The 270263-nt window shown below is 42.4% G+C and overlaps 2 protein-coding genes across 2 annotated transcripts; one reads left to right on the forward strand and one right to left on the reverse strand.

Moving 5' to 3' along the window:
- Nucleotides 1–1703: 1703 nt before the first annotated feature.
- LRP8 (LDL receptor related protein 8) lies at nucleotides 1704–172372 on the reverse strand. The gene is made up of 18 exons (XM_041483481.1): nucleotides 172301–172372; nucleotides 171316–171435; nucleotides 68451–68573; nucleotides 40810–40938; nucleotides 25900–26262; nucleotides 19433–19555; nucleotides 16029–16148; nucleotides 15774–15899; nucleotides 14920–15091; nucleotides 12356–12583; nucleotides 11716–11834; nucleotides 10122–10261; nucleotides 8802–8943; nucleotides 8201–8353; nucleotides 7230–7460; nucleotides 5343–5411; nucleotides 4929–5101; nucleotides 1704–4041 (listed from the first exon to the last, which is right to left on the reverse strand). Exons 1-18 carry the CDS (start codon nucleotides 172368–172370, stop codon nucleotides 4003–4005), a joined length of 2640 nt encoding a protein of 879 aa, XP_041339415.1. The 5' UTR covers nucleotides 172371–172372; the 3' UTR covers nucleotides 1704–4002.
- A 61853-nt stretch (nucleotides 172373–234225) lies between these two features.
- On the forward strand, nucleotides 234226–240084 carry DMRTB1 (DMRT like family B with proline rich C-terminal 1). The gene is made up of 4 exons (XM_041483460.1): nucleotides 234226–234721; nucleotides 236171–236403; nucleotides 236964–237108; nucleotides 240014–240084. The coding sequence occupies exons 1-4, from the start codon at nucleotides 234226–234228 to the stop codon at nucleotides 240082–240084; spliced, it is 945 nt and encodes a 314-aa protein (XP_041339394.1).
- Nucleotides 240085–270263: the final 30179 nt, after the last annotated feature.

Consider the following 270263-nt stretch of genomic DNA (forward strand, 5'->3'; position numbering starts at 1 on the left):
GAGAAGAGCCAGTTTGGTCTCTGTAGAAAGTGAGCCTCCCCATTTTTCTCTTCTGGGGTTGGTGGGTTTACCCTGCCTGGATGCCATTTGCCCACCAAAGCCCTTCTGTCACTCCCATTCTCAGGAGGGGACAGGAGAGGAAACGTGTGCATTTAGGAGACAAGTGGAACTGGCACCACTCTGTAAATGCCTGCACTGGAGCAGTGAAAGAGCTCACAACAGCCTGTGGCTGTCGGCCCCTGCTTCAAGGCAAAGATGTAAATTAGGAAGGCAGACTTAAAAGTGTTTCCCAAAGTTAAAGGGCTGCTTTGATGGAGAACAGTGTAAGGAAATGAGCACACATATTCCTGCAGAAGGCAGAAAGGTGACTGAGTTACATGTGTTACATAAACCCTGAGGGACAGAGATGAGTCCCTGTAGTCCACAGAGCATCTTAATGGGAGTGGGCAGAACAGCGTTGGTGTGGATTAGCTCAGACTGTACAGTTACTATGTGTAAGATGTGAAACAAAAATGTAACTTTATTGCTAATACAGCAGAAATAATTTAAAAAAGGAGTTGTTTTGGGAGGTATACCTTAATGCTCAGGTAGGTTTGGGACTGTCTTATGAGGCTCTTTCAATTTTCTTTTGTGCTGTCCTTGCTGTTTAGACCTGCAGATAATTTTGTTGTTTCAGTTTTTCTATTTGTTCCCATATTACTTTGCTAAAATACTTAACTGAAAGGGAAGAATGTTTTGAAGTAAGAAAACCCTATTTTCAGTTAGATAGAAAACTAAACCACTGATATTTACCAGTACATCAGTCCATATTAGTTTGGTAATAACTCTTTGTGCTTGAAAAGTTTTACCTGCTTGGCTGCTTCCTTTGGGACTAAGAATTGACGGAAAGAGAATTTCAATAAATGCACTCCTTCCAAGGGCTTTGAACAACGTGCAATGGGAAAAGGTTGTGTAGTGTTGTATTGTATTGTATTATCCAGGATTTCATTTTTTGAAGAGATGGGGTAGAGAGAGCAAGCTAACAGTGTGTTTAGTTCTGAGTCACTTATGTGGCCAGCCAAAACTGTTGGCATACTTCCAGTACATGAATCTTTTTCCACCTTTATGGGAGGCACTGTTTGTATGTTTAAAAGAAAAGAAGTTGAGCCTGCCTCTTGAGATTCCAAGAACAGCAGTATTTCTGTCTTTTTTCCAAGATGGCATAAGTGTGGCTCTAAGGAGTTTTGCAGCTTGTGTAGGTGTTTCACCAAAAGCTCCAAGAAGAAACTGAGTCACTTGCAGTTAGTTGTTGAATAGTCCAGCATGTAATAGTTCAGGTGAAAAACTGCACCAGTTGTGTTGTGGGCACTGTTCAGTTCTGGGACATTTTCTCACACTCGGTAAGGACTGGTGTACGTGTACCATGGGAGGTTTTACTCAGTTACATCACTGAGTCAGGGAAATGAAGCTGGTGCTGTTTGCCATGTGATTTGCAGATGACCAAAACCAATGTGGCAGAAGGAGACACTTCAGAACAAAGTGCTCTGTTGTGGAATATGAACTGTCCCCAGTGCTGCTGCTGTGACACTGCAGCTGGACAGCTGCATTACACAGCACTGCTCCCAAATCCCACTCTGCATTTGGGCAGTTAAGAGTTAGGGAAAACTCAAACCAAAATATGACACAGTCCCATTTCAGACACTATGAAGTAATTAGTTCAGTAATCCCAGATAAAAAAATTTAATCTTTCTATAGAAACAGTGCACTGTTTTACAAACGTGTTCATTTGGTTTCCAGTACAGCAAGTGTTACACAGAGCCCCCCGCCCCTCCCTGGGCCTTTTGTCTGGAAGGTAAGAACTGAAACACAAAAGGCACCAAGCAAGAACTTACTCTAACAGAACTTCAGTATGACAAGACAGAGCAGAAATTATTACAATGTTAAATATCACCCTACCAATCTGAACCATTATTTAAAATAATTAACTTCTTAAAAAACAAATTTGGTGTTTGACTTCTCAGTAGTTATAAATCTGTAAAGGTTGAAATCAGCACTGCACATTGAGTTAATTTACAATGGTTTGAATAAACCTGCAGCCTTTTATACGTGGTTTGTACAGGTTTGTTTGTGTGTTCTTAAAAAAGTATCAAAACTGTAGAACTTTCTTATATATTTACATTCGTCTGTTAGTTACAGTGTTATCACATAAAGCCTTTCTCAGCTTTTTTCTTCATGCACACAGTGCATGAATTTATAGAAAGAGAGCTTCATACCTTAAAACAATAATGGGATATCTCACTCATGTTGTCACTGCCTTAAAATCTAAAATTTGGAATAGAAGGATGCTTGATTACTTCTGTATTGTCTATGCAGGCCATGAGGCATTTGAGAGTATGTATTATGTATGTAATGCATACCAGGGCTTTAAACACTTTCTTTCTTATCTTAGTCAAGAATCAGCTTCCAGCTCACATTACTCTGTAAATTTATTCTAAAAGAAAGGAGAAAAAAAAAAGGAAAAAAAACCCTAAACCTATTCAGCCTGAGTTTCTTCTACTCACTCAAATACAAAAGCTTGGACTGACATAAAAACATGAGGAAGATTTCTCTAGGATTTGGTACAGTTCAGGGAGGTACTAGTCCATTATGCAGTGGGAGGTAAGTGTATTCACTTCCCACAGAACTCCGAGGAAATCCTATAGAATAAGATGAGAAAAACCAAGTGTTTTTCTTGCCAGGTGCAGGATGACCCAGCCAAAGACCCTGGAAAGGCTGGTTTTTTTAACCTGCCCTGGCCTCCTTGCCCAATGCTCTGGGAGACCTGCCAAGGGGCAGCTTGTTCCATGGGCAGGACTTGGGATGAGTTCTGTGTGTGCCACAGCAGCTCCTAAAATTGGGGGGTTTTTTTATCAATATGAGCAGAGGACAAGGGCAAGGAGGGAAGGAAGTGACTTTTGTTATTGTGCTGTTTTCCTGATGAATCAGGGAGAGTGCTCACTTGGGAGTGTGGAAATATATGGCTGAATCTTTGTTTCTGTTAATTCTGAGCCGATTTAAGAGATTCAAGATCCTCAGTGTGGAAAAGCATTTAAATTTACATTTAGAAACAAATGAACAAAAACCAAATCAGATTTGTACCAAACTGTAAAAATGCAACAAAACAGGACAAAAACCCTGGGTGCTGTAGGAGTTTCTCCTGACTGAAATGCTGTAGACAGTAGCTCTCCAGTTTAATGCACTGCATGGATTCTTCATGGATAGACTGGAAAATGTAAAAGCAGCCCTTAAGGGCCAGGATGGAAATCAGGAGCTGTTTGTTATGGAGTGCTTCACTGGTCAGCTATCTTACACTACAGCTCTTTCTTACATTGTGTCTTTAGATTTCAAAGCAAACTTCTCAAACATCCTGTAAAAATTCAATTATTCCTAATTTTCATAAATGTAGGCTAGTAGTTTTAAAATATATGTATATATATTTATATATATGTATATATTTATATGCCTATATATCTATCTCATCCAGATAGATATATACACAGATAATCTATGCACAGCAAGCCAAACATACAAAAAATAAATACTCTCACCCCTCTACTGTATTTACAGAACAGATCTTATAATCCAGATTTTGTTAATAAATATTTCTAAACTGTCTGTACAGAATTTATTTTACTTATGTTGATGGATAGCCACAAAGCATATTCAACATATTTACAAAATATCTATAAATATAGTCTTAAAATAAAGCAATAGCTACTGAACCTTCAGCCTGGCTGGTTATGTACATTGAGTTAGTAGCTCAGCTGTTGCTTATTCACTATCACAAATGGGTAGTGCAACAAGTTAAAATGTGTATAAAAGATTATACATACAAAACTCTCACATCCTTTGGATGTTTGCAGTTCATTATAACTTTGTGGTTACCCTTCTGCAACATAAATAATGACCAAAAAGAAGAAGCAGGTTCTGTGATCCAAAGCAGATTTGTTCAGTGTTCAGATGATTGGAGCAGCATCTTCATCCTCACGGCAACCCATCATCTTCTAAGCTTAATGCTACACGCTGGGGAGAGAAAAACACACTTTTGTGAACTGTGATACTGGTGCTAACTTGTGTTTCTTGTTAGAACTCTCATGTCTGTCCCTACTGTATTGGTCACAAGTCTGTTCTAGATAGTGATTTTTTTTTCCTCCCCAAATGAGGTCACTTGCTCAAGTGTTACTAAAGAGGTGCTGGCAAGTTTTCTGCCCGTGTATATTGGCTAAAATTCCTTGTAAGGGATGGCACTTTCTCCAGTGTGATCTTGTGTGGGACCTTTAGATCATAGAGGACATTATCCACCCACTTGCCTGCCTACAGGAGCTGTACTGCCTTCACTCATTACTCTGGATCTTCCTGCTCTGTCCTGAAAATACAGTGCACTTAGACCTGCCAGTGCTCCTCTCCCCAGGGATGCTGCTGTGAGGGAGGATCCTTTTCCTTAACTTCTTACAGAACCTCATTCACTTCTCCTTGTGAGGCATGTGACTTTTCTTTATACTGTTACTATAGAAAAAATATTCCCCCTGGTTTGTAGAGAAACTCAATTTATCTTTAGGATAGTTTGGGCATTTGGTAGCAGCCTAAGCACAGATAAAACAGAATCCAGCAGGGAATGAGTAATCACCTGTCCCATCCTGAGGTAGCTCTTGAGGGAGCTTTACATTTGTCAGATTGGTACCTTGGTTAGGACAATTATTCTTCATTTGGACTGAGTATCTGATCCAGAGCACTTCATTCTAAGACAACTGCATGGGCTGCCAGAAGTTTAGGCCTCTGCCTAATCAATGCTACTAAAGCAGTTCTGGTTTTTGTCATTATGTGGCAAATAAGGAACACTAATCCACATTCTGTATTGGAACTCTCAACAGAATTCATCTTCATCAGCAGCCATCTCCTCAGGTACTTACTGCAGGGTACACGTGTCCAATTTGGGCAGTTCGCCCAATGTGGATTTCATCTTCATCTTCCTCTTCTGTTGTCTTCCTATAAACTGGATTATCAAAATTCATGCTTTTAGTATTCTTCCGCTTCCAGTTTCTCCAGATGAGGTATCCCCCCATGCACAGCAAGCCAATGACCACTGAGGAGAGGAGAGGGGAGAGAAAGAGCTGTTAGGCAGGCATGGATCTGCTGGGATGTTCCCATGTCGGCAGCCATCCTCACAACATTTTCTCAAGGCTGGGCTACTGTTCCCCAGTTCAGCAGTTACTCTTTCCCACCCCACCCCTGAAAACTGGAAAAGTGTATTTAGTGTGGTAAATACAATATTTTGGTATTGCATTTTGGTGAACTCCTTCAAAGGTTAAATCCAATCTGCTTACCCACAGGAATGACAATCCCAATCACAGCTGCTGTCACAGTTGAACCGAAGCCTTCATCATCATTTGCATCTGTAATTACAGAAATGTTCTGATCATTTAACTCGTTTGCTGCTTTAAAATAAAGTTTTCTGTTAGTACCTAAGCTGTTCTGCCCATCAGAAAGCTTTTGCAATTAAAGAATTTACAGAAAGTTTCATAATAAAATTATTCTGGTGACACTGAGCAGCGCACAGGGATCTGGGCTGAGCTCCTTCTCCTGAGGAACGAGGTCCCTGCAGCGCGGCTGCCTCACCGGGGGACAGGGACAGCCCAGAGCCTGAGGCCAGTGAAGGGACACGCTCCAGGCTCCAGGGCTGTCGGAGCAGCTCTGAGCAGAAATGGGTGACTGTGCTCAGGCCTCCAATTTTCACGCACAAAAAAGGAGGCCAGTTTTAAAAACCTGACATTTAATGGAAATGCCATGCAGGCATCAGGGGATGGTGAATAGCATTCCTAAAAATCCACAACAGAACACTTTCTAGTACTGACACAATGAATGACTTATTGAGCTGTCAGAAAAAGAGTGTAGTTCAAAGCCATCTACACAGCTTCTCTGTTTAATTTTTTCCTTTTTTGTTATTTATAGCTAAGGTGTTAGTGAACACATCTATCCCTCATTGCTGCAGCCTGCCCCAGCATGCAAGAGTGGTCCCAAAACTCAATACTGTACTTAGAAAAAAGCAATTACAGGAAAATATAATTTAAAAAAATTCAATCTAACCTTTCAAGTTCTGTACTTTAAAATGTTTGCTCTCAGGTCTCATATCAGTAGAGAAAATCTACTTTTGCTAAAATATCAGGAGTTGCAAGAGTAGGAACTAACTGTACTTTTTCTTTTGATACACCAATTCATGCAACTTTTAAATACTTTCCTCTGGCAGGTTGTTCCATTGCATAGTTATTTACTTAATAAAAAGCCACACTATTTCCAAAGTGGACAATAAAAGCACTTTGCTTCCATGGTTTGTTAAAAAGGCAGTTGTAGCATTTGAAAGAAACTTGCACAAAGAGAACTGAATGCATTTTAGCCATTGGACTGTGCTTTCCCCATGCAGCACAATTCCACAGACAGGGGTGGTGTATTGCTGCTTTCCAGATGTAGTGGAAACAGTGAAACATTTGGGGGAAAACATAATTTCACTGTTTTTAAATATGCATGTCTGTTTGAGGTCTTGCAGAGCAAAATCTTCTCTCTGGACTAGAATTTTTTTTTAATAGCAGTTCAGCCTTTCTGCTTTGTCTTGGCAGCAGGACCTGGAGGGATTGCCTGTTAGTTCTGAGATTGAGGCTGGTGTTCCATTGAGGAGAGCCTGTTAATGCTCTCCACTGGGATGCTCTTCTGATAAATAATGCAAAACTTCAAACCTGTGTCATGATGAGGCCACATTAACATGCCAAGCACGGCCACACAAACCAGAGGCAGCTTGTCTTGGGCTGTAGTGATTCCACATGTCCAGCAGCACTAAAGATGCACAGGGGGAATTTTTCACCCAGAACTCGTGAGGGATCACATTAATAAACAATTAAAATAGGTGAAACACCTGCAGAATCAGCCATTCTACTGTCTGCAGCACTGAAGCTGGGATGAGCCAGTACTGGGCACAAGGCAGGGGCTGATGTGAACTCTCAGGGTTGTTCATGTGCCTTGAACAAAAGCTGATACAAGTTCCTTGACATGCCAAGTGACTGGAATTACAGCAGCCATCATAACCTAGGTGCCTGCAGAGAGAGGAGCTGATGTCTCCTGCCTGCACCTGACCCCTCTGGAATTCAGACATTAGGTCAGGTCTCCCACCAGTGCATGAGGAGTTGTGATATAGGAGAAGGAAAGGAATCTCATTCTCTTACAGTGCTGTGATAAATTGCTGTTTCCAGTGGTCATCTCAGAGTCTATCAGGATGGATGTGGTGGAAAGTAAATTAAGACTTGGGGTGGTGATTGTAGCTTCTGGTACAGCTTTGGGGACGACTTCAGTGGTGTCATTGGCACTGCCAGGTACAGCAGCGATGGTCGTGGTGCCGTCAGCACGGGACGCTGTGCTTGTGGAAACCACTACAGGAGTTGCAGTGGTTGGAAGATCTGAAAACCAAGAGCAACAATGAAATTTGGTTAAAGCAAGTACACCAAACAAATCACAATTGGTGATATAAATCTAGAAAGGATTTTATGTTTAATGAAGAGAAGCAGAAACTAAATTCCAATTCTATTTCCCAGGTAGTCAAACTATTGACAGTGCTCTGCCTAAAGCTACAGAAATTATTTCCTGAAGTCAAGCTTGATTAATTGATACTAATAAAAAAAGCAGTCTGTATTGAAGGTAGCTAAGAAGTTCACAAACTTGGGCGTTTTTGAGAACCTCCTAAGATTCTCAATTTGTACCAGGAACTTGTTGCATGTTAGGAAAAACTACAGTGAAGCCACTTGTCTCTTCAGGATATTATCAGCAACAACTGTGTCCTCTTCAGACCTGGTATCTATCTATAAATAGATATATAGATACCTAAATAGATATAAATACATATTGTGCATATATATATATATATATATATAAAACATAAGCAATATATCAATATATGAGTAATCAATTTTTATGGTGCTGTTCCCTAGTCCTTTTTTCTCCCTTCCTGCTGTATCTTTTTCTGGGTAAGTTTTCCAAAATAAGCAAGCTTTCAACAAAGGACACCACAGTGCTGCTGTGCTCAGAGGGCAGCAAGGAGTGGAATACAGAAGCTGGTGTTTGTGTTTTCACCATCAGGAAATATATCTAATGTAAGTATGATTTTGTTGGGATAGTGAAATGGAGATGTGATTGTGTTTACCTTTGTAGCATTTTTTCATGTCAGGACCCAGCCACATATTGTCAGGACAGGCACAAGTGTACTTGGGGGAATGGGGCGAGATCTGAGGTGCAGGAAGACACAAGTAGTCACAGCCTCCATTTGGCTGGGGGCTGAGCTCACAGAAATCTGGAGCTGTTCAAGGATGGAAGAAAAGACAAGTTATTTTTCTAATAATTTATTTCCTGCCCTTGGCAAAGAAATATCAGATCCCCTGAAAAGACCTTCTCCCGCTCCCTACCTCAATTTATCAGGCTGCTTAAGCATCTTTACAGTTTGTACGGTAGAGTGGAGCCTTACAAAGTACTATAAAAACTTCCCAATGCATAATGAATGGGAAGCATCACAGTGACAAGAGTAACTCACTGTTATCAAAGATGCTAATTAAACAGCTATTAGCAAATTGCAGATTCTTCAATAAATGCTGCTTCTGAATTAATTATGCAGGAAGTTCAAACATTAGGCATTGATTTCCCATTATTACCTGTGCATTCTCTCTCATCAAGAACCATCAGGGAGCATTTCATTTGCCAGCTCAAACAAACCTGATTCAGGTCCATGACATCCTGAGGACACCTCTTACCTTTGGGCTGCTTTAATTCATGGAACACCACGATGTCATGAGGGTTATTGAGATTCTCTGCCAGAATGGAGATGTCCAAGCCATTGAGCCTGTTTGCACTGAAGATCGCCTCGTTCTCCAGGTCAGTCCAGAACACTCTGTCCTGCAGGGAATGCACAGATTCCTGACCTGGCCTGCTCAAATCCTACTCGAGTTGGATTAAACTCCAGCAGACACAAAGTCAGTGCACCATGTTCCTACCTTGGGGCACCATCCTGTTCACGCTACTTCTGTCTGCAGCTTTTTTCTATTTTGGACAATGTTCAAAAGCCCAGCACTCCTACAAGTTTACAACGTGCTGTATAATTTTGAGTAGCCCTGAGACTGAGGTGAGGGAGCAGAAATTTGTTAAGGTACAGACAAGTGTCATCCATGTTGTTTCTGAACTGCTTTTTCTTTGTAAGTTGAGGTAGAGCATGAGCAAGGGGCCACACTGTCTACTAAAAACATTTGTTACTTTGCTGATTTTTTCCTCCTTTCCCAAGATAAGACCTGCATTAAACAGGTATCTGTGAAGAGGCCAGTGCCAAGAGCACACCTGGAAGCTGAGCATCCACTACTCTTTTATATGACTATCTTTTGCATGGCATACTATGCCTGAACATACAGAACTACTGGTGGAAGAGGTACCCAGAAATCACATTATTACCAAACAGTTTAATTGCTTGGTCATCTGTGTGTGCTTCTGCCTCCTAAACCCATGTGTATTTCTGTAAGGAAAGCCACACTGCTGGACAACAGGGGCAGATCAGCAAAAGCAAAAGGGTTGTCTGTTATTCTACCCAGCCATTCCTACCAGAAAGAATGGAGAGAGGTGAAATAACCCAAGAGATCCTTCCAAAGGCTGCTGATGGGGATAGCACTGAAGAGCAACAATGACCTGGAGAAACCTATGCCCAAAGTTAGATGCCCAGATATCACACACTTCACATAGGAGGAATAAGGGATTTAAGAATGAGGGTTTTCCTGAGCCAGAAGCCAAGTGGACCTTTCTCTGCTATAACTTACCTACAGTGAGTGCCAAAGTTGAAGCCTTTGTTCCCCATATCATTTAATGCACTGGTGCTGCATTTGGTAAAAAGCATGAGATAACACTTTGCTCTTGATTAAGGCTTTAAAAACCAATTTCCCTGCTGAACCCACACGAGGTTAATCGGTTTCTATAGTAGCAGCTGCCCTCACTGAGCTCTGTGCTGTGCAAAAGGCAGAACTTTTAATCAAGAAGAGCTCTGAGACCTCTTGCAGGCTCCAGTCTGTTCTGCATCCGTTTTCCACTCTTACCTCAAACACTGCCAAGCCAAAAGGATGGCTCAGATCATCCACAGAGGAGATCAGAACTTTTCTGTTGCTGCCATTGAAATCAATGCAGGACAGTGAATGCAATTTGGAGTCTACCCAGTAGAGACGCTGATTCAGCAAATCTGGAAAGTAAAACACAATGAAGCAAAATTACACACAGTTCTTGCAACTCTTTTGCTCTTGCCCAGCATGTTTTTCCTGCTGGCAGCATGACTAATCTCTTTATTATTGGGACTCTTTTTTTTTTATTAACACTAGTTCTGATTTTGAATCAGTGCCCAGATATGCTGGAATAAGACCCTATAAATAAGATTAAAAAGGAGGAACATTCTGCTGTGTGTGTGTGGGGAATGCCTGACTGACAGCCTTGTACAATGAGGTTATTTTGTTACCAGGAGCAGCAGGGAAGCAGCAGTTTGGGCTTCCCAGATTCTCTCCATCAGTGCCTCAGTGAGAAGCTTCATCCCTCCCAAGGTTGTTCAGGCCTTGGCCTCTTGCTGGAGAAATCAATTGAGATTCCAAGGAAACACCTCTCTGAAGGAGCTGTGAGATTCTGTGAGAGTCACACATTTCCATGAAGATGAGTCCTGGGGCAGGAAACCCTTCTTATGCTGCAGGCTGGAGGAGTCTGCTGGTGGGCACAGTCCTACCACAACCAGCCAGGTTTGGGGAGGGTGCAGGTAAGAGTGGGAGAAAAGGATCCAATGTTATTTGGAATGCTAAGAACTGCATTTCTCTTTCTGGAGCAAATTCACTCATTTTGGATGGGATTCAATGAACAGAATGCAAGTGGATGAGAGCCAACAAAACCAGTTATATAATTAAACAAGTTAATTAATTAATTTCATAATTACTAAATGATAACATTATTTGTTCACAGCAGTAGCACTTCAGCAGTATGAAATGGCAGCAGCATTTCCTCCTCCATCCTTGCCACAGCCAGCGTTTTCAAAGCCAAGCAAAGAACCTCACATCTGCATGGTGTTGAACACACACAGCTCCAGCTCCAGAGCAGGATGTTCCCTGCTGCTCCCTGAAACCTCCTTCCCACTCTGCTGCTTGGTGTGGCAGTGAGAGCCACCACAGCCCTCTGATGGGCTCCATTCACTCTGAGCAGCTGAGCAGGCAGGGAATGGTGACAGGGAATGGGCTCTGCAGGCCCTGTCCCTCTCCCTGAAACACTGTGCATCATTCATCAGTCCAGTGCAGGATCCTGACACTGCTCCTGAGACAGGCCCAGGTATAGAGACATTTAACACCAAGGATTCAAATGCTTTTCAGACTTCTAAAGGGCTGTCACAGCTCTGAATCCTTCCCCAAAATTTCCTTTTGCCTTAAGGCACAATGACAAGCAACTCAAGGCTCCTGCAGTATGAAGTTCTGACTACAGCAAGACTTCCTGTCTGTGCTACTGAGATAAGGGAACTCATGTTTGTGAACAGTAGTGACTGACTGACCAGTTTAGGATTTTGTGTGCAGGTGCCTTTGAGCATTAACAATTTTGTTTTCCCACTTAACAATAAAACCAGATTTCCCTCAGCCCCAGTGGGTGCTGCAGCTCTGACGTGGCACTTACCAAGGGTGATGCCGTTTGGCCACTCGATGTTGTCGGTGACCAGCACCCGCCGCCCCACGCCGTTCAGACCGGCCTTCTCGATCTTGGCTTTGTCTCCCCAGTCAGACCAGTACATGAACCTGAGAGAGGCAGAGGTAAGACAGCAATAACCTGGACTCCAAGTTAAGAAACCTGCACTACTGATTGCAGTAGGAGGTGCCCAAAGGTTCTCTCCTTGCTGTAGCAATTAATTCCTCTGGTGGAACCATACGCAGTTCTCCCACTGGGTAATCTGCCACTTGTGCCAGAAACTTGTGCCAGAATGCAGCATCTCACCCCAGTAACTAGCCCCTGAAAACTCTCCTGCTGTGCCTGTTAGGTACCTGGCATTCACTCATCCAAATAGCCCAAACACCTGTCAGACAGACTTCATTTCCCAGCACAGTGCCGGGACCAGCTCAGGCGCATTGAACACATGAACTGGCCCTGAAATGACTTTAACAGCAGGGACCTTGCCAAGGGCTAGTTAAAGCATCTCCACAGTCCCACTGCAGGGTGTATCTTAAAGAGCATCTCAAGTCCTGGTGAGATGAGAACTACCCCCAGGTTTGTGACTGGAATGTCTCTTTGGCAAAGGGGTGTTTGGGGTGTGCACACCTACCTCTGTGTGGGATCCACAGCGATGGCTCTGGGCTCACTGAGGTCACTGTTGAAAAGTGTCCTCCTCCTGCTTCCATCTGCAGTGGCCACTGAGATGGTCTTGTTTCCAGAGTCTGTCCAGTAGATGTTCTTATGGACCCAGTCGATGGCCAGTCCCTCGGGGGAGTTGAGCTGGCTGTCGATGAGGATCACCTGCTCGGCCGTGTCGCTGGCTTTGTCGATGTAGGCGCTGCAGGGACAGGTCACAGGGCTCCCACACGGCTCCCAGAGCTGGGCCCCAGGGGCAGCGTGGCTGACACAGGAACCCTTGTGGTGCTCCTGCAATCTTCTGCTTTCCCCTACAGCCTCTCATGTCCCCATTCCCATATGGCAGCATTTCCACGGTAGGGAGCTGTGCATTTCATCATTCTACCTGCTTCCTACTGTAACTGCACAATTCAGGAAACATTTGACTTCTGGCATGTTAACTTCAACAGCACTGATTTGTGGGATTTATGGACATTAAAAATATAATCTCCAGAGCTCTGCTGAACAGAGTTGAACTGAGCATGCAATAAATGTGCTTAAATGTTCCGCAGAATTAGGAGCTGTGTAGCTCATTATGACTCATCAAAGGAATTCATGAAGCTGCATTAATTTGGCAAGTGATTTCACTAGATACAAACAAAATGTTCACTAAATATTAGTGGCAGCCTCAAAATCTTTCAAAATGATAATGAAAGGCAGCAGACTCCACATGGATGTTTCATAAATAACTGGAATGTTGCTCCTACAACCACACAGGCTGATTCTGATCTCAGTATCAATTCTGCTGAGTGCACTGCAATTAGTTATTCTGAGTTTGCATCAGTGTTTGCAGAAGCTTAGTCTGGCTCTAAGAATAACTCAGTACATCTTAGAACAGTTACAAAGCAGCAGGAAGTTTCTGCCCCTCATCCCAAATATTTGCTATCGTAAGATGCTTCCTCTTCACTGCCCATCCTGCCTTTGCTCATGGAATGAGAAGGTGAATTGTATGGGACTTGAGTTCTCCAATATCACATTAGAGCCTTGGAACGGGAACATCTAAACCCAGGAACTCCTGACAGTTTTACAGTCTGCACTCAGGGCTGGAATGGCCAGGCAGAGTCAGCCTGGATGACCAGCACACTGCTGTATCTTCCCTACAAGAATGGTTTTGGTTTGTTCCTGAGCCAGCATCACAGGAATGGTACCTCAGGGCTCTATGGGCATCTGACAGAGCTCCCAGTATTCCAGTATTCCAGTGTGACAAGCACCCCGTGCTCTCAGTGCACAGCTCCAGGCCAGGTAACCCCTTGCCAGTGGAACAGTTGTGTTCCCTGCTTCCCACCTATGCCTGCACAGGAGCGAAAGCAAAGAGGCCCCTGCAGCTTCCACAACGGAAGAGCTCAAGTACAGGTGACTTTTCAATTCTCTCAGTAACCAAATATTGTAAAAGATCTAACACTCCAAAGGAGACATCACCTCAACAGCACAGGATCTGGAAAAGCAAGTGAGATGACCATTATGGAAGACAGGATCTCTTGCCAGTGATTACCTCCTGTACCACAGTTTTTACCTTGCAATAGCCTCTCAGCCACAGACTTGTTCCCAGGGACTCCAGCATATTTGCTGTAGGAGAGCTGCAGGAGCAGTGTCTTGGACAATCCTCTGTGTATGAACTCAGCCCTTACCCAGACCCAGTGAGTGCTGACAGCTCTTTTCTGAACCATCCTCCCACTTTCAGAGCCCCACAGCCCCCTCAGGGTACCTGCCCAGCTACTGGTGGTCAATACCCAGCACAGCTGGGGCAGATATCCCTGCAGGGCATGGGAGCTACCAGAGCCTGGCCTGGCTCCCATGTGCTGACACCAGTCAGCCTGTGCTTGATCATTAGCTGAAATCCAGAGCAAACCACTGCAGAAGCTGCAATAGCTGTGCAAATCAGAATATACACAAGGGATTTTCAGCACATAAATTAAATGCTTTTTTTGCTAAGCACACTCACAAGCCCTGGCACATAATAACTGTGATGGATGCCACAAAAACAGCTGAAGGAGGAGTGAGAATGAGAGTTATAGAATGTATACTGTGGTCAGATGCCGTGAATTTAAATCCAGTCTACCAGAGACTACAGTGGGCAGCAGCTTGTGTCTGTGTGGCTGCCTCCTTGCTCCTACCATTTGCCTGCTTTGTGCTTCCAGATGCCAGGTCCTTTGTGGCCTCCCATAAACACTCACAGCGCAGCAGCAGCCTGAGCCCTGCTTTGCAGTATCCATGGCTCAGGAAACAAGAGCCTACATTTAACTGCTTGAGTGCAGCAGGATCTGGCATTGATGAAAAGTCACCCTGTATTATTAAAGAGATAACTGCACAAGCCTCTGATGTCTTTACCAATTCCCAAAAAAAGATTACCAAGTCTGGACCACAACAGGTTATCCTGTCAGGGCAGAAAAGCCCTCAGGTGCCCTGTACCCTGCACTGTTCTCTGGACTGCTTTGGGGGATACAGATGGAATGCAGCTTTGGCAAGGGACCAACACACACATCCTCTCTTGTCCCTTACCTGTAGATTTTTCGGTAGAACAAGTCACACCAATATATTCTGTTTGTTGACACCTCCACATCCAGCGCCACCACGTTCTTCAGCATGGGAATGATACGGGAATAGTCCCTTTTCACCAGGTCTATTTTACGGACCTCGTGGCGATTGGTGAAGATCAGGTACGGGCTCTTGCCTACCACAGAAAATCAGCACATTTGTCACTTCAGCAGCTGTCCCAAGGGCTGGATTCAGCTTTCATTTGTCAAACAACAATGGAATTAGCAGTCATTGATGGCTGTGTTTGTACTGAAGCTTTACACCACACTGGAAGCAAGTGGAAACTTGCTCCAGAGGCAGGGCTATCAAACGCAGGCACCCCTGTGGTCCCTGGACACACACTGGCACTTGGACAGCCTCTGGGGAATGGCCTCATCTTCATTTCAGCACAAAATCCTGGGCCAGATTTTGGTGACTTACAGCTGGGAGGGTGGAGGGCTGGCTCAGCTACCCTGTTTTAATCGGGATGTTTTCTTTCTTTCAATACTACTACCACAAAATGTTTTTGCTGCACTGTTTTCAATAACACCTGTCAAGAGACTTTCTTTTCTAGTTTCAGCTTCAAACAGCCAAGTAGTGACTGCAATCTTGCTCTGTACACTGTTAAAATATTCTGATCTGCATGATCAGTAGTTCTTGCCTAGAGACGCATCTGCTGTTGCTGCAGCAGCTCTGTGCTGCTCACAGTGAAATTTCTTTGCTTGATTTGCCTGTTTCCTTTTGTTTCCGTTCCCCTGCCTCAGCCCTGCGAGCGTGTTTTCTTATCGGAGTTGTGCTGTTGAGCAAGCAGAGTTTTCGTGCCTGTGGCGTTGTCTTACCTACAGCTTTGCAGTTCTTGGACAGGGTGTCCATCTCGTATCCTTCGTAGCACTCACATTTGTAGTCTCCCTTGTAATTAATGCAGATCTGGCTACAAGCGTCTGGATTCTCACATTCATCTATGTCTGAAAGGAGTGTTTGAAACCCATCAATAACTTGAAATCAAACCATCTGTGATGGAGCAATGCTCGAGTGAATATAATCACGTCTCTCTATGGTGAAACACAAGGGACTGCTGTTTGCATGTCAATTACCTCCACACGTTTTTTTATCCAGAAGCTTGTATCCAGGCGGGCATTCGCACTCGTAACCGATCTTCAAATCTTTGCATATGTGTGAGCAGCCACCGTTGTTCATCGAGCATTCATTAACACCTGCAGGGGATACACAGATCACCTATGACAAATCGGGGCTTTTAGTTGTGAGATCGAATAAGACTAAGAGATTTCCTCAGAAATTTTCCCATTTCTGTCAGTTTTGGTACTGGCCCTATAGAGCACGAGTGCCTTCAGAGACAGGAAGCCTCCACTGTATCACTATCTTACTCTTTATTATTCCAAACCAATGCTGGGGGATCATTTGGACTCAAAGCTAGTGGCTGAATGAATGGGGAGCCCTGGGGATACAGCGAATGTGAGTCTCTGCATCTCATCCCTTCAGAGAGCTGCTGCTTTGAGCTGTTCTGCCACATGTGAGAAACTTCCAGGGGACCTAAGGGCTCTCACCAGCATACTCCTCCTTCCCCATGCGCTGGTGCATGTTGACTTTTCTGAACAGTCTCTCTGAGCTTTAATAATTCATGCTGGGGGACTATCATCTCCCAGGGGCCAGCTATTTTGAAATACTCTACTATTTTCCCATCTAGCTCCAAGGAATGATCTATGTGAAAAATTCCAGAAAACACCGAAGTGCAGTCTGTCAGAGATACTCCATTAGCACTGAGATACAGTCCTCCCACAAACACGTCCCCCACAACAGTCTTTGCTGGCACCCCCAGCAGTCCCAGTGTGCAATTTACAAAGCAACAGCCCCCATCCTCTCCTGGGGCCTTTTCTAATCCACCTCTCCGATCCTGCTCTCAAGTGCTGAAATGAAAAACAGAATAAATGGATTCTTGAAAGTAGAACTGAATGAGAGGTTGGGAAAAGCTGGTTTCCTGTCAGAGAAAGCATTTCTTTTTGTTGTAATTGACCTACAAAAGGTGAAGAGAAAGTTCTCTCCTTAAGAAAGACTGCTGAACAGGAGTTGTGGGATTTCAGGGATAGTGGACTCACCAGAACAAGGAAAACAGATTTGCTCCAGTCTATAATGCAATTTAAAGGCAAATTTTTCATTTAACTTTTACTTCTTTCTTCCTTGCACACTGCAGGAAAGCAGCACAGCAGAGCCATTAAACCATTGCTCTTGGAAGAAAATGGAAACAACCACAACCCAATTAAGTCAGTAAGACAGGGAAAATACCATGCCAGAAGGAATCCATCTCAGCTCTGGGATGCTTTCACCTTCCTAGCAGGGACATACAGAGATATCAACACATAATTAATGGAGCAAGTTCACCAGCCTCCGAAAAGGTGTCCACAGTCCCATTGTGTGTTGTCACTGTTCAGTGACATTTATGGACAGAAATCTCCTACTCCTACACTTGCACAGGTCTGCAGCAAATTGGGTCAACATGCACAACTGCTCTCTGCAAAATACTACAAAGACTCTTTTGATTAACAAGGCAACTCTCACTCAGATGATTCCCCTGGTTTCTGAGGTGCTCTGTGGAATGGATTTAGGGGCTGTAAATCAAGTGCTGGTTCACTTGCTGCACTTGCCAAGAGGAGCTGAGGAGGAGCCAGGCAGGAGCACCCTGGGCAGCTGCTGCTCTTCACCCAAACCTCAGCAGTATATTCCCTGCCTGACTAAAATAGCCAAGCGTTGTCCTGCCTTCTGCAGTGCTTTTCTGGGGGACTCTCAGAGGGCACTGCAGAGTTTAGCATGGCCAGACAGACACACTGAGCTGGGGAGTGTGTCCTGCACCTCTGCCTCCTGTGGGGATAACCTGTGTGTGCACATTGCAGTCACAGCGCTGTGCCCTTTGAGAAACACCTTCCCCTGGGGGCTCTTCTCTGCTTCCCAACTCAGACAACACCTCATTGCCAGCCCAGGGCTGCACCAATCATGGCACCATGATGCTGGATTGAGCACCAGCCCAGCTGTGCCACTGCCCAGTCTCCTATGACAAACAGGGCTGCCAGCTCTGTTGGGAGACCTCCACAGACAGACACTGCAACACCCACTCAGAGAAACAGGGAGATGTGGATTAGTGGAAGAAAGCAAGGGCACACTGGAAGCATGAGGTAGGAGCATCTTCACTAGGCATGCACACACTCTTCCTTGTCTAAAACAGGGAGAAACTGACAGTTCTTCCTGAACAGGAATTATTTAAGGGCAGCCACTGAGCTCCATGATGTCATGGAAGGAGACGCCTGTTGGAGACATCTCTGCACTGGGGAGAACAACAAATGTGTTTGAGTAATGCTGCAGATTGGGGCTGGTGCCCACAATGACTGGTGGGAAAGGCAAGAGAGGGCTGTCCTATGGAGAAGGGCATAGGTCTGTGGCCTGGGCTCTGTTCCCCTGGCTCCAACATCCCCAACTCCCCTGGCATTCCCACAGCCCAGGGCTGGCAGGACGTTGCAGAGAGCAGCCTGCTCTCATTGCTGAGGGAAGCAGCAACAACATGTACAATCCAGAAATGGCTGAAGTCCTCTCTGAGGGATTACTACCACTCTACATGTTTTCACCTTCAAAGCATGTTCCCAGTGCTATATTTTTATGGTGTTATCATCGTCTTAGAATTCAAAGATAATTTAGGCAATGAGGCTAAATAAACCAGTCTGTTGTGGAGGACACTAGTAATTGGGGAGAGGGGGAATTCCTCATTCCTAGTCCCATGCTCAGTTCATACATCCCTCCAAGAATAAAAACTGAGTGGAGAAGGGCACAGTTCAAACTTACAGATGATCAGACTAAGCTACTAATTATATTCATATGAAGGGTGATGAGAGAATAAAGGCAAGGAAAGAGGAGCAGAGTGAGAAATAGCATTAGCAGCTACATGTGGTTACACTCAAAGCTGTGAGCACCAGATGGAGAAAGGGGAAGCAGTTACAACAGGAGCAACACGTAGAAGGCAAGTACTGTACCACATTCTTTCAGAGGCTCGTCAGACCAGTCCCTGCAGTCTCTATGTGAATCGCACACTTTGCCTCCGTCAATGCACTCTCCACTCTTACACTGAAACTTGCTGGGACTTTCACATGCTGACTCTGTCATGTTGGGCAAGAGAGGAAAGCAACTAAGTTAGATGAGGCTTGTGACAACAAACAGGCTGACCTAAAGCTCAGGAGGGCGTCATTAGCAGAAATGGGATGGAATTGAGCAAATGAACATTGAGCCTGAGCATCATGCAAAGAACTTTTCAAGCCATGCAGTCTGCCTGGTCACAACAATCATCTCTCCCAAGCAATCCCACTGCCAGAATGGCTTAAAACTGTACAGAAAGCAGCTTGGCATGGCCCAGAGGAGCAGCACAGGCCTCTTCCCTTTCCAGAGGCCACACAGCCCAGGCAGATTTACCCCATGGAGTACGAGGAGCATCTGTACCCACCTTGGACACAGCCGGCCTCGTCGCTGTCGTCAGGACAGTCGTGCACCTTGTCACACTGCTTTGCTCCATGGATACAGGTCCCATCGCCGCACTGAAATTCATCTGGCTGGCAGGTCACCAGAGCTTTAAGACAACATATTCAAACATCAGCCACACAGAACTCAGTCATTGGTGTGGTACCCAGCATGTTCAGCCATGTTCCTCTGACACTGCTGGGGTTGCATCCTCTGTCAGCAAATGTCAGAGTATCGGCTGTTTCCACCAAAGCAACAGAGGCAGCAGCTGCCTCTGCCACTGTTCTCCTGTGCCCCTCTGCTGTCCCAGGTCACCCTCTAAACCCTTGGGAAAACAGCATCAAAGCCCATATGAGGACACCCAGTCAAAACGAACCCAGTGCCGGCAGTGAAGCTTCTCAGGTGACACAGAACAAAGCAAGCAGGCAGCAAAACTCCCAGCAGTGTGGCAGCTCTGGAGCTGCAGTCTGTGTGAGGCCAGGCTGCTTTCCAGCTGGGAGTGTACAGTGACACTGTGTAGGCAAAGGTAACTGCTCCTCAGCTCTCCTTCCTTCAGAAAAAATTACATTTCAGATACATTTCAAAACATGTTTGGGCTAAAGCCCAGGAAAGAGACCTGTAGTGACTCTGCCAAAGCAATGTGGTCACAGCAGGGATAAAGGCAGCAACGAGACACAATCATCAGATTACCAAATGCCCATGAGCCAACAGCCCACTGGAAGGCAGAAGAGCTCCACTGCACTGTGATGTTTCTTGGGGTTTCCAGCTCTAAACATCTCCACAATATTAGCCCAGTTTTCATGCCTGAAATTCATTTGTCCAGGTCAGACTATAACACTCAGATCTTGACAAACAGCAAAGTTGGGGAAAAATATAAACCAGACTCCTCCACAGACCATGCTAAAAGCAGTCATATATCCCTTCCCAAATTACAATGAATGAGAGACCTCCCTAGCTGGGACCAGCCCTGTGCTGACACAGGGTTCAGGCAGCCTGGCAAAACAGGCTCCTCATTCCTGGACATGTTTTGCAGCTTCTTTCTGAGAGGCCCATCAGATGTGTTCTTAAAATCCTATTAAGGCAGCACACCCTGGAGAGTTCCTGATTGCAGCCTTTCCATCACATGACTGTGTCCTGGTATGGGCTGACAGAAAATCACTGCTTCTGAGCAGTGAGGGGAGGCCAGCACTGGTGTTACTACATGGGAGGTGAGAGCTGTCTGCAGACTGCTCTGGACAATTTGACAAACTGGTTCTAATATAAAAATGAGTAATTTCAGATAACCCAGGAAGAGCTGCAGACATGAAGTGAGCCAGCATCAACACCATAAAGTGTCAGTTGCACAAAGACTCCACATTATTGGTGATTGCATCCCACAGGATGCAGGATCCAGGTTCATGGCTGCTTCACTGGACTAGTTCTAGTGCATCTTCAGCCAGCAAAAGGCATCACAGACAGGAAAAGCCTCAACTACAGGGCTGGAGGGAGAAGGGAGAAATCCTGTCATTAGAAATACACAGTATTCACAAGAGGAAAGTTTGGAAATAGCACTGCTCCTTGGAGAGGAAAGCCATATGCACTATATTCATAAAAGCTGCAAAGTGAGAAAAAAAATCCCAAGTAATAAGCACAGTTATAGGAGCAGCTGTGCTGCCACGTTTCAGCTAATAAACCCAGGCACAGGAATGGGAGGCCTCAGTGGGACATCTGGGACAGCAGCTCCGAACTAAGCACATGGGATCTGCTGCTCTGCCAAATGCAGAAAAATGAAGGAGGGAAAGAAACTAAGCTGTGGTCTGGGAGAGTCACAGAGCACAGGTCTGGAAGTGGCACCAAGAGCTCCGGTAGGAAGGCAGAGTCACTTCTACTCAAACTATTCCTGGCATGTTCAGCCTCCTGCCTGGGGAAGCCCTGACCATGGAGAAAGCACCCTGCTCAACAGGAAACCTGACTTCTGCCAAGCTAAACCTTGGCCACTGCAAGGCTTTTCAGTTGTCTCACTGAAAATTCCTTTGCCACAATTATTTATTGTCTTCACCCCTAGCTTGAAAACCAGTTTTCTGTAGCAACTTCTGCTTTTCTGTAGCAACTTCTACACTGAAAATTCCTTTGCCACAATTATTTATTGTCTTCACCCCTAACTTGAAAACCAGTTTGCTTCACCTTTTCTGTAGCAACTTCTGTGTGTGGAGGTAGGATAGGATGATCCTCCATTTCTGACTGTAAATATTAACCCCTCACAAAAGTGTAACATGTAATTAAAGGAATGGGGTTTTGTCTTTTCTGGAGCAGATACAGGTCTCCAGTTTATCAAGTAAATCTGTGTGACAACAGCTACAGATTTAGAAGATGGCTGCTATAAAACCCATAATTGTCTTCAATTGTAATCTTCAAAGCTCTTCTCAAAAGCAGTTCTAGTAAATGCTAAAACCAAAAATGTTTCTAATCCTAAAACTAATTAAAATTAGGAGAATTTTGTAGGAATTGCAAAGACAATGCTGCACAAGCACCAAAAGACTGAGAGAAAAATGACAGCACAATTCTTAGCTCAGTTGCTACAGAGACTGCAAAACACAGATGTGGGGCTGTACTCCATTGCACAAAGCTTTGCTTCAAGAAGAGACAGAAGTTTGGAGACCAGGCTGGGTTTCCTGGCTCAGTTCTCACTCCACCAGAGCTGTAGAAGTTCAGACCTTTGAGGAGCAGCCCCTGAGTCTCTTAACAGACATCTAGGAAAGGCAGATACAGTAACAGCTCTTACTGATTACAAAGGCACTAAAATGCATGTATGGCATTTCTAATTTTTGCTGCATTTCTCAGGAGAATTCCATATTATCCTGAAGTTGAGGCATTAACCCATCTCAGCCCCACTGGCAGAGCTGACAGCAGGTTCCCATTAAGGCCATTCCCAAGGAAAAGCAATAACTCAAGAAGAGGGAAAAGCTGTGCTGTTTATTTGCACAAGATATTCAGAAAATTGCTGTGCCTAATTTGGAAGGTTTAAATCAGTGAAATCTCAGTAGTTTTACAGCCATCTCCTCAGCAAATCAAATACAAAACTAATTACCAAAGCCCTGCTAAATTAACAGGCCTCCTCAAAGAGACACACTTCTCATTCACAAATCCTGGGCACAAAGCTGCATCGCTCAAATTCAGCAGGTCTATTCCAGACTCCAAACCTGAGCCTCAGTTTCTTCTGGTTTCTGTCTTCTTTTCCTTCCTCCCCAAAAAAGAAAATCCCAACATTTGCAAAATGCATCAATCCCATTTCATAGATGGAGAGACAGAGGCAGGAAAGTGTGAGGTCAGGTCTCAAGGGGTCTGTTTTCTTGCTGTCAGTTGTAAGCATTATTTATTCTCCCTCCTGGATGCCTTAATGCAAGTTGCAAAGGACATTTTAAAATATAACCATTCCAGATTTGGAGACTAATAAATCTAACCTAATGTTCATTTTATAAATATACATATATACATATTTGAATATATATGCTATGGAAAAAACCCCAGCCACCCAATGTTCTCACACAGCCTTCCTGAAATGACTCACTCCTTCCCATTTATTGCTGTCTCGTTGCCAAAACCCGTTCACCAATTGTCACCCTTCATTTCTATTCTACTCATTTACCAATCCAAAATGTTTATAACAAATGATGGTTGATGGCCTCATGACTTTTTTTTTAAAGCATTAGTTCCCATCTCTCTGTTTATGCTGCACAAACCCATATGATCCCCATTTGCAAGACAAGATGTAGTGGTGGGATCTGCAGTTGTTAATCAAGTCCAGCCAAGGGGCCCATGTGCCATCCTTGTTGCTAAGGGGACAGAGCTGTGTCACACACCTGTAACTCTCTGCATGTCCCATGGCTCTGATCTCAAACAGAGAATTTCTGCAGAGGAAAATAATCAGAAAGGTCCCTAAACTCTACAGTCCAACAGATGAGCAGTGATGCTGAGTTTCCAGAGCTCCCAAATGTCCCTTACTGCAGGCAGGTGCACCCCAGCAACAGCTGCATTTAGGATGGGGAAGCAACATTAATTTTGGCTCTGACCCAGCCAACACATCAGCTACACGAGCACTCAGTGCTGCAACTTGGCTGAGCATGAGCACTTGGCTGCTGCCTCAGAGAATCCCATCCGTGCAGTGTGGACAGCTGTGGGCTCACACACTGCTGTGGCACTGGGATGCAACCAGAACCAGGCATTGTGTGCAGAGGAGCACCGAGGTAGCTAAAACAATGGGGCTTTGAATCCACTGTTTCCCAATGCACAGGACTGAAGGCAGCACAATCAGCTCACATCCTTGTTTCTCCCAGGTAGACAAACTGCACATTCTATTGGATTGAGACTTTCTGGAAAGAGACCCTCGTTGTGCTACATCTCCACTAGTCAGAATTCTCTCAAGTCTCTTCTGCCACATTTCCCCCTTTCTCCACTGGTTGTCAGCACCGTGCTGTGCTGCAGCGGTGTCCAGCTGTTCCTGGGAGCTGCCTCTGGAAGTGCTGCTGGCTGAGGCTGCTCTGCAGCTCAGGGAGGCTGGTGGAGCTGTGCTCCTTCGGGCCTCACAGCTGGGCAGTTTGAGCTCAGCTGGACATGGCTGGTGCCTGTCACACCAAGGAGAGAGGCTGGGGAACAGTGGGCCCTCTGCCTCAGGAAGGTACATGGGCACAGTCCCACTCCTCTCACCCAGCAGAATGTCAAAATAAATGGGGCCTGTAAAAGACTTAAAACATTTCAAGTTGAACAGGGATTGAAATTTAAGAGGCATTTCATCAGAAAGAACCATCAGTGAGCTGCTCCCCTCTTTCTGCATTTGGCAATAGAAGGGAGCTCACCTTTCCCTTTCCTGAGCTGTCCAAATTCAGCCATCCTCTCAGGCTGCCGTCACTGCAGGGAATGCATCCCGTGGGGCAGAGATCAGTTCTGCTGGAGTCCCCTGTACCAGACACCAGTTCTTCACCTTTGTTTGTAACATGGCCCTGGCCACTGCCTCCTGATTTGCAGGGGACACAGGTACAGGACTGCCCACGGGAGGTCTCAGAATGAAAACAGGCACCAAACCACCCAGGCTGCCCCAGCCAGCAGTGCCCATCTCCAGCAGCTGTGCTTCTGCATGGCCTTCCTGAAACAGAGCCAGGAACCAACTTTGTCTCCTGACTCCACGGTCCTTGTGGTCCTTCAGACCCTGGCAGAACTGCCTGGGTGCCTGCTGCCCAAGAGCTCTGTCAGCAACTTCAGCACCTTCTTGGAGATGAAGGAAAAGACAGCCTACCTAATCCACCCCTCCTTGGGAGGAGGGCTGACAGCCTTGTACCCAGCAGCCTGAGCTGCTCTCTTCCTAACAGAACATTTTTGGCTTCTATTCAGCTCTTGCCTCTCTTAAAAGAGTCCTTGGCAATTTTAAAAGCACAGCAGCTCCAGGGTAACCTGTGGCTCATCCCTCTGCTCTCCTGCAGTGCAAGTGCTGTCTAGGATTCACTACATCCTTCTCTTGTTAAAGAGAGAATGAATTTACACCTGCTTCTCTGCCTGGAAGGAAGTCTGATGCCCAGCTCCTTGAAGGGCTCTCCCACACTGCTGCTCACCAGCCTGGCCTTGGTGTTGTCACAGGTATGAAAAGATGGTGCTGGCAAAAGTGATACATTTTCTTAGATACCTTGCAAAAATCCCTGGGTTTGCAGCTGGTTGCTGCCTTCTTCCCCAGAGGTGGCCCAATGTCAGAGCTGCTAAATATAAACAGCTATGTAAATATTTAATTTCAATCTTGTCATTATGAATATTCTAGCAAAACATTTTGCTCTTGTTTTCTTCTCTCTCCCTCCTCAGCTAAGTGACCAGCTTGAACAGTTTAGTGGCTAAAAATGGATGAAACATTCAAAATACCACACATACCAACACCAGCTTGTTAAATGCATGAAGCCAGCTGAAAAGAAATCCATTATTTATTAGCTCTGTGCCTTTATCAAGCCAAACTCAAAATGCATTTCAAACTGGATTATTCAGAGGTACTTCTCTTGACTGCCTTGTTCAGTATACTCCAACTTCAGAGGCAGAAAATGAATTATTTTTTTCTGCTGATCATATATTCCCTTTAGCATAGCAGCTTCTAACCTCCAGGCTGTGACCCCACCATGCAGCCTGAGGGCTTTGAACATTTTTTCCACTTTTCACTCCTTGTCTTTCTAGTGAAACAGAACTCTTCTGAGGCACGGTACCATCCAACAGCTCTTACACCTCCTCTATGGATTCTGAAGGAAAAAGCACAGAAGGAGTGTGGAACACCCCTGACCCTGCTGGGCTGGGCACCCAGCCATGTCATGTGGGACACAAGCGCTCCTTGTCTGGCCCAGCTGCTGCTCAGACATCAAAGCCTTTCCTTCAGACACAGCCCCCAGCAGCCTCCTGGCCCTTCCAGCCCAGCCCAGAGCCCTCAGCCCTGCCCCTGCAGACACTCACGGCAGTCCTGCTCATCAGACTTGTCCTTGCAGTCCTCGTCCCCGTCACACTTCCAGTTGAGGTGGATGCACTCGCCGTTCCCGCACTGGAACTCGTGGGCCGCGCACGTGTTGAGCGCCTTGGCGTCGTAGCCGCACTTCTCCATGGACTCGTCCGACTGATCCTCGCAGTCGGGCTGGTTGTCGCACACCCACAGCTCCGGGATGCACACGCTGTTGTTGCACTGGAACTCGCTGGGGTTGCAGGTCAGAGGGGAGCACTTCCTTTCATCGCTGCCATCCCCGCAGTCGTTGTCGCCGTCACACACGAAGATGATGGAGATGCACGACTTGTTACTGCACTGGAACTCGTTGGGAGAACAGGCTTGGGAATAAAACAAACAGGTAAGCTGGGAGGTCTCCAACCCAGCCCTCACCAGTGGCCCAGCTTTAGCACGTTAGGGATGTCCGAGGGCAAAGGCATTACCAGAGCTGTCCTACCCCAAAACATTTCTCCCAGTGGTGACCACACGGCAAGGAGCTGGTGAGGCCACAGCGCTCCTCAGCTGTGCCTCAGGATGCATCCTCTAGGGCAGCCCTGGAGAAGGAGGGGCAGCAGGGCTGTGGGAACTGCGGGACAGCGCTGTCCTGGCGCTGAGGAGCAGCAGGGGAGCCCCGGGCGGGAGCAGCAGCAGCAGCACGGAATGGGAATGGGAATGGGAAGGTTGGAAGGAGAGGCTGGGGCTGTGCTGGCAGCGCCGGGGCTCTGCTTGGCTCCACGCTGACATTACCAGCTTCCTGACTTTCATAAGCACAGAATCAGGTTTCAGGATTTCACAGTATGCCTGGTTTTGGACATATTAAGTGGGATGTGTAGGGTAAATATTTAGTGAGTCGAGCATCAATTTAGCTGCAATCTGCCAGTAAGGCCCTTTACAACACGCTGAATGCCTTCCCTGGAAATCACAACTCAACATTAACATACAAATGAGGCGCTTGTCAGATCGAAGCTGAGTGGAGCACTCTCCTCTACAAGCCTAATGGACAGCTGAACCAGAGATGCCTGCTCAAATTAAACTTTCAGGTACTCCAGCAAAGTGCAGTTCGAAGTCACTTTATTCCATCAAGGCACAGGGGAATCAAAACCATGGAAGAAATTCTCTGTAAGTACTTTGAGGTAGTTATGTACAAAAGAATTCTTCTGTAATTTCAGCCCTCTACAGGGAAGTTATGGCTTTGATAAATTACAAGTACAATAAATATAAATGCATATAAATTACAATAAGCTTTTTTTTTTTTTTCATTGTACTTGGGAATTTTTTTTGTCTTCAGAAGCAGAACTACTTACTGCCATATCTGCAGAGCCCCTACACTAGACCACACAGTTTAGATGGTACCAATCACTGCAATGGCAATTGCACCTGGAGAGCAGCAGAATAATCTCTCTAAAAAACCTGTCATATCCCAAATTTCAGCCAGTGACAGGAACCCAGTGGGATTCTACTGCAATATTATGTCTGATTTATGCCTGGGAATAAAGCTGTATTTATCCAGCATTTAAGAACCTGTTCACTTGCACAGATGCCTAATTACATTCTGTCTGGCAAACTCACTGGGCTCTGCCTGATAACCTAAGCAGCCTCTCATTTTACATCAGAACACGAATACACACACACACATTTATGTTTATATATATACACCTCTCCCCTCCTGCCCTGTGCTCTGTCCCATTTAGCCCCAGGTTCTCCAGATGTTAGAGCACAGCAATCCACCTAACTAGAAGAGAAGGAGGATTGTCTTCCTTGCTGCAATGCTGCCATGCACTGGCCAAGACCCAGGCTCTCTCCAGCAGGGAGAAATGTTAAAGAGAATCTCAGCTGCCCCACTTGACACCAATCATGGAATGCAACAGAGCAAGGCACCAAAGGAGCTGCTCGGCTCCTTCTGCACTTGGTAGAGGATTTTAGATACTGAGATGCCTTCAACAGGCACCTGTACCTTGGAACAGCCACAATTTCTCCTCTCCAAACAGGAGGAACTAATACTAGGAGGTGAACCTTTCTCATAAGGACTTGAAATACAAGCACAGTCTGGTGGAAAAGCATTTAAAAATCTTCCTCTTTTTCATGGCAAACTTGAGACCATTAAAGTGCTCTAAATATTACCTAAATTCTGCTCTATATCTCCATTTAGCAGATATCTCTATCCTTACCCCATGACTAGAAATCATCTATTGGCCCTACTGATGGGTACCCAGCTATATAACTTAACACTGTCTTCAGAGGAGCCATTACACGGAACTGCATCTGGAATATTCCTCCATAAAGTGGAAATTCAAGGTAACAGTTAGAATCTTACCAATCTATTTTGAAATGGTTGTGGGAAAACAGGAATATTTCAATGGCTATGAATAGTTTCTATAACAAATAAAGTCTGAGAAGAAGAAATTGCTTTTCTGGCATTATTTTGATGAATCTCAGAAACAGATCAGAGAGCAAAATCTTGCATAGTTCTTTGATCCTTAATGTTTGGGCAAGATTGTAATGATTTGCACATTCCAAATGTGCATAAATTTCCTTTCCACCAACTGTAATGAACCCCTCTTTTTCCCCTTGTTGTTTTCCTGGTCCCACCTCCACCCCTCCTCCTGTTTGTACAGGTTTCCCTTCAGAAATCTGCTGCATTGGCAAATTAGCGACTGAGAAACATAGAGTGGGATACAGACAATGGAAGTTTGCATAAAGGCTCCCCCTTTGCACCTACAAATCCCAGTACACATATAAAATTACTGATAATCACAGCCAGAAAGTAGAAGCAGTTCAGCTTTTGTAACCTCTCATGAGGACTTTCTCAGTGAAGACTAAGAATTGCTAGCTAGAAAATTGCATGGTCATGATTATTTTATTTCTTTTTAAAAATTAAGTTCAGTGTGATGCCAGCACCAGAGACTACAAGCTCTCTCTCCACGAACAAGCACAGCAGGCTGGCTGTTGGTAACTCCCCTCTGGGGATCCAGCAGTTCCTTCTGGGTCACACCTGCCCCCAGCAGAGCTCCATCCACCCCTCCCGTGCCCTGCTGCTGCCATGGCAGGGCAGACAGTGTCCCAAGAGCCCTGACCCTTCCCTCATCCTCCCTGGCAGCAGGGTGGGGAGCAGAGCTGTGCCCGTCCTGCGGCACTGCCTGGCACCAAGAGCCCGATAAATAAACACAATTATCTCACCCAGCACCTGGAGAGATGGGCACGGGGCAGGAAAGCCCCAGGGACAGTTTACTTCACATCCCCTTCCATAAATCTGTCAGGGTACCTCGCAGTCCCATCACTACAGGATTTCATTGCCCCCAGAGCATTTCAGCAGAAAATGTGCCAACAGTAATTAAATGATCGCTGGGGTATTTTTTGACTCGAGCAATTTGTTTGCATCCTCCAAATTTGCTGCCTATCCTATTGTAGGCTGATTCACTTAAGACCAAGGAATCAAATAATAATTTGCTTTCTTTAGCACAGAAGAAATTAATAAACGTTGTACTCTAAGGTGCAAAACCTACTTCAAACATGAGTGATCCCAATAGAAATTTTGGAAATGTTTGTAAAGATGTGTTTAACCAACAGTCTTCAAAGCATAACTATAACAGCAGTTTACTGTAGAGCACTGTAATGTTAAAAGGTTCTTCACAGTTTCAGGAAGTAAAATATCACACATAAATGATTATGTAGAGGTGATTTTGCCTATAGACAGAACACACCAGAGGTATTCTGCATTAATTTTTGCCCTGTGCTTTGTGCCAGTCTGTAGAGCACAACTGTCACAGTTTTTGCCTCACAGCCTGCAGCTGCACTCTTGTCACTTCTCTTGAGGAGAGTAGAGCAGAAGCAGCCTTGGGATAGAGGAAGTTAAAAATAATAAAATAACAGAAGATCTGAGAGATTGCAGTTGTGGAGCTAGTGTTTCGGTCTGGCTGGTTCTCTTTTGCCCAGAGCCAGGATTTAACCAGAGGCTTTAGTGAAGTCTGGTGCAGCAGGGACACTCTTAGCTCAGGCATGGCACCAAAAAATTCAGAAAATTCTGCCACATGTTTTTTTAAGTGCTTTTAGGAAAAAGCAGAATGCTCTCAAGATGTAGAATTCTCTAAAAATACAGAGTGCTCATTAAAAAATTGTCATTTCAAAAAAATATATATTTGTACATAACATTTCTACAATGGACAACTCTACCAAGCATGGATCCTTAAATCTAGATAAAATTGAAAAAATGAAATAAGTGGTGTGTCCATCATTGCCAGGAGCTGGGAATTATGTACAAAGGACTATAACTGCTGTCATTGCTAATCTCTAATTAAAGATTTTATAGCTTTTCAGTAAGACTCAGGTATTTAATTCATTTCTCCTCCAAAAGAGCCATTTCCACTTGAAATTACATGAATGGCTTAAATAATGATAATTATTTGGTAAAATTTGTGGTGAAGTGGATAGCAGCAATTATCCACTGATGCTGAAGACAAGAAGATAAGATGAATTATTACACTGTATTTTTCTGACACTATCCCCAAAGCAACTTTAAAAATGTGTCTGAAAATTTATGTTTGTTTAAATCTGATAATGGATCTTCTAAAGCAGGCAAAGGATGATTTGTGCATACCAATATTTCCATCAGGGAGGGAGAGATCTGCTGCTTATTCATGGCTGCTTCAACACTGGCAGGGAAGGCTGCTGGCCTTGAGAAACTCTCCAAAGCTCTGAGATTTAGGATTTGAGTTCTGCAGGGCTGAGGGGTGGAATTCCTGAGCTCCATCTGCCCAGGTGTTCTGCCCCAAGTGCAAGCCCAGCTCCCCCAGCCCCCAGGAACCAATCTCTGAGCTGGGCCAGGGATAAGGAGGTCACAGAGTGCAGACAGGGTAGATTATGTTGGAACTCCCAGTTACCAGCACTGTCAGCATGTTAGTTTTGCTTAACTAGTATTTATTTTCAGGTTTAATTATGTCTAAATTATTTATTTTGCCTGCAGTCAATTGCTTACCAAATACCTGAATATTTCATACAGATCTTCTGTCAAATGCCAGTCTTTAAAGCACAGATTCATGCCTGGAAGGACAAGTTTCCCATGGAAAGCTGCCCTCCAGGAAGGACAGCAAAGGAGATGGAGGTAAATGAAGATGACCTTGAAGCTCATTGCTCTGAAAAAATGACAGGCCTCCCATGGAGGGAATAATGCAGCGGAATTGCAGCCTCACTCCCACCAGTGGTTGTTGCCATGGTGATTGATACCGAAAAGCCCATCTAGATGGAGGCTGCAGCAGGAATAGTAATTCCTGATATTGTTCAAGTCACTAATGGAGCTAAGGAGCCGTCTCACGCACTCCTGCAAATTAATATTTGCGTGTGCTGGCTGCCTTTGTCACACGCTGCCCTCAAACACAAATCAGTCATTTTCCCATTCTCTGCAGCAGTATTTGCATAGTATTAGTTAATTATAACCCAGCAACCAGATGCCAAAGCCCCTGCTGACAAATAATAGTTGGTTCAAAAATGTATTTGGTGATTTAGAATGTATTTCCTGAGATTCATATATTCATTCCAAGTGGTTTAATTATCTGGAAATAGAATTAATTATGACCCCCAATTTACGGAGAGAAGCAGCTTATGTACCAAGGTATGCACACTCTGCACACTGTCTTTAATTTTACGTATGTGCAATAAGATTGCAACTCCTACCTGCGGTCTCCTCAATTTTCCTTCAAACCAGGAAAGGGTTAGGAAGTTTATCAGATGTTCTTCTGGCTAAATGACTGAAAATGACCTCAAAATAAGAACAAGTGAATCCAGTGCAGAGGGTTTAAGGGTAAAATAAAGCAGCTTGAAAGACAAAAATGGATGGTCAGAATACCAAAGGTTAATACTGTTCTGCTTTTGTGACCATCCAAGACACCCCACGGGGGTCTCATGAGGATAAAGACATTATTATTACTCTTTTATATTCTGACTGGAATATAATCAGCTGAATCAGATTGGAGATGTTCAGTACTAGCCAAAATTTAACTGGAAAGCAAATGTGCTGTGAAGTGTCTAGTGAATTTCTTTCCTGACTTTGAAAATTGGAGCCGGTACAGGACAAGCTCACTCCTATTCCCTTAGACATGACTTGCTTATTAAAATGGCAATTTTACAAATTATACCAATTTGGCAAATCCCTCAGAAACATCTGATAACAGCCATTAAACTAACATCTGCTCTAATATTATCACACAAAATTCTGTATTTCTGAGGAATATATGAATGTTCAGCAAGCAGAACAGGCATTCCTGAGCAGGGCTTCATCCTGGGACAGCGCACACAAATCCCACATTACTGCACACACACAGACCTCTTGGATTCAGCAGGACTCCCTGTGGTTATGAATTTTCTGCACAGGATTTCTGTGCACGGCCTTTTCTACACACCCCCGATTTAATTTTGCCATTGTGGAGTTTAAATCACAGACACTTTGCCAGGAAAAGCCAATCCATGGGTGTCACCTTCCACCCACTGGGCAGATTCCTACTCCCTGCTCATCTGCTGACACAGACAGGACCTGCCTCTTTTCCCCACTGTTTTCTTTATGCCCAGCTCAGGAGAGACTTCATCAGAATCCTAAAAGCTACACTCAATCACACTGGCAAATGACAGCACAATTGGGTTTATTCTTAGGAAATGGGGGAAAGGCAAGGAACCCCAGCCCATGGCTCCACAGCCATGTCTCTGGCCTGCCACTTTCTCCTTACCCTTCCTAAGCACAGGGATAGTTCCAGTTTAACCAGTGGGAAAGCTGAGCCATTGTCCCAGAGTCAGTCAAGTCATTTATAAGCTGCTGCCATAACTAAGCAGGGAATCCTGGAGGTTGCTGATTCACAGGTTTGAACTCACCTGAGCAGTGAGGGACAAAGCAGAGCTCACATTGCAAGCAGTGAGGTCAGTGCCCCATAACATTTTCACTTCCACTAATTTACTTTGCTTGATGGGAACTGTCTGTAAGAGGAGATATTGCTTAGTGCAGTTTGCTTCACTGCTGAACATCACTGCATTTGGAACATGCACTATTAACTCTTGTGGAGCACACACAAAACAAGGCAAGGCTGAGAGCTTTGCTTCTCAACTCCTCAGTTTACCCAACCATGTCTCACATTTGTCTAGGAACAGTGATCCAAAGTGAGCTTGAAAGTAGGTTCAATAACAATTAAAAGATGCTTTTGAAATAAAATGGTTTGCAAGACAACTGATCTGAAGGGAGAAGTAAAAAACAGAAGCACTGAGGATGCAAGAAGGCAATTGGCAGAATTTGGTATAGCCCCATTCAAGGTTATGAATGTAAGCACATCCTATAACGACCAAGTCCATAAACACAAGACCCCTGTGGTGATTTTGGGAGGGGGAGAGACTGACAGATTGCTCAGGAAACAACCAGCCCCTGACTGTTTTCAGTTATGTGATAATTAGGGGGCACAGCTATTATGTGGTGTAGGCAATGTACCTATGTACCTACAGTTCCAGCAAAGAATGACAATCATTTCTCAAAAAACAGGATTAGATTTTCTACTCAAATGGAAAATTTAATCACTGAGTGACACTCACTGCAATTAAACCTGTAAGGGTCGTGTGCTGACTGTGCTCACATTAACAGCAATAAGGTTTCCATGCACTAGGATTTGCCTTGCAGTTTCTATGATTTGGGAATAGAAAGCAGTACTTTCCTGGATTTGGGCTGAGATGAAGACTCACATGCTCAACATGTGCAATTATTTTAAAGTTATTGGAACAAAGAAGGGTAATGAAGTGGTGTTTATTGTGAACTAAACCTTTCTCATTACATTTTATCTAATGAACAAATTTCTTTGCCATGTAAAAGCAAAGTTAATCCAACCCTTATATCATCCTCTATGAAAAGAATATTTCAGCCACTAAGATGACTTCCAGATTAGTTTTATCTGTTAATATGACTCATAAACCAACTTTTTTTTTCCCCTCTTGCATCAAACATGACATGGTCCCCTTCTGCGTAGGACTGTGCTTAGTTCAGGCTACTGATTTTGATTTAGCCTTCAGATCATATGCTCAGGAAGCAGAACTGTTAATTAGTGTAACACATATGTACTGGTGGCCACTGCAGGATGCAACTCCTACCCACATATCTGCCATCCTAGCATCATCACTGGCAAGATTTCCCTGAATAAAACTAAACAGAGATTCTTGCTTTTTGGATGAATAGGCTGAAAATTATAGCTGCATTCTTATGAGGAAAGCACTTCAGGGACATGAAATACAATTGTATTTGGCAATAAGAGATGTAATTCCTTGACTGTTTCAACTCCAGGAGCTCTAACTGTTGAAAGACAGACTATCCAAAAGATAAACATAATTACAGGCCAATTCTTGCTCCTCTGCCAGTATCATGTGAGATTGGAAAGAAGAATCAGAGCCAATGTCTCCAGCTAAAGTGCAGAAAGCACCAGGACAAAGCTTGTGTGGGTGTGCACAGGTATCCTGCAGCCCAGCACTATTATGCTTTAGTTTTAATTACCCACAAATCTTTGTATAAAAGCAGCTGTTTCACAGCCCTCTTCCAGAGCCCTGTGAACAATGATCCTTTGGGATGTGAAGGATGTGTCTGTGTGGGGGTGTGAGTGTGCTCGTGCTGTTCTCTGCATCCCCCTTTTCCCCTCTCACTCCCTCAGAGCAACGCTGAAGTACCACTGCTGCATTGTCTTGTTTTCAGATTGTGTTTTCATCTGCTCTGCTTTAGAGAATGAATTATTCATGGAACACTGATAGGGACAATTTCTCTGTGAGGAGGATCAGCACAGGGCCACCCCCAAAGCCCCGCTCGGTGCTGGAAGCTCCATTTGCACATGTGCCACACACCTTCCTTTACAAAGCTCAGCTCAAGAGCCAGCAGCAGGGAAGGCAAAGCCATTGTGCCCTCATCCTCTGCAGGTAAAGCTCTGGCACAGCTTGGGCCACGGCTTTAGGGTTTAATTCTGGACTTACACCGTGACTGTCTTACCTCTAACCTAAGTTCACACACTGCTGAATTATGTTTAATTACAATGAGCATCCAATATATTAAAAATGCAGCTACCTTCACTTTTCCTGTCAGCATGCAATTAAAAGTAACTCCCAATCTCTTTTCCTTCTTGCCATTTTGTTCTGAAGGAACTCAGGACAAATATGATTACGGGCTGAGATTTTTCCTAAATAACAATGGGGATTTTTCTGCAAATTACTACTGCTTTTGAAGGAGCTCTAATACTTTAAGCAGTGATAAAGTGGCAGCTGTACATGTTTAATTTCTGAGAGCCACGGCATAATGCACAAGCATTAATCCCTCCAGCTGTCCAGTAATTAAACATCATGTAAAGCCCAGAGGATATCATTGCTGTGCTACCTTATCTTATTTATGAAGGACTTGCATTTGTTAAATCTAGCAATTCTTTTTTTCCTTCTTGGAAATAATTGTAAATTCTTCCACCATGGCAAGTGCACTGAAGCTACAACTACCCTCTATAAAATGCCAGGAATTTCAGACCAGTCATGTTTCTTTTCATCACACACTAAAATAATGAATAATGATAGTGGAGAAATATTTCTTTTACAGGCATGACTGTGATGCTATGGGCTTTAACCCTTTTAAAATTGGTGGGTTTCTCAGGGAGAATGCATGGCAAAATCTGATCCTTTGGGTTTGATGTCCCTCTGAGGTGACTGAGGGACAGCACATAATGAATGTTAATTCATTAACAGGCAGTGAACAGAACTAACTTTGACAAAAGCACACATTAATCCAACTACAATGAAAGATAAAATCAGTGCTACATTATCACCAAGTTAGAAGGTCTCAGTAGGATCAGTGGGGATCTGGAATGGACTGGATCAGTGTCAAATCCCAGTAGGGAGCACTGGAAGTGTGACTCATAGAAAATACAGGTACCTTTGGCTCATGCAAAATACAGGTACCTTCTACTGCACAAAAAAGAAAAGAGTGCTGGGACAACATGATGCTCTTTATAGTTACAGGACAATGATAAAAGATGATAAAACACTTCAACTGTCAATAGAAAGGTCACTTCATGTGAGTGTAGGTGCAGGAGCAGAGTGGGGGAAGGTGACTTTAAATCAGCTTTGCAGTTTCCCTTCTTCAGCTGGTTCATCACCAGGTGGATCTGCTGGAGGGATGAACAGCTTTAGTCTGCTTTAAATTCTGCCTCCAGCCAGTAGTTCTCAGCTGACCTCAGGGCTGTTAACCAGGGCACTGGCAAGAGCTGACTCAAAGTTTTCTGCACTTGGACCTTCCAAGAAAAGCACCCCTCACTTGGAGGGGCTGCTGCTTTTTTGGAGAGTAACACATGAGCCTGGAGCTGTGCCAGGAGAAGTGGGAAGTTCACTCCTTCTTGAGGATCCTGCAAATGATCTATTTACAGGGCAAAGCCTGTGAGCTGCCATGGCAAGGACACACGGTTCCAGCTCAGCACACCTGTGCTTTACTGTGGTTTCCCTTATGAATTTAAAAAGCCTTTATCCAATTTGTTCACTTTTAATCTGGCATATCATGATATCATAAGGCTGAAAATCTAGAACTAATTCTGAGAAACATGGTCAGCAATGAAAAGCCTGAAGACCAGGGTCCAAAAGAAGATGCTCTGGGTGACAAAGTTGTCACTGGCATGAGGCTCCTGCAGGAATTCCTGGCTCTCACCTCAGCCAACTGCACAAGGTTAGTGTGAGTATGTCCACTGCCTGCAAATTCCCCATGATCACTGTCTCTGTGCTATAGTTCAGGAGGATACACCATGGATAAATAGCTTATTCTGCTATCAATACGACAATGAATTCATCATTTCACTGCATCCGACTGTTGGGAAAGGGGAAACTGGTGCACTTCCAACTCCTCATTGCAAGACACAATTTCCATATTGAGTGCAAGCAGTGGTTCAGGTGAGAACCAGTGACACAGCCAGAAGAGATGGGACCAGAGCCTTGTTCTCTGTGAGCATCCCAGAGTCCTCTCAGGAGGGACATGTGTGCACTGAAGGGCTTCTGTGCCATTTCAGCTGGTACAGGATGGCAGCTCCTCTCTTCCAAAGGCACTCTCAAGTGCTCTCTGCACTCCTGAGCAGCTGACAAAACAGTGCTTACTGTCCCTCTCAGCAGAGATTTAACAAGCTCTGCAGTAGTTAGCCAAGTCCAGACAGACCCCAAGTTGTGTTGCTTTAATTACAGCCTCTCCTATTTAATTTCTTTTTTAGTCTCAGTAAACACATTCCTAAGCTTCTCCAATCCATTGTGACAAAGGTTGGGTGCACTGGGAGCAGAAAACCTTCACCAGGGAAATAAGGAGGCTTGCCAGCACCTCCAAGCAAGCAAATTCAAGGCTACTAACCCTGACCTATGACTACAACACACCTGGTATTGTGAAGACTCAAATTACTTCTGCTCCAAAAACTGAAAAATAAGGTTTTTATTTTTACATAGTCTTATTTTAAAAAGGCAGAAGTTTGCATTTTCAAAAATTGTTTGTGCACTGGAAGTCAGTAGTGTTCTTAAAGCCTGTCTGTTGGAAGTCAATTATTTAGGCAGACAGGCACTTAACTACTTATGTGCAAGGATTAATACCTGCAATTAGCCCCTGGTGCAACTACAGCCTGTGCAGACACAAATCTGGATCCCTGATCACTGGTGCTTTATCCACTGCAGGTGAAAGAATTTGCAGTTTCCATTGCTTCCTTCACAAGTTCTTCCACAGGGTGAAAATCACACCGTTATCTCCTCATTCAGCTTCTCTACTTTTGCCCTCAAGTCTCTGAACAGCTGCTTTGTCCCCCTAATGTCTGCACTGGATACATTTCACATGGATTCAAAAGGCAATGATATCATTCCGAGAGGAAAAATCCAGCGAGAATTACAAGGTTCAGAGCAGTAGCTGGAAAGGAAACAGCTGGACAACTACATAATAGTCCTGCACTGTTCCTACAGTTTAGATGATTGTACACCATAATCTTTACTGTCCTCTCCTGCAGGAGATCCTCCCTTAACTTGGCTGTGAACATTCTGACACAGGGACAGGTTCTTGCACAGCCTCAGCACAGCCAAGCTTTGCTCCAGGATACCAGCACAATCCTGTTACTGGTACAAACTACCAATGCAGAAATGCAGGTATAAATAAGGCTCATAAACTCCATATTAAATCCTCTTGAAGAATTATAAATCTAAGAGCCAGTTATTCCTATCCAAATGCAAGAGTATACACAGTTAAAATATTTTTGAAGTGTCACATGAGGTTGCAGTAGTAGCTTTATTAACATGGATTTAGAAAGAGCTTAGGGGTTTTTCTTCTGAATGCCCTCACTCACACCATCTTCAAGTCATCATCCACTTGTTTATTGCACATGCAGGCTCTCACCACAGAAATTATTCTGAGCACAAATAAATCCCCTTCCAAACATTTATCCAGCAAGATGTGTTATTTATAGACAAGCTGGTCAGCCCTGTGAGAAGTGCAGCCTCTGTGACAGGGTGCTGTGCTCCAAGGGGCTGCTGGTGACAGGCAGTGCTGAAGCTTCTTGTAAAATGAGAATAAAAACCTGAGTGCAGAGATTAAATTAACAAAACAAAGAGAAGAAGGGGTCTGAAGTGGTCAGGATACTGTGTGCTGCTGAGATAAGAGGAAACAGAGAAAGGAGGATTCTAACCAGAGAAGAAATGGGAATGTTAACAGAGTATCGGTGAATAAGCTTAGTGAGGTTTATCAGATTTGGATAAGGGAGAGGATAGCTATCAATCCTCCACAAGCTCCCTGTTGAAACAGCTCACACAATTGTTCTCATCCATGAGGAAAAGACCTTCATTTGACAGGCAACCTCCCTGAAAGTGCTCCCACCACAGCCATTCAGCAGTGCCTCCTGTTTCCCTCTCAAAGCGAGTTTTGACCTTTGAAAGATGCTGAGCTGAGATCCTAGGACTGAAAGCTTTTGATGTTTGCACCCACCCAGGATGCTCCAAGTTTACCTCTCAATGCCTTTTCCCCAGGTCCTCATGCCAGAGAACCCCACCCCACAGCCAGACTCAGCAGAGATTTCCAGTGTGTGGGGACAGTGCTCAGTCATTAGAAATTGGTTGAAAGCTGCTAATTAATTTCTCACCAGTTACCCAGCAAGCACCAAAATGTGGTAATTTGTCCTTGGATTAAATTTTTTTAAGGTTTTTAGTGCATGTAGTGCACATGCACTAAAACTGGAAGCTAAGTAAGAGTAGAGATGCTGAAACATCCAGAGCAGAAACACTCAGCTATTTCCAAATCCATTAATAGCATCATTATGCTGAAATGATGTGGCATTCAGAACATATCTACATTCATTTTGGGGGCTACCTAAGGCTTTGAAAAAAAAGTTCAAAGCAATTTCAAGTAGATTTTTATTATAACTAAAAGACTCTATGAGACCATTCCCATTGGTGTGAGCAGCAGCATTAAATCAGGTGAGGCAGCCACCAGTACAGAAATTGTTCTAATTTCACAAACTCATATCAGGAAAATAGCAGTTACAATTATCCTCTGAATTTGTCTCTAATTCAAGCCTCCCGTTTAAAGAAAAAAAATGTACATGCTAAAGAGAAAACACTTAAGTTTCACACAGAAAACCAATAAAAGGAAAAAGAAAAAAAGGACTAAGAAAAAATGCTTTTCCAAAGAGAGCTAAATAGTGGAACAAGTCGCTCACAAAGTAAAGGCTTTGATAATATCTTGTTTGATAAAGCTGACTGCAAAGAAATAAATTTGTCCACAGCACTCCACTCAGAGCCACAAAATGTTCATGTAAAACATATTTCCTTGTACAGCTTCAAAGAAAAGATATAATGTGGATTATGAACGGGGCAGGAATTAGAGCCCAAAATCCAGTTTTCAAATGAAAAAACTTCAATTTGTGCTGGAATGTAATCATTCAACCCTTCCACCAGTAACCTGGAAGTAAAAGTAACATTGCTGATACCACAGGCAACACTAGAAATATTGAGGGATGGGTGAATACACAGAACTTAGTGAGCTTCTTAAAAGCCTGGGATCATTTGCACATGAAGAATTTAATAAGAACAGTATCAGAAATTAGAAAGGTGATTTTACTTCTGCACAGACTGGCAAGACTGATACTCCCTAAATTTTGGTGGTCTGTGTAAAAACGAAGTTGGAAAACCAACTGGAAAACCAAAGGGAGCCACAAGAATGAGTCAAGCATTCATTCAAAAGAGAATATTTGACATCGAGAAGCATAAAGAACTAATATATTTGGTCTACCAAAAAGGCAGTCTGAGAAATAGTTTGACCACACAGTGCAGGAGTTTCCACAGACTGAAAACACTGATAAAGCACAGAAAGGCCTCATAAAAGGCAGTGCAGGAGTTTCCACAGACTGAAAACACTGATAAAGGGCTCTTTCATTCAGCACAGAAGGCCTAATAAAAGTCAATGGCCATTTAGGGACTGAATTTAAAACAGTTATGGCTACAGGGTACATCAGCCTCTCTCTGTCCAGTGAAACCAACAAGCCATCAATGTCCAGGCCCATCTATTCTACCCCAGCAGAAGCCAGCCTGAGTCTGTCCCCACTCTGTACAGGACACAGCAGGACTTGCTGAGCTACCACAGAGGAAGGTCTGAACCTTAAATCCTTTCCATATCACCTGGGTGTTAACCCTAATAATAATACTTAATTCTTCATAGAGTTCATGCATTCTCTAGCCAGCCCCAACTGGAGATTCCTTCTTTCCTCTCTGGTTCTAGAAGTCAGCACTTAGCACTGCAAAGCAGAGTAAGTTTGTTGGCAGGAAAAGTCATCCCTTTCCATGCCTTTTGTAACAGTCACTCCAGGACTTTTATAGTCCTAAATGGAGATGTTGCATCTGTATTTACTCACCAGGAGTGCAACCAGCCTCATCAATTCCACTTTCACAGTCCTTCTGCCCATCACATCTCCAGGACAATGGGATGCACTTGTTGCTTAAGTCTCCACAGCTTATTTTTTCAGATGGACACACTTGTTTGGCTGGAAGAAAAACAACCAAAGAAATAAACAGACGTTAAACATATATTTCCAAACATTTCTAACATTGTTTATGCTGTTACAGTTACTTTGACTTTGAATGGCTTGATCCTGAGATATATTGGAATGAAATCCCAAGCCAACCTGCTGCCTCCTCAATCAGGCTGCCCTGGGATGAGGCCCTTCCTGTCTCTCTCAGCCAAAATGAACTGAGGAAGTTGTTCCAATAGACCAACAGGGATTCCAGCTGAGAACTTGGGGTTGGCTGTGACAGGGAGGGGTGCTCAGTGCAAACTGGGCTCTGCCCCCCTGCCCAACACACTGAGCTGGAGCTGCTCAGGCACTGCCCTGCACACAGCACAGCAGCTCTGCACAAACCACCTCCAGCTAAACCAGGAAAAAGCAATTCCCTCATTTTAGTACAACGGTGTATGTCTAGGTTTGGCAAGGCAATTTCTAAACATAATGACCTGGGCAGATTGTGGTCAGCAAAGCTGAGGAAAAAGCAGCCAGGGCAAGCAGGAACTTGCAGATATTTAACAAATTGAGCTGTAAATGCGTAAATTGGAGGAAACTGTGATGTCAGACATGGAGATGTAGGAGGACCTGCAGAAGCAAAAACCCCAGTACAGGCAAGAAGACAACTATGAAAAAGAATTTGCCAGATTTATCTGGAACCAAGTAAGCTGTGAAGCTCATTCTCTCATAACTAGTTTGCATTGCTAAAATTCCTTTTTCCTTCATACTGGTGTAAAGAGCAACAGATCTACATTTATTGTGACAAGGCTGCTGAAATGCAAAATGTTCCACAATTTAAACAATTGTTTAGCATTCTGGAATCATCATCCAGTTTGGCAGGATTTGCTTATTAAAGAGACTAATTTCTCTCTTCAAAAAATTACGTGTATTCAAGTATTTCTTCCACTGCTACTAATGATGATAATGCTGTGTATGGCTGCAGGTCTACTGAGCAGGTGGGAACCTGGATTCTAAATGAAAACCTTCACATTACCCTGCCCTGGTAAAGGTATTTACGAAGTCAATCAGCTTCCCAAGTGCTGAGAGAGGATGAAAATTATATCTCCCCTTCCACCTACACAAGGAGACTGTGAAAGGGCATCCTACAGCCCCAAAGCATCCATCAGCCACTTGGAGAGCAGTGCCATTTAATCCCTGCATTTCTCCGTCTTAGCGCCTTCAAGTGTTAGAAGAAGCAGTTTGGAGAAGCTGCGGGCAACCAATACATCAAGAAAAATTAGGTGCTGCCACAGACAGACAGTTAATAACAGATGTAATGAAGTTTTATAACCCTGAGGCATGACAGCATTTCTGTTGAAATTTGCTCGCTGCATACCTAAATAACATTTATCAATGTTGCATGATTACAGAGGGGAGGAAAAAAAGGATCCTTACTTAGGCTTTGGGATTATTTTTCCAGCAAATTAGTAATCAAAAACATTGGAAAGGCTCCCCAGCAAGACCCCATCATGATCAGTGTGTCTGCCAACTCAGGCCAAGTCCTGTGTCCCCTCTAAGCTGCAGGTTTTGTAATACCCAACTACATTAAGGTTTGGATTGGACTGGCATACTGGGAAAACTGGGATATCAAAATGTCATGGAGACATTTGTTAATCAGGTTATTGGTCCACATTCCTCAATAATTGTTCTAATTCTTCTTCTGGAAATGGTGAGGGAAAGGAGAATTTGTTTGATGCCAAGTAGGACCAGGTCTTCCCTCCTCACTGTAAATCTCCACTGAGAACCAAGTGAGTCAAGACAGGTAAGAACATGTTCCACACACCTGATTTTGAAGAAGGTAAAATTTAATCATAAAATGGTGTCATCACACAGTGGGATCATTAACCAGCAAAAAGGTTATTTACTGGTCACAGTTTAAAGTATGGGAATTACTTTTGCTTGGCTGCTGTGGGCAGATGTTTAATAGTTTTGGGAAGCTCTAAGGTTTAGAAAGGTATGAACAGAAGGCTCCTATTTATGGAAAGCAACCACTGTGTTAGTCATCTCCCTGACAGAATAATTACAGACATTTAAAATATGTAAATCAAAGCTTGAACTTTCAGGGATGCAGCAATAGAAGCTGCTCTTGGTCACAGATCATCAAATCTCTGTGTTCCAGTGGTTTCTGCACCCAAGCAATTGTTGCGTGGAAGCCAACGACTTGTAAGCACTGGCAGGTAACAGAGAGGGGATCTTACACAAAACTCAAAGCAAACCTTTGGTGAAAACACACCTGCATTTCCAGCAAGTTGGGTGTTTTCCTCCCCTCTCCCCTGAGGCTGCAGATGCAAGTGGAGTCCATGTTGTTTTCCACACTATTAAAGAGGCTTTCGGCAACTGCAGACTTAACATTTCTGTTTCTGTGCACGGCTTACACAAACCCAGGCCTCTTGGGCTGACGTGACCAAAATGTGTTACCTCCTCCTTCCCTCTTTGTGCAGGCAGAAAGGAAAGGGTTAGTGCTGTGTGTGATGGTGAGTGCTCTTACCCTGGATGCATTCTGGACCAACGCGAGTTATAGCAAGATCTGCCTTTTCAGAAAAGCACCATTAAACAACTTGGTTGAAATGTCAGACACATCAAGACCAATTTATCACAATGAACTGCAAATGCCAAGGATGGACAACAATGGTTTATTTATAACGAGACAAGAGCAAAGAAGACAAGAAGGTTCCATTTACTCACTACCGCCAATGGCACATTCTTCTTTCTCTTTATAGGAGGCTACAAAGTCTTTCAGAGAACCATAGAGCCTAACTGGCGCCCCACTGTTTGCTTCCTCTTGTGCCACTGCTGTGCTTTTCAGGCTCCGGACATCATGTATATTCAAGAAAGCCCAAGAAAACAAAATTGATTTACTTTCAGAAGACCATTTGTCAGGTTCTCACCAAACAGGTACTCTAAGAGCATACACAAAATGCAATTAAGCAGCTTCTACTGGTGGGAAACCCACAAGACTTTTCATCAGCAGACTGAAAAGAACGCCCTTTGTGGAAATACATCATCTTACAGGTCTGAACAGCTTCTCTATCTCTGCTGAAATAACTAACTCCTCATCCTCTCCAGACTGCCCCTTGTGGTTTTCCCAGGTTCTTCAGAAGCTCTAACCCAAAACATTTTTTTCTACAACAGAGAAAACTCAATACTAAAATGGTTTAATTATTTTCTGCCATGCCAATGAACTGTTCCCACAAATATTTCCACTACTTTTATTATGGAATTTTAAATTCCTACCTCCCTCTTTCCTCCAGCAATGGTTTAGTTGTCAGCTTTTCTTTTTTTTTTAAAGGAATGTTTTTTAACAGGGACCTTCCCTCCTCAAACACTGCCCTTAAATCTTCTTTTGTCACAACTGGCAGAACTGCCTCAGAGATGTACCAAGAACAAAATAAGTGTTCACACCTGCCCAAGTACAGGACTAGAATCCAGTTTGTTTCCAGAGAAAACAAGCCTAACTGGTAAATGAGCAACTGTTCTGCAGAGAGGAGGGGAGCTGACAGGCAGAGATTGCTTAGGGAAATTCAGAACTCAGAGTTCTCAATCACTGAAGATTTGTGATTCAGAAAAAAATCTCAGTCACAAGTTTGCATATATTGTTCTTTATATATATGTGTGTGTACGAATTTTTATATCCTCATCTACACTTACTACTGACTTAAAACTCAAAGTTTCCCATTGAAGTATTTAAGGTGCATAAGAAACACAGTTTAAAATCCACCTTCTGACATAAAATATTGTCACAGCTGAAGCTGTATCTGACTGGCACTTTCCTTCTCTCGCCCCTTCTCCCAGCTGCAGGTGGCTGTGAGGAACACTGGCCTCTGCCCCACCGACCCCAGCTCACGCTGCAGCTCAGGACAGGTCGCTGTTGTTTACTTTACTTTACTTTTGATGTGTCTCAACTCTTCAAGACACATCAGATTCTGGGTGTGATTTTCTAAGGTGTGTTATATCATATTTGATATACTTGATCTCCCTGATGCCTTCCTTGTGACATGTTATGATCAGAAGTGTTTGTGTGAGGACTGCAACATCCATGCTGGGTGATTCCCATGTCTTGGGAGTTTCTTTGGCCCTGGTGCACAGAGCACTGTGAGCACACAGGGACTCCCTCAACCCTCAGCTTTCACTGGGTGCTTGAGTTTGGATCTGGGCATCAGCAATACAGAGACAGAACACGCCATGGGGAATGCTAATCAAAGAATTGTTCCCACTAAGGTCAGGAGCTGCACTGAACCTTCTGTCACGTAAAGCAACACAGTACAAGCATCAGCCTGCTAGGATAGCAACACTTACATGAACTTGTGACTTGTACAAAAGCCAATCCATCAGCAGTACTTGGGTTGCTCACCATATCTGTATTACACTTACACTTGAGATCTCTGAGAAAATACAGGCAACTCTACAATTTCAGTTGAAAGCAGCCCAGGTCAAAACAAACGTCATGATTAGTGGCTTAAGTGAATTAAGATTACAGCAGTGAGACTTGGAATGAGACCAACCCACCACCAATGACGCCTCTGTTGACAGAAGCAGCCGCCCCATCCATCTGCTCCCACAGGAAACTCCATTCTGGTCAAACTGGGGCACGCTGACAGCACCAGTTCCCAGGGCTGGAACTGATGCCACCTGACTCTGCATGTGTGAGTGGGTAAGTACAGGCTGATGTGTCATAGTCTTTGTGGCAGCATGCAAAGGCACAGAATCAGTGAAAAATCTATTTGTCTTGCACAAAATGACAATTAACTTATGGGCGCTGCCTTTCAACTTTCACCATAAATTAAGCAGCTCAAAAGACAGATTAAGGAAGGTGACTAAGGAACTACACTGTAAATTGTCAGGAACAGCATTAACAATTGATACACCTGATAAATAGATTCAGTAGTGTCATTTGTTTGATGATGACTTATGTTCAGAAGTTCCCAGGGGAACAGCAGAGGATTTGCACACATTTCCCTCCATTGCACTGCACAGTACAGCCCTTATTAACCCTGTTCTTGTCTGCTTGTAAGAAGGGCTCCTCTACAACACCTTGTATTAGCAGTCCCTGATGAGTCTCCAACTCCTCTACCTTGAAACTGGAAGGAGAAAATAAGCTTGACATACAAAGGGTTCAGCTTGTCTAAAAGAGACAGGCAACAGCTACCTCACTTTTGTGCAGATTAGCACATTGGTGATTACCATCTCTGACATCAGAGTGAAATAATCAGGAATTCAAAATCCCAGGATTAATTCTAATTACCAAAATAGAGACTCACTGTCAGAATAACAGTGAGGTAACTTTTATAGGAAAAGTGTGTTCCAAAAGCCCAGACACTACAAACAACCTCAAGGAAGAAAATGATTCTCTGGTATCGTGCCAATAGTTTTAACAGGAATTATAAACTGTATTTCAGCACAGTGCAAGGAGGTAAGAGATCTCTATAGCAGGCTGCAAAGACAAATGGCACCAGGTTTTAGCTAAGCTCCATGTCCCACTACATAAGCCAGGAAGAATCCCAGGTTCAGAGCTATCCTGGCACCCTTGGAATCCCAAATACTGTCCCAGCCCAGGACACAAGCTGAACAGAAAGGACTGCATCCCCTGGGCTTCCAGTGCACCGCCTTATCTTTGATTCCTGATTGCTATGTCTTACTCATCCACTTCAAAAATCAAAACTAACATCAAACTTGGCTACAAAAAGCATTTCCTTCCCTCAGTCTGACTGGCACGACTTCAGCTGATTTTGTGTTCCTGTAAACACAGCAAATGCTCTTCTGCTGCAGTCACCTGAGCACATCTCACCTAATTCCTCTCAGAGCTTCTCCAGATACTGTTCTGATAGCTCTTCTGTTCTCTACCTGATGTGCCCAACAGGCCCTGCTGCTGAGAAATCAAGTCCTTAAATTCAAGTCAGTTTGCTTGTCTGGGGTAAATCCAAGTCTAGGTCAATGGCCCATGGTAAACAGGTGGTCAGACTGGTTGATTACATGATCCTCCTTGGTCTCAAACTGCAGGAAAATTGTGATACTTTCAGTAGGAATCAGAAAGTTTTTTAATTGCCTTTAAACTATTCCTCATGGTCATACTTCTACTTCTGAAATTTCAGAATTTACAAAGATCAGATGTTTAACAGCAGTGAGGATATAGGCTGCTGATCCTCATTAAACTCCATTTTTTAACCATCTAGTGCTTGTAAAACAACAGTGTTTTTTTACTGGTGTCTGTAGAATACACTGTGACATTCTCCCACTGTCAAGTCTGGCTGTGCACAGAGCATCCAGTTTCTAAGAGACCATGGCAGGTTATTAGGCATGAGAGAGGTGCACATGATACAGTGAGGGCTTTCTGCTCCTGAACAAACTACATTTCCTTACCTGCCACCACACATATGAGAATTCATTGCAAAAGTTCATTCCCTAAAGCAGCTTTTATGCCCAAGCACCTTGAGACAAAAGCTGCCTTTCCAGGGGAAACAGAACAGTTCCAGATATTGTCAGCAATCCCTCAAGGCCAGTCCCTGGCCTTGCTCCCCACCCAGCCCTCTCTGCACGATCAGCAGTGCCCTGCTGGCTCTCGTGTTCAATGCCTCGAGGCATTGCTTTGGTCAGGGATGCACAAATCCTTCAATAAAATTGAATGAGACACAGGATAACCCTGGGATTCCAACTCCATTCCTTGCTACCATTTTCCACAGGTTCTGTACAACATCAACATAGGCAAGAGCCATGGACCTTACCACACCTGTGGGGTGCCCTGCTGCAGAGCTGAGCTGGACTGCACAGGGCAAGGCAGAAATGTGAGCAACAGAATGAGGCTGGTGCAGTCCAGCTCCAGCTGAGGAAAGCATTATTGCAATTATTGCACAGTAATATGGGAGAGCCCAGGAGCCACGTGCCACCTCTGAATGCCAGTTTCTCATCTTTCCTGACACCATAGCCATATGGTCACGAGAAACATTTACTCAGATTAATCCAGAGAAGAAATGAATACAGCCCTGTAGTGACAGCCCTGCTTAATGACAGTGAAGCACAGCCCTCATTGTTTAGAGGAACAAAAAGGGGATTTTGATAAACTCAAGTCAGATGCCATCTGCCAACTTTCCCCCTATTTCTACCAACGTTGGCCCTTTTCATGTCTTCTTGATGGAAGAGGAAAATCCATAATTTACCCTGGACTTACCCTGGAGAGCTGTTTAAAACCCTAACATGGTCCCTCCTTGTGAAACCACCAGACCCTCTTGCCTTTCTCTCTGTTCCTCCTCTAAACCAGAGCAGAACTTGCCTTCCAGAGCAGTTGTGTCTCTAAGACATTATTCTGGCTACTGAAAACCTGAGTTTCTACATCAGATTTCTTCAGATAACTTTGTACTATTTAAAATTTTATTTTCTCTTCACTGGTGGTTTTCTCTCATCTCAAGGATCAGTTGGCCATGCCCTGAGCTTGGCACAGAGGCAAGGACATACTAATAAAAACCACAGGGAAAATCCCAGACATCGAAGTAAGAAACCAGAACAGCTGAAGAAGAACCTGTTCCTGGCAGAAGTAAAGGAGCAATGTGCACTGCTGATCTCAAACAGTTTCATAATAAACTGACAGTTGACTTTGGTAGTTAGCAAACACCCAGACCTGCCAGCAAAATCCAGGACTCAAAATTGTCTTTAGAGATAGTTTTCTAATAGAAAAGCTATTAAATATTCCCTTTTGTGAGAGGCATTTTTCATGATCAATCAAAAGTAAAGCTTAAAAAAAAATTCAACAATGACATGACTTTAAGAAGGTCAGAAAAAATACTCTGCTTTTTTTCTACCCCGAACATAACATCATTTTTAAACTCTATTGTTTCTAGAGCTAGTTTGAAAGAGTGATGTACAACATTGTCCTGTCAAGCCTCCCATCCCACCACTGTCTACATCAGTAATTACCCTGTCAATCTATGTACACATTGCCAGTTGCAATGCAGTTCAGCCTTCCTTTTCCTTCTGTATTAACAGTACTGGGGGAGGTCAGAGGAGAGAAGAGAAAAAGAAAAAAAAAAAGGAAAAAGAAAAGAAAAAATAAAAGTATGTTGCCTTTCCCATAGCCCAGAAATAAAATGAATAAATAAAATGAAAATAAAATCTTTGACATGGTTGAGAGCTGAGCTCCGTTTCTCAATACAGATCCTCCACCTGTACTTTTTTCCAGGGCTGCCTACTGTGAAAAACTAAGTCTGGCTACAAACAACCTTGAAAAATCTACGATGATCCACCGTGCTCCCCCTTGATTAGTGATGCGTGATGCTTTTAAGGCAGCTCTGATTCAGGAGGAGAATACAACAGCCGAGGGTAACAGCTGACCCAGCACAGAGTGGGAGCAGGGAGCTGGGAATGAGCCGAGCTCACACACAGCCATGCTCTGGGAAGAAAGGGGAGTGTCAGGGAAGGAATGAGAGTCAGGAGGTGACGGCGGCACAAGCTGGGATGAATGGAAGTCAGCTAATTAACCCCAGAAATGCAACTCCTGAAAGGAAAACTTGTTCCCTGCCCGAGACCAGGGATTCCAGAGACGTGTGGGCAAACAGATTTGTGAACATGAAACTTTCTCACGCAGCCACTGTGGTGACAAATGGATGTGCTGAGCTGCTGAACAGAGCCCTCGGGAGCGATATGCCAGAGGTGGGGAACAGTCTCAGCTTTCCTCCCAAATGGGACTCATTACAAGTCTTTGTCACTTATTCAGGTGTCAGCCTAATTCCCACTACCTAATTCCCAGGAGCTGGGCATCCCGCGGGCACACACCAGAGCCCACCCCGATACAAAGCCCATCCCTCCTGGTCTGGGTTGAGAGACCACGGAAAGAGATGATCTCCACAGAAACACAGGTAACAACCACAACCTCCTGATCTGTACTGATCCAATAATGCTTCCTGCTTTATTCCTAGCCTTTGGGTCTAAATACATTGCAGCTTTAACAACATCAACTTTCTTCACTAAAGATTCAGTGATAAAATACTCCAGATTGCAGCACACAATAAATCAATCATCCCTCCCTGTATGGGTTTGTAACTCAGCACTTTGAAAGCATCTTGGAACAATTTCTGCACATATACTTTTAGATAAGGGATAAATTTACTTTTTATTGAATCAAATGTTATTGACTGGCTTTGGTTTATAGATAAAAGTGACAGAGTTTTCTAGGTTCTCTTCAAATTGTTGGCACCGTGACCCTGAACTGTTAAAAAAATTAGTTTCTAAAAATAATTTATTCTCTCCACTGACAGTATCTCACTCCATTCTCTCTACTTAGGCAGTATCTTAGTCCAAGCCTACCAGACATTATCACTTTGGTCACTTGTCAAATTCTTACACAAGCAGCTAAGCACAGCACCAGGACAGATTTATCTATTTTTCTTCCTATATATTAATTTCTAAAATGCCCCAAAATATGCATCCCAGAGTGCTCCATTTCTATTACAGCAAATCCAGAAACAAATTCCAGATGGCAGCTTATTTCATACATATTCTGGCATATTTAGGCACTTGACTTCTCCATTTCTTTGGACCAAATTAATGCTCAACTCAAAATTAGGTTTTAAAGCACAGTTTAAAAAAAATTCACCTGCCTATATCACTCAATTAGCAAAAATCAATTACCAGATGCCAGTCTGAATTTGAAGACAGAAAAATGACTGTATTTTTTAAGTGCTGCAAATAATGACAAAAATCCCTTAAGCTGGAGAAATGTCCCTGCAAAGGTGACTCTGTTTCATAGGCCCAGTGCACAGACTGGATTTGAGAGTACTGAGCAGGTGGAAGCAAACATCCAGAATGATCCTGGATGAACCCAGTGGACAGCTACCCTGGTAAGAGGGGTTTTGTAGGAACAAAAGAGAGCAAAAATCCTGTAATGATCCTCACAGTGTCCATACATTGTGCTCACTTAGCAACCAAGAAATATGTGGGGCCAATTTACACCTCCAGTTCTTTTCAACAAGGCAGCAAGACAGAACTTGGCCTGTAAATTGAGATGTAAAATATTACATATATATATAACTAGTATATAACAGATATGTAAACTGTATTATATAAATTTTAATGGCAGTAAAATTTATATAATCAGGAAATTTATAAAAATTTATATATCAGGAACTGGCAGTTTCTGTCTCTTGCCTTATCACTTAGGCAGTAACTAGGAAATTGTCAGATATTCCAGTACCATCCTGGAGATAAGCATAGTTTGCTATCTGATGAACTCCTAATGAATATACTGTTAATTGCATAACCTTCCTTCAGCACAGGAACTTTTCTGTTCATCAAGGGCATGGATGAAACAGCTTCTTTGCTTTGGAGCATCCTTGTAATTAATAATATATTCTTCACACTTCTAAATATAACCCATAATGAGATGCTTTAAAGGATCCAAGCTGCACCTTTCACCAAGTGCTTTTGATCAGAAGGGAAGGAGCCGGAGCTCGTTCAGACAACAGAGGCTGCTGGAACAGCGACTGTCGCTTCCCAATCCTGAAAGGCTGCAAACGACTTCAAACGGGCTCAGCAGCAAAACATGCCAAAACAGCTTCCTCCACCTAACCACACTGCCTCGTTATCTCTGGGCATATTCTGTGCACATCACAGATGAAAAGAAGTAGATCTATTACATATAGATAGTACATATAATACAGTCTGCATAGATGGATATTGGTAACTTCTACTCGTTAACATTCTACTCATTAACTCCATGAAAACTCTGCCATCAATCACCAATCAGGTGATGAGCTACTACAATGTCCAAAATCTCCCCAATTATGTTTGCCATCCCTGTGAGCTGGCACCTCTCAGAGATTTCTCCTGGTTTCTATGTGTGGAGAAAAACACATCCCCAAGGATGACAGAACAGAAAAAAGGTTTCTTGGTACCTATGACTTTCTCTGGAGACATTTTCCAGAACTACTTTATGCTGAGGGTGGCAGAGCACTGGAACAGCTGCCCAGGGAGGTTGTGTTTCCCTCTCTGGAAACATTCCCAACCCACCTGGACATGTTCCTGTGTCACATGCTCCAGGTGACCCTGGCTCAGCAGGGGCATTGGACTGGATGATCTCCAGCCCTGACAAATCTGTGATTCTGTGACCTTCAAATAACGACCCATGGTCGGGGAGAAGAAAGGAGAGTGGTTCTCCCCAACCTGTGGAGCTCCCTTAATTGAACAACACAATTTTTGCCCTGAAAATTCCTTCCCAGTGACTTGGATTGAGTATTACATGATTTCAAGGTGGAGTTTCTTCCAGTGTCAGAGCTTGCTGTGCCTTCCAGCAGCTGGGCCAAATGCCTTCACCTATAAACTGTGAGCATCACTGGTGTCTGTGTGCAGCAGCTGAGAGAACTTCCCAAGTTTAAAAGCCTCAGGACTGTGAAATGCTTGCACAGCAAAGGCTGACTTCCTACAGTGACACCTCATTTAAACAACAGCATATCTTTAAGACAGGTACCAATTTTGATTTAAAGACTTCAGTCAGTAAGGATTTCCATACAAGTGAGCCACTTTATTTGCCACTACTGTTAAGAGCTGTATCTTATCTGTGTTTCTCTTATCTAGTATCCTGGATCAGACTGATTATTGCTAAGCTAAAGAAACAACTGTGTGATGAAACCAAAGAGACAGGTGTAAATTGATAAAGGCAAATCTCAACCCTCTCTTCAATAAATCAAATACCAAATACCCTTCTAATAAGGTTTATTTTTCAACTCTAATCATGTGAGCCTTGTAAGGTTGTTCACAGCCCCTTGTCTAATAACCTTTCCACTTTATAGCAGCTGCCCATGTCTTTTACCACCTCTCAACCACCTGCTCTTCAACTTGCTTAGTACAACCTCTAATTATGCTGCAAACTATATTTTTCTAACCTTTATGTTTAAGTCAAATCACATATCACAAAATACACACAGTAGCTTATTAAAATTCACAGTATCTTATTAACAAGGTCATGATTCAATCAAGAACTACTGAGAAGTGACACAACTCTTGTTTTCCCTAACATGTTGACACGGATTTTTTTTTTTTTTTTTTTTTTTTACATCTTGATGTATTATGTTCCATTATCAGGCTCTCTGTGGTTTTGTCCAAAACTAACAACAGCCAGTTCAGCACACACAACTTTGGAGCTGAATTGTTATTGTAGCAGTCAGAAACTCCAGGTTTGGGCTGCAGACATCCTACAGCAGGTTCTGTACTGCGCTCTGTCTAACCTTTTAAACCAGCCTAAAAATACAGCTTTTACTAACTTACTGAAACTTCCACCAATGTTCCAATATCTGCAAAAAACAGTAATGCAAGTTCTTATAAAAAAAAAAAAAGTAGAAATATAGATCAGAAAACTGATTGGCTGTGTCCCTCAATGAGAGTTTGTCAGTGCTTCTGCTTTAAATCCAAACCTTTAATAGCTGCTGTTGAGTAGCAGGAATGTCACTACATGTCCAAATGCAACTTCTTCCTCTTCCTTCTGAACAGAAATTAGAAATACTTTCAGTATTTACTCAGTTTCTGCCACTGCAGCCTATGCTTCCACTCTCATTGATCAGTATCACACTATATGGATTTGTTTTTCTTACAGCTAAAGAATTCCTTACAATCCTTCCTATACCTGGCCACAAAATTCTCCTGCTTGCTTCTGGCTTTCCTTCCTCAATGAATTTATTACCCAACTCCCTCTGTACCTGGACTGTAGTAATTTCAACTCTCAATATTATGGATTCTTACACTAATTTCCTGCAGAAACAAAGTTTCTATATACAATTAATGCTTCCCCCCAATAATCTGCTTCTTTGTCCTCATAACCAAATGTGGTGGCCAAACTGAATAAAATAACAAAAATATATGATATCCTGAGGGGAATTTTTATATCCTCAGTGAAAATACATGGCAGGGCAGAATGCTGTGACAGAAGAAAAGGCTGTATCAAAAGCCCAGCCTGTACTGGATGACAATCCATGCACAAAGAAACTGGGGAAACTTTTAATTGGAATTCTTACTCTCTTATGCACTTAAGAGTCAATCAAGCCCAGGACATAAACGAACAAGACTCAGGGATGGAAGAGAAATCAAATTCACAAGCTCTGGTGCTCCTGAAGTATTTGCTAACTCAGTAATTGAACTTTGCAGGAATCCCACCCACAGAGCAAGCAGGAGAAAAGCTCACAGAAATACAATGTAATGTGGTTCTTAAGGGCTGGTGCATGATTTTTTTAATGCTTTCAGCAGGAAGACTTTCTTTGCAAGCTACCATAACCAAAAGAAGCAGTATAGATCTCTGAGACCAAGTTCTGTTACCTGTATAGTAGGTAAGATTGCACTTGGTCTAGGTAAAGTAATTTTTATGACATTCAGGTTGAAACTACACCTAATTTCCTATGCAGGTCAGCTATAATTTCCTACACAGCCACCTAAGACTTAAGGGACTGATGTCAGAACTTCAAATAACTGCACTCAGAGTGCCCAACCTTTCCAAAACCTCCTGAGACAATGGGGCAGAGCTGTCTCTATGTAGGTCTTTCCCAGCTGGCAACTGCAGGAGTGAAGGCACTCGGAGCTCAAGGGGAAAGGGTCTGGCAGATTGAAGAGCTTTGCCCCAAGACCCAAAGCACCAGCCCAGCCCTGCTCCACCCAAAGCCAGGAGCAGCCAGAAGCCACCAGCCCTGCCTGCCAACATCAGGGACATGGCACGATGGCAAGCACAGGCGCTTCCACTGAAGGCACCAAGGGCAGCTGTGAGGCAGCTCCTCTGCTCTCTGGGCATCTCTGCCATCCTCCCCAAAGAAAACAGATGCCAGGCTGCTAATCTGCTTTAGGAGAGGGGAAGAACAGCCTGGCAGAGATTTTGATCCGTGTCACAATTACAGTTCAGTCCCGGAGCAACACACATTTCTCATGATCCCCAGCTGGAATTAATACAAAGGCTGAGCTGAACCAATATAACCTTCAGAATTTGAAGGAAATATTCTCTTGCTTCACCCCTAAAAAACAACTAGTATGAAAAATGTCTGGATACCTAAAGAGTGCTTCATTATATTAAGTTAAAAAATCAAAACCAACAAAAACCACAGTCCAAAACAAGAGTAGCCATGTGAAATCATCAAAATAAAATACTCCTTTCATCCTGTTTGAAAAAAACCTGATATCCTGATTGACTATACCTGGAGAAATGTGCTGGTAACAATGTTCAAATGTATTACTTGATTACATTTTCAAACAGGTAACACTGTGGAGCCACACAAAATATTAAATCCAGCCTACAAGTCACCCCAGCATCCAGACTGCAGCATGTACCCAGCCTCAATGACCCAGGTTATAGAGAAAAGCAAACAGATTCTGTGAGCCTGTTACAGAAGAGCACATGCGGTGTTCTTGTTGATTTTCAGCCAACAGAACAACATGACTTGGTCAGTCCAGTCTCTCTGCAGTGTAGGTCCAGTTCTAAATTTGGTTTTAGCTGACAACCACTGCACTCTACACAATGTGCTGGAGTTCCAGGTGCAGTAATCGTGCTTTTGAAGACAGATCTCTGCATCCACTGTTGTGTGCACTGCCATGTGTCATCCTTGGCTGCATTAACCATGCACTGAACCATCACTCTCGAGGCTACTGTTCCTCCTTCCCCTCTCAAACCTCTCCACTCTCTCCATCCAGCCAGTTTTGATCTCTCAAGGTCTCTGGAGTTTGGAAAGTGCTTAAGTAATTACAGTGCAGAGGAAGTAAGTCAGCACATGTGTTGAGCTATGGAAATTTTTCATTTGGCTCAGGAGGAGAGAAAATGTGTCTTGAAAGCCAGAAACATCAGCCCTTGTTCTCAAAATATTTGATGAGCAGATAGGGACACATTCACTCCTTCTGGAACATAAGTTGAACGACAGCTTCCAGTGGCAGCTGCTTTACACTCTAGAAAAAAACACTGCTTTTTCAAACCAAAACCATAGGAGATGAATGAAAAAAATCCAAGTGAAGGAGAAGAATATGCAAAATTGTTGTTAGGCTATGTAAAGTAAAGAAGTGACCCCACAGTTCTGAAGTTCCTCCCTGATTTTGCATAATCACTGAATACACTTTTTGCAGGAACTTGAATCCCAGACATGTTTTTATTTTAATTCTTTTACACAATTTTAGAGATTTCTTCTTCATTATTATGTATAACAGGGATTACATTTTTATTTAGTTTAAATTGGCCTTTTCTAAACATCACTCTATAGCTTCAAGCTACTTCCTTTAGAAACGTTTTCACAGTGGTCGTCTCCCTGGTATTTAGAACTCACCATGACTAACTCCTCACGGCTTCTTAAATATATGCAAAAAGAAAAGGACTTTCATTTATGTTACTAAATGCAGTCACATCACAGACTGTCTCCTCAAATCAACCTTTAAAAACAATAACAAATATTTCATACCATATGCTGAGAATATCATAGGCTCTAATCTCATAAAGAAAACAAAAACACATAGAAATTCCTTGCTCAGTACTCTGTGGAAAGAAACTGTAAAGCAGAACTCAGAGGGGTGGATAGGAGTTGCTATGTACAAGCACAATGCAAAGGCCACTGTTAAATAAACAGAAATCTTGTGCATTAGGACTCAAACTGTGCTCAGAAGTCAGGCCACCACCAATCTGAGGCCACCAGCAGTTTAGATCTATTAATTCTTTTGGTTTGCATTCCAAGTACCATTTCAAAGGACAATTCTGCATTTCAAGGAAAACAAGGTATAATGTTTACACCCGCACAGTGTAACAATGAAAGGAAGGAAAAAGAATAACAATGAAAATTCTCAATTTTCTCCATAACCCTGACACACACTTCTGCCTAAAACCTTCTCTTTAAACCTTCTCAATCAAGATTTCCAGCTCACAAAACATAAAAAGGAATAGCTCAAGACACACTAAGAAATGGAGCACAACTGGTACAACTGGTACTCAGACAAGGTCATTCTGCAATGTTGGACTGAGTTTTCCACAACCCAAAAATCCATGCTCCCAGTCCAACAGCAGCTGGAAGTAACAACAGTGACCTTTAAATTTCAGGACAATAAAATCCAGCTACAGCAGGCAGTAGAACAGCAAAGGGAAAATCTGAGAGCACATATGGGAGAGATGATCTGTGCCTAAAGGCTACACAGATTCACAACTCCCACTTCTTTTTTAAACATTCCCATGGATGGTTTTGAGGAATTTGCTTAAGCTCAGTTTTTGTCAGAGCCTGTGCACCTCAGTGCCTTCACTGAGCTACTGATGCATGTACAGATGTTAGCAAAGCACAGGCATGGCCAGATGCCCCCTTTCCAACCATCACTACAGGAGAGTCTGCAAAAGGAACTGCTTCCCAGAATCCATTAATTTAGAGCACTCACCTTAGAAGCTGCTGCCTACACTGAAGCATCCCAAAGGGTGCATTTAAACACTGACAATCTCTTTCAGAAGTCTCAGTCTGGATTCTATAGATATTTCCTGGTGTGCTTGTGAACATCCAGGCTTTACTCCTTACCTACACTTCTTGGAAAACAGTGACTTAAGAAAGTATCTTACTAAAGAGTTGTGGATGAAAAATTTCAGTAAGGGATTGTAGAAGAGCAACAGTCAACTTAAAATGTCCCATGTGCTCAACCTTTACCCTGGCAAGAAATTAGACCAACAAGAGTCACAGTTAAAAGCTTTTAACCCAATGGAAAAATCCAATCACAATTCATAGCCTTAGTACTAGCTGGTGTCTATCAGAGAGGAATATAATCAGGAATATACTCCAATCACCAGTTCTGATGACACAGCAGCAGCCTTGACAAAATTACATCCCTTCTTTTGCAGATGGTGATGCTTTTAACCACTTCAGTCACCCATGGCCCCACCACAAGGCAGCAGCAGAGCCAAAACAAAGCCAGGGCTCTTGACTGCCAGATCTGCAGCTCCAGGACTTTGTGGCAAGATGTCCTGCAAGTCCCCTGAGAACCACACACCAATATTTCATTTCCTACCGCTGCCTCAGCACAGGGGACAGCACAGAACCAGGTGTGCTCCACCAGGCACCAGACTCCTGCTCCTCCCAGTCCTTCCCCTCACCCTCCTACCTGAACTGCTGCTCACCCTGCCCTTTGCACAGGGCATCCTCCCATATTTCCTGGGCATGCTCTTCTTCTTCAAACCCACCTTCAGAGGCTGCTTTTGCCCAATGTACAGTAACTACAATTAATACAATTATCTTTGTATATGAAGGTAACACTCAAGCCACACCTGGTGTCAGATGAGGGACCCTCTGACCTTACTTTAATCTGTTCCACTCCTCCTGCTATTCCTCAGTCTCCTTGCTTCTCTCAAGTCTGTTCTGATACCAAATCCCTCTGCCAGCCCCCTGTAACCTCAGCACAGCCATAAGCTCTGTGCCAGAAGGCAGCTGCACAGCCTGGGCAGAACCCCACTGGCTTCAGCAATGCCCTGCTGCAAACTCAATTGCTTAATTACACTGCAAACACAATTACTTAATTACAAAGGAAACTGGGACTGCTATTACAGGACCCCTTTTCTGAAGCACCTCTTGGTGCTGAAATTACAAATTGTAATTTAAGTTGGTGGTTTAAGTACTTGGTTATCGGACAGAAGAACAATTTAGAATGGGCTTGTAGTAGTTATGTGCAAAAAGAACTTTAAAATGTGATTTTAAGGGTGACAATGTTTCTTTAATCCCTTAAGAGCTGTTTAGTTCGCTGTCTGGCTTGAATATAATGAATCAGGAACCATTTTTCCAGGTTTCACATCAGGTAATTATGGAAACAGAATAGAACTTTAATTATGAGAAAAAACATAGATAGTTCTATTGTGATCTTCCACAGCACTGCTGTTTCTTAGAAGTAAACATATTGTGCAAGCAGGAAAGAAACCATTGATTAAAATAATCAAAAGCCCTACTAGAAGCGTGGACGTGCTTTCTTTGTAAAAACCAAAACATTGTATCTGACTAGAGATAAAATAGTTGGGGTATTTGAATTACCTCTTCCAAAGCCCACTTTAATTTTTCCTCACAGATTCATTTAATTAAATCTACGATTACAGGGTGGGTTTTTTCATTTTACACACACTATATAAAAGCTTGGTGTACTCTGGGAAATCTAAGAGATTAGAAAATCTTACCCATAGCTTTTTAATCTTGATTTTTTCCCAGTCATTTTCAGCTGAAGCAACTTGCTTAAGATGCTGTTTCTAAGAATGCCAGCAATCAGATATTTAAAAAAATTAAACAGTGGAAGTTACACTTGTAGGTAACTGATAAGCAGAAAAACTTTTCAGTTCCTCCCCTGAAAAGCTGAAACATCATTAAAACAAGGTGTCAGGATCATAGGGAAGAGTCCAGAACTGGAATTACCAACCATACCGGGCTGTTACTGGAATAGGCACCACCTTTTCCCCAGGTTGGTCAGCACAGTGCCCTGCTGCCCAGGACAGGCACATGAGCACCAGCAAACCCTTCAGGGGACATCAGGCAGCTCCACTGCTGCAGATGCTCACGCACAAGTGAGAGCAGGGCTCCTGTGGCTCCTTGCCTTTCACTCGGTGGCTAACCAAGGAGCAAGGCTGTCCCCTGGCCCTGAAGAGGGAACGCTCCCAGGTCACCTGCTCGGGGCTCAGCCGGGGCTGCGAGCCCAGCACGGCCCCCAGGGCCCTCTGGAGCTGCTCGGCTCCTTCCTCCCAGGCTCACTTTCTCTCTCTTGTTCACTGAGATTATTCCAACTCTAATCAAAACAGGGAGGAAAAAGCCCCACAGAACGCTAGGGGGACAAAACTGTACAAAGGATAAAGGAGTTGAGCAGCATTGAGACGAGACCTATTTGTAAAAGAGATTACGGATGCAAAAGTGCTCCTTGTCACGAGGGAAAATAAAGGCACAAAAGGTCCCTCGATGAGCAAACATAATGAAAACCTGCCAAGATGAGTGATAAAATCATAGAAAGAAAAATTATCCAGGTCTCCAGGACACTGCCAGAATTCACTGTAAAACACTTTTTCCTGTTTTGTGAAATCTGTACTTTTAAGATTCAAATTAAAAGCTTGCCTGAGGATGGTGCAGCATTGGTATTTCAGCTCACATCTACCAGGACAGTATCTCTCCTCTCTGTTCTGTCAAAGGACTGAATAAAACAAACAGCATTCAGGATTTCCCAAAACTTCATAGCACAAAGTAAAATGTGAGTGCAGTGTCCCAGCCCACCTCCAGCAGCTGCAGGAGACCATCCCCCACCATTCCTGGCAGCACCTGCACGGCCACAGTGAGGACATTCTGCACCAACGTCCAGGCTCACACCAAGGGGAGATGCTGTTTTTTCCATGCTAAAGTGACAACTCTTCCAAGGTTTTAAAGGTATTGACAAGTGAAATTCTGCTCAAAGGAACCAAGAGGACATGAAGAACTCAGGGAAAGAAAAAAAAAGGATTCAATAGACAAGCATAGATTTAATAAATTCTAGTATGTTCTCACCCTTTTATGTGTGAAAGAAAGTCTGAAAAGGCTCTGGTGCTATTAAATAATTGTGTTTCTTATCTCAGAGTGAACATTTCATCTTTTATATACATACAAAGAAACCCCCACCTGTTTTCTTTTTTAGAGGATGGAACAGGCAGCTTAGATGGCAATTTTAATTGAATGCGTTCGGACTGTTGCACAAGAACACTGATGTGTAGACCCGTGGCTGGGAAGAAAAGACTTTCCCTAACCACCTATACCTTGACTTCATTACAAATATCCCTGCTGGTTCTCACAACTTAGCTCCAAGGTTGATACTTGCAACATGTCTAGAGGCAGGAATTGTGAAGCAACAACGCAAATTCCAGTGGAATTCAGTATGTTAATTGCTGTTTCTCAGTCACACTCCACATGGGGCTGATATACCTGGTGAAATACTAAAATTACCAAATGTTCTTTTCTCTGTGTGTCTGTGTGCATTTCCCAACACACACGTATCATTGTACACACATAAATGTACACACAATGGATAGAAATTAAATCGATTGTCAAACGTGTTACACATGTTAATCCCTGTACAGGAGAAAAAGAGAAATGTGGTTATGTTTGCAACCTCTGCCAGAACAGAGAATCACAGTCTCATACAACTTAGAGAGCTCCAGTGACAGGGTAAGATGATGAGTGCAGGCCAGAAAAAGGGTGCAAGAACTGGCAGGAGCCTAGTGTGTGCTCTAATGAAGCACTCAGTTCTCCGCATTTTAATGCAAAGGGTTTGTAATGTGTTGTAATAGGTTAAAATACAAGACAAAAAGGGTCAGCTGAAATGTGTCACTTCAAATATAGTCATGAACACAGTGTCCCTAGAAAGGAGGCTGGAGCTAATGCTAAAGCTGGCATTAATTCTGGGTCTCAGTGCATCCCACAAAGGCACAGGGAGGATCCACATCACTCTCACACGTGCAGGCAGTGCTGGCTCTGACCCTCACCCCAGAGCAGAACCTCACTGAAAGCATCGCAGGCATTAAAAATCTCCAGTGCAAGGCTTAAATTACAGAAATTACCTACCAAAGCATGCAGAGACTGCCTATTAAACCAGTCTTAATACTGATCCTAATCCTAAAGGAAGCAGGATGCAGTGTCATGAGATCCATATTAAAACTGCAAAAGGTTTCAGTGGGAGTGAATGAAAACAGGATCCTACAACTGCAGGAATGGAGAAAGAGAGGAAAAATATCCATAAAAGAAAAGGTGGTAGAACAAGGAAACACAGCTTCAATATAAAATTCATTATGACACTAAAATGCAGAAGCTATTTTAATGTCAGTAAAGTTAAGATAAAGTCATTTGATATTCGCTTATTTTCCTCACACCGTAATTCACCCATTTAAAAAAAGGGCTGATGTGAAAAGGGCTGTCTGTGCTTTTTACTCAATACTACTTCATTCAGTTAAAACATTTCAGTTTGCAAATCATGTTTTGCCTTTGATTCCCAGAAATTATTTCCTTTTCACATCAGCCATAATAGTTAAACAACTGTGATTCCTGCATCCTTCCCTCAATGAACAAACAAAAGGATAAATATAAAAATCAGGTAATCTGAATTTCAGAAAGCAGGTAGCAAGAGAATGGAAAAAACAAAAGCACCAAGCAATGAAAAGCTACTTGAGATTTCTGAAAAACTTTTACGTTTTTAGTAGTTCAATATTTATAGCCTGTTAAATAATTACACACACAAGAGCTTCATACAGTCAACTTTAATTTTCCTGCTATTGTCTCCTATTGAAATAACTGCAAGATTAATTGTAGCCATAAAAAGGCAGCATCCAACTCTTTTATGACCACTCCTGTCTATAAACTGCATGAACCCATTAGACCAATAGGGAAAATGTTTAAACGCTGGTATTTAAACTTTGTAGCCATCAACAACAAGCAAAAGCTCAAAATCGATCTGGGGGATGGAAACGCTGCAAATGTCCAAGCAGACAATGCTACATGAAAAAGTGACTCCCTCACAAGGTAACACTGCTTAAGAACACAACAATACAAACATCGGATCAGACCCAGTAGGTTTTTCAGTTGGTTTTCCTATAGAACTTGGTCAGCCCTCTGCAAAGGTCACTGCTGAGACTTAAGCTCTAAACACATAAAGGAAAAACACATTTTGTGGAAGTATTACTTTAAACTTTTCAGTACTGATAGAATTGCAGCACAATCATTACAAATCCTAAATTCATTTACATCTTTAGGTAAGTAAAATGCTGAGATCACCAAAGCCATGTAATCATCATCAAAAAGGAGATGTAATTCACTGCCCACAAGCCACAGACAAAGTTATCCCACTACTTGAGATAAACTGCTCAGCTTTGAGTTTGCTGAATTTCCTTTGATGTAAAAAGAATAATTTCACGCTCCAAGAAAAGGAACAGGACGCCAGAAAAACTGGATTTGATTCCTTATTCTGTCACAGACTTCTCGTGTTAGTCCCTGTGGATCCCCAGGGATATTGAGGTGGGCTTAGGGCTGCTCAGTCAGGACACACCTGAAGGCACTCCAGGCACGGGCAGGGCTTGTGGATCCAGAGGCACCTGGGAAGCTGTGGGCTGAGATGGAAGGGTTCAAGCAGGGGTAAAGGGCCATTTGTGAGAATTTGAAGAATCACCTACATTTAGAATAAAAAGGAATGTAAGCCACCATACCCAGGGAACTACAGGTCTGCTGACAGAGCTCAAGAAGTCTTGTCCATCTCTACTGTTAAACACTCCATGGAAAAGGAGTTCTCAGGAGTCTGGAACCCTCTGCAAAGTGGAAGCTAAGTGGCATCTTAAAACCAGAGAAATGAATTAATCTTCAAGTTATATTTTGGATGTGATAAAGCTCTGACAGGGGTGAATGAACAAAGCAAAAACTGTATCCTTGATTACAGAATTGCATCAAAACAAAAATAATCTGAAATGAGAGACTACAAACAAGGAGAGGTTGGGGGACCAGAACTTGTTTGGCCAACAGAAGAGAAGGTTAAAGGAAGATATCATTGCTGCCTTCAACTCCAAAATGGGAAGGAATAGTGAAAAAGGAGCCAGACTCTTCTCAGAGGTGCACAGTGACAGGATGGGAGGTGAGACACACATGCTGCAACAAAGGAAAGTCTGTCAAGATAAAGGGATTTTTTCCATTAATAGGGGTGGTCAAACATGAGGATAGGGGTCCAGTTTGAGCAAGGAATTGGACTAGGTGACTCCCAAAGGTCCAAATTATGAACCTCTGTCTTAAATTATTCCATGACTTCATGGAGAGATCATGGCACTTTTCATTTTATCCTGTCTCAATAAATTTGATCACACTGACAAATCAAAGCTTTCATCACTAGCCCTACAAACCAGTCTGGGCACCTGGAAAATGAGACTGCCACTTTTGTGCCTTGTCTTTGGGAGGATCCTGTGGCTCTGGAAGTGTTTCCACATCCAGTACCTTGTCCTATATTTGCTTTGCAGATGGGTCCTCAGCTGCTGCAGTTCAGCAGTGCTCCCAAAGGCCCAGCAGGGACAGTGCCAGGAGGACAGTGCTGTATTTCATGCTGGCTGTAAGCAGTTGGAGTGTTGTTAAAATGCACACCTGTACATCTGGCATTAACATCACCACATTCAATTCCCTAAATGATCTCTAACAGTTCATTCCAACAGAACAGTCCTTAATTTACATGTTCCACTGCATTTGCAATGCCCCAACATCTTATCACATTTACACCAACAGATCTGCTCTTAACCTTGGGGGAAAAAAGAAAAAAAATTAAAAATAAAATAAAAAAGGGGGAGAAAAAAAAGCTTTCTTTACTGCCCCAGGTCCCAAAACTGGGTATCTGGCTGTGCCTGGCTGATTTGGCCTAGTTTTTTCTTTTGCTACTTGAATTCAATGGCCCAGTGTACATGATGGAAAGGAACACTCCACCCTTCTCCGGGAAAAATTCTCCAAGGGCAGGGAACAGTTTATTAAGTCCTTTTCCACAAAAGCACAGTAATGTCACCAAACCCACTCAGTCATGCAGGAGATCTGCAGCAAAGAAGAATAATAGAGACGTAATATCCTTTGGGCTGAACAGAGAGCTGGGAGAGGATTGTGCATTTGGGGGTGAACGATACCATCAGTGCTACCAACAACAGCATTTCACATTTGGGCAACTTAATAGGAAACGAGGGCAGAACTGACCAGCACTGAGAGAGATCAGCACAAACAGCAGCAGCACGCAGTGCCTGGGACCATGGAAAATACCCATTAAAAATATAACTGTCAGGTTTGGATACATCTTCCTGAACCACTCATGACATGTACTTCAAAATAAGAAAGAAGTGCCTGAACTGGTGCTGTATTTCAAACCAACATTCAGGGTTTGATTTTATATTCCACTTCCATTTTAAAATCTATTTCCAGAACTGCTGCTTATTAAGCCTGCCCTATTAAATCATTCCCCTATTAAATGCAATATGAATTAGTTTCCCAGTCCCTTTTTCTGCCTCTTAACATCCTACACTCTAACACCCTGTACCTTTCTGTACAATAATTTCTGCTCTTAACCAGGAAAATGTCACATATCTGAAAAAGAAATAAGTGATGAGCTTATGCTCTCTGTATTCCTCTATCTCATTATATATACAATGTCCTAAGGCAAGAGTTTGCCAGCTTAGATTTTCACTTTATTTCCCAAACCCTTACTTCCGGGTCAAACCATGACAGCCAGCTGAGATTTTCACTTGCTCTATCCCTTTAATTTGTGTTCCCATCACTGTTGTTACTGATTGTTAGCATTTGTTTTTATTTTTCTCTTGAGATTTTAATTTTCTTTTGCCTAAGTCACTGATTAAATAACCTATATTCTTCAGAGGGAAATTCAAAATTTCCTGCTTGTATAAAAAGCAGAATGATTCAGTACCTGTGCTGGAACAGCATTAGGTGGATAACATTCATTTTGCTGGAGGTCTCTGTTAGCTCAGTCAGAAAAGTGACTTCCCTTCCCCCTCTCTCAGCTCTCTCAGAACTGGGTAAGGAAAAGGTGAGGAATCTTTCCATACTCATAAGCAGAGCCTGTGTATATCAGCAGAGGCTGCAGCACAGCCCCAGGGCATCACCAAGCCACACTGGGCTGCTTTTAGTGACAGTAATGAAAAACAGGGGCAGGGCTCTGCATATGGGGGGGTTCTCTAATGTACAGTACATGTGAGCTACCAAACATCTGCCAGAGACCTGTCTTGCAGAAAAATGAAGAAATATAACCAGCTTCTTATTTACAATGAGCCATTTCAAAACAAAAGCCTGGATAACCATCTCCTCTGAAATCAGTCCATGCTAGAAACTAATCAACCTTCAACTAGAACCAGAACCCACAACAGGGAGAAGTCCTAGAGATTTCATCAGCTGAGGATTCAGTGGGACTCATGAGATACCCTTACAGCCACCACTGCCAGACACATTCAGTGGCTGGAAGAACACAGTTAAAAAAATAATAATTGCATGAATAGCAGAAAAAGTGCAGACACCACAGCAGAAATCAGGCCAGCTGTGATGCCACCTCACCTATCCAACAGGACACAGGTCATGCTGTTCTGAACACCTGGGAATGGCTAATGTCCCTGAAGAGGATATTGTTAGGTACAAAGCTGAGAACTTCAGTCATTAGGGAAACAGAAAAAAACGAAGTACAGTTTTGGTTCCGTAAAAAAAACAACCCCAAAAAAACTGCCAAAAAACCAAACCAAGCCCCACAAACTGTTACCTTCAACCAAGCAGAAGAGATGGGGACACGACATCCCTAACTACCAAAAAGAGAGCACAAACTGTATTTAAACACAGACAAAAACATTCAGAAAATAAAAGCCATTTAGCAGGTGGCTAGATGCTGAGAGGAACAGCCTTGTTTTCACCACATTCTAAGCTGGATGTACTCCTAAAATGCAACAGTCAGCATTATTAATGCTCTTCAACTCCCTGGATTGAATGGCCTATGGACAATGTCCCAGTGCTGCATTAACTGAGGAATAACCCCAGATCCTGGCAGAGGTGCTGGCAATTATGGGCCTGTCTGAGAGCCATTGATTTTATAAAGCAGTTTGATCTTAACAGAGGTGAGAAATCTCTTCTTTCCCAACCTGTCCCTTCCCTAGGGAAGCTCTGCAGGGCAGGCCCCTCCACAGGGCTGTGCTGCATTTCTAAGCAGGAAAATGAGATAATCACAGGCCCTGCAGTCACCCCTTGACACAGGAAGAAAGTCCAGCCTCGATTTCATCAGGGAGAAAGAAAATGGGACAGGAGAGAAGTATCATACAGGAATGTCCATCTATACATTCTGCATGTCACCACATTTTCTGTCACTACAGCCTCATATCAAATAACATTTACACAGATGAAGAGTCAGGCCTTTTACAGTAATGGGCCAAATGACAAGGAAAGCCCAACTTTAATGAATGAACAGGACCAAACTTCTTCCTGTGTTGCAGGAAGATGTTTCATGGGCTATCTATTTTTCTGAACTGAAGAACCACCAGAGAAACACAGACTTTAGTGTCTTAGAAAGTTTCAAGTAGGAGGAAAAAAAATATTTTAAAAAACCCCACAAAAATCCGAACAAATTACTTTTCTCTGAGGACAGCAGTCCTGTATGGTAACAATCTGAGGCTCAGGTCAAGTTTCTTTTGTGATACTTAAGATTTAAGCTGATTTCCCCAGAGGATGAAATAAGTGGGGGAAAAAATGAAAGGTGAAATGGGTAGAAAAGGGATGGAAGATGATTAACAGAAATCATCAGGGATCTCAGTGCTGCCTGGCCTATCCACAGATTGTGCTATGGCCTCTGACATGAGATTTGCAGGCAGAGACTGCAGCAAATGAAGCTGCTTAGTTATTCAGCCCCCCTCCAGACAATCAGGTAGTGGAAGTAGCATTAATGAGGCAGCTTTTAACTAAGGAGGATGCAGGGTGAAAGACCAACCAATACAGTACATAAATATGTTAATGTATTTATTGAGGTAATTTTTTCTGTAGCCTGTATGTGGCTGCAAAAATGATTCAATTCATTTTATGCAAGAGAAGTGCATTCATCTCCCTTAATTAGGGAGAAAGGAGGACTGGTACTAGGATTAAAAATACAAGTATGGTTGATTTTGAAGTCCTCTATGTACCCCATTCTGGCAAGATCTGATAAAATACTTCCTCCAACACTGCTTCTGACTCATGGGAATATTTGTGAGGTACATGACTGGAAATTCAATAGAATGGCCTGTACTAGTTTCTTGCTCTGGCAAGAACAGATCTGCAGATATAAGCACACAAATAAAAGTCTAGATATTAGTATTTTCATTAAAATATCCCTGGGATTATCTTCAACTCAACATCAGACAACCCTTCACAGCTCTAGAACAATGGAGCACAAATGGGCCTCCTCAAAAGGCCATGATAAAATACACTATATAAAACCAAGAATGTTCTTATTACTTACTGGGTTTTTAAAGGGTGTTACCTACAGTAACATTTGTCACTTAACATCTTACTCTCAGCTTTAGTTATTTTATATTTCTCATCTTTCATGTGCTGCTTTTTTCATTTGTTCTCAGAGGAAAAATAAAAAATGAAGATGGAGCAATACAGTTACATTGCAAAACTCCTCTGAAATAACGGAAGTGCTGTCTGCAGTGATGATAAATCCCAATATGTTACCATGCAAGATATCAAATCTGAGTTTCCAAAAAGCCTGATCCCAGGTGAGTGTGACACTTCTCCACTGCTGCTGATCATGAGCCTGACAAGCAGCTCAAGATGTTTACAGTTCCCTTGCAGACAGAAATCCAGACTAGACAGCACTGCCTGTATCATAGTCTGGAAAACAGGTACATTTGAAAGTTTGTAAACCATGTGATTTGAATGACCTGAATCTTCTGTGTCTGTAAATTTTGTTCTAGCACAAGCATCAATTGACAGATCACCCTGCAAGTGCTAGGAATAACAGCTTCAGTTTCTCTGTGCTTTGATAGCAGAACATGTCTGGAAACACCACTCTGAGCTACTCACTGCAGGCTGCTTCTGATTCATCCGACCCGTCGGGACATTCTTCTTCCCCATCACATTTCCACCTGGCTGGGATGCAGTGTCCATTGTCACAAGTGAAATCTGACTCAGCACAAGTTTTCTTTGCTGCAAGAAAAGAAGAAAGTACTTGGCATGAATATAAACAGTGCAGAAGATCTCCACTGCACCCAACCCCACCAAGGATGATATGGATTGCCCTGTGCTAAGAGGATTTATTTCACATTCAACATTGCTTCTTCATGACAGAGTCCCATATATGTCATAGATGGGTGTTTCTTCTCACTAGAGAAGAAACCCCTCCATTATTTGACAAAGATTCACCTTTCCATGCCTTTTTCCAGCCATTCAAAAAACAGGGACGTTCGTTTTCAAGATAATTTTCTAAGGCTTTTACTATAAAAAGCTGCTGCCTTCATGGAACTGAAAGTATGTTGCATGATTTACAGACAGGCAAGACAAACAAGTATCACCTTCGAGTACTATAATCTAAATAATAATGTTTCTATCTGTGCCATCTATTCATGGCTTGTTAGTACATCTGTCACCACAGCAGATGATCATAAAACACTCCTTCAAACACTAACATTCATTTCATTAAATGTCAACCACTCCACGCTCTTTGCTTTGCTTGCATTAATCTAGGGCTTGAAAAAGATGCAAGACAAGAACTCAAGCAATTAATTGGTCTATTCCTCTGTGCCAGTGGTGCAGTACCATGTGCTCTGCAATTCCAGTCAGCATCTTCCCACTGCGGCAGAAAGAGAAAATTCCACTTATATTGGGTCCCTTCAGGCTGAGGTCTCGGTGTTGGTGTGACACCACTCACTCACTGCTTTGGCAGTGGTGACTTCAGTGGCTTTTCTGATGAGTCCTGAGCAAGGGCTGGGGCTCAATGTCACCACACTGAAGGGAAATGCTCTCTGGCTAGCTGGTATCTACCTTTGTTAGCCAACAACTGACACAGGAAGTCCTGGCAGGGAGATTTGTCTCTTCCCCCTGCAAAGCTGCTCACAACCTAATAGGATCACAGGAAAATTCAGGTAATGAAGGACCTCAGGAGGTCACCAAGTCCAACCTCCTGCTCAAGACAGGCTCAGCTCTGAGGTCAGACAAGGCTGTTCTGCGTTTTATCCAGTCTGGTAGGAAAAAAACCCCAAGATGGAGCCAGCACAACCTCCCTGGGCAACCTGTTCCATGGCTTAGCTGCCTTCACATCACAGTGACACCTGGGCTTGCCAAGCCATTCTCTCTTACAAGTCATGTGCACACACATTGCTACATCAGTGCTTCTTCCAGCAAACATTTTTAAAGCATTAAACACAACAAATAAGCCTCTGGGGTTTGATCTTTTACTTTCCTTTCTTGTTTTCCTACATGAGCTGCTGTCAGGAAGGGAGTCATGTTAAATATCACTCACATGCCCGCACAGGAAACATGGAGCATTTCTGTGTGCGGTGCTGGAGAGACCTCCGTGGCTGAAATAAAGCACTCATTTTCTAGCACACAAAACATGCAGCTTCCCTCAGCAGACATCCAGCAGGAAAACACTGCAAAGCACCACTAAGCAGCTGTACAATCTCTCAGGATGCACTTTTTAAAGAGAAAATACATTTACTCCCCTTCTGCTGCTAAATGAACCAGGGTCTGGAGACTGAGGGGGAAAAAAAAAAAAGGACAATTTTCAATTTTCTCTTCACCCATTCAGAAACATATTAGGGACTACTACAGGACAAAAAAAAACATTTCCATAAAAGCCAAGAGTTTTACAAGACACCAGTCATACTAAAGATCATCCAAAGATTGCACATCTGTCTGTTATCAGACGGAAAAGACTTTCTCCTGAATAACTACTTTCAGAAATCCAAAGCTTGTGAAACTGGCTATTGCACATCACTGCTGGGGTATTTAATGCAAGTTGTAATGAATCTGAGGTATTTAAGGCCAGAAATGCTGACACTGATAGGATACCCATGCACAGCTGAAGTGAGAGCACTCTCCTGCTTGCTGGGAAGCTCACTGGGTGAAATACTGCTATCTGCTCTTAGGGGAAGGTTGTGGCATCTAGAAATGAAACAATCGCAGCTCCATCCAGAAAGGAGAGACCAGTGTAATACTGGAAACATTACAAACCTAATTTTTAAAATGTATTTTGTTCTGTAGTCGCTCTCTTAATGCCTTAGTATCTTGCTTTCCATGAAAAAACTGTCCTTTAACTTATCCTCTAGAGATCCAAATAGCAATAAAACTACAATTGTGCCTAAACCAAACCTCTCCTTCTGCCGTCAGTCTCACAGTGTGATGTATTTCTGGGACATGGGGATGCAGGAGCAGGGGCCAGCCCCAGGAGGAGTGGCAGGGGCACCCCCTTCACACAGCCAACCCTGCAGATGGTGGCACCAATGGCTTTGTCCCTGCCCTGCCACTGCTCCTCCTCGTGCACCAGGAGCAGCTCCTTGCTTGGGCTCACAAAGGGCAGCAAAGCATCGCTGCCAGTCCTGGGTGCCCCTCAGGTGGGCTTCATGTGCTCCCTCCCTTTGGCAAAATGAAGCTGGGCACAGCCACTCAGCAGCAGTGGCCGAGTCCAGAAGTGTCACCATGTCCCCACGCCCTCCTGAAGGTCCAACACTCCCATGACAAAAATCAGCAGGATAAAAAAGTGTTTGGTCTTTGTATATATCTAAATTGTCTAATCTCTTCAAGGAACAGGATTAAGAGAGGGGGAGCTCAAACCTTTCCTATGATTCTTATGTTTACCTCTGCTATTTTTAACATTTTTTGCTTTTAGATATTTACATTTTAAATGTTATCTTTTATTTTTTTTACTACTATTACTCTTCAGTACTGGGTCAGAGCTCTGCAGACTGTCTCAATTCCAACAACTCCACTTTCTGTTGCAAACAGCAACCCAGATTATTCAAACTGCAAGAATATTGAAGCACTGTCTCATTTCTCACCTCTAATACAAGACTGGAATAACTTCATTTCCAACCAGATTTACCTTCTGGCACTCAATCCTCATGTCTCTGGGATCACAATGCAGGCAGGGAGCAGTTAATTAAAATATCAGCTCTCTGCTTTTTCCTTCCTTTTTCTTTTTGAAGTCTGATAACCCTTTTTATTAATCTCCCATGTTATACACCTTCATTCTATCAATAATTCATTCAGACTCACACCATAAATTGCCAGTGGTGCATTAAAATGTAAAATAAATAAATACATCCCTTTTAGACAATAGGGAGGACACGGGTTCATTTTATGGTTTCACCTGGCTCAGAAATAGTCAAGCAAAATTAATTGTCCCCCTGAGATCCATTTCCTTTGCCGTAAGCAGCCCAGGCAGCTCTGCTCACATGTCTCTTCCAGATGAACATAAACAAACAAGAGTGAGCAGTCACAGCATCCCTGAGCCTCTGTTCCTCGGGGGGCAAATGATCCCTGGAACGAGAAGAGAGAGGTTCCCCAAGTGTGCACAGAGCCTTTCATCTCCTCCCCTGCTCGGCTGCACGGGGACACCAAAGGGGCTGCCTCTCCTTGGACTCCTGCTTCATTTGCCTTCAGTTCCTGCTTTTCCTTTCCCACGTGTGCAGATGGACAGATCTGTCTGAACTCCACTGGCTCCTGTGTGACCATGGGCTCAGCTCCCACAGGGAGTGAGCTCTGCCTTGGGCAGCTCTCCAAAGGAGCCCTTAGTTAAAGTCAGGCATTCCTGCTTCTCTCCTCTCAGCAAAAAGGCAAGGGAAAGGTGGCTTCAATTTTTTTACAGAAAAATACCCTAACATGCTGAATTTTAAATAAAACTGCATCAAACCCAACACGGCCCCTCATTTTCCAAAATGTCCTTTTCCATTCCATTACTCACATCTCTTATCCTGAACTGCAAGTAAGGATTTAGGGGTCATCCCTGCAGCAAATTAAAAGCAGAGAACCCAGGCAGAGTGGTGAAGAACATGAACATTTACAGAGTGATTTCATAAAAAATCTGAGGACATGTTTAATTAGACTGGAAGGAATAAATATACACTTGGAAACTTGTACTGGCTAAGAGTAGAGACATAAATGTCCCTGGATGACATATGGATGACACAAATGTGACTTCCACCTTCCAAAAATACCTACTTCTGAAAGATCAATTCCCTGACCCCAACCCAAACAAGGTATCTGAATCTAATGGAAAAGTCCAGGACTTACTCTTTTTTCCTCTTTCTAATAAAAGCCAATGTCCTCCCACTGCCCTCAGTCACTTCATTTAACCTCACTTAACTTTTGCCTCAGTTTTAGAGGCTTTACAAGGCAGGTACATCTTTCCAGTTACTCCTTATAAGACACCAGGCCCTCCATGATTCAATTTGCAATTCCTATTTTGCACATCTTTAATATTAAGCAATGCTCAACTCTAAAATAGTTTCATTTCTTTCTGTTCCCAATTTCCCCAAACCAACAGCTGAAATGCAGAATGAACACACTTCCTCTTTTATCAACAGTTCAATGTAGCTGTTCAACAGCAGCAGTAATGTAAAAGCACAGAAAAAAGCATATTTTCTTACAACAACTTGCCTGTAAAGGACACTTGGAAATGAGGCTTTGTTTGTTTCCACGTGAGACAATGCCAACATAGTTCTAACATCTAAACACAGGATTTTTAGACAAAGGGCTTTGTTCAAACTCTGGGTTGTGTATGCAGACAGAAAACCAATGAGAGCACCCTTGAGTGTTAACCCACAAAGACCCTGCAAACCCTGCCCTCTCCCCATTCTCTCCCCTCAGTAACTCTTGACCAACTTCCACCAATTCTAAAAGATGGGAAAGATGTGGAAAGAAAGTTTAATCCCACAAGTTCTATAAAACTGGGAGCTGAATAGAGAACAACCAAAGTGACAGCTCCACAGAAGGAGATAAGGGCAGAAAGTGGCCACAGGGCTGATCTGCTCTGTGGGCTGCCAGTCAGCCAGGGCTGCCCAGACTCTGCATCTCATCCCAAGGTGGGTTTATGGCAGAGGAAAGGTGGCAATTAGGGATTAGAAACCCCAGACACCAAGCTCATTGAAAACTGGTTTAATTTGTTCCACTACCCTCATTCCTTTACGTAGATCCTGCTCCTATTTTAATTTCTGAATCAACACCAGACTTCCCATCAAACTGTGTATCTGCTCTCATTTGCAGCCAATATTCAGTCTTCTAGCAGAAAACAGTTTCACCCAAGCTGCTGTAAAAATGTAACAAAATATAGTAAAAAACCATACAATTAAAAGTTTTGCTGAGATCCTTCTGCAGCAATAAAATAGGATGTGATAATGGGGAGATGATGGCAGGCCAGAGACACTGAAATTCATTAAACAGGGTTTCATTTCATGCTGGGGAACTTCAGTGGCAACTTTGATCAGTGGTTTATCAGAGCCCCTGACAAGGCTCCATATGAGAAGAAGAGAAGCAGCATTGCAGAAGCTGAGGAGCTTAAACCCAGCCCACCAGCAGCACTCTGATGAGTCTCACTGCCCCAAGAGGTGCCAAGAACTTTGGTGGGTAATGGGACAGGAGCCAGCTGCTTCCAGAAGAAAATACATCATTATTATGGATCACTCTGCCCTTCCTAAGGACCTCCATCAATCCAGTCTCACAGTGAGCAGAACACACCCCAGCTCAACCACTGGCTTGGCCCAACGAGGTTTTCTGCTTCCCAGAGAAAGGTGAGGGCTGTGCTCATGATTCAGCTCGAGAAAGCTTCTGGGTTACACAAAACTGAACAGCAAACAGTTGCTTTCAGTTTAGAACCTCAGTCAGCTCCTGAATCACAAACACAGCCACCAGGACATTGCAAATGCCACTCCCAAACAGAAATTCCCAGCAACAGAAGAAAACAATTTAAAAAAAAATTAATTCAAAGTTATGTTCACCACAAACTTGATACATACTCCCAAACTCAGAAAACACTTGGAGCAGGAGACCGAGCCATAACCACATACTTTGACAGCATCCCTGCCCTTCAAAAAGAATCTGTGCTACTGATCCCCAATCCTTTGATCAGGTTGTATACCCCAAGGATGTCTCAGTTGTCCTTAAGGGCATCTGAAAATCCCAACTTACATCTGCAGCCCGAGTCCTCCCAGCTGCTGCCATTGATTTTGCAAAGGAGGAAGTGTCCCAGGGAGTGTGGACAACCCGCCCTGGAGTGGTTTCCTGCTCCCAGCAGGTGCTGCATTCCCTGCTTCAGGCATCCAAACACCTTGTGCTGGGAGCCTGACCCCTCACAGCACCTCTGCTAAATCCTGGCATGGGAATCCCAGGAATGTGCTGGTTTGCAGCTATAAAATGGCAACAGAGAAGATCCCAGAGTCGTAATATCAGGAAATCCTAGTGGATGTGGGTCGTGAAGTCCTTTAATTTTCATACAACTAAGGACACCTTGAAGTAATGAAAGGGAATATTTAACCATTCTCTGAATCGGGCCACTTCTTTTGACGCTGCCATCTCAGCAGGCAATTACTTTTATAAAGCAAGATTAATCAGATCCCCTCAAAGAGCCAGTGCTTGGGCACAGACCACGGTCCCTTTGATACTCCACATGAAACACATTCTAAAGAAACTTCTCCCCAAGACCCCCTGAAACAGCCCCAGAAAACAATGCCCCATTGACAGAAGCCCCGTCAGAGGCTCTGGGGCTGCCTGAAGCTGCTGCTCAAGAAACCAAAACATGCAGCTGCAGAGCCTGAAGCCCCTCAGATCAATCAAATCAAACCAATGACTTTTAAAGAAGAAAAAGAGATGTCACCTGTGATTTTTCATTAGTATCAAAGGTATCCACTTTTGAGCTTTTAAAATGGTAGTATGTATAAGCCTCCTACTTAGAATTATTTAAATCCGTTTTCATGTTTAATATTGAATTTAATGTAAGGGAAATGGCAGAACCTAATTGAAACCTATGAAAAGCAGAACGCTGAAACAACATACTGCTCTCATGTATGAAATTAAAGTGACTTCATCTAACAAATACAGGCCTTTCTTCCTAAATTGACTCACATAAATCAGTTAAAACTGAACAATATTTTTCCCCAACCTGTCCTCAGGTTGCTGCCGCCATTTCAGTCTTTAAGAAGGGGCTGTATGCTCAAAGGATGCTCTGTTTTTCACCAAATATATATGTTGGTCTAATGAATGCAGCATTATCCCTACAAATCATGTTTCACCAATAGGAAAAGCAGGATTTCTCTTCTTCCCAGAAGCGAAATCAAAGACAAAAGTCCATTTGGACTGGCATGCTCCTTGGAGGGCATTAAAGGTCTTGTTAAACACACTTGTTTGGTATTCAGGACATCTTCTCCTTGCAAGTTTGAATGCTTAGTCGTGGCTCTGGGGCTTTGTCCTAGGGAGCTTCGCAGCTGGGAACAGCCCAGGCAGAAAGCTCAAGTTCTGCCTCACTCCCTTCAGAGGAACATGCCCCACACTCCTTCAGGCAAGAAGAAACACACTCCCTCCAACATCTGCTCCCTCCTTTTTTTTTAAATCCACTCATAAATCATAAGTAATTTTTTAAGCTGTACAAACTCAGGTTTTGTGACAATTTCCTCATTTTTATTCTCCAGGAACCCCCATCACCTCAATGTTCAAGTCTCTGGAATTTAAAAAACAACAAACACCCCCACAAGAAAACCAGCTATCTTCCCTCACACTGTATTTGTAAATTGGAAAATCATGTCCTTCAGCAGAGGAAGAGGGAGAAGGGACAGATTTTCCTACCAGCACCTGAAATAGACGGCAGCTTTGCTCAGAAACAGGCTGACAGCCTGTCCAGCCTGCAGTCACCTCTGGATGCTACCAATCAACCTCATTGTTGTGTGACAGGGCACAGCAGGTGTGAAAAACCTGCCACCATTCCGTGTCAAAACATGCCACTGACAAAATCTCACCGAGGCTCTTCCTCATCCAGCAGCAACAGTGACAAGAAGGCTGCCAAGTGCATAGACAAGGTTTGCCTTCAGTAAATGGATTTTTCCTTACAACAAAGCTTATACAAGGTAGCACTGAATAGAAGGGCTATCAGAAAACTTGCTCCCCTTAAGAGATCCGAGAACTTGAAAACGCACAGGTCATGTTCTCCTTTACAGGCACACAGACACAGAGGCATTAAATGACACACCAGGAGTTGTGCAGCAGACCTGTGGCACAGCCAAGGGCCTGCCAGGTCTCTCCTCCACGTGTGATGGCGTGGTCGCCGTATCTCACGCACAAGTTGAGATTTCCTCTGTGCGGAAAAGAGCAGCCATCGCTCTGCTGTGGAAGCTGAACATGCTTCCAGAACTCCATATTGCTGCAGTCATGACCTTTTCAAAGGATTTGGTATGCTCTGACTTTCCAGTTTGTTTCTAAATATTTCTTTGACTGAAGCTCATCCACAGTGACTTTTGCTGACAGAATTGCCAGTTTTGTCTGTCTCTTTGGGTTTTGTTTTGCCTTATTTTAACAACCAAGACATTGTTGCAAGACAGAAGCTCTTGGGGTGGTAACTACATGTATGCTATTTCACAATGAAGGATGTCCACAAATTCCTCAAGAGGTACTTCATATTATTCTGTCTCTCTGTTTCTGGAAATTGAACCCTAGGGGCCACATTCTACGCTGATGAAACATCCCCAAAGACCATGAATAATCACTGGCCTCAGTGGTCTCCATGCAAAATTGGTCTCAGATGTTTTTATGACGCCCTACGATGTCTGTTTTCAGTACAGGTTTTATAAGCCTCAGCTTAAGTCAAAGTCCCTGATGACTAAAGTCCCTGGTGCCCTAAGTCAAACCCCCAATGACAAAACAGACTGAAAGCTATTTCTGGGAGCAAATACAGTAACACAGAAAAGCAGAAGTGGTTGAGTTGATGAAGCAATTTTGGTTCCCACCTACACATATGCCCATAGTTTATCAGACAGGTACCAGGGAAAGAGAACAGCCATACTTTATGGATAAAATTGCTTTCAGTTGTTCAGAAAATTAGAGAAATGAGGCTAAGGCATGTGAGCACAGACAAAGAGAAGAGACAAAGACGTGAACGCAGATCTTTCACTGAGTGAGATGTAAGGAAAATGCAGGCCTCTCTACACCGTCTCTGTTCTCTTTGATGTTTTTAAGTATGATTAATTTTTCATAGATGGTGGTAAGAAAATCTCCAAGACCAGTTGAGAGGACAGCAAAAAATACCCCTGAAGCCTGATGTGCCACCTTTTCTTACCTGGCTCATGCTGTCACTTTGAAACATTACAACATGGCAGTTTACAGGTGCAGACTTTGCCTTTCACAGCTTAGACACAGCATTTAAGTTCTTGTTGCCTGAATTTAGTGTACACACTGTGAGGTTAAAGTGCACTAAAGACATGGCACCTCCAGCAGAATTTCACACCAAGTTTGCACGCAGGAGACAAACCCAGGGGCCCTAAACCCTGCACAGAGCCAGGTACGATGAACTCCCTGCCATGCTTTCACTGCAGCTGCGTGATCTGGGCTTCAAATCAGCATCAGGCATTTCTGGCAAGCCTCAGCCCCTGGCTGCACATTTGTCACTGCTCTGGTAGGGTCTGCCCTGCCACAGCTGGGCAAGCTCTGTGGCTCAGCTCGCTCGGCTGACACGGGCTGTGAGAGCACAAAACATCTGCGGGGAAGCAGCAGCAATTTCAGCGGCCACCTTTGCCACTGAGAGCACAGCAGCACCATTACACACTGGGGGTCCCAGAACTGCAGGCAAAGTCACTTCCTCTGCAAATCAGCCTTAAAAGCAGCAAGAGAAACAAACACCGTTTAAACCCTGTTTTGCAGAACTTGGCCTGGGTCCAGGCTGCGTGCTGATCCTTACAACTGTGTGGGAAAGCAGTAACCTGATATTTACACCTGCGAGCTCTGTGTTTGTAAGCACAGTGAAACACATGTGCAGGACGTTCCTATGCATGAGCTTTATGTTTCCAAAAATGTGGTAATGACTAACAGCACAAGTATTTCTGACCTGTCATATAAATGACCCAAATCTAAGGACATGGTGGAAACCCAACAGAAGTCAGTGCAAAGCTCCCAATTCCTAGGAAAACAAAGAAAGGGGAAAAAAAGAAAAAAAAGCAAAGGCTTGTCAAGAGTCAGGATCAACGGCCTAAATCAGAGATTTGAACACTCAATCCATGCAGTGGCAAAATGATGCCTTGTGTGGGTAGGAAATAGAGAGGGGATACAAGAAGTGTAACAGACTGGGATGCCTGAGGAGGTATCACTGGTTCAATGCACAAATCCACGTGGGGGGACAGTAGGGAAAGGCAATGAGGGTTTGTGCTCCCAATTAGGGAATTACATGGGCAACAACACACGTGAGCATTCTGTTTGGCAGCCAACAGCAGGGGGAATGAAGCTGTTATTTTGCTTGGTTCTGCTGCATTTATGCATTTTTTATTAGAAGCAGCACAGCATTTTATGTCAGTTTATACATGGTCCAATTGCTTAATGTTGGATCAATGTCTGATCTTTTTCTTCTGGTCCTACTTTAACCAATAAGTTGTGGGGTAAAACATGCAAGAAATGCTCTACATTTAAGAAAGTAAACCACGGTACTTGGAGTTTTTTCTGTAAGACTAAAATATTACAATTAAAATACTCACTGTAGTGTCTTGGAAGAATGAAGAGTTAATAACAATAAAAAGAACTGAGATTTTTCTAAAGACTTAAATCTAGTGTTTTCAGCTTCATTCCCTTTTCTCATTTACTTAGTTACTAACAAAATGATGGCACTTTTGAAGTAAAAATTTTTCCTAGAGTTATGTTAGAAAGTTCCCCTAGTCCTCAAGTATGTATCCTTCAAACACCAAAAATAGAAATGGAAAAGGGAAAACAACAATTGGAATGCCACAAAAACAAAAACTACACACAGAAACCCCTTATGCCATAACAAACACTACTGAAAGCTTTCTTATATCCTACCAATAGCTATAGTAAAAGAACTTAAAGAGAATTAACTGGGCAGAAACAATTGGGAATGTTCAAGATAATTAAAAAAAAAAAATAGAGCCTTGTTGTTAATGATCTTTAGACAGACCAGTGCCACAGATGTCCCTGTGCATGCACCTGTGAAGACACCTTTTCTACAGCTCTGCAAAGAAGATGTTCATTGTATCCAATGACTAATTGGCCAGAATCTTGCTTCTTAAGTCCACTGAATCAGAGCCCTGGGAATTGGGAGGGATCACACACAAAAGCATTTTCAAGCCCGTCTCCAAAGGCAGCATCGTTTCAGACTGAACAGCAGGTTCATCCTGTGATCCAAGTCTGTTGCGGCGGAACAGCGCCAAACAAATGTCTGTTAATATTCTGCCAGCAAGCACGAGCAGAGGGGCTCCTGCGCTGCGCTGAGGCAAGTGCTCAGGTTAAGAGTTGGGCATCGGTCACGCAGCTCCCCATTCAAGCACAAACCTCTTCACCCATCACCATGTGATGTCAAATGCTTTTGTGCATTGCAATATTAAATACTTGTACCCTGGGGATGGGAACTGAATAGGCACAACATGGAAATTATGATGCATGCAACCATAGCCTTTAACCTATTAACAAGTATGACCAAGATCACTTATTTGGAGCCCTCTAATCATCAAGGCAAGAAGACATCAACAGCTACTATGTCACACTGACAAGGCCTTCAATGGCAAATGTGGTTCAAAGGTCTACAGGAAACACAAAGCAGCTTTGTCTTTTGATGTAAAGAACAAAGCTACCATGTGGCACAGCATCACACATGCAATTAGTCAGGAAAGTTAATACAGTAGAAGCAGATGGTGGAACCATGTCAACATTTCTAGTGGGCACATTTCCCCTTACTCTCCAGTTGCTGTGATCCGAGGTCGGCGGAGCAGCAGGCAGATTGTTGGTAAAGCTGGACCCCACCAGGGACTGACAATCCCCTTTTATCTATCCATCTGAGGCACCCCTGTGCTCCCACTTCTACTGGCACAGCTCCATTTTTGACACCTCCTCTCCACCACATCCCCACGCCACAGGATAGCACCATTAACAGCCTCAGAGCACACTGAGAGAAAACAAGGCAGAGACAGTCAGTCCCCAACCCTGGTTGTGCTGGTGATACTGTCAGGAAAAGGCAGTAAAAACTCCCCTTCAGTGGCCCTTACACTGCTCATTCTGCTCATTTCTGCAGCTCAGTGTGTTACCAAATGCTACATGAATCACACGTACAGCACACGTCATTCCGCAGGACTTGACACGTTTGCAAAGAGCAACTGCTCCTTTCTCACTGCCAGCCCAAAAGCATGGCTAACACAGGATGGAAATGAGAGGCTTCCTGGTCACTACCAATCACACTGCACACACAGAAAACCTAAAACCCAAACCACAAGGATCACACAAAGAAACGCAATGCAGGAAACACTGTGGTTTGCATGGCTTTGAAGTTAACAGCCCTGCACAGTCTTCAGAAGTCTTCAAAGTCTCCCCTGCTATTGTCAACCAGTTTTGCCCAATTCCCCAGCTCCACACATCATGGATTTCAACAGCACCCAGGTAAGGACGGCAGGAGCTTTCAGCTTTGCAAGTCATTTAATTAAAGTGAAATGAACAACCAGCAGTTAGTCAAAGTGCTCATATGCTCTAGCCACCACAGCTGCCGAATTCTGCAGCCCTTGGTCGAATCTGATTTCCTTTAAAGCTCCTGGCAACCCATTAATTAAAACACATTATTTACAGCTTCCAGGGGCTTGAAACCATGGGATGCACTTGATGGAATTTATGCAATTACGTACAGCCAGTCCTAGTGACAGGCTCCATTCCTGCTCCTGCTCTCCCCTGCTCCCACACTCGGCTCATCCACGCGGGGACGTTTGGCCTGGGCCTGCCACGCCGGGATCGGCTGCCATGGAAATGAGCAGGAGGCAACAAAGGACCTGTGAGTCTCACTGGAGATGGAGGAGTAGCAAGGCAACAGCACAGGAAGGCCAAGACAAAGAGAAACCAATTTGCCTGCTGCCTTTAAATACAAACAGCCCTCCCTCTTTGTGCAAGGAGATGTTGATGAATTGAGTTTTTCCCTGATTTAAGAAACCAAGCCCCTTTCCAGCCAAATGCAACAAAGCCATGTGGAAGGAGCATCCTGCCTTTGGCCCTATGCAGCATTCAATCCGTTAGTGCTCTGTGGGGAAATGACCCCAAAGCAAACCCAGAGAAGGTGTAGTTTAATAAGCAATCCCTATGTCACTGTACCACAGCACCAGCTGCAGACAAATTTCTCTGCTTTCAGAAGGAGTTTTTCCTTTTACTCCATTATTAAGCAATCACACTCATCAGCAATTCCCATGACTCTGCAAGAAAAAAGCATCTTAAAACATAACCTTATGAAGTATGACTGACAAGCGTAATAAAGTGTATCTTTGAACTGATTTCCAAAGGTATTTGAGAAGGACTGAAAACAGCCCTGTCAAGGATTTGGGGGCGCTGGTGGATGTGGGGACAGACACGACCTGGAGATGTGCACTCACAGCCCGGAAACCAAACCTGTCCTGGGCTGCATCCAAAGGAATGTGCACTTAGATACAAATCTAAAAAATAAGACATTTTTGTATAGTAGATAAGATATAAGGAATAGAGAAGAATATAAAGAAGATATTTTTTTTACATAATTGCAAAACACTGGCACAGGTTGCCCAGAGAGGTGGTGAATGCCCCATCCCTGCAAACATTCAAAGTCAGGTTAGACAGGAATCTGAGCAACCTAATTTAGTTGAAGACATCCCTGTCCATGGCAGGGGGTTGGACTAGATAACCTTTAAAGGTCTCTTTCAACCCAAACTATTCTGTGACTACTTGTGTTTTACGAGAATAAAGGGAACATAAATTTTTATGGAACTGTGAACTTTTTACTGCTTATGGAGTCCCACAAGAACATGAAAGATCAAGTACCACAAGCCAAAGACATCCATAGATATAATTATTCCAATGATTACTTCCCCCCACCCCATTTGTTTCTTACCTTTTTTTTTCCATGAGGCCAAGTGATTAATCTATGTAAATCCTATGGAAACCACCCAGAGATATAAAAAGGAGAAGACTCTACTAAAATAAGTCACTACCAAAGCCTTAATCTTTCTTCCAGCAATAAAAAAGTGGATTTTGGCTTTTTTCTCCTGTGGTTCATTCACAAAAGGAGGGAAAGCAAGAAGTGGAGAAAGCATTTCTTGCACAATGTAGAAACAGCTCTGCAGATTTCAGTCTGTAATTCCAAGCACCCAACGTGCACCATGCCCTCAGCTGGTGTGAGAAATTGCTTGTCTGCTCTGAAGTCACTGTAGCTACTCCAATTCAGATTAGCTCTAAAAGCCTCTTTCACCAAGATGTATTGCAGTAATGCACTGGTATTATTTAAGTCCAGATTTAAATGTAGTACAGAAGACATATTTTTTGCAGAAACTCAAGACATTGTATCAACATTTGTCTCCTGATTAAGTCTTTTGTCACTGTGATTTTCATAAGAAGAGCTATGAATGGATTTATAGGAGATAGTGACCATGAAAATGTCTCTCAGATGACTGTTTTATTATACTCTCTTGCTTTTCTGTGCTGGGTCCCTGTAGGTGATAAAAATACCACTTCTTTCTCTCCAGGGCAGCCAGAATGAAACACCAGACACCTTTCAGCAATAAAAAAATCAGCAATATGACTTCAGACCATTCAAAACAGGAGTCTGTAAGTGCCTGGCTACCAGAGTATGGAGTGCTAAACTTGCAATACTCCAGTAATTCTGGGTCCCCAGCATTAACATACACTAAAAACATTAATCTCTGTGTACAATTTTAAAGCAATAGGCTGGGGTTTGTAATTAACTTTTTTATCTTTTAAGTCTGTTACATCACAGATACTGGCAGTGCAGCAAGTGACCTGTAGCCCCTGCTAATCAGTACCCTCCAGAAATCCAAAAGTAGCATCAGAACTGAAAACTAAGTTTCAGAGATAAGAATTCAGCCTCCAGCAGATGGAACGGCATCCTCCAGCTCAGTATGTCAGAAATGAAGGTACAAGTAGAGGAATAATTTTCATGTGTTCCTCCAAAGTCTTCCCTAAACAGCAGCACAGGTAAGACCCTATGAAGGCTCTGGCCACAAGGTAAAGTTAGAAAGTTTTGTCACTACCAAACATCACCCAACCTGGATTGGATCCCCAGGACTGGGACCAGTGACCAATATCAGAATTAAACTTCCCTTCTGCAAATGGTTTCCAGTCACCTAAGTGTTACCAGGACAACTCCAGCGCCTGGAATACAAATTACCTTTGGGGTAGCAGCATCAACTCTGAGCACTTACCAACCCTGCATGCAAATTTAAATCACAACCATTTCACTGACAACTGTGTAAACAGCAGAAACTATTAAACTATCACAGGAGTCAATGGTACTATAGTCAGGAAAAATGTTACTGGAGGCAGCAACAAAACCGAGCAAAAGGAGGAGGAGAGACACATTAAAAAGTTCAGCCTTGTAATTCATGAGTGCCAGGCAAGGGCTTCTCATTCCCTAGGAAACATCACTTTTTCTTTGACTTCTCCTTGTCCTGGATATCAACTATAAATTAGGCCTGATGTTGGGGCAAAACTTTACATGTAAGAAAGCCAGGCAGCTTTGGGTGCCAAGAGACGCTGGTTATAAACAACCCTGGAGCTGTGCATTGCAATTTCTTTATTGCCAACAGCTGCATTTAAAAAAAAAAGGGAAAAAGAAGAAAAAAAGAGAAAGAAATATACCTTCTTTTGCCTTTGGCACTGATGTGTGAGGCATTTTTAAAACTCAGTGTTAAAGAAGTGCTCTGGATGTACAAATTGTTTTAAAAAAACACTGATAAACTGAGCACAGCAGTACTTATGTTACTAGCCTGAAAAATTACATCAGCAAATAGTTTCAGCAAGAGTAACTGTAAGGACACAGGCAACAGAACTAAGAATTTTAGATGTGTGACAAGCTCAGAGACTGAAACCTGAAAACAAGGGAGGGATGGGAAACACCAAAAGCTGCAGCCCCCACTAAAGCTGTGTAACACACAATAGTACTGTATCCTTTCAGAACATTTTTCTCTGGAAGGTCCCAGACATTTTACAGCCAGGACAGTCAGAGCCAGTTCTTCAGGAGGAAACCAGTGTGTCTTTGAATAGTGGTGCCCTTGGTTTTGCGCTTACATCAGGAGGTAACTTCACCTGGCAAGAGCCAGTAGCATTCCAGCCAAATTCCTTCCTCTCCAGCTGTCCTACCTTCATGCAGACTGTAACACAAAAGAAATGCCAACAGCTGCATTTAAAACAAAAACAAACAAACAAAAAAAAAAAAAAAAACAAAAAAAAAAAACCAAACCAAAAAAAACCACAAAAAAAACCCAAAAAAACCCCAAAAAAAAAAAAAAAAAAAACCACACAACAAAACCCCCAAAGCCCTGCATTTTGGGGACAGCACCTTCAACTGAATCCCTTGAGAGAAAGCAGTGAAGCCATGAGAATGACAGAAAGTGAAATAATACACTCAGCTACCAGAGTATTAACAGCCACTTAAGTTCTTATTTATGATAGATATATGAAAAATTTAAAAAGTATTATTAGGCTCCATATTCCTCCAGCAAGACTCTTGGAAGATCCCTGACAGGAGGTCTGGACCCTCAGGCAGCTTTGCAGATCTCCCCCAGAAATGAAAGCCAGCAGGGAAGTCCTGCTGTCCATAACTCACATGACTACTTGGAAATTGCTGAAGTGTTCACACCCCTTTATTTTCTCTCTCACAGTGGCACTTTATCAAGTGCTTGGCTACAAGAAGATTTGCTGATTAAGGTATCCAGTCCAACAGCTCAATTGTACAGAGCCAAAAGCAAGGGAACATGAGCCTGACCACTTTATTCCATCTTTCCTTTTGCTAAGGTGAAGTCCTTCCTGCCAGATTCATAAAGTGCAGCTTGTAAGTAAAAATTCTCATTCTCCTTCCAGGTAAAATTACTGTTGGAAAATCTGTCTGACCAGGCAGGAGCCTCTGTTAGAGTATGAGAGTTTGCCCAGTGGGACTCTGTGCAGCCACAATCACTTCAGACACTGACCATTCCACAGAAGATGACGTGGGATACAACCTCCCATTATCAGACCTTTCCTTGCCCAGCCAGGAGCAACTGATGAAATCCCAGTCCTTTTCTCAGTGGTATCAATTTTCCATTTGCTGTCTCTGTGCACATTTTTTTCCATTAGTTGCCTCTGGGAAAGGAAAGGGAATTGGTAAAGGAACACAGAGGGGAACAGTCCACCTGCACTGGGGAAGGATGGGGGAATAACTGCACACTGGCTTTGATGGTGTTCACCTTTCATTAGCTGTTATAGGCAAAAGAAAAAGCAAAATAATGAAGCTAAAACCATTGCCAAGTCCTCAGCAGCTCAGTGCCAGGTCAGGTAATCACCTAACAGGTATCCTGGATATGCATGTGGCAATTATAATGACATGAATTATTAATAAGTACAGATGTCTAAAACAACCAACCACCATCACCCCAAAAAGCAAACAAAAAACCCAACCAACATTAAAGATGGGAAAAATGCAGGCATGGAATTTAGACAGCAGGTGTTTCTCCCAAGGGCCATACATTTAACAGTCCTGATTCCTTGGAACTACAGCCACTGGCCAGCACTTCCCTGCTGATGCCAGAGTCACTCCTGTGTCCTGTAGCAGCAGCTAAGACACAGACTGACCATCCTCTGCCCTTGGCTCTCTGTTGGGAGAGGGCTGGAAGGCAGGAGCAGGCTGGCAGAATAATCATTAGGAAAGGGATGGGGCCTATGCATAGAAAAACACCCACTTGCAAACTTTCTTTCTTGTGAAAGAATAAATGATTCAAGGATGTGAAGCTGCTAACAGATAATAGAGCAAAGCCACTTACAATATTTTAGTAAGAAAGCTCCTCTTCCCTGCCTTGTGAAAAAAAGTTTTGTTTCTCATACAGCTGACTCTGTTCTTCCCTTTTTTTCTTCTCAGCTCTCGGTCTGTGGCAGTTCATTAAAAGATATGAACATTTCCCTTTGTTCCTGGGTCAGCCAGGTCCTGTCACACAATTCAATTGGCAGGTGAATTTTAAATGGGTCAGAACTGATAGTAAGCTCTTAAAATGAGAATAAGCTGATTGTCCCTGGAAATAGAAAAGAACAGAGGGGACTTTCAGAGTATCTGTGTCTCCAGATAACCTTTGTTATGTAATGGAGCTGCCTTACACTGATATTTTTTCCCCCGTGCCATGGAAGTAACTCTGTCAAGGCCTGCTGACACTGGAAGAGCTGTTTCTCAAGGAGAAACGTGGCAAATGCCCATCAAGCCTGGGAGCACTGCAGAGAACTGCATCCTCTGGATCCTGCTGCCAAATCAGACCCTCTCAGGGTTGTCCTCCTGGCATTTGTAGCACAGGGGCTCCTCAGTGCCCAGGAGGCAGGGCCAAGGCACAGGGCTGAGGCTACAACACTGAAGTGCCCAAACCCAAATGAAGGACTGCCAGCATTGACCCATCCCCTACAGCAAAGATGAACTGGTTTGCTAGCAGAGTCCTGAATGTGACCCTCCCCTAAAGCCAGATGCACTATGTACAAGGGTACAAAGTTACTTTGGAGATAGATGAATTTATAAATAGTTGCTAAGAAGCTTTCAGGCTTATTCAAGTTTTCTGTGAAAACATCATGTCCTTTGCTAACTCAATTGAATCACAGGTTCATGACTGAGATCAAGCCCTCACTGCTCTCTCCACAAGCCCTCCAAGGCCAAATGAATACCAGTCACTAATATTTAAAACATTACTTATGATGGCTACTGGCTGCTTGGAGACCACTGTTCAATATTATTTCCTTTCAGGAAATCCTACTGATCAAAAGCCAAGCCAGAAGCCAAAAACCTCCTGCTTCCCTAAGTCCTGCTGTGCCTCCAAACACAGCCTGAAGAGCTTTCCTAAGGGGTTAATCTGAATTTATGTAAGCTCAAATGGAGAACAAAATCTGGTCTCTTCTGTGTTTTAGCTGCAGTGAAACAAGCAAAGCAGACAGCCATAAGACCCCTGCTGTGATTCTTGGAGTCAAAGACCATTTTTATCTGGACTAGCATTTCTGCTTTGAGATCAGAATGGTTAACAAGTTTTAAACAGCAGAGCAAGAGAAAATCTGCAATTATTCCAGCTTCAGGCCTGTCCTTAGAGATTTGATATTATCTAAAAACTAATAAAACCATTCACAAGAAACACATGTAACAAAATTACAATTTGGAGTAGTTTTTTCATAGTCAGCAATAGGAGACTACTTAAATTTGATTTATGTGAACACAAAATTATAAGCCTGCAGTGATACTTCCACACCTTTCCAATCACCACCTTGAAAATCACGTATTGTTTTCTGGTCTATTTGAATTAATTCTTAAAACGAGAGGTTTATATCAGTTTTTATTAGTTGTTTTCATTGCTATTTCTTAGTGTGATTTTACTGCACAACTTGTCACACTGCAGAGTCTTTACTCATGCAGCAAAGAGGCCGCCAGGATGAAGCTTTAGATTATAGCTTAGTCCTTTTATCAGCCTAAATTTTTATGATTTTATAAAGTCAGTAAAGTATTTTATAACCATGAAAAAGAAGGGGAAAAAAGAAACAAAAAATGAAAACCACCCTCTAACCTTCCAAGGGCACAGCAGAGCCCTAAATCAGTGACATCTGGGATACATCCCATTCATCCAAACCCCTATTCTGTGGCTGATTTGCCCCATGGTTTTCTTCCTTTGCTGGATCCCAGGTGTCCCCAGGAAGGAATCTCAGCAGAGAAGAACAAGCTTGTGAACACACAGCAGCCCACAACCCCTGCTCCTCTGCAGCAATGCGCTGCCAGCTCCAAAGGAAGCTGGGAGACGTGGAGAAGAAAGGGAGTCACACCAGTCTCCCTGCTCCCCCCACACCTTCCCTTGCCAGGGTTCATGTTTAGCTTGCAGGATAGAAAATCCTCTCTCTGCAGGGACAAATATCCTCTGGAGCAGCCACATCCCAGAGGTTTCTAAGCTGCTCCCTCTGCCAGCAGCCACAGTCACTCTGGGCAGCCCCCACATGCCAACCAAAGGCTCTGTGGTGCTGCACAGGGGCAGGAGAGCTGCCATCCCCACCCAGGGCAGGAGAGCTCCCATCCCCACCCAGGGCAGGAGAGCTCCCATCCCCACCCAGGGCAGGAGAGCTCCCATCCCCACCCAGGGCAGGAGAGCTGCCATCCCCACACCGTGGGGCTCTCCAGGCTCTCTTGTGACAAGGCAGTAAGTCAAGAGCATGGTAACATCACACCCGCACAGTGACAGTGCTCTCTCCCTGCCCCCAGGGCACCTATATATCAAGCCCTGCTCCCAGGATGCCTCTGTCTGTAATTTTGCAGATTTAAAAGGTCAGAATTTTACCTGCATTTACTTTAATTCCATTCATACATTATTAAAACCTTTCAGGGATCACCCGCTTGCTCTGGGCCCTCCCACAGTGCTGGGCAGCAAGGGCATGCTAACCAGGGAAGTGTTATATATTCCGTGTCAAGGACAACAATTCAAAGTCAGACACAGAAGAGAAAGATACTAAACAAGGTAATGTCTCAATATTTCTAATTTAGTTTTAAAATAACTGGTTTTGCTTAAATATGTGTGCATTACGCAACACTGGAATCTCTCATTTGAACACACACAGCCCTTTATCTAAAAGTAGTAAGATGCTCTACAAGCCTTTCCACATGAAATGTAAAGAGCAAGCAAAAAAAAAAAAGAAACCAAGCTAATCTACCTGCACAAGAAATTCAGCTGCTTCTAGTCTATTTATAAGAGGACAAAGCACCAAACAACCTATGAATATAGATAATACCACATTCCTCTGAAAATCTGCGAAAAGATCAATCCCAAATAGTCAGTCCTTTTTCCTTCATCTGTATGTGCTGCAGAGCCAACACCTGCTGTAGCTTTAGACCCTCTTACCCGTAGGAAGGAATATTGATTTTTGTCCAGGGGAAAAGATGAGAAAAACAGAGACACATAAACAATGTTTAACAGCATTTCCTAAAGCAATTTATTTTTTTAAAGACTTCCTTTGAAGATTAGCAACCAGTTCATTGCTGGTAGCTCTGAAAGATATTATTCAAAACACAGCAGAAAGCAGCATGGCAAATCAGATGTTGAGTTTAACCAAAACAAATAGAAAAGATTACACCTTCCAGACAATGCCTTATCCAAATGCGGTCACTGTTTATAATGCTCAAGTACCTACTATTCCTTATTAATTCAAAGATTGAGTGGACAGAAGTGTAATCTTACCAAAGGATGCACCAGAAATGCTATGTGGGAGCCTCCCTGCTATCCAACTGCACCCACACCGTGCACCACCCTCCCACCACTCCCACAGTGTCACGCTCTGAAGAATGGAAACACACAACACAGGAGTGCAGCAGGTATTCCAGAGCCAAGGAAACCAGACTGCACTGGCAACCTGGGGAGCCCAGGGAGACTGGGGGGCAGTGCTTCCTCTTCCCTTCCCTGTCAGTGCATGTTCCTGGACCGGCTCTGAGGGCAAGGACTGCCAAGCCCAGCTGCAGCTGTGGGCAGTGCTGTATGAGAACAAGGAATGTCTGAAGGCAGTTTCAGACCATGGGTTGCATTTCGAACCCCCTGACATCCATTTGAAGTTGCAGATGGAAATCCTGCTTCTTAGTAAGTCAAGTCTTCCTGACAATAAAATAGGATCTGGGAAGCATCTGGCTGCCTTCCCCTAGCCTGATCTCATGGGAACAGTAGCTACCACTCAATAACCTGACCTTTCAACTGGGTTGTGCTTGAATTACTCTGGTAGGCTCATTCTTTCATCCCATCTCCTGCCTTCAGTTCATTTTAATTTATTGCCAATTTCCATAACGTGCTCCTTTGGTGACCTGTGTATAAACAACAGTTGCTTCTATAAATCAACTTTTTTTTTTTTTTTTATTTCGTTCAAAAGTACTTGCCTGGCATCTGCATAACACTTTGCACTAAACATCTTTCTCTTCGGAGATCCCAGATCTTATCCTAATTTTCTATTTCCTCTTATTTGCCTTGTAACATTTGCAAGAATGAGTTAGGAAATAAATTAAATCATTAAGTTACAATGCTGCTTGTGTTACCATGCTTAGAATAAGCAGACTTTATCATCACAACATGCTGAGCCACCCTAACAGCTGCCAAGATGCCATAAACTCACCATACTGCAGTATCACACACCCATTCCTAAAGGTATTGCTGAGATTTCTCCAAAGCCTGAAAACTCCAAACACCCTTTCTTTTTTAACACCCATAAGAGGCCCTTGTCCAGGAAACAATTCCTGTGATCAGTTAATACCAATGGCAAAGCCAAACAGGTTTAATCCACTCCTAAGAACATTCTCAGCTGTTCAATACATTCATTAAAAACATTTTCTGAACTGCTCCTACTAACTCCCAGGGCACTGGGAGCAGTGGCTGTGGGGACTGAAATGAGGGATGTTTGGACTTCCATGTTCTGCCAAGTACTAATATCAATTACGAGTCCTTGTACTCTTACAACAGATCATGTTCACTGGCCTGTGCCTGTAAATGAGTAAATTGGTCATTAGTGTAGCACCAAGGCCACATTCATATCTGTGCTGTAGAGAAGGACAGCACAGCATCTCACACCAAAGCAATAAAAAGATTCCCCAGTGAAACAACAACAAAAAAAGAAAAATCCCACTATGAAATTCTGGGTGTGTTGGGGTGAGTGTGATTGGGCTGCAGCATGGAGAACACTGAAACTTTGTGTTTTACTTTCTTTCCCATAGGTAGAAAGTTTCCCATCTTAATTTTTCAAAAGTAGGTAATCAATGAGGACTGTTTGCTCAGTGGTGCTGCTCCTTGGCACTTGAATAAGGCTAAACAAATTTATTCCTAGTGAACCTCCACTAACTTAACTTCAGTAAGTTTTATTACATCTAGATAATTTCTACAGCTTCCTCATGAGGGGAAGTGGAGGGGCAGACACTGATCTCTTTTCTCAGGTGCCCAGGGACAGGACCTGGGGGAATGACATGAAGCTGTGTCAGGAGAGGTTTAGGTTGGATATCAGGAAAAGGTTCTTCCCCCAGAGGGTGGTGGGGCACTGACCAGGCTCCCCAGGGATGGGCACAGCCCCAAGGTTGCCAGAGCTCCAGGAACATCTGGACAATGTTTGTGCTCCCAGGCACAGGGTGGGATTGTTGGGGTGTCTGTGCAGAGCTGGACTGATCCTTGTGAGCCCCTTGTAACTCAGGATATTCTATGACTGTGGACTGCCAGAAGTGTCAATAAGCACAAATCTCATATTCTATAGGTCCAAGCAGCCCAGAGAGTATGCAAAGCTGGCTCTGATCCCAACAACTTTAACTTAACCTCTCTTTTTGGTTCCCATCTTTCATCTGGAACATTAATACATACTTCACAGGCCTGATTTAAAAAAAATATAAAAATCCATTATTTCAAGTTTGCACAGTGCTTTGAAGATGAAAAGAGCTATGTTTTCTCACTAGCACAGCTTCAACCCGGAGATGTGGTTTATTTTTGCTCAGGAAATTTCTGCCATTAAGTTCTGTTTGAAGAACGTATTTATCGGAAGAAAAAATCTACTTTATATGAATAAAAATACTGTATTTAATAACATGTCTGAAAAAAAAGAAAAAATACAGAGGAAACATGGCACAAACAGGAAAAGATTTTGGACATTATATACTGGCATGATCAGAAAGTTGCATTGTCTCTCAAAGCACCCTGCAGATTCAGGAGATCCCTGGCGTGACCCTACGTGTCCATGACACAAAGCAAAGCAAGCAATTGTATTGCATCCAAACTCTGAGGGTCCTCAGCTTCAAGAACAGCCTCTTGCTGAGTTCTCCTCACTTCATACTTCTGACAATAACACAGAATAGACCATTCCCTGTGAAGTCAGCACCTCACCTACTGGTGCCAATGGAGATTTTCTGTCTGCATGAGCAGTTCCTGCTGTGTCGGGATGTACTGCCACAATAAAGCTCAAGTTGCAGAGCATGACCAAAAGGAAAATCTTCTGTGCTTCCTTGAATTTTTGCTGATCAGAGGGGTAAGAAAACTGGGACCTGAAGCAAGGAGTCCACATGGATCTAGACTTGCCTCTTGTTTCCCAATCCCGCTGCACAAACTGCCATGTTTATGCTACTTTCACAAAATAGCAAATCATGTGATTTCCCCCTCCCTTGTTTCTTTCAAAGAGGAGGCTTGTTGCTTTTGTTTGGTTTTGTTTAGTTTGTTGTAGCTGCTGGCATGTGCGAGGAGAGCAGCATCCCAGTTACAATAGTTCTGGAAGCTGGATTCATTGTGTTGTGACGGGCTGCTCAGGGCTCGCTGCACATTTTTCCATTTCCTTGGCAGAGCTGCAGGCAGTGCAGTGTCAGAAGACAAATTACAGAGGCATTTACCCAGTTCTGGGGCTTGTGGGCTGCTATTCAGCCTTGACCGAACTGGCAATGATGGACTGAGTGCGCTCCACTGCTTGTGGGACAATTTTCTTGGCACTGCAAAGAGACTTTTCATCATATCTTTGGACAAATGCACTGTGTTAAACATACCCAAGTATTCCAGGCCACAACCCTCATTGATGTAAACCAGTGTAGCTTTACAGAAATCTGCACAGCTGTTTACATTCAGTCCTTTAACATCAGATCAGTTTGTGAATAGGGACTTTAAAACACACAGAACTGTGTTTATTGCTGTACAAGCTTTAAAATCATCATCTCAGAAACTTCCAACACAATCATCAACCAACACCATTCATGCCAAAGCAGTATGTGAACTTTGCCAGATTATAAATAATGAACACATGTATTATATGTGCTATTACCAGGTGTATTTGTAAAAGCCCCACAGCCCAGCAATGGCAGAAATCACAGCAGGGTAAGTTTACCAGAGAAGCCAATTTCATATCTGGTAACCTGACTTGCTCTCACATCCTCCAGGGAGTTAAGCGTCCTTCAGTGGTCTTGCCCCTAACACTCCTTCCTTTTCCCCCCAATGCATTTTTCCTCCACCATAGCAGCCATTTCAGCCTCTGCCTTCAAATGAGTAACTTTTCCTTTTAAGGCACCAGTTCCTGGGCACCTGAGGCACAGGCTGCATGCACATCTCATGGACACCAGCCTGGGCACCTCTCCCTGACAGTTCTCAGGCCTTGTGCTCCATCTCAAGTCCCAGAGAGGTTCACTAATTTATCAGCCAAAGTGCTCAAGCTTGTTCATAGACTTGCAGCTTTGTAAGAGGACCTTTAAAGCAAAAAGAAACCTATTTTTCACGCTTAAATCAAATATGTGAGAAATGAGACAGTAAAAACAAAGCCTTGAATTCTTCCCCCTTCCACAGATCTTTGGTTTGACATTTCCTGCACTATCAAGGCAGTGCCACATGCAAGGCTACAAAAAGATACCAAGTGTCAACACAAGGATTTGACTCACTCTCAAAATTTCATGGAGCTGTGGAATAACTCCCAGCAGAGAATGTCATTTTAGGATCCAGCTCTTTTATCCCTAAAACCATTCAGAAGAAAAGAGAATATAAATCACAGCTCTTCTCTCAGGGAAGAGTGGCTTCCTACTCTGCTGCTGTGGATTCTCCCCTGATCCAGGAAGTCCTGATTGGGCTGGTTTAAAAAAGGAGAATTCCAAGCAAAATTCACTACTCTCCATAAGAAAAGAGGGAGAAAATAAGTGAACTTCAGTCTAGACGTCAGAGTCTCTTCCAACACTAAAAAAAAAACACTTCTGAGAAGCAGCTGTGCTTCTAGGACAATAACGAGGTACCTGGTGCAGCCCTGAATACCACTGAAGAAGAGTTTGGGTGAGAAACAAAGAAAAGCACATTTGAGGAGATGTAATGGATCAAATCCCCTCTGGCAGGTGCACTTCTACAAATGTAAGTTGAGCTGTGCTCCCCTGTAGCAGTCCTGTGCTCATACCCATGTCAAGAAATCCCATCAGGCATGCAGCCCTGATGCAAGGAAAGTACATTCTCTCAAATATGCAGCACTCCACCATCACTTCAAAGCCCTTCCTAATATGCTATAAGGCTCTGGAAAATACACCTTGAACAGGTTAATTCATTAAATGGTTGGAATAGTTTAACCTGTGGTTTTGCTTTATTGTAGAAGTTACACAGCATTGGTAAGCAATACACAATTTAAGGAAAAAATAGATTGTCTAAATCTATGTTAAACTATGTTTCTGCACCAAACCTAAGGGAATTCTGCTTCCTTCCACCACCACTTTGATGGATGCTGATATTATGTAATAGGGATACTATGGAGAAGGAGAAACCTTGCATTAGCATAATACAGCAGTGCCTAAGGGGTCCCAAAAGCAGCTGCATCTGGGAGTGAAGGGGAAAAGCTGGCCTTGGAAACAACAGCCAGGACAAGTTCCATGAGGGAACCACCCAGCCAGCCATTCCAAGCAAGGAAAATGGCCACCGGGTGTATCCTCCCAGCTGCCTCCCTTACACAGAAGGCTGAAAATTAGCAAAGTCTAGATTATCTTTAAAGCCTTCAGCAATAGCAACATAAAAAGTACTCTGGTAGGCTCACAACAAATATTGATCACCAATAAATCTATTAGGCTCTTAGATCCCAGGAGTATTGGCACACACACATCAGAAAGAAGGACTAAGAAAAACATTTCCTGATTTTGTTGTTTGCAGAGACATTTCTATTTCTCTGGGTAGCACTAAGACAAAAGATCAGGCAATGCAAACATGCCAATTATTCTTTTTGCCATTCTTTCTCCTAATAATATACAGTGTCACTTTGCACCTAAGTGAACCCTAGCAATGTCATGAAGTCTTTTTTGAAGAAAATGTTACAATTCTATGGCACCTCTAAGTCATAGAATTTAGGAAAGAAGTGCCAAAGATCAGAAGTTGGAGAATGGCACTTCTGATTCAGAGCTGAGAAAATGATTCCTGAGACTTCAGCAAGTCCAGGGAGACATCAACCAAGTAACATTTCAGGGATGTTTTCTGAGATATCTGAAGGGAAAAAAATTACAGAGGCACTGAGTCTCTACCTTAGCAAGTCTAACATCTGGGATGTCACTGTATCCCATGAAAAAGCAAGATGAAGAAATTATCCTAGGAACATGTATTTCTAGGAGTGACAGCTAGAAACTGCCATGGGAATTACACTGTTTACTGTCTCAAACACCTCATTTTCACAAAGAATATTTTGCTTCTGCACAAACTTTTCCCTGTGCCAGAGATCTCCCAGTTTGAGTCAGAGACCATCATTTCTGTGTCACACTAATAATATCTAGAGCCAGCCAGCCTCACCCCTGAGACTGTGTGCACATAACCCAGGTTCAGAGTCTCCTTTTCTTAGCAGAGTCTACTTTTCTTCAGGCAAATCCTTCACCATCTTGTCTCTGACTCCTGCCATGTGCAAATGTCAAAGGGTCACACACAGAACAGTGAAATGGAAAGGAATGGGGACAGAAACACCTCCTAGCCCGAGTAATGCTGCCTGCAGACGCATTCCAAGATCCACATGAAAACAACACCTCACATTGCTCCAGCTTGCAGACACAGCAGCTGCTCAAAGGTACCAGCATTCAGTGTGAGTGCTCAGGGCTCCTTCACTGACACTTCAGCCCATGTTTTATTTTGTGTTTGTTGCAGAGTAGGCATTCCCATGCTAGGATTCCCATCCCACAGCACTGACACATGGCTTGGCAACACCAGTGACACACTTGCACCCTTGAATCCTGTAAGTCTCCAAAAAGACACAAATGTGGCCAGCCTCTGGTATTTGTACCTTTCTGGAATAACAAGGAAACCTGTCCATCCTCAAAACCCTCACACATGCCTGGAATCCCAGGCATGGAAAAGCAGCAGCACTCCCCAACAGAGGGACATGGAGGTGGCTACCCAGGGTGACTTTTCCCCCCATGCTGCTGGCTCTGGATAACGTGACCAGGTCTGTCAAAGACTCTCTGAAAGTTTAAGAGCAAGTCGGGCTGAGAGCAGCTGTAGAGAAGAACAGAAAAGGTCTATTTCTCAGGAAGATCAGCCTCCCGTACAGGAAGGACAGGGTGCCCAGCGTGCCAGACGTGTTCCTTGCCAAAACCCCAAAAAGAAGCAATAGAAAGCTTTAAGTCAATCTGGCAGTTCCACAAACACAAACTGACTCAGAGCTAACAGTGGGTTACAAAGAATTACTTTTCTGTTTGGGTTCAGCAGCCCTCCCTAACAACACTCAAAAGCTCACTCTTCAAGAAGTGAGTTTTGAGACCACCTGACAATTATCAGCAGAGACAACAACATTTAAAATAAAAAACAAGTATAATTAGGAAGAGGTGAGCATTTTGGTTATAAATTCTGCATTTCTCCCCCAGAAACAGTATGTTTTCCACACAGAGAAACAAGTGTTCTGGTTATGGCATGCATTAAGCAACCTGGGTGGGAAAAAAAAATAATCAGAGCATGGAAATCACAAAGCAAGTTAAACAAAAGCAAAGAATTTTCAACATCCTGACACAGGAGGAAATATTTAGAAGTTTCATTAGCACTGACAACTGTACATTAGGCCTGCTATTTCCCAAGGGCCCTGACATTTTGAATGCTGCGAGAACACTGAGAAATATCAGCTCTTGCAGAAAGAGCTGTCTTTAAAATCTAAACCCCACTTTAAAATACAAAGACTATTTGCACAGCTTTAAAGTAATAGCTGGAACTGTCTGTCCAGGCTCAGTGAGAGCAGAAGTACTCAGAGGCAGCACATGAACGTGCCAAGTGATGCTGCAGAGATTTTTGCAAGCACTGCCTCATGTCCTTGCACCTACAGCTGAGAGCACTGACAGGAGCTGACTTGCATCAATTCCATGGCAGTCACTGTTCATGGATCTGTTCCTCCAGCTGCCTTCAGAAAGTCACCTCTGCAACACAGTTGGACACTCTTGATCAACAAAAACATCTCCTGAAAATCCCATGCACAACAATTCCTTCCAGTCCTCTTCCATAAGGCCTCCTATGGGGTAAACAAAGCACCCTGCAAGGCACAGCAAGCCATGGCATGGAACTCAAAGCTACTTCCAGACTTGGAGAGGAAAGATCTCAGTATCTTTTTTGCTAAAGAAATATTTGCACCCAGTTTTGCTGGTGCAAGCACAAGGCCATAAGGGAATTTTTCTAGGCCAGAGAGTTCTCCATTGTTGGGGGGGGGGGGTCCCGGTCATTACTCCTGTCAATCTTTAGGATGCAGAGATCAAGAACCAGCTTTATCACTCCACTCTTTGATGAGCCTAGGTATGGTGGCCTCTGGAAGTAATGACCACCATCTGTGTGCAGAGATCACTGGAAAGGTTCACTGACTTCAGAGCCTGTGTCAACATACACCAGGTGAGAATTTGACTCTGCCTAATGGTAAAACAAAGTGCAGAGCTTCTGCTCCTGAGCCTGTGAGACAGAGATTCATGCACCTTGGCTCTCCTGACACTGCCAGTGGACCCAATGAGCTGAATTTGTTCTTAAAAACAACCAACTTCCCCCCTGAAAAGCAACGTGTCACATTTATCATGGAAGGAAGGGACGAGATACAGCCACACACCTCTGCCCAGAGAGCACCAGTGACAGCTGTAGAACCACATGTTTAAATCAATACATAAAACATCAGGAAAATTTTGTACAAAATGCACACCTTGGCCAAATGCAGACCCAAAATATGTGGACAAAACCTGCATGGAACTGATACTGCTTTGCAACTTTAAATGTTTTGTGAAAGCAGTATGTGTAAATCCACCCTGCACTTAGCAATCAGCCACAGAGCTCTTGTAAACTTTGAGATGTTTGGGGCTGTCCCCTTCAGAGGCATTTCAGCTGTCTCATGTCTCTTTTGACTTGAGAATAAGTGTGAAATTGGAAACTTTATTACCAAACCCACAAGCTCTGCCAGATCCATTGCTGCTGGGAGCATGCTCTGTTTCCTCATACTTGCTCAACAAAGATAATATGTGATACCTACTTACTGCTAAGTATTATGGAATATATACACTACAAAATAACTTTCTATGTTTTTAAATTATGCACTGAATTCAAGCAAAGACATGCAAAGCCTTTCTGCTACTTCATTAAAATAGAATACCTTTTTCTCCCCAAGTACAGCAGCTGCACTGCAGTGGCAACCACACCTGTTAAAATATAGAATGCTTATTTATAGAGCTCATTTAGGCAAATAATCATCATTTTTCAGACAGAATTCACAAAGACACCAGGCTCACAAATTTATCACAGCTAGGAAGGGACAGTGTTTATTTACACTAGAGCACCCCAGAGATTTACAGTCTTCTCTCAGAGAACTAGAACCATTAGAAACCATCACCATGGAGTCTCTCCCTTGTGATCATGTGTTACTTAGAAGGGAGGGAAGAAACCAGCCTGTCAGAAACAACAGCAGGTATTGAAGATATACCTACTCTGATGTGCAGAAGTATTTCAACTGCTGCTTAGAGAGGTTGGTGGTTTTCAGCCCCACTGACTGCCAGAAAGTCCTCATAAGACATTCTGAAACCAAAGGTGGTTCTTTCTGGTCCAAAAATCATTTTGCCTATGATTGAGCATTCCCTTATCCCTTTAAGATCAAATCAATTTATACCTGCTACAAAGAAATCAACAAAATTCAAATCTATATTTCAGCTTTTAAATCACTTGGATCCCAACTAAACTGCAAGGTACATTCATCAAAGGGTTAAAACACATGCCTAGGTCTTGTCCCTCTACATTTAGTGCCATAATTTTGATTTTTTTGAGTGCATAGTTTTTGTCATTTATAAAAACAATTAAAATGCTATAAACTAATAACTTTTGCTTTCTTATTCACACTGCAGTAAAAACATAAAAGTATCTTTTTTTTTACCCTCTTAGCATATTAATGCCTTACAATGGTCATTACATTAAGGCCAAGAGAATTAATTAAAAGGCAATAGCACACTAGTGTCAAAAGCTAATACACAATTCTGCATTTTTGCACATCTGCAGAGTACAGTGCGATTAACTTGACCAGGCTTGGTAACAGCAGCACCCTTTGGCACAAAGTGTGAGATATGATACAATGACTCCCTCAGGAGAAGGCTGAAGGCAAACCTCAGAGCTGACCTTCACAAACACTCATGTACAATTGTGTCTTAGCATTTTGTTATTCTGAGCTGACCTGAAAACATTTGTGACCACAGAAGTCACATCTAAAAGTGGCAGCATCTCAAAGCAAACCAACCTACCACTGTAAAACGTTCCGAATTAAGAATAAAACATATAATCAGTGTTTAAGTGGCTTTTGAAATCGTGAAGTGTTATCAAATACTAATTTCTGACAAGCATCAGCAGCACTGAGCAGAAGATGTTGAACTGTCTCTGGGTCCTACCAACTGTATAAGAGCTCATTAAAAATGCATCCAAGAAAAAATTCTCTCATGCTGCAAGTCAAGTTTTATTTAAACAAACTAAAAGACAACTAAGAAACTACAGGGAACAGGCAGCACATGCATCTCAGAATCTCCCAGGCTTTGTGCTGGAGAGCAACCCCTCAGTCCTGAAAGCCCAGGCTGGACTCTGCACAGAACATAAAGAGCTTTCCACTTCCCCACCCCAAATCATTAATTCCTGAGTCTTGAAAATGCTGTTGGGAGCTTAAATGATGAACTTACAGTGCCACATCTCACCCAGCATGCATTAACTCCTGAAGTTTCTCAGCTTCTCAGAGAAGAAGATTTTCCTCCATCTGTTGATTGCACTCACCTTCTAAGATTCATCTTAAAAGCTAAACAACACCAATTCAAAATTCCCTGGTCTCGTTCTGCATCCCCCTGGGTTTGCTCCCCACCACGGAGCTTTGTGGGGTTTATTGTGGAGGTCACAAGGCACCTGTGTCACAGCCCACACACCCCAAGAGCTGGGCTGAAAGCTGAATAGTGAATGAATATAGCAGTAAACAGAGCAAGGGAGGTGTGTGGGGAGGGAGGAATTGAGAAGCTTCCTATGGTGAAGGACCAGCCTGTTTCTTGGCTCCTTCCAAATATGCAGGGTCTCATCACAGAGTATGTCTAAACCAAAATATCATCTTTCCTTCTAACTCCCCACAACCTCTGTTCTCAGTCAGTCAGTCACCAAATACAGGTGAGCTTCTCATGGGCTTTTTCTAGCAGTTATTACACTGGCCTCAGCACAGCAGCATCCCGTTTCCCCACACATGGAATGCAACATCTCTCTGTGGGAAATGCCCTTTTTGCCTGTGGTAACACAATGGCCAATACACAATACAGTCCCAACCACACTGATAATAAAAGCCCAAATGACATTTTGTTACTATAGGCAGGCTACTCCTTACATTTCTCACCCAGCTTGCTGGCCCATCTACCAACCCATCTCTATTTCTATCCCAAAAATTTCAAACAGTATCTTTTTGACAAGCTAGAATAAATATGCTCATCAATCCTACTGTGTTTGTACCCACTGTGAGGTTCAAGAATTTCCAAAAGCAACAGATAAAGCCAGGAGTGACTGAAGGGCAGAGCAAGGCACAAAGGGCCAGCTAAGCTTTGCTCTCCTTTTACTTCTGCATCCTCACTTTGGTAGGACAAGTCCCAGAGATGTCTATTCATATGCAACGTGAGGTCTCCTTTTCCTTCCCCATGCCAAAAATAATGCATTACCATCTGTTCACAGCTAACAGACATGAACTGCTTCCACAATGATCCTGTGTAAGAGCTGAACAACTCAAGCCAGTCTCTGTCCAACACAAACACAGCCTGAGACAAAGCCCATGAAAGGCCACAATGCCATCCCCTTAGCCATGCGTGTCCATCCCCGCCTCGTGTCACCAGCAAGAGGAGGAGTGTTAATAACAGAGCTGCTTCCCAAGAGCTTTGCTGAACTGCACTGTCTCGTTCTGGTTTATTATTTATAACACCCAAATCTCTCTCGTAACCAGCCAGTGCAAAGGCAGTGACAAGAAGGGAATGTGAATGGAAAGCTTCGTAAACATACAAGAAATAATGTCAAAAAACCACAACAAATTTCTCAGAAATGGGAGCTCAGAACTTCAAAGTCAAGTCAAACGAAAAGCAACCTGTCAGGGCAGGAACAAAGGGAGCTGGTGCTGCATGCACAGCAATTACTCCATCTGCAAACTCTGCTGAAGAGCAGAACTGACTATAAAAAGAATCCAGCAATGCAAGCCCTCCCTGCTAGTTAAATGAAGGAAATACATCCTTCCAAAGACAATATAAGCAAATGAGGGGAGAAAGCCAAGGGAACAGAACAAAAGGAACATCCCAAAATACTTCTTACAATCAAGCTCCTGATTTTACGGGTATAATTGAGAGCTCCCAGAACTGCAGAGTCACTGCTGCTGCATGGTCATCATTAGCTGAGAATGTTTCTTGAAGTTATTTGGCTCAGAGCAAGAAAGAGAATATCAAGGACACAAAGTTGTGCTACTGGCATAAAAACACTGAAATAAAAGCAGCGTGTAATGAGAATTTCACTTGGTGTACACAACTCTGCTGTAAGTAGAAATGAAAATAAAAATAATTGTGCCTAGAGTCAGAATTACCTAATTTTAAGGCCTATACCAAATAATGACAATTGTTTTGAATGACTTAGAGAGAAATAGATGCACCAGCATAAGCCTAAACCCATATCAATGTGGACAAAACCCAGCTGTTTTTCCTAAGATCTAAAAATATACTGCAATTCCCATACACAATCATAGGATTCAGGCACTGAAATAGGTTGCTTAGGGAAGTGCTGGAATCCTCGTCCCTGGAAGTGTTCAAAAAGTGTGTGAATGTGGCACTTAGGGACGTGGTTTAGCAGTGGTGGTCGGTTAACAGCTGGACCTGGTGATCTTAGGGATCTTTTCCAACCTTAATGATTGTCCAGTAGGATTTATATTCAGAGCACTCAGGATGTAGCTCCTCCCGACACCCCCAAATTAAAAGAAGATGGAGCTAAAATGATTTCCTGCTATCCCAGGAACAGGAGGGTGCTTCTAACACTTGTAAGGCTGCCAGCTGGCCATGCAGGTTCCCTCTGCACGCAGCCTGCAAGTTCAACTCAAGGAGTTCTCTGGCATTCTCCTGTGAAAAGACTGAAGAAAGCAAGACAGGGTTTCAGCTCTTCCCTCCACACCCTTCTTACACTCACACAGGGCTGACCAAGCAGCCACCAGACCCTTTTTGCAGTGCTTAAGTCAGTGCCCCTGTTCCAGGCTGAACTTCCAAATACATCTCAAAATGGCAGAGTGAGCATCACTTCTGCAGCTCCCACTGGCACCCCTGGGGCACAGCAAAAGACAGGCTGGCAGAGGAGCCTACACTGCTGCTCATCACATTTACCTCAGTGTTCAAAACAACTGTCACTCAGGGGTCTGCCTCACTTGGGCTGCTGGGATTGGAATGTTTTCCTTATTGTTTCCTGTCCTGGACAATCACACTCCAACACCAATCAGCTCACGGCCCAGGGATGCATGACAGAACTTGCTCTGTTTCTAAACTAACTCATGTGGAAGTTTTCTAAGATCAGCTGATTCACAGGGAAGACCAACTGTGTGTTTCTCAGCTGCCACTAGGCCGAAATGCAATGAGGTTTTTTCCATATTAGACTGATACATTCACATCCCTGATGAGGAAATCATTCCTGTCTACTTCAGCCTCTCAGGTTTTCCCTTAATTTATTCACGCCTCCATCATCACTTGAGCTTAACAAGCATGACTTCAGCTAGAAAATTTACATCTTTTTGGGAAAGCAATGGAGGGGAGATTTCCATTTAATCCTGTATATACCATGGTAAAAATTAGTTCTTTTGTTCCATTAAAATGAAGCCTCAAAATACTAAACCAGTATTTTTTCCTCTAATTATTCCTGTTGTTGCAGAAGTACCAGCACATATGTCACTGGAATAGAAAGATCAGTCTTGTAGGTAGTAAGTTTTATTGAGTTCTTGGAACCATATCATCCGTCCACCAGACTTTTTAATTTGCCACATGACTGGTTCACTGTAACATCAGCTCTTGGAGTACTTGGGTAGGAGGGAATTCATGCTGAGTGCTTTCCTGAGCCAAACAAAAGTATTTTTCTATGTGTATATAGATTAGAGAACACTTTTTTTTCTCTGCCAGCACTATTTAGATCACTTTTTATCACTTTAGAAGCAGATGACTAATTTATATATAGCTATTTCCATGCAAAACTATACTTGCATCTTGTTTAACCTCACTAAAAAAATAAAAGCAAACTCTCCAGAGCTGAATTCTAAGCATGGGGGGGATGTGTGGGGAGGAAACTTCCATACTGGTGAGACCAATTACTGGTGAGACCACACCACAGTCCTGTAAAAACCACACTCCACCTGCATGGACAGTACTCAGGGCTGAGGGCCAAGTCTTATACTTAGTGAACTCAATAAAAAAGCAAACTCAGACTGAGAACAGAGGGGTCCCAGAAACCTGCGGAGTCTGACAAACATGGGGCCTTGCTAAAGCCTTCAACATTTTCCTTTTTACCTGCTTGTATGGATCAATACTACATAATCAGGACCAATTCCTGCTTAGTGCTCCATGCGTCCCTCAGGGCCTGGAGAGGTCCTAGGGTGAGACAGTACAGCTGGCAATGGCACAAAGGGACAACAATTAGTGACAGTTCTGACAAGCTGTGATACCTTTGAAAGTGATAAATCCAAGGACTTTTACACATATCCTGTATTATTAAAAAAAGCTGAGCATCCTCAGACTTGAGGACATTTGAAATCCTGAGTTCAATTGCCATTGTTTAACTTTACTTTCTCATCAGTCCACTCCTAAAATACAGCTGAACACAAAGTTAGAGAGAGAGGAAAAAACAGGAAAATCAGATAGTCAACCTGTCCTTCCCACCCTCACTGAAGCCAGTCCACTCACAACACCCAAAGTATTCAAATAGGATCTGGTATTCAGAACCAAGAGGGAAGGGTCTTTCTATGCATAACTAAAATCCTGATCCTTTCTCCCGTCATCTTGAGTTTCACCAAAGCTTCTCCCTCTTTCACTGTCCTAACACATTTAAAATGTTTAAATATATCTAGTACCAGTATCACAGTGTAGAACTCATGGAGGGGACCCCCAACCACTCAGCTGGATATTTGTAATCTTCATTTTGCAATAGTAATTATGTTACGTGATCAAATTATTTAAACTCCATCAACGTAAGGCACATTTAACTCAAGTGTAGGATATAAACACAAAATTCTCTAACAATAGGCAAGGGGGAGTTAATTGAAATTGATGTAACTTCTGCCTACACACAAGCCTCTGGTAAGTAGAATACCTGTGTATTAAGTGGAATATTTATCTTGAAAAAGGGATGCAATTAGCAGTATTAATCCTAAATAGATGACAGAATTGTAATTGGTTTTGTGGAGGAAAGAAAAAAGGCAATTAATTTCAACTTACATTGAACAAGATACATCAGGGTAAAATATTGACAAAGCAGATGATTCTGTTCCCCTATGCAGAATGCCAACTGGCACCCACTTTCAAAATGCCAGTGTAAAAAAACAAACCAAAATAAGAATAAAGAAATCAACCATTTAAATGCACATTGCTGGATCACAAGCAAATTACTTTCTTTGCAGATATAGTAGAGGAGAAAGACTCTAGTGGATTTAAGAGAAGCAGCCACCTACTTTTTCAAGTATATATGTGTGTAAACATGTAAGTATCCACACATGTATCTACCTCCCCTTTGTGAGCATGACCTGTGAGACCTCAGAGACTGAGTAAAAAAGTCAGAAACCCAGACAATTCACTAGTCCTGTGTTCAAAAGGCACAACAGCTCAGTATGTGGTGGTGCAATATTCCTTTGTTATTCAACATCATTCTATGACAGAACTCTGGGTTCAATTTAATGATTTGAAGGACATCACCCCTCACCCCCCTTCCAGGCAGCAGAGGAAGGAAAAGCTATAAAGGGACAAGAGGGTGACCTTTAAACAAGCCCCAGAGTCACAGGTACCACAGACACAGCTCAACAAACCTGTCCCTGCAGAGCCTTGGGAATCAAACCAGCCCTCGTTCGTGGCCTAGCGACGCTCCTGTGGGGATCTGGAGTCTTACAAGGCATTGTGACACTGTGACACTAACAGTGCCTTAAACTGCTGCCTTCATGTGAGGAGGGATGATCCAGGTCTCCATCTTTCACCCACACAAGGTTTTAAAGTTCCTCCCAGATGGAGCAGCAGCAGCTGGACAAAGCTCAACACTTCACCGCTGCCACCACCAAAGGTGTGCACAGCAAGTCCCTTCACACTCACCTTCCACTCCCAACACTGCCTACAAAACACAGGCTTGTAAGAACAAGGACCACCCATAACTTTAGTGCTGGGATTTCTCTGCTCAGCAGGAATCAAGTATGATCAAGGAGCACACGATGGGTCCTCCCCCAAGAGCCAGAGACCCAAACATACCCAGCTGGCATCACACACTGGCCTCAGCACAACTCAGACTCCTCTGGTAGCAAGATCAGCATCTCGTGGGAGCAGTTCTGGTGTGAGCTGAATGCATCTCACCGTTCTTGTGTGAGCTGAATGCATCTCAGCTCTTGCTTGCAGGTTCCCCCTGAAGCACGTATATTATACACTTCTTTAGAAAACACACAGTAGTTTAGAAACTACTGCTCTAAAAGAGCATTAAGTTTATAAAATCACACATTCAAAGCAAACTGTCAAGCAAGATTTCCTGAACAACCTTAATTGAGCTCCCTTGTGTATTTACAGCATAATAGACTTATATTCCTGGGCTATTTTCTTTCCCTACCATCTGAGCCTCATTTGTAGAGCACAGAGTTGCAGGGAGGGAGGGAATATTGCTCTTCTACACCTGGTTATTAGATCTTCAGCAAAAATTATTCAGTCTTTCCACCAAATGCAAAGCTGGCAATTCCCTTTTGACATTTTATATAGTGCTCTCCCAACAGCCTCTAACTCATTTTCACCAAAAATGTAGATGTAGTAAATAAGCAATAAAATAACCCCCATCAACTGCACTCAGAAGAGGCCAGATGAAAAGGTCACAGACTGGCAAATGTTAAAACATGGAAAAGCTTGTCAGATAAATCTGAAGTGTCAGATGAGCTCTTGCTATACAATTACTACCAGCTATGTGTAATTTTTAGAAATGATAAACTGTGAGAATCAAGCTCTTAATTATTCAAGGCAGAGACAATTTCAGCTTCTGCTGCAGGTGCCCCCTGGCTCACTCCAACCCAGGGGCCTCTCTGTGTCACACAACAGCAATCCCAAAATGCACCAAACACGTCGTTTCCAGGCAATTCGGTGTCAGCAGTTCCTACGATCACTTGGGATTTGTTCTTCCCTTGCTGCCTGGGTTGCAAATAAATTTCTTTCTGTGCTCTCTAATTTTTTCTGAAGTCAGCAGTATGGTAATCCTTGGAGAGTTCCCAAGCTGCTCTTTAGGGAAGTAGTTAAAAACAGGAGTGTTTGGCAAACATAATTCTTGCTATAGGTCTTCGAAAAAAAGAAAGCAAATTTCTGATATTAATTTTGAAGCAAAATTATACTGTTGTGAAAATATAATCACATTACCGTGTATAAATTTGCAAGTATTTTTCATGCGTTCTGCTCTAAAACGAGCTGTAAAAGGAAGAAAATTTATTACTGCACCCTCTTTTCTCCCCTTCTTGATTTTATGAACTGCAAGGGAAGTTTTCCCACACAAACCGCTTTTTTTTTTCCTGCCTTTTTTGTTAGAATTAAACATTCAGGTCTCATCTCCCTCAACGTGTCAGAACTAGCAAGCTTATGTTATCACGGGGAGCAAACAAAATCTGATTAACTGCAATGGAGGGGATTTCTTTTTAGTAGTATTTAAACCTATTAGATGGCAACAAGAAACTTCTGTTTCATTAAAAACACTTGAGAGAAAAAGCTTGTTGCTAAGTTCAGCAACATTGCACTGTCAGTAATGCACTGAAAGCTCTTAATCCATGGCCAGGGATGGCACAAAGAAACTCTCCCACAAAGAACAGATGAACCAGCAACAGCCCTGCTGGTTCAGGTGACGTGAGGGGGGAAAGCTGCATGAAATCAGACAGCCAAAAAAATTTTAAAAGGAAAAAGGAAAAGGAAAGTAAAAGAAAAAAAGATATGAAAATATTTCAAAGGTTGGTGGGTTTAGCAGAACTAAACTAATTTCTATTCTCTAATGTGCTTTCCTTTACCAAATGTATTCAAACTTTATCTGTTTTCAACAGAAGTGCCAACAGGTTGTGTACAGAGTGGAAGTGCCCATGTAATTCAGATATAATTTAGCAGCTAAATTATCTTTGCTGTGAAGGTCCATTACTAAATCACTTCACTGGAAAATGAATAATAATGGAACAGTTACTAGCATCTCTTGGACATATATGCATTTCTCCTTAGCATGTTTTTGATATTCAAGTGCCTCTTCAGCCTGTGCCAGCTAAGTCAGTAAATTCACATTAACTTGCTTCAGAATATACAGGACACTTTGCTTGAAAACAATTTACAAACCAAAGATGGACTGAAATCTTGGCCTCACACTTACAGGATTGAATACACCACCTGAAGTTCATTCCAGAGCCAATGAAAATGCAGACTAATTTTTGTAACCAAAAACCCCCATAAAGAAGAGAGGAAAGTAAAAAAGCAAATTATTGCAAAAAAAAATGCAGGGCAGGAATACTTGAAAGCAGCACTCAAGCAAGGTGATACAAGAAGACATTTTCCAGGCAGAAAAATTAAAGACTAAAGACATTTTTAAAAACCACTAAAAGTGACAGTAATAATGTAGAAAGTGCTCAAAAATAGCTTCCATTCCACAACAGAAGATAACAAAATGCTTCAATTTTACTGAGTAACACAAGGCTGTTCCACAGCACTTATTAAATTTAGATGTTTTAAGGCAAGTAACCTTTACTCAAGAGTTTAAAAGAGCTGGCTGAGAGAAGGCAACAAAAAATACTGGTTATTTTCATTAAATCTTAGAATACCTATGTCATTCCAGCAGACTCAAAGAAAGCCAATGTTATGTCAGAATTTAAATGCAATGAATAAGTGCTAATACACCTGTCAACCTAATACCAGTTCTAGCTAAGCTAAGGCAGTGAATTACATTTGTCTTTAATTTTAGGACAACTAACAGCAGTTTATAAAATGAGATCCTGTCAGACTAACCAGTTGTTTTTCTTCTTGTGCTATGAGCCTTGCAGAAATAACAGGGTTTGTAGCTTATCAAAGCAGATGGGAAGAGTAATTTCATTACTGGCTGGGAGCACCTACCTGGCAAACAAAAAAGGGGCGTTAGAAGGTTCATTTAGTGGAGCTGGCAACTCCACTGTGCTCCGGTGACTTTAGGCTGAAGGGAAGTTCAAACTGGAAGTATTATATCATTTCCAGGAGCCAGTAAATCTCAGGACAGCATTGCAGAGTCCAGTGCTGGTTCTGCAGCAATAAGCTGCTAAATTAAAACTGGGTCTTTGAAAGGAGGAAAGGAAGAAGAAAAAGGGGAATTACCTGTCTGCGAAGCAAAGAGCAAATCCTGGACAAACACACAGATGTGAGCTCTTCTCTCAGCTGTGCCCAAACCCACTTCAAAACACGAGAATAAATGGCGAAGAAAGATTTATCCTTTCACGTGGGCTCCTCCATGGGCCACTCACGCACGGACTCGGGGCAGGACCGGGCCCCCACAGACAGAAGGGCACATGTTTCAAGGAGAAACAGATGCTCATACACCACCAGGGCTGCCAAACCACTGAGCCTACCCTTCCAGAACACCTATTAAAGCAATAAAATGAAAACGAACACTTATCTAGGTACTGCAAATTGATATTATGAAAATGAGTCCTGAAGTTGTTCCATAATTTCATGTACTTCATAAACCATTAAATACTGGGATGTAATGAAGAATAGCTTAAAATAGTCAGGAAAGGATCACTGCAAAATAAACTAACCAACAGCTCAGCCTAGGCCTTGGTTACACGGAGCAGGGACCGGCTGGTTCTGTCAGGCAAAACTCGCTGTCTGTCACATCAGAAGGAACCGTGAGGTGGGAAATAACGAGGTGACAATGCCTCTCCAGGGCAGCACCTCTGCAGCCGAGCAGCACCGCTGCACCCGGCCGTGCTCGGCAGGGCAGGAGACCGAGCCCGAACTGGGGAACCAAGGCGTGAAATCCCCTCAGGGGCCCGCAGGCCAGTGTCAAGGCAGCCACACGCTGAGGGGAGAGGGCAGGGAGTGTTTTGGGAAAACAAGTGGGAGATGCTGTTAATATAAAGAAAATATTCAAATGGTAACATCTGACAGTAATTCAAGAGATGCTGCAATTAGTTTGGTTATGCTTTAAAAATTACCCTTAAAGAATACAAGTTTCCAGAGGACTGGCCCATTTTTGCTTCCACTGCAGTCACCAGAGCATTTGCTATTGATCTCATGGGGAAAGGCTCCCAATCACCATCAGAGATTCTCCCTACATACAGACACAATAGCAAGCATGTCTTTGGGTTGGACACAAGCAAAGGTGTGTACCCCACCTTATGAAACTTCCCAGCTGCTCCACTACCCCCTTCCAGCTTCAAACTGAATGCACCAGGTCTGCTGCACAGCATCCTCAAGCACTAATCCCAGCAGAATTCAGGGGGGGTTTGGTAGAACGAAGCCACACAGCTCCAGAACAGAGACCAGACAGCCTTTGCAAACTACAGCCAGGCAAAACTGAAGAATTTCTGGAGAGAGCTTAAATAAACCTATCTATAGGTAGCACTAGTGCTCAGATACAGCCAAAGCCATGTTTGAAGCTTTGTGCTACATTTTGCCTCATTTTCAATGTGTTTGGAACATTAAGGCAGTTTGTAACGTATATAAAACCTGTGAACACAAGTGGGTATCTTACAGTGTGGGGTTATTTTTACTTGAACTTGTTTGAAATGGCCTACATAGCTTATGGCTAATGTAGCTTTCCCAAATTATAGTTTTCCCAAAGGTATGTTGATACACCCTTGATGTTACATCAGGTGCAGTGCAGGTATCATGGGTTGGGCTTTCCATCCTTAACAACTTTTGCCAAACAAATAATTTCCACTGCAGTGTCCTACATATGGTCTATAGCACAAGCTGTACATTTTGTTCCATCACCCTGAAGTCAGACAACATAAATATATCAGTCTCAAGTCAGAGGAAGCGTGGTTCTCCCAATTTAAAAAGATGTTTTAAATGTTAACATTTAGCATTCAATTTTAACAAATGTTTTATGGGTTTTTACAACTACTTAGGCACCAACATAATTAAGAAAGTCAGATTTTCTTGCTTCTCCTCCTCTCCTTGCAGTACTAAGGAGCTGATTCAGGAGATGTTATGCTAGTACACAATTAGGGTCACAAATATATGCATAATCTAAAAGGGCAGAGTTCACTGCGCAATAGTTACTCGTGTTCCATTATTCATAAATGCTCTGATAGCTTTTCCACAAACGCCCAGTGCTTAATGAATCTTGAAAGCTTTTAGTTCAAACAATTATTCCTCATGAAAATGTGTACCAAAGCATATTATTTGTAACTCTATTTGCTTCTCCCCATTTAAATTTCAATTGCTGAGCAGGAAGCAGAAACAAAACCTTCACTGTTGGGCAACAGCCACAGTAAAACAAATTATGAAGGTGGAGCAGCTGATGAGCATACACAAAAGTTAAGTCCTTCAAAGTACATCACTGTGAGGACCACACTTTTTGTATAAAATAAGGGTCAGCACATGAATTAATTACAAACTGGAAGAGGGATCTGACTGATGAATATCACTGGGTATTTCCAGTTCAAAACAGCTGCAATTAACTCTGCCTTTGCTGTTACCTCAACAGTCAAACTACGCAGTGCTGACAGGAGGGAACAATGCAGGGATGCCCAGCTCCAGCTGCTAACATGGGAATTGCATTCACCAGTCTCTGACCTGGCTCTCACTGGACAGGGCTGTGCTCTGGGAATGCTGCAGCTCAGGGCTCATGGCACCCACAACCCTCCCAGCCTCCACCCCGACATGCTCAGGAATGCTGAAGGCAGATGCTCTACATCCTCCCAACTGCTCACAGGGATGAAAATCCTGGCTTGGTAAGAAACATGTTTTGTGCACAGAGCTCGGGCTGAAAGAAGAATGGGGAGGGACAAGTCAGTCTGACCAGCTTTGAAGTCCAGCCTGCCACGCTGAAACCGGCCTGGGCTCCCCAGGAGCTGGGACAACCTTCAGGCATCACAGGGGAGAAAGCTCTGCTCGCGGTGCTGGCAGCCTCTCCTCACCCTGGGTGAAAGGTGCACGGGAGATGTTGCAATCTGTTTCCATCTGAATTGCTCGAGCTGATAAGCATTTTCAAGTGTCTGAGTTTCGCCTCCCAGGGAGGCTGGATCAGGGAGCTGCCCCATTATATCTGCATGCTCTCTCACACACATACATACTCAGTCTATGGAGGAAACATTTGTTGTAAACATATGGAGAAGGCCCTGCTGGAGGCCAGCATTTAATGCTCTAGTTAATAACATTTTCGAAGAAAAAAAAAAAGGTGGGGGGGAGGAGGAAACTAAATTCAGTAGGATGTGAACACAAATAAGGCTCTCAGGTGTAACAGCATTTGCCAAGGTTTGAGCAAGCAAGCTCAAAGACATCACAGGGCTCTAATAAATGAGGGACATGGTCCCTCAGAATGCATGAGATAATTGCCTGTCTCTATAATGTACACACACACACAGAGGAAAGGAGGTTCAGCCTGTTTGTGGTCAATTTGAGGTGTGCTGAGGGCAATTTGCATTGGGCTGAGGTCTCTTAACAACATTCTCAAATACAACAGAACAGTTGTTTTAAATGTCAGACAGCATTTTTCCAACTAGTGCTGCACAGTCCTCCTCTTCAGTCCAGGGAGTAGCAGCTGTCTGGCTGATACTCTGGGTTGTTTTCCTCCTGGCTGGATTTCTCCATTTAGCTGCCAGCATTTTTGTTCTTTGATGACTGGGTTTGTAAGCTGGTACCCACTGCTAATGATAATGGCTACTGAGTTCTATTACAGAGCAGTGTAATACTGACACTTCACATCCCAGAATGGGGAAAAAGCCATGAATGTGTGGGGATGGATTTCGCTCCAGGATCAGCTGTGCCTTCCTTGACTAATTAATCTGCAAGATTTGAACAGTCGGTAGAATGAAAAAAATGGGTCAACTTGGCAGCATGGGACTTAAATAAATAAAAATGAGGCAATAGCTTAGACTATGTCTGTGCTTTGTCCAGGTTTGAAGCCAATACAATATAAAAGTCTTATAAAATGAGACGAACTGATGACAATTTAGATAAGGGTGAACCATGTGAGGCAACTTGTTCTGTGCCCAGCAAAGAAGGTGTCAGTACCTTTACTGAAGGCCACACCATGACAGGATGCAGAAATGGATAATGCACTTACTGCATGACAATTAAACAGGTTTCTCATAGGGAAGAGTAACATAAAAGGATGAAGGCAGCTCTAGTCTATATAGTCATAGTTTTAGTTTGATTTTAAATTTATATTGTAAGTATTTTTTTTCCCACAGTTTTGGAAGCTCAGGCAATCCCAAAGGAAGCCCAGCATCCCAAAGTGTGTGTTAGTACCTGCTCTGATTATTCAGTTTGTGGAGGCAGAGTTGAAGGACTGACCACCATGGTGAATCTTGTCATTCCTTACTGCAAAATGAGCAGGTGTCTGACTGGGGTAAAGCCAACTGCCCATTGCTAGAACATGGATCAGTGTTCATTCAGGGTAAGCAAATTAATTTTGTGCCATTGTAAAGCTCAATTTTCAATGGATTTATTGTAAAAGATGTTAAAAGAGATTAATTAAGTGGTTTTGAGACCAGAACACGACTCCTCTGTGCAAATTCTGCAGTGTCTTATATACTTACATAAAGATCAACTTCTCCAGTCCCATGAAAAGCAAGCAACTCAAAAAATGGAGGCAAGAGCCCTCCTTCCTTGTAGCTTTGAGACCCCCATCCTTCATTCAACTGCCATTAAAATCAGTTCACAAGTAAAAGAATCCAGACACCTATATGCCAGGACCAAGTGTATGCAAGTCTTGTTTTTACAGGAACATGAGGGTAGGCAGCTGAACACACCTTGTGACAAACTGGACCTAATTCTGTCCAGATTCAGAGTAGGCAGCAGGCCACTTCTCCCACAAAGGGAAGCCACAGTGCATATTGAGTCAGTCAGAGGATGCCAGTCATGTTCCCCCTCTAGGCACCAAGTCCTTCTACCTCTCTCAAACACAGCATTGATTTAAGCTAAGAAGGTTTACAGAAAATAACTTGTTCTCTCTTTTCTTCACAGAGTGTCTCTTTCCCACTTGCTCTGCCCACTCCCATCCTACCCTTGGATCACGAGCAGACTTAACTCGCTCCCTTACCAATTCTCTTCAGGGAGAAATCTTGCTTTGTACCAGGTACCAGGAGTATGAACATTTTTAAAGGATGACTGAGCAGGACAACATTGTAACAGAAATTCTGGCCCCTAGTTATACACACAAACACCTGCCAATATTTACAGCAAACATGTAGAACAAATTTCTTTGTTAATTTACTGACCAATTTCCCTCCTCCTCCACAAAGGGAACACGGTGCTCCACCTCTCCCCTCTTTGGGCAGCTCAATCCCACCCTTTGCCCAGCATTTTATTTTGGTCTTGTAATTGTTGTCCGCTACAGAAGCTACTTACAGCTACAGAAGACAAATGACAGGCAAGAAAAGCAGCTAAGAACGACTGAATTTGTCCAAAAGCATTACATGGTATATATTTCATTCTGAAACTTAACCAGGCAGCCACAATAAAAGCCCCAGACATCTCTCCTTGTCCAGAAGCAATTCAGGCCCTGGGGAACAATCTTGTATAGTGGCTAATGTGGGTGATGCCATCTCCAACGCAACAAGGTCAAAATATGTAATTAGCATTTTTCTCTCAGGGTTTTTCTCTCTTGCTGTGTGCTCACTCTGTTGTCTCTTCTGGCTGTGGGCCGCCCTCCCTTGCTGCAGGGGAAATCAGGAACGAGCTCCAGTGAAGACAGCAGCAACAGCCCAGAGCAATCAGTTTCTAGGGGTACTCAGCACTCACTGGTGCCAGCTCAGATCTTAAAAGGAAAGCTCAACTCAGTCATCCAAGAGCTTGGTCTTCCCTTCATACTGGATTTTATCAGATCAACACTTAGAGCAAGAAGCAAAAGCAGAAGCCAAGAGTGGAACACGTGAACCAGGTAAAGGGGACATCAGGAGAGCTGCTGGCATTCCACATCACAACAATGAACCTTCACTGGGAACTTGGCACCTTCAGTGCAGTCTTAAAGACTTTTAACAGGCAGAGTTGCCATGACAAGGAGAGCATCTGCTGCAGGTTCTGTGGGACAATGCCAGTATCAAACCTCCACTCTCCCCTCTGCACACAGCATTGATAACTGGCAGTCATTTATGTATTCCATGGGCATCTCCTAAGCGTGAACTCCAAACAGAAGGTGCTGGGGAGGCAGCAAAACTTTATGGCATGGTGTAGATTTGTTCTTCATGTGGAGACCTTTTATTATCTTTATTAGGCTCATGCCCCCCTCTCCCAGCATGTTGGGAGCACTTCTACCTCACCTGCATCCCCTTCCCTGGGATCAGCCTGCTGGGTGCTGTTGTCCCTTCCCAGGCAGGAGGAGGAAGCTGGGAGGAGGAAGAAGTCACTGCCCGTGGCACAAGAACCTGTAATACATCAGCCCAAATCTCCCACTTTATTGCCCAAAGCAAAGAGCACATCTTTAATTCTATCTCACAGCAAACACCACAACCTGTGATGTCTCCTTGATTCATATGTCTCTCCCCCATTTCCCTCCTTGGCAGTTTTCTTCTCTTTATCTCTACCTGAAAACCACAGCACACTTGAAATCTGTCAAATGATTTCCATTTGTATCCAAAAATCTCAGTATTAATAATACATTTTTACCCTATTATTTCTAGTTTCAGTGAAACTTCACAGCAAGCTGACAATTTCTGCCTTATAAACACTTCCATGACACAATTTCATGAAGTCTAGATGATACGTAAAGCAGCAACAGAATTGCCACTCAGTCCCGTGAGTCTCTGCTTAGGGGAGGCATGCTCATATCCTTCTTGTGGTACCTGAGGTTTGCTGTTATCAAGTCATTTCATGTAAATGAAAGGTGCACATTTCAAATTCCAGCTACAGAGGAACGTCCAGCTGTCCTCTGCTCCGAGAGGTGAGGAAAGTAAAATTCACCTATTCTCCATATAACAAGACAATAAAACAGGTTTATCTGAAGAGCCATGCAAAACATCCACATGTTCATTGTCCAAAAAATTACCATTCCTTTTAAAGTTTTTACTTCCTGTTCTTTCACAAATCCCCTCAACCTCCAAAATCTGTGCCTCTCTCTTCTGCATAGCACAGTGATCCATTCTGGCTCCATGTCCCCATCTTTCCTATTGCTACCCTCCAGTTCTTTAAGGCCTCTACAGTCCTGCTCAGTGGGGAGGCAGAAATCTCAACCCTTTCTCTCCTCCTCACCTCCCAGAGCATTGTATTTGATACCACTTGGGTTATGTGATCTGTAGTCACTCTGTTTGTTCCTGGCAAGGTTTCCTTGGCTGTTCCTGCACTGGCAGAGCTCTCCCTTCCACCTGCCCACACTGCATCCTCCATTCCATGAGTCCATCTGAGTCCCTCCCGTACCACGCACTTCCAGCAGCCCAAACACACCCCAGCCCCAGCCGTGTGATCCCTGACTCACAGTGCAAGTCAGCACTTAAGCTGCTTTCCCAAACCCAAATCCAAATCATCTGACCCAGCACGCTGCAGAGCACAAACACAATCCACCTCAAAAATGAAGCTGTGTCGCCAGGCATCATTCACTGAAGGAAATTTCTCCCCTGCTACTTCAGAACACAACAGAATTTCCGGACAATCTCATTTTTTTTTAAATGCCTCTGCAGTCTGAGTTGGTCCTACTGCCTCAGCTCTATTGCTGTAGAAATGCTTATTTTAGTAACATTAATTACTTCTAGTATCCCAGGTGAAAATTAAATATAGTGTGGAACAAATCAATAATAACAATAGTAGATATAAGATACACAACTTGGTGCTGACATTAGAACTGAAAAAGTCAAAGCCAATAGGTGTTGGCAGGCACATCTGGCATTGAAACATGCATCAAACACAGCTGGAGTCACTCAAGAATTTCACATGAGGTGAGAAATCCTCATCATGTGGCAGAGCTGTGCAGCCAGGGCAGATCCAGCTGCAAAGTGGATTTTGATGCAGCCCAGTCCCACAGCACAGCTACAACAGGGGAAGCACAGAAACACAAGCTAGATCCATGGAGATTCCTAAACAACTGGAACATGGATAACTGTGGGAATTCCAGCAGAGCTAGAAAGCTGTATTCTAGAACCATTATTTCATCAGTAAACACAAGGGGCCTAATTTTGTTCTCAGCTACTGTGATATAAAAAGTTACGCTGGAGTGAGAGTAATCCCACTGCAAGAAAAAACTGTTAATAACAAAATCAAATTTGTACTACCTGTGAATCAATGGGAACAGCATCTGCTGTGCTCTGACTTATTTTGCTTCAGGATTTGTGGCAGCCCCTCCACTTACAATGGAAGGTACAGCAAACAGTCACTTCCACTGGGGGTAAATGATACCCTCGAGCAGGTGCTGCAGAAATCTTATGAATAGCTGTCTCAGGGCTGCTCAAACAGAAAACAGATATTGCACTTTAAAAAGAAGAAAAATAAAAAACCCACAAAGAAGAATTATTTAGACATCTCAACATTAACAGTAGCCTTGTTTTGACATTAACAATTACCAATCCAAATTGTATGAAGGTGATGCTCCTTGTTTTGTCTATTTGAGGTTTTAAATAACATCATCCATTATTAAAAAAAGCAAAGATGTTTACTGAATTGCTTATGTTTCTTTACAACTTGGATCCACTGACAAAATTTTGGACTCTGAACTTATGTCATCACCAGGCTACAAGCATAAAGTCCTTGCTTGTTCCCTCCATGTGCTACCACAAGCTAGAGATGCTTCCTTTTAAAGTGTAGTCTTTTAAGTAAATGTCACCCAAAATTTCTAACTGCCTGTCTATTTTTTCTCCCCTAAATCATCTGTCATAATTTATCTATTCTAGCAAAGTACAATTCCTTTTAAGGAACCAGAAACTGTGGGACTCTGTCTCCAAGTTCAAATTACATTTATAATTTTTAATGTGTAGATAAAGAGTGAGATTAAAATAGTATTAGAGGTTACAAAAACCAGCTCCTATTGTCAATTCTGACAATATCAAATTTTTGAGTGCTTGACTATGCCTTCAATGTTCTTTTAATAGAAATCCTTGAAGATTATTCTCAGGTTTTGGAAAGAAAAGAAAAAATTGGAGAGAAAAATTACAGTGTCAGGATGGAAGCTAAACATGAATCTACAGAGATTTGCACAAAGCTTCATGCCCAGCTGAATTTTAATGGAGCTTTTAAAAGCACATCCTCAACACAAAGGCAAAGTCATGACAGATTTCAAGCTTTTAATGACTCAAGTTCTTCAGTGAAGACCAAATACACACACATAAGTGAGACTATTTTCCTTCTGTCTCTGATAAATAGCTTATCTTTTGCTTTATCAACAAAACCTGCCTGAAGCAAATGTAGAGTATATTTGGGTTCAGATAGCTAAACTAGGCCAACAAAAAGCAGGGTCTTAAAAATGGAAGTTTTGAACTGTGTTCACCACATGTTGCTTTACTACCTCCATTTCACTGCCAGGGATACAAAACCCAAAAGGAAAGGAGAACACTTGTCTTTGTTAAGCAATCTACAACAAAAGAAAGAATAAATTGCAAGGTAAACTGTTGTTATGCCTTTTGTGAATTACAGCAGTAAAATGCTGTGAATAAGAATAAAATATCCAGCTATCCTCACTCCCCACTAAGATTCATCATTCCCTTCCACGAGGGCTGGGTGCAGACTGCAGGCTGGAAAAATTCCAACCTCCACAGGCAGCTGTGTACTTTAGGAGCTTCTGGAAATCTCTAGCAGGAAAAATCCACGGACAGCACCTGGACACAGAGCACACAGCACTGGGGAAAAGCTGCTCCTGGGAAGGCAGGGGTATCACTACTGCAAATGCTTGCACTCCTTTATTCTCAGGCTCCAAAGCATCATTCCTGAACACCTCCTCTCACCTTAACCTCCTCAATCAACATGTTCTGTGCAGTACTGGATGATTGCTTCATCTTCACAACCTACACTCCACCAAATACTGTTATCAGAGAACCCATGTGAGCTCATGCAGTGAAGGGTACAGCCTGCCATTACACGATTACATTTTCTCTAGTGCTGTTTCTTCAAGAAGAAAAAATACACACAAATCCCCAAAACACACTGTCATTGTGATGACCCCCTTGTAACACTGCCCCAGGGGATGACAGCAGGGAGGGTGCTGGGGGCTGAGGTGTGGGGTTACCACCATGGGTGGGAATTTGCCAGGACAGGAACTTCTGAAAGCAACTTTTCCACCTGTGAAAATGTAACATTTGTCCAAAAATCAATTTGCTTCCACTGTATTTCATACATAGAGAAAATCCATTACCTCAAATCCTAAGCAACAATTTCTGAATTAGGGCAAATGCACCCCCACAACCACATTTAAAGCAATCAAAACTAAAAGCCATTAGAACCATGTCTTTCCACCCTCCCCCTTGCAATTTAGTTAGTGTCAAAAGAGTAATGAGTAATCAGGAAAATTCCTGTTAGGCTTATCTCTCAGTCCAGTGGGATCTCTAAATCCTTTATCAGCATTCACAATGAAAAATAAGGTAACACCCACACTTGTTTAGCCCAGACTAGACATAGTCTGATACACATTTGCAGAGTGACTGGAATTTACATTGGGCAGAAATACAGTTTCCAGGATCTTCCTGCACCCTCACTGTGCCCAAATCTGTGTGGAAGCATCCAAAGAAGCCTCAGCATCTCATAGTTTCCAGAGCCCTTCAGTGACCCTTTTTATAAACTGCATTTCAACCACTGGTGTATGATCTCCACTCTCTTCAAGGTAAATGTGTTATTGGTCTATAGCTTGAGAAACAAACTTCCAGGGCTTTGGGGACTTTATAACTATATATTTGTATTCTGGAAAAAAACCTTGTGCCACTTAAATCCCAGTAATTCTGTAGCTTTTGCAGGCATCACTGATTTCTCTAGGAGGGATATTGGAAAGCACTGCAGCAAGGATACTCCCCTGCTGACACAGCTGCCTCCGTACCAGAGGCTCAGCTGAGTCATCCCCACTCTGCAAAGCCTTGCTCTGGGGCTCCCAGGTGGCCATGGATTAAAATTTGTTATGCAGCCTGGAATTCCCACACTCAGTGACCTCAGTGGATGAAATTTTGTGACCTCCTGACTCTCAGTGAGTGACTTTACCATTACTGCTGCCACCAACACAGCTGAGTGCGCAAAGCCCTCCACACGGCATGAGATAGACTTGGAGAAAAACAAAATTCACTGGGCTGGGATCCTCCAACATTAAGAGCTGCTTCCCATCTTTTTTTTCCTCAACAGGAAGGCAGAATGGTCATAATGCTAAAGGATCAGCAACTTTCCCCATCACACCCCAACCACGTGGTGGAGCATCCCCTGTGTGGATATGACCACCAAGAGCAATGCTTGGCTCTCTTCATCCTTTTCATACTCAACCAACGCAGAGAGAGACCACACAGCACGTCCCATGTGAACCAAACCACAAGTTTCCTTTACTATTTTATGCATCTCTAGATCAGAACTGCATAATTAGCTGCCAGCAATCAATTCATAATCAAATAAGAGAGTGAAAGTAATAAAGAAAAAAACCAACACCATAAACCAACCCCAAATTATTAACATAAATGGAGAGATTGATTTGTGTGAGAAATATTCACAACAAAAGGTGAAAGCAAAAGAATACCAGAAGCAAATACTTTAGATGCTCATTACATGGTCACCTAGAAGAATTTCCACTAGGCAAAGAAAGCACTGGAAAAGCTGGAGAAACCACATACTTCACAAAATTCTGCAAAGACTAAATCTTCTGTCAGAGCCAGTACAAAAATAAAAGAGCTCATTCATCTTACATATTTTGCCAAGAAAATATAAATTCCTGGGCTAACCTGAACCACAGCAGAATGGAACAGTTCACAGAGGAGGAATTCTCTTCTGGACACAAACTGGCTTCAAAAAAGCAAGATGGAAAATTTTTCTGTAGCAGCCTGTGCATATTACTCCAAGGGCAATCAGAAATATGTTATGCACAAATATATCCAGCACTGGCTACTGCTGGAGGCAGAATGTCAGCCACAAAGGGCCAACAGACTGATCCCACATGACAATCCTATATTTCGGCGTATTTAACCATATAATTAAAACCTGCTGCTGCTACACATACTAATTAGATGGACAGCATGTCATTTCAGGAGTCAGCACCCCCTGACTGACAGCACAGCAGCACCAGGTGCCTGCAGCAGCCAGCTCAGAGATGTCAGTGCTGGCTCACCAGGGGATGCCCTGGGAGGGCTGGGTGTTGGTTAACAGGAATCTTCCCTCCACTGCCAAAATTTCATTAAAATCACCAAAGGTTGGACTGCTCCAAGGATGACAGACACTGCCTGTTAACCACCTTGCAAAGATCCAGGGGAAAGCCAGGTCCCAGGAACATCCACTGGGGCCTCAGCAGAGGATGCTCCACAGTAAGTTTGAGAGGCTGTAATGCAGAAATTTAGGTAATTAAAGCTTCACATGGTGTTTTCAGGGTCAATCCAGGGTCCCAGTTCTGATCATGGCTGTAGCTGCTGCCATTTGCATTTTGGCAGAACATTCTAGAGCAGATTAATCATTGCATAGGAAAATCCACACTGAGGAGGAAGATGACTTACACTGACCTAATTTATTCCCCCTTCACCGAACACCGATGACCCACAACAACCCAGGTGCATGTCTGCAACCACAGAAAAAAAAAATTCAATCCTGGCTCCAGGTGCACCTTATTAAACATGTAATTTATCTCCACAGAACAGCCTCAGCACCAAGTGCAAGATTCCTGCAGACCCTCAGCTGGTCTTCAGACATCTCATGGCCACTCACGTTTATCAACAGCCTTCCCAGCTCCCAAGAAAAGATAGAAGACACTTCCACAGAAGAAAAGCAGCCACTAACCATACAAGAACAGAGTCCTGTGGGTTCAGAACAACACAATCACCAAAAGCTCAGGGAAACTTCACCACTCTTGCACAAACAGAAGCTCACAAAGCATCAATATAAACAGTTATAGTGACCACACACAGCCATTTACACATCAGCCTGGGCTTTAACCTAATTGCTTTCTGCATACATAAACTCAAAGGAAAAATACTTCATCAGACCTCAACTGATCACAGTAACACTGTGACCACAACCCCAGTGGGCTCAGGCCAGAGCTGGGCAGCAGGTGGGGCAGCTCCAAACACACAGCACAACCTTTGGTCATTGGATGTCACACAGCTCCCTGGCTCTCCTAATCCCTGTCACTCAGCTGCCTTCAGGAAAGCAGGGGCTGTAATCACCACACTGCCTTTTAACTGAACAGACAGCATGAGATTCCATCAGCCATTTCACTGTCACGCCGCATTGTCCACACGGGATAATGAGCCCCGAGGCTCTGCTGCTCGCAGCACTGCAGTTTGATAGGGAACATATTCCTGCATGGCACACAGGGACAGGAGCCTACCCTGGAGCACAGGGACACCCTGCAGACACTCGTAGGGACAAGGCACACCCGTGTCTCTGCTGGGGTGTCTCTGCCTGGAGATTTGAACTGAGGCTCAGGCTTGAGTCTTCCCAGCTCTCACAGCAGAAACTTGCAAGTCTCATGGAAACAAAGACACAGAACCCTTCTTTAAGGGTTTCTCTGGCTAAATAAATAAAATAAATTGATAATGAGAAAAATATCATTTAAGGAAAAATATTGCTGTGTTTTATATAAACTGCTGAGTATCTGTAAGGGAAATGATTTTAGGTTGTAATGTACCTGACTACATCTTACAGTTTTTGCTTCTTTTTGGTTCATCTTGGATATTACAAAAGTGGGTTGTTTATAATCAGCACTCATTTTCACATTCCTAAGACATACTAATAGCTGAGCTATAGCACTGCAGTGAAGTGTTAACTGAATTTTCCCAGCACTTCTCTTCACCTTTCCACTCTTCACTGACGAAAAAATCTTTTCCAGCTGAGTTCAGCAAACCTGCATATCTGAGTGAAGGCAGCAAGGCCTCACACTGAGTCACAGCCAGTTTAGGTACAAACAGTTCCAAAGCAAAACTAAAAACAAACAAACAAAGCCAACAGAAAAATCTGGGATGCTTATTTAAAGCTACAAACTGTTGATCTAAAACGTTGGTGCTGACTAGGGAGAAAATAGTCAGAAAATGTTTTATTTGTGGAATGTTAGCAAAATTTACCATTGGGGAATACCAAATTAACCTATGCATAATTAAGGTGCTAATAAATACCATGACAAACCAGGCTACAAGCTCGGTGACACTGGGATAAATCCAGTCTAAATTTACAGTGGCACGATTACGACAGCTCTGTCCTTACAAATCCATCCAACTGCCAGCAGGAAGAATTTTAGTTGCAGAGAACACAGGTCAAGGAGGACCCATCCACCTGCACCTTGTGTCCCTCCTGCCTGTTCTGCCTGCATGCAGTTTTAACTGGACAGCATCATTCACAAACAGCAGTCTTCCCCTTTCTGCACTGCAACTTAACATTGCAATTATTTAATCCTACCTTATGTCATCCTGAGCTCCCTGCCTACACACAGCTTCCAGAAAGCATCTCACATGTAAACCATACAGCAACTATTAGTCCATACATTATGTAAGCAATAATCTGGAGAGAAGGAGGGGGAGGCGGGGGAAAAAAAAGGGACAAATCCATAGCCTTAGCAGGCTGGCTAAGTGCCCCATTTCCAACAAATGTCAATTTGCTGGTTACCTGAACAGCCCTGAACAGCACAGGGATTACAGATTTCACCCATGCTGACAGATGGCATTTTGCAGTTTTGATCCATGACACATTTAAAGGAATACATTCATGAAGCAAGACACATGATAAAGAGTGAAGGACCTGAGACAGGAAAACACGGACTGCATTAAGCATGCAAGATTCAAGCATGCAAGGTTTTGCTCTGCTGTCACACCAGGACTGATCCCATTAACTTCCATGGGGACAGGCCCGATTTACTCAATTGTAAACAATCAAAATGAGGCCTGTGGCTCGAGTCCAACACAGCAATTCATTTTCAGCACTGCAGGCTCCATCAGGGCTCGGGGATTTGCCAGAGAGCCTCGGTGTGCTGGGAGAGGGGAGCTCCCGGATCCACCTGGCCAATCCTGCTTTCACTTCAGCCAGGTGCTCAGCAGAAGTACTTCAGGATGAATAAGGTACCTTTCTTTATGATGTGGAAGCAATTAACCAGTCCTTCACTGGTTAGACAAACATAAACCCCCTTAAGGAGCAGCAGAAATGTGACAGTCTCTTTACTGCTCCTAGGCAGGCAAGTATCACCCTGAGAGCTGTTCCTGTGCAGAGGTGAGTGCGCAAGGGCAGACAGGAGATCCAGCATCACTAAGGGTAAGATAAATACATTAAAGTGTGCTACTTAACATCACATCCTTACATGACAAGGAAAATTTCCAAGGTTCCTGTCTGAAATCTAAACACACCTTTATTTGCCCTTGATTTCACTGTCTCTCTCTATTTTCTCAAACTGTAAGAAAGCTACAGGCTACAAACTCCCTCCTCTCATGCCCACATTTCACTTACTGGCTTTTACAATGGTTTAAAATTGTGTCAATTTTATTGGTTTTATATAAGCCCCAGTGATCAATCATAAAGTACAGGATATGAAGTAAAAATGCAATAAACATTATTGCTTGACAGCTGCCTGGTGGCCCATGTGGGACCAGCTGATGGCATTATTCCAGGACCTAATAGAGAAGCTTATACCTTCAGATTAACATTAATTGCCATCTTTAGGACAGCACAAGCAAAGAGGCCAAGAACCAAACGGCCACGAAAATTCAGCAAACCACTTCCCCCTCAGCTGAGGGGAGGCAGACAGGCAGCCTGCAACGGAGAAACTGCTTTGTTATTCCCAAGGAGAGGCAAATACAGAGACAGTGCCCTGACAGGTCTCTGCAGAGGGTGACAGATGATTTCATAGACAAGAAAGTTTTAAACAAAACAAATAATAAAAGACAGAGAGAGCAGATTGCCTCTGATGTGACCAGAGACATCCTTTGAGGATGCTAATGGAGTAGAGAATTGATTATAAAGCTTGCTTTTTTTTGCAACACACACAGTAAAGAACAAGTGCTTGAATCAAACATGAGCATGCATAAAGATGCCCTTCCCCGGAAGGATGCTTTAGACTCTGACTTTCTGGCAAAAAGATGTGCAAAACACTAAAATATTTATCAAACAGCTTTGGTCCAAAGACCCATGCACAGGCTCTGGACTATTTTGACGTGGGCAAACCAGGGAGCTCTTGGTACATTAGAAAGTATCAGCTCCTCAGACTGGACTCTTTGTGCTAAAACTGGAGATTTTAGTTCTCAGTGACAGCATTCATTACAAACGCAGCTGGTAGGAAGCTAACACCACCAGTGACTTCTCTTTCACTGTTTATTTGGAGTTAGGAGGAGGTTTCTGTTTGGTTTCTTCTCAGAAAATTCTGGCAACTTCCTCCTCTGGACAGCAGGCAGCACAGTAATATGTGGTGTTGGGCATCACATGGGATTCTCAAACAGATCCCATGTGAAAATCTGCCACTCTCCCACATACACAAACAATAGACTTCTCATTAATATGTCAGCTTGTTTTTAAAAAAATCTTTCAGACTTCCTTAAGCTCTCAGGATCCAGGTCACAGGAAAACTGCTTGTCACACACTTCCCAGCTTCTGAAATGTCAGTATTTAAATGCTCCCAGCAGGAGGCTGCTTGCACCTGCTGCTTCCCCCTCTCCCCTTTGCCTGCCTTGCTGTCCCAGAGAGTGATGGGCGCTGTGACACAGAAGCAAAAGGCACCTTTCCCTTGGAGCCAGGGCCATGCCACTGCTGTCAGCACAGTATATTCCCTGAGAGGATCCACACTCCCCAAACTGAGCTGGAACCATGAACTCTGACAGTGTTTCAGATTGGACATGCTCACACAGAGCAGGGCCGAGGTGGATGGAAGGCACCCTCCCCTCCACACCTTCCCGTGGCCAGCTCACTCCTGACACTGCCAGCACACAAGGAAACAGCTGGCACCAAAACAGGGAGTTGAACACAGAACAAGTCTGTCCCAAGGCTTGCCACTGATTCACGAGACATTCGGATGGTCCATGATGTTTTCAGGTTGGTAAAGGAAGATGGGATATCTTAAAGAGAGTCTTGGGCTCAATGAAATTGAGTTGCCTCAACCAGCAAATTCCTCGTGTGATAAGCAGTCTGGGGGAAAAGGCCTCAGCAATCATTGAGCTGCACAAGCAACTCCATCTCAGCCAGCACCTCACTGTGTCTTGATCTTGGGACCCCACTAAGTGGGCACAAAGCTCCCACACAGGCAACTAAAAGCACAAAACATGAATCAATGTTAAAGTGACCCTTGTTACCCAAGGAGTCAGGCTATGCAAGTCAATTCAGTAAATAGAAACAAAATGCTGGCCAAGAATCATTCTCCAAAAACTACTTTGCATGCAACTGTGTATCAGTAGCCAATTAATTTAGGAGATGGAGTACACTTTGCAGACACCAGTCCCATGGTAATGATGCCTGTACCAAAAGATCAGCAGGGGATGTGGGGGAAGGAAAGGGGTTAGGGAGAGTTGCCAGGCTGCTGTTTAAGGAAGAAGCTTTGATCTAAGACAGAAAAAAAAAAAAAAATATTAAGCATCCTTTAGACTATATCAGCATGGTTTATTTTTCAAGCTAGAACCTATTACAACTGTACTGATTGCTTTGAAGTTCCCTGGCCTATGTCAACTGTTTATTTATGATTCCATAATTGAGTTATGTCAGAAGTGCCAGCCCGGGAATTAGACTGCTTCCTAAGGGACAGCAAACATGAGTCTGTCTTAACTCCATGCTGCTTCAATGTGTGCTGTCAGGATGCGCTGGTTTCTGTTCCAAACTGGGCTGTTCTTCCCTAAGGGCTGAAAGATGCTGAGTGCTCCATGACAATGACACTAATAACTTGGAGAGAGGAAAAGGCTGCCATGGAACAAACCAGCATCTGCCAGCTGTGCTGCACCAGGAATGCCCATTTCACCCGTGGGAGCAGGGACAGATGGAGCTGAGCCTGCTGGTCAGGGCTGGGAACTCTGCTCCACCACAATCATAATACTAAGCAGTGGCGGTCAGAAGTGAAATATTAATAATTTTTTTTTAATTGCCATGATTTTTCCCTTCCCACAATCCAGCCATTCAGCCCATAAAATGGAAACTCCCTCACACTCCATGCACAGCAAAACCCAACTGAACCGAACCCACAAAACATTTTGTATGGGTGATCTGTCTCCCAGTCAGTGCCAGGCAGCTCCCTACAACACATCCTAGGGCTTTTTACATTCCAGCTTCTGGTTGAATATTTTTGAAGTATGCTACTGTCATAGATTTTCTTTCCCAACTTCTGTTAGCTTTGTTCTTGGCAATACATTTTCAACCATAACACAGTCATTAACAATCTAATCCTCTTTCCCACTTAGGGAGTTTTTCACAGCACTACACCCACTCCCCCTCACCTCACCACATAGGTGAACATGGGCATCTCTGTTACTCCTAGTCTTCCTCTCCCTTCCCCCAGTTTTCGTGCTGCAATCTGCCACCACTGCTTCCCTTTCTTCCATTGGACCAAAAATCCAGGTACAGAAAACAAATACTTCACTATGCAAAGCCATCATTACCTGCTTCTCCTTTCTCTCTTCATCATTCTCTGGAGATGCTATTACCAAGAGGCTCTAATTTTTAATTTTTTTTTTTTTTAAATACTCTCTCACTTCTCCATTTAGCAAACTCTGTACTCCTCAAAGCATAGTATCCCCTGAGTTTTAAAAGCCTACTTATGTTTATTAGAGGTCATTATCAACAAGGGATTCACAAACACCACTGCCTGTAACCCACAGTGCTTCTGTGATGTCAAGGCCCAGAACATTTAGTTTCCGCACGAGGAACTGGGGCTCAGGGAACAAGGTACCTGATCAGTGTCTCACACACAGGAAGAAGCCCAAGTCTGTAGTCTGAACATTTAAAAAGAACAAACAAAATGCACACACACACACAAAAACACAAAAAAAAAACACACAAAAAAAGAAAGTGCATACAAATTACAAATAAAACCCCACACAGTAATTTTTCCTCAAACACTCTGAGCTCACTAATGAGACATCAGTTAAAATACCTGAACTCTGACTAAATCCACAACACTTACTAATTTTAACCAGTTTCCTCTTTAAAGGAGAGGATGGTTTCTGCTCCACCTGAGCCCTGTTTCCAAGGTACACTCTGACCAGGGCATTCAGAGTCCCTGGGTCTCACCAGTGTGGGTACCAGGGAAGCTGAACACGTTACTTACAGCTCTTTTAATTGTGTCTCATTCAGACTTCAAAGTCCACGTCAGCTGCCAAATGCAATTTCTTCTGGGCTTTGAAGTACTTATATCCTAACTTCAAAAATTTCTCTGCCACAGTCCCTCCTTGTCAAATCATGGCTCACCAGCAACAAATGTCATTGACCCCACCCTCCCTCCCCTGCTACTGCAGGTGGCCTGGTTTGACACCGTGGTTTTAACTATGCCAAATAAACTCTCATACTGTACATTTAAAATTATTTCAGATTCTTTTAATTCTTTTTTTTTCCCCCCACAAACACCTTCCATAGCTATCCAACATTCAGTACACTGGCACTTTTCTGATTCATCCTTCATTAAAAAATAACTCTATCTTCAGTCTATCTTTCTGTGCAGGAGGAAGATGACAATTTAAAAGCTCTCAGTCTTCTCATCCAATTTAAGAGTATATTTGATGAGCAGTAGCATGTTCAAACCCAGTGTAATGCTTTGAGCTTGAGACATCCTAATATTCCAGAGTGTAACCTTGAGTCCCATAGCCCTGGGCATCCTAAACCTCATGGGGTTTGTGCTCCAGTATTCATCACCTCCTTTCTTCACTTATCTTTGGCAGTAGAAACATGTCTGAGAAAACTGCCTTTTTCTCTATCATCTGGATTACATTTCATTGTTTATTTCCACAAGTAATGGAGGGAAGTCCCACCAAACCACCTCTCCCTTTTCCAGACACATCTGGGTGCTGAGAGAGCGAATGGTTCTTCTGTTTGTGATAAAGAGTGCTCAGAAATGGCTCTGCTCTCTGGGGCAGCCTTGCAGAGTAGAAATGGTGATGAACCAGAATTCAATTATGTAATGAGAAATTGCTTTAATTAGCCAGTTAATTGACTCCTCGATTGCAATAACTAAAATCACTTGTTTTTACAAGGCACACTATTTTTTTCCTAAGGGCTCCCAGGAATCATCTCTGCCTCTCACTTCCTTCCACATCAACTAAAACTAAAAAGGATCCAAGAGCACTGGCATGCTGCAGCATCACACGTTTGATTACTACTTCAGAGCAGCCCCAAAAGAATTCATAAGATGGGGGCAGAGGTGCAGAGTAGCACCAGGGTAATGAACCAGTCTTCCTTTGGTGGAAAGAAGCCCAACTTGAAGCAGATGAAATGCAAATGAATTGAGCTGCCCTAATGCTGACTTCTTTTTACTTTTGCCCAAAGTGTCCCAACTCAGAAGGACCTGGATTTTTCAACCCTAGCAAGATCCAAGATCTATGCACATGATCAAGAGGGCTACTCAAATGTCAAAGAAGAGGTACTCAGTGCCTTGGCAAATGTCCTTAAGACACAGTTCAGGGCCAATCATACAATGATGCAGTTCCAGATGTCTCCAAGATGGTCACAATCCAGGTCACTTCTCAGCACACTGAACCCAGTGCCTAGTCCTGGATCAGGATATTGCAGACAGACCCAAGACAGAGGGCAGAATTTAGCCAGAAAGCTGCCTCTGTTTACTGCAAGTTTGAATTTGGCAACCCCTTTAATAGGGGTGTAAAATTCTGCTCTGAAACAAAGAAAAAGAGAACATGACTCACGAGTCAGGCAGTGCACTAGCACAAGGGAATTCCCTGATCTGGAACAGGAGGTACTGCTGCTGCAAATAGACTTCACACAGCAATGACAACTAAGAAGAGAAAAAGGGTCAGACTGGAATGAACCATTAGTCTCTGTGTCCCAGGACTCTGTGCCCTGGTTATCCCCCAGAGAGCTGCAAGGGTCTATGAAGAATATTTCTTGTAGCACAAAATCATCACTACCTGTTTCTGTAGCACAGAAACATCACTAGATAATTCCTAAGATCTTTCACTTCTTTTCTCCTCTTATCCTGTCCCATAAAGCTGCTGCGACAAGGTTTCCTGGTGTCTCACAATGTACACCTCCACCTGGGTGTCTTACCCAACACAGGATAGGCTTCTGTCCCTGGGGTCAGTCTGCCTCCAGGGACAGCCTTCCCCTTCACAGACAGAAGTACAGACAAGCCATCACTCCACAGGGTTCTCTCCCTGCTCCCATCAGTGACACTCTCTCAGTGCTCCTGCTGTGACCTTCCACCTGGGAGGTGACCTTAGGTCTCATGCAATTCAACCACTTTCCCTCCTCTCCTGATTTGCAGCAGGTCATCACCAGGAGGCAAATAAATAACCATAAATGAACTGTGCAAAAGGCAGGCTGGTGAGTTCTGTGACATTTTAAACATCTGTTTGATAGCAAGGAGGGGAAACCTGGATGAATGCAAAGTAACAGGGCACACTGTCTCAACAAAGGGCTGAGCCTGACAGCACCTTTTAAACGCCAGAGAAAACATCTTACCTTGCTGAAAGGAGAAGGAAAAAGAATCTTCACTGGAGATCACATGAGACTTGAACAGAAATTGCAATTTTTTATATACAAGTTCTTCTTGAAGGAAACCTTAGACATAATCAACAGGGAACACCTGTATGTTTGGTTAGGGCTGATGTTTTAATCTAAAGAAAGCACTCTGTAATAACAATAAAATCCACACCAGTGTGCTAAGTAGGTAACTTTCTTTGATGCAAGTATGTCAGAAATTACCTTGGCCCAGCATTCTGCACCTAAAGCATGTAAAAGTATCACCAAAAGAATGCCCTTTGGGATCTGAGCAGCAGCTGCTCCTGCTGGAGCCTGCAGAAAGCAGTGCACTGTCTAGGCAAGTGGCAAACAGGGGCAATAATCCCAGGTGCGATCACTAGTCAGATGAAACTCAGTAGAAGAGCTTGCACCAGAGAATAGGGACACAAGCAGAGAAGTTTGACACCCACTTTTGTACAAAACTTCCACTGAAAAAACTAACATCATAGCTCAATTTAAAAAGGAAAACCCATCAGCTCTTGAAACATAATTCACTATAAAAAGCCTGAAGAACTGGCTTCCCAACAAAGCATTGGCTCTTAAATGAACCAGACAGCTTTGGGAAGTACAAGTCAAGATAGATGGCACACAAATACCAGATACTTGCAGGTCCTGCACAGACGCAGCAAACAGACCCTGGATACAGAAGTGTCCAGAACCTGCCCCATTCCCCTCTCTGAAGGTCCCTAATACATCTGGCTGGCCCCAAAGAACAAGAACCACCTTCATCCTGAGAGACATCATCACCAAATACACAAAATACATATAACAGCACTAAAACAACTAAAACAGGCTTAATTAGAAATTACTATTAAAATATGTGGCAGGTCTTAGATATTTTTCCTTTCAGCCCAATAGCATTCCTTTGTTTAAAAACAACACCATTTCCATGGCAGAACAACAGCCATTACAGTTTTCTTTCAGTCCAGAATATCCTGTCAGGATTGATTCTGCACTAAGTCACTCCTTAAACCTTTATAACACCAGATACTCCAGGACTGACTGCGGCCGCCTTTAAAAAAGTACAGACAGTGCCATAGATGATTTAAAGACTGGAATAAATGTCATGTCTAAGGTGGTTAAGTGGAAATTTAAAATAGGCAAAATTAAATTACCCATGAGAAATACAGCCTGAATCTCTGACCTGAATTTGGTCAGAAAGTTTGCTTTGTCTAACTCACTCAAATCAGGAGTGCAAGAGAGAAAGGTAGGAAGGTTGGGTTGATACAAACTATGAAGAATGCAGGGTAATACACAGAAAGCTCTGTGCCAAAACTCAAAAGGGGAAATACTGTATATGCTGAGATCTAGAAGCAAGAGAAGGGTGTTTCTGAGAACCTCTTCAATATCCTGGGGGACCAAACAATTCAAAAAATCAGATTCAGTGACCAGCAAGGGATTAACAAAATCATTGCAATTTTACAAAAGTAATAAAGAATTGAAAAATAGCCAGCAAATCTGAAATATAACCAAATTTCTTCAGTAGTAAGTGCATGTAGGTATTAAACCAAGCCATAAACTACAATAAAACAGCAGATGCACTCTTCTGAGAGAAAACCTATTAGCTGCTAAGAGCCTGAGAAACTCATAGATGCTCTGTATGGCTATGGCCAGCATGTGAAACAGGCCAGTGCTCACCACCCTACTTTAGAAAGCAGAGGTTCATCAGTTATGGGCCAAGCCACAGTGTTTGAACATCCATGGCCAAAGGGCTCTATCCTCCCTGCTAACCCTTCATGCTGCTTGTAGGAGCACAAGGCTGTCCCCATGCCTTTGTTTGTCCCCCTGCCTGGGGTGGCTGCTCCTGGCAGGCCCTGGGGCTCAGCCACCCCTCCTGCCCCCGGGGCACACAGCGGCTGCAGAGAGGAGTGCGGAGGAAGAGGAAGGAGCGCTTCGAAGGGAGCAGAGCCACTGGAGCACAGACGGAGTTTTACAGCTCAGCAAAGGCCCCGTGGGAAGGGAGGGCTGGCAGACAGCATTGTGTGTGTGCTGCACGGGCCACATTCATGGAAACAAGGAAAGGGAGGCAAGCGACCCCTCCAGAGCCAGCAGAGCCGTCTGTTCATTCCCTGTTTGTTCGCTCTTTCAGACTTAAACGCTTGAGCAGATTTACACAAGTAAGTGCACTCGAGAAGTGGGCAAACTGAATATGAACACAAGGCCAACTGGCTGCAGTGTCCAAGAAACAGAAAATGGTATTAATCCCCTGAATTGGAGACCAAAGCACCGCCCGTGCCCCATGGAGCTTCCCAGTGGGGGCCCCTGCCATCCTTCTGCGGGGCTGCACAGTGGGGAGGCTGGGGGGCACAGCAGTGGGGGGCTGCCTGAGACACCCACCAGGTCTGGCCCCCCTGCCCAAAACTGCCCTACCATATGCAAGGGGTGGGCAGCTGCTGGCACAAGCCTAAGGCAATTAGCACAGAAGGAAAATAAGGCACTGGGAAGTACTTGAAGCACTTGAAAGTTTACCAAAATAGCTCTCCCCAAATACAAAAACTCAGAGTTACCACAAAAGGTGGCTCTTGTAGATCCAGCAGTCAAAAGCCATCCCTCTGGGAAAGTTGCTGCTTTGGGTAAGTGCAAACAGCACCACTTTAGACTTCTAACCCATCAGTCAGGAACTAGTTTGCAATGAGAACACTGCCTTCATGGGTATTTGTGCATGTGCACATAAAAGAAGATTGAGGGTCCAGAAATGAAAATGAGATTTCAAAAATGCTGAAATCCTACAGCTTGCGTGTCCTTCCCTGTCTGTCAAACCCGGTTTCTTAGGAATATATTTACAATTCCTAGACAACTGCTCATCAAACCCTATGCATGTTTTTGTGATTTTTGACAGTTAGAAAAGCATATATTTGTTCAAGTTTATTTTTATAGCATTCAACACCACATACCAAAGACTCTGTAGTATGGAAACCAACAGCATTTTCTTCTACCCAGCTGTAACTTACCATGCCACAGGAGAATGGAGGAAGAGATACCTACTCATATCTTCACTTCCTCAGCCTTCGTTATGCAGTTTTCACAATAGTAGTGAAAGACAAACTGTAAAAAAATTAACCACCTAGATGTTTCTCTTGGAGCAATGATGTTACATGATAGATCCTCATCACTGACAGAAGCAGCTGCTTGAAGTTCAATAATTAATTCATGTAAAGCTCAGCTGAACTGGATCAAGAGCCGGTACCTTGTTACTCAGCTCTAAGCACAGGCTTCCTCATAATAGCAGCTGCTTGAAGTTCAATAATTAATTCATGTAAAGCTCAGCTGAACTGGATCAAGAGTCAGTACCTGTTACTGAGCTCTAAGCACAGGCTTCCTCATAACCCACTAGCATCTTCTGGATCTGTCAGTGGCAGCAGAGATTTTTGCCCATTTTGCTGTTCCAATGACCTTTCCTTTTTGCAAATGATGCTGCCCAGTGCCAATTTCAAGGGATATCAGGGTGCAATCTGACCTTGTCTCCCTCTATCATTTTCAGCAATCAGTGTCAGCAACGAGCCTTTCCCTCAATGTAACAAATGCCTATGTTCTGTATGTTCCACCTTTGCATCTGACAATCTCCAAATTTTTGTAACTCTCCCTGCTGATATTGCTCCAAGCATAATCTTGAATTATTTGTGTTGCCATGAATAGTGCACACTGCATTATCTAGACAATGTATGTTTTTTAAAGTATGTTGCAGTGTCAAGCACACAAAGAGTTGTACAACCTTAGTTCTGCCCTCTTAGAGTCCACATTCACCAGCAAACACAGGAATTTCATGAGGGAGATAAGACACACAAAATAATTGATGAACACAATCCCAGAATAGAAGAATATATAATTTCAAGCAGTATTCACAAGCACACAGAGCTTCTTGCATATGTTTTTGTTCCTCAGTCAGTAATACAAGCCAACATTTTAGAAACATCCTGCTAGTCTTATGAAACAACCTGACAAAAGGAAAATATCATTTTTATCTCAGCAAAACCTAGAAAGAATTTTAGAGTTAGACTTTCTTGGTCTGCAGGTTTTCTTCCTGTTAGATTTCAAATGCTTGCCACAAATAGAGGAAGAGGGAAAGGTTATTTGCACCCTTCTCATAAACCACAGAAGTCCTTTAAATTGGGTTGAAAAGCATTAGGCATTCAGAGCAGTCACTATTGCTGGGTTTGCCCACAGCAGACTTGCCACATTCTGCAGCCTTTTCATCCAGCTGCCATGAGAGATCTTCCTCCTCTGCTCTCAGTTCAGTACCAGACAGCTCTCTCTAGGCCACTGCTGGAGACAGGTGACACCAGGCAATCCAAAATCATCAGGTGCTTGATGCTGTCACTGCTACTTGCCTTCACACCTGTCTGGACTGCCCTGGAATCAACTTCCAGAAAATGCTATGGTTGGACTGCAGTCCAACAGTGAGCAGCAACTCAGTCCCAGAAATGCAGCAGCAAGCAGGTTCCCTTAGGCCATTAATAGCAAAGGGTATTTCCAATGGTTCTTTCAAATTCTGCTCAAGAATTGTACCATACCATACCAACGCACCATACCACTAGAGCAATTTTTCTAAAACTCGAGGAGCTTAATAAGAAAGTGGAACATCACAGCACATAACTGAAGCTGCAGACACCCTGTCCCTCCTTTCCAACATGGAACACCCTCTGCCCTTTCCCCAGCTCCCATCTTGCTGTCTCTGCCTCCTCAGATTTCATTTTGGTTGCAGTCTCCTGACACGAGCAACTTCCACTCCCTCCATCTGCCCCCAGTCCAATGTGATGAACACCATGAACTGAAACCAAGAGTGTTCTCTTAACTTTCCACTGAGCTGTACTTTCTGTCTTCTCCATCCTCATCCCATTCCACTCATCTCAGCCAGAACAGTCAAACCCCAGGCTGCATCCTAGGGATGCCCAGAAAGCTGCTGATATTTCCAGAGCAGGAGCTGATGAACAAGGACACAACATTCCCTCAGTATTTCTCAAGGCTCTGATTACCATGACAGAGAAGAGTTTACCCTCCCTGAAGGGTCAACACAGTAAGACAGCCAAGGGAAGAATATGTAATGGAGACCAGCAGTCCTGCAAAGAGGTCATAAACACAGGCTGCAACACAGACTGTGAAACTCTGCCCACCCTAAAGCAACATCCCAGTTGAGTTGTGCCAACTCATCCCAGCACTGGCTGAAGATAACAAGATTGTTTCACAGTCTGAGGGCTCCTAACTTGCACCCCCATGTTTCTGTGCAGCCACAGCTGCTTGCACAGCAGCAAGGCTTTCATGCCCTTAAGCCAACTACATTTAAACCAGGTTTGAAACTCCATGGCTTGTTTTTCCTCAACAAACAAAACCTCTTGGTTTGACTAAACTCTTGGCAGTACACATCAAAAAAGGCTCAACTGAATTAAACATGTTTCAAAGGAGCTCAGGAGATATGATGCAGGAACAAAGAGCTGGCCAAAGAAGGTATGATAGAAAATGAAATGAAATAAAATAATGAAATAAAAGAAAATCCAGCACATTTAAATAACTATTTTGGAGCTAAATTCATTAGTTACTGGCATATTTTGAAGCTTTCTTATAAAAGACAGTGAGATCCCAAAGCAAAGCACACTGCTTCCAAGAACTACATAGCCTCCAAATTCACACAGTAAAATTAGTAGAAATAGGTCTGAGACTGGGGGCTGGTGGGAAGCCTGAAACTGAAAAGCCATTGTGCTGAACACGCAAAAATATTTGAGAAGCTGTATAAAATCTAGTAGCACTCTGGAGTCTTACTAAAGTTTTTCATTTTTTCTAGTAGTTTCCCATATTAAAAGCTTTTTAGGGCAGGAGTATGTTTTGCAGTGTCCACAGCAATGCATCATGCAACAGATTCCTGTAACTTCAGAAAAAAGCTCCTCTGCCTAATGGACTCTCAGGAAACCACCAAGTTGGTAAAAGCTGCCCTGGTTAAGAGAGAGAAAAGGCAGGCCATAGATCCACTGTGCTTTGGGGTCCAAGAAGGGACTCTCCTCCCAGGATCTCACTCACTGGAGATTCCACACAAGCTACAAATAAGTCTGGGGGGCACCTTTACCCTCTCCTGATTCAGGCTTTTCTAGAAACCACCATGATTTATTGCACAGAAAAGAAAAAAATAAAACCTGTTTTGGGATCCCTGCACTGCCCCTAACCATGAAGCATTCCTCGGGTAAGGTACAAACTCAGGCTGTGTCAAGGAGCAGTATCTTTAGATGTCTGTGAGGTAAGAGTCAACTGTTTTTACAAACAAAAACTAAAAAAAAAAAAAACAAAGAAAAAAAAAAAAACCAACTGAAAACAACAAAAATAGCTTTCAAAATAGTGAGCCTACAGGCAGCAGTAAGGACTCCTGGTAGAAAAAGTGCAGTTACAGTGTTTTGCCTCAGAATGTTCCTGAGAACAATCTTTCAACCTATCCTGCTTTTATTGTTACTTAAGAGATTTGGGGGAGGGGGCGGGGTGGGAAGGCACAACAACCTAAAACCATCCAAGATGAACAGACTGGTGTATTTTAAACATAATAACCCATCAGAAGAGGCTCCTGACTGTTCACACCTCACTGTCTTTTAACAAAGACATACACCCACAATCCTTCTCCTTTTCGGGAATTAGCAGAATTGTGGGTTTGTTTTTCAGTGAACTGATTTTCTATCTACTGTAAAAATCACCGTTCCACCTTCAAATAAAAAAATCAATCCCAGTTTGATCCCACAGAGGCACAGACTTTCAGGGGGGTATACAATTTAGAGCCATCTGTTCCCACACGCTCTATTCCTTTTGCTCCTAAGCAGGGAGAAGCCACCCCCCCTCACCTTAGTTCCATGTGGCTTTTCCATCCCTCTCCACTCCACCTGACTCCTTGGCTTCTCAGGCTCCACTATGAGCCTCCTCTGCCTGTGGGCTTTTTCTCCTCTCTCCACCCCCTCCTGCTGATTAGTGTTATTAAACACACCTGTCTGCCCCTTCATCCAACTGTTATTCCATTTGTATTCGCCCCATGCCCAGGCACACACGCTGCTAGACAATGCTAACGACATTAAACCACTGCTGGCAGGTGCACTGATGAGCAGGGCAAGAAAATAACATTGTCTGGCTGGGGTAAGATGTGCTAAGCAAGGACTGTGAGAGCAGAGCATCAGCGTGGCACTCCTGGGGCACCCCTGGGAATCTGGGTCACCCTGTCACCACATGCTGAAAGCAGAGCCTCACATGAGACAGGAGGAGCAAAATGGGCTTCAGCTCTTCACCACCACCAGAGCTGGAGCTTGAAGTGAAGCAAGAAAGAGGCACAAATTATAAAGGCAAATGCAGAGCGATGCATCCACAGAAGTTTTTGTTTTCTGTGTGTTTTCAAGTGAGAATCCTTCTCTCTGCAGGATGCATTGGCAGCTTGTGCCCTAAGGTAAAGAAATCCGAGCCTGACACAGAACCCAGCGAGTCACTTGTTCAAAGATTTTGCAGACCCTCCAATCTTCTCTTTACTGCAAAGTGTATAAGAAAATCTTATCTGAAAGAGTTGATTTCTCTCCAACATGTATTTGTCTTTATGTCCTGTTATTTTAAACACACTCCCCTTCACGGTCTTATCTAAAACTGGGAAAACTGTGCAATGTTCTCTGTGTTGTCAACAACTGTTCAAAATTCCACACTAGCAATGTGGACAGCCTGAGTGTAACAGCTCCCTCTTAATATTTTAAGCACAGAACAAGATTAAGTAGTATAATACAAACAACAGTGTGCATCAAATTCCCAGTTCTGCTGACAAACTGATGGAGCTGACACAGTTTTAAAAACTAGAAAAATCTGAAAAACCCATTTAATGAGGAAATGTTTGTTTGTCTTTCTTTGCACAGTTCTTTTTCAAAAGATAATTAAATGGTCAATGTACTGTTGCCATTTTCTTTATAACCATTCTTAGCAACGTCAAGATAGTGATGACAGTAAAGACGTATCTAGAAAAACCACAAACTAAATAAAGATTGAATAAGAAAAAGCACACATTCAGAATCACTCTGAAAATACACTGATTAGATTATTACTATAGGTGCATGTGTGTATGTATACAAATGTGGATAGTCTTGTCCCTCTTAAAGGGAGGAAAGACCAAACTTCAAATACTATCAGTATTTGAAGTGACACAACCTTTTGAACTTTAGTGAAGGAGTAGAACCCAAAGTTAAGCTTAAATTGGGAATTTAATCCACACCTTAAATACAATAAAGAATCAATAATCTGAAGTAAAGGTGAGATAGTTAAAATATGTTTTCCTTGCAAGGCAAGATGGTAAATAAGTGCCATGCTTCATTGTAAAATTTGGAAGGGCTTGGTTTTCCCACGAGCTAGATTCATCCAGTGCATATATAAAGCCTGCCTCCCTATAAAAATGAATCATGCTGCGTTGCATTGAAAAAAACCCAAACCCATCTGTGATGCAGCTATGGAGTAAAAGACAGAACAGAGTTGTAAACTGCCTCAGAGGAAGTTCAGGGAGGCTGCTTATAAGAAGTGAGTTAACAGCAGGCTTTAATTCATCCAACAAAGCAGCAGGATGCTGCTAAAAACAGGGAATGCTGGAAGTGTATAAACCTCTGGTGATACTACATCCAAGAGCTGGGTGTAAAGACTGGAAATTAAATTCTACATTGTTGAGTTCCCTTAAATTTGTATCTTGCTATATTGAGTTTGAGATTTATTTTGTTATATATAATCTTTTTAAAACTCCTTTAAAATACTTTCCTGAAACTACTGCAGTACATTTACACCATAAATTTTATACAATTTTTCCAAAGATGTTTTTAGTATTTATTTGATGCTGAGTGATTTGAATACATATTGCTGGTTTGAAGGATTAAGAGTGTTTACTCCCATTACATTTTAAAAGGGAGAATCCTCAAAGGATTTCAAAGGTGTGAGGCCTGAGAGACATGGAGTGGCTCCTGGCTGCCCATTCCTCCCTAGCAGCTTCTTCCATGGTGACAAGCCACCTGCAGTCAATCACACAGTAACAGACACCTGCACACCCAGGAGGAATCACCTGACAGCAAATGATGGATCACACAACCTCCCAGGTGTGGAGAAGTGAAGTTCAAAATGAACATGTACAATGTGTCTCAACATCCTGCCTGAGTCACATTAACTGCATGTAGCACCCCAGGTAACCACCCTACCTCTACATTTCAAGTTACCTTTCATTTAGTACTTAATCCCCTTTTTAGATTTATATAACAAAAGAGGCTTTCAAAACTTCCAATCCATCCTCAGCAGGCTATAACTTTGACATATTATTTGTAATAAAAATGCTATCATACCTGGAATTTATTCCATATCACTTGGCATATTTTGTTCAGCTCTATTACCAGCAGTAAAAGCATTTGCACATTTTTGAATGTACAAGAGATTTTGTATGGATGCATCTCATTTGTCCACAAACTCCCATGTGATGTTTTATGTGTGAATACAGCTGAGGGACACTTGCCTGTCAAAACAGATGCTCAATTCCTATACCAGGGAATGGAGAACAAATACAGGATTTGCTTTAATGTGTTCCCAGTGCATCCAGCCCCAGCTACATCCAAGACTTTTCAGTATAAATTGCAGCAGAAACTGGCTTAGAAATCAAGCTCCCATTTGGAAGCAAAAATCTGTCCAGAATTTGTCCAGACACAAACCAAGTTCTGTACTAGAAGGAATATCCAGGTAGGCATCACAGCTTCCCATAGTGACAGTCTCTGCCAAACCACACAGACTAAACTAGAACTAGTCACAGAACATAAGTGTTACATCTCAAAACTGGCCCTGTCCAAGTATAATAACAATTCTGGGGCTGATGTGTACTATGGCAATGGCTGTGGAGTCCCCCAGAAGGGGGGATGAGTTGGGGAAGGAAGGAAAGGAGACCGAGAACATCCTGGAAGTGCAAGGCCCACACCAGATAACACTGTGGTGGCTCCTGGCCAGCACAGTGACATTCCTGCATGGCACAGAGCAGGGCAGCCCTCACCTGAAGGGGTCCCAGAGCCAGCCAGGCTCTGGAGACACTGGAGGAACAGTGGAACACAAAGACCAAGCCCTCCCTTCCCAGAGCCTGACCAAAAGTGCTCCAAGGCAAACCACACTCCACGCTGAGGGCACTCAATGGAACCCCCTGCAAGGTTAGACCTCAAAAACAAATCCCACGATAATTTCTAATAAATATCTTGTGCTCATCCATGAGCTGTATCACCCCAAGCACAACTATTGCAAAACTGGAATTTCTAGAAGAAAGGACTGTTATCCTTTCCAAACAATAATACTGTCTCCCTTAGAATTATTGCACATTCCTCAGATGTAACAATTATGTTTATCATTCTATGCTTTGTCTTCAAACTGCTGTCTATGATACAAACTCTTGTTCTGAGCTAATACTACTGTTCCTGAGGGAGAAAATGGACAGGTTGCTCTTTTGGACAAAAATAGGATAAACCCTTTTCCAGTCACAGCTCTGGGATATAAACATTTGCTTTGTCTCCAAGCTCAACTTTACAAGGAGCTTTATCTTGCAAAGCACAGCAGCGGAGCTGATGCTTTATGCAAACCTGGTGTCATTAACATTTGAGAGTCCTACTGACAATGCCAGCTAAGGCATAAGGAAAAAAAAGAGAAAATCCTTTGATTCTAGAAGAAAAACTTGCAATGAAAAACAAACACTTGATTCACAAGTGCTGTAGCTGCAGAGGGAGAGAGTCAAGAGCTAATGTACCATAGTAATTGGATTGAAAGATTCTGAGTTGGTGGAATTTAGTGGCTGTATTAAAAAGCCATCTCCTCTTCAAGGCCAGGCACCAACATAATGAAGAAAAGACAGGAAACAAGTTAGGGAGTGTCAGGCAAGGTTAAAAGAAGACCCTGTTATCTTTACAATGGAAGGACAGCCTATTTCCACAAAACTGAGTTTCTCTCTCTTTTGCAATCTAGGGCTGGTTTTTATTACCAAAGTCAGCAACTGGAAAATACATTTACCAAAGCATTATTCCCATCATTATAATAATAAAAGGGTCAATTAAAACTCAGTTAAGTGTAAATCTGTTGTGCAGCAGACTTTAAAAAAGAATTCCAGTTACTTCAAGAAAAACTAAGTAATACTGGGCGCAGCACTGGTTACCTGTCAAATTCCAAATCTCTACTGTCCAAGAAAGTCAAATCCTTTTTTATTAATTTTGTTCCTCCCCTCCAGAATGATCAAGAAATTCAGAACCATTTCTCAGTCAAGCAGTGGTATAAGTTTCCAGAAAGAACTGTTTAAGTTTCCAGAAAGAACTGTACTTAAAAATGGAATTTCATGTTCACAGGAGGAAATAACCTAAATTGTCTCTGATTACCAAAAGAGAAGAATCAAGGCAGATTTGAAGAATTAGTGTTTATATTGCATCTATTTAACAGGAATCAACAGTTCTAGCAATTTATTGCATGGCAAAAACAGCAGCGAGGGTCTGATTTTTGCACAAGCAATTTGCATTAGAAGATGCAGCCAAGTCCTGAAGTCACATTACATCTGAGCTGCACTTGGAGCTCAGCTTTGTACACTCAGCCATGAACAAGCACTGGACACTCAACTGCCCGAGCGAAATCAAGGGAAGTTGGTGCATTACTTACAAGTAGTCCTTCAGCTGCTCCAACACAACATGACTTCCACAGCCAGGGTCTATGTACATACTTTTCAGTATATTCTTTTCATTCCTATTCTACTAAAAAAAGGACAAGAGAATAAGCTTTGCAGGGTTAGAGAAGGATAGATAACATTTTAGCTCCTCACAAGACAGGATAACAACCCGGTGAGTATTTAGAACAGTGACAGAAATAACTTCTTTTAACCCTCAGACTAAAAGGTTAATAATCATGTATTTCACATCTTATCAAACAGTTCATCTACAAGTCTTACCAGGAAGAGTCTTCAATACTATTTACACTCAAGACTTCCCATGTAGAAATGAAAATTTCTTTCAAGTTTTATTTCACCACTTCTCTTTCTTCTCTCCCCCAACCCTAGAACTGCTCATTGGCCAAAACCCAAGAGCTCAATACTGCCAGTTTCAGGAGGATTTAAAATACACACACAAAACACCATCTCAACCCAGGCCTGCATTCTGCAAAGCGGGTCCACTTTTAATTAAAAGCAGAATCTCAGATTATCCCACCCAACCACTAAGCAGTGTAACAAGTTTTCTCAGTGCCATTTTAATAGCCTGCTTTTTTAAGAAGCTTTTAATTCTGCATTCAGCTTCAAGACACCAAATGCTGCCAGCACTGTCTGATCTCAGCACGATAGGGAAAAGTACCACTAGGTCTCTGCTCCAGTATTTCTAACAAACATGGCTGAAGGAAATTATTTGCCTGGATTATGAGGCTAACAAGTATTCCCCAAATTAATGATGAACTGCATGAGTTTTATTTTTAACTCTTGCTCTTGCTGGTAAGAAACCACCAAAGCTTTCTTCTAAAAGCTCCGCTTCAACCACAGCAGGGATGATTAATTATAAGCACCCTGTCTGGGAGTAGAAAGAAAAGGAAAGAAATAGTTTGTGTAAGCTTATGGAAATGTGGCTCTGTGCTTCACTTTCTGCTTTTTCTCCTTGTCAAGCAAACAAAGCCGAAGGGTGGGAGGGGGAATGGCAGCACAATGAAACAGCCTTGGAAATTCAAAGCTGAAAAGATGTTCCAAATGATGAAAGGCAATGAGAGAAGGTTGCTCAGTTCTTACTCTGCTGCACCAGATAAGAGAGCTTGGGACAGGAAAAATCTGTTCCCTAAGCATGGTTCACTAGGGCATATCAAGGCTTCAGAAAAATTATTGTATTTTTAGTAATTCAGGAATCCATCCATGTCCTTCTTGATTAACATCTATGTAGCAATGGTCCAAGCTTCACTGAGGTTGCCATTTTGCTGTCTGGAAATATCTGTAATTACTTATACCAGCTGAAATGGTTATCTCAGTTTTTCAGTGTCTTTTAAAGTTGCCATCTTAATGAAGGGGCAAATTTTCTGACAGCAGATGGCAAAAATGTGCCTTAAAAAAAAAATCAGGAGACGAGAAAGAACAAGGAGAAAGCAGAAAAATTCATCTGCATGCAAGAAAATGTACATTGTACAGAAGCCTTTGAGACTATATACTTACTTCTTTAGACCTGTAATCACTTTCTTGAAAGAGCATATCCACAAGCAATAATTTGCAGAGATGCTTTAGCTACTTCAGCAGTAGCCAGCACCTGCATGTGCAGCTTCCACTAAAACCATAGGAGAGGGAACAAATGCCCCAGAACCAGGACTTGTTCCAGATTTTTTAATGAATGCAAACAAGTGGTAAAGATTATTATATCCCCAAATTAGAAGGAGAAGGGAACACATTCATTTTACTAATAAAATCTGCTGGTCTAAGCCACCTATGTTAGATCTATTTCAGAGCTTTATTGTGTCTCAGTGTGCCAGGACTCTCTTTGCTACATCACAGTTCGCTGCTGAACTATTTTTGAACCAGATTATTTTGGTAACTGACCTGAACAGTGGTCCAGATCCAGAACAAGCAACCTGAGCCCATTTCTGACACTCTCTAGGGGAAGAACCTTAAATATAATGATCCAGAGATCCTACAGAATCTCTAATACATCTTATATTCAGAGCAGGTGATCGTTTTCTCATGTTCACTGCATTAAAATTGTTTAGTTCACACTTGACTTACACTATAGGGCAACTTATTTACTCTAAATAATACATTTTCCTAGGACTGATAGGTAATCAGTACTTTTTTCTCTGGCAGCCGAAACTAAGCCAAGACTTGAAACCACAAAAGCACCAGACACACAGAGATGGTTGGTAAGAGCCTCCAGACCAGGAAAGAGGACAGACAGCATCTATCTTCAGCATCCTGGAATATATATATATATATATGAATATTATTTTTTGTGCTGGCTACAGCAGTCATCTGCCCTGCAGCATGAGAAATGTGACAAGGTCCCTGCATTCTTACCAAGTGGCCTAGGAGGTCTTGGTGTCTCCCAGGAACAGAGGATTCATGTTCAGTTGGAAACTGCACAAAGAGCACAATAGGAGCAAGACTTGTGGTAAGCAAGTTCCTTGCAATACTGGTCCTTTGCATTCTCCTGAATCCTTGTGATTACCAAGGGGGAGACCATGACAACAGCAAAAAAGCCATTCACTGCTGACACTGGAGACACAATAGCCACAAGGTGAAATAAATCACCCACTAGCTGTTTTATTAATGCCCCAGCCAGAAAGCACATACTCCACTGCAGAAGATGAAAGAGCCAAGTAAAGTAAGCTGCTGGTCGACAGGAAAGCATTAATATTCATTTAGCTTCTCATACACTGCCAGTCAGACCAGCAGTAGAGCTGGGCATTGCTCCTGTGTCAGCACTTAGCAGGGTTTAGGCCTTGATTATCTATGGAATTTTCATTTAAATTCAAGAGAAGTGAGTGAAGGCAGAAAGACTGACATTGCAAACCATCCACAGCCCAGACTGACAGCTGCCTGCTCTTGGGGTCAGCACAGAGGCATCCTGGAGCTCTGCTCTGGTGTCAGCAGTGATGGGAAGCTGATACCTCTGGAAGGAAGCCCTACCACCAGTGAGTGTGTAAATGAGCTTTTCTCTAGGAAGTAAACTCTTGGAGAAAGCATTCACATCCTCCTGTGTATTTGTACACACACAAGAAGATTTTTCCTTCCTTGGAGATTTACTTCTGCAGCTGGTCACGCCTAACACAATTTCCATTTCACTTCTCTGCAGTATGAATGCAAAATTGGAGACAGGGAAGAAAAATGGAGTAAAAAACATCACCAAGACTTTATGGCTTTATTTTTTTTTCCACTTTTGTGCTTTCCTAGCAAAATTTTCACAGTTATTCTACAAACAGTCTTCAGACCACATACATTATTTTTCTCTCCCAGTGTATAAATCAACAAAGTCAGCATTGGAAGTTCACCAAAGGTAAAATTAAACCTACACCAAAATTACTTAGGACAGTAACTAACTTAGAACAGTAAGGAACAAACCTATCATGTTGCCCACCTATAATTCCAGGACTCAAAATAACAATGGCTCAGACATCATCAAGTCTGTCAATAATAATAAAAAAATCAATATTGCTGTAACATATAACATTAATTACCTGTCATAAAAGGCACACACACACCCAATTCTGTTCTTCACTTCTGAATAAATGGACAAGCTTTAAGAAAAAGTACCACCTTTCATTTCCAGTTCTTTGGGCCAGAAGCTTCCTAGAAAGTCAGAAAGCTTTGCACAGGACAAGGTTACACATGCAGATTTGCAAGTCATGATTACAACACAACACTCCAGGGGTGTAGGTTTATTCCATTTCTATTAGGAGGGTTTTCCTGTCTATGAAAAAAAAAAAAAAATTCCTGTGTTCATGCTATATTCTGCATGTTCAGATGAGCGTCCCCCTGTTTTTTTAGAAAGAAATAGGACACTGAGACCTACATAAGATTTCTCTGAGAAATAGCATGCAAGACTCAAAATCTGCATGTAAAGAGGAGAAATCTTTTTCCTGTACATCTACCCACCCTCCTTTAAGTGAATGCATCCCTCATGCAACATATTGAAACAAAGGCTTTGAAAATTTAAGTTCACAGTCTGAGTATGCCACAGACAACAGCAATTCCTTTATATTCCTATTGCCTCCAGCAAATCTGAACTGTTTAACAGAGGAGGTAGAGAGAAAGTATTTTGATGTAATAAATGGCACAGGAAAAAAAGGAAATTAGGAATTCTGCATGTCTTACAAGAGATAGATCCTGGCAGACTAGGAAGCTGCAAAGTCACAAATAAATCAGTGAAAGATTGTACACATCAAATCGACCTCCAGTAGAAAACATCTCCAAGATCTGGGGTGGGAGGAAGGAGGTTTCTGCAGAAAGAGAGAAAATAAATTAGGTAACTCTTTTGACTGTAAGTACATTCAGAGGTTTTTATTAAATGGGAATTGTAGTTTTAATGGGTTATGATGGGTTATAATGTAGTTTAATGGGTTATAATAAAAAATGTCTTCAGTTTCAGAGCCCAAGATAAGCACTGAAGGAGATTATATAGCAACTTTCACTGATGATTTCCTATCTAGCTTCGGGTAGCATCCTCTTCAGCCCATCATACTGTGTTCTTCACAATGCTGAAAATGTGGAATATGTAAAATTTTCTTTAAAAAGGCTTTTACTTTAATGTTGATCTTCGTATACTTTTAAACCTAATCAAGAAGGGAGATTTAATTGTGAAACTGAGAGCAGCTAACAATCTCTTAAGTGACGCCAAGGTGTTAGAAATACAAATTACTTGTTGGTAGAATTGCCTTGATAAGGTTTAGGGCTGCACATGTTTCAGTTATCTCAGACACACGAGGAGGTTAACAAAGGCTGGGGAGAAGGAGGTACCACTGACAGTGGACACAAAGAATGGAAAATTTATGGGCCACAAGGGCATTTTGCAGAACTCCTGAGATAAGGGGAAACTAATAAAGGCAACTCAGCAATTGTGCTGAAATCAGCTCCAACTGGGTAAAAAATAATTCTGGCAGGGGCAGAGCATGACCACTGACCCAAGAAACCCACTGACTCAAAAGGAGAGGCACTGAGCATGCGGCCTAATTAGCATGAGAAGCGAGAGAATTATTAACCAATAGAAAATAGAATATTAATTAATATGAACTATGTCACTTGCAGCCAATGAACACTAATTCCTTTGTTTGCTGAAGTGTATAAATAGTAAAAGTTTTGATAGTTGATGTGCTTGATTTGTGGAATACCACTGAGCACACAGGTTTATGCAGCTCTGATATAAATAATCAATGTCTCTCAAGTGTGTAATTATTGGCCTGTTGCACACCAAGTAACAAATCTGATTTTTGAGAACAATAACAGAACGGAATAATGAGGATGGGCCTCCATGTCAGACCTGTGAACTCTTCCACCAGTAAGAAAAATTAATAATGATTAGAAAACCAGATTAACAAGAACTCATTAAATTGAAAATACCAGTATGTTTTGTTTTCAGTTTTAAAATTGTTTCTAGCCATTACAAAGTAAAAAAAGATCGCTGCGAAAGAGGCCTGTTTGGTTTGTCTTCCCTGCAGTTCTCACCACTCTATTTAAAACCACTCATCCAAACACAAGGTATTCTCAGAGGCACTATTGATAAAAGCCTGCACAGAAGCCAAGCGCCGCGAGCAGCTATTTTTAATTATCCAAACTGTGCACGGAAAACATGCACAGCTTTACAAGTGAACTTAAGGTCGGGGAGAGAAGCAGGGGTTAAAAAAGAAATCACAGCAACAAGCTATATGCTAAGAAAAATCTCCCTGTGGAACCTCCCTGTCTGGTCTAGGACCTGTGTCAGTCCAGGTGAAACATTTTGGGCTATTGTAAATGAAGATAAAACATATTGGCATCTGTGTGACAGACATGGTCACAAATAAATCAAGCAATAAACAGCACAGCATGCTATTTCTGGCCTTGTGCCTCCTTTTTGTCACATTAGGGTAAAAAGTTGCATTCAAAGACCACAAGTGCCTCTGAAACAAGAAGCCTCCCAACACCCCCCACCATGTAGGCAGAAACGCAGACAAATTCAAGTGTCTGAAGGGATTGTGGGATAACAGGGAAGCCTACTAACAAAAGCAGACAGCCGTTGTGGCTTAAGGAATCAAAATGAACACCCCAACATCCTCCTCCCAGCTCCGTGCCAAGGGTTTGTGATGACAGTGCTTGGCCTGTGATGACACTGCTGGCTACTGATTCTTTCCTGCCCCAACCCTTCCCTGTTGTTCTTCCCTGAGTCCTAAACAAACCCCAACAAGGTTTTGAGGGACAATCTCAGTCATTGCCAATCACAGCTTGAGTCACACCACATTTGCCACATGAAGTTTTTCCAGCAGAGAGAAAGAAAACATGATTCTACCAATACATCCAAGAGAGCTGAAGAAGAAATAGCAAAGGTCACACAGACAAAGAGATGGACTGATACAGACGTTTGTTGTACCCTTACTATACCCTACTCCTGTCTTTGTGCTTCTTCCCAGCCGTCAGCATCTAGCAGAGAATTAAAATCACAGAGCCAGGTCTCTGCTGTGTTTGTAGAGTGCCAAACACCAGGATGCCCTGGTCCATCACAGAACCACCAAGTGGCACTGGATAAGCCAGATTTTCCACATGTGTTGCCCCAGTTTGTGCTTTCCCACTGGCCCTTTATTTCCATGGGCTGTTTTGGCTGGGAATGCCTTTGTTCTCCAGTGTAACTGTCCCTAAGAACAAAGCTGCAGGATTTCCAAATCCCTCTGGAACAGTGACTGTCTGATACAGGAGGATGTGTCTGAACAGCACAGCAAACAACCTCTCAGTACAAAATCCACAGACATGCAACAACCTGGCAGCAAAACTCACCACTTCCACAGCTATCCAAGGGCTGAACGCCAGCTCAGGGATGGAAGCAGCACAGCTGTAAACTGGAGGATTGGATGATGATTCCCCAACGAACAGCAAGAGTTACATGCCAGAAATGCAGGGTTTGGGAACACTCAGAGACAAGCCAGTCCAGTGGACAAGGTTCAGTGTGGACTGCTAATCTAGCCATTGAGAGAGATGTCACTTTTTGTAACTAGACTCTTTTTCTCAGTAAAAACAGTTAAGATACTGCACTGTCATTTTAAATATTGTAATTAAAATGACAATGCACGGGAATAGTTTGCTTAGAAATAGAAGGCTAAAGATCCAAGGAATGAAACAAATAAAGCAGAAGATGTTATCTGGAAGTACCACAATATATTTTCTTTGCTTGCCCAGGCTGGTTCCTGGAGACCATGGTTGTCAGTGTCTATGCTGTCATCTTCCTAAGCAATTTTTGAAAGCGTGGAGCTCACAGAGTCCATTAGAGAAAGTGAAGTTCTGCGCTACAAACACTAAATAAACCCTATTTAAAGTATGTTTTTAAACCAATCTGAAGATTTACAGATTAAGTTAGTTTTGGAGGTATCTTGGTTCAAGCAAACATGGTACGTGCCCCTGCACACTACTGGCAGTTGTGACACTTCAAGGTAGCCCAGCTACAAGTAAACAAGATTAAATGCATCATACATGATGCTCACCCTTTATGCAGCAATTTTTATCCATTAATCCAGTGATAGCTCACAAAGGTTGGCAAAAATATTTACACTTTCATTTTAAGCAACGATGCCCAGAGAGGTTAAGCCATTTGTCCAATGTCACATAAAAATGCAGCTAAAGCCAAGGACAGACCAATTTCTGAGAAGCAGTGAAGCACAGACACCTCACCTCAATTCACTAACGCCCTGCCATCACATCACAACCATTCCTATTTGACTGGAGTCACACTTTTCCCAAAAGTCAGTAGATAAAGACATAGCAAATGATTTACACCTCCACATCTCACTGTCCATACGGTGCTTATTCCCTTCCCTGGTATGCAGACCCGTCCCAGGCCAGTGAGTTACACAGCCATCAATCCTGTCCACTTGTGTACACATGCTGGTTCCTGTTGATTTTTCTCATTGATTACATGGACACATCACAATTTTGTGAACACAGCCCAGTCCAGCAGAGCTTCAACTGCCTGACAGCTCAGACCAAGCCATGGGCTACTATGGGTTGCATATCCTGAATCCCACTGTGGCACTGTACCTGGAGCAGCCATAGCCTACAGTCACACACTGGCCTCCTAAATCCTACCTGGATTTGAGAGAGGTTGCACTTGGGGTGATTTGGTGAATGAATCAAAGCTTTGGGCTAAGAGAACACGCAAAAGACTGGACAGAGTCACATATTGAATAGGCTTACCAGAAGCTCAGGAACAGATTTGTTTCCTCTAAGGCCACAGACTGACTGCAAACTCCTCAGAAGCCAGTTGTCTTCAGCTATTTTTAGGGCAGGATGTCCAGATTTTCCTCAGGAAACGCATGCCAATCTTCAGCAAGAAGTCAATAAAAGAACTAATCTTTGCAGAACAACCAGACTGTGACAACCTTGCATGTGGACGTCTGACACCAGCACCATCTCCTTAATGAGCACTTCTCAGCACTGACAGACACCAGAGAATCCCCCAGCACAGAGTGAGCAGCCCCTTAGACAGAGCCTGGCAGCAGGCAGGCACAGCCCCAAGCTTCCAAACACTGCTCCCCAGCTAGCCTTTGCTCCAAAGCAAATCAGGGCCCACAGCCTGTATCTGCCAGGGTCTCTCTCAGATTCAAATACAACTGGAATTTCTGTTCCATGAGCAGACTGGATTTGTACATTCTTACTGCTTTGTGTCCTCTGGAATTTGCCCACTGGAATTCCTCCATCCTTGCATTCTTCTCCCTTTTTTCTTACTGAATAGCTACTCCTAGTTCATCCTGTATCACAGAATCCAAGGGTCATTTACTGCAGGAGACACAGACTCATCCTTCAGATTCCTGGAGAAGAGAAGGCTCCTGCAGGAGACCTCACTGCAGCTTTCAATGTTTAAAGGGGCTTACAAGAAAAATGTAGAGAGACTTTTCATCAGGACCTGGTAGGACAAGGAGTTAGGATTTTAAACTGAAAGAATACAGCCAATTGCACCGTTAAGGGTTCAACTTTTCATTATTCTGGAGCTGTGAGCATGGACAAGTCTTGTATTTTGGACATATCTTTCCTGTATGGCATTCACATGGAGCCAGGATCCATCAGTGATTTCTGTTCACAGCAGAACTCAGCACTGTCACATATTTATAACTTACCCCTGCTCCTGCAGAGACAGAGGAGGAACTCCAGTTAACTCAACTCTGTTTGTAGACTGGTATCTTAAAGTCATGATGATTACATGATCACATTGCTTTTCTGTTAGACCTCTTGTTAATATCTACTAATCAAACCAGCTGATTAATCTCAATCAAGTTGGAAAACGAAACGTAGGTCTCAAAGATTATCATCTTTATAGGGACTTTATTAATAGATTCAGATGACAGCTTGTGCGAGAGAGCTCTGAATTAGCATCCTCACTGAAGGAAAGCAAATTCTGTGCACAGATCCTGTTTGGTGGTGGTCAGACATGCACTGACAGTCCATTCAGAGTATCTATAGCTTCAAGCACGAACCAGAATCACTGTTAGGCTGGGTCTGGATTTGCTTGTGAGAATGCTTTTAAACACACTCATTAGTTGCAATTAGTGGCATTAGTGTCATGGATTGGTTGTGCTTTTCAAGTACCCATCTCAGAAACATACTCAATGGGAGGTAATCAGATGAGGCAGCAGACCAAAAGTTTGTGTAATACTAAAGTCAAATGGAAGAGAAAGAAGTTACAAGTCCTGAAACCTTACTGTGATGACTTGGACTGGAAAGATGGAGATCCTGTTGGAGACTTTATCAAATACCCAAAAGGTATAGCTGGATAGCTCTGCTTTGATAACTGTCTATGAAATACTTTGCACTTAAAATACTGCTTAATCTCTAGTCAGTGGAAGCAGTCACCAAGAAGTGTCACTCCTACTTGGGAGGGAAGTGGTCAGAGACTGAACTCACCCAATGACTTTTTTCTTTCGTAAGCTCTGCCCCATGTCCTGCTCCCTTTCTGCAGGAAGATTTCAAAGACAAAGAAAAGCAAACCACATTTACCCTCTGGTTTTGGTGCTGTCAAAACAGGTGTGCAGGGGAGATTCTGTCACTGCACTGTTTGCGGACACAGAGGCAAAGATGGCCAGATGACCCTAAATATAGGAACTGAGCAGAGACCAGATGTCCTTCTCCAGGCCACACATTTTCTTTTTGGGTCTCTGTAACTGGGACTACCAGCACCCATCACCCTGGGCCACTTCACCTGAATTCCAGGCAGCTGCTGAGTCACCACTAGACCAGAGGGTAAGAGGAGAGTCCTCCTTATGTCATTTCTACAAAATATGAAAAGCATTTTAAAGAAACTCGTATCAGACATTCAACAAAACCACCAAGTAGTACCCACCGTCATGAAAAATTGAATTTAAAATGTCCCATGAGATTAGGAGAGTCATGAGCCCAAGACAATGACTTGATAGGAATGCAGTACCATGCCAAAAACCTTGGGCGGGGGGAAAGAGAGAGAGGAGCGTGAGCAATTGTCACATGCTAATGGAAAAACTAATGTCCTCCCAGCTCCTGCATAAACCCACACCAGATAATCCCAGAGGAGAGTAGAGCTTGAAATTTGAAATGTGAAAGTCACAGAAGTTCAAATTCTTACTGAGGATTAAATTGGACTTTTTCTACTGACCAATAACACAGCACCACAAGAGACACTCTAGAGGGGCCAGAGGTTAAATCAAGATCTATTCTACTCTGAAGATTAATGATCTTCTATCTGGAAATGTCCCAGTATAAAATGTGCATTAGCCTCAGACACATTTGGCTGCAGTGGATTCTAAGTTCAGCTATTGGTGCTGATGATCAGCAGCTGAGGTTTCCAAATTTTAAGTCCTTTAGAACTTTGTGAGATTTTTCTGCCTCAGAGGTCAAAAGAAAATAAACCATCCCAGCAGGTACTAAAATATTACAGTGCCCCTTGCAAGATGTCCCTGCTGTTGTCCATAGGAGGAACAAGGCACTGCTCCTACCCCTCCTTGCAGAGCTGCTGCTGCATGTGGGATGGTCTGGAGTACTTTGGGTTTTGACAGTTCATCCAGTATCCTTGGAACACAGCTCTGACAAGATAATAGAACCTTTTGGAGGGATTCTTTGGAAAGATCAAGTGAAAACTAAAGACTTTGAGCTTTGCCATAAACAGAAATTGGATATTCATAGCAACCTTCTGCCATATTTATTTGCTTCTCTCCTCTCTCACAGCCCCTGAGAGAGAACTGCAGAAACCACTGGAAGTAAATGAGAGGAAGGAATGGAACGTTCCTGTGCAGCTAGCACAAGGAGGATTCACCCTGTGTGGAAGATGAGAGGAAAGTCACTTGGATGACTCAGTTGTCAGGATGACTTCCAAATTATTGCGACATTTAAAGAAGAGAAACGTGCAGCTCTCAAACGTGATTCTGACAAAAGTGATATGAAAAATAAAATCCTCAGAGCAGAAGAGTGCTATGACAATGCAACCTCTGAAGAAAGAAAATTCTTTGACCAGGACTTGGTAGAGACATCAGGTGACTCTTAAAATCGTGACTGTTGTTGCAATATCAGCATTAATTGTGAAAACTAATCTTCTGGGATTTTATTCTGCATGAGCCAAGAGACGAACAAAATATTGATTGAGTGAGCTTCAGGATTTATTTATATAAGGATCTGATTGCCAGGTTCATTCTTATGCAAAGCAGAGAGAGAAAGCTTTTTCAGCAGGCATTTAAAAAAATCAGATCTAAAAATAACTTTATGCTTTGGCTTTTCTTGTAAAATGCCTGGGAGTGCTTGCCCAAGCTTCTTCCTTCAGTAGTCACTAAGGAAGCAAGAACCAGATCGAGGAAATCCCTGACACTTCCAGTAAGTTTGAACTGAAGATGAGCTTGCCCTGAACTGGAACATAACTGACCCAACTGAGCATCAGTAAGACAGAAATAAGACTCGTGCCCATTTCTGATGCTCAGTTGAAAGCACACCCCAATACAACTCTTACTGTATTGCTTTGAGCATGGAGTATTTTTCCACATACATGCACTCCTGGGAAGCTTTGAAAGCTTAAATTTTTTAGTGCTGTGTCTCCAGGTCCCTCCTTGAAGTTGTTGTTGTTTCTGGTACCACATCTTTCTGAAGTTGTAAAAACAAACCCGTGTGCTGTATAGGAGTAAAGCCAGGAGGAGTGACCCAGCAAAGTCATTTTTGAAAGAGCCTTGACACCCCCCAGAAAGAAAGCAAATGGGTGGCCTTTGAAAGGCAGAAGATCAGTTCCCTAAGCCCTTGTCTGTGACAAACAGACACACCTGATGGCATGATGAGGGAAAGCACCTCTGCATATAATATTGTCAGCTCATTAAAAACTCAGATGTAACTTTTTAATAAAAAGGCAACCTCCACTTAATAGCTTTTTACATGCAATGCTTTCAAAATCAAAACATTGTTTTTTTTCATTAACAGCTACACTGGGAGAAGCACACAACCTTGTGTGATATGATAAAACTAAGCAAAACCACATCTCCAGACCAGAAAGTGCCATGAAGAACAGTTTGTACTGTATAAAGCCAGTCCCAGGTCACTCTTAGCATACATCCATACTTACAGTTCGTAGCCTTGTTCCTATCAGGCTATTTATAAAATCCTTTTTCTCCCTTTAGCAAGCAGTACAGCACAAGGTTGTACACAACAGAATGCAATTCTAGGATAATGATATCATTCTGTTTTCCATGGGGACTTTTTTTTTTTTAATTATTATTTTTCAGGATAACATAATGAAGAATCTCACCATCAGTACTTCCCCGCAAACACTTTTGCTCTTTTTGAAAAACAACACATTTCAGTGCAGAGTAAAAACTGAGTACTAAGCAGCTGAAATAAATTCTTGAGAGTAAAACCACTAATTTCTAAATCTCTTAGTGAAGCATTTACAGCTTAAATCTGGTATGAGATCTTGAAGTTCTTACTGCATACAGAAGACTGGGCATTTGTCATTCTTCTACATAAAAAGAAAGCAAGTGCACCCAGGAGTAAATCTTTGTGGCCAGAAACAGGCAGGCATGCTGCAGTGCAGGCTTCCACAACATCTGCTCTACAAACCTAATTATCCCTCACTGCACAGATGCAAAAGACATCTGAAATGTTGACACCTGGGACATACAGATAATCTCAAGTCCCTTTAAATTTATTTTTTTTTTAAAAAGCCATGCAGAAGCATTTCTGTTAGTGATGAACAAACTCAAAGTCAACAACATCTGATCCCAGCTCATTCTAATACCAGATAAATCACATCTGTCCCATATGAGTGTTTATTCTTACTGCTCCTTAGACTCAGTCCTCAGTGGGATGATCTGAAACTGTGCTAATATGATCTATTACAATGCAGCCAGTTCTTCACAATTTGGCAGCTCTTTTTGAATCCAGAGTGCAACAACCTCATTTTGTCTTAGCAGAAATACAGAAGTCCTAAAAGCTAGATAAGAACATCATTTCCAGAGGGAAATGTTAAATTAAGCTCACCTTCTAGTAGCTACAAGGGCACTGGTAGGCACTGGTCCAGCTACTGGTGGCCCTTTTATTTGCAGATTCCTTCTTCAGAACAAATTACACGTGAAATTTGAGAGAAGTTTTAAATGGGTTTACACATACAAAGTCAGCAAAGAAACATATAGAAGCAAGGCTGAGATAGGTGGCTGTACAAAAGCAGACAGCTTAAATCATTTAAGAAATAGTATCCACAAATCTCTTATTTCAAGTGAAGACATCTTTCTCTTTGTCTCTGAGGAACTTTTATTCATCTCACTGCTCTTGAATTTTCACTAGCAGTCAAGTGGCAAGCTGCCAAGTAACTCACAGTTGGCTGGAAGCATGGTCACCTACAAGCTAATTGATGCCACAGAACTTCCCTCCAGGATGCCATCTGGGTTGCATTCAATATTCTTACTGGATTCAGAAGTCCGTCCCTCTAAACTTGAAAGCTGCTTCTCTTGACCAAATGCCAACTTGCTGATTTTGTTTGCAAGCACACACATTTAACTAAACAGCAATACCAAGCTCCTGTTCCACTCTTTTGACCATTTATCGACTGCACTATTCTACAAAAATAAAGACAAACCACTTCCCCATCTCACAAGAGGGCAAATTGGGAAAATGAGAGCTGAAGGACACTGTCAATGAACGCTTACAAAGGGATTTTATACCAAGCCCCTGCCTGATCAGGCACATTTTAACACAGCTAGGTACCCTGCTCTCAATGGATACTCTCAATGACTTATTGTGAATAATGAGACTTCCTGTTTTCATTTTTAAAAATAGGGCATTTACAGAATAACCTTAGTATCACTTTTGGGGTCTATCCACCCCACTAACAATGAGACAGGTAGGGCAGGCATTTTTACTTTCCTATTTCTACTTATTGCAGCAGAGAAGCATCTTTCTGACATGCAGTTGCACCCTCCCATGTATCTGCATTGACAGCAGGAGTTTCCTGCATGCAGCCAATTCCATGGAATACAGCAACAATAAATCAATGCAAAGGTGTGGAGCCCAATGAAACAGGCTGACACTACAAGCTCTCTGCACAGGGAGGCATTTTTCCAGTGGAGACCTGAGGACAGAACTGTCCAAAGCACCCAAACGACCCTTCAGCAGGCCTGGCCCTCACTTGCCTGTTCCCCCTGAAAACTTTCCCTGGAATGGCCTTCATGAGCAAAGATCCTTGCAAGAGCAGTACAGATTTACTCTACAGCCACCTGCCTAGAAATTCTTTGTAATAGAATAGATTTGTCAGGACTGAGTCATGATTACCTGCTGTTCATCTAGAGAAGAGACAGCATACTGGAAAGCTCCAAGGCAGTTTATTTGACTGTAGTTAGTCAGACATAATGCTGTTGGAACAAAAGGTCAACCTGGCAAAAGCTCATCAAAGCAAATCTCCATCAAGCTCATACACTTCTAAACAAGTGCACAGCAGTGATAGAGATGGAGAGTGCCTACTCACATTTAGCAATTCTTCCTGCCCATTTTTTTGCAGTCAAACAAAAGAATCTGGAAGTGTTATAGTACCTATATATTACAGGAAGTACCTATTATATTACAAATACACTGGAAACGTTTTAGTATCTATATATTACAGGCAAATCCTGTTAATGTTACCTGAGAAAGGGTACTGAAAAAGCAGGATCAAAGTTCCATTACTGATGTAACAGAATTAAAGAGGTTTACACTGACTCATTAAATACCCACACAGCAACAATAAACTCACTTTGAACTCACCAAGAGTTCTGCTGTGCAATCTAATAGCCGGCAGCTTAGCAGGAAAAACCACGTCTCCAAATGGCTCAGAGCTGGAGTTTTCTTGCTTTGCTTTTTTTGTCAGTTGAATATATTGCACAATATCTAAACCAGAACATGAACTTCAAGTTTTTTCAGACACAAATTGATTAAAGCAATAATATTGAGACTTTCCAAGCCATATTCAGCCATGGATACAATATTGTCAGGCAGGGCAAGGAGCTTTAATTTGGAATACTCAACCCAGGCAGTAGTTCCATTTTGTGGGACTGAGGAACACTGCTCATATTCCTTGGGTCTATTCCTGCTGAGACAGATAACATTGCAAACTATGAGCCAAGTCTGGAGAAATTTTAGTTGCTGTGCTGTTCAGGGCACGGTGAACACCAGATGCACTGGCAAAGTCAAAGCCACAGTGAGGATTTTCCTGCCACGAGCAGGTTCTCAATAAAATTTAAATGTCATGTTAACCTTGTGATCTCGCACTTCTAGACTTCTTGTGTCAATGTTCAGACCTACACAGTGCACCTGTACCACACTGAGAGCTCTAGGTCTTGCTGCTCCAGAAAGAAGAGACACCTGAAGTTTAGCAGAGGAAGAACTTGCTTTAGCCATAGAATAACACATCATGCCCAGGTGCAAGCTTGGCCTCTTCCACCAAAGAGCAGAGCTGAAATGCAGACTAGGCAGCCTAAGAGAGCAATTTTACACCATCCAAATTGAAAGCAAGAGCATTATAAAACTAGGGGTATCACAGACTAAAATATGCCTGCAATTGATCACTCCTTTAGCAGACGCTGGGAAACACAAGCAAAAGAAGTACTGGTGACAGACTGAATGGTCAATAAAATATGGATGGTTTCTATTCTCATGGCTTGCCAATGGCAAGTCCTCACACAACATTGTAGCTGGGGGATGCATGAGATCAGGAATGGAAGGAAGTTGTACTTTCACCCCCAAAACAGAATTAGAGAGCAGTTAATCCTCACTTGGAAGAAAACAGTGGTCCAAGGCCAGAACTTGTATTGTAGCTCCACAATGATGCTCTATGCACTTCTGGAGGCTAAAAGAAAGACCGGGTAATATCCTTGTGAAAACTGCTCCAGAAAACATTTTGTGAACACCACAGGCCTGAAGCCATTGATTTTTGAGTTTGCAAAGGTTTCTTATTGTCAGTCGTGACGCTTTTTAACTATGGATGAACAAAGATCCCTTGAAATATCACATAAAATTAATGTTTTATCCAGCATATTCCCCTGCCAACACCACTCCCCTCGCCATTATTTCACAGGCTCACCTCAGGAGATAAAATGTACCCAAGGTGAAGCTCTGCCTGGCTGGTGAGGGTGGCCCTGTGGAGAAGCTCTGGCCAGCTCAGCTACATGGGCACAGCCCTGTGCTCAGCAAAGCCAGCCAGGGCTCTTCTCTCAATAGGACCCATGGACCACACAGATCCATCTCCTTTCAGCCCTTCTGGGCCCACAGCAGCAGCTTTTCCAGCTAAGAGACTTGAATCTCAACAGAATTACGGCTGCAGGGAGAGGGTCAGGTCTGTGCTCTGAAGCTACAGGGCCAAGCTTTGTCAGCAATCTAAAATAACCAAATCAGCATTTCCTCAGAGACTTCTGCAGTAGCAAGATCAGGCTGAGCCCTCACACAGACAAGATGTTTTCTCTCTTCAACTTTCACCATCAGAGAACGGTGCTGTCCACAGATTAAAGTAATAAGGAACCCCCAGCAAACATCGCAATTAATTAGAGCGGAACACACAGCAAATATCTTCCCCAAATCCCAAGACACTCATCATTTAGCATTTTGGATTCTAACAGTATGAGTGAAATGAGATCCTCCATCTTCCACTTCATATCCAATAAGAAATATAACTCTCTCACACACAGAGTCCTAATAGGTATGAATCATCTCCTTCCATCTACCGACGAGAATTTATCCAGGGTAAGACAGTGAAACTTCCATCATTCTTACATGTCAAAGTGCTGTAAAAATCTCTGCTATTATAAAAGCAGAGGAAAAAACCCAACACAATGGCAGATAATCCCAACGATTACTGTAGAAAAGTGACATTTACACATGCCCTTTTTCTACGTAAAAGGTCAAGCTGATGCACCAAAACGCTTCATGTACCGGAAATTCACCCCCAGCCAGAAAAGGTGATACAGCTCTCAGGTGTACCACAGTCACAAAAAACAGCCATAAATTAAATTAAGGGAATTCCAGTTTGTTGTTCTGGATCTCATCAGGTTTGTTTATTCCTCTCAGGAAACCTAATCCCACATGACTTCAGTAGAAGCAAGTAGCAGGGAGAGAACCCTTTTCAAAAACAACACAGCAAGATTCTGCCCTAAACCCCTCGCTGAATATGTTTCTAATGCCACGTTCAACCTCACACTCCCCCACAGGAAGAAAAAAACACTTTTGTAGGAAGGGGGGAAATTAGGTCCTGTACTTGGCTGCCTTCCTCCCCCTCGGTGGTTTGCACTGTCAGAGAAGCATCTTTTTTGCATTCTAAAATTAACCCTGTGATATGATGATGAAGCCTGCACAACATGGCTCAGAAAAGGAAGCAGTAAGCCACCAAGATCACTGCTCAACCCTTATTATTATGGACAACTCACTGACAGCTATCCAGCCTGCTTGGAAAAGGAAAAAAAGCAGTCTTCTAAAAGGATATTTTGGTTTCAGTTTTCTTGAAACACTCCTCCAATGCACTGAGCAGGCAGGGATGAAGCTGCCAGGACAAGAGCCCCTAAGCCAAGGACTCTGTAATCCCTAGCACAACCCTGACTCTTGCTGCAGGAATGCAGCATTTCCCATGGTGCTGAATATCTCAGTCCTGACCTTGAAAGCTGGAGAATCAAAACTGTTCTGTGACAGCAATGGCTTTTGTTCTGTGATCACATATCTCTTAGGGCACTGCTTGCCAGTGCACCTCACAGTGCCCAACAATCTGGTGCCCAACAGCCCTGAACTGGAATCAACAGTAGGCAGCTGTGGAGCTCCACATCAGCTCTGGAATCTCCAACACTTGTCATGCTGGCAGCCTCAACTTGCATTTCAGTCTCAAAATATAAAAATACTGTAAATTAAGTAATTAGATCTGGGCAAAGTGAACTTAGCTGCTTCGTGCCAGCTGAAGTATAGCATTTGTGCAGGAATTAGTAATCCTTTCTATGAGCATTAGCACAAATAAAGGCTTGCAGTATTCACATGGTCGTGTGCATAACTGAATGTGAAGAAATGCTGCTGCTCTCAGCAAAGCTTTGCAGAGTCCCCTGCAGTGCCTGAGCAAGGGAAGGTGTTAACAAAGACTTTGTGCATTGCTGCTGAGGATGGACACTCTGTGAAACAGGGCCATGAGAATTAATGGCCAAACTCATGGGGAAAGACTGGAAGAAGAGCAAGGCAATAAGACACTGTGTGCAAGCCTGGGAAAGGTTGCATATTGCTCAGGCATGTGCTTGCCCAAGTCCATGGAGAAAAATTAAGTACATTATTTATCATTTCCCTCTAGAAAAGATTTCTCCCTACACTCACCCTCTTTGAAGTGCCATGCCACAATCAGAGACCCTGCAGTCAAGAACTGGACAGATATGATTCTTTTCAACACCTGTCAATGCAGCTCCTTAATCCTAATTTAACTTCAGGGATCAACACGCACTGGCACCTTGGGCAAATACACATAACAAATTATTTTATAAAAAATAGGACAGATTTCTGTGTTAAAAGAGCTCTTGTGAAAAGGTGGAACAGAAATCATCCAGCAAAGAGCTTGAAGTAAAGCAATTTCAACACATCAATGTGATCCTGGCAAAGACTGGTCCAGAGATTCCCTTTGAAACTCCTTATTTACCACCTGCCAAAGAGCAGTTCCCATAGAGGTTACACATCCTAAATCATGTACCAAGCCCACCTTGTGCAAACTTCAGAGTTGTGCAATCTAAACTGTATCTTTGCTGTTTTACACGAGAAAGGAAGAAGGAAAAGAGTAATAAAATAAACAATAGAAAATTAGGCTCCCTTAGTTATCTTTGTTCCTTCCAGAAAATGATATGTTACTAATAATTTATGGAGGAATGGGTACACAGGTGATAAGTTCAGTAGTTTGTGCTCAGATAACAGCAAGGTGTGGGCAGGAGGAGAAGGAGGCTTGAATGGAATTTAGAATGGAAAGAGCCTCTTTAGCAAGCTAAAAGTCTGTGGTGTGCAGTCTTACAACAGGCACTTTTGGCCAGCTGAAGAAGTGGCTGCAGTGATGTCTGTCTGCACACAGGCTATGCTTCAGGATCTGCTGGAATGTACAAAACCAAAGTTCATTTTGGAACACAAAAATATTATGCTCCTCCTTAAGCACCTGTATTTTCTGTGTCCAATACTAAAATTTGAAGCATTTCTTGCACTTGATCAACACTAAAATTCTGAAACAGTGAGTTGTCTCAACACTGGGGTTTTTCTGAATATTTTACAAATTGTATGTGACAAAAGCAAAGGCTAAATCCTTGAGCAGTCATTTAATCCAAGGAACACAATTATCTGTGTAAAACAAGATAATGGACCTGAAAAAAAGAAACTGGGAACTTTCTTCATGAGTCACTAATGTCCACAATGAGTTGCTGAATCATTCTACAGCCTTGGGCAGAGGGTAAGCTCCTCAAGCATCAATTTTCATGTCCCTGAGATAATATTTAGCCCACTTTTACGGGAAGATTCATAGAAAGCTGAACTGCTAAGCAGCCACAGGATGACAAATGTGTAATGAGCGTAACACAACCACACAAACAAGAATAGAAGCTCTGAGTTACAGAGGCAGGAGGTGTATTTCTTGGCCTATATCAGTCAGCACTGACATTTGCTATCAAAGAAACTGGGCCATTTCTCTGTTTATAAGTAGCTCTATAGATCAACTGTGATTCAGGATGAAAAGTCTACAGGAACAGTTGTAAGTTTACATCTAAAATTCTTATTCTCAGTGCAAGTATATTCACTACTCCTGCTGTAGCTGATTTTTATGGTCTTAACTACTCCCTGGATCTCACAGAGAGCATCATATCTGGATGGAACGTGTCCAGTAAATCCAGCAATATTTACTGATATACAATCACTGCTCAAACAGCAAGCCAAGCAGCTGGTATCTATCGTGGGAGACTCACACAACACATTTGGAAAGATGCCTACAATCTTTACACACCTAGATCAACAAAAACAGAAAAAAAAACACTAAAGAAATTAATCCTATTAACTTCATACATGGAAAGCAAAGACAGACAGAAAACCTCAACTGGGTAATGCACAGCAGGACAAAAGACTTGGGATCAAACAAAAAGTTTAATTCACCCCTTGAAATGAAGCAAAGTATCATCTCAGTGTACATCACACCACACATTATATATCAAGGAAGGCAGCATGAGAAAAAGTATAAAACAAGGCCAGTTAAAATAAAATACAAAGTTAAAACCTGGAACTGGAGCAGTTATCTAAACAAGGGACATAGCAGAGTTAAGAGTTTACTGTCAGTTGTACACACCAGTTTCTTCAACAATTATTTTAATTGATAAATCTATGCTATATGCTACATGTAAAGGAAAAGAAGTCTTCAACAATGTAACATTTCAAATTTAACCAAAATCAAGATAAAACTTCCACCTATTACTATGAATTTTAAATACACGCTTTCACCCCTTTCACTATTTTGCAAGTAAAAGAAATGACACCCACAGAAGATACAGAAACAAAGCTAGAACTCAATAAAAAGATAAAGAAACTTACAGCAGGCAAAATTCTCACTTAGGATGGACAAAATTCTGCAGCATTAACAAATTCGATGTTAAATAATATATCTATCTTTAAAAAGTAATCACAACAGCACAGAGAGCAGTTGCCAAAAAGAGCCCTTCTGGTTCTACAAGTACAGGACTGTGCTCCTGCTGCCATGGAAACTCAGTCCCTCACTGCTCTGGTCCTGGTACAGTGCCACACATGCTCTCAAGCATTTAATAAATATTAATAATGCATTAAATAATATTGAATTATCAGAAACAGAACATCTAAGAAAAAAAATTGGCAATAAAACTCACTTTACATGGCTGCAGCCCAAAGGCTTGTAAGCCTTGCTTCAAGCCAGCCATAAATCCTGTTCTCTCCTAGTTTCTAACACTTGCTCTTGGCATTAAGTGTGAGGTTAGATTGACTGCCAGGCCTTAGCTTAGGCTGAAAATAACCAGGAAACCTGGAGGAAAAACTGAAACCCTTCCACTTGTCCAACAGGTAGCTCTGCAAGGAGCAGTTGTGTGTGTTGAGCACTGGACTGGTAGGCAGGCCTCATTTGTGTTCTTGGCTCGGCTGCTGACTCTTGCACAGCTGAGTCACTCTGGAGCAGGAGAGCTCTAACACCATTTATTCACCTCTTCATGAGGAAAAAGGCACAGGGCTGCCAGATCTGCCACAGCTCTGGGAAGAAAAGTCATGGGCCTTGCCAGGAACAGAAGCACAGTCTACCAGGGCATCATTACTATGGCAAGAAACAGGATGTCTCACCCTGAGAGACCATCAGCGACAGAGCTCACAACCCTGCTTTAAAAATCTTCTGGCTTCTTGCACGTTAAAATCTGGCTTTTGAAAATATTTCAGTGTGCAAGGGTTTAGTTTTATTTTTCAACTAGTTTACAGTATCACTGTAACTTCTAAAGTCTAATCAGATTTTTATCACTTGCATTTCAGACAGAATTTCTCACAGAGTAGAAAATCTGAATTAATTTTATCACAGGGCCTTTTACCCTTTTCCCCTCCCTTGTGGGTATTTAAATATTAATAATTTTAATGGAAAATAGAGAGCTAGAAAAACTACACTCAGCTTTTCCAACACTTCCCTCATATGCATCATAAAATAGTGAGGATTTCCCTTGGCTGGAAGCAGCTGTCTGCCCTGGGAGCAGAGTACATCAGAGCAGGCAAACTCCTTTTCTGCCAAGGACCACCTACTGCTCAAGACAACAAGCACCAGCCCAAATTTTCATCTCCATCACCAAACTCAACTTACTGATTTGTTTTCCTGGGCAAAGGAAAAAAAGAAAGAACAAGTGACATCTTACAGCATTCTATACGGCAGACACAGAAAAGTGTAGTGACACAGAAAAGCAGAACTGAGCAACAGCATGCTTTGGGGACATCTTTGAAATTACCAAGGAAAAACTGCAAGAAAATGGGAAAGCTGTAGAGAAGAAAAGGACACCAGTAAAAGGACCAGGAGAACTTCAGACCAAATAAATTCTACCACAAATGCATCCCTAATACAACATCAGTCTCTGAGGCACACCAAAGTCATGGTAGATTTGTCAGTGAATTCAAAAAGCTGATCGTATTGAAAAGGCCAGCAGAAACAAAAGCTGGGTGTCTGCTGAGGGAATCAATAATGGTTAGACATTTTCAGGTGTAACAGAGTGTTTAATAGTCCTTTAGGTGGACAATGGAGTCAAGAAAACTTATTACTTCTAGCACTGGCAATCTCTTAGTGTAGGTGTACACTACACTAATAAATGTGCTCACCAACACATTACACTTGGTTTCTCTGGTCTCATAATTGCAATTTGAATAAACTTCAGCACATTTTCTGATTTATATTAAATTATCCTAAGTATCTTTCACTCTTAATATCAATCAGTCAGAAATCCCATCTCTAACCTGTGCTAAGCCTGGGTCTAAAACACTGCAGACACAAGAGAACTGGTCTGTATTGACTTTTCATAGAATCACAGAATAGTTTGGGTTGGAAGGGACTCTAAAGACCATTAGTTCCAAACCCCTGTCATGGGCAGGGACACCTTTCATTAGACCAGGTTGCTCAGTGCCCCAGCCAGCCTGGCCTTGAACACTGCCAGGGATGGGACAGCCACAGCTTCTTTATCTTTACACATTAAAATGCTGTGGATGAAGTTTACCTTGGCTCAAAATGTAGAATATGCTTCTATCCTCTGAAATGACAGCTCTGAGCTCTCTGATAAACAAAGTCATGCTGGTTTTAACTGCACTTTCATAATTTCCTTCTTGAACTTAATCATTATATTCACTCTTCCCATTCTCCTTGACCTCAGGAAAGCTTTTCAGCTCACAGCTCATTCTTGCAACTACATCTAGAGCAACTCTTGTGCCTTCTTGCTATAGCACAGCAGCACAGCATAAAACCAAGTTCACTTCCCTCAGTAACCATAACGTCCCCAGTGGCTCTCCCTTCTGCCTTTTCAGTGGTCCCATCTCAATTCTGTCTTTCTTTCCCAGACCATAAGCAGGAGTGATAGAAAATCACCACCTTCTGGAAAGCAGTCTCCATCTAGACTGCTTACTAAATAAAACTGCATAAATAAAAGTGTTTAAGAAAATGTCCCAGGAAATAGGGAAAAGGAGAAGGGCATGTACTTAAAACTTCATTTTCTACATAAATGTTGCAGCAGGTTGCACTAACAGGGAAGATAATCCAGGCACCAAAAACATGCAAGTTAGTATTTTCAGAGCACATAACAAGAATATAATGAAAAATGAAGATAAATTAATAAAAACATTCACTGTGGAACACAAGAAATCAGTAAACTGGTTTTGAGCCTAAGTTAGATATGAATCCAGTACAGACCAGGACAAGCAGGCAGCAGCCACACAGAAAAGCAAACAAGTCCTGCCTCTCAACACCAGTCCTTCCTAGTGCTTCCAGTTTTGGGATAAGCATGCAATCTGGCCACACAACACAGTTAAAATGTCACTGACACAATCAAGACATATGACTGTGCGTATGTCAAGGAACCCTTAACTCCACGTGGTGACATGCACAGCATCTCCAGGGTGGCAGGCAGCAATCACTCAGCATACAGGACACCGGCTCAGCACAAAACAGAAAGAAAAATTGGAGCAATGTGTAACAGAGGACAAAAATTTATAGAATACATTGTGAGTGCCTACTGTGTCACTTGGTCATGTCCCAAAACCTGCAAGCCTGGCACACCATTACACTCCTGCTCTTCAAAGCTACCCAGACCATACTTAACTTTGTAGAGGATCCAGAATTTAGTTTTCAAATGGGCTTTTTGCTATGTTTTTACTCCCAAATTCCAGCTCTAGTGAAACCTACACTGAAAAGCATAGAGACCATGAGGCTGCCTTCCTGGGCTTCTACACAGGCAGCAGGAATCAAACTCTGCAGACTCTCTGTACAAAGCCAGTGGAAGCCAGAGCAGGAGTCCTCCTTCCTCCCAGTTGCAGAGGAAATGTGTCTCAGCTACACAGCCACCTCCTGTGGCCACAAGGCAGGCAAGGGCTGAGGTAGAGGAGGTTTGCTGATGCCACATTTACCCTGCATTCTGGACACATGGGAACAGTTTTTGAAACAGTAACTCCCTTCAGACTGCATCTCACACCTGAGGCAGCCTCAACCCTGTCTATAAAAAATCCCCATGAGCAGTCCTCACCAGCAAGCAACAGCACAGAAAGGATACCAGTGCAAAGGTGGAAAATGGAGCTTTAAACAAGAAACAGTAATTCTGCATTTGGCTGTGTCCCCCTGCAGGCAGGTATTACAAAGCTGAAATGATCCTGCAGCTTGTGTTTAATTTTAGGAAACTGGTTAACCTACTGATTGCTTTTTGCAACTATACTCTCTGCCATATTTAGTGTTTATTCAACAGTGAAACATTTAAGCAGAGATCCTCCAGTCTCCTTCACCCACACTCAGGTGTGAGTTAAGATAATGTGAACCATACTTACATCATAAAAATAAAATCAAACAACTATCAAAGTAAGAGCTCCTATTTTGCGTCAAATACATTGCGTCTAGCAGCTGTTTGCAAGGTCTTCCTCGTTTTCTGCTGGCTACAACATCAAGCAGGAATAAACTTGTAAAGCTGGGGGAAAAGCCTCCAAGAGCCACTCCCCCTTCAGAACAGCGCTCCAGGATTTTCCATTCTGGGTGATGTGTCACACAGCAGCAGCACTCTGGACACACAGCACACACATCCCTAGTCTGACCTGGCTTTGCAGCTTCCACCTTTCCTGAGGGAGACATAGAAAAAAAGTCAGTATCCCACATTTTGAGTACCTCAGCAAAGAATGCTTTTGCTAAAACACTGTGCCTCAGAAAATGGACATTTTTCCCACTATAAAAGTAGCTTTGATATTTTATAAAGTTGCTGCTGTACCATTACAAAAAATGTCTCAATGACTGTGCATCTGCAAGCATTGTCTGAAATAGCTTGTAAGAGTCTTTCCACTGTTTCCGAAGAGGAAAACTTATTGCAGGGAAGGACTAAAATGCATCTACAGAAATCACGTTCAGAACTGCCCTGGGGCCCTGTCCTCATCATAAGGACCACGTTTAGTGCAGATTGTGGCACTGCAAGCTCTAAGTTGTGACTGGGATTTTGTTTTTCCAGACCTACACAGACTGGACTGAGCCCAAGCAAATCCTTTTGCATAGAGCAGAACAAATAGTTTTAGGACAGGTTTAAACTCTGCAATAGGTACCTAAGATTTCTAATTGCAGAGTTTACAACTTGATTTCCCCAGCAATCCAAACAATGTAACTTCCACTGTTTTTCTCTCTGGAGTTTAGTTCCTCTTCCAAAGATACATTTTAAGGAACATATCTACTCCCTTTTTATCTTCCTTTCCTCAAAATGGTATAACTTTCTGAAAACATGACAGCAAAACGGCATCTTCATATTTAGGCAATCTGTTTACTGTTTTATTTTTATATATTTCTACAATGCACACAAATTAGTTTCTCCTCCTCTCTTGTTAACACTTCACAAGTCATGTGCGTACACACAAACGAGCACCATCTCCTCCCTTCCCGGCAGCCTCCTTGGCTACCGTTCTTTTGCTAGCCCAGAAACCCTGTCCTGGATAAACATAACACACCTTAAAAACTAGTGCTGCCTTCAGGTCCAGTGTTTGCTGTATTTACTCACACATCAGTCCTATGGTAGATAAGTTGAACTACCAGCCACGACAGAAAAGGATTACTCAATTGAAAGCAAATGCCAAGGATGCAATACAGTTTGATTACTGAAACATTCTCCTTAGAATCCAAAACATGATGCCAGCAAATCATGGGGACACGGAGGATGGGGAGAAACAGGGACAGACACAAGACACAACACAAAGGGGACAAAAAAAAACCCAAAAATTCAGTCTTGTGCAATGACAATTTCTAGTAGGAAACTCATAGAGTCCTGCAAAAAAAAAAAAAATCAACTCTTTCCAACTATTTAAGATACTCTTGCTTACAAAATTTTCCAGTGTATTAAGACTGTCTAGCACAAGGAATTGGTTTCACAAACCAATTCTTCACACCATAAAGACCATCCTATCGCTTTAAAAAGGGAGAATATCCACAAGCAGCAATGAGCTATTACAAATACATTATCAGCTCTGGGAAAAAGAATCATCAAGTAATTACAGAGGTTATCAGGGTCCTTATCAGTACTCACTGCCAGCAGGCTACCTGCATATTCATTTCCCTCTCCATCACCACTCTGGCATGCCGTTTTCCAAAATAGTTTCTTCTATTGCATATGTTCATAAAATAATTTAAAAATAAATATCTGTTTATTACAGCAGTGATAACAGAGGCAGTATCTAGAATTGAAAACAGGGAATATATTTTTTCACCCAGTGAGCAGAACTCCAAACATTCCACATGCTGAAAAGCAGTATGCATTTTCAAAATAAAACAGTGTTCAGAACAATGCAAGTGAGAAAAATGTGCATGAAAAATGCAATTTTTGTCTTTCAGCCTGCTTGAAGAAGCAACTGCAAAGTCTCTCTATATATGAACCAAATTAACAGTCCATGAGCAATTTCTGTAGTCTGATTCCCCATCAATAATAAATGCCAAATTCAGATTAAAGCGAAGAACATATTTTTACCACCCCCAAACGCAGCAACTATAAAAGCCTTCTGCAATAAGCATTCTAACACAGCACAATCCACGCTGAGCTGATGTTCAACAGCATGTTGTTCTACACTCTCCTGACACAATGCTCAGAGGGTTGATCATATGGAAAAGGAGAAAATAAAAAAAGAACCCAGATACTGAACCCCTCATTCATGCAGGGCAAGAGCTCAGGACACAAACCTACTCTCCATTTTGAATCCAGGGTCCAGAATTCGTTCAAGATGCTCCTCCAGCCACGATCCCAACCTCCAAAAAGCAGCTCCAAAAGCACTGCCCACAGGTCACCTGCAGCTCACCAAGCCTTTGTACCACAGTGCACAGAGGTTTTAAATAGAAGGCTTCAAGAACACCATTATATACCTGCTCAGAGACTCCCAGTGCTTCACAGATTACTGTCTCTCTTGGGAAACACAGACACTTTTGAGAAAACTTTCCCAGTTATGGCTACACAAGAGTCCATGGTAGTTTTCAGTCACCCCCAGCTTCCCCAAGTCTTTTGCAATTTGAAACATTCCACACTAAGTCGCCTCTAAATAAAGTGTCGTTGTAATTCCTGTAAAAGCCATTTCTATATCAAAATGAACGCTGCTAACTCCCCAGATCATAAAAAAATCATACATAAAGCAAATCAAGTCCTCTGAATAAAGACAGCAACCAGAAAGAAATGTTATGGGGTGTTCACACGAATGTCTTGTTATAATTTAAGAGTTTGAGAATCCCTGCTCTCCTTAAACTAATCTAGTTAGACTTCAGTCCAAATATCACCTGACACTTGAAGATGTTAACAGGGAAATCACATATGGAAAAACACATAACCAGTGACCTTTCTTTTCGTGATGTATTCACTGGGTCTATGAGCTTTGAAGAGTTCACTCACTGAATGCACATTCAGTGCCTGTGATTCTACGGAGATAATTCAAGAGATGTGGTACTTGCTACAATATTTGCAATTTTAAACCCCAAATTAAAGACACTTCTCTTCAAGATTTAGGCTCTGTAATTTCTTTTACAGATGCTTCTTAGACTCCAGGGCTGAGATAAATTCTCCCAGGCTATCAGAAGCTGTAAACAAAATAACAGCCAAGTTATAACAGCACAACCCTACAAAGTACCCAGAGTTTATGAGTTTCCACGGATACGCACTAGGGCCACACCACAGGAGAAGGAACGAGTGCCATTTTCTCAGGACTGGAAGTATAGATCTTGCTCTCTCTTCCCTTACACTATGAAGGAATTAGTGTTACATGGCTGACACTGCCAAGCCAAGCAGTGCTACTTGTTTATCTGCTTTGTCACGCTGACTGCAAACATTTAAACACAAGATTCACACCCACTCCACATCTTGTAGGATGGTTATGAGTAAGCAACATTTCACATGAGCACCTGTCACTCGCCCTGAGCACGGGCTCTTCCGGGGTTTAACATCTCACCCAACTGCCCCGAGGACACGAACTGCGCTGTTCCTCTTAGGCGCTCCGAGCAGAGACGTTGCTGGAGGCGAGGGGACCGGCAGAGGGAGAGCGGGGAGCTGCCAGGTGCCGGCTGCCGCCGGACTCGCGCTGCCGCGCGGCGCTCCGGGCATCCCGGCCGGGCCGGGCCGGGCGAGCCGGCAGCGAGGAGCCGCTGCCCCGCGGCGCCGCGTCACGGATCTGCTGCTCCCGGCAGCCAATCGGCGCCGCGGCCGGGGACGGCGCGACTTCATTCATTCATTCATAAAAAAGAGGCGCAGCGCAGCTGGGAAGCGCGCCCTTCCCGGCACCCCCGCCCCGTGCGGGGCACGGATACTCACGGCAATCTGCCTCGTCACTGTTATCCGAGCAGTCGTCGTCCTCGTCGCATTTCCAGATGGCGGGGATGCACCGCTCGTTCCGGCACTGGAACTGGTTCTCCTCGCACTCCTTGACGGCGCCTGCGAGACACGGGGCCGCGCCTGGGTCAGCGGAGCGCGCTCCCACGGCCGGGCGGCGGGGGCATCCCGGGGCCGCCTCGCCGCTCGGCTCGGCCGCGGACAATCCGGGCAAGGCATCGGGAGCTGCCGCCGGCCCGGTGGAGGCTGCGGCTGGGCTCGCCAGGGCACAGCGGCTCGGTGCGGGGCTGGGCTCGCCAGGGCACAGCGGCTCGGTGCGGGGCTGGGGGAGACGCGCCCCCGCGGGAGCACGGCGGCGATCCCGAAGCTGCTTTGTGCAGGGATAAAAGGGGCCATCCCCGTGCTTCCCCGCATTGTTTTAAAGGCGGAGGGAAAAGGAGCCTGGGAATAGGATATGGTTAAACCCGAAACACAACAGACAAAGAAAAATTATAAAGCGGAGTGATGCTAGGACCTCCTGCGCATCCGCCGGGGCAAAACGCACCGACACCTGGGGACGCGGGGCGGAAAAGGCACCGGCGCCGTCCCGGGAAAAGGGACCTGACCCAACTAAAGTTGAGGGCGGGGGGAGAACGGAGCAAATCTGCTTTACAGACTCGATGCCACGCTGCTCTGATGAGGCACAAATCCCCTCTGAAAGGGATTAAAGGTGGCAGCTCCTGTCACCAGCTCTCGGGCTGCATTCGCCCGCTTGAAGAGCGTGCCCGGCCCCCGCAGGTCGCAACCCCCGAGCGTGCCCAGCCCTCCGCAGGTCCCAAACCCCGCGCAGGGCACCGAGGCGAGGTAGCATCCGCGGCCGCACATCCCGGGGTGCCCGTGCCGGCAGGACGCTCACCCCCTCCCCGGCAGCGCTGAGGCCGGGAGACCCCGGCGCTGAGGGAGAGAGGCCGTACCGCGCCGGACCCACCTTTGCCGAGGTGCAGCTTGAGCAGCAGCAGCTGGAGGAGCAGCAGCCGGGCGAGCGCTGGCCGGCACATGGTGCTCGCTCCCTCCCTCCCTCCGCCGTGACGCGCCCCGCTGGGCGGGCCCCGCGCGGCTCGGCCCCGGAGAGCGCGGCCGCCGCCGGCAGCCCGCCTCCCGGAGGAGCGCCAGAGGGACACCTGGGGGACGCCTCCCCCGGCGGCCCGCGGGCACCGAAAGGAAGCCCCGCAAATTGCACGGCCCCGAGCTCCCAGGCCGGGCCCGTCACCCTGGAGCTCTCGCTGATAGGCGGGCCTGGGCCCTGCCTGGTCTGACCGGGTCAGGCCTTCAGGTCCTGAGCCTCCCTTGGTGGCCCTGTTACAATGGCAGCCTCATTCATTATCTTAATTTTAGTAAGCCAATTAAACGTGTGGTCTCCTCTAAATGGCCTCGAGTCACAAATTGTGTGCTCTCCTCATTACTTCAGATCTCCCACTGAGGGGTTTCATTATGACCATACTGATGTGGTCATCTCCATTTAATTGTATTAGAACTAGTGAAACAAGTACCAAGTATACTAAAGGTGGGCACCTCTCTTCGTAGGGACTGCTTACTCTTTCTACTGCCTAAGCACATGCGGTCTGATCAGTAATAACAATTGGTTTCCAAGCTATCAGGGGCCTTATTTATCACTCCATTTGCACGGTGCTGATGAAAAAGTAGTTCAGTCTTTAATTAACATTTCAGCCTTCTTCATAGTCAGGATTAACAGTATTCCAGTAATTGTATTATGAGAAGATACTTTTCAAGAGTAACTTGAATCTATCATCACAACAGAATTAACATGATTATACGTGGAGTGCCATTTAAAAAAAAAAAAATTAAATCGAGCACTAATTTTACATAAACCAATGTAACAAAGCTTTTCCATTTCAAAGCCTGAAATGCCATTGACTTAAGAACTGGGCTGCCATTTAAAAATGTACCCGTGTCTTTAACAAAAATTTTGCAAGTCATTAGTCAGCAGTGTCACTAATGCATTTGAATCATGTGAAGAGAAGAGCTAATCATTGAGCTATTTCACTAGCAGCTTACAGAGTATTAACAATTTATTCAAGCCTGTTTGAACAATTTTTAGCATGAGAAATGTAGTGCATATTTGTGTTGGCTGCATCAATGTGATAGATTACAATAATTGCTTAAAGCAGATGAGGTATTTATAATACATTAGGTCAAATTTCTCTTTTTTAAATGTGTCAAAACACAGATTAATAAAGCTACTGTAATTCATGGCCTCGTTCTTCTCTTTTGTAAGTTAGTTTATTAGTTTAAATTGGAAGTGGCTCCAAAGGCAATAATGAAGCTATCTGGTACAAAACAGGTGTGAGTGTGCACAGCATCAGTCACAGCAATGTTCTGCTGTGATTCCTGATGGAATTTTGTTTCATTTAAAAAATCAACCAAACAGGTGTTTTGGCCTGAATGCCTCTCATAGGAAACAACACTAATGAGATCTTTTTGAGTGACCTTCTCTGGTGACAGCTGAGCAGCAGCAATTTCAAGAGCCTTCACTGACCAGCCATTGTAGGGGCTACTGGTAGCCTAGTACCATCTTGTGGACATATGTGTCTCTGAGGAATTGCAGAGGCAAGAAGGAAACTGGAGGTGCTATGGGAGAAGTAGATTGGGCAAAGGAAGCCATTTGGTATGAAAGAGAAATTAAATATAATTTCATCCATGATGATCCAGTAGTTAAGAGTGTTAATGTACCTTTTAATTTACCTCTGTGGTTTATTGCTTCTAGTTGGTCACACACCACTGCACATTAAACAACAAATCACTGATCAGACACCCACTAACAACAAGGGGGTACATCAAAACAGTGAAATGTTCTTTCTAAAGAGCTCCATCAGCCAGCTCTCTGTTGTCATCCATACCATTCCTTTCATCTATTTTACAAATTATTTTTATAGCTCAATTTTTTTCTTAACATAGAATCCAGGCCTTGTTTCCATATTTACATTTTTCAGTCATAGGTCCCTTAGATCCATATATTTCTCATGCTAACTGCAGCTTATACATCAGAGAAGTCTCTTCAGTGTCAGGATGAATAACTGACTCCCTGCACCCTGGATTTTCTGCAGGCTTGTATTCATACACCAGGTGCTTTACTCCCCCAGGTGTGCAGTTACACACCCTCAGTTCACAGAGTGGGAACCGAATCATTCAGAAGCATGTGGAAAGTGATGCACCAAACTTATTTTAGTGGAAGTTTCTCTGGTGTGTCCAGCTTTTGCCCACTGTATGTACACTTCTCCTTGTTTTGCAGAACATCACTACGCAGGTTCAGACCAGGAGTCCATCTTGAGCAATGTGCTCCAGGCATTTGCACCTGGTGTGCAATGTGTGTGCAATGCCCAGGAGCATTTCAGCGTCCACGTGGCAGACAAGAGGCCACAGAGTTGCTGTGCAAGATGAGGTGACCCAATGCCATCCACCCTGACTTAGAGAAAGGCACCAGATTTTACCTAATTTAACACTGGGAGCCTGGGTGTGATGGTGCCAAGAGTCCCTGCTTTTTTACTCACACTCACAGTCAGCAATGTCAAGAAGCTGAGCTCTTCCCCTGCCCTGTGACCACTACTGGGGAGAAGCCCCAGTGAAGAGAGCTCTCAGGAATGGAACAATGACAGGTGCTTGATTAATTTATCAATAAAATCTTTGCTAAAAGTAAAAAAAAAAGTATAATGACAGACTGTGAAGGAAGAGAAACAACAGGAAAACTGTCTGTTTGCAAGGGCACTTTAATGACAGGTGATATTACTTTTCATTTGCAGAAATCCCTTTTTGCTTGTGTGAAAGCAAGTTAGGGCTCTTAATTCTTTAGTTTGAGGGGGTTTTCTTATTTTTTTTCCAATTCATATTTTTATTTGTATCTGACTAAATGGTGTCTCTTTGATCTCCTTTTTCTATGCTTTTATTTTTGGAACTTTCATTGTTTAAAAATGCTTTGTTCAATGTCTTCTATAATCTCCTTTGTTTCTTAAGGCTTAATTTTATTCTCTTTTAACTTCAACTTCTTTACAGAGAACTCCAATCCCCTAAGTCAGCTGTTTGCTGGTTTGCTTTTCATATTTCTTACTTAAATCCATGCTCTGTACTTCTTTGCCTGTTGGATGCATCTTCCCTTTTCACATTTTAGGAACTTTTCACAACTATCATGACTTTTCTTTTGCTTGTTTCATGTCTAAAAGGTCAGTTTAAGCACCTTAACATGCTCCAGGTCTTCTAATGATATCCCTATTTTTAGTTAGCTCATAGCCTAGTAAAGAAAGGAGGACACAATCAGGTTTAAATCAAACTACAAACCCCATCAGTTTGTCATCCAAGAATTGTCTTTCCTGCAAGCGAGAATCTCTCACTTTCACAGCCATAATTATTCTTTGTCCTAAAACCCACTGCTCCTTTATTCAAGCATATATAGCAGTATGATATAGCACTGCCACACTGCTGGCCAAATAGAATCTCAGGGGCACTTCTTGTCCTGCAGCATTTAGTGACCAAAGCTTCCACTGAAATGTAAAACAGGCAATAACCACATTTACACACAAACAGATGATGGTCCCTACCTCACACTCATGGATTCTTGTCTTCAGAGCAATTCCGAGTTACAAGCACTCCCTTAAATTTTACATATAACTGCAACCCTGCAACCCAAGTTAGTCCACTTTAAGTATCAGCTCATGGTTTTCCTGAGCAAACCAACTGCAGCATCACCCAGCAGCCTGCAGCACTACCCTGGCCATGTGAAAACAGCTGGGAAGAGCTCCCTGGATGGGCCTGGAGAACCCTGCCCCATCACACCACTTTTCCAGTATGGCATCAAATCCATCTCCTTCCACTTCATGCTCTCGTTCCTACCTCTCTATCGCAATTCTTTCAAGGGAGTATGGAGAAGGCAAGAGATGCTTTGAAGTCCATTGGGAAAGTTTTTATTCAGCTGGAGAGGAGTTAACACAGCCTTCTTTCCCATCCCAAGGTTGAACACCCTGCCACAGCAGTATCCCTAGACGATGGATCTCTGAGTGCAGCCAAACCTACCACCTCTGTAGGGACCTTTCCCATTAATTTTAATGAGTATAAGAACGAAGGTAGCAAGGAGGGAAAAAAAAGTGTGGATTAGGTATCTGGCAAGATCTTTTGCATGCCAGAGGAGCACTGCTACAGTGTGCTCTGCTCTTTGCTGTTGTGCAGTGACTAATCACTGTGAAAGCTGACAAAAATGCAGACTTGAGGCCACAGTTCGTAACAAGTACAGTGGGATTTTTTCAAGATGTCTGACTTCAAACTGCTCATCCTATTACTACTAACAAAGGAATCATGAATCGGAGCAAAACTGAAGTTGACAGTGTCTCGTGTAGCTCTACAGTGACCATACACCAGTGCTGTAAAGCAGATTAGTACCACGGGCTGCTGTTTGCTCCGTGGCTCCCAAAGGGCTTAGGCACAAACAGGGAAAAATTAGGAGCAGCACCAAGACTGGATTAGATTTTTTTTCCTGATAAAAAATCCTGCTAGCTAGATGCTTGCTCTGTATTTCTCCCACACCTTATGTGTTCCGGCTCCAGTGCTGCTAAGTGGTGTTTTGTGTGTGGATGGCTGAAGAGGAGACAAGGTCTGGTTCTGCGAGGTGCCAAATTCCCTCAGCTCCCAGCAACCCTCTGGAAAGCTCTAAGCATCTTGAAGGCTCACAGACAAATTATTTTAGCATTAATTACAACATCAATGAGAAAATAATACCCAAATGGGAATTTAGGATGATGACTGTGTGGAATGTTTCTCATTATTTTGGTATGGATTCTGTATGACAGCAGAACACTTTAAAACCCATCTTGCTTTCAAGCTCGTGCTGGATCTATTGCCTTCGTGCTAAAGCAGCGGGCACAGTCTGTCATCTAATTTGTGAATTCTCAGAGCTGCTTGACAAGGATGTCTTTCTTTATGAAGGAATATGAACCCAATACTTATTTCTCTTTTTAAAGTCAAAACTCATTAAAAGCAAATTTTTCAAGTTGGATTTGGAATGGTTTTTTTCTTGCTTTATCTTTCAATTCACTATCTTGTATTTAATAATCTTTTTAAGCTATCCCATTAAATATTGCTATCTCATCACTTTCAATTTTTGAATGATGAGAGAACGAATGGAGATTTGAGCATTACCAAAATATATGAGTTTGGTTAGAGGGAAATTATTTGTTTTTCAGAGTGGATAAAAATCAAATTAGCTTTTAAAATCCTCCCAAAAAGAGGAAGGGAGAAGGGGAAGAAAAGGGAAACACCAGAATATCTATTTTCAGGATAGAAAAATAATCCAATTATCAACTTGCAAATGTGGGCCCAGTTTCAAATATATCCTCACTTTCCATGGTGATTTGCTTAGTCAATGCTAATATTCTTCTGGCAGTCTCTATGTATAGCTTCACCAGAGACACTGGAATTGTGCAGTGCAGCCTTAGTCCCATATGTTTGAGAAGAGTCATCAGTGCAACTGAGTTGTGAAAAACTTGTTTCACTGAAACTGAGAAACCTTTTCTCACAAATGTCAGGACAGAGCTCAGGCCATGTGTAGAATCCATGCGTGTGTGAGTTACAGACGTAACTCCAGCACTCCCAGAGCCACAGCTCTTTTCAACAAAGTTTCAGAAAACATGTCTTTTCAGATTCCCTGCCTGTTACACCAAGTTGAAACAACAGCAGTTGATGGATCAGTGCCTGTGGCATTTTGTCATCTCACATAAAGCATCTAGTGATAGATGCACTTCAGAATAACATGTCCTAGAGATTAATTTCTAGAAGCATAAAACAGCTCTCCTCTTACCCTTTCCAGTACACCCTTCAAAATGTTGCCCCATCCCCAATTCTTTCCCCAAAGGCAAAGGTTTCTCTCAGATCCACAGATGTTAAGTTCTAACCAGATGGATCAAGATAGAAAGGCTAGAGGCATATCCATACTCGTAGTCTAAACTAACCTACCAATGCAGCTGGTCCTAGATTTGCTGCCACCTTGGGCTCCAACCCTGCCTTCTGTGTGGCTGTGGTGAAGCCCAGTAGTGATGCATTGGTAGGTCTGCTCAGCTCCTGTCAGACTCGCAGTTTGAACTTCCACAGCACTTCAAAGCACTGTGATTTTTCCTCGTGAGGCTCCTGCTCACATCACAGAATATCCTGAGCTGGAAGGGACCCACAAGGATCATTGAGTCCAGCTCTGAAGCGAATGGTCTATACAGAGATCGATCCCATGACCTTGGCATTATCAACACCCTGCTCTGACCAGCCAAGCTAATCTATTTTCTCTGAAAAACCTCTTGTACCTTTAACTTCCACTTTAAAAAGCTTAAACATGTCCAAACTAATCTCAGAACTCCTATTTTTTTTTTTTTTTAAGTAACTTCTCTGTTGCAATACAAGCTGTGACAGCAGTAGGATTGCTGGACACTTGTTGCCCACTAGTCATGAAAGGCTGGTTTTGGTACTTGCACAGGAGCCCACAATGCCCAGGAGAGCAGCACCAGGCCAACACAAAGCACTGGAGGAGAGCTCTAAAGGGCTGCAGCCAATGTTACAGCCCTGCACAGCTGCAAGTTCCTTTCCCCTGGAAATTATAAATCCCATGGCTAGACTGGGTTAAGGAAACTGATTTGGAGGACTAGGACTTAAATCATGGGCACACTCACCTGCTAAGGGCACAAGCCTCAAGGACTAACAGGGGCTCCCAAACACCACGAGAAGTTGGTGTAGTTTACTTGAAACTTGATTTGGAAAGTAGATAGTTTCTCTTACCATCACAAAGCAAGCACTGGAGAAATTCAGATATTCCTACCCAAATGTTTGGGATCTGTTTTAATTTAATACTAACCAACCATGTGGGCCCCAAAAACGTGGCATAGTGTTTTGTATCTCATAGTTCAGTGTAGAGTCACACCTGCTTTCAGTCCAAAAGTGAAACTTCTATTCAGCAAATTACCCAGCCACCACAAAGGCACAGAGGGAAGTAAAGACCACGTCCCTTTGTACAGGTTCACAAACTTATCTTTGCCTTGCCAAAACAAAATCAATAGAACAAAACACTAAGGTTTGGGCCTTTTATTAATCATCTGACACCCAAAGTCTATAAATTCATTTCCCCATTTCATTCCTTTATTTATCCTGCTGCTCTGAAAGTCTTGAAAGGACAATAAAAATTGGCCTGACTCCGGCTCTCCCAGTCAAATAAAGCTGGCATGGACATGGAGTTACACTTAGCCACCCACCCACACAATTTTAGCTTCCCAGCCATCAAAGCACAATCAAAACTGCATTTTCCTGACTGTCAGTTTCTCTATACATTTTTTAGAACACAGACATTATAGGTTTTACAGGGAGTCCCTTTGATTTGTGCCAGCCTTGCACATTCTCATTCTGCCCCTAATCTCTCCTTTGTGGCACGCGGGCTTGGAGCGGTGGGCATGGATCCCAGCGGACACTGATTATCATCCAAATTCCCTTTTGGAAATGATCCCATCTGGCAACTGCAGAACCCAAGGCTTCGACCCTCAGCCATTGTTCTTCTGCAAAATGAGCAGATTCAACTTTATTGCAGATTAAACATTTGCTGTATTTTATGTTTAAAGCTAATTCTAAGTTCTATGTCAAAACACAGGAGCTTTCTCTGCTGACCCTCCTGTACAGTTTTTTATTTTAGGGATGAATAAAAATTAAGCAGTCCAAGTAATTATTTTTTTTTTCAGGATACGTACAAAGAATTGTTCCCCAAGCTTAAATTTTGCATGTCAAGTTTCATCTGGGAGCAGATTCGTTTTTACAGCTCAGTTATCAGCTGTGCAAACAGGCTATTATTCATGTTCATCTAGGGTCTGACAGCATTATTGGCCTCTCAAAAATTTGCCAGGCCAGGAAAATTTATGCAGGAGAGAGGAAAGAAAAATGAGGCAGGGCTGAACAGTCTCATGGAAGACAATCAACAACCTTGTAGCTGTTAGCCACAAGCTGAGGGCAGTGCAGGAATCTCCTCTTGCACACTCCCCACAGCGAGCTGTGTGCAGGATCCTCAGGGAGCCCTGCCCTGTGACCCCTCTGTCCCCATCTGTGCCACACGTGCAGGATGCAGATGGCTGGGTGGCTCCATGATCCACTGCAGAGGTGACAGAGTTGGCTCATGTTGTGCCTGGCAACAACGGGGTGGGCAAATAACAGGGCACTGCACAAAACCCTATGAGAAGCCCTGTTCCCCATCAATTGAACTGAGCTTCTTCCCGTTCACCTGTTCAGCAGATCTGATGCATGGATGGTGATAGATCTCATTTCACAATTCAACTCCCCCCAGAATAGCCAAAGTGCACAAACCTAACCTTGAGAGAAAGTGACTATCATGTTTTATGGATAAACATAGGTCTTCTTAAAGAGGATAATCTGTAAAACTAGATAGTCCAAATTTTTTAAAAAATCATATATTATTGTGTCTTATATGCCTGTGTTATGATCTACTGGTTCTAACACATAACTTAGACTAGCAAATGAAATTTGAACCAATGGCATCAATCTTCTCTTGTACATATTCTTAAGCATTTAGTAGTCTAAGGTTACTTATCTTTCTGAAGAGTTAAAAAAAAAATTTAAAAACCATTAAAATATCTGGTAATATAAATTCTAAGACTAATTCCCTGAACAAACAGAAAGTCAGTAAAGTTAAGTTCTTTCTGGTTTTATCTGTAGTGAGGGGTGGTATTTTCCTGGATTTTATTACATCAGCATTTCAAAATATGAAAATTATTTCCAAATCAATCTTAAAAACCTGAAAGCATTGTGTAATGAGTGTGCAAATCAAAAGCAATCTTTTGACTTTTATGCAGCAACACTAGTGAGTATTTAATGATTTTTTTTAAGACACTGTCCTGATATCTTCACCATTAACATCTGAATGAGTTACAGTGCTGCTGTAGAGTTTGTCTTTCTAGGTATCTTAAGTGAATCTTTTGTCAGTCTCCTTATTAAAAATGCAGAAATGTAGTATCATCCCTTATCAAAAATTAAATCAGCATGGTTGGCACCCTTATAAAATTTTTAAATTGCCATTGTTTCATGTTAAGTTAAAGCCCCCTGGTTTGCTCTAGATATCTCTGGGAATTCATCCATCTCCAAAAGAAGCTGAAAGGGCAGGACAGTGTTCCTATGATTAAATGGAAGAGTGAACAATTGATATAGTACAACATAGTGGTTTGTGCTGTTTTTTTTTTAACCAAGTGCACAAGGATCAGATGTAAAAGATGAACTTAAGAATTTATTGTGAAATAAGCCATTCTGATTTGACTGATTCCTGCACAGTAGAATGGGTACTTGTCAGTGGATAAAAAGTAATGATTGCCCCTAAAAAAGGCTGAAAAGCAAAATTTAAGTGGAATGGTGGCCTTTCTTTAGCTATTGCTAAACGCAATAGGAGGGCAATAGGAGTTTATTGCTTAATGACCTTGAAGCTGTTCATGGCTTTTGTCAAATCCCAAATTCTCTGTCTTCTACCAAGTGGGAAATTAGACTAACCATCATCTTCTGGCGCCTTTCTGTGTCCTCAGCACTAATATTTATCTAGGCACCAGCAAACAATGTAAATTTTTTTCTGGAGCACATTTCATTATGCCAGCTCTTAAGTGAAGCAGACATCCCAAGCAAAAAATATAGTGTGGAAACCCATAATTTCAGATTAACAACATTCAAGTGTATAAAATAGCTGAATTAATGCTGTACAGGAAACACAGGAAAGCTCAACTTTTGTGACATTAACTTTGTCATTTTAACACTCCTTTGTTGCAGGTTTTCTAAATGGATATAGGCACACTGTATTCTTTATTAGCAGAAACCATGGCCCAGCTGTTACTCCTCAGACTCTCATTCAGGCAGCTGCTTTTGCCATTGTTGATCTCTAAGAAGAGGAGGAGAAGTGCCCAGCGTGACTTAAAGCACCCATGGTTGCAATGAAATCCTGCTCAGCTAGAGCAGACCATGCATGCAGAGTCAGGAGTTTCAGCAGTGATGCTCTGGAGTCTTTCTGGACACAATACATGTGAAATCCATGTCAGTCAACATCCACATGGCTTTCCATGGGAAAATCAAACACACAGAAGTAACACTCCAGCCAGGGCTGACAGCAGTACAGAATGGTTGAGTAAAAGAGGGTTTGAGTGACGTAAGGGGTTTCTTATGATGAGTTCTATGATTGATTTTTTACATGTTGGTAAATCAAATTGTTCTTCAGCATAAGTGAGTTTTTTCATCATACAGTTCCTCTCAATATCCAGCCACAGGGAAGTCTGGACTGCATAAATGGCAGATGTGTCTTGGTTATGCTGGCTGAGAGCTCATTTTAATGAGGGGGAGATGAAACTGAGGCAACAAACACCGAGACAAATCCTCGTTGTGGGAGATTATCTGAGAAGCTGGAAAACTGTTGCAGAAAAGGTCCAGCTGGGGGCACAGAGAACTCGGATCTGCTCTTATTGACCTCTGTGAGTCAGAAACAAGTATTTTGAGAAGTGCCCTATGCTTGTGGAGAATTTGTGTTACACACCCATCACCATCTTCTCAAACATTTTCATGGCAAAGTAGCACATTGGTAACCAAAAGAACAGTTCAGAAATGCCAGATAATTTCCTCTTTGCACATACATTGGAGGGCTCTTGTTGGGAAACACAACAGTAGCTTTGAGCTTGCTTCAAATAGCCCTTGTTGGGTGAGATCAAATTTCAAAACAGAAGGGGGAGGTGAAGAAACCCAAACCCATCAATATCACTTCCCTAAATGGCAAATGAGCCATTTAAACTAATCACACCAGCAAAGCTTAGACTTCAAAGCCTGGAGGATTGTCATCACATCACTAGCTACTCTTTCAGAAATACCTTTCATGTTATGTGAGAAAGAAAATGAATTCTGGATGCATCCTTCTGCAGTGCTCAGATACAGGCAGTTGTGCATATGAGCACAAGATAAAGGGATCTGGAGCACCAGGAAATCACACTTACATTAATGGAAACGTTCCTGTGCAGTGATGTGATATTCCTGCCTGGAAGCTGGCATGAAGCACAAAAAGGGAACACACAGCAGGGCACCTGGTTATACAGGTGGGTGTTGTTTCTTTAGAGAGAGCAGAGTGGGTGTTCAGAGAGCAACACTGAGCCAAAAGCTGCTCTGCCTGGACAGTGAAGGCAAGCAGGACTCGGGAGTGGGCACAGAGCCTGTCGTGGCCAGAAGGAATTTTGTCACATCTGCAGACAAGGGCAGTGAGGGAAAAGGAGCCTTGAAGAACTGCAGCACAAAGAGCAACATGCAGGTCTGAGCATCCCTACCTGCTGCTCATGCTCCTCCCAGGATGTGTGATTCCGTCCTGAGTTGACTACAACACTGCAGTGATTCCACTGCACAGCCAGACCCGTACTCAAAACTTGGTACAGACCAACACATCTGTACCCATATTACTGCATAGGCTTCCCTGGGACAGTATTTGGTGACCTATTGGTTTAGATCCAATGATTTTTTTTTTTTTTTCACACAAGGATTAGTTTCTCTGGGTATAGAATTAGTTAAAAATCAATTACATGGTGTGAAAGACAGAGGCACTCATTGATGCTTACTCATTCTCCTAATTGTATGGATTCAGTCATCTCTAGATTTCCTCATTTTCCACATATTGTATTTCTTACTAGCAGGTGTGAAAAATCACTTTTCCCCCAATAATATTGGTGCTTTCTTGCTGTAAAATATTGATTTTTTTTTTTCCCCACACATCCTCCACTCTGCACAGGTATTCCTTTTGCTACTCTTTTTTATTGTTTTGACCTGGCTGAATATAGTCATCATTAACACAGCCAGAGAACTGTGTGTTACAGTCATGGGAATGCAGAGCATTTAAAAGTTAAATTGCTGGATCAAATTAATTTAGATCTCTTGAAACAGCCAGTTACCCTGAGTAGGCAGCTGATTTAAGGACATGGATCCTGCACTGGGCCAAGCAAGAATCTACACACAATATCCTCCTTCCATCAGTGGTCAGCAGCAGGCATCTGGGGAAAGAGTAGAACCCACACAACCCACAGACTTCAGAGAAACCATACTTCTGGGAATTCCTGCCTGATAGATTGTTCCTGGACCATTATCATTACTACCACCAATGGGTTTAGTTTTAAGTAGAACTGTTAATTTACAAAGTGTTTGATAATAACAAGGCCTTGTATGGCAAGATTGGATGTTCCCACTGATACAAGAAAAGCACTCAAACTACACAAACTGTTTGGGTGCCACCTGGAATTAACATTATTTTTGGAAGACTGGATCAATGTGCATGAGGTTGTGAATATCCACCATCCCTACCCACACTGTCTTTGATTTATAAGGAAAAGATGTACAGTTTCCAGAGCTACCATGTAGCATTCATGAACACTACACATGTTTACAGAGAGATTTATCAAATCAAGGAAGATTTACTATTTTGTTGTCAAAAAAGTCCCCAGAAGTCACAGTGAAGGATGAAGTTGAGTGAATAAGGAGGCTTAGATCAAGAACTGAAACAGATGCTGCTGCTATGGACTACACAACCCATTTGACATGCTGTGCAGAAAGCATTGTGGCTGCTATGCAAAGCTTAGAGCTCAAGAGCAGGAAAATAAGGACACAACTAAAGCAGGATGGATTACTCAGACAGCAACTGAAAAGGGAAACATAACATTGTGGGTATTACTTTGGAGCCATTTCCTTTCAGATTGCAGTGTTGACATCTCAGAAATTCAGTGTAAAGTCATGCCACTGAAGCATATCTGACCTCCAAACAAGGGCCTGTTACAGAAACAATTTACTGGAGTTATTTCAATCCAAGATCACAGGGCTCTCATTGCACACATCAAGATTTAGCTGGGTTTGAAAGATACAACAGGGAGCAGGATCTCTTACCAATGACCACCTCAGCTCTCTGCCACACTGCATTTCCCAATATCAGAGCACATCAAACACCTTTCTTTGCTTCCAGGTACATTACTTCCAGATGTTCACATAACAAAGTGGATGTGCATCACCAGATCCACGTGCCAACACCACTCTCGGGAATGGAGGGCACAGGATTTGCAGTGAAAAGGGGAGGAATTGTTTTGTTTTGGACACTGCAGGCCCCAGGTGGGGTGTGGGCACCCCCCCTGTCCCTCTCCGGGTGTGGCAGGCCAGCCTTGCTGCAGCTCTGAAATGCTCCTCCTCTGCAAGATAGCTTGTGTTACCAATCCAATGGCTTCAGGTTACAAACAATGGTACATTCATGGACTTGTTTGAACCAAAGTAGAACACTGACTTACAAACAGAAGTTTGAATGACAAATTAAATCATTAAAAACAATATTTATGAAACTGAATGTACAGTTGTTCAGAAACTCAGATGGTCCCTATCAGTACATCTCTGATAATACTGCAGCAAGCTGTTCCAGATTAGATTTTCTTTCCCTGCTTTATCACCCTTTCTATTTAATATTGGCCTAGATCTCATTTATATGGAGTGGGCATGCCTAGAGACTTTACTGCATTAAATTAGAAACTGTATTTCCATATTATCTGTGACATTCACATGCACCTCTATTGATATTTTTCCTTGGTTAATTAAGCACTGACTTGAGTATTAGCTTACATCCTGGCCTTTCTCTCAGAGGTGATTGTGAGCTCTACATTCTCTCCAGGAGCAAATATACACCGGCTGTGATAATAAGTGTACAAATTGTCTTTGTTATACCTTTTGCAGAGCCTGTCTTCTGTCTTATTCCCACACCTATATTTAATATTTCCTCACCATTACATAATCTGCACCAAATATTTGGTCTCTGAGGAATCACAGAATATTGAGGTAGGAAGGAACCTCTGGAGGTATCTACTCCTATGCTTTGTTCAGGGCAGTCAGCTAGGACAGGTTGCCCTGGGCTGTGTCTAGTCAGGTTCTGAGAATCTCAAAGGATGGAGGCACCACAGCCTCGCTGGGTAACCTGTTCCAGTGTTAAACCAACTCATAGTGTAAAAGAAATTTACATATGGAATTTCCAGCATTTCAATTTGTGTTCATCATCTCTGTTCCTGTGACTGGGGTCCAGTGAGAAGAGTCTGATCCTGTCCTTCTTACACACCAAGCCACATTTGCATTCTGTCATAAAAAGCATCTTTAATGATGCAACTCACTCCTGGGTATCTGGGCACCTAACTTCAAACCTCTGAATATCACATGCACGTGTGTGCTTTAAAACACAAAGCCTGGTTGGGTACCAGGAAGCCAGGTAAAGTTTAGTATGTCAGTAGCCAGGGATCTGAGATTTCCTAGTGTTATACTACAGAGGAGAGGTGGAAATGCCTTTGTTTCATTAGTAAAATGACATGACACTGTTAATCACCAGAAAGTATTTTCCACAGAAGTAGGAAAAATATTCTAGTGCCTTTTAAGAGGGAATCAACCCAGAAACATTGAGGGAAGAGCCACTATGCATAAAATAATATGGTGTTTTCCTGAAGAGCTGAAGAAACTGATGCTGATCACCATTTCCCTGGTGCCAGCTGGCATCAGATGTTAACTACAGCCAGAGGCAGCAGTTGCAGCTCTAACAGCTCCTGAGGGGATGTGAGAACACAGCTGCCCCTCACACTTGCAGCTAAGATCCCTGGAATCAGACTCATCTCACCTGTCACAGTGCTTTAGAGGGCATTAAAACAATTATGGAACTGGAGGAGAACACCTACAGAAACTTGGATGAGTCACCTTTCCTGCAGCAGTGTCGAGCTGTGCATGGATACAAGACAATGCTGCTCAGCTCTAGGTGTCTTTCCCAGTTCTCTGAAATGATGTAAGCAGTGACTTGGGCAGACAGGAATGCTTGAGCTGTGTATGAACAGGTCTGTGAGGGGAAGCTATGTGCACTGCCTCACTGATCCCATGTGCTCAGGAAAGTGGAATTTGGGAGTCCCTGTCTTTTCTTCCAGATGGACTAAAAAGAGCATGGCTGACCCACCCACCATTTAGTATCACAGCTTGCTCTTAAGAATTCATATAAACAGGCATAAAGTGTTATTAATAATGTTTTTCTAACATAATAATGAGCAAAATCTGATGCTTTATAGCATTAATGCTTTATGATTTCCCTGGCACTAAATGAGGTCATTACTGTGCTGCTGAACTGATCTCTGTTAGACCCCAAAAGGGATTTGTGTTGAGATGTCAGCAGTGAAATGACCATGCAAGTGGCCTGGCTGTACAAGTTTTGTTTTTTTCACACAAGTCAATGAAGCATAGAGTGACTGTCACTGCCCTTTGTCTGAAAACAGCAGCAAGAGAGCAGAAGACATGTGCAGCCTCACAAGGCATTAATCAGTTGCTTGCACCATTTAATTACTATCTATTATTTTATGGTTTTGACAAAGTATTCAATGGAATTAAAGCCTCTTCACTTTCAGCCATTGTTATCCAATTTGGCTTTAGTGAAATTGCATAAACAAGTACAAAATCTCAACATATTTCAGCACGATTTATGGCTCCAGGGATGTAACTTCCAGGAACAATTTGATAGAAAACAAACATGATTATTAATAGAAGTGATAAAGGAGTAGGATGATAAAGCAATGTGACTATCGCACAAATACCTAATGAAGTAAAAAAAATATCCATTCTTTTCACCCAGCTACATAGATTTCCAAGAGATTTAAAATATATTTTAGCTTCCTCTGTGAATAACGAGTTTACATGCATGTTCTCCTCAAGAGGACAGAATGGGGCTTCAAAAAACATTGTTCACGTTTTTCCCAGACTTGTACAAAAAGTAATAGAGGTTATACAGGAGGTTGTAAATTTACAGTGATGCTGTAAGCAAAGGAAAGGAGATAGAAAGATGAAACTACTATATAACATATTAAGGAGTAATAATACAAAAGTAGCTCAGATTAGAGCACCCACTGCTTCTACCGTCACAGCTACTGATAAACTGAAAAATTAAGTTGTTCTGAAGGAGGAAAAGCATGAGACTGTATGACTGGCAAGCTCTTAACAGGGATTATAAATATACATCTCTCCCTGATGAGATATTCAGCAGTGAACGTGCTTGAAGATACAACTTTAATGGGTCTGAACTGGACACAAACCATATTAATAATGCCAGTAAAACACACAAAGCAGACTTCAAGATAATGTTTATCTGTCCTACAAAAAGTGATATGGAAAAACTGCTCAGCACATGAGGTTGTAGATTTTAAAACTGGATGAAGTATGCACCATCATCAATCATGCACAAAATTGCTGCAGTCTATTTTTTATGAATTTGTAGAAAGACATCTCAGAAAAGCTGATGTACTACAAATGACTACATCTGTCAATTCAGTAAATTGGAAATTTATGCCTCCTCCTCCCTCTCCTCCCCATCACTTCCCAAGCAAATGGGAGAACTCACTCTCCCATTGAGAACCACCCTCCTTGTGCTAGTGCAGCTACAGGGGCCACGAGCAGCCTGAAGTTTGCAAGTGGCACATACAGGAATGTAGCCAGAGAATTGTTCTCTGCTGTGGCCTGACCAGTAAAACCTGAGGGAGTCATCAGTGAGCAACAAAGGGTGGCTTCAGCATGGGAGGCACAGAAGGCTGCATAAGTATCACCAGAGAAAGCTGCAAAGATTTAAGGCCCTTGATAATTCAAAAAAGTTCAGAATTCTTGGAAGAAAGATCCTTTGGGCATGAAAGGCATTTTCATTAGAACTGAGCACTACTATGAGTCCATTGCATTTAGCCACCTATGGCTTGAATAAAAGGGTCTTCTTCTTCTTCTTTTCTTCTTCTTTTCTTCTTCTTCTTCTTCTTCTTCTTCTTCTTCTTCTTCTTCTTCTTCTTCTTCTTCTTCTTCCTTTTTTCTTCTTCCTTTTCCTTTTCTCCTTTTTTCTCTTCTTGGCGTGGCACATGCATTTTCTAGTTTTATTCAAATATCCTTAAAACAACCATTCTTTTAAATGTAATAATTTTAATTACAGCTTTGTGCTTCTGTTTAAAAGTCATCAAGATGTACAATAGTCACAGCAGTAATTTTTAAGAAATTTTAATCAGAAATAAATCAGTTATGCTCTTCTGGCTTCAGCTATTCACTGAGAAGTGACACATTCCCTCCTCAGTTTTTTGCTGTCACTCACCACAATGGAGTGCACTACATGAATTCTGTCTCAGTGCTGCACAGCTCTCTGCTGGTCTCCTCATATCTAGAGGTAGAGCAGGTGGGATTTTCAGTAGGTCCAGCTCTTGGGATGGACACTGGCTGTGGCTTTCAACAGACAGCTCCTGTTTGCCAGTGTCCGTGCTTGGATATCCTTGGAAGCTTTTCAGGATTCCAGCAGAAGCACTTGTTAGCCAGGCCCACTGATATGGCATATGAATTGATGCTTCAATAGGGCATCAGGCCAAGGAATTCAAGATGCTTTTCCTTTTACACCAGTCTAGAAAGTTTATATTTCCTCAGTTCAAGCCATAAGACAGCCCTAACAGAAGGTAGGAGACAATACCAGCATCCTCTATGTCAATTTTCCATTTGGAATCTGTTCAGAGGCAGAATTTTTAATTTTCTTTTTCCTTTTGTCTTTTTTCCTTTAAAGGCCTTTATTTGCCATCTTTTCATCTACTTCTTTTCTCTTTGGTTCCCAGTACTTTGGTCTAATACAGCAGGATATTAGTCTCCCAGAGAAAATGCTGCTAATTAGTTTATTTATGTATTCATCACAAGCTTAATCTTGTAGGGTACAATGCAGCTATCAGGGCATTTGGAAGAAATTCTGCTCACCTCCATTTCTGCAACATGTTTGTACCAATCTGTCTTGTGTTTTCTTAAAGATTTATAAAAATAAAGTATGAAGACAGACTTTTCTCCTCCTGTGGTTTGTCTACAGACCAGATTTTTTCACCCTTCCTCACACTGAATGGTCACTTATGACATGTATTCTTTAATTGATTTCAGTGGGATTTCTCATGTAGCATGCATGGTAAAATCTGGCTTCATAAGCATAAATAAATGCCCTTCTCCCCCAAGCTAGGAAGGGCTTCAAAAGAAAGACTCTCTATGCTCAGAAAAAGACCCTTATTAATTCCAGAAAATTAATACAGCAGCACTAGCAGGACCCCAGGTTCTGACGTACAGAACCAAGAGGTCAGTTCTATTTTCAGTATAAGAACTAGAAGGATTTAATGCCACTATTTCATCTCATTCAGTGGCCTGACACCCTCACTTAGCCCAATTCCCCTTTATGATATGATCCATTTTGCTTAAATGGTTGTGCCACTCCCTTCTGTTTTCATTAAAGGTTTAAATCCCTCTTCAATCCTATGGACATCCAAGCCTTTTAAAAGCAAAAGATTGCTTTAAAATGTCATTGATGTTTATCCTACCCTCAAACTAACCAGAAATATGGTAGGACTCACATTATAGTCCCACTGTCAGTAGATAGCTTTTGTAATTCAATAATAATATAGGTCACTGTTTGCTACACAGATTCCTAAAAATATGTATATCTTCAAATAGAATCCAGCCCAAAGAACCACAGGAAACCTCAAAAAACAAACAAAACAAATTCCTGATGTTTTTTTGGCTTCTGTTCCACTACTAAAAGTAGCCTGGGGTGATGAGAGCAGCTGGCCCCATGGCCATCTTTCACCACAGATTGGGCATTTCAGCCCCCTTTAGACCAAAGTTCAGACTGAAATTTATTTCCAGTGGCTTTGCCCAAAAGCAGGTCTTCAGGCAAGCAAGGGTGCAGTTCTAACACCTCCAGTAGGAAGGGAAAGGCTTTTCTGCCCTATCAACCCAGTTACTTTCACCAATGTCCAATTCTGTTCATCAGTTCCACAAAAGATGTAAATCAGGCTGAGATGGGGCTGAGGAGACAAGGAAAAATATCAATGGTTGAACCAGCAGGGTGACATTCTTTTCTCCCTGCTTTTTCATGCTCCAGAATCCATATCTTTGAGCAAGAGGAATGAAGATGCCCAGTTCATAGGGCGCATGGAAGTGCAGCATTGCTTAGAGGTCAAACTGCTACTGCTGTTTTCTTGGAAAGTACTTGAGTCATCAAATACATATAGATAGGTACTGCTGCAAGCTGAGTGCCTCTCAATCCCAAGGCTAGAGATAAGCACTTTTGTATTGATTGCAAACCAGTATATTCTGAGATTTCAATTCTGAAGGAGTTTTATTCCAAGAAAAACTAAAATACAAGAAATTCCCTCCATCAAAATGAAGAAGGAGGGAGCTGTTAATGACAGCTGAATTGCACCCAGCATTGGTTAGGTCATGCCCACACCACTGCCACACTGCATGGGTGCAGCCCAGCACCAAGGGCAGCTGCAGTGGGGCCAGAGCACTTCTGCAGCTGCACCAAGGCCTGGCAGGCAAGAGCCAGGCAGGGGGGGCTGCCTCTGGCTCCTGAGCAGCTGAGCAGCCCAGGGGCCTGTGCACGCCGGCGTCTTCCTGGGACTCGGGTCAGGAGTTGGAGGCACGCAGGGAGTCCCAGGAAAAGCAGCTCCAGGTGCACTGGCACTCAGCTGTGCTGTGCCCTCCTAAGCAAAGAGCTGCCTGGAGGCAGCATCAGCTGAAATGCCAGTCTGGATTATCCTCTGCTCTTGGACTCACCAGACAGGAGAAAGAAAATAGTACTGAGCTTGCTGTGGAATATCTGGATCCAGGAATATCTGGTTCCTGCTAAATCACAAACATCTTGTGGAAACACACATAAATGACAGGGAAATGACAATTCACTGTCAGTTAAGTTTCTGTATCTCCACAGAAAAGCGCCACGAGAGAAGGCAGAAAGCAGCAACCTAAACAAGAAGAGAAATTATTCCAGGAGGTCAGCAGAGCTCTGTGTGCACCAGCCCCGGGCCATGGCAGGCTGAGAGCACGTGCTGGCACAGGCACTTCTGAGACACTTTACAGCATATTGAGGCTTCCCAACAATGCAAAAATACTCTGTAAATTGTTTCCAGTCATTCTGCCTTCCCATTCTCAACTGAAAGAGAGGATTTGGCTTCAAAAATGTCAGTTGCATGAAATGGCTGTGATAAATACCAGGGTAACAAGTTTTTTTTAAAAACCTGTGAAGTAGATGGAGAATTTTAATGTAAATGTTGTAACATATTTAAAGAATTAGAAATTAATTAGCTCAAGGTAATGTCAGTCAAGATTTTGCAGAAAAAACATTAATTTTTAGAATAGCTGTAGTCATGTTAGAATAAACATTTAAGAAAATAAAAATAGAAGACTAATTTATTACACCTGAAAAATTTGTAAAGGATGGTCACTCAGTGCTTTCCTAAGCCATATGACTTTGTAAACCTGCATTTCATCCACTCAAATTAATCTCACAATGTATTTGGAAGACTTTTGGAGGGATTTTTGGGCCCATTCTGAATGAGCCAGAAGCTGACAAATTCAACCAAAATGGAAAATAAAATTGCTACAGACACATTTCAATAACTTTGACCAAGGTTAACTCCTTTCTTCTTTCCAGTAATATTTTATGTCTCTGCCATTACCCTATACCAAAAAAGAGAAGGGCCAATATGCAGCAAGTAGATAAACCTTGAAAAAAAAAAAACCAGGAAAACCACTAAAGATGTCCCAAGCAACTTCTTGAGACGCTCCTGGACAAATTCTTTAGGGCATCAATGGTGTGCTAATTTTATCTGGGACAGAGTTAATTTTCTTCCTGGTAGTTGTTATGGGAGTATGATTTGGATTTGTGCCAAAAACAGAGTTGATATCACAGGGATGTTTTAGTTATTGCTGTGCAGGTCTTACACAGAGCAAAGGCCTTTTCTGCTCCTCAGCCCAGCCCACCCCACCCACAGGCTGGAGGTGCACAACGAGTTGGGAGAGAGCAAAGCTGGCAGAGCTGACCCCAAGTGACCAAGGCATATTCTGGACTCTTTGGTGTCATGCTCAGCATATCAAGCTGGGGAAGAGAAGGAAGAGGGGACCTTCAGGGTGGTGGTGTTTGAATTCCCAAGTCACCACTGCTCCTGGGGGAGCCCTGCTGAACGCCTGTCTGTCCATGGGAAGTGGGGAATGAATTCCTTGCTTTGCTTTGTCTGTGTGCTTTGGCTTTACCTGTTAAGCTGTTTTTATATCAGCCCAGGAGTGTTCTCACTTTGCTCTTGGGGTCTCTCCCCCTCCTGCTGGCGCGCAGTGAGTTAGAGGCTGTGTGGGGCTGAGCTGCCAGCTGGGGTTAAACCATGGCTGGCAGAATGGTCATCTCCAGCCTCATAAAGGCTTCCACAAACCTGCAGCTAGGTCTATGTACAAATATGTATCATGGAAATACTTTGAACTGATTATTATTTTCTGTTATTTATTTCTTCACCACCATCAACACATACATAATTTATCTGATGCACAGAACGGTGAACAAGGTAACATGGACTCTTGCTACTGCTGGTGATAATAAGAGATTTTTTGTCTCTCTAGACTAATTTTTATTTCATGCTTCTGAGTTTTGGGACTTACCATGAGGTTTGAGCATCAAAGCAGTGCAGCAGAGAACAGGAGAACTTTGCCACACATTTTAACACCAGAGGCAGATGATTCTATTGTCTACTGGCTAGAGCCTGTTATACGACACATGGTACAAAGAGCAAAATTGATTAAAACATTTCAAATGGAAGACAGCATTGAGGAATTATATAGTGATGGGTGTCAAAATATTAATTAGATATGGCAAGCTATCCAGGGGAATGAAAGACAAAGAACAGGCAAAACCTGCTCGTCCTTACTGGCTTTGAACTAATGACACATCAAGCAGGAGCTTACTGCATCCAGAGCCAAAGTCACGAATAATTTGACACTTCTCAGAGGATTGTTGATTTTACCAGACATTGAAGGGCAGTAAAAAGTTTTTCCTAGTGATAGAAGTGGCAAAACTGCCATTGGTGCTATAATTCAGGCTTGAAGCCCTGGAATAAAATGATTTGAAAGTCTTTTCAGTTATAGCTTTTTCTCTGCCTAAGCAATTATTTAACTATATTTATATTTTATAAATATTTAATATTTATATTTCTTTTGTATATTTCTTCCCTGCCGACTCCTCCTTTGCAGGAAGTGGCAAAAGATGAGCCTTTCATAACAAAAATATGCAAGTTACTAAGATTAGTATCATTATTTGTAGATCTTTTTTGTCAACAAATTTGCGAGCTGTACAGTAAATATAACAAATAGAAGCAAGCGAGTGAGGTGAATTAAAGAACTAAATATTTTTAATCAGTGTGACTAGATTAAACAGCTTCTTAAATATTTCAATGTGGCAATCCTTTAGGAAGTGTTTATGACAAGCTTATAACAGTGCCAGGCAAAAGACAAAGTGGAATCCATCCAGGCTCATCCATATTTAAATGTGTGTGCTCAGTGCAAGCGCGGCTTAGGGAACGGCGATGACATCTCCAGACTTGCGATAGGTGGCAGCAGGAATGTTGGCAGAGCAACCAGGAGAGATGCAGGAGAAAAAGAGAAGCTGACAGCAAGAAACCATTTGAAGGTGTAAATGAGCTCAGGAGAGAAAAACATAAAGAGAATGCAAGTCCTGCATGCCAGGGTGGTCTATAGGTTGCAAGGCTAGACCAAACTTCTTGCAAAATTTTTACCTTGGGATATTGTGAGAATTTGAGTGAAGAAAAACACTTTCTATAAAATAATTTGGTTCTCAAAATTGTGATAAACTATTTAAGAAATAAGGGGTGGGAGAAACATGAGATGCAATAAGGTGACCAAATATTTCAGATATTTGAAGAGCTTCAGGCTGCCAGGAATGAGAGGAAGGCAGTGGGAATGGATCTAGCCCTAATGGGCAGCAGCCTAAGTAAAAAAGCAATGGGAAAAGAAAACATTTCCAACATTTTTCTGTCTGAACTGTTCCAGGTGCCGTGGCTACAGCCTGTCTTTCTGAGATGGAAACCTCTTCCTCTGCAGTTCAGCATGCCCTGCCTGCATGGCACATATGACTTTAACAGTCCCTGCAGGGATGTGGGTGTCCCCAAATTGCTGGAGGCTCGGGTGTCCACATGCCAGCCCTTCCACCTTTCATTTCAGGCCAGTAATTCAGTTATGGAAACAAAGTACAGCTCATATTTTCTGCCAACTCAATTTATTCTCTCCATCTGGAACACAGTCCAGCATTACAATACAAGATTAGTCTTTTCCAAGATACCCATCTGCAGAATATAAGCTATCAAAAGGTTAAGTTTCATTCTATCTCGAGCTTCTACCTCTTTTAAACACTGACAAAACCTCAATTTTTCCACTGTATCACCTTGAAATTAGCCAGTAGAACAATCCCTTTAATTTCTCTTCCTCCCCAATATGATCACAGCTTAGTCCCAGTCTCGGAGGGTCTCTCTGGGATATAAGCAGTTATCAGATGTCTGGAATTACAGCAACATATATATCTATATATATAATGGAATGTGTCTGAATGTGGAATTGGCAAATTTTCTTTGAGGGAGAGAATCAGTGAATAGACAGTCCAAGATGAGGGAAAAAATTGTCATCACAAGTCCTACTCCGGAAGCCACATCTGAAATCACAGTGATATTCTACCCATAAACAGAATTTGCTTAACGTGGCCATTTAGAAGGACATTTAAAAAGCAGTCAAACAATGGGACAAAGAGATGGACTCTCAGCAAAGCTCTGGGAACAGTGTGAGCATAAGGAGGAGAAGCATCACAAAAACACTGACCACACGTGCCAGCAGCACTGCCCTAAACACAAGAGATCAGGCACACTGAGCCAGGAGTTATTCTGTGTTTTGATCAATGCCAACGGAAAAAAAAAAAAAAATCTACTGCACTGGTAACTCTCCAGATTACTGGATTTACTCTGTAAGAGCTGCCAGTGTAATTGATGTGCACAAGCAGCAACACAAGATGAAAATATGCCTCAAGGAAGTGAAGAGGCCAAACAAATAGAACAGGAAAGGAGAAAATAAAAAAGGGGGATTACCACATCTATCCTTCTTATTTCCTTATTGCCAGTATTTTGCACAAATGTTCTGCAATTATAATACAGAGTCAGAGACCTCACAACCCAGACACAAAACTATAAATACGTCAACAGTGGAATTGTTCACTTGGATCTATATAAACTTTTAGAAAGGGGAAAAAAATCCCAAAAGCAAACTTCTGAATTTGCCTGATCTCCATGTGTTGGGTTCTTTTTTTTTTCAATAAGCACCAATTTAAGTGTGAGGTCAGTAGTCTCAGAATCCTCAGTATTTAATTAGCATTAGGCACACAACCAGACACTGTTGTACCTAACTTGTGGTTTGGGGCTTAGAGTTGTAGGCTTTCCACTGATAGCAATTGAGGACAATCACCCTCAGGAATTACACCTTCATTAGTATGAAAACCCTCTCTGTAAATTGTTGTGTAATCCTAATTCTGCTTTTAAAACACTGAATGCAAGAGCGGCTCCTTACAGCATTGCTACCTTAAAAATAGATTAATTTTAATATATGTAGACACTGATGCTTTCTTTTGTAACACTGTATGCACAAAAAACTTTTCTGCTCCTGCCAATATCCCAATTTGCATGCTTTCTGTCACATCAAATGAAACTGCTCAGTGGAAATTGGGACATAAGCTGCCACTTGCATTCATGAATATGTGCCCGATTTCCTTTAGCACTTGACATTGTAATGTACTCTTGAGCAGCTCTGCAGGTGAGAAGGCCACTCATTATCAGCAGCCATTGGAGATAAGAAATATATGGGGAAAGCTTATCTGAATCCGAAGAATTGCCACTTTCTAAAGTTTTTCACACTATTCAGGTTCTTAAAAATAAACATGAAAGAAGCTTTTCTCCCTCTCTGTTTCTAGAGGTATGTCTCTGCATATTCACAGCAACCTGCACAAGGATTTCTGTGCTGCACATCCACTGTTTCCTGCACTGCACTTTGCAGGGTGAGAAGCGAGACAGGGTGGCTCTCCCACAGCAACTACAAGGAGCTTCAACCCACTAAAAGGTGCTTCAGTGCAGTGAGGTTCAGATGAGCGCATGGGTAGCAGTGTGTCTGCTCCACAGAGACCACAGCTGCTCCACAACAGCACTAAACCCTCTAAACTTCAGTGTAACAATCAAAATAAAGCCATTAAAGTGACCTACTGAAATAATGTGTGCAGTCTAACATAGTAATTTATTAATTTGTAATTTTTCTCCAAATGCACACTGAACATAGCTACAAAAGTATGAAAGCATCATTCCCTTCCTGGATGAAATAGATCTCTGTTGGAGCTGCAGGTCTCACAGGATCAGCCTTGTTACAGCTCACTGGGAGTGGAGAGGGTTCAGCAGAAGACTGTTCACACTGGGTTTGCTCACAGGATGAACACAGATCTGGGTTAGAGCCTTGTGCTCTATCCACTATGCTGCTGTCATGTGTCTGATCCACTGAGTGGTCTGCAGGGTCATATTGTACTTAGCCTGATCAATTGGCTCAGCCAGCTGAAAAGGCTCTGTCTGTAGTGACTCAGAAGTTACCTGGTAAAAAATGCACGCCCATTTCCACGAGAGATCCTGCTTCCATGGAAGACAGGCATCATTCCCACTGACTTCAGACAATTCAAAGTCAACCTACCAGCAGTTTGGCCAAAAAGAATTTAATCTTATTTTCACATCCAGGGAATTAAATTTAACACCCAGTTTTTAACTTTTACCTTTCTTTTCCTCAGCACTTTATTCTTTTGTCTTTATTTTTTCCTGTCCCAGCAATGGTTTTCCAAGGAAACCCATTCATCTTAATGTTTGTGACACTGACAGGGCTCATCAGCAGCTCACAGAAATGATGGAGATAAACAACATGCAGTTTATTCAGATTAATGGGTGTGATGACACTGAGCTCACGGCAGGAGCGAACAAAAGGCCTTTACAAGCTAATGATGACTATTGCTCTGGTGAACTATGAGCAATTTCTACAGACTGGAAATTGGCAATTAAAAGATTCACTATCTGCTAAAGGCATCTATTAATAATAAGCCTTCCCCAAACAAACAAGGGATTTTGAAGATAAATTGTCAGCCACATCTCCTTCATCTGGGTGCCCCAGGAAGTGGTTCTGCCACAGAGTAACTCAGTCTGCAGCAGAGAACAGCTTTCAAATAAAGGAATGGTGCTTGAGGAGTAAGATGTAGCCTGCAGCTGAATATTTCAAGATTTCACATTCTGATGGAAAGAATTTTATTTACAGTTTGATGGCACTTCATGTTTGCTGGGAATAAAAACAAACACATATGAAATGAACTACTGAGAAGGGATTTTGTGTGGTCATAGCTCTGTAATACATCTATGGTGTCTACTTCGAGGGCTGAGTTCAATTGGATTGCTTTGGATTTGTATCACAGCACTATATTCTATTCCCATTTGAACTGGTATAATTCTGGAGTAATTTGATTAACAGTAGTGGGATTATTCCAGATTTGAAGGCAGGTTGCCTTTGAACTCTATCATATGAGCAGGTCAATCTAGGACAGTGGCTACTTAAACACATGGCACCCAGCTAGAAGCCTTTTTACAGCATTCAGGTGAGGCCTCAACAAGGATAAAGAAACCTACACAAATAACCAACACAATTAAAGATAAGATTAGGTTATTTACAGAAACTTTCCAGATTCAGAAGGATTACAAATATGCTGATGAAAACTATATTTTTTTCTTATTGTTTCTGAAATCATTAATCATGGTGCTGAAAATGAAAACTATCATTTACATGCAGCTGGAAAAAATAACTCATCCACAGCTGAACTGGAACCAGCTCCTTAGAAATCAGTAAATGAGCAAATTTTTAATCATTACTAAGTGCAAAATTATGCAGAAGTGCTGAGGGCTCCCAGACTACATTCTCTGCAGCTGTCTTAGCAAAGGGGTAGGGAAAAGGAGGAATAGATTTCCACTGCAGCTATTGCTGTCTGTGTGTTTCTCTCTTACCCAGTACACCATGACCCTTTATTTTGTAGAGAATATGGAAGGACAGTCCAATGCATCTTAGGCACCAGCTCCAACAAGCTCACAGATCTGACAAAGCTGCACCAGGGATACTCTGTCCCCATTCCAGAAGAGAGAAGAGATGTGCTCTGTCCAGCCTGAGTCACAGCAGGCAGCTCTTGCCCTGTGACAGGTTGCTCTTACTACACAAGCATTTAACAGCTCCTTCCCATGAACAAGACAGCAAGGTTATATTTCATGATCAACCCAAATTTAGTTTGAGAGAAATGTTGCTGTTATTCACAAAAACCAGCCATGAATCAATAGTAAACATAGCAACACAACTCCTAAAAATGAATACAATTTTCCTGTGAAAGAACAAACCGAACAGAAGTGCAATTTTATGATTCTATAATTCTAAATTTTCTTTGAAATGTAAGTTAATTGCACTATGCCAAAGTATTTATTAGATATAAAGGTAGTAAAATGTACTACTAAAGCATTAACTTGAACTCCACATAGCACACTGATGGAAAGCTCCATACTTTTTAGGACAGCAACCTATCCATAAGACATGACAAGCAGCAGATTTGTTTTGGCTCTTTAACAAACACTGTTTGTTTGCTAAAGCACAACAAATTGCTGTATTGGTCTATGTGCTGTATGCTGAGGATTTCACAAAATGAATAACAAATCAGACCACATTTAATGTTGGAGGAGCAGCATTAAAGTACCTTGCAAATGTCTATGCCACAGGTGTTTTGCTGCAGATTCTACCCTGATGAACACACAGCTGGTTATCATCATATAAGGTAGAGTTCAGATAAAAGGAAGATGCGACGTGTTGGTTAATCAGGGAGAAGACAAAAAGAAAAAAAAATTATGCTTCTGTCTCTAACTCTGTTTTCTGCATCACTGAGCACTGAGACACAATGTCATTTATTTCAACCATATAAACCATGACCACATATTTGCAGATGCAATTACTTCAACTTTATATTCACTAGCTTGGAAAGAAGCCCCATTTTTCTCCTTCCTCAAGGAAAATAGGAGCCATAATGCAGAAGTGGAGAACAGAGATGTCACATCCTTTCAATTCACCCTCACAGCTTCCTCGTCTCCAATACCAATCACTGTTCCTGAGTTTCTGGGGACAGGTTTTTATACATCTCATAGGAACTGATTTGTACTAGGATCAGTTTCCTGGGATAAAGATATGAGGAAACAGGGAAAGATGAAAAGGTGTCAAAGTGGACAAGAACCAGCATACAAATTCAGAGCTTCCCTAAGGGGCAGCTCTTGGAGATGAGCAGCACCTCTAATGGTCTTTGCAAAGATTATTCTTCTGCTGCTGGCTGGCTAAATAGCCAGCTGAAGGACATTTTACTCATTCAAACTTACTGATAGTAGAAAGTTGCAATTTACTTCAGAGTAGAATACGTCAAAACAGCTTTTTGTGCTTGTCTCCAGTCATTAGCAGCAGCACTATAAGCCTCTCTTTAGACAAATAGCAAATTTATGCAGTACTGAAGTCCCTGAAAAGACCAGAGCATGTTCTCAAGGAGGAGTAGAAGAATTAGTAATTGCTCTTGTAAAATCTCCAAACCTCACTGAGCTACAGGAAGGCAAAGTCTAGTGTCAAGATTTAGATTCATTTTGTACCTGAACAATATTAGGTTAGTGAATAAAATGAAAGACTAACAAAGGGAAAGGATCAGACCAAAACAAAATAAGAAAATAATAATTTTCCTAAAAAGAATATTGGGGAAAATAACCATTGTGTAAATGCAGCATGAAAGATACCGAGGCAAAGCAGTTCAGTGAAGCTGGATGTACTTGCAGTGATGATACACATACTAGTCCTAGGACAGTGACAGGAAATCATTTTAGTATCTTTGCTGCACAGATCCATTCTAAGCACAATAATACTTCAAAAGCTGAAAAAGTCATAAAAACACACACAAGGCATTAGCATTGTATCTGTATGTTGAAATGCATTTTCACATGGTCATGCTGATAAAAGTAGATTATCCCATTAATGAGATAAATAATTACAGATGCACTTCATGGAAGAGCATGTTATTCTAAGAAAATTGCTATAATTACTGGAGGTGCCCTGCAACATATTATCCATTCCTAGCTGGCTTAATCTTAAAACTTTGACTCAGCTTTTAATAAAATATGCTAACTAGAAATGTTAGCTATGCCCCTAATAAATAACCTTGAAAATAAACAGCTAGTTTATAAATGAAGGGCACTGTCTCTGTGTAGACAACTCTATATGCTCTGGACATAAATCCAGTGCTCATCAGATAAAGAGAGAGCAACTTCATTGCTGGAAAGTGAGTGACAAGAGAAGGAGATGGAAATTCATGTTCTAATGGGTGTGGATTCCAGGATGATCTAAAAAATACCATAAAATAAACAATTAAAATAAATGTGAAATGCTAACAGGCCACATACTAATGAAATTCATAACTTTCCTGCCTCTGCTGAGTTAGATACTTGAAAGTAAGTATGGGAAACTTCTTTTACTAGAGCCAGCTAAATACAAAGTCTAATTCCAACTTTGATATTTCCACCACAAAGTCAGTCATTTGGACTGAATTTCAACTTTAAAACCATACTGCATAACAATAAACAGCAATATATTAATTCTCTCTGTCAAAATGGCCTAGAAAAATGGGACTTATTTGACATCCTCCTATCTATTTAGTAAGGAAACTAATGTAAATATTTTTATACTGTAGACAAGCAAAGAAAGCTAAATGCTGCTGTCTAGAGATATTTCCTTAGAAGTCCAATGATAACAGAATACTACTGACAGAATACAGATATAAGAAAGAAGATTCTTTTTACTACATGGCAATTTGTTTTCTCCCCACCCCCATCAGCCCTGACATCCTTGGACCATTTCAATTTATTCAGTTCTTCCTCAAAGCCATGTTTTTTTTAGATCTGTGATCCTTCTGGCTACCATTATTGAGGACTAATTGATCCAAGTGTTCCTAAAGCGCTACGCCAGGTGGGTCAGACCATTCCAGGAGAGGAGAGAGAAGCCTGGGGCATTTCTACACCTCGCCTTCAGATTGGACAGCTCAGGTGCTGTTTGTTACTTGCACAATAGCACAGTACTGCTGCCAGAAGAGCAATTCAGGATGTGCTGAAGTTCTCTGCACTCCTGCCTGCAGAACTCTCTCACTCAGCTCTGCTGCTGCAGCCATCACTCCTTCCTGTGCTGTCCTTGTTCTTATCAAGTTGTCTTCACATTTTTTCTGCTCATTTCTCTAATTTATAAACATAGCTTTGAATACTGACCCTACCCTCCAAAATGCTTGCAGCTCTTCAATCCTGGTGCTATTCTGCAAATTTAACAATCATGTTCTCTATAACTTCAGTGAAGCACTAATGAAGTTAAATGTTTAAACATTTCCAACCTGAGTAGCTCTGTTTGATGTAGGGATGTGGCTCCATGTATGGCAAATTTAAGCTTCCTGATAACAGGGTTTTAAAGAATCTTTTTTGGTCCCCCAAGTTGAAGCACATTCTACTAAAAATTCGTGACTCAGAGGTCCAGCCTCAACCAATGTGTGTATCTTTTCTCTTATGATGAAGAGGTAATAGTCTTGTTTTCAGCCTTGCAGTCTTTGTCCCTATAGCAGAACCACCAATGCAATTCCATGAATTAGTGGTCAAATAGGCAGGGGATAGAGAATAAAAAAATATTTAAAATATTTTTGCAATACTCAAAATATGTTTATGCCAGTTACATAGGTGGTCAGAACATTAACATTTCTTCTTCTTCCTTTCTGGGAAGTTCTATGTTGAACTGTTATGTCAGTTCCTGAGGTTTTAATAGTTTTTTGCAAGCTGAACATACCATGAGACTACAGTAAACACATTTTATTTTATAGAAAATAAAATACCCAGAAATCACCAAGTTTTATATATCACATGAGTGAAAGATAAATGCAAAGGACCTGCCATACAGCAAAATGATGAATTGCAGTGCTGGTTATTTCTGCCAGCTACAGGATCTGTGATAGCCAAAAAGCAAGATGCTGAAAATATACAGTACACTCTTCAACTATGTGCCTTTCTGTCCATTAATCCCTGCATTTTTATGGATCCTGTAACACAGTTGTGCAAGTTCTTTCTGTGTCGCAAAAGACCTTTTTCTTTTTTTGCCCAGTTGCTACTTTACTTACTAGACATAAACTAAGCTATAAATGCCCTGATATGTGCATCTGCACCCCCTGAATAAAGGGCCTTAGAAATTATTTGTGCAAATTTTGGAATCACTCCATATCAATCCCTTAGTCCGTGTTACACTCCCACTTGTCTCTTCAGATATTCCTCGTGTGAAGGTCTCTGTCAGCTGGCAGTGGCTCACACTGCCAATGGCGGGCAGATGACACGCTTCTCTTAAGGGGAGAATGGCTACAGTCTCAGTTAATACTTTTATTTTTCTCTCCCCAATATGCCACCTCTCAAGGACTAGCCACGACAAACCCTATTTTATAAGCCCTCTGCATTGGTATGCCTGTGGTGCAGCAGCATTTGGAACATGTCCACGACGTGCTGCATGCAAATGGCTCTCCCGTGAGACTTTGAAAGAAAACCCTTCTGCCACTGGCGCATGGAGACGAGTTCCAGGAGTTCTGTGACAGGTGAAAACCACTTTTGCTCTGTGGTGATAAAGGAATGAATAAATGCATATTATGGCAGGAAGTCAGACTCTGTCTTTGGGGCTGTATTAGCAGTGAAAAGGTTTCAGTGTAAGAACTGTGTTGTTTTGCCTGCATCTGCATCAGTGGAAGCTGGTCCTTTCTTTACAAGTCTGAATTACCTGCTGTTGCAGCTCAGTGCTACCATTAAGGATCGCTTTGGCCAGCGTGATGAAGGGAGAGAGCCTATGAATGGAAAACTGTCTTGACTCCAAGCAGGTGTGAAGTCTGAAAGATGCAGATGACAGTTTGATCAGGCATCCTCCTTCAGGCTGGTGCTTCAGTGTAATAGAACAGACTTGCTCCATGGAGAACTCCTACTGCTGCTAAATGGTTATTTACAGACACATAAATAGCTGGAACTCTCTTGAAAATAATGAACATAAACATGAGAGGTTTTTTATAGGGCCTCCTATTCTATTGCTCATACAGGGGCTAGAAGAAAGACTTTGTAATCTCTGTATCTTAATCCTTGGAAAAGCAGAGCAAAAAGGAAATCAGTCAGTGACACCAAATATGCCATAGCAAAAATTCACTTTGACTTCCAAAATGTGTCTGATGTTTTGGGATGCTTCTCTTTTTGAACATTCAGCTTGAAAGACAAGAGGGGGACTTTGCCTTCGAAAGTGCTGAGCCTGCACTGTCTGTAAATCAGATCCTCTTTAAGGTGCTGTATGTCAGGCTAGATTTGAAAATTTGAGATCAAAGTTTTACTGACCTGCTTTAAAAATCACTTGTGGTAAGTTCCTGCTGCAACAGAACAACAAAACTTGTAATTAAACTTTCCTAGAACTTCCAAAGATGAGAATATACAGATTCAAACAGAAATCTAGGAGCAAGGACAGATAATTATCTTTTTCAAAGGTGCCCTCAAATGGCATTAACCTTCTGGTATAACTGTGTTTTTCTCAATTTTTATTTCTCTCTGAAGGGGAAGATAAGATTCCCAAAAAAAAAAAAAAAAAAAAAAAAAAAAAAAAAAAAAAAATATCCAGACATTTTTGAGAAAATAATTTAAAGAAAGGGCTAATGCTTGCTAGTTTATTCTCTTCCTAATCCCTATCTGCTCTCTTGTTCTCTTTCCTACACATATATGCTCACACATCCTTGAATGAAGCCAACACTGGAGAAAACAGAGCAACAACCAGGCAAGACCTCAGCAACTGCACTCTTAAAGCAATGAGCAGAGACACCAGATCTACTTCTCAACCATGGAGTTGAAATGACACATGTGACTAAAGACAGAATGTACAGTGGAAGCAGATCTAATGAAAATATGCAAGAGTTTTGGAGCTGCTGGCTAATAAGAAAACAGTTGTCACCCAGAATGGGCACAGACACGTTTCTCTGCTGTCCTCCACTGGCTGGGTGTGATCTATCCCCATGCTCTTGAGGGATTCCACTTTGCCAGAAGGCATCTTTCCAGCTTTGCTTTGAGTGATGGCAGTTTTGTAGCAGGAGACTTCAGTGACATGGGAAACTCAATATCATTTCTTATAATGCTGTCTTTAAGGGATGTCCTCATGTTTGTACATTGCAGTAATCAATGTTTTGTTCTACTGAACTGTTTCTGCTGATGATTTTATGCATCAAAAAGTTAATTCTTGTTTTAACATTCTCAAAAATAGGTGTGAGATACCGGATATGTTATTAAAGTACATGTTAGTAACTTTATAATTTGCATGAATTAAAGAAAAACCAAAACATGAGTCTGTACATTTGTCACTGTCAGTTTTCTTTTAGAGTGACAGAGATACAAAAACCTTCTGTGCAGTTTTATCAAGTTATCCATCAGGGGCAGAAGTTTAGGCCTTCCTTCCCAATTTTCCGTGTTGTACCTCAAGTCAAGCTAATCTTTATGCCCTTATCAAAAATACAAGTTATTTTCTACAATTATGTGAAAAGGATTCAGTTAAGGGGAGTGTCATATGAGTAAGGAGTAGTTCTGATGCCCAGACAGAAACAAGAGATGACTGTGACCAGTGAGTTAGAAATTAGAATGAAGGTAAGTGAACTGAAGAACTCATTTATTCCCACTGAGAGGGCCGATACTGCACCGAAGGGATATGGAAATAGTGCACAGGTCTTTGCACAAAGTGAAGTTTGCTGTCAGTGAACAGACACTGCCTCACTGGAGATGCTGAACCCACTCTGTCACTGGTTTTTAGATTTCCATCCTAGCGCCTTTGGAAAGAAGTGTGACTTTGCTTTGTACACAAACATTTCTGACACCTTTATCATTGTTCATTGTGTCTACACCTTCACTTTTGCGCTGTGGGTGAGAAGAGAGAAAGGTAAAAATTAATTGATTGCTTTTGCAGATGATCAGCAGTTTTTCTTTCCGAAATCAAGAGTCTCAGATGTTCTTGCACCTCCAAAATTTTGTGAATCCCTTTTGCCCACTGAGAGGGCTTAAACATCAGGAATACAACATCAACTTAATAATATGAGATATGATATGGTTCCAGTACTATATACTGAGAATACTGCCTTAGACAGATGTAGGCCAAGAGAAAAATGTGAATGATGGATTCTTGCTGCCTGCAAAGGAAATGAAGTGAAGGATATGTATGGTAGTCAGCAAGACCTGCATCTTATCAATAAATCATTAACTGTGACAGTTGCAGGTGGAAATGCCATTCCACTGAAGTGTTGTTAGTTTTTTCCAAGCCTTCTCTTCTTAAAAATGATTACTGATTGTATATATATTACCATCATTAAAAAGCCCATAAAAACACATATTGGATCCCCTCCTAGGGCTAGCACAAAGTGTCTGCAATGTCTCCTAATTTTCAGTAGGATTTGTACTTGTAAGTACTTGTCTCTTACAGGGATGATTTTCAGCCACTCCAAATAATTCACCTTTTGAAAGTCTCTTGATTTTACTTCTAATCACATACTCCAACTAGAAAGAGGAAATATATTGCCATGAAATATTGGGAAATTAAATATCACAAAGACCAGATAATCAGCAACAGAACTTAATGCCATTGACTTGTAGATTCTTATATCGAAGACAGATTTTTAATTGCTGCTTGTTAAATCCTTGGGTTTAAGACTGATATTGGAGACTGTTTCTTTGGCCTGACATCATCTTCTTTTTATGCCCACCACAGCAAGTGACAGACTGTGATCCTGACATCCTGCCCTGACTCCCAGTACAAATATGGCACAGCAGTCTCCTCCTTATTTCATCAGTTTAAGTGGAGAAACTCTGCTGAAATTGATGAAATTATGTTATTGCAAAAGTTGTGCAATATTAGAGGTGGTCTGAGAGCACTGCAGAGCACAAAAAGCAAGTTTTCTATAAGCTGATCCACCTGCCTCACCTGGTGTTCTGCTGTATATTTATGTGTAGCTCTGCCTTTCAATCAAGATTGTTATGTATAGTGCCATTTCCAAATAAAAGTCCTTTTCAAATGATGTGTAAATGAACTTTTAAAGGTATTCACTCTGCTTCACGACAGAGACTTTTGCTACTGGCATGAACCAGACTTCAAATTAGACTTTACCTGACACTCTGAGGATTTAACAAGCAGCAGTATTAGCTCAGTCTCCAAAAAAGCACTGACACGAGATGGTCTGTGAAATAGAGGCACTGTCTTTGTGGTGGAACTGTAAGTGAGGCTACTTCAAATCTTTATAGTGTTGCTTAACTTTAAGTGTGTTAGCCATGAGCACTCTGACCGGCTGCTGTACCTTATGGGTTGTGTACAAGCTGGGATTCTCCAAAAATGACCTTTGCTTTCCAGTGTTTCCTCATTCCATAAACACAGAGGGTGTTGAGTGAGCATCCACAGAAGTTCAGGATGGGAACACAAACACCAACAAACCAACAGCTGTAGTTATCCTGACAGTCCCAGATACAACCCCTGGATCTGCTGAAGACAATCCTCTGCTTTCAGCTGTATTCCATGTTCCATCCTGGAACAAGGGGGAGTGAATGCATTGTCATGCTCCACTGGTTCCACTTTCCTCTTACACTGCGCGTTGTTGTTGTCACCTACTTGTGTTTCCTCTGACTTCCTGCAAACTATGTGGGGTCTGAGCATATTGTTTGGTGCTCACGTGTAATGCCATATGTGCTGCCACATGCCTGTACTGCACACTAAGCAATGTGTGTTTTGTATTCTGATACCTCCAGCAGTGCCCTTGTTTTAGCATTTCACTGTGAAATACGGCAAAAGAAAGCTTCTAATTTTGGTTAGCTCAGAAATCTAGTTGTATAGATGTAATCATTAAAAAAAAGCATTCAATGCCTTGCAACTGTCTACCCACAATCTGGACATGACAATTTTTTCTGAACTGTGGAGAAGAGTGAAAGCAGTGCTCTCTTATGTATCTTTGACTGTCATCTTTGACTCCCAAATCCCCTTTTGTCGATGCACAAAGATAGTGCTGGATTGCACAGATAGATTTTGTACCTTTCTTATTTGAGAGACTGAGATAATACTCTAGGAGTAAAGGACTGCCTTCTGAATTTCTACTCCCAGCCACTTCTGAATTTTAGATATGCTTTCCCATTATTTCTTTTACTATTCATTCCATTCTCCTTTTCCACAGTTATTTGATATGTTAAGCATAGACTGGCTTAAAATGAACAGAAAGCTAATCAAATATTTGCATCATGGTGATTTGAACATATGCAGTACTAATACACTGTGTGTTTCTCACTGGTTGAATTAAAAACTTCTGTTACAGAGGTAGTTAATTGAAGAGGTTTGCTAAATGAGGATTGATAAAGCAAAAAAAAAAAAAAAAAAAAAAGTTACCGGTGTCTTCCCTATGTGGTGTTGTCTATTGACTGCATGAAGGGCTGCTCCCAGGATTGCAGCTGACAATGAAAAGGGAAAGTGCATTTCAGCTCCTCTGCAAAAGGAATTGAGAAAAAATTGATGGTGGTTTTTCTATATCCCTGATGATGGGAATTCTCTCTTCTTTAACGTTGGGGGAAGATGAAAATGTCCAATGTTTAATGGTTTTCAGAGAGCTGCCATAGCAAGCAAGCTGTAAAGACAAAGCCCTCACAAGTGGTAGCTGGAACTAGATACAGTAAATTCTCTCTGTTTAGGGTTTTTTATTTGTTTAGGATAATCAATTTACTTGAGAATTTATTCCATAGCAAATAAGTATTGCACAGATAAGCATTTTTATAACCTATCTGCCATATCTCAACAAGATCTAAAGATTTAAAAGCTTCACGTGCATGATAAAAGTCTTGCTTATTCCTAGACAATTATTTTTCAAATTTAAATGTCTCTGTTAATAATTTGTTTTTTACATTCCTAAAGGGCTTTAGCTCATCTGAAGAACCAACTAACATCAGATTTCCTTTTTCAAATGGAAGACAACTATAATTTCAAAATGCAGTATTTACTTAGCTCTCATTTAACTTAAATTTGATGCATTTAGAAGTCTCCTAATTTATATTCAGGATCACCATTTCAATACCAATGATCAGAATTTCATACATATTTGTGCTCAGCAGCTACTGCATGCATACTGATGAGTCCTTTCCAAGGCATTCCTGTGGCACTAACATTTGCAAATGCTGTGCTGACATGGTGGTCTTGCAGTAAAAAACTGCACTTAGGCACGCTGTCCCCAAACCATTCCAGTGATATGGATGCCTCAGGTTTGAGGCATCAATACTGTCAGTCCAAATCCAAGATAAAGTAGTAAAAATGGGATGCAAAATGCAGGAGGGGCACAGAGTCCCTACAAATGCCTGTGCTTGCAAGCCTGTATCGGTAAAAGCAGGCTCTTCTCTTTCAGCTGGAAACTGAAGTCGTGGCAGTTTTTGCAGCAGCTTGTTATACATATGATTGAGAAGTTTGTATTTTGTTAAACATGCTTCTCCTGAGAAGGAAAAATTCAAGGCTGCTCCCCAAAGGGAAGTTCATGTTCCACTTGCCTCTGATCTTTATCAGCTACGTTTAAGATAAGCACGGAGTATCACCCCTGCCTTGGGATGAAACAAGGTCAGCCTGTTCCCCCATACGCCCCGCTGGGCTGGTGGCTCTGGGTCTCACTGTCAGTGACACATGAAGCTCCTGCTGAGATCAGGGCCTGCCATGGGAAGTGAAGCATGAGGGCACCGTGACTGCTCCCACCTCGGAGATTTCAGCCTTTTCAGATGAGGCAGAGAGGAGTAACTGTGAGCACCTCCAGGAGGAATTACTACAGACAGTTAGAGAAGGGTTTCTCAGAGTCACCTGTCACAGCTTTTCGAAGCTCACACCAGAAATCAGCAGAGAGGGGCACTGAATCAAAAGCTGGATGAACTGTAAGTCATTTGTGCCCTTGCCATGACTTATGAACTGTCTGTTAAGTCTCCCTTCCCCAGACCCCACACTACTGAAGGATCTCTCTCTTTCACAGGATACTGCTTGTTAGAATTCACATCCGAATGTTTAATGCTTACCTAAAATAGAGAATAATTGCATATATTTTTTTACTGTTTCAGGCTCTGCTGTGCAGAACAAAGCCAAATCTACTCTTTAATAATGTCATTTCAGCTACACTGTAGCATACACAGCTTTGCACTCTGTGGTTCTGCTCCTTGTGGACTGGTATATCAGCTTATCATTGTATCATAACTGGAATTTTTTTAAAATTATTCTCTCTCTTTCTCTATATTTGACACAAAGAACATAATAAAGGACATCAAGCTGCTTAGGTGGCAAAAAACATAGTCAAGATCCTTCCATTTTATTTACAGAAAACATGATTTCTTCAGCCATACTAATTTCTAATACAGAGCTAGGCTGACTGCCTGTCATTTTTACTTTATTTTAAAGAAAGGCTGGTGAGCAGAGGCTGGTACTAGGAACTGCAATCCAACAAGTTCACTCTTACAGTAAGAGTGCATATTTCCCAAGGGATGACTGGCTAGGAAAACCAAGCTGGGGATTTCTGCAGCAACTGCCTCCCTGTCACTCAATGTCTCCTCTCATAGCCAGAGCCACGGATGCCCCAAGATGGCTCTGCCCCAAGACTGCTGCTGTGCCACAGCAGAGAAACACGAAATGTGTGAGTGGAGCTCTGGTGTTTTGCAGTCCCTGGCTGACTGTAACCACAGTGACAGGACCCTTTAGGAGCTGCTATACATTGAAACAGTGAATTTTTTTGTTTTGTAATTTTTGTTTTGTGTTTATTGCATTGTTTTGCAGAGGACTACCACAGTACAGTCCCCTACTTGCACATTTGCTGCTAAAACCTATTTATTACTTTCACAAGACACCTAAACATTGACTAATAACATTGCCTGTGAACTGTCTACCTCTTTAATAAAAGTATTTCTCCAAGCATAACATTTGTCTTCAACAACTCCTTCTACTGAAACTGTTTCGGGCAAGGGTAGCAAAGCATCTCCTGTTTTTGCTGAAGATCTTCAATTACAAAGTCTCTCCACACAAGTTCATGAGTCCTTTCTCAGCAAAGTTTCTGGATTTGTGGATTTATTCCCTGTGGACCTTTCACAGGAAGATGGAATGATCTGCCTGGGATAAGGCAGAGGATATGGGGATCTCATAGTGCTCATCAAAAAATCCGCATTTTAGCAATTTGTCAGTATTCCACCAGTTTTTTTCAGTCCTGTGTAGCTGCCATATAACAAATTCTAACTGCATAGTTACTTCTTCAAGCAAATTTTGCCTGTCTGTCTCAATAATTTGCTCTGTCCTTCCATTCCCTGATTTGCAGCTCTGCTGACACCACACAAAATCTCATTAGAAATTGCCTTGAGTAGACTGATGGGCTCTCCACAATGGTGCAGCTCATTCCTCTTTTCTGGGAGGGCATCAACACTATTACATCTTCCATTTCTAGTTCTGTGTACCAGTAGGATTTATACACTGGAAAACTGGTAAAGAAAAAGTTCTATTGATCCTAACCCACGATATGGAGTTTTAAAAGACCACTAAATAAAAGGGAAAACGTCTGTACAAATTAAAAAGGTCTGGATTGCAGACTTAGCGAGAGTCATGCTTGCATTTCTTTATATACCTCACTATTGTCCCATTCAGTTTATTTTCACTAACTTTGCCTTTTCCTTTCATTTTGTACAGTCCCTTCCCTTTTTTACATTGCACAGCTGTTCTGAATACTGCAGGAGCCTTAAATTGTGCCTCAGAGGAAATAAAAATATTCCTGTTAGATTCAGCAGTGGAACCCTGTAAAGGAGGTAAAGGAGGAAACCAGGTAAAGGAGGGTTTCTAAATACAAGGCAACACAGATTCAGTTTTTTCCCCTCACAGCTGCAATGATAGAGATGAGCATCCACCTGCCCACCTGCTTCACCCTTTTGACAGGCTGGGATGGAAAACCCCCAAAATACCTGATCATTCAGTCCTGAGTTAGAGTGCCATTCTCAATTCAAATCCAATTATTCTGCATCTATCTGCTAGCCAGGCAAAATATTTTATTGTCTTTGCTTCAGCTTTCTCCTCTCATCTGAAGTTCTGCCCTTGTCTTTCTGGGTTTTCTGCTCCCCTGGGAGATGCCAATTTAATAGAGAGATTTTGGAGGATATGAATCCAGCTGTCAAACAGAAGGATCAAAGCCTGGACGACTGTTTTCATCTCCTGGTTCTATCAAATGAGCACTCAATCTCTTCTCTTCCCATGGCACTTAGCCAATAAGATCATCAATGGGTCACTCAAACGTCAGCATCTGAGTGTGCAGAGCTCTGTATCAGCACAGCTCAGCAGGTCCCTCCTTGGCAAAATGAGATTTTGGGGAAACACAGCTTTGAGAGGACCTCAGTGCAAAGCTATCAATGTGCAAATGCCTCAATGCAAACACTAATGTAGTTTGGAGAGCTGTAAAATAGCAATTACTGGCATGTGCTGTGAATAAGATATTCCAGTTCCACCAGCTGAAATATGCATAGATTTGGGTGCATGTTTTCCCTCTCATTTTCCTGGCTGCTTTTTCAGTGGTAGTGCCTTGGCTTTTTAGCACTGCATAGGGAAACTACCTAATAACTGCTGGATTGCTCACCTTTGGTTCCACTGATAGGTTAGTTTTGTATGCCACATTTTTGCTGTAAAATATTTGCATTTTCTCTGACTGATACCGTGAGGATTTGCAAAATCAAGGTCATCAACATCCTCTTCCCTGAGCACCAGAGCTCCCATTCTCCCTCTTGCTTTCTATCTAAGCATTCTACCATGTAACAAGCAGAAGAAGACACCACACAAAACAGATTTGCCTTTGCAATTCAAAGCAGCCTCAATTTGTTAAAAAAAAAAAAAAAAAAAAAAAAAAAAAAAAGCCTCATCAGAGACAGGAACCTTCTCATGCCAAGAAATTCTTGGATTCTTCAGGAAAGAACAGTTCTTTAATAAGGAGTTGCAGTGCTGCAGTGCTTTTCACAGTTGAAAAAGATCAAATTTGCTACACCTTATAGAGCATAATGAGGAGCAAAATCCCAAAAATCTCCAGGTGAGGTCTCTCCTTGTGCCTTAAACTTACATTTAGGAAAGTATGTAAGGCAGGCTCCACATGGATCTGGTAAGAGGGGAGTGAGACTAGGAGGGAGTGTTCCTGCTTTCTATTTCCTGATGGCCACTTTCCTAATCAACTTCCATTAACTTAGATTTCCTGAGTCCAGCCTGGGAGCTGCAGTGTTTAGAACAAGGGTTTTGACAGCATGAGCTAAACAAAACAAGGATCAGATTTTCAAAATCATTTCATAATACAGAGATACACATCCAGTGTCATGCTTCTCCAAACAGGAAAGTCACAGAGTCACAAAATCACAGAAACACAGAATGGGTCAGGTTGGAAGGGACCACAGTGGGGCATCTGTCCAACCTTCCTGCTCAAGCAGGGTCATCCCAGAGCACATGGCACAGGATTGTGTCCAGACCATTCTGGAGTATCTCCAGTGAAGGAAACTCCACAAACTATCTGGGCCATCTGTTCAAGGGTCCTGCCTGACTTTTCTTGGCCCTAAATATTTCCTTTCCCTAAGTTTGGAAAAAAATGTAAATCTACCTAGTAGCATCTAAGAACCACTGCAAATCTTGTCCATTCTACAGCTGATTCAAAACACTCAAATATGGTCTGAGTATATGGGGACAGAAACAGATGCTTTCCTAGCTCACCTTGCTCAAGACTGGGTAGATCAGGGAACGGGAATCTGTCAGGGTTTTCAGTCCAGCACTGTGCATTTCCTTTTGTCTTTTCTTTTGTTGGAAAGCACTGACTTACCTTTACCTGGAGGCTTAGCCTGCATTTCTCACACAAGCTTGTCTCTGTTGCCAGCACATTTTCCACTCAAAAAGATAAAGCTTGTGGGGATGAGTGGGCTGTTACAGCAGAGCTGTGCTGCAGGGTCTCCTGTGTTCTTCCAAGTGTTCTGTGGTGGGTGTTTGTTTTTACTTCTTTCAGAATCCATAATGACTCCATCCTTTTTGCTTTTCCCCAGCGTTACCCGCTGCACATGAAAGCAAAGTCAACAAGATCAGTGGAACTAATATCATACTGAGTTCCTGAGGATAAGTAATCAGAATTCAAGCCATCAGGAAACAGCCTAAAAAATAAGATGCTCCAAAATATCTGGCAACAAAAGGCCTTCATGGATACAAACAAATAGCTTTTTCCCCCCTGTGTTTTGAACACATTTTGTTTTAGTCTTTGGTGGACAAATATGTAAACCAAATTAACTTTGGGGAGAAACATGGATGATAAATGGTCTGGTGCCTATTAAATCCTAACATTAGGATGCTGCTAGTGAATTGGCTTCCCTGATTATACCAGGAGAGTAGCATTGTGAAAGCTTTTTATGATCTTCCTAAAAAAAGCTATATATTAAAATAGTAGTTTGCTGTCTGAAGTCCGGTGCAGAGATTGGATTCTGTCCTGATTTTCAACTATATGGACATTTTTGTATTAGGATTTCCTCTGTATTTTCTCCTTGCCAGGATGGAGAGGATTTACTTTAAACTCAGGCAGTGAAGATTTTAATGCAGAATTCTGACCTGGCAAAAAAGCAGTGGAGCAGACCCATGTGATGAGACAAGAGGGTTACAAAGTCCTGCCTTCTGTTAATGAATTAATTTATACTTCCCAGATATTTCCAGGTTTTACTGATAGAACTTCATCCTTTCCAGACCTGAGTTAAGTGGGCCAAACCTATCTCTGGTGGAGGCCCACTAAGATTGTGGTATTAGTGTTCTGTGACTGACATGCTGCAGAATCAGATTAGGCACCAATTTCTGCAGTGCCCAATCCCATGAAATGTCATGCTGCCACCCAGACTTAAAATCCCTACTCTCTTCAATGTAGGACTCCATTTTACAGGGGTCCTGCAAATCAGCAGTTTGGCTTTTTACTGAAATGAGCAGAACATAAGCTATTTTTCTCAGCAAAATTGAGTCAATTTGTACAGTACATTCATTATCTATAGCATAGCTGCATACAAAATGTTTAATTGGTCTTTGGGACGTAGGAAGCAAAACACTGCCCAGTTGGAATACAGCTTGAAAGACATTTTCCTGATGAGGAATATAACTGAATCATGGTTCATTAGCAGATTTCTATCTGGAGATAGAATCTGGAGAGGTAGTTTCTAAATTATGTAGTTTATATTAATGCTGTCTAGCCAGACAGTCTGGCTGTATCTCTGTAAGTGTTATCACGATCTCTGACAGAACAAAGCTTGAGTAGGTATCTCTTAGTAATTACTCTGCAGAGCGAGAGCTCAGCTCTTTTGCTTTTTTCTCCCTACAATTTTCTATTGAAAATGGTATCATTTTACTTAATCTTTTCTATTGCAAAGTTGGATGGAGTTTTTGATCAGCCTTTTTATGACACTTTTTTTTCAAAAATGAACAGCTATATTGCATTTTTTTATTGTTCCAAACTGTTTTGAATCCTTTGACAGACAAATTTACTTCTCTTTCATTATGTCTCTCCTGTAGATTACTCCTTGTTACAGCTTCTGCCCTCTTCACCACAAGAACTGGACCTGTCCTTACCCCTCTCTAAGAAATGGAGTGCAGGGGATACTCTACCCAATTATGTTTTCACAGGATTCAATCAGTTGAGCTATGCTGATTTCCACTAGCTGAGGTCTTGGATGACTATCTCTGAAATAAGCTGTCTCCTTGGTCAGAGAGATTTCAGGCATATTATTTTACATGGGTGGTTTCTCCAGTAAATGAACCTTGCCTGTCTATCTTTGAAGTTCTAGTCTAAAGTGGATCATTTCCTGAACCATTCACTGTATTATCAATGCTATTTCCATTTAAAAAACCCCTCCCGTGACTGTAAGCCTTATCAGTCCATTAACATTTGCCTTGAAATTCCAGCTAAAGCTTAGGCCAGCATGCAATTTATGAGAGGAGCTGGAATTCTGTTGCTAGATTTGTTTCCTTATTTCTTTGCTCTTCCTTAATTCCTTTGAAACCTTTCCAGGGAGAGATTTCAGTACTGCAGGATGATAAATGAAGACTCCAGGGTTCGCAGGCAGAAAGACAAAGGAGTGGTTCTGTTATGCAGTTTTGTGCTTCTGCTCTTTGCCTCCCTCACATTCTGGCCAGAGAACATTCAGTGTCTGTGGGTCCTGCTGAAAGGATGTAGGAGATATTTAGGATATAGTGTCATTTTTTTCCTGCTCTCAGTAGCACAGGGGTCTCCTCCCCTTAGTTTTTCTCTCTTGTTGCTGCTAGATTTTGGCTCAGCAATGGATTTTTTACTCACATTAACAAACATGTGACAGCAAGTTCCCTGAAACTTCAGTATCTATATCCAGACTGTTCCTACTCAAGAGAAGCTAAATAAGTTGTACTTGGTTTTAGCACTTTTGCCTGGGACTGAATGTTTAAAATTCTGGACAGGTTTGGCCTTGGGGCAGGTGGTGCAATGAAAAAAAAAATGAACATTCAGCATCTTTCCAGGAGAATTTCTCCTACAGCACTGCCTACAATGAGAGCTTGCTACTCTGCTGGTTTATGCCAAGTGGAAAGGGAAATGTCAGACACTCCTGATTTATTCTGTATTGCCTTTTCACCTGTGAAGCTTATGGTATCATTCTTATCCAGCTTACTTCTCCACTTTGTGCAACCAGACTCAACTTGGAGCAATGAAATGTTTTAAATAGAAATCATTTCACTATCTACTTTTCTCCCTGAAGGAGCTGTTCAGCAGGTACACAGAGACTGAACCAGCTCTGATCAGGAAGTTTGCAGTTGAACTCACCTGTGCCAGCTAAGAACTCAGGTTCTGTTCCATAGCAATTTCTTACCAAAATCATATTACTTTTCTGCTTAAACTTCATCATATCCATATCTGTCCTTTCCTTTCTTCCAAAACATCCCAGAGGGTTTTAGAAGATGGAAATTTCACCATTAATGCATTTCAGATCTCAGTTTAACTGAAAAGCTATGCTTATTAGCTCTCATCTAACTTACAATATTACATTTGATAATTAAAAATAACAATCAACACTGACAGAATTTCCAAGGGTTGACAGCCACCTGTGAGACTGGATCATTGAAGGCAAGCCCAAAGGCTATTGGATTCTGCAAGCTGCTCCCCAGCCAATGCTCTTTGACAAGGTTGCTATTGCTATTCTAACCTCTTTTTTTAAAAGAATAAATTCAATATACATGCTTTATGTTATTCCCAACAGAGCCATCTCTCCTCCGAGGCATAATGGAAGAATGGGTTTTAATAGCAAAGCTGGACTGCAGTAAAAAACATTGCTAAAAGAATCAGCCACAGTTCTGATTAAAGTTGCTGCTCTGAGTACCAAGGGTTACAGTTATATGGAATTGAATTTTCAAACAGCAGAATGTGTTTTGCTTTTCCCACCCAATTAATTTTTTGAAGCCTTCCCCTTTGAGGTCTTTCTTTTGATACTCAAGGATTTGGTGAAAGTTAACTGCAAGTGCCATCAATGGAAACCCTGCATGAAGATCTCTTGGGGATCTACAGATCCTCACAAGCTCAGCCAAACATTTCCATAAATATTGCAAGGAGGTCGCAGCAGGTGAACTCTGTAGAACCTCAGAGAAAATTTCCACTGCAAAACTCTAGCAAACATAGCTTAAACTCTAGCAAACATAGCTCAAACTCTAGCAAACATAGCTCCTTATGTGCAGCATGGCCCAAGGTCAGGAGAAGGGGGGAGCTGGTCCCCTAAATCGCTGCCATTTTGCAGCAGACTTGGAGCAGGACAGACGCCTGCAGCGGGGTCTGCAGTGTGGGGGGAGCAGGGAGCTCAGTGAGGGGTTCTGTCCTCTCCAGCTCGGCATTGTTCCCATGGGAAGAAACATTATCTCAGCTTTCACTGTCAGCTGTGCACTCTAATGAATGACCTCTCTGAGAAATATTCATAATAAATCTGTGTCCCATCATTTTCACTGTCAATCTGCTCTTCTCACGCTGGGTTTCATTCCTTCAGGAACAGGAAGGTAAACTGCAGTGTGAGGTGCAGCCTTGGCAAAATCACCAGAAGGAATTTAAGTGAAGATGGAAACAGGTCCCCCGGGTGTGTGATCCACCATCTCAGCACTTCCTGCCACTGGGCTTCACAATGCTGGATGCCAGCATCTTCCCATCACCTACCTAAAGTTTACCATCCCTCTGCATGAGTGTGAAGAAAAGCAAGAGATCTTTCCTATTGCAGCCAAAGTTCAAAGCCCAGCCTAGCTCACATCACTATTAACTTCCTTTTACATTAATATATAATATGGCTAATGCTTCTCTGTGGATTTCTCACATGTCAGAAGCAGTAAACACATGTTTAGTTAGTTATCAAACTAACAGGATGCAAACAGAGTCTCAATAAATTAATATAGAGTAGCCCTGGTACTGCCTGAGGTTATCAGAGAGCCAAACACAAGCCAACACTAGCAGCATTTCCATCCCACGTTGTGAACAACAGGACATTAATTCAGACTTAATCCAGGTTTCTCACAAGAGTCAATCCTTAATTTGTCGTTGATCTCCACTGTCTGTGTCATTCTCACAGCCTCCTAACTCCTCCTAATTTCACTTACCTGGAAAGAAGCTGCATGGCAATCTTCTTGCTATGTTCTAATTAGTTTTTATCTGTCTTACAATTATTTTACCAAAGCTCAAATTCTCATAAAACAAATTGTCATCCCTCTCATATGCTCAGTAAGTTAATTAATAACTTTAGGACCATTTTTTGTGCCCCGATAGTTTATCTTTTACTGCTGTTACAACAAAAATATTGTTGGACAGCTGCATCCTGTATAGACACCACAGTTTAAGGTGGCAATTCTTACTGTTGATGTTTCTTCTGTTATCAAGAACTCAACAGTCTCCTCTTCCCAAAGTTTTGAGGGATGCATTTAAACACTGGGAACAATTAGCAGATATGTGAATGGTAGAGGTCAGAGACAATTTAATTACAATGAAAATTACCCTGAAGTAGAGGGTCAGATTTTTGAACAATTATTATAGCACTAAATATAGACTATAATTTGGGATACTAAGGGCCAACACAGTAAAGTGGGAAAACCACAGAAGTCAGTACTACTTGTCCATATTATATGGGGAAAATGCAGTGAATTTAAGAGGGTTAAAAATAAAGCACATTATCATAAGCAGGTTTCTATAAACTGGATTTCTGTAGGCAGCTGAAGAAAAAGCACTGTAGCCAAGAGTACGTGTATGACTTTGGCTATCATTCAGTCTTCTAAACACTTGGAAAGACACCAGAGAGATCTGGCAGAGAGGCACAGAATTAATTTTATTTTTCTCCCTAACAAACCTCCATGTATGTATGATAAGATTTAAGGAATAAGATGTATAAATCCCAAGCGATTATTTAAGGATATCATTTAGCCTTGTAATTACTGTGGTCTCTTAACAGCTGTTATGTTTAATTGATTGCAACGCTTCAGGGCTGGAACGATTTATCTTGGAGCTCCATCTACTGATCCGAAGGCGGCATGACTTTGTTAGGAACCATCCCACAGCTTCCAGACCTGAGCTCTGGTTCAAACCTGGCTAAATCCCACTGCAAGGAGGGACAAATAAACCCCGCTGAGAGCTGCTGGGACGCACAGTAGGGCTATAGGTGTATCCTATATATCCTATACCGCCATCGAACTCAGCCCTCTCTGTCCCCCAACTGCACGTGCCCAATGGCACAGTGACCCCTGTGCAGGCATTTCCCAGGCTTTTCGGGAAACACGGGCAGCTCTTTCAGCCAGTGTTGGTGTGTTTTGGTCCCAGGGGCTGGGGTGAAGGCATAGCCCACCCACCTGTTCCCCACACTCCTCCTGCCCCCCAAGTCTGAGGAAAGCACTGGCTGAGCACGTTAGAAGTGAATTAATGTCTGTCACACAATTTGAAGCTTCTTTAGAAAATGAAGACAAATAGATCTCTCTGTAGAAATCCAAGTATCTTTGCATAAGATTTTAGTCAGACAGCTCCACCTTCACTTCAGTAGGACTCAATGAGATGTATCTGAGTAAAGTCATTGTTCTTTGGTCCATTATCGTTTTCTTAAAAGATATTCAGCGCTCTGTTTTAGAAAACAGAAATCACTCAAGATTTCATATTTGTTATTCAGCATGAAAATCAATCAAAACAGGTTTAATGAGAGCTCTCTTTAAAAAGAACTAAATTGTTTTATCAAATGAGTTATACCAGAGTGTCACAGAGAGGCTAAGGAAAATTAAACCTGTATGAACCATAACAAAGCATTTGGAAATAGACTACATCTGAAATTCCAAACATTGGAAACAAGGCAGAAAGAACAAACACTTTCTTTGAAATTAACTGTATCGAGACAGAGCAGTGGCTGCATACTGAGATTTGGAAATAAATTTATCTTATTGTCTCTTTATTCTAGAGAAAGGATGGATGAGATGTGACTTGAACCTCCCTGATGTGGCACCTTGCATTGATTAGAGAAGTTCTAATCAATTCATTTGATTGCAGCAAATTGCCCAAATAAAGCAAAGTGCCCAAATGAACTCAGTCTTCTGCCATCTTGAACACAGCTCCCAGTGTTAATGTGGCCCCCAAAAGGAATATTTATCACTGCAGTAACAGTGAAGGGATGGACAGCAGCAACACTTTGCTCCATAGCCTGGGGTGCCCTGATCAGCTCTGAGTTTTATGAGGAATCCACTGCAGGAAAATCTCTGGAAATGTTCTGGCTGTGCTAGCAATGCACACAGCCTGCTGGCAACAGAGAGAAAAGGGGATGTGTGGGGTCAAAAATACTCCAATTTTTCAACAAATAGAAAGAATGCTACAGGCAAGTGCAGTTACACCTGACAGCAAAATGACCCAGCCAGGCATCAAGTGCACTAACCTCTGTCCAAGCTGGATTCTACTCAGAGGAATAAGAATATTCAAAGAGAAAAACTAGGACATTAAAAGCCTTCCTTGGAGATCTATTCATATAATAAAGCACAACAGAAATAATTTTGTAGGATTCTATTTCTATCCTGAGGTCTTTACTGCCTATTAATTAAAAATGTATTGTCTGCTTAGATAGACAAAGATGTTCAGGAGCGCAAGTAAAAGATAAAGAAAATAGACTCCATATAATTAAAAAGAATTCTGAAATATGTTTAATTATGTGTTTTATCCTCTCTGAAAAGCAATTTAAGTAAATTTCCTTTGCTATCAATAATGACATTAATGAGACAGCTGTCTCAAGAACCCAGTAAACCAAGGGCCCCTGGGGCACAAGTACAGTACTCTGAAATCCAGGGTCGTGTACACAGACCTTGCAGGCACAGAACAGCAGCTTCTTTTGGACATGGCTGCACTTCCTGAAGCAGTGCTTTCAACTCCATTCTCTCCAAATGTTTTACGTGTACAATTTTTTTATTATTATGCCTGATGCACTATAAACACTAAAAGCTCTGTTGATTTTGCAGGTCACTGAGAATACAAGCAGCAATAGGACAAAGTTGTCGCTGCAGCCTTTTCTTTCTCCTCACAAGTTTTGCTTTGGCTCTGTCCTTGCACAGGGAACACCCACCTAATCCATAATATTCTGCTAATTATTCCTTGCAAAGAACACTTTTATCCCTATGAAAATTCCACCTGCCACTGTGACAGAAACAAAGCATAAAAGCCTGGCACGAAGGAATAAAATCTAGCAGGAGCTTATAACATTTTCTTGACAGAACTGTCTAGTTTAGTTTGAATTTCTAGAAACAGCACTCTGCTGAGAAAGCACAAGCACCCACCTCCCCTGCAACCCATTTCATGGATTCTTTATCTAGATCCACCCTGCACACAGAGAAATTTTGTCTCAAGCTTTCAGAGGCTTTAAGCAGGATCACACCAGCTCCCACCAGGGAGGGCCCTGGCTGGCAAAAAAGACTTGGCAATGCCATGGATAAAGCTGTTGGTGCCACGCTCCTGAGCAGGGCTAGTGATGCCAGGGGCTGGTAGCCTTTGCTGCCCTCCTGCCCCTGCCCTTTCATCCTCAAAAGAGTTTATAAGCACAGCACAGAACAACTCTGCCAGGGCTAAGGAGGCTGAAGAAATCTCCTTACTCGAGGATGGGCTGAGGAGCTGAGGGCTTCAGGAGACTTATTTTTTGAGAGAATATAACCACCCAGGTTTAGCCTGGTTCCCTCTCCCCCTTTCATTTTTGCCCCTGAGTTGTGGTCAAATAAGCCACCACAGCCACATACTGTTGCCCAGGTAAACAACAAAAACAGCAGGCGCCATGATGGTGGCTGCAGCCAAGAACCCTCACAATGCCAGAAGAGCCAGAAGAAAGAAACACCTCAGTTAAAAAACTAACCTTTTCCTCGGTGGCTTCTTCCCGTGAGGGCTGAGATCCTCTCAGCCTGGCCTGCTCCTCCTGGGCACCGCTGCCCTGCACCATCTGCCAGGCTGGTGGCAGTGCTCCTCTTGCCAGGTGGCCATGTTGCGCTTCCCCTGACGCAGCACCTCCTTGAAGGATGGGTTCATGCTTGCCTTGTGGAAGGAATGCAACACCCACTTTAGCTGCTCCATATTTTGTGTCTCTTTTTCTATTTCTTCCTCTCTTCCTGGGTGTTTTTCACTTCCAGGGGTGCCACACAGAGCTGCAGCAGCTCTGGGCTCCATTTTTCCCCTGAGGTGACCATGTTCTTTTTCCCACCTCAGCCCCTCCTGAGGTGCAGGGAGGGTTCTGCTGAGGCACCTAGGCTGTCAGGTGTGCAGGGACCCCAACATGCATAGGAGCAAGAAAACTGCCATAAAAATGTCCTTGCCTTGCCCTGAGGTGCACACCAGCCCTAGAGCCAGAGTGGCTCAGCAGAAGGCCATGAGGGGAGAGTGCTCTGCCCTCACACCTCTGCGCAGCAAAATGGCGGCCGCGCTGCAGGGCGGGAAGGGGCTCCGTGAGGGAGGCCAAGGCAGAGTTTGCTGCTGCTGCGGTGCCACGTTCTTTAACTGGAACTCCTGCATTGTTGGATCCAGGCTTCCATTGTGCAGACACAAAGAACAGTCAGCAGTGAGGGCACCCAGGCCTCAAAACTGCAACATGAGCTGCAGGAGCTCTGCTTGCCCCCGGTGAGTTTGAAGGGCTGAATTTGGGGGGATCAACCACCCTTGTAGTTCCCTTCCCAGGATTTTGACTAAAATTTCTGCATTATCTGTGCCCAACTACCATGTTTACATAGAACCTTTTTTCCCTCTGGAAAATGCCACCGTTGAGGATGTTCCTTGTCTTTGCAGTCAAGTCACTCTGGTACATGAAAAGATTTAGTAAAGCACCAAAGTTTAGAAAAAAATTAAAAATTGAGCATGTACTGAAACTCTCCTTTTAAATCTTCTCAGAAACTATGCTTTTAGCAGTCACTGTTTATGCCTATCGTCTGCCTGAACATGGACATGTGTGAGCCAGACTCTGCCCTGCTGGAAATGCACACTGGTATGATTCTTTCATGACTTGGTTTGGTTTGGTTTTTGGTTTTGGTGTTTTTGGGTTTTTTTTTGCTCTTGACAGTACTGGTATCAATTTAGTGCAATTTCATTAAATTTAGTAGAGCTATTTTTTAATTTTACTGAGAAGTAAGAGCTGACTCTTCTGTATTGTCAGTCTAAAATGATCATACATAAGGTCATATTCTGTTTTTAATAATATTTTTTTTCAATAGTCTTTGCTGAAAAGAGATGGATATCAACCAGTTTCTCCTTTCTTCTGGTTTAGCACTGCCTAAACTGCATATCCACAGCACCAGAACTGTTATACAATATTTCATTGCTGATTGCCAGCTAGACAAGGGAGCTCTTTCTAAGTAACAAGTCTATTGTTTCCTTTTTTCATTTTTTAAAATGTATTTCATTAACAATACATTCCTATATGCTGGAAATCTTCTTATGAGCATAAAGAAATTTAAAATATTGACTCACTCCTCCCGCAAATTCCCAAATAAATTTTCTTTTCTAACAGTCATCTACTGATCTAAATCAGGCTGAAGACCCTGAGCACAATATCTCACATTTTCACTTCATCCTGTAAATTCTGTAAATAGCCTCCAATTTTTTTTCCACCCTCTCTTTTACTTTTTTTCTCAGACACACTTTTTCTTTCTAAATTATTTAAATTTACTCAATTTTCAGTCTGTCTTCCTTCACCACATACTCTGTTCTTCATCATTTTTTTCTTGTGCTTTTTCCCCTGTAAACACCACTGTCATCATGGAAACCAGTGTAAAAGGGAAACACTTTGCTTTGCCATTTTTCATCTGCAATTGCCCAGAGTTCAAACCAAGAAAATGAATAACTTTGAAACCTGTGCGTAGTTTTCTGCCAGGTACAAAGTCTTGCAATTTCTCCTTGTTTTCCTATTATTAAATATAAAGTAGGTAAACTTTGTACATCTGTGAAGTTTTGTAATTCCCAAAAAACCTTTCTCTGTCCTGTGGAGCTTGGAGGGATGCAGTGCAGGCTCCTGAATTAAATACTCTGACAACAGAATGAATTCCCTAATCCTGCAAGTCATTTAATTGCAGTGTTTCCTGTTCTGTTCTGCCATTTGCATTTCACAAATCAAGTTATTTTCCGATGTAATTTTATTCTAAATAGTGCATGGTCTGATAGTAGTGACATTGCCACAGAACTATTTCATGCACAACATACATATATGTGTAACTGTTTCTTTATTTTCACAGTAAAGTTTATATATCAAATTGGTTGTAAAAAAACCCCACAAATCCTGAAACTATGGGGTTTTAATTTGTTTTGGCAAAGTCCTAATAATTCACATAAAACTGTAATTTATCAAAGGACCTTTATTATGAAAATAAATCCTCGTAAGAATTTCTTTGTCAGGGATTTTGACCTTTATTATGAAAATAAATCCTCGTAAGAATTTCTTTGTCAGGGACTTTGCAATTAAACATAAAAAAAAATAGTAACAAGTAAATGCAACATGTAAATGTAAATGTGGATATCGAAATGGAAATTATTATATGTGAGGTAAAAAAAAGAGCTTAAAGCAATTAAAGATAAAAAAAAAAAAAAAAGTAACAAGTAAATGCAACGTGTAAATGTAAATGTGGATATCGAAATGGAAATTATTATATGTGAGGTAAAAAAAAGAGCTTAAAGCACTGAAATTGGAAGGACAGGATAATCTCTGTCCCTGGGTTCTGAAAGAAGTGGCACATTAAATTGCATGTCCAGCAGCAAGAATTTTTAATAAAGCTGCTGACTGGTAGCAGAGCATTGCTGAAAAGCAAACCTCCCACCAGGATTTCAGAAAGGGGAAAAATGTATAACCAGAAAACACTAGAGTGACCTCAACAATATTCAAGATTTTAGAAGGCTTTTCCTTTAAGGAAAACATCCACATGAGTGGGAAAAAAATGGAAAATGGGATAAAATGCAAGCTAAGTTTACCAAAGGTGAAGCAGGTTGAGTGAATGTAACTCTGTTGATTAAAACTATTGCTTTAATCAGCAGAAAGTGATGCAGATAAGATCTATCAGGATTCTGCAAAGAAAGTTGTGAATAAAATGCTAAAGCAGGAAAAGCCCTTGGGTTGTGCTAGAAGAGGAATTGTTTTCTCAGGGGAGGATATTATTGTAATTCTTGAAAGATCAATACTGGAATCTGCCTTATTTAATATTTGCAGTAATGACTGCCATAAAAAAGTATGCTAATGAAATTCTGCAGAAAGCAAACATTGAGAGATATTACTACCACAGAAGAGGATTAAAGGCTCAAACAGGAAAGAAATAGATACTGTGACAACTGGAATAACAGAAATTGAATGAAATTTAAAAGCATATAATGTGTGTATGAAAAACCAACAGCAGGAGCTCAGCACGTGGAAACCAAACACAGAACAGATCCATTAGCTGAACAGAGGCTACCTGTAAGTCACTGCTGTGAACACATCTGTGGCAAAGCTGAACACAGTCCTAAAATATTTAAGGTTTTGTATTGCTAATAGATATAAAAACATTTATACTACTGTACAAGGCATTCCTGAAATCTCGCATCAAACTTTTATTTTTATTCTCCATGTCGGAGTGCTAGGTGGAAGTGTGCTGTAAAAATGGGAAAGCTTCTCTTACTGAGATAATGAAGATAGGTCATCTTCTTTCCCCAGACTTATTATCAAGGCATTAAAAATCTATAATATTCACCAGTTCACCATTTTGAATCACAAGACTGATGGATAGATCAATGTCATGATACTGTGGCCAATAAATCAAAATATGTAATTTTGAGAGGATGGATACCTAATTATTTTCCCTTAAAGATCCACATTACACTTTACTTACTACCTCAACACAAATATTCATGATAATCTCTACTTTTTACAAAGCAAGCAAAACTCATTTAGATAAGATTTCCTACAGATAATGATGTTTTTATTTGCTTTTAAACAATTTGTTTCTACAATGGTAACACTTGACAAATAACACTTGGGAAAAGTGAGGATTAAGATCTGTGTACTAACTGAAGCTTGTCTGAATTAAGAATGGACACAAATAGTTTATTTTAGTTATGACATTGCTTATTTATTAAAGAAAATGAATTCTTTTTCTTAACCTGTACCTTTGTAAAAGATAGATATTGTGTCTAATTGGTGCACATATTACATCTACTCTTCTATCTCTGGTTAATAATTTAAAATGCAGTACAGATTTGTACAGTACAGGCATGTATAGATTTTCTATTAAAGAGCAGGAAACCTTTGGATGCCTGCCAGTAAATATTCTGTGAACATTTCTGCTAACTGCAAATAAGAGTCACTATCATTAACACTTCAAATTTCACAATACAGTGTGCTCAAGAATGCCAAACTTGTTTGGTTTTGTATGAGTTATGAGGTAAAGAATGCTAAAATAAAATATAAATATTGTTAATATGCAATTTCAATAAACTTTGTAGATGCACACTTTATTCAGGAACACTCATCTTTATGTGAATGTGTTCATTCACTTTGTTACGTGTATTCATGTTAGTGCTTTCATTCCATTAAATATTGAAAGATAAATCTTATATTAAATATGTGAGGAAGTTTACTATAATATTGAAAACTGGCGTGCTCCAGATCAACATTTTCAGATCCATTATCCAGGGAAAACAGGCATCATATGTTAAGGGAATCCCAATAAACCTTAAAACAACAGTCCTGTTGTGTGCAAACTGATTAGAGTGTGAAATTTGTGGGCTCAAACTGCTTCGAAAGGAAACTCAGCTTGGGGAATAAGGACATTTCTGGTGGTGGAGGCTGAGGAATGAGCTGGGACACTGTGCAGGAAATCCACTCCCTGTCCCGGGTTTATTGCCCTGGAATGACAAAGCAGGCATACCACAATGTCCCTCCTGTCCTCAGCTGAAATGTGTGGTTTTGATAAGACAACCCTCCTGTATTTAATTTTAAATAAAAGTGTGTTTTCTGGTGCTGGTATTTTAAAGATGACAATACACATGTAGAGACAACTGCTGCTGTTCTGCCAAAGCTAGGGATCACTGAGCAGGGTCATTGCTCATCATCAACCATCAGGCACCATGACTTCCCACCACTGCCGGGCTTGTATTTCCTGTTATTTCACACACACGGGAGAGGTTTGAGAGGCTCCTCTCAGCTGTGCTCTGCATGGGTGAAGGCCGCATGTTCTGCTGCGGGGTCCTTCCCTTCCCTTCCCTTCCCTTCCCCGCAGGGACCGGGGCTCCGAGCCGAGCAGTCACCCAAGGGAACAGGCTGCTGCTGCTGCTGCCCAGGAAAGAGCTCAACAAGGCTCTGCCTGCAGCAGCCGCTGCTGTGGAGGTCAGTCTTTCCAACAGCACAACCCTGCAGCTACAGGCAACCTTTTGTGACAGTTGGGTCCCACAGCTCCAGGGAAATGGAAAAGATGATTTGATGTCTTTTTCTATTTGTTTTCTGGAGTTGATCAAACTAAACTTTCCTGACTTAAAATCAAGTTTGATTTAGTTTCAAAGGAAATACTGCTAACAACCTATTGTCTGATTCTGCTATTTCTATGCTTCACAATAGCTAAAATCTTGCAAATATTTTCATTTATTGTGATGAAAGACAGTCTGATTTCATGATCACAAACTATGAAATGCCGAAGAAATGTGCCTCTTTCGTTTCCCTCTTTTTTCTGCAGTGAAAATGCTTTAGTATGGCTTCACACCTGTGCATGCTTATCATTATATCTGTCAAAGCTGCTGGTCAGCTGTCTGCTACTTTCATGTCTCCTTTGTCCATAATCTCTGCTGACACAGGTGATTTGCAGTCCACTGTTGAATAAGTGGACTTTTTTAATTTGCTGGATCAAGGAGGTAGAAAAGAGGATGATGTCCTATCAATGCATTGATTTTATTTCCTATTCCACTGTTTACTTTCTACATTGTGTTAGTGGAATTTGAAGTTCCAGGAGCCAGCTGAGGTAGTTCACCAACACATTTCATGTTGAAAAGAGAGAAATGCAAGTTGTCGTAACACAGCAAGGACACAAGTCTGTCAGGGCAGGAGAGCTTTACTCTCTCAGTTTGGAGACAAGCAGGCATCCTTTCAACTTAACTTTTTATGTTCATATTTGCAAAAGTCCTCCCCTGTGAAAATGTATCTCCAATACATGTACATACACTGTATATACAATCTACAAGGTTCTATTAAATTGCAAAGCTTATCTTGTCATTGTCCATAGAAAAATTTCATGGAAATAACAAAGAGAAGGAATGCTTTTTAAACAGAATTTTTCAGTATATGTGTCTGGAATGAGCTAATGCAAATTCATCACTGTTGGTGCTTGCATTCTCTTCCCCACTACAAACCAGTTTCTCTCTGACGTACAGGTTTAAGGAGCTAGCAAGAAGCTTTATCATCTCACTGGGAGTCTATCAATTCCCAGAATCATCCCCAAAGACCAGACAATGTTCTATTGGTGTGAATGCATGCCAGAGATTAATCATCACTACTCTTGTCTGTTCTGTCTCCAAGCTAAACATTTTGGTGATGTTTATGTTTGGTCATTCTATGCCGGTAAGTAACTACTATTTGGTAATTTCATTTTTGTTGGCTTCACTGAAGTATCCGTAAAGGGTCCAGGCTGAAGACGAAGAGATTATGGCAAACAGAAGGTTTTATTTATTTTGCATTGTTTAAGTTACTTCAGATACTTTGAAATCTAATTCAGATGTGAGGTGGAGAAATGCATTTCGAAAATGTGGGATATGTACCAGTGCTGACAATCACAAATGGAATCCTGCCCACAGCAAGTACACTTGATGTTTGTAGTGGTCTTTCAGCTGTCTCCTGCCTTATCCATCTATTAGCATTGCTTTAGGCTTGCTGACAAGGTAATATGACAATTTCAGCACAAAATAGGTGCTAAGCAAAGAGGACTCTAAACGGGCCACCTACTTACTGTGGAGAGCGTGACTGTTTCTGCATGAAATCCTTTTTTTGCTGTTTGGGAGAATTCAAATGTGATTTTCTGTGCTTTGTGTCTAAGATAATATGACAAGAACTATAGCTGAGGGGAAGGAGAATGAGGACTCTGGATTAGAAATGTGTTTATTTCTCTAGGCAGAAGGCTGATTGACAAGCTGAGTGGTATCCAGTATAAAACTCACTAAATTTGGGAGCTTACTGAAGTAAAATGATGCTGTAACTAAGGCACCCCTGCAGCTGCCATAGCACTGCAGTGCTATGGGTTTTCAGTTACTCTTTTTTGTATTAATGCCTGCAGAGGTGACCTTCTATAGAAACAAAAGATTTCTTCTGAAGGAATAATTATTTTCTTAGACACGGAAAATCAGCAAACAATCAGACTGTGATGATGCAGTGGTCTTTATTTATTGAAAACTAACTGAACATCTCCCACAGGAGTTTTTTACCATGGATCTATTTTTTCTAGATAAGAACCTTTAAATACTCTATCACTTATTTGGGGAAAGCATCCATGTGTGTGTGTATTTATGTCTGTCTCACTCTTTTCCCCTTAATGCATTTTATTTCCTGCTTATATGAGAGGTGTATTGATGCAGAATAATAACTGCTACATGTTTGGTTTCCTTGCTGGTGTTCATTTCTCTCCAGGTCCAACCCACCCTCCTGGAACTCATGAAATAGCCAGATCACAGAGTTTCCAGTTTAATCACTATTTCTTTTCTCTTAAATAAAGATCTTGTTACAATAAACAAAGAGCAGTGTTACTAATAAAGTCTCTGCTGTTAATATTTAAGAACTGTTATATGTTAAAAAGATACTAATTTTAAGTACTCAAGATTTATTTTAGTTGTGTTTGTTAAAGAAACCAGAAGTGCTTATATAACTTGGATACATTTTTAAGACTTTAAAATATGCATAAACTCCATCCAATTTTCTCTGATTACAGCATAGAGTTTCACCTTTTTGATACAGCAGATGAAAGTCAACATCTAATGGTGCTCTGGTTAAAACTGTTTTAAATACTACAACAATAAACCCCCACACACCTCAGTGGAATTCCTGCTTGCGCTACAGAAGGCAACATTTTAAAATAAAGGAATTGATGCTGAAATAGAATTGAAAAGTTAAATTTGTTTATTTCAATTTAAAGAACTTACCTGCAACCAGATTTAAAAAAGGTTTAACCCAAACACATTTCAGCCATTTCAAATTTTAAGGTAGTTAGAATATAATCATACTGCACTGTTTCTATGCTGCACTTTCCCTCACATTTAAAAAATATGTTTACTACAGTCCAATTTGACTCTGATTAGAAAAGTGGAAAATACAGTGTACAGAAGTGCCTGGAAGAAGTTTATTCATTGTCATGTAGGCTCATCTTGGGCAAGATCAGACAACCTCGTGAGCTTGTCAGCAGAGAGCTGAGCCCTGCAGGTCTGTGGCAGCGCTGACGGATGTGTGCTGCTGTGAGCTCAGCAGCAAGAGGGGATTTGGTACTGCAGGTCAGCCAGAGCACGTCTGAAACTCTTCCATCTTTTTCACAAGGAGCTTCTAACTTGAGGATGCTAAATATGCTACTTCTTAAAATGATATTCTGGGACAGGTGAAGGTGAGAGTTCTTCTTGGGCAGTTCTACCTCTGCAGCTACATCTCCACAAGTTGATTATGCCCTGGCTGAGCTGTAAACACAGTTCTACACAGTTCTAATGGAGAAGACCTGATAGTAGTACTACTGTACCAATTTTTATAAAATAACTTATGACAGCCCATAATGGATACTTCCAAACTACCAAGATTAAAAGGTAATTTTTGAATAGAGGATTTTAACTTCATATGTGATGTCTTAAAAATTTGAAAGATGCTCTTGATTTTTTATGTATAAGAAAATGTATTTTGAACCAAGTGCAGAAATATTTATTAATGGAGATCTCAGAATGAACAAATTTCTTGATTAAGTTGCTGTTGCTCTCTGAAATGTCAGAACAATTTTCTTGCAACAGAACAATTTTCTTGCCAAAAAAACATTTATTGTATGGATATTAGCTGGAAAGTCTGAGAAGGAGGAAGAAAACCCAGACCCCAATTTTCTGCTATTCACTTTTATGACAGTCTTTGAATTTGTTCCCTTTTAGCTAAGTCATTGCTTTTCCTCACTGTCTCCTGTACAAAGCAAACTGCATACCAAAGCCACACACTTTATGTGATTCAGAAGTTGGAAAGGAGTAGAGATATTATTGCTATTTATTTCAATAACATAATGTCAGCAGGTTGCCTTCCTTTCATTTTGGCAAGATAATAATTCTTATAAATGCTACTTTAATACACAATTCTTTACACACTTTATGTTCTGCTCACGCCATATGTTACCTTAAATGCTAGAGAAAACTAAGTTTTGAAGAGTCTTTATTGGGCCTCATTTTCTTTCAAATATGAACAAAGAAGAAAATTGTAATAGACATGAAGCTGCATCCACACACAAGTTTACACTTCATTCCAAAAATGTCTTTAGAAATTGTTCAATCTTCTCTGTTATGATCTTCTTACAGTGTGTGATTTGGCTAACTCAAATATATATACAAAAACATAACAGGATTGGAATAACAGAATTCTGTGAACTGCCTGCAGAAATAAGGGTTTACCTCACAAGCAAAGTAAAATGTTCACTTTTCTACAAAAAGCAAGTCTAGTTATGTCTGAAACAAACTATATGGAGAGTATAATAAATCTTGAATGTTTAGGTGAAAGCTGTTCAAAAGAAAAATCCACATGACGTTGAAAGATATGGTTTCATTAGTGAAGAAACTGGTAGAGCCCATGGCTGGTACACCATTTTAGAAAGAGAACAGATACATTTCTGTGTATTTGAGTAAATGTCTTGAAGAATAGTATTATGTGACTCAGAATAGAAAATTACTGGGGAAAATACATGTAGCCTACCTTTCTCCTCTTCTGCTCAAGTATCCAAAGGAACACAGATTGGGTATCTATGAAAATATATAATAACAGTTTTTAAAAATGTGTCATCCATCCTCTTTCATTCTACAGCTAAATTAGCACAACCCGAGCATACAGTAAAAATATGGAGCATAAAATTAGGAATATTTTATCTGTCTATATGTAATACAGAGTCAATGTTTAGAATGAGTATGGGAAGATCAAGGCCTTGACAAAATCCTACTGGAAACCTGCAGGACTTAGGTGCAAAATCCTACTGGGTCTTCTGCAAAGTGAGAAGCCTGAAATCTCGTCTGAGCTTTGGTGGGCACAGGGGCCGGCTGCTCACTGCAAACAAGAAGACTTGTTGCCAAAGCACACTGTTGTCAAATCCCTAACGGGCCTGCTCTGCTAGGGCCTCACCCCCCAAGGTGTTGAAGGCTGCCCCAAGGTTTTCCAGGATTCTTTGCACCAGGGGAAGGGCTTCTGCCAGGTTTGTGAAACAAACTCCATTGCAGTTAGAATTGTTTCAGAGCAAGCAGATAGATGCTACCTGGTTCTCTTGAGACTTAGCATAAAGCTTCACTACTACTTGGTGATTAATTTTTACTGTGTTCTCTTTAACATAGAAGCTATAGCCACCTTAAGATTTTAAAAGAGCTGTTGTCTAGGCGAGAAAATTCAGCCGCGTTGTGCCTTACGTTGCAAAGTGGGGAGTTTTCTCCTGAAATGGGCTACTGTGTAAACCATGGGTTTGCAGCTACCAGCAGTAACAAATAACAAGTGCTTTCAAAGCAATACTAGAACTGGAGCATTCCTGTATTTCTAACTGTAAGCCTATCTTTGTTTCCAGAGAATAAGGAATTCTGAGAAAAGGAGACAGGTCTTTGGAATAACATATGCTTTCCACCTTCATCTTAGTAGCTTCTTTTGAAAAACAGAATGATGAAAGTGTTCTTTTTCTGCTGAGGCAGTCACTCCTCCTCATCAAGAGAAGCATGCTGCAAATTGGAAACAAAACGGGACTGTAGTCCCGTGCATATTAAAACCGAATGCATGAGGGGTGTGAAAATGGGTGCAGATGTTGAAGTGCCAAAAGGGAAAATTATCTTTTAGGGCACTACTGTAAGGGACAGCACATTTGTATCCGTGCACACCGGGTCCATCCAAACCCCCCACCCCCGCGAGCACCAGCACAGGGCGATGTACCCGCCCGTGGGGCCCGCGCCCCCCGCAGCTCCTGCAGGCTCAGCCCCCCATGCTGGGCTTCGGCTCCCGCCCGCACCAAAGGCCGCAGGGGGTGCCCGGGGGAGCCGTGCCAGGAGCAGGGCAGGACCCAGGGCGCTCCCCACCCGCTGCTATGGGTTCTCCTGCCCCCCGGCCCGGGTTGTTACATGCCGGGCAGGCCCCTGTCCCCTATAAAAGCCCAGAGGACGGGGAGGGGCTGACAGGGAGTTCGGGCGGTCGCTGCGGTGCCATGGAGGCGGCCGAGGCCACGGCGAAGGCACTGAGGGCACCCAAGTGCTCCCGGTGCCGCAACCACGGCTTCGTGGTGCCCGTCAAGGGCCACGCCGGGCACTGCCGCTGGAAGCTGTGCCTGTGCGAGAAATGCTCGCTCATCACCGAGCGCCAGAAGATCATGGCAGCCCAGAAGGCGCTGAGGCAGCAGGAGACGGAGCCGCCGGCCAGGGCGGGCGCGGAGCCCGTTCCGTCGGGCGAGGGCCGTGGGGCAGCAGCGCGGGAGGACGGAGGTCCCGAGCACTGCAGCCACGAGAGGAAGAAGGGCGCGCAGCCCGACAGCGGCGGCAAGGGCACGGCATGCTGGGCGCCACCGCCACCTCCCTTCAGGGACGACGGTAAGGACCTGTCCCAGAGCCTCTTCCCAGCATCTCCCTCTGTTCTCTTTCCCCTGTCAAAGGCGCCACTTGTGCATTTCGGGGATTCCTCAGGCTCCGGCTGCCCGGAGAGCCGCTCCTGTATTCTGTCCCGCCCTCCTTCCCCGGAGGGCACTGGGCTGCCATGGCGGCTCTGCAGCCTCATCCCGTCCCTGGCAGCTTGGCAGCGCTGGGCGGGAACAACGTGCTCGGCCTCGCCGCCCCTTGCGAGCTCGAGGCTTAAGCAAAGTGGCTTTTCACTGAGAGGGAAGTTAGTCTGGGAGTGCAGCAAAACTGGATCTGCTCCGCTTCTTTCTCTGAGTGCTGTCACAGTGTTTATAAACTCACAGGCACAAAATTCCAGCAATAAAAATGCTAAAAAGCTCAGAGATGGCATGTAAATAGGTAAGGTGCTGCTGCAGCTGTCTGTAGGTAGCATTTTATGCTAGTACTGTAAAAGTAAAAGACCTTTTCACCTTAATTCATACCTGTACTGAAAACAAAATTTGGCTGGGATGACTTGATGTAAAAGTGCATTTGGTATTTAAGAGCAGGGCATAAACTTCTCAGGTGGAGCAGTTGTATGGTCTGTCATCTCTTCAACAGCTTCCTTTAATAGAGTCTTTAATGTGACTTGTCTAATTCATTATAGTAACTCCATTCTATTACTATATGAATGTTACAGAAATTCTTACTGACTGCAGTAGTCATGAATCTGAGCCTCTGGAGAGCTGGCAGCCTGCAAGACAAAATATTGTCCTGAGAAGACTTATTTTGGACATCTGTAGTTCCCAGAGAATACTGTGAATAACTTACCCTTTCTATCTTTGTTTTGGAATAAAAGTATGGTTATAGATGACAGTAGCTGTACAGATGTCTGTTAGTCCTTCCCTCAACATTTCTAATCTGCTGACCAACTTCAAAGAAAGATTAGGCACAAATTATAGTACTCCAGAAATAAACCTTTCAAAGGAAATTCTTTGCCTTCTCTGCCAGCTGGAGGATGGGGCAGAAGGAAGGACCCTGTTCACATTCAAACAGCCACTCTTTTTCCTAAGACTTCAGAGAGGCCATATAAAATTCAAGATGCAAGAGAAAAAGTGAACTGATTTCTGCTTCTGATTGTTTGTGTATGACCCTAAAACTGAGTGTGCTGTAAATTAACCTAAGAAGTGACAGATAGGATTGCATTATTAGAATGCTAGAAAGTTAGAACTCTGCTATTTCTGTGGAATTTTGTTTGAAGTACTACTAGAGTCAAAAGTTAAAGTAGGTTGTTTCGCTCTTGTTGATGTACTGAAAGGATTCTGCAGCCAGTGCTTTACTAAGGACAAACTTCACAGTACACAAGACAGAAAAGTTCCTACAGTTACTTCTACATAATTCTATAAATTACATGGATAATTTTGTCCTTTTCTCATTGTTTCCTAGCTCACCCTGCTTTTCCTCCAGAATACACTGTCAACCCAGAATACCTGGAGAGAGAAATCCCAAAAGTGTACCCGGGGTGTTCTGGGGTATATCCTTACCACCCATTTTCCCTGGGATTTGCCATCAATGAGTCAAGCAGTGGGGAAGCACCATCACCTCCAGGGATATCACTTCAGAGAGGATTCCGACACATTCCTAGCAGCTATGTGCCAGGGAATGCAACCACTGTATCAGTGAGTAGCACGCTTTCAACTACCTCTGCTAATACTGCTTTATTTTAGCTGTCTTCTCTCTGTTGAAGTAACCATGAAGAGTCATCCTCCTTATCAGTTACTTCATAGCAGTTTGATACATTGCACTGAAGAAAACATTAGCAAATGATGATGTTAATAATCTGACCTGCTTTCAGTACAATTCATCAGTTGATATTAAGGTAGAGTGATCTTCCTCAAGACAATAAACAATAGATCTATTATGCTTGTTTAGAAATTCCCTGTCACATTTTAGGGATTACTGAGAAAGAAGATGGCTGCTTCTGGCTTAAACCAGCTACTCCAATAAGATGCTAGAACAGGTGGCAAGGACTTAAAAGGGTCAGTTTTGCTCTGACATGGTCTGAGAAGTTCTTGCTCCTCAGCTGCAGCACATTATCCTGTGCACAGGCTTTCCACGTGCCAGTATGTGCACTGACATGGCAGCATATGGACAAAAACCCAGAAATGGTCTGATAATGCAGGTGTATCCTGGATAGAGTCTTTAGATGGAAGGTGATCTGCTTGATGTGTTTCCCCAGGTTCCAGATGGAGCTGGAGATTTCCCTCAGGGATACTACACTCCTCTGCGTCAGTTCATCCCACCAGGTTTTCTGACAGGGATTCATTACATCCCAGCTCCGGTTTCACTGAACATCCTGGCTGAAACAACCAAGGAAGTGCATGGTAAGAGAGAGTCACTGTTAACCTGGTTTCAATATCTAACCAGAGAGATGGAAACCCAGGAGACCCTGATCCCAGCTAGTTTTGACCGCTGTGATTGAAGCCAGGCCTGAAGTCCTGACTCCTGGGCCAGACTGAAGAGCTGTGGGAGGGTCTGACCTAGGGGAGGCAGCCTGGCGTGCCTGGGCTTTCTACACGACAAGCACCTCAGTCTTAGGCAGGTGTCAAAGGCCCCAGGACTCAGAGCTATTCCAGAAAATGATCTGTTGATGTTCTCAAAAAGAAAATATTTCTCTACATAGCTAGTGTGCAGGGCATATATTAAAAATTATTTGGCTGTATTTCAATTTAGACAAATTGTTAAAAAACAATGCAGACTAACACCATGAATAATACAAAATTTCTTGTTCCTAAGAAAATCCTAGATTTTAATTGCTGGAAAAGAAAGATTGAATCTTCAGAATCTCTGATTCCAACAGGATTTTAAATTTCTGTCATAGATTAAGTCTTTGTGCCCCTCTATTTTAGGTCTCTTTCATGTACTGTGCCTACATGTGGACATATTTGTGATTATATTAGCAAGTTTTTCATTTGGCTGCAGCTAAGCTGTGACCACAAGAGGGTAGAGCTGCTCAGAGAATTAACCACTAATACTGGATGTGTAAATAGCCAGTTTTATTTTTTTTAATTTTAAATTTTTAAAAATGCAGCTAAATATAACTTTCTTTCTCTTCTTGAACATCAGAACAAAAAAATCATTAAGTGAACTGTTTATGAAATAGATTACAATAATCACCAACTGAAAAATTAAGAGGGAGGAGATATAAGAGAAGTAGAATGATCTCATCTGAACTGAAAAGATGGTGGTGGTTATGTGGGATAAAATATAAATTGGGGTTTTTTGGCCTGATTTCTCAACAACATAAGGCTCGTGCAGCCTCATTTTCTGTTAATGTCAGTCCTCTCATAACTCTTCAACCCATTAGCTATTTTCAGCCAAACATATCTGTTGTGATCACATGCCTACACAATGTTGATGTACAAGGGAAGCAGATGCCTCCCACTGAAGCATTTGCTTGCAGCCACGTTGTGTGTAGGGCTGGCTGTCACTGTGCTCTCAGTCCCTGACTGGGGTGAGTGTCCCTGGGCCAGCCACCAAGTGCCTGCCAGTCAGCCCAGCAGTGGGGAACATCCCCCGAGCACTCGGGGCATCCCTGCTCCTTGTCTGGCTGGAAAGCCGAAGGAAAGGAAGCAGGAGATGTGCTGGACAAGGGGAATGTGGAGAATATGGCAGGGTGGGGGTGTACAGACATTGTAGAAATGTGAAGTTATTGTAAGATGCTGATAAAGGCAGTGTGTAGGAGATACTGGTGCGCTGGAGGTGAAGTAATATGGGCTGAATTTGAGGGGAAGAGAGGAAAACAAGGGCTAGCCTGCAAATCAGGAAGCTTATGTGAGGATTAATGGGCTTTGTGATTTGGAGGGGACAAAAATCTGGGGGATGCTGCAGTGGCAGAGAACATGTAGCTTTTCTGTTGGACTCTGAGGGAAGGGAAGGAACTGGGAGTAGCACACAGCATGGGGGACATGGTGAAGTTACAGTAGTGTGTGAGGGAAACGGAGGAAATCCAGTCCCGCATTGGTAGAGTGAAGCTGTACTGGCCAAAAACTGATGAAAACAGCCAACTGGAGAAGAAACATCAGTAGAGCAGCCTCCCCCAGGGAGCAAAATGCCATCTAATGACCTCAGCCCTTAACACACACCAGGGAAATCACAGCCCAGGCACAGTGCCATAGGAAACAATGCATCATGGATTGTGTTGCTCAGAGAACAATCCAGTTTCCTTAGTGCTATGGAGAAAGTAGAAATTAATTCTATTGCATAGCATTTGTGCTCCAGGATATGTAGGAATTTGCAATTGTAACCCAGTGAGGGGGGATAATTCTGCATGAGGTCATACAAAATAGCCTGGCAGCAGAAGATGCAGATGTAAAGGGAAGAGTGAAGCTAATAAATTCTTTCTGGAATTCAAGATGCTTGAAAAAAGAGAAAAGCTGTAATGTGTAATGCATAAGGATGTGTTTGGATTGCATAATGTCTTTTTTTTTTTTCAAAATGGAACTGACTGCAACCTGCAGTTAAACTTGGGAACATCCTTTCTCCAGAAACTTCCAGAACTGAGGTGAAATGGGCTTTCTGGCAAAACTGTTGCAGGAAGATGGATATAGAAAGCCCTAGCAGGGTGACAGCTGGTGAGGACAAGTATCTGTGATCTCTGCCCAGAAGGAAATCTCAGATGAAAACAAAAAATTAAAAACTCCAAGGCTTACCTGAAGTAAGCCTAGGGTAGAAGATGCTTGCAGAAAGATTTGAGTTAATGAAGCCAGTTCAGTTTACAGGGGTGGTGTGAAGTACAGACATGTTGTTACACAATTCCATGCAGTATTGATTGGTCATGTTACAGAGATTTGACAAAATAAACACAAGGTATGTCCAGTAAAACAGCCAGTACAGCATCTGATAGTAAACTCTGATTGTAAATGGTTGGCTTTCTAAAAGAGCAAGCCACAGAAAACCAAAACCCACGTTGCCTTTGAAGAGATGAGGGAGCTTTTAATGCAAATTGCCAAGTAAATACTTTATAAAATAAAAATCCCTAGTTGGATTTGAAAATGGATTATGAATCAGTCTGTTGAGGCCTTTGAGAATTCACAAGAGTGTTAAAAAGGCATGGCATAGGTTCACTGTGGGTAAGTGGGCAGAAGTGTCTGCCTCATACTTCTATTCCAGTGCAGCTTCAAATGTGGAAATATGATTGATTCCAGGTGTAACAAGAACTGAAACGGAGGGCTTGGGATTTCTGCTACTTTGTGTTTAACTCTGACATTTTTCTATTCTTCATTTTAGCCACTGAAGCTGACAGTGAGGATTCAGGGGTGGTTCACGAATGTGGCCAACCTCCTTCTTCCCCAGAATAAACAAGAAGAGACCAATCTGTCTATTATACACAACAAATGGGCTGGAGAAGAGCTGAGAGCAGGCAGCACTGTTTTCATTTCTGAGTGTTAGTTAATGAGGGTAGAGTGACACTTAATCACTGAGCAGTCACAACAGCTAGAAGGGGATTAGTCCCGTGCCTCACTTTATGATCAATGTTCGAGCTACCAGGCTCACAGCTCTGCCTCCCAAGCACCACAAAGCCCATGTTCCTAAAAGGTTTTTCAGTGGAAGCAACGAATGATTATGACTCTGAATTTGTTCCTCTGCTGAGGTTACCTGGCTCCCAGACCATGGTCTCTGAGCCACGTGCACTCTGCAGCATTTTCACGTTCGTGACAGCAGTCACAAAGATGTTGTTTGTATCAGTTTGCTACGAAGGAAATCTGGTTCTGAATGTTACAGAAGAGTTCAGTGATGTGGAGCCTGAAGACTGTGTGAGAGAGGATGAGAAGACAGCCTGGGTTGCTGATGCACTTGGCTGCCTAGGAATGTGATTGAGCAGGGGAGGGAAGGGTGGGTGCTGTCTGGAAGGACACAGCAGGAATGTGTTGAAAGGCCTGGTGCCTCCTCATTGTTTCTGGGTCCTCTAAGGCACCTTCTGTGTAGGTTGGGGACAAAGTTATTTGGGATCACCTCTTGTCACACAAGCTTCACATCTGACATTTTGAATGTCCTTGATGATTTATCCATGATTGCAGTGTTCTTTAACTCAGGGCAGCTGAAACTGAGCAGTACTGTTTGTTTCTAAAGGGCTCCTGTAGACAGTTTTACACGTGTGTACTGGAAGTGCACTGTGGCATAGCCAAGGTGTGGAGAGATTTGCCCAGGACAAAACACCAGTTACAATAATAATTAGTCAAATCCATCCATACTATGATTGTCAATGATAATCTTCAATTAAAAATGAATGGCATATTCCTCTACTGTTTTTTCCTGGATTAATTGGTTTTGTATCAAGCAGATCAGTTGTTAATGTTTGAATAATTGGGGTGGGACTTTTGTATAATTAAAAAAGATGCATTAAACTGTTGTTATGGTTTGATGTGTGTCTGCATGTAATTTTTCTAGCCAAATGTCATATGTTGCCCTGAGCAGCTCTGTGTAACAGACTTGTCTGGAGAGAGATTTAGGCCTCAGTATTTTTTCCTACATCTTTCTGCTTCTGTAGAGGTGAGCGCAGTAAAATAAACAGACTTCTTTTCTGATATTTGTAAGAAGGAAAGAAGTTCTGCTAAGCTGAACATTTATCTTTTGTTTAATGTAGTAGGTGATCTGCTGGAATGCTTTGCAGCACAGTTTTGGCAAAAAAGTGAAAGTGGCAAATTTAGAACTGCCACGAGAAAAACTCATTTATCTGTAGGAAAGAATCTGATGTACAGCTTGTTATAGTTTAGATTTACAATAGATCTTTGCTTCTCTGAGTGTTCCAGAACTTCTGTCTGCATGGAAAGCTCTGGATACCTCTTTCTTTTCAAAATAAAATAATCTACAAACAGAAATACCAGCAGTGCTCACAAAACAGGTTCCTCTGTGGATAGAGGATTTGGTTTTTATAACATAATTATTTAAATAAATATAAAAATAGCAATATTCAGGATGAATACTTGAACCAGCTCCTTCCCAGATATTTTTCTAAAGTCATATTCAGTGTTGTATTACTCCTTAAATCTCAAAGCAAGGTGGATCCCAGCCCATTTCACTGACTGTAATGCACAGTCACTGTAGATACACTGCACATACAGCACTGTTCTCTGTTTTACTGGGCCAGTGACTGCTTCCAGACTGCCAAGTCAAACTCCTTATTTTCCTTTTCCTCCATCTTTCTGAACTACCATCAAGTGAACCAAAGGCTTTCCCTTGGCTGCTGGAAGGATGATCTGGCATTCCGCAAGGGAGCTGCAGATGAATGGGCATCTGCAGAGGGAAGTAGTTCAAGAAAGAGCCAGAGAAAGGCAACTAAACTAAAAAGATGGAGAAGTTGATTACTGGGGGGGGGGAGGGGGGGGCGGGTTTAAAGTCAGTTTTAGAACATATCAGGTGTGGCAGAGCAGCTGCAAAACCATTACCAAACCTTGCTACTTTATACACCTGAAGGAAAAGAAGGTGACTGGGGTAAAGGGTCAGGTGATTTTCACAGAATCCCAGAATGACCAGGTTGGAAGAGACCTTTAAGATCATTGAGTCAAACCCATGCCCTAACAGCTCAGCTGAACCCTGGCACCCAGTGCCACATCCAATATTTTTTTAAACAAATCCAAGCATGGTGACTGCCCCTCTCCAGGCAGATGATTCCAGTACTTCATCACTCTTTCATTAAAGACTTTTTCCTAATAACCAACCAAAATTTCCCTTGGTACAGCTTAGGACTCTGTTCCTACAGCTGTAGAAAAACAGTGAGGCCAATCCTGCTTAATATACTTAATCCTGTCATCAGTCAAACTCTGTGTGGTGTCATTTCAGACTTGTACATTTCAGGACACTTGTCCCCAAGTTCTTGCACCTATCCCTGCCTAGAGATGTAAATGACTTGGTAAGAGAATTGAAAGTGGGTGACTCTCCAGCTGACAGGATGAACTATCTTACATGGATAATTCAAGGTTTCATTCTTCCACTTTGTGTTCAGCTTATCCTTTTTCACCAAGGAAAAAACCATTCCTTGACAACTGGTGTTGTCATACTGTGCACTTAAGGACTTCAAAGTGAGCAATTTTAATTCCAAACTTAGTGCCAACCAGTGTTTCCAATAATTAAACTCTGTGATCTCTTCTGACTCCATTTATTTAAATAAATGACTTAGGGATAATGAAATCAGTTTGGACTGAAATGGAATTATTTGGATCAGACAAGTCACTCAGAGGTTGTTCCAGCCTAAATCATCCCAGAATTTTATTGTTTTTTATTAAGGCTGAATTGACACAGACTTTGGTTGAATTAATAAAATTTGTGAAGGAAAAGGAAAGGATTCTTGTTGCTTCTGAAATCTTTTTGCATAGAAGCTGCTACTGGTTGCAGTAGGAAATCTGCATATATGCAGTTGTCATCATCACTGTTTTCAGATTTCTGAGGATTCACTCCCTTGAGCTGGACTTCTGAAGGTGTGATTCCTAACACCTGACACTTGTGACAATTCCCTGTCCTTGCTGCGAGTCCCTGGGGAGCCACAAGCTCTTGTTTGTTCCTTGAAGGAGAAAACCTGGAATTAGGAGCCAGCTCTTTAACATTTACTCCCACCACTAATTTCAATACTTTCAGTGGAATTCCTTGTGAGGGTAGAGAATGTGGACAGCATTGGGTAGGTATATAAGTTTAGGATCCAGATTTTATGGAGAGGTGTCTGTTACACTCAAATCTCTCAGACTGTAGTTCTGGGGGTTTTGTTTGTTTGGTTTTTTTGGTTTTTTTTTAGGAGCTTTAGAAAAATAAAAACAAACCCAAGAGAGATTCTAGAAGGATAGTATAATATGTCCATTCTGCAAACATATATAGGATTCATCTGTCATTTCCCTGCAGCAGACTGCTCAGTGTTAACACTCTCGGGCTATTGGCTTCTACATCTGGACTGAAGCAGGTTTTCATATGACAGTAATTATAATACTCCTTCTAGGATTTTTTTTCTTCTTGGAATTAGATGCACGCAGTTGGAAACCTCTGAATCCACAGCAAGACTAAAGCTGGTTTTTCCACATTAATGAGTAATTAATTTTGAACTGCAATCCAAAGAAATATTTAATTACTTACCAATGAAGTCAGCTTGCAGCAAAGAAAAATCTCCTTCCCCTTAAAAAAAATAGTTTTCATGACAGAAAAATTCTTTACGATGTGAAACATAACTATTTTAGAACAGTGAAAACTTTAATTAAATCATTCTTGTAGGCAAGTGGGTCTGCTTTTCCCATTTTTTTCCCCCAATATTTTACTACTGCAGCATTAGCATTAGTCACAGAGTTATGTCTCTGCTTAGCTTGCCAGAATGTAAGGGAGAAATCCAAATGTAAAGAGAGACTTTGTGGAAACTGTTCCTGAAATCAGAGAGGGACTGCCTGCCTGTTTTACTGCAGCCCAGATCTACCACAGATGCCCAGGCAGTGCCATGTCCGCACACCCACCTTGTGCATTTGACTTTTCCATGTATCCTTACATGCACATCTTATCATACACAAGTAAGCTTGGCTTCAACAATTCTGAAAGGGCCCCTACAAAAACCAGATTTATTTTGGCATTACTTTTACTTACAACAGGTAACATTGTTCTCGTTTCTTCTTGCTGGTTCTTTGGATCTTCTCCTCAGCCAGGCAACATTAGTGGTGACCTTGCTGCTGATTACATAGGGTGATCCCCTGTGGGTCTGTGTGATTTCACACAGGTTTTATTTATTTATTTATTTATTTTTATTATTTTACACGACTGCCTTCAGTGGAGGCATTTCTGTTTTCATTTAATAATTACTGTCAGGGTTTTATAGCCTTACTGGTACAAAGGACACAAAAGTGCTCAAGCCACATAAGCTACAGCAAATACAAAACATTTCTTTTTTACAGAATTCTTCTTCTTTCCAGAGAATGTGGTTTAAATAACAACCATAGTTCCCCGGGAGAACCTTCCCATATTTTTTTTTACAAAACGCTCTGTTTTTCATTAAGAAATGTATTCTTTTGATCAAGGTGCAAATCGACTGTTTCTCATACTCTTCCAACAGTAAATATACACTTAAATTCCACAAATTCAAAAGCCTCGTGTACCTGCAGATGGCTGATTTTTCCCATCCCTTTCCTCCTGGAGCACCACACGCTGTGAAATGGCTCCTCGCTTCCCGATGTCCCTCAGCGCTGGGATCACACATCCTCCCTCCTGTCTCCAAAGGCACGCCGGGGCTGGAGCCCTCAGAGCCGGAGCTTTGCGGGGTCGTGCAGAGCCCACACCCGCCTGGGCCACCCTCCCCGCTGTCCCAGCCGCAGCTTCCCTTTGCTTTCCCTCAAAACACCTCATCACAACTTTTCATGGCCGCTGCAACAAATGAATCTGAGCCAAACCTCAAAAAATGGTCGAGAGGGATAACAATTTTCACCTTCCCAAGCAAAGCACTCGGCGTACTTCAATGGAGCGCTGTGGAGGGAGATGGGAAATCAGAATCCCGGTTCGTTTCCTTGGAGTTTTACTCACGGAGAAGAGGGAATGGGGCCGGCCCTCCGCTAGGGGTCGCTGGCGAAGCCGCGGCTATGGCGCTCCCGCCTCATGAGGGAACGGCTTCTTCCCGGTCCTGCCCGCGCTCCCTGACGGTGTCGGGCCCCGCCTCGGCTCTGCTGTAATGGACCGTCCTTTCACGCCGCTGGGCAAACAGGTACAGGCTCGGGGGTTGAGTCGTGAGTCCCATGGAGTTTTGCTGTCGTGGTAGCCAGACATGGTGCGGACTTCCTCAGTGTGGGCAGAGGTTTGGGTAGAGGCCGGCGATGGCTTCGTGCTGTGGCAGCGCTGCTCGCTCGCAACCTGCCCTGCTGTGAGCTCCGCTGCTCAGAGCGGGGTCTGCCAGCTCCAAGGCTGCGGGTCTGTCCCTGCATGGGCCAGTCCCTTATGAACTGGACTCCATGGTCCTTGTGGGGCTCTTCCAACTCAGAATATTCTTATAGCACTGGGTCCTTTCAGCAGGCAGACTGAAAATTGCTTATCCTAGAAGGCAAGTGCCTTCTTGAGCTCCAGTCCTTTCTGTGGCTCCAAGAGCACTTTGGATTATCTATTGCATGAAACATACATTTCACCTCAATTTCTTCAACATAACCCACCTGCATGTTTTCTGGAGAAAGTTACTTACTTGGTTTACGCTTACAGTAATGGAAAATTCACGCCACCCTGTTGGCAACCTGCTCTGCAGCCTTGGTGGTGCTGAGGGGAAAATTCCCGTGGAGAAGGTTATCCCGAGGTCCCTTGGTGTTTGTTCACCGGGGCAGAGCAAACAGCCTCTGACAGTGCTCCAGGGAAGATGTGTGCCCAGGCCAAGCCAGTCATGGTGGCAGGATGGCTGTGAGTGATAACTACAGTTAAACCCAAGTTTTGGATGGCATTTTTGGATGGGATTGACTTTCACAGTATAAAACAAGCCCAAAAGACGTTACCCATACTTGATACAGCTTTATATTTGACACCCACTAAAAAAGTTCTTGCTTTCAGACTATTCTTTCAATTTGAGAAGTCTAAATATAAAAACCACCAAATCTGTAGCATAAAAACAGGAAAGGGAAACATTTAAGACTTAACTTAGAATGCTGTTATCTTTTAAGTAGTTCAACACAGTTATTCATGATTTTGGATTCCTTGGACCTAAATTTAGCTATAATGGACGTTTAGCACTAATGAGAGTTGTGCTGATTCATGTTGAACTTACAGTCCAAGATTCAAGGTCAAATGAAATCTGACTCTTTCAGACCAATTTATGTCTTTACAGTGCTTCATACTGGCTGAACAAATCTGGCTTGTTGGCACCAGTTTCCAAGTTCAAAAGTGAAATTTTAGAGGAAAAGAGGTAACCAGGGGAACAGATTGCCAACAGGGTGGTGTGAATTTCCCATTACTCTCTAAGTTTAAACCAAGTAAGCAAGTTTCTCTTGAAAACATGCAGGTGGGTTATGTTGAAGAAATTGAGGTGAAATGTATGTTTCATGCAATAGATAATCCAAAGTGCTCTTGGAGCCACAGAAAGGACTGGAGCTCAAGAAGGCACTTGCCTTCTGGGATAAGCAATTTTCAGTCTTCCTGCTGAAAAGACCCAGTGCTATAAGAAAGGGCACTGCAAGCAGGAGAGTACTGTGCCTTCAGGACTGTCCATTTGTTTCAGAATGATTGTGTTCCCCTCAGTTCAAGTCTCTGTTTTTGAGGACCTCTCTGCATGAGAGTTACAGATATTTATATAGAAATATAAAGAAATTAACTTCTTTGTGTAACTGTAGGAAAAGAATTGGTCAAAGATATTTTTATACCAAGTTTCAGGCTTTCCCCCTCTAAGCTCAAGCTTGTCAAATTGATTAGTGATTATTACAGTGTTTAAATAATACAGATTCTAAGTAGATGTTAAATAAGCTGGCTCTTAGTGGGTGATTCATGAGGCAGGGTGCTGTAGTAGTTGAAGCTGAGTCAGGAAGGCTTTGTTCAATACCTGACCTCAGTCCTACTGAGTAAAGTCAGGCAGTTAATTATCTTCTTGTCTCTGTTTTGTCAGACCAATGGTCTTAACCTTTTTTGGACTTGAAATGTTTGCAGAAAAATTATGTCTAATAACTGTTTAAATTACAGAAACCTGTGGAAGCACAGCCTGTGTACAGACTTGGTGTGCATGGTGTTCTTTGTGCTAGTGTTCTAGAGCAGCAGGTTATAATTAAAGGCAGTTTTAATTTCTTTTTCTATGAACCTCCCTTCCAAGAAAAAGGCGTTCTGTTTTCAGAGTTGAGTGAGAGAATGAGGAAATGAAGAATCTTTGCAGAAACAGAGCTAGAATGTATCACAGTGTAGTGGGATCTCCAGCAGGGAAAACCAGACAAAATGGGACTCAGAGCCTACAAAGACCCAATGGGGACCTTGTAGCAGTCACACAAATGTATTTAATATTGGCCACAGTTCACTTCTCCACTTAATGTATTTCAAGTGTGATTTCCTACGCTATGTCTTCTGATACACTCAAGCACAGCAGTTCTACAAGACTGACTTCATCCATACCAGACACAAGACTTTCTTCTTGCAAATACAAATCTTTTACATCTAAATGAGAGCCACAGCTGAGAGAAATAAATTTGGTGAAGAAACCAGAAACTTGCAAAGCAAATTACTGCAGTTGGAGGGCCAGTGTTTCATCCAGTGAATTTAGTTCCTTTTGGAAAGATGTGCAGTGAGAGGCAAGAAAAACACAGGCTAGCTCTCAAAATACACAAGGAAAGTTGTACATTGTGCTATGACCAGAATGCAGGCTCAGAACGTTACGAGATGTTTGTTCTCTAGGAGAAGAGCAGTGTGTGATCCTGAAAGCAAAACTGTAAATATCTCTGGCCAAGGACAGAGGAAATGTTCAGCTGGAATATCCCAGCAGTGTTACTCTGTAAGGAAGATTCCAAAGCAGAATTTACCATTTTCAATAGAATCCTTGTAAAAGCATAAAACACACATGCATGGTGATGGTGAGGGGCAGTTCCTCAGCAGGAGCAGGAATGAGATTCTTTGGAGAACACACAACAAACTGATGCGGTCTGAAGTGTCTGACTTTGTGTGAGCTGCATCGTGTCACAGAATCACACAATGGTTTGGGTTGGAAGGGACCTTCAAAGGGTCATCTAGTCCAACCCTCCTGCCATGGGCAGAGACATCTTCCACTAGACCAGGTTGCTGAGCAGCTAAAATAATCAAAGTGTGTTTAGAGTGGATAATCTGCAGGTTTTTGAGTGACTGGTGATAAAATTATTCAACCTGAGCTGTAACTGAAATGAAGAGGCCAGACTAGTATCTTCTCTAAGGATAATTTCTGAATCACCAAAAGGTAATTTTTAATTTTCCACAAAGTGATGTATCCTCAGGGAATAGTATCTGTGTGAATAGATACTGTGTATATTTACATAATTAAGCTCATGTTTGAGAGGCTGGTTTTAGTGTCCTGATTGGGAAAATAGATCTTTTCCAATAGGTGGTTAATTTTTCATGTGTGTGAGCAACATCAAGTAGCAAATTTAATTCAAAATTCAAATTGTTTTAGAATGCTACCCATTAAACAGAGCTACTGTATATTTTACAGTTTACAAAACTGTCTTGTTTTGTAAGCAGAATTTTTAGCTATCTTTCTATTCCTTGCTGAGGAGCATTTTACAAGATATAAATGTGTTAGGAGTAGGGTACTGAATAATAAGTGAGAAATTAATAGAAATGGCTTTGCATTTTTAGAAATAACCATTTAAGTCAAATATTCATTAACGATTCTAATGTTTGCAGAAGTTCTGACTGAACTGGTTGTTGTTGATTATATTAATTTTTCTGGACCTTGGTTTTACATGAAGCCAGAGCTCCATGGCCTTCAGAACACTTTTCTCTGTAACTGGTGAATTAATACTGAAACATTAAAGGACTAAGCATTTCTCTGCCTTTTCTGCAGTGAGCAAACCAAAGTCAATATCCCCATAACAAACTGGATATTTGAATGCAAAGTTTGGTCTAAGCTGGAGAAGGATGGTTCTTCCCACCTACAACAAATTTATTTGTGTTGAAAAGTAACAACCTGGAGCTAAGGGAAGGAAATTCAGAGCTTTAATATGTAGTCTATACGTGTGTGTGTGTGTGTTGTGTATGTATTTAGTCTGTCCCTCTCCTTACCCCTGTGTAGTAATTGAGACTCCCAGGGAAAATGCAAGAAAATGCCTTCAGAAGTTTGGAGTTTAACCTGTTTGGGATTGCCAGTCCTTTAATTTTGCCCATTTTTTTGTTTGTTTGTTTCACTTGAATGTGGTGATACCTGGAAACACATATGGAAAATACAGGTCCCTTCTGAAGGGTATGTACAGAAATACTCATGATGTGTAGTTCAGCACTCCTCCACTTTCCTCCACTCCTCTTACAGATTCATGTTGCTTATTCTCTTAAACAAGTGAGGACTTGGCACTTTAATGAGCCTGACAAAAATTCCACATTTAAATTGAAAATAAAAGCCAATTTCTTCAATAATTAATCACAAGAAACATTGGCATTTCTCTGAAAAGACTTTTTCCAACTAAATAGAAATGTTTAAGACAGATTTCCCAAAGGCAGAGACACAAATGCTTGTCAGGGAACAAGAAAGACCTACTGGTGTAAAGAACAAACTGCAATATGCTTCTATTTTAACTTTTGGACGTTTGTCCATTCGTGCTGATTAAACACTCTGGAATATTTTGTCAGGTTTTCCAGCATTGTTGAACTGAGTTAAAATGCAGTTGACTTAAAACAAATAGAACAAAACCCTCATGTAATAAATGTCAGGTTCATGCTGACTGGAAAGAAAACACCTTGTTCCTGCCCTGTGACCCTGTGCTTGTGTTAAAGCACAAAGTCTCCAATCATACAAGTGGAACATAAAACCTTTCACTATTCACTTTCTCCATGTAACCAGGCAGGTATGTGGGAGTGTGGGCAATATAAGAAGCTGGCTTTTTATTTATGTAGAAATTTGATAGTGCAGCTCACAGAGGAGCCTGGTGAGGGCTCAGCCAAAGATAAGACTCTTAACTGATGAGCAGCATGGTCCAGATCCTGTAGAGTCACTGATGTCTGTCCCATGTTCCAAACCAGTCCTGGACATCTCTCTGCAGGTGCTGGCCGGAGCTGTGGCTCCTGAGCTGTCAGGGTTCTGCCTGCCTCGGTGTGCAGCCATCCCCTGGCTTGTGAGCCCTGCACCTTCCTGCAGGGCCCATCTGAGCTGCACAGCACTGGCAGTGGTCACATTCTTCAGGAGACAGGCAGGAAGGGGATGGCCACGATAACAACACTGTGACAGCTGAGGGAGATCCCCTTCCTGACAGGGAATTTGGCATTTTGCCATATGCTGGCACAGCTTTCATGGCAGGGATGGGCAATGCCTGTTCTTGACTCTCCTTTCTCCTTTGGGAAGTGTGTGTAAGTAAGCATTCACACCCCATTTAGTTAAAGTGGGTCTTTGGAGACCAGGTGGTTAGTTGGAAGGAAATCCAGAAAGAGGCATGGATTGAAGCTGCCTTTCAGTAGCATCTTGTTGAGGAGAAGATGAGAGCCCGGATTTGTAAGAGAAGTTTCAACAAATGAAACTTTCAGTGGGAGTATCTTCTGTTGTTGGATTTGACCTCCCTCTCCAAAACCCTTGGTGTTTGAGTGCAGTGGCAGGCAGGTTAGTTTGCCCTCTTGCTGCCAGTGAGGAATGTGTTGGTTCTGTAGGTACCCCGCTGTGTACTTTTCCAAGTTTCCTTTCAGTGTAACTCCTTGCTTCCAAGCACGAGCTCCTGACCTTCCCTTGAGCACTCTGCCTTGTTGTGCGCTTTCCCGTGCTTTGCACTTTCTATTTAGACAATAACAGGACCGAAGGGAAAACAGTGTTTCTTTATGTTAGAAGTACAGCAGCCTCACATGTCAATATTTCTTTTCCCCCTGTGCACTCTGACTTCGTTTATTTTTTTAAACACTTTGGCTTCTTTTGAGGAGATTCAAGTTCCAGAGCAAACCAGTTTGCACAATGTGCTCAGCTTCATGTTGCATTGAACTGATCGCATTTGTTATGTCTACCAGCTGATAGGGTTTTCTGAAAATATTTAGCCTGTAATGTAACGCTCCCTGGTCTTCTGTTTTTATTACAAACATGCAATTAATCACCCTAATTGTTCCAATTACCCAGAGGCCCAAGTGATTATGATAAAAAATAAATAAATAAAGATAGTGATGGCATAGTGTGGCTGTAGGAATGAGGTGAGCATTCAGCACAGCTCAGGAATCTTCCACTTGTTCTTTTATGTCAGGGTAGATGTCCTGGAAGTGGCTTGATGCACATGCTGGGTGTCAGATAATCCAGCCTGGATAATCCCTGCCTTTCTGGTGGTCACTGTGTGCTGCTACCAAAATGTTACTGCATTTGGCGCCAATAAAAAGCGAACCAATAAATAACTGCATGGGAAAGAGTTGAGGAAATAAACACACATTGGCTTAGAAACTTATGTTTAAGAAACACTTGCATTGACACGACCAACATCATTTAGAGGTCATATATATATATATAAAAAATTATAATTCTTGAAAATATCTGCAATCAAAATGAAACCAAAGGACTGTTTCTGTTCTTTGTAAATTAAAACCAGTGCAGATTTTTTTCCCTTTCAAATAATTCTCATGCTAGGAGCTTGAGTCTGTAATAAGTTTCACTTGTTTGGCACATCCTCAGGCCCAGTTAAAAAATCCTTGGAAATGGTTCTAAAAGTAATGTCCAAACACAAACCTGTGAGCACTGATCCTGCTTGGTGTGCCAGGGAGAACTCTGTGCTTCCAAGACTTCTGAAAATTTCCACAATGACTCTGAGCAGCTCTGGGGAAAATAAAGCCAACCATAGTCTGAATTTCTTCTGTCAAGAAGGAAATGGTATTTTAATGTTCCAGAAAAGTGCAAACCACATGCTTTGATTTTGCTACTGAGAGGCTATGGGAGGAGTTTGCAATGTTTTCCAAGAAATGTATATATTTTATGCATTTACTTATTTATTTGTATATATACATATGAGGATATAATTTTTAGCTCATATTATCATTACATCACTGTTTTATCTATTCTAAATCTGGGTCAAGACTAAATTACATTGCTGTGAATGCAGATGGAGCTTGGACTACAGCACAGGTCTGAAATGCTGTTTTCTAATAGGATTAGTGAGTCATTTGTGTCCAGATGTGGATTTGTTTGGGGGAGGGGAATGGGGGTGGGATGAGGAGATGGAGTCCTGACTTCAGCTCCCCCCAACATCCTGGGAATTTTCAGCACTTTGTTGCCCATCCTTGCAACTCTTCCCAAAGCACAGGGAGCTGGAGATGAAGATGGGCAGGCAGTGTAAAGGAGATGTTTCCATGCTGGAAGGGATTGAGCTGGTTGGGACTCGAGCCCTCAGAGAAGTGGGATTGGATGTAACAGAGGTTTACAGAACCCTAATCACCAAGGAGCCAGCAGATGCAAAACAAACTCAGTTGCAAAAAGTCAGGGGACCCCAGAGTATAGGCTGTTGGGTGGCAAAAGATGAAATTATTTCAATTTAGAGGTCATAAAATAATAAGGAGAGAATAATAAGGAGAGGCCCACAAAAGCCATTACACACCAATATCCAGGGCACTAAATAGGAGTTTAATTGGTGTGTGACCCTGGACTTAATGCTGACAGTGCTTATCCATGGAACAGTGATTCCTTGAAACTCTTTCTGCTGGGCAGGTATGGGCTGGCTACTAACCACTGTAATTTCAGTGTTTTTAATGAAGTGGGCAGAAATCAAAGGGTACAAAAATCTTTATTATATAGGTTTGTCTTTGCTTGTACTCTATAGGCATCACTTGCAGTCTGTGCTGGCTGTACACAGCTAGCCCATCATCTGCCAAAAAAGAATAATTATATCATTAATATGGACATGTATATTTTATGGGAAAAATTAGTATGCCACCCTGTTAAGTAAACATTTACCAAGATCTGTAGTGTAGAAAATGCTGAGGGACAAAACAAATGCCAGTTAATTGTGTATACTTTGGATCAGATTTCAGCTGCAGTCAGTGCCAATTACAAAACTGAATGGAGTGACACAGTATGTGAAGGAACATATAATTTGTCATATAGTGTCAACATTGCTGGCATTCTCTATTTCTTGAGGTGGCACTTTTGAGCCAAGTCTTGTAAAGTGTCCCAAAATCTCATTTAGCATGTCAAAAAGTATATTCATTGTTAATTCTCTGAATGGTGGAGAAACAGCCATTGTGATTGACAGCTTCTGACAATCATAGCCGGACTAAACCTCTGAATGGTGGGATTTTGCCTGTTACAAGTATGTAGTGTTTGAAGCCAGCCCTGCTAGAAAAGGCTGTTCACTGCAGTGACTGAATTAGCATTTTCTTGGAATAGTGTGTGGGTATCTTCAGACTGAGCTGGTGTATGCGTCACTTAATCTTAAGAAAGTCAAAACAGAATAAATCACAACAAAATGGGCAGAAATTCACATTTTCTAAGAACACTTGCAAACCCAAACCCTGAAATGATTCTTTATTTGGTGGTTACGAGAATTGGAGTCTTACAGTCCTAAACACATCCTGTTTATTTTATGCCACTTCTCTGTCCTGTGTCCCTGACAGCTGAGACATCTTTAGCATGAAGTGTTTGACACTGAGGTGGCTTCCTTACCTAGAGCTGGGCAGCTCTGCCCTGTTGTAAGAGTAAAGCACTTTTTGTGCTCTTTTTATGCTCTAATAATGCCTGAAGGCCAAAGTCAGCCCCTCATCTCCCGAGATGCTCAGCACTGGCAGGGGAAGGCAGGCAGGGGCTGTATGCTGAGGACACAGCACGTTTCTGCAGGAACTATGGGAGGAAGGGAATGGAATGATGCTTACTTCTCCAGAAAAGGTGAGATTTTGTATTTTTTATATAATATTTTATTTTGAGACTTTGTGACGTGTGAGAAAGCATCAGACCAGATGTGGCTTTGCTCATGCTGTCCTTTCTGTACTCCTGCACTCCTGGACTCCTTCAGTTCTCTGGTGTTGCAGTGTGATTTCAGGAACTCAGAACATATTCATCCTGAACAAGCATAGTGAAATTTGATACTTTTTTTTTTTTTTTAAATTAAAAAGATGAAGTTGTTTTGGCTGCAATAAAAGCTAAGAACAATGTTTTACAATGAGGTCATCAGACCAGATGTGGCTTTGCTCATGCTGTCCTTTCTGTACTCCTGCACTCCTGGACTCCTTCAGTTCTCTGGTGTTGCAATGTGATTTCAGGAACTCAGAACATATTCATCCTGAACAAGCATAGTGAAATTTGATACTTTTTTTTTTTTTTTAATTAAAAAGATGAAGTTGTTTTGGCTGCAATAAAAGCTAAGAACAATGTTTTACAATGAGGTAGAGATGTATGACATGCAGGCCTTTTTGCAGTTCACTGTTCTTACACAACTCATTAGAGGACCTAAAAGCCCTTTGTGTTCTGGGCTAAGCCTGATTGCTATGTTTCTCCTATATAATATTTTATAAATTCCCATAAAAGAAAGAAACACTAGACTAAATTAATGTTTTGATGTACTATGACTATGACTGCAAATGAGGAATAGGAGATTGATTGCTGCCTAAAAGTTACAGTCTAAAATGTTATTTTACATGCTATCCTAAGTCAAGGCTTATTTTAAAAACAAGCTTTTGACAGCAGAAGTAAATTCACATGACTATCTACATAAGGCTGGATACATTTTGTGATGATGGTTTAAATTACCATCATCTTTTCAGCACCTCCTGATGCCATGAAAGGAAGCTTTCTTCACTGCTTTGCAATGCAGAGTCTGGCATACTGAAATATCAGCTACACTTCCTAGGAAGATTTTCCTGCAAAGCAGCTACCTGTAAGTGGAATCAATATTCCAAAGCTTTGGGCCTGAATTCTGCCACCTGCATGTACTGGCTGTGCAAATTCTTCCATTGAGGCCAACATGGCTTTTTTGCATAAAATAACTTTGTAAGTCACAAGATGAAATTCTCTGAGTTACTACTTGGACGGTGTTTTGTGCTTTCTACTTGTGCTTCATATAGAAAAGATAGTTGAAAATTCAGGCAAAAGGAAAAACTCCATAACTTGGATCACCTTTCATTTCATTTTTGAAACTTTTTAACAGCCTGCTAAATGACAGTTAGCAGGAGTCTTCCTTGACATGTACTCTTTGAAATCACAACTGAATGTGGGTCCTTGGTTTAAGGAATTTTTACTGACTTTTCATTACTTTTTTAATTACTCTGTTACTTTTCTGCTTGGCTGAAAGGAAAAAGCTGGTTCTAGTCAAAACGCTGTCATTAAATGTTCTGTAATGCAAACTCGTGCATAGTGGGAAGACCTGGCAAGGAGTGAGACACTTCACAGCTTCATGTTTACACTTGGCTGTCTGCTTGTGTAACAACTGTACCAGACACTGAACCAGCCCGGGCTCAGATACTGAATGTACTAAGCTTCTTTGAGCTTCTGACTTTATTGTTTCATTGTGCAGCCCAACCTTTACGCACATCCTGCTTATGTGCCCAGCCCTCCATAAGGTATAGCAAAAGCCCCACAAAACAGAAAACAAAACCCCTTTCAGATGATAAAAAGTGGAGTTAGTTGTGGGCTTTCTAGAGATTGTCCCTCTGGGATATTCAAGGCGAGACAATTGCATCACTCAGTGTTAGCAGATACTGGGAAGAAATCTGGAAGCCTGAAAATGGAGATTTGCACCTCATCTGGGGCCAGGGATGGATCATCCACATGACACTTGCATATCATTATCACAGATGATTATTTGTGTTATAGTAGTGTGCACTGAGAGCAGATCTAAAACTCAGTTAAGCCACAGTCACAACACCACCATCCTTTTGCTCTAAAATATTATACTGGCAAAATGAACAAAGCCAACAGAAGACTGAAGAAAGGAACTGGAACAGACAGAAATCCTGGCAGGATGCTGAGAGCCAGGGCAGCTCTTTGCCAGCCTGGAGATCACTTTGGGCTTTGTTCTGCATGTAGTTCTGTGGAGTCTGCTTTGGGAAGAAGGAGCTAAGGCTTCTTTAGGGTTGTTCATCGGTTTGTTTTTAATGCAGAAAAGTTAATTTGCTCCTTGTGGCAGCATGCACATAGTAACCGGTTGCCAGCCTTGGTCAGAGAGCTGATACAGCATTTCCCTGTATTTTGGATTCACCCCTTTGGCTTTTCCCTCGGTGAGGCTTCTCTGTCTCTTTTCCCACCTTTCCCCCCCAAGCTTCTCACAGCGTTGCAGCCATTTGGGGCGGCTTGGGATTGTGTTCTGCTTTTCAGTGGCTCCAAACACCAATGCTGCATCCAGAGTACTTATCCCAGGGAGAACTGGTGCCAGCAAAGAACCTGCATTTTCTCTTTGGCTCTCAGATACCTCTCTTTCTCTTGTATCCCATTCAGCTGTCAGCCTGTTACCCAGCATTGTCATCACTTGGTGACTCTGCTGGAGCTGCTGGTGTCTGTGCAGCCCTAAGCTTGGTTCATCCAGTTTATTAAACCAGTTTTGCAGCTGATTCATTTCATTTTAGAGGCCCAGAACTGCTGAGTATGGGGCAAATTGCCGTCAGCCGTGGGGAGGGGAGCATCACTGCCAGCCAGGATCTGGCTGCTCTCCCCTCCTGACACATCCAACAGCCCATGAGGAATCACTTCTGCTGAAATTTCTGGTGAGGAAGAACACAAGCTGGCCAAGATTAAAATTCGTCTTTCTTACTTTCTTTTAAATTACCATGATGTAATTGCTGAAAAATAAATGGTCAAGGTTTTGGTTGTATTTCTTATAAGAAAGATTGTCTTTCCAGCAGCTCAATTTCCCCAGCACCAAACTGGGAATTAGTTCAACACAAACATAGGAGGAGAGTGTCATATTCTGAAAAGCTGCCTGCAGAACCTGCCTTTTCTTTTCTGGAGGGTTATGGAGTTGGGTGCATTTTGTGCACATTCTGCATAAACTTAAGAAAACTTGGCTTGAGTCTAAAGAAACTTTAAAAGCCCGAATCCCTGGTCTTAGCTCAAAGCCCTCTGCTGTAGGCTGACTGGTAAGCAGGGATGGGTCATTCTCGATGGTTCCTCAGATGCCCACTTTGCAGGGGTAACTTTCTTGCTGCTACACTGGCTCTTGTACTTCCAATCATGCCCATTATGGCTCAGTGTTAATTCTATTACTCCAGGTTTTGGACAATTCACATTCAGATCCTGCCTTTCTGCTTGTTCAGGCTCCCTCCAGTTGCTCCAATTTACTTTCCCACCCACCTTCCTGCACCAGCGTGGCTGCTTTGAGCTTGCCCTGCCTGTGATGAGCAGCTCCTCACTGGGACTCTTCTGGCACATCCCACTCCTTCCAGCCCCTCCACATCCTGCACTGTCCCTTCCTTCCCCAGTCAATCAGCTCAGCAGCCTCTGTGACTTTCTCTCAGATCACATTTTCTCCTCTGAATTTGCCCACTGGGTTTTCAGGGAGGAGCTGCACTTTTCAATTTTGGTGTTTAAAAGCTACGAACCTTCAGGGCCTGCAGAGCGTCAGTTAAAATAATAAAGGCACTAATTAATTGACAAGATGTTTTCACTCCAGTTTAATCTGCCAGGATTTAACTCTGCCTAGAGGACGTAAACTGTCTTCCTTTTCCTTTTGGTTTCCGTATCTTCCAGTTCTAGCTTTACTTAGTCTAGTGATTATTGCTGAGGTGGTTTGAGAAGCAGCATGAAAACAGACACAAGTATCAAAGGCATCTGTCACTTTTTTCAAGGTGTCTTTGTGTCTTTTGCCTTCTGTTTGAAGGAGCATGGTCTGACAGCAGCATTTCTAAGCTGTCATATTGTATTTCTGACTGTTTGAAAGACTCTCCAGTAAGGAGAAACTTACAGGAGTATCATAGCACTAAAATATCTTCATCAATATTGTTTATTTTTCCACAACTTCTCTGGGAACCTTCTTGCATCACTATTTTGGCCTTAAATTAATATTAACTTGCTAGATCTGAAGCAATTGATTTTAGGATAATTTCTGACATACAGCTATTATTAAGTTGTGTTTAAATGTTGTCTAATAATATATTCATTAAAGAAAGCTGTTAGACATCATAAACACCCACATACCAGTTCCTGGCTTCCTTCCACATATCCATCATCCTTTTTTTCCTCCATCTCTCTTGCATTGCTTTTAATTGTCTCTTGCATTACTCCCAGTGCTAATTTTGTGTCTTCTCAAATGAGCATTCAAAATTTGCTGGTTTTGAGATTTTGAATAGTTATTGAGTTTACTTGTTATTTTTTAAAGTGGTTGTTCAAAGACATGATGAGGCAATCTGAAGCAATTCATTATGTTAATAGTTGTTGTCTATACTGATAATAACTGTATGTGGAAAAGCAGTCTTTGCAGTGTTACCCATTTCTCACTAAAATCCCCACAAATCTGCTGCTGTAAAGAAGGAGAGTTATTCACATTACAAGTTTTTAACTTTCCAAAATGCCACTTCTGCTTCAGGTAGGGGCCTCATGAAGATTAAATACAATGAAAATGAAGTAAATGTAGTATATTGTTTGGGATAAGCAAAGGCTGTAGAGCACACCATGAATGTGATGTGGTTTTCATTAGCAAAATATCTAAAAGTGAATTGGAAAATAACTTTTAACAATTATTGCCCTGAAATCAATCACATTTTTAATTAAATAAACATAAACAGGCTGCTGAAAATGAGATCTGAAATCTTTAGTAATGAGCACCATGACCAATAAAATACCACATCAGTGTTGGTAATTCATTAACAATACTGGGAGAAATCATATAAAAATGACAGTTTCTATTTCAGAAAGAAGTTGATGAAATGTTGGAAAATATGTGCTGCTGAGAGAGGGGGGATGTATCCCCCTGTGGCAGCAGAGTGACTGGAATGATTTTCAAAGACCTAGATAAAAAATTAATCCTAGCTTGGGGCTGTGCCTCAGGCTCTCTACCCAAATTCCTGTCCCTCATTTCTTGTCCTGGTGTGCTGGGCCCTGAGTTTGGGAACCAGCCCTCCTCTGGCCCCTGGTCTGCCGTTCCTTGCCCCCAGGCAAGGCAGATGGCTCACCAAATGCATTCATTGCAAGATCCAGTAGGGAAAAAAAGCCTTCCAAAATTAAAATGTGCTTCTCTGGTTGTTAATGAGTGTCTCCAAGTGGGATGTCCAGGTATCTCCAGGTATCTTTCACTCTGGCAGAGATGGGCTGTGAGGTTTTTTACTTTTGTTCACTGTGACTGGCACAATGAACCTTAAAAGTACTGATAACAAAACTCATGCTCCTTCTAAAGGCATTTTTTAGAGTCTGAACACTTCAGAGTGCAATGTTTGCTGTTGATGTACAGCTTAAACCACCACCACCTTAAGGGCAGAAAATGCCCAAAAGGTGAAGCAATATTAGGACCCTGTAGGTGGCTTCACAATGCAAGGGAAAGGCAAAAAAAGAAAAAAATCCCCAAAACCCCAAAGGAAATGAGAAAATAAAATATGAAATGACAGTAGGAAGCCATCTGACTGTGTACAGCACACAGAAATGCCAAAAATACCAGGGAAAGGAACCACAGTTCATAAATTTAAGTGTCTGTTGCTTTTTGAAGAGAAAAGCCTAGGACTGAAGTAATCTAAAAGCGCATGAAAAAGTGAAAACTCATTTAGCTGACACTGAGCTGAGACCAAGTGCCTTACACCTCCATCAGTCTGGGAGTGGGATTTTGTGCCAGGAGCTCATTCAGGGCCGTGAACTGTTCAACCCGGGCCATCCTGGCTGTCCTGGCCAAGGGGAGGGATGTCACAGACTCCTGGCAAATCCCAGGGCAGAGCCAAGGCAGGATGGGGCAGAGTCAGACTGGCTTCCAAACAATTTACAGACTTTGGGAGCAAGTGCCCAGAGATGAGAATGGTTTTTGTCCAGGCACATTGCCCTCGTTCTCCTGAGACAGGATCCCTAAAGACTCACCTAGGAGATTTGGGGGAGCACTGGGCAATCTGCTAAACTGCATTAGCTGTAAAATCCCATATATAGAGGGAAAGAAGTTTAACTTTGTGTATGTTTCCTTTAGTTTAGCCAGTGCAGAGCAGCAGGCTGTCCTGATTACCCAGAGTTTCCCCTGATACAAACCAAATGGCTTCCAGCTTGAGGAACTGTCTGTTGAGTCCCATGTTTATTATAAATCCAGGAGATGAAAAAAATTATTTCAGTTTCTATGTTTTTTACAGCATTTCCCACCAGAGAACACTAACACTTGTAAAGCAATAAATGCTGTAGTATAACATAGCAAGACTGTAAAATGCTGAACAGTAGATAAAATTATTTACAAAAGACCATTATGGTTTCTTTTGGAAAAATAATGCAACATTTAATTTTAGGATACATGTGGTGGGTATAATTTTTAGATGCTACAAAAAGGAACATAAATACAGAAGTGCACATGTACAGTAAGGTACATTCACAATTTGAATTACTTCTCTCACTAATTTGCCTCTGTGATTGGCTTCATCTCTGCTCCACCAGTTTCTGAAAAGCAACTACTTTGCTAAGCAATTCAAGGGAAAAACATCAGCATCAGAACTTCAGTGTCCCACTTGGGCTGATTTTCAAACAAGGTTTCATGGAAGGACCAGGTTTGCAGAGGATCTGAGGGAAAGTTGTGTTGTTTTGGTGCAGTGAATGGGTCAGGGACATTTCTCCAATTAGGCTAATTTGTTCCCTGATGAGTTTTTTTCCATCCTTGCTGTAGTACTGAATTCCAGTGCAAATGTTGAGTGCTGCTGTGACAGGATGGTGGTTGGAAGGGAAATGCTTGGCGCTGCCTCCTGTTCCTCATTGTGCAGTGAAGTCCAGGCCAGCTTGCAAGATGGGAAAATGCACATTAGCGTGATGAAGTCTAGTCCTGAAAGCAAAGCATTGGAATCCATCTCCTACCTGTGCATTTCAGCCTCTTTTTTCCTTCTTGCTATAAAAACAAAGGCCAGTGGCTCCAATGGCAGAGAGCTGATAGCTGTATTTCAAAGGGAACTTGAACTCTGCCAGCTTTTTCTGTTGATATTCCCTGCAGATGATTTTCTACCTCTGGAAAAGCAAAAAATGGAGGCCCAGCACAACAAGCTCTGTCACTTAAAAAGTCCACAGAGGTGGCCAGGCAGGCTTGCTGATTGCTCCTGGGGAGCAGTTGTTTTCAACAATGTAATCCCCAAATAAAAAATTGAGGTACTTTCAGGCATACTGGAAAATAATTAATTTCCCAGCATAACACATCTGGATTTGCCAGTTTTCCTTTGATTTTCATTGCCTCATTAAGTAAACAATGGTGCAATTTGCTTGGCCATGTTGCAGCTCTACCTGGGCCTGCAGCTGCTGGGGCAGTTTCCATGGATCAGAGTGTGCTGGGAGCTCAGGCAGGGCTGGAACAGCCAGCTCCCATCAGGTATGGCAGTTCAGGTACCCCTGCTGGGCTAGGGACACAAAGCTCTCTTGGCCAGGGAATTTTTCTGGCTAAAATACACTGGAACTTCAGCTCGGAGCTGACTGCAATTCAGGTAGCTGCTTCATCACATGCAATCAGCCAGCTGAGCCTTCCCCTAAAATTTCAAATTGGAAGGGGAATAAAGTGACTCAATACAAGCTGCAGAACTTCCTTTTTTTTTCTTTTCCCCAAAGCGAGCTCTACCCTTTTCTATAAACTTTGATTTTCTATAACTGCTAGAACCACTTTGGCAAAAAGTTCAACATTTGACAGTTTTTATTTAGATGTCGACATGTGGTTTTTATATTCTTAAGTTTAGAGAGATGGTGAATTCTGTCGTTTTCAAATGTTTAACTTGTAACTGTTGGAATCTGTTGGGTATTTAAAATGGATTTGAGAAAGGAAGTAGAGTATTAGTTTTATTGAGAAAAAGAGAAAAAATATTTTAAAAGTTCCTTTAAACAAATGTTTTTCTTACATAATATAGGAAAATGTATTTATATTGATTATAGTGTTTGATACTGCATAGTATAAATACCAGCTGGGAAATATTGCTGCAGTGAAATATTCTGTATTTATTGTATAATGAATGTTCCACAGAAATAGCGTATAATGTTTAGAAAAAATAAAATAGGATTAGAGGGAATGTATTGCACGGCTAAAGCTTTTATGTTGTGCTAATAGTACTTAAAAAACCATTTTGTATTAAATAGACTGTTGTTTTGTATTTCCCATAGACTGTGAACAAAGTGGATATTTTTAAAGGCAGACTTTATCATTGTCTGAAGAAGCCTTTAGCCAGCACCAAATTCGTATTCCCTCTCTTAGTTAATCATAGTCTTAATTAAACAAAGCCGAGCTGAATAGGAAGGCAGAGATAATTTTAGATCCTTAATCCATAAATATGAAATCCTTAATCCACGGATATAAAAAAATTTTCTAAAACCGGGAGTGAGCATGTTGCCGTGTGTGCCATGCAGGGAAACTGAGGCAGACGCAGACTGTCAGATCCTGTGCTGGGGACAAGGCAGAGATGCTCCAGCTCCGCCCCGGCGGGAGCCGCTGAGCCCAGCCTGCGAACCTGCCCGAGCCTGTGCTAGCAGGCGAGCAGCAGCCTTTGAACAACTTGTTCTAATTATGCGAGGAGCACGCTAGCTTTCCACAGTCGCCTTTTAATCTTTTTTATATTTCTGTTCACACTCTGTCACAGATCCGTGCTGCATTTAATTACCGCGGCTCGGCTCGTGTGCGGTGCTGAACGCAGCACGGGGACGCGGCTCTTCAATTGCCGAGCCGACCCCCTTACCTTTAGCTCAGGCTCAGGAAAATACGGAATTCTTTGGCTTGCTGGTCACAGAAAATCCTAGCAGACCTATATATTCAAGACAGATCTGTTGTTCAGAATAAATCCAAAGGATTTGCAGCCCGTCCATGCTTTGCGTGACAATTCCTGTGGGATGCCCCGTGCCTGATCCAGCGTGTTGTGCGGGAGGGCACCGTGCCTTGGGCTGCGCGACCTTCCCCTGTCACTGCTGCCTGCAGGTCGTGGGGGCATTGGCCTCTGCCTGCTTCATGCGTGGGGCCCACTGTAATCGGTTTCCCTAAAAAGTAGGAGCCTCCAGCACATCTCCCTACTCCCTGGCCCACAGGAGCCCTGTGCAGCTGGTTCCATCCTGGGGATACCTCTCTGTGTTCCTGGAGATACTGGAGACGTCATTGTGGTGGCAGTGAACTTCATGGGTTTGGATCTGTAGATAATTCTGGGATCAGCAGAGGGAGCCCAAGGACACGCAGTTTCAGCTGTGGATTTCGGACCAACACAGTTTTCTGGGTGCTGAAGTGTTCCTGACATAAACTCTCTGCCTCTGAGTGTGGCAATAACTTATTTTTAAGCCCCCAAACTGTGCAGCGGCTGCGTGGGACCACCTGGGTTGTGCTGGAAGGAGGAGGGCTGAGAGGGAGAGGTGTTACTAATGGGAACCTCTTTGGGGAAGGAACTTCTTAAAATTATTAATAATGAGATTAGCACAGAAATCCAGAGTGTGCCAGCATGGTGCACCAGTTTGGCTGACCTGTACAGACCTGTCCATAAGTCTGAGTAAGAAGGAGGAATGGACTTGGATAGAGAGAGGGCTTAAGGTAAAGTGTGCAAAATGTTACTTTACCTGGGATTTGCTGTGGGGTCTTTGCATTAGAAAAATACTAAAATGGAAATTATAAGGATTATTTGTATTATTGTTCAATAAATCCATTTTATTACTTCTGACTGATCAGATTTCATTGCTCAGCCATAACAGCCATCTGATTTTTGAGGAAAAAAAAGTTTTAGACAATTACTTCGCTTTCTGGCGCTGCTCAAAACCATCAAATTCACTTTGAAAATTTCTAAAAATGACAGCTTTCTTCATGATCGAAATTCATGTTGATTTTCTAGTGCTTATTGATGGGTTTTTAACTGCAAAAGGAGCCCTGCAAACCTGACCTTGAACAAGAGATGGACATTTTCAGAGGCAGCAGGGCCTGGGTAGGACGTTTTCATATGGTTATGCCAGAGCCAGAGCTCCCTCTTGTGAGAAAGAAGTATCAGAAAAGTTCAGGACTGACAACTGGAAATGTGCAGTGAAGGTGCTGTTCAGCAGGGAAGCAATTCCCCGTAGCCTTTCCTGTAAGTCTGCACATACCTCCATGCACTGGGACAAGAAAACGGGATTTGAAGCTACCAACTTGCAAAATTAGGAAGTAGCACCATAATTTATACTTAGCTGTGATGTGTCATGGAGTTCTGATGCTTGATAAAAATATAGGAGTATTTTTCAGTGGAAATAATTCCTCTGTTTCACAACCCTCAGTGACTTTTGTCTCTGGCAAAAAAAAAAAAAAAAAAAAAAAGCCTAACTTTATGTCAGCTAATAAAAAGCAGAAAAGAAATGAATCTGTCAGAAGTGATAAATTCTGTTTGCATTTTTGTGTTCTCTGTGCTCAGCATCAGCTGTGATGAATCGGTGACTCTGCTGCCATCCTCAGCACAGAGCACCAGAGCTGGGCTCCCTCGTGTCTGTGCCAAGACCATTGGGAAGGGAGGAGTTTCCAGACATGCAGTGGCTGCTCAGGGTATAATGGGGTACATTATCCAGCAGAATGATATTGGGGATCCTATAGATGTCTTTAGGTGTATTTTAGCTTGGGAATATTTATGGAAAATACATGGTATTTCATGAGATCTGGTACACTTCAAAGGGCAAAAATTGTTTCAGAAGTATTTTATGAGCTTTAGGATTAAGTTCTTTCTGGCAGGTGTGATTTAGTGGCAGCCAAAGGGGTGGCAGTCACCAGCAGCAATGTGGCTTCACTGGGGAGAGCTGTGGCAGGGCCTGGGCAGCCCATCCATCATGGGAGCCTGGGAATTGGGGGTCCTCCCCCCTTCCTGCTGGGGTCACACCTTGCCCCATGCCCACTGCTAAGGAGGAGCTGCTCCTTCCAGAGAGAAATCAAGTGTTTAAAGAGTCTTCTACAACGTTTGTTGATTTATTTTGCTGTTTATAAATAAACAGAGCTGCTGGGTTAGCCATTGGTGCAGCTGCTATGACTTCAATACCACAGCTGAAGTATTTGGTTTGCTTCCTCCCACCCCATCCCCACCAGGACCTGTCACCTCGGTCCCTTTTTCATCAGGGAAAGGACAACTCTTGCATCTTACAGACTGTCCCCCAAAACCAGGGTGCACCCAGGTGATGGCCCCTCCAGGGACTGACACTGCTTTTCCAGGATGCAGTTTATTAAATCAGCCTCTTTTCCCTCTGCTTGGCAAGAGTTAATTGTGCTAGTATAAGAATATTATTCCACAGGATTATTTAGGAAAAAAATATCATTTTTCTTACAGCAGGGAACATGTCCAGTAATTGATGTGGGAATATTAATGCAATATGTATGTTATCAATTTAGAAAAGCAGAAGACATATTTCCTTAAGCTTCTAATCATTTATACATATGACCTTCATTTATACAGCAGAAGGGCTCTTCCAGAGAGCTACAATTTGCTTCAGATGTTTAGCCTGGGTATTTTACTTTACCTTCTAACTGCCAAGTTTGGGATTATTTAGCAGTAAAATTAGAAATGTGGATTTGAGTATGTACCAAAGTCCTGACAGGTGTTAATGGAACTCAAGTTGAATATTTTATTCTTTAAATAGTAAAATGTAAACCTGCATTTGTTTAGCTTTGCCTTCCTGCCAACTGTATCAGGTATCTTGTGTGACTAGAATCACTGTTTTCTGTACATGGTCTTCATGGCAGTTTCCAGTGCCTGTTCCCAGCTCAGCCTGTATTTATAATCCTAACAGATTTCAGCTCCATAGAGAATTCCTTAGGCAAATGTGTGATTCTCCAAGAGAATCAAAGAGATAGGAAAGAAAATTCTTCATGCAGTATAGCCCAAAGTTGAAGAATATGCCTAAAGATGCAAATAGATACCTAAGAGGTTTTCTCAGAAGGAAAAAAATCTGGGAGATGAAATTAAAGCAATTTAAGGCAGTTGTGTTAAACAAGCAAACAAATAAACCCAAACCACTTGGTCCCTTTTTTTTGTTTTTAGTCTTTCAGACACCTTTAAAAATCTGTTCCTCAGCCCATTGCAATTCAGCAATGTCACTTCCTCAGGGCAAACTCCAGGGATTTAATTTGGTCCCAGTGGTCTCCACGTTTGCTCAGATTGCTGTGTGGGGCATGCTCTGCTTCAGAGAGGAGCACTGGATGTTCAGAAAAGGATGTGGAATACTGGCACAGGCACAGCCTTCCTTACCCCAGGAGCTGTGCGGGGAGGTGTTTATTATGTCTGCATTTTGATGTCCATCAGTGGAGACAGTGGCTCCTCAACACCTTCCTGGGACACACTGACACCCCCTTTGGAGGCATCTTTTCCTTCTCAGTGCCTGAGAGGAAGCCAGGGTGCTGGTCTGACCACTCATGGACACCTGGAGCAGGGGAAAGGAAGCCTTCCCTGAGTGATTGAAAACCCAGGATCTGCTGTCTGACCCACACACTGAGCCTGGGTGCTGGGAGGGGAAGAGCTGCTCTGGGGCTCTCTTGGTTACCATTGCCCTGCGGATGGGCGTGCCCTGCTGCCCTTCTGAAATGAAGGGAACCTTAAAGTGTGGGGAGATGGGTCTGATCCTCCAACAAAGCAGCACAGTGTGCTCCCTTCCTAGCCCAGTCCCAGGCCAGTGTCTCCACAGGCCATGTCTGTATTGTCCTTGTGCCCAGCAGCTCATTCTGGTCCAGTGTCTCCCACACGGGCACACTCGGAGGGTTGCAGACTCTCAGAAAGGAGGGAGAAACTCTGAAATCAAGAAGGCCTAAACTTGTAAGAGTTTTGAAAATTAGCATAATGCTTTTCGTGGTGTCCTTGATGAATTGAAGAGAACATCTGTATAACACAGGGCCAGAAATGCACTTTTAAAGTTGAGTCACTTGGTTTTGAATGAGAGTTACTGGCACTGGCCAGAAAATCTGTATTTGCCTAGAAGAATTATTTTATTTTCTTCTGGCTTCACCACCACAACAGAAATCATTTTGCCAAAGGAATGGGCAAATTTCATCTCAGCAGGAATCCAGTAGAAAGCTCAGTCTTATAAGGCCTTTAGCTAGATTGGGACTTAGTACAGTTTTGATGGTTTAAAGAAAAATTCTGTCATGGTTGAGTGGTTTTCAGCCCATGGAGCCGAGATAGGCAGCCTTGCAAGGCTGTGACAATCTATGGCTAGAGCCCTCCCTCTGCTGACTCTGGGCTTTGAAATTGAAGCAGAGAGGAGCTTTTTGTGTAACTCTGCAGATCTCAGAAGAGCTTATCTCAGGAGGGAATATTCTGATGGCTTTGTGCTGTCAGTGAATTAAATTATATAGGCTGGCTATTTTTCATCTTTGTTGCACTGACCTAATTTAATACAAATACGTTACTGGAGAGCTGAACTAAAATCGTGTAGATCTTAATAAGATCATAACAAAACCCATTGAAATCTTTTTCTCTTATGCAATTTAAATTCAATTTACAGTCACTGTTTATTTTCACATACTTGGTTGTTGTTTTAAGCACTGGGGTTTTTTTGCACTGCTTGCGTAATTCAGAGCTATTGCAGTATCAAACCGGTGCTCTTAATGTGCTCTGGAATTTGGCTTTTTGGACTTTTACCATTTAGAAAATGTATCCAGTTGAAAGGACAGTCTCAGGAGCAGGGGAGCCTTTCCACAAGCAGCAGCTGTTCCTGCTGTTGGGTTTGCATGTAAGAAGAGAAAATTATCTGAGAATGTCCTCAGCACCTGTGTGCTTTCCCTGGGAGCACATCCGAGCCCTGAGCAGGCTGTGGCCATTCCTGCTGCTCACCTGAGCCTTGGGGCTGGACCATTCCTGTGCCCCTTTGCCACACCAGAATGAGGGCATTATTGTTTATTTTGTCATTAAATGCCACACGTTGGTCTTGATGATCACGGAGGTGTTTTCCTGGGATTCTTGTGTGCATCTCATCCGCTCACCTGCAAAGGCCCCTCTGGAGCACGGCAGGACCATCACTCTGTAGCTTGTGAGGTGCTGCAGCAGGATGGGAACAGAGCAAGCATGTTGGTTTTCTATACAATGAAAAGCCTGAGCTTGATTATATTAAAAGCTTTGAAGTCCTGCTGAATGTTTGGCTTCCAGCCCAGCTGGTGAAGAGTGCAGAGAAGTGCCTTTGCTGTTTCAGTGTCAACTTGAAATTAATTTTCTCTCTCCCAGCTTGATCAGCCACTGAAGGTCATCTTATTTCAGTTGTTTCTAAAGTGTCCTGCATATACAGAGCACATGCACAGGGTTTGCATTCACTGGGGAAATGATTTGTAGCTATTTGCAAGTGGTGTTGTAATTTATTAGTTGAATTATGTTGCTTAGATTGAAAAAGTGTCTGACAGTCAACTGGAACCAGCAGTTCCATTTTAATTCCACAGGGTAATAATTTTCTACTATTATATATAAAGCCTTACCCCAGTTATTATACGTATTAGTTGTTGGGGTTTTTACAGCACCACAATGAGAAACTTGCCAAGCAATAAATTCCATTGAAAGGTTTCTTTGTGTCTTTAGGAAAAGTTTACATGAGATACTTTCCTACTTACATGTAATAAAAGGAAATAATAAGGTACACAGCACATGAGTAACCATTAACTTGTGCTATTGTGTATTTTACTGGCTTTATTATTGATAATTTTCCAAACCATACAGACTCAAACAAGTGCCTTTGCATTTCTCTGAATCTATCCATTTAATTTACAGAAAACCTGATTCACACAGATTGTGGAATTAAATCATCACCCCAGCTGCTATGCTTTAAGTTTCCCAAACCTTTGTGAATCATTGTGTGGTTTTGAACAGCCTGGTTGTTGTGACATAAGAATTTTTGTAATTGATCAAATATGTTTAGGATTGGTTGGTTTATATTTTTAGAAAAAAAAAAAAAAGAGTTGTTTTTAGAAGAATTTATTTAATTTTTAGGAAATTGAATTAATCTTGTTTTTAAGTCACGATTTCCTTTTTATGTTTCCAACTAATTCCAGCACAAGAATTATTTTGATTTTTGTCTCAGACATTACAGCTTTGCTGGGCTTTGGATATTTTTCTAAGTTTTCCTTCAGAAGCTCTAGTTCTTCCTGCTTGGCAGTTGTTAAGCTACCTGTCTCCTTGTTTAATGTTCTGGGAGAGCGTTGTGCCCACTTATGTCTGAGACCAAAAATACCCCAACTCTGAGGCATCAGAATAAACAAACAGGACAGAAAGCCAAATGTGGTCGTGATCAGAAGTAAAGCCACGTGTGTAGGCTTAGAGCACAATTTGGGGCTTTTCTGCATTTGGGTTCAAGTAGAGGAATGATGAGTCAGTGCTGCCAGGGCTGCTTGACCACAATTAATGGGTTTGCAGCTGGCAGTGGTGTGCTTAAAAGGAGACAGCTTCAGGAACCCTTGCTAAAATGGGGGGTCGGGTCATGTAACCCCAGGAACCTTGTTCTGTAGTGACTAAAACTTCCTGAATGTCTAAGTTTCATTCAGATTTCTTGAGGACAGAAAGCTAAATTGGATACAGAGGCCCCTTCAACAGCACTAACAAGGTGCAACCAGGCCCCGGAGAAGCAAGTGCACCATGCAGGCTCTGTGGTTACCCTGGATCAGCCCTGGCACAGGGGGAATTTCTGTGTTTGCAGAGGCTGCAGGGGCTGAGGAGAGGCACAGGGGCACCAGGGATTCTGATGCTCCCACAGCAGCACAGCTTTGGGGTCCTGGGACTGGGACACAGGTGCCCTGTGGGACCTGAGCTGTGGGACCTGAGCTGTGTCCCACGTTTCTGGGGAGGGAAGAGATTTAAAAAGGAAAGTATCCTCAGACTGGGTACAACCCAGCTTGGGCTTTTCAGTGGTGCCCTGTGGCAGCCTCTGTAA

Source organism: Pyrgilauda ruficollis, unplaced genomic scaffold (genome assembly GCF_017590135.1).
Source record: "Pyrgilauda ruficollis isolate IOZ18807 unplaced genomic scaffold, ASM1759013v1 scaffold6, whole genome shotgun sequence".
NCBI lineage: Eukaryota > Metazoa > Chordata > Aves > Passeriformes > Passeridae > Pyrgilauda > Pyrgilauda ruficollis.

Coding starts and splice junctions, on each gene's coding strand:
- LRP8 (XM_041483481.1), bottom strand. CDS start 172,370: ATGTGCCGGCCAGCGCTCGCCCGGCTGCTGCTCCTCCAGCTGCTGCTG. Junction 12,584..14,919: donor TTCTACCGAAAAATCTACAG/GTAAGGGACAAG, acceptor CTGTCCCTGCAG/CGCCTACATCGACAAAGCCA. Junction 4,042..4,928: donor TTGGACACGTGTACCCTGCA/GTAAGTACCTGA, acceptor TTCTCTCCCCAG/CGTGTAGCATTAAGCTTAGA.
- DMRTB1 (XM_041483460.1), top strand. CDS start 234,226: ATGGGTTCTCCTGCCCCCCGGCCCGGGTTGTTACATGCCGGGCAGGCC. Junction 234,722..236,170: donor ACCTCCCTTCAGGGACGACG/GTAAGGACCTGT, acceptor ATTGTTTCCTAG/CTCACCCTGCTTTTCCTCCA. Junction 237,109..240,013: donor AACAACCAAGGAAGTGCATG/GTAAGAGAGAGT, acceptor TCTTCATTTTAG/CCACTGAAGCTGACAGTGAG.